The sequence below is a fragment of the Dromaius novaehollandiae genome, chromosome 3 (genome assembly GCF_036370855.1).
Source record: "Dromaius novaehollandiae isolate bDroNov1 chromosome 3, bDroNov1.hap1, whole genome shotgun sequence".
Taxonomy (NCBI): Eukaryota; Metazoa; Chordata; class Aves; order Casuariiformes; family Dromaiidae; genus Dromaius; species Dromaius novaehollandiae.
Genome location: NC_088100.1, coordinates 89530702 through 89819059, shown reverse-complemented (window position 1 = coordinate 89819059; position 288358 = coordinate 89530702). Strand labels below are relative to the sequence as shown.

At 39.4% G+C, this 288358-nt stretch overlaps 9 protein-coding genes and 3 long non-coding RNA genes across 22 annotated transcripts; 7 read left to right on the top strand and 5 right to left on the bottom strand.

Annotated features, from left to right (window-relative positions):
* Positions 1–52918: 52918 nt before the first annotated feature.
* SULT6B1 (sulfotransferase family 6B member 1) lies at positions 52919–61511 on the bottom strand. Its single transcript, XM_026102669.2, has 7 exons — positions 60462–61511; positions 56868–56980; positions 56529–56618; positions 55490–55616; positions 54736–54830; positions 54294–54450; positions 52919–53494 (listed from the first exon to the last, which is right to left on the bottom strand). The coding sequence occupies exons 1-7, from the start codon at positions 60676–60678 to the stop codon at positions 53364–53366; spliced, it is 930 nt and encodes a 309-aa protein (XP_025958454.1). The 5' UTR covers positions 60679–61511; the 3' UTR covers positions 52919–53363.
* LOC135327908 (uncharacterized) lies at positions 61478–62023 on the top strand. Its single transcript, XR_010388486.1, has 2 exons — positions 61478–61593; positions 61691–62023. It is a non-coding gene; the product is annotated as an uncharacterized LOC135327908 (long non-coding RNA).
* Positions 62024–62082: 59 nt separating this feature from the next.
* LOC112984621 (uncharacterized) lies at positions 62083–64627 on the top strand. Its single transcript, XR_003259542.2, has 4 exons — positions 62083–62291; positions 63877–63921; positions 64187–64270; positions 64362–64627. It is a non-coding gene; the product is annotated as an uncharacterized LOC112984621 (long non-coding RNA).
* CEBPZ (CCAAT enhancer binding protein zeta) lies at positions 63731–79498 on the bottom strand. Its single transcript, XM_026102613.2, has 16 exons — positions 79282–79498; positions 77652–79168; positions 76358–76589; positions 75581–75752; positions 74842–74930; positions 74294–74347; positions 73428–73530; positions 73041–73109; positions 70490–70556; positions 69298–69398; positions 67839–67899; positions 66610–66818; positions 65829–65912; positions 65468–65529; positions 65302–65383; positions 63731–64462 (listed from the first exon to the last, which is right to left on the bottom strand). Exons 1-16 carry the CDS (start codon positions 79438–79440, stop codon positions 64323–64325), a joined length of 3201 nt encoding a protein of 1066 aa, XP_025958398.1. The 5' UTR covers positions 79441–79498; the 3' UTR covers positions 63731–64322.
* Positions 79499–79829: 331 nt separating this feature from the next.
* Positions 79830–85600, top strand: NDUFAF7 (NADH:ubiquinone oxidoreductase complex assembly factor 7). Of its 2 annotated transcripts, XM_064509433.1 has the most exons (9): positions 79830–80003; positions 80095–80175; positions 80932–81042; positions 82036–82246; positions 82737–82795; positions 83256–83369; positions 84238–84381; positions 84749–84922; positions 85311–85600. In XM_064509433.1, the coding sequence occupies exons 1-9, from the start codon at positions 79974–79976 to the stop codon at positions 85521–85523; spliced, it is 1137 nt and encodes a 378-aa protein (XP_064365503.1). In that variant the 5' UTR covers positions 79830–79973; the 3' UTR covers positions 85524–85600. The 2 variants fall into 2 exon arrangements, with proteins under 2 accessions (XP_064365503.1, XP_064365504.1); XM_064509434.1 differs by lacking the exon at positions 80095–80175.
* A 678-nt stretch (positions 85601–86278) lies between these two features.
* On the bottom strand, positions 86279–139045 carry PRKD3 (protein kinase D3). 4 transcript variants are annotated; one of them, XM_064509429.1, is made up of 21 exons: positions 138842–139045; positions 137100–137352; positions 136470–136520; positions 134291–135341; positions 121529–121667; positions 119536–119667; positions 118628–118785; positions 116704–116893; positions 109847–109924; positions 108093–108276; positions 106424–106547; positions 103548–103625; positions 101605–101881; positions 98401–98453; positions 97924–97996; positions 94498–94604; positions 93810–93971; positions 93246–93344; positions 91376–91643; positions 90361–90446; positions 86279–89467 (listed from the first exon to the last, which is right to left on the bottom strand). In XM_064509429.1, the coding sequence occupies exons 4-21, from the start codon at positions 134579–134581 to the stop codon at positions 89294–89296; spliced, it is 2673 nt and encodes an 890-aa protein (XP_064365499.1). In that variant the 5' UTR covers positions 134582–135341; positions 136470–136520; positions 137100–137352; positions 138842–139045; the 3' UTR covers positions 86279–89293. The 4 variants fall into 4 exon arrangements, with proteins under 4 accessions (XP_064365499.1, XP_064365500.1, XP_064365501.1 ...); XM_064509430.1 differs by having other exon boundaries at positions 137235–137352; XM_064509431.1 differs by lacking the exon at positions 137100–137352.
* Positions 139046–145998: 6953 nt separating this feature from the next.
* Positions 145999–161497, top strand: QPCT (glutaminyl-peptide cyclotransferase). Its single transcript, XM_026102552.2, has 7 exons — positions 145999–146502; positions 150611–150757; positions 152985–153266; positions 155868–156044; positions 156922–157021; positions 157519–157635; positions 159751–161497. Exons 1-7 carry the CDS (start codon positions 146371–146373, stop codon positions 159894–159896), a joined length of 1101 nt encoding a protein of 366 aa, XP_025958337.1. The 5' UTR covers positions 145999–146370; the 3' UTR covers positions 159897–161497.
* Positions 161483–182636, bottom strand: SLC30A6 (solute carrier family 30 member 6). The gene is made up of 14 exons (XM_026102551.2): positions 182514–182636; positions 179294–179380; positions 178501–178585; positions 177467–177509; positions 174835–174900; positions 174266–174346; positions 173162–173197; positions 172358–172452; positions 171434–171482; positions 169389–169508; positions 169001–169103; positions 168665–168712; positions 167998–168066; positions 161483–166510 (listed from the first exon to the last, which is right to left on the bottom strand). The coding sequence occupies exons 1-14, from the start codon at positions 182514–182516 to the stop codon at positions 166013–166015; spliced, it is 1383 nt and encodes a 460-aa protein (XP_025958336.1). The 5' UTR covers positions 182517–182636; the 3' UTR covers positions 161483–166012.
* LOC135327907 (uncharacterized) lies at positions 182453–183748 on the top strand. Its single transcript, XR_010388485.1, has 2 exons — positions 182453–182588; positions 183020–183748. It is a non-coding gene; the product is annotated as an uncharacterized LOC135327907 (long non-coding RNA).
* Positions 183749–189935: 6187 nt separating this feature from the next.
* SPAST (spastin) lies at positions 189936–232096 on the bottom strand. 6 transcript variants are annotated; one of them, XM_026102568.2, is made up of 17 exons: positions 231480–232095; positions 227808–227894; positions 226413–226496; positions 220795–220890; positions 213418–213605; positions 212307–212440; positions 211914–212007; positions 208819–208893; positions 206765–206836; positions 206173–206248; positions 205519–205610; positions 204348–204427; positions 203085–203127; positions 202351–202430; positions 199196–199266; positions 196979–197019; positions 189936–195442 (listed from the first exon to the last, which is right to left on the bottom strand). In XM_026102568.2, the coding sequence occupies exons 1-17, from the start codon at positions 231880–231882 to the stop codon at positions 195320–195322; spliced, it is 1839 nt and encodes a 612-aa protein (XP_025958353.1). In that variant the 5' UTR covers positions 231883–232095; the 3' UTR covers positions 189936–195319. The 6 variants fall into 6 exon arrangements, with proteins under 6 accessions (XP_025958353.1, XP_025958354.1, XP_025958356.1 ...); XM_026102569.2 differs by having other exon boundaries at positions 227808–227891; XM_026102571.2 differs by lacking the exon at positions 220795–220890 and having other exon boundaries at positions 227808–227891; positions 231480–232096.
* A 4063-nt stretch (positions 232097–236159) lies between these two features.
* Positions 236160–242010, top strand: DPY30 (dpy-30 histone methyltransferase complex regulatory subunit). The gene is made up of 5 exons (XM_026102554.2): positions 236160–236293; positions 236767–236838; positions 236921–236968; positions 238314–238456; positions 241716–242010. The coding sequence occupies exons 2-5, from the start codon at positions 236803–236805 to the stop codon at positions 241786–241788; spliced, it is 300 nt and encodes a 99-aa protein (XP_025958339.1). The 5' UTR covers positions 236160–236293; positions 236767–236802; the 3' UTR covers positions 241789–242010.
* Positions 242011–250618: 8608 nt separating this feature from the next.
* Positions 250619–280559, top strand: MEMO1 (mediator of cell motility 1). Of its 2 annotated transcripts, XM_064509426.1 has the most exons (10): positions 250848–251045; positions 262717–262798; positions 265045–265113; positions 267059–267171; positions 268525–268636; positions 269850–269992; positions 271161–271237; positions 276804–276908; positions 277307–277379; positions 278260–278394. In XM_064509426.1, the coding sequence occupies exons 1-9, from the start codon at positions 250985–250987 to the stop codon at positions 277328–277330; spliced, it is 786 nt and encodes a 261-aa protein (XP_064365496.1). In that variant the 5' UTR covers positions 250848–250984; the 3' UTR covers positions 277331–277379; positions 278260–278394. The 2 variants fall into 2 exon arrangements, with proteins under 2 accessions (XP_064365497.1, XP_064365496.1); XM_064509427.1 differs by lacking the exon at positions 277307–277379 and having other exon boundaries at positions 250619–251045; positions 278260–280559.
* The last annotated feature ends 7799 nt before the right edge of the window (positions 280560–288358 follow it).

Here is a 288358-nt window from a genome sequence, read left to right as displayed (position 1 = left end):
TAATGAAATCCTAAACCACAAGTTTTATGAAGAGGACAGAAGTGTAGAATGGGTGTGTATTAAAATGTATTTCAAAATGTCTTACTGCCCTTTCCAGTTTCTTTGTTCTGTTCCAAAACTAGACCTTCTCACCCTACTTTAATCAGCCCCAGCCCTGCAAAGCTTTTCATATATGCTTAACTGCTAGCACTGAGTAGCCCCACTAACTGCAGTGAGGCTACTCGCTGTGTGTGTAGTTAAGTAAATGAGTAGTTCTTTGCAGGACAAGGGCCTAAACCTTCAAAAATACACGGTTTCCTCTTTTAATGCTTTTGTTCTTCCAAATTACTCTTTAATCCCTCTCTTTTTCAGCTCTCATCAGTATCATCAGATGGCCAATGTGGGACTGATTAGCATGTGAAGAAGCATAGTTAAAGTCTAGCTTTATGTTCTGCATCTAATTCAATTCAAGAAGTGTCTTATAGACCTATATTTAATGTACCTTCAGATCTATTTTTCTCATTTTGGAGTTCAGAGGTTCTATCCCCCCAGTACTCATGACAGGAAATATTACCTCTACAAAAGGAGATAATGGGCATGGACAAGGGTCACTATTGTACCTCATGGCACTTTTTTGAGAATTTAATAGCTCCACTGTTTGTCACTACATACTTCCTACTAAAATTCCCTCTCCAGTGTCAAGTGGATGTTACACATTGCACTCATGTATACTTTATTTTGTGCAGGGTATTCATGTGCTGTTTAATAGCCATAGTATTTCACTCTGGAGGTGGCTGCACTTAAAGTGTGCTTGGAATGACTGCATGTGTGTATGCTATGCTTTGCTGTTTTGCAGGAATAAAGATGTCATAGGTATAGATGCTACATAGGAATGTATTTGAAGACAGTTTAAATCTAGCAATTTTTATCTCAAAAAGGCCTTACTAGATTAAAAAATGATGGTTAGAGAGATAAGATCATAAGCTAAGACAGGAAGAAAGGAGTTAAGAGGAAAAAGATAATTGAGATGAAGCATGTAAACAGATGACCTAGAGCTGTGCAAAGGTATTTCCCAGTAGCTGAAGCTCCAAATAAGAGACAGGTTCTTCTTGCTACACTGCTGAGATTATCTGATAACAGTAAGGTCAGCGTGTTGAGGAGCAGATAGATCCAGACTCATTTTATTGCCAGCGTGGGCAAAAAACAAAAGCACTCAAACAACCACTAAAGTCTTTGTAGGTGAGATCATTACTACAGTAAAACATTATCATCATTAAAAAAGTAGGCCACTACATAGGAAAGGTAACAGGATCTCCAGAACCTGGACTGGACAGCAAGAGATAGAAATGCAAGAGTCAAGACTCACAGGAAGTTAGAATGAAGATATGAAGGGGAAAAGCAGAAATATTGGAAGGCCTTTTGGAGGAAATGAGGGGAAAAGAATCTAAATAAGGGAAACCAGAAAGGAACTTGAAGGACTAGTGCTAATAAGCCTTCAGAGTAAAGAGATGCGTAGCAGATGCTCAAAGAAGGTGAAGAGCTCATAAAAAGCAGTTCTGAGTATGTAACATTACGCATGTATGTATAGCATATTTCTGAGTATGTAACATGACCTTCCCAGTGCAACAACAGGATAGTCCAGCCAGCAGGCAGATCACAATGAACCAGAGAACAAGAGAGGGAGATTTTCCAGGTGAAAGAAAGGAGTCTTTAGAGAAGGTTATTAGAGTAGTATGATAGTGTCAGCAAACATAGCTAAGGGGCATTTCTTCAAGCAGTAAGTTGTTACTTATCAGAGAGGAATACAGGTAACATAGATTTGTCTCTTAGATGAGACATTTGAATATAACAGAAGTTACTTAAAGAAAAGGAGAGCAGCAGATATGGATAAAAGGGATCTTGGAAACGAGAATCCTAAAAAAAGGTTGTATTCATTCATGCCTGGGACTCCACAAACAGGTGAATGAATACTGGAACATACAGAAGAGAAAAAGGGACAGTAAGGAGGAAAATGGTCAAGAAACATGCAAAGATTAAATCCAGTACTTTAGTGGAAGCATATAAATGTCCCTCCAAACACTAGTCAGGAAAAATAATTATACAGCTAAATTACTCTGCACAGAAATATAGTAATTTTAAGTGTTCAAAGAAAATCTTGGCTGTAATTGCATAAGTTACTCCAAACAGGAATACAGGCTAGGAGCAAGCTACATCAGCCACTGCATGAGGTCACAGAAGAGTTAATAGAGTTTGTTAATCATTTCTGTGTCAGTCATGATTCTGGTTTTCTCAGTATCTCTTCTATCTGTCCAGCCTTCTGAGTTTTAACAGGTATTTGTTGCTTTCAAACCTCACAGAAATGATTTATTTCTTTTATTTACCCATAATACTTTTTGTCTGGGAACTAAGTAGCCTCAAACCTAATCCTTACTGATGGTATGTGTTCTCCAGTGCCAGGCTGGAGCAACCTTCTGTGAACCTCATTTCTTTTCCTGTATCCTCTCTGGGGTCTGGCTGAAAATACATTTGCTTCTGCTGCGTTTTTGTGACTCTTATTTACAGATACAGAAGTTTGGGAATTTTTTTCTGATATATGTTACGTTCATATTCCATAGCACTGACTAAATGACCCTTGTCATGCTTTTACATTACTCTTATGTATCATTTCAGCTGGATTTTAATGAGTTACTACAGTGAGATTGCTATCATTTCCCATAGCATCACTGGAAAGTTATTGAAGGTAAAATGGCCCAAAGACATGACAACAGCTTTTCCACACCAACATGTCTTCAGTCCTGACAACAAGCTCATATAAATAATTTACACGTTTAGGAGGACATTGCTCCTCATTTGCAGGGACAAGTTTCAACCTGTGCTATCTTTTAGAGGCAATATTATTTGGAAGAACGTCTCAGGAGTGCCAGGTGCGTATATCCTGCTACCAAGAGGCTGGACTGGGGTGTGAAGACATTCCAGCAAGGACATGGTTGTTACACCGATACTTCATTATAGTGATCACACAGGCATGTGTGTCAGAAAGAAAACCTCAGTTTGCCCATCCTGGTTTCCCACTATGCGTGGTGTGTTATATTCATTACAGTCTCAGGACAGTATAGATCTGTCACTTTTCTCCTGTCTTCTCACCCTTCGCCTCCTCCTTCTCAATGCAGGGCAAAACACCATGAGTGATTCCTCCACTGTACTCTCCCCTTCACCTTAAATTGTTTCCTTCACCCCACATTGAGCTTTCCTGTTTTTGATTGTACTACTTCTCTAAATGACAAGGGGAGACTCAGCTGCCGTATTCTATTCCCTTCATGTAAGGGAAGGCTTGATTTAAAGACTGTAGAAAACTCAATTGTTAGGTTGTGTGATTAAAGGGTCATCTCCACAAACATGGAGGAGCAAAGAGGTACAATGCCAGGCACGGGAACCCCAGTAACTTAATCAGAGACAGGGACAACCTGTCCTGGCTTCTCCTAGAATTGTCTTAAGAGAGCCAACAGCCCCACCAGGCATGTGTGAAACACATCAAGATGAGTCAACAGGAAAGGCTCTCCATCAGTCAAAGAGGGGAACAGAATGAAGCCACTGGTGCCGTTTATGTTTGCGCAAGTGCTGTGTTTTCTGTCTGTGTTAATCTGTGTGGCCAGCCATGTGTATATATATACACATACACACACGTTTGTGTGTGTGTGCATGTGTGTGTGTGCGCATGCGTGTGTGTGTGCATGTGTGCGTGTACACGTGCCTGCCTATTGGGAATACATACTCAGCCTCACTAGTGGCTGGACCTGGGAAGATGGAGCTGCAGCAACCTAACCTCAGCAATCTTTCCACTAACATCCAAGCAGAAACATCTGCAGAGGGCATGCTGTACCCTACACTCCCAGACAGAATAATGAAGTTTGCAGCAAGCCCAGTGCATCAGACTTACAACAAATGTTAAGATCAGTTTTATGGCAAGCAATGCCACGCATCTGGCACTGGAGATACTGCACACAAACAGAGCATATTTGCATGCTCTGCAAGGGCAGCAGCCCCTTCTCCTTCTGCCCACAGAATGTCCTCCACGTTTTTAATTTACATGGACCCATACTATGTGAAACAGCTAGAAATCCTACCACTCATGAACTCTGAGACCATGTTGACCATGGGGTCACATATCAAGATGACATTTCATCTATAGGCTTTATATCAAATATACAAGAAGTTTTAGCTCTTCCTGATACTTTGTTCCTTGTGCTGTACTTCAGAACATGTTAGAATTAAAAAAAGTCAAATGTGTAATCTCCGGTATGTGCTTTTTTGTCATCACCAAGCATAATAAGGTTATCTGAAGATGGGTCATGCAAACTAAGATTGTTTCATAGTTTCAGCTGGCACTATACGCACAGGCATCATTCTCACAGACCCAGAACACACCTGGTCTGGAAAACAGTATGCTCCCATGATTCCAGTGGACTAAATTGTCTGATATCAGTAACTCATAGGCTATTTCAGCACATCTGCTTTAATCCAGAGTTTATTTTCATCTCTTCTTATTCTTATGCTTTAATAAAACCCACCAGCAGAAGTTCATGTCCCTCCTCGGAAGCTTCAGTACTTCTTCCAGAAGCCAAAAGTACAACAGTACAACTTTTGTCCAAAGAAAGGATAATTATCTGATAAACATTTGGTCTACAATTAACTTCTTCATTAGTGCAATGCATTTCACATTTCTCCACTAACTACATCGTCCACTGAAGTACTGGTGAAGGAAAGAGGCATATTCCAAAGAAAAGAAGTAACTAGTGGTAGAGTCACTGCCCCCCTCCAAGTTCCTGCTTTCTCCTTTAATGTGACTGAACTGACACTGAGCAGTCCAGTTCCTTCCCAAGGAGGAAAGCAGTAACACTCTTCACTGGGGGTAACATCCAAAAAGTGGAAATGAGCAAGCTCTGCTCTTTATATCCTGTAAGTTGCATTGATTCACTACAAGTCTGGGGATTTTCTTTGTTGCTTTTTTGATAGACATTTAGCAAGCATCAGAAGCAACAGACTGCTTACCTGGAGGTACCATAGCCATCCACGGTCAGAAAAGGCAGAGAGATCAGCAGCACTGGTGCTGCAAAGGGGACATGAGTGTATAGGTCAGAATCCAAGCCTACTCAGCTTCTTCACCAAAATCCCAGACAATAGAGAAGGACTAACTTGATTCCATGTTTACTGAAGAGAAGAGATATCTTTTGGAAGGGGGGGCGTGGGGGAGGCAGGTCAGAGAACATAAGTGAGCCACCAGCAAAACTACACCATTTGCAAAGATAAACTGAGGCAACAATTGTGACCTGACTGCAAAGGGCAACTGCTTTTTCCAGCAGCCCTGAGAGTCTCAGTCAATCTCACTAAAAGCTCTACATCTATATGCAGCAGACTGGCAGCATGCAGAAATGTAGCAAATACAGGGAGTGAATTTCAATGTAGTATGAAAAGATCCAGGGACAGAAAGGCAAAGGTACCTAAAACTACATTTCACAATACTTAGGTCCAGTCAATGCTTTATTTTAGCTCCTTTCTAAATTCTAATTGTAATACATCAGAGGAATTTTAAAAATATATCTTTGAAACATTTGATCATCTGCAAAGTCTTAAGCAAAGTTCCAGTAGATAAATTTGTCTAGCAAGATTTTTTTCTCCCTAGTTCTGTTTTCTTGGTTGTAGTTTTTAAAAACATCTGAAAGACAAAGGCACACACTAGCAAACTGTTACTGAATTGCCTGCAGTACTGCACTGTCCTAAATCGTTCATATTGCTAAAGACACCTACTTTTTCTAACTGAACATCAGATTTTGGAGAGGAGGTGAGGAATAAATGCCCACTGAACACAACGTTGTGAGAAAGCAAATGCAAACACCATGAACAGATATGGATCAGCAAAATGTCCTACTGACAACTCATGGTTTGCCCTCTTTGCATATAACAGAATTTCAATAAGTGTCTTGCACTGAAACGGACTTTTTGATATCTGCTAATGAAAATGGTTTAGCCACATCTCCATTTCATTTCCATCTTCCAACGTCAGCAAAAATCCTTCACACTAAATCTTTCTAACCATCTAGAATTTAGAAACTTTGCTGGCCATTATCCTTGACACTTCTGCATACTCAGGTTATGATCTGAACCAGAAAAGAAAAGAAAAGCTTTTTTCAAAGAAAGGTCACAGCAGAAGAGCTCAAAGTTGCAGTGTGATATTGTTTAAGTTGCCTACTGAACTCACACTCTGCCAATGCACAGGGGTTATGTAGGATTTTTTTAAAAAGAAACTCCACTGTTCAGAAGCTTTTCCTAGCTTTGATGACAACTCCTCTGAAATTGCTTATTTTTCAGATCAGTGGAGAGTGATACTGAAGGTCTTGGATCATTACGGAACATGCAGATCCGTACACATCTGAGCATATTGCAAGTGACAGCAGAACACAGACTGAGCCCACAACAACACTGTCAGCCACCAGAGTTAAGAAAATAACATTCACTGGAATTTTCCTTACTTAAAAATGTTTTCTGACCCAGCACTCTGGTATGTTTAAAGCAGTCAGAGATGTATTACATCAGCTCCAGTGCTTGATGCAGAAATTCAGGGAAAAGATCATCTAAGAAACCACAGTGATGATCAACAGTTCAGTCCGCACAGGGATGTAGATGCCAGCTATCTGAACAGCAGCACCTTTCCCATCCCTCCATCCAGGGAGAGACCTTTGTGGGCTCAGGGATCTGCAGTTGAGGAAAAGATGTAAAACAAAGAAAAGTGCACACTGCACTTTTCCAGCCCTTCCCATGGAAATAGTGACTGTTATGACTTCAGGCTCTGAGGCTAGCTCCAAGCACAGCAGCAAGGAGCATAGTCCTTGGCAGCACAGTCAAGCAGCACTGGAAAGAGAAAATGGGCATTCTGGAGCCAACTCCAAGGCAGAGCTCCCACAGGCATGCCTCCAGCCTCCCACACTACCACACCGGTCAGCTGAGGGGTAGCAGATTTGCCTACTACAGACACAAAGGAGAGGCAGCAAACACCATGAGCCTCACGCTGTTTGATTCTTCTTAAAGGCAACATTTAAAGATTTCCCGTTATTTGGGGGGGTTGGCAAATGACTCCTGACTGCAAAACTGGCATGTCACTGAAATTTCCATGCTTAGCAGGAGTTTTGCATAGTGACTGCCCAAAATGCTGTTCTTGTGGGAGAAGGTGAACTGTCTCACTGGAAGTCAGTGATCCTGGGATATTAATTAGCAGAGCAGTTGTTTTGCTTTCACTTACACTGCTACTGCTTTGGTGACTTCAGCAGAGCCTGCCCCACTTCACACCTGGGCAACTGAAATTGCTGCAGTCCTATCAAATATGACAGAGTGCAAGTCCACAGCTAAAACCTCCCCAGATCTTTAAGCAGAAGTTTGTTGTTTCATTCTTGAAATGTCAAATTGAAATGCTCACTGTAGGCTAAGTCAAAAATAAGGCTTTCTGTAGCACAGCAGTATTGCTTCCCTTCCAGCATGCCTTTAGAGCAGAGCACAGAGCACGCAGCCTGCAAGAGGGCATACAGATGGCACATCTGTAGTTCCAGTATTTTCTACAAGCACCTTGAAAGCTCTGGCCTTAGGCATGCAGCTGTGAACTGGGGAGAGAAGGGGACCACCTATGTGAATGATAGGAAAAGTCAGTAGTGGTTCAATAGAAATTACTGGAGAGTAAAAAACTCAAGAGTTAGACATAACTAAAGTACAAATCCTGCGAGTCAATGGACCCATTCGCAGAAGAACTGAATACAATTTAGTTCTATAAAAGGTTTCCATTGATTTTAAGGCTATTATGATCATCTATTCTGACCTCAAGGTCTCCTCTTGAATTTGTGTCTTCTTTTCACGGTGCCGTCTCATCTTGCTCCTTTCTTAATGACTTCTTTTCTGCTTTAGAAGTTCAACTAGCAGCTTGTAGAATGAGCCACTCACACACCACTATTGTTTCTACTTATTCAAAAAAGTAAGAAGATGTTTTTCATAAAATCTAGACCACCCTGCAGCTTCTGGTTTTCTTTTACAGAAAAGGATGGCTGTTGACTCATTTGATCCACCCTCGCAAAAGGGAGCGGTGTTTGTTACTTTTAATTTTTCCACTCCTCAGATTGCTTTCTGGGAAGATGATCAACAGAGAAGAGAGAACTGTGGCACTTCGTGATTATTACACCTTTTCTCCCAAGTTGCTGTCCTCATCTATTTCATGTGACATTTGCAAAAGCTAACATGATGTTAAATTCATCAGTTTCTAGAGGAAGAAAGTATCTAGCAATAAGAGATCAATTTGTTTCATCAAAAATAATTCTATTTCTTCTCAGTCTATCTTGGGAAGCATAATGAATACTCTAAAAAACTTTCCCAAAATTTTTCTCAGACATATTTCCTATGTTATATCACATAAAAAATATTTGATTCTGATTCATTATCAGCTGGTATTGTTTCTGAGCTTTTATAAGCCTGTTTTGTCCAAAGCCATCATCTAACTGGCCCCACATACACCTGCACAGCACACACATTCCTGTTTACTGCACAAAACCATAGAAAAGCTGACCAAAACAGCAATTTATATTTACTGGGTTTAGGGCTGCATTGTATCCTTACGAAAGATGGCACAGTTCTGAGCCACTCCAGAGGTACCACAGGAGGGAACTGCACTGCAGACTGGTGGTAATTTACAGTAAGCATAGATGTAAGCTAGCAGTAAATAGCTACTCCATTGCTCAAATCCAGTAAGCATCAATTGTGCCGGCTCATACACTGCCAGATAATACAAAGTGAAAGAATAATCCTGTGCCTGTCTTTTCCCAGAGCATGCCTTGCACCCCTGCAGTGAAAGAGAGAGTAAGCCACAGTAGCCTTTTTTCTCCAGTGTCCTGGGAAAGCATGGAAAAAAGGAAGTACCTGTAAACCCGTCTTGGGATGCAGCCTTCCTTCACTGCCAGCTCCTGCAGAATACCCAGGGCTTTAATCAGGCTGACACAGTCAGTGTCTGCACTGAAGCCAGGCACAAATGCTGGCCTACAAACCCCATCTCCCTTCAAGTGTGCAGTCTCAGGACCACTGTAGAGAGAGACACCCAGGTCAATGTCAGCAGCGAGATATCCCTTCTGCCTTTGCAGGGATTTGAGGGCAAGACAGAGTAATTAGGCACTAATGTGAACAGCAAGGAAGTGTGTGTTTGAGTGCCCTCCAACACAGAGACATGCACTGGCTTTTCCTCTGTAAAGTACTACCCGAGTTGCCATGAAACCACCCTATACATCCTCCAATAGGTCAACAGTGTAGTTAGCCAGTGAATTTGGCCTCGTGTCCCACATGGAGGCCCCATTAAAATACCACGTAAGAGTGGCCACTGTGCCTAGTGCAGAGCCCCTTTAACTCAACAGGAAAGGCCCTTAACAATTTCAGTCTCTTTATTGCTAGTGCTAAGACTTAGAAGCTGTTCATTAACACAGGATTTTGGTAACATTTACTTCCTCTTAAGTGGTTCAACAAAATGGGTTCTGTCATATAGAAGCACAGTATTTTAGGTCAGTATATGAAAGGAACGTTCACTCTTAAGGACAGAAATTGGCAAACACCAGTAAGGGCCCTTATTCAGCAGCAGGATGTACCAGTAAAAAGTAAGTCAGCTAATATCAACAATATTTTGCTTTGTGGGCTTGAAATGGAAGACACATTTTTGCTTTCCGTTGCAAAGTGCTGTCTAATTACCTTTTCAGTACCCCCTGAAAGAATGAACAGAGGCTCATATGCAGCCCCTTCATTAGCTAGAGCCTCTCACACGGGTAAGAAAACTGTCTGCAGACTCCAGATAGTGCAGTCCAGACGGGAAGGTACACTAGCTGGCAAATCACCATCTATTCTTCAGTTAAAACCATGGAAAAATATACTGCCACAAGGGAAGTCTGAAGAAGAGCTGAAGGCTAAAGACAAGACTTTCAAAAATATGTGCCTACCCCCAAGCTCTAGGATCCACTTTGAAAGTACCTTCATCCACACGTCTTGTTTTCCTGCCAAACGTTACTATTTTTTTTTCTTCCTGATGTAATTGTCTTATTTGCCATTTTACCTGTTTTTGGGGTCCCCTAACTTGTGCCCTCTAATTCTGTGCCCGTGACATGGAAGGCTTTCCTAGGTTTTCTTGTTTTCATTGGCAAGCTTCTTTTATCCATTAAGCAGCTTCCTCTTAGCTTCCCTGCAGTCACACCTGCAACTTCGCTCAAGACCAGCGTTACAGATGAGGATTTGTTACTGACAGCAGCCAGCATCCGCTTTTGAATGAATGATACACAGGCAAGCCCCTAGTGACGGCATTTCACAGATCCAGCCGCAGCTTTCCAGGATGAAGAACTGACTATCTGGCTGATTCAGAAGGTGCAGCAATAAACATGGCTCTGAGGACTCTCTCACAGCAGCTGTGCTTCTGTGGCCTCTTGTAGAAAGTGCAGACTACAGCCATGATCAAGCAGGCAAACTGTAGCAGTTTTGCTGGCTGTCAGAGTACCAAAATTCAAGGGACAAGGAGTGCAAGTCAGACAAGTATATATTATAAAAGAAAAAGACGTCTAGCTAAAAGACAGAAATGTATGTGCATTCCTGGGGCCAGACAACTAACAAAAAATCACTCTGTATCTCTCACACTGCAGTCCTAACCCACTATCCTAAGTACCTCAGCACAAAGAACCATGAGAGAGGCAGATCCATGCCTTCTAGAAAGGCAGGGCAGTTGGCCAGCACCGCTTAGCACCCGAACAGCCCTCTCATCCATACTGCAGTTGGTGCATGACACGCATGGGCCAGCACAAAAACAAGGTAGACACAGTAACATAGATAGGGTGCTGCGCCAAACTTTAGCTACATTAATGCAATAGCTTAGACCTAGGCAGCAGTGTGGTTAACTGATGTTACCTAGACTGGTCAGAGTGATGCTAAAACACAGGACCCTGTCTTGACGTCCTGCTTCAGGATGCTACTTCATCCAAGATTTTAGAAACTGGACACCATCTTATCTCTGTCTTTCATCATACAGCCATGGGAATTTACCTCTTTATAGTGCCAATGCAAGAGAATGAGCAACAGGGACCCTGCCTGGTTCCCAGGTCAGAAGCTGGCAGGTAACATGGCACAGCAAATTGTCCCTGCTCAGCTGTCAGTTTACCCCCAGCCTGTCACACTACAGTGCAGACTCAGCTGCAGGCTGAACACCCTGCATGTCGTTGCAGCTCACTCACACCTAATAGAAAGTGTTTAAAAGAATGTGCTGCTATTTCATTTCCAATAGGTACAAGCTCTGTATTCGTTTTTCTCTGTACAAGGGAAAAAAAATAGATGAACATACACTTTACTCCGTTCTTTTCCTGGATCCATGCCCAGAAATCAGAAATGGAAATATATACTAGTCCCAATGATTTACAGAGAAAATATAAACCCCATTTTCCCTCTGTGCAGCTTCCATGTCTCCACCACATTCAGCTATCAAAACTTTCAGGCACAGGCTGAGGTAAATTGGTTCTGCAGGAACCCCTCCCCACAGTTAACAGAAAGCACACAGCAAGGAGCGTGCTCTTGAACTGAGCCCAAGGCCCCAGAGGTCAAGGGAAAGCATCTCTCTGACTTCAGGAAGATTGGGCAAGGCTCTGGAAGATGCATATAACAAAAACAGTTGCAAGATAAAAATTAAATCTAATTTTAGTAAAACTGAAAGAAACCTTGCAAAAGCATTATGCAGCAGACTAAATATTTTTCTACCACATGTAGATTGGGGAGGCAAGTCACTGGGAATCCTCCAAAGTATAGTATCCTCAGTATAGACCAACAACCTCAAAAACACATTGGCCAAAACCACACAAGCGGCTTTTTCAGCACTATGTGAGACCCTGAACATCTGTGAGAAGCACATGCAAAATGCTGAAGAAGCAACTGCTAACCATTGTTATCCATCCCATGCTGGTGTGAAAGGCCAGCAAAGGGGCTGGGCACCACAGACTCTGGCCTCCTTAGGCACTGTGTACAACCACCAGAGCTGCTCCAGCTTTCAGGGCAGAAGGCTGGGGCTCAGGTCACAGTTCTACTCAAAACTGAGGCCCTGCTCTGCTCTATCAGATAAGAGTGGCTGTCCTAGATCAGACTCAAAGTCCAGCTCCCCCCATTGCCTGTCTCCACCAGGACTGTTTGTTCCCCATGTGGATTATTTTATCATTACCTGTACTGAGTTTCATCTGATACTCTATTACCCACTCATTCAGTCTTACAAGGTCCTTCTGCAGTTCTTCAGTGACCTTCAGCCTTCCTCCCCTGGGTAAGTTAGTATCACCAGCAGCTTTTTTCCCCCCAAGTCATTTACGAACAGAGTGAAGAGCACAGCTCTCAGCACACATCCTTGTATGGTCTCTCTCCACTGCAAGAACTGACCATTGATCCCATTTTCCAACTTTTAGTCAATTATCTATCCATACCAGAAGTGGCCCTCTTGTATCTCTTGTATCACAGGTGCTTAGCTTCATTAAAATCCTTTATTGAGGAACTGGGTTTTCACAAAGGCTTCTGACAAAGCAGACTATACCATGCAGATCATCTTTATCTCCAGTTTCGCTAATGTCTACAAAGAACAGTAATACTTTTGCAAGGTAGATTTGTATTTTAACTTAATCAAAGTACACAATACTTATCCGGCTTGGTGGTAACATGCTTCTTCATTTTTACACGATTACCTTTCTCCACACTGAGAACAGCTGTGGTGGATTTTTTGGCCTTCCTTGCTTTATCAGGGATGTTGAAACAAAGTACATTATGGTCATGGTTACAGAATGTGTAGGATTTGGGACCTACACATCACTAGGCACTAAGTCAAGCATAGCCACTCTTCTTGCAGGCTTCCTAACCAATTGCTCCATGAACCAGATGGGTACCTCAAAATTTGGTTCCTACGTTACATCTTAATGTTACACTTTCCCAATCAACAGGAGGGTAACAGAGGTCTCCCATTACTATTGTTTTCCTTGTCTCTTGAAGGCTGTCTCATTTCCAAATGTGCTGTGGTGGCTGCTGTGTCCTTCACTGGAATATTCACTCCATATGAAATTCCTTTTCCTTGGAGGCATTAGCAGCCACAGCACATTTCTTCTTAGGAACTGACGAGCTCCCCAGACAATTTACTGTGTTACTGATGCATGTCGTGACTGACAATGTAATAATGATGGACATCTATTCACACAGTAAATAGAAACAAAGGTAACAGGACTCTGGTAACAGTGGAGAGGCTGTTAACAGAAATGAAGGCTTTGGAGTGGAAGACATGATTACAGTACCAGCCAAAGTGTGTGAAACAAGTAAAGAGGTCAGGGAAAGAGAAGACAGTGAGTAAAACTAATCCAGGACTATATTCATCCTGCTACCCTCATGCTTCAGATAGCCTCACTGTGCTCACAATTCCAGTCAGTAGGAGGATGATAATTACATCAGTCAGAAAAATCCAGGAATCCACATGCCTACCTCCTAGTAAAAGTCACCAGAGAGAAACCATTCCCTACAGTGTATTTTGCTGGACGGAACAAAAAAACTCACAGATGCTTGTTCGTTAAAAACACACACACACACACACACACACACACACACACACCCCAGCAGGCTCTGATGCGATGAAACACCAGCAAGCTTGAGTTTTAAGTCAGCAGGACTGCTTCCATTCTCAGATCAAACACAGAGCTTTTTTGCTGGACTAGAGCTTCAGCATGGACTCCCTTAGGATTATTAGCATGCCATCAAAAATACACCTGCTAGGAATATGCAAAGAAGATACCGTCAGACTGTTCAATGCACTATATAATTTGCATATCTTTTCTGTTTTATGTGGTGCTATGCTGTTTGAACCTGCTGCTTGTTCTGCCACAGCAGTGGTAGCACAACCTTGCTATTCAACTGCAAGAAAACTGTACTTCCAGCTTCAAGTCAGTGGGAGCAGGACTGTCCCCTGTATTTGTACTTACTAGCAATACCACTAAAAAATAATTAAATGCCAAGTAAATTATTATATTCAATTCTATTGTAAAATAAATTTAATCTTTATTTTTCCTGGTGCACAGGTGGGTGCTGCATAACATTTTTTGTACCTTGGAAGCAAGGGTTATTTTCAAGCAGGCAATCTGTATTTAGGAAGAAACATAAGAATAAACATATCAGATCAGACCTCTGGTTCAACTGAATTGTATCCTGTCAGCACCCAGTTCTGCAGGGGAATGTTGTAGGAGCCTCACAGTAGGCAAATACAGATAATGAACACCTTATGCTTCTAATCTGCTTCTAATCTTCTAAAAGTAAATTGTATCAACTAGTTTGTTTTGAATTGCTCTAAAATTCTAATTGATTGGCGTTGTACAGTTTCCATCGACAGAAACCAAGCCAATGAGGTTGTAACATAACATGACCATGCAGGCATTCCCTTATTCTGTAAAGATAAAAAATTATCTTTTTGAGCCATGTGATGCTCACTGGGCAATAGTCCTTGCTCAGATCTCCTGCACAAGATCTGCAGGAAATATGAATTTCCTTTTAGGTAAGCCACTACTGATGGCAAGTTTTGGGGTGGTTTTTTTTCCTGTTTTGCTTTCCTGCTCTTTGAGCACTGCTGACAGTTCACCCTCCATGTATCTCTGACATATAACTTCGCTAACAGACATGGTACGTTAACTTCTGGTTACCTTAAGTTCAGGGAAAAATTAAAGGAAAGGAAAACCCTCTGCAGACAGTCTTTAAATAAAAGTATATAGATGTCATATAGCTGTGATAATGCAAAATTACTTCTACAAGAGAAGCTAACTTGTAAACAAAAAGACTTGACTGCCAACTGACCAAGACTAAGTAAAGCATCCTTAGTTAACCTAGTATCTTCATCAGAATTACTGACTAGCCATGGCAGCTTTGCTGGCTTAGTCTGAAGGACTTAACCCTCATTTTATTGCACCAACATCCCTAGTAAACTCGCCATGAATAAAAAGATTTTGATATTACCATATAAAATGCCTGTCCCCAAGTCATAGCGCACACACTCTTTCAGAACACGTTTCTCTTTTATTACCTGAGAGAACAGTTAGCACTCAACAGCTCCTGAGTTATGCCAGCTTGGCTGACAAGGCTTAGGTCATTTTATGGCAGAAAACGCAGCATAAACAAAAATATATCCTCCAACAATTACAATACCAAATTCAGTGCCATTTGCAATGTTTTCATTTCTCTCTTTCAGACTGCATTTTCCAACTTTATTTACAAATAAAATTAGATTAGACTTAAGAGATCAAAGAGAACCTTGTTACTGGACAGATGTAGGCTAATTAGCAATGTCTTGACCCCCACAGCGGTCTGAGTCAGTGGGGTGTATAAAGAGCCACTGTAGTTAATGGGTTGGTTCTAATTGCACCTTCTTTCACCAAACACCGCACTAAAAATACATCCTATGGAGATAGAATGTGCTGCTTGGTCATTCACACGAGACTCGGGCACTCAAGAAAACTTAGAGTGCAGTAAGGACCAAACTGTGATGTGATCTGCTAAAACTGAAAGACAGTAAATAGATGGAAGAAAACACTTTACAAAGCAGCTGACTCAGCCTCTTCCTCTAAACTTCTGCCTTCACAGACGCCACAGAGTTTTAAGTGGAATTCTCCTTCATATAGTCTATTACTTTTCTGTTATATCTTTGCTCCTGTAGATTATTCATTTCCAGAAATGATGTATTAAGAAAGTTACATATTTGTTAGAAGATTGAAATGCCAACATCCCTACTTACATGCCTTGCATATCCAAGTTCTATCATCAGATACAAGTCAATCAAACCAGAGCATGAATTAACCACTAACCACACAGAGAGTAAAAACGCACTGTTCTTCCCATCACATCAGTATTCATTCTAAGTTTTTGGAAGGGGAGGACTCCTTTACTCCTTGTAGATGTAGCTGAAGTATCACAAGAGTAGAACCAAGGGGCCAGATTCATCCCTACCATATTAAAGCCACATCTCATACAATTTTCAGCTTGCTCAGAGTACCAGCATCTCTGCAGGTTGCAGAGCTGACCTGTTTTTGGTTGTGCCTCTTCCTTGCACAGCTTTGTTTTAAAAGAAAAAGAACACAAAGCAATTTCTAAAAGTCGTATCAGTTCTACAGTAACTTTCAAAAACTAGAGAGTGGAACACTGCCGAAGATGAGGGATTCATAAACATGGAGCTAGGAGCAAGATTTAGTCTTAAAAATGAAATTTTTCAGGGTGTTGGCAATATAAAGCTCTTTGCTCTAAAGCACTTTGCACACATTTTAGGTAAGTATTTTCTAATGCAACAAAGCAGGCTAAGCAGCTAGCAATCCAATGACTATCAAAAATCTCATTTTAATCAAAATACCTAAAAATTAATACATTTTTCATTCTCCCATTCACCTTTAGAGGATGAATACAAACTAGTTGAATTACAGTTAGTAGGGCTGAGAGGGAGGTAATCAGATTAAAATAGATTAGCTTTTCCAATTTGAACAAAAATACTCAGAGCAGCTAGACTTGCAGCTGGCCTCTAATATTCTGGTAAAATTAAAACACCACAAACACAACTTCCCCAGAAAATATTCTGACATTCAGACTGTGCTAAATGTCCTGATGTTTGAATACACAGCAACTCCATTTTTCAGTCCACCTGCTTAGGCAATGAGAAGAGTACATCTGTTTCACACAATCTTCTTCTACATTTCTTTTTAACAGCAAAAACACCATATTTCTCCATAATCATCATTTTGCACTTCCAGCTAAAACCTGATGTAAATAGTTCAAACCCAGAGGCAAAAATTGACATTAAATTTCAAATCTGGTGGCTGTGCTCTTGCTATGGGCCCATCCATCTCCCATGATCAACAGACACTTCCTACTACTTTTTCTGTGGGTAGCTGTGAGACAGTATAGGACAGTGAAAGGACACTATCCTTTCTCTACAGGCTTCTTTCTGCCATGGTTTCAAAAGCATAAAGCAATCATCCTGTAGGACTCATCGTTAGAAGAAAGCTGACATTTATGTCTCATCACAAATGCTTCATAGTTTTTCCCTTTCCCTACATTAAAAATAAGAACCACCCCATGAAATGCTATAAAATGATTATAGAACTTTTTCCCATGGCAATTTTAGATTATTAAATTCCCTTTAATGAATAAAAAAAATGGTCTTTAGGCATGAGGTACGCACATGTTCCTTTGTGGTTTAACTCCTATAGGCTCCCCTGTATTGGGAAGGTGGGGCTCAAAATGCAGGGCTGAGGATCCTATTATGTGGCTGAGGGACTAAAATTGAAAACAAGCCATCCAGCAAAGTCCCCCGTGAACTTTGTCATTGCTTGCTCCTTAAGAAACATCACTTGTCACAGCAGAACCACAGCAAGGAAATCCCAGGACACTTCTCTGAGAAAACCCAATCACTACTAAATAGGGACAAACCCTACATGGCTCCTTTTCAGAACATCTGAAGGAGCAGGGACTAATTCCAGAAACAAACACCGCACTTGGCCGTAGTGCAGGCAAAGGTTTGCTCAGTACCAGGCTCCGTTTGAAGGGAGAGGTCCTAAAGGAGACTGTATTGGGGAGGAATAACCCCCCACACCAGTACAGGTTGGGGGTTGACCTGCTGGAAAGCAGCTCTGTGGAGAAGGACCTGGGAGTCCTGGTGGACAGCAAGTTAACCGTGAGCCAGCAATGTGCCCTTGTGGCCAAGAAGGCCAATGGTATCCTGGGTTGCATTAGGAAGAATGCTGCCAGGAGGTCGAGGGAGGTTATCCTCCCCCTCTACTCAGCCCTGGTGAGGCCACAGCTGGAATACTATGTCCAGTTCTGGGCTCCCCAGTACAAGAAAGACATGGAGCTACTGGAGAGAGTCCAGCATAGGGCTACGAAGATGATTAAGGAAGTGGTGCATCTCTGCTATGAGGAAAGGCTGAGAGAGCTGGGCCTGTTTAGCCTGGAGCAGAGAAGACTCAGAGAGATCTTATCAACGTATACAAATAACTAAAGGGAGGGTGTCAAGAAGATGAAGCCAGAGGTACCCACCCAGCTTTTGTTGAAGTCTCTGATACTCAAGCATTGTGGAAAACTGGTTGCTTAATTCAACTGCTTTACTATGGGGCTGGGAGCCTTATTCGGCCTAACATTTTTACACAGACATCTTCAAAAGCCCAAATAACTGCTTGCACATGTTAATATTGCAGCACTACACTGATTCTAGACTTAGTCTCAGTATTTAAAGAATTTAAAGCACTACAAATTAGCAGTCTTATTTCACTTTATAACTCAAGAACCAGCTTAACAGATCAGAATCATTTTACATTAAGAAAAAAAAAATCACGCACATTTAGCCTGACAACCTGGATATTCAGTTTCATTGCTGTGGGATTTTATATGACTGAACATAAATCTTCCAAATCAGGCAATGTAAAGCTGATGGGCCCTGTCATAGCCAAGCATTTAGCACCTTCCAATTTCTTTCTAAGATATCAAAAGGGCACTGGAAGACAGTATGCTTATTGAACAATGCATTTTTTTTTACTCAGCAGGTGAGGCTATTCTTAACCTGTAAAAGATGAAGTAGAACGAACACAATCAGCACAGCATCTTGCCTTTTAAAATATGTAAAATGATAATAGAACTGGAAGAACGGAGTGTGGCAAATCCTCATACAAAGTCATTAATTTGACTTCAGCATCAGGCAGCTGCATTGCTTAATGATCTGTTTAATACAAATTATATTTCTTGTCAAGAAGGTTCTGTTTTGTTTATTTGCTTGTTTAAATCATAAATCAGAAGAGTGGATGAGGTGACGACAGCTCTGTAGATAATGTTTAGGCCTTTTGCTCTAGCTTCTGTCTCATCTCCTGCCTTAAAAAATAAAAGCTCACGAAAGTAGTTTGTGTTCCAATTAAATACCAACTGTAATTAGTCAAGATGATGTTCTGGGAGGTTGACAAAAGATAACTGAAAAAGTTACCTCCTTTTTATTTATTTCCTGCTTGTGTTTCTTGTGCAAGAGCCATGCATATCAAACAGATGGGCTGCTAAGCTCCTGGATAGATTTTACCACCTTGAAATATCCAGGTTTTTTAATTATTTCCCATTCCCAAACCTCCCTTAAAGAATTCACACCTGTGCTGGTGCAAACACAGCTTGCACATAGAAAAGACTTATTTAGAAAAGACTACGTGCAAGTAAAACGTACAACAGATATGCAAAGACAGATACACACAAGATCACTCTGCATGTTTGGAAATAAAATTCCAGAACAGTTAACACCGAGGCTAAATGTGGCCCAGAGTCTCCACATACAGTGCTGAATCTTTCTTCCACCATTAGTTCCTTCAGACCTTTCAGGGCTTTATTTTATTGCTGATATTTAGGATTGCAAATTAGCCCAATATAAATCTTTAGGAAGTGGGTGAGGAGAAATGATCAATAAAACTAAAATGCCGATCTTGTCTTCAGAGCTACTTGCAGAGAGAATGGGTTGCTGCTGGCCATGCAGGTATTCCACTGAGCTGAAGAAATCAAATCCTCTGTGAGCCTCCGACTTAATGACCTTCCTCACTTTGCTGTTTCAAAGGAGCTAATTTGGTACACCATAAAATGTTAATTTTCCAGGTGCTTCCTTACAAGGGTGACATGAGTCTTCTTATTTAAGAAAAAAAAAAAATCTTCTCAGGCTCCAAATTCTAATCTTTTTTATTTTTAAAGCAAGCAGGGGGTGGAGGTCACTTACAATCAGACAGGCAGCAAAGCCAAAATCACAGATGGGTGACCTCCACTGTACTAAAACTCTAACTTTCACATCAAGCAATAAATGACAGGAACTTTACAAACTCAGAAAACAGTAATGAAACAAAAATAATGAAAAGCTACAATGCTGTTTTTCCTACAGCCTCAAGCGTTACAATGGATTCCTCACAAATCTTGCATTACATTCTCAGCTGTGCTTCCTTATTTTTCTGTGAGGGCATGTCAGACTCAAGAGGCACACGAATGCATGAGGAGCCGTATAATCCAGCTCAGAAGCAAAGGGCAAGCAAGCTATGCGCTTGCTTCTTCCCAAGCATATGCTATCTGCAGGCTGGCAGGGGTGGGCTGGGTGAAGGAGAGATTAAGCCTCATCCCTCCATCCCATCTCCATGCCCCAGCTGGAGAGAGGCACATGCTGCAAAAGGATCTTCAAAATAAACACAGACTTCAAACAAACCACTCCCAAGCATGCTTTGGTTTCCACAACCTCCCATCCCACAGGGGAGCTTCAGTGTCAAACACCTTCCAAGGGAGGATGATCTGCACAAGTAGCAAAGGTATATTCAAAAACTGGAGATGAGACTTTCAGCAGCAGGTCCTCAGCAGGCGTACATCAGCATGGCTTCCTTGGGTCTGTGCTGTTTGTCTCAGAAAACAGTAAGCCACAAACAATCTTTTTTAATTTTTGTCTTTAAACACACAATCTCCCCTCAAAAGGCTGGCCTTCAGAATTTAAAGCTGATGCGGCAGGCAGTAGCACACTCAAAAATTAAGCTGGAAAGAAGATGAAAAAATACACAGGATGGAGGGAAGGAAGAGTGAGATAGCATGAGAATCAGCTACTTGATTATGCTTCTGGAGAAACTGCCCTAGTAAGCACAACAACTCGATGTTACCTATTTGTATCTTATCACATCCATGTCAGCATTGCTTAATTTATTATATACTTGAATAGCCATATTTGTATTGCTCCACACTATCAACATTGCTTACAAAATGCAGGCTACAGTGTTTTTCCCATACATCAGCACCACCAATAGCCAGAAAAGAGAAAACAAATTCTGATTCTGGAGCATATAGTGGGGCTAATAATTTATACAGCAGAACAAAGACAGCTTGAGTTCATTTTTATCACCTTTCAAGACAAAACTGCAAACCTGGTTTCGTTATTCATCTGGACAAGATGGCAGGGACGTCACTAAGGAAATATGAATGGAACACTGTAAGACGCTATCTCACCCTATTGAGTTTTTCCAGAAGGAACAGAAATGAATTGTACTTGTAAAGAACAAAAGCGCTTCAATTTGTGCAAAAGTCTTCAGAACCAGAAGACCCAATCCTGCATTCTCCATGCAGTACAGTTGATAGAAATTTCAGCTGCCCAAGCAAAGTAGAATCAGAATTTTTCCTGAAAGAAATATCAGTGTTGATGACAGCTGGGCACTGGTGAGGGGAAAGTGAAGAGGGAAGTTAACCTCTTTCTGCCAGAAGCTTCCTGGTAATAAAACGCAGCTCAAATGCTACACTTACCTAACTGATTACAGTCCAGGGACAGGGCAGGGAGAATCCTAGCTTTGTACCTTCACAAGCTGTCTGTCCCCCACTGGTCACAAAAGGTGACATCAATGAGAAACTCCACAACTCCTTTACTTATCCTTAGAAAACCTTTCACACAGTATCTAAGTCATTTCTTTTCACTTAGTTACTAAACAGGGAATCCTTGAATCACTGATGTAACAGTTAATCTGCCTTTTTAATGCTTCAGTTACCGATGTGAGCCACTTCCTCAGCCTCTGCACAATAACAGTCCCCACTTCTATATGGCACTTTCAGAAGGAGGATCTAAAAGACATTTCATAATATTAATGTTGCCTTTGAGGCTGGAAAGGCTGCAAGTAGCCAGGGCTTTGAAGAGATGTTCCAGTGGGGTAAGGAATTTCAGTGAAAACCGAATTTGTAAATGAACAAGACTACACCAAAATCAAACAGGCACATCAAGTCTTTCCCCTAAATTGAACAGAAACACACAGTAGGCTGCTCTCTCACTCAAAGAAATTCCCCAGACCAGGCATTTCTGTAAACTCTTGTCTCCAAAAGTCAGCCTTACTGCTTCCTCTCAAGGCCAACCAGTCTTCATTTCTATGTGTGCAACAGGGGAGAGCCTTCGAACTTGACCCTGCATTTCCTGGATATTCAAACCCCTCCCACTCCCTAAGGCACTAACTCCAAAACTTCTGTCTAAGGATTGTTTTTTCTACTGAGCTGAATTCCTTCTCTAGAGGCTCACTTGCTGATGGTCACTATCACCTTTTAACATTGTATTGAGTGGCCTGATGTCTCCAGGCGGTTGCAAAATCACATCTGCTTCATTTTATAGATGGAGAGCATAGGCAAAGATGCTTACCTCAACATGGGGTCTGATGCATGGGGTCTGACTGAAACAGCTAAGAGGCAATGCAAATCTTTTGACACCTACCCACATGCTGCTCCTTTCCATGACCACTACCTAATCGTTCTTCATCATTAAAAAGCCATGGGGGAAACAAAATGCCACAACACACTTAAACCTCTACAGAGGGGAAGGACAAAGACCCCTGTGGCTTAATGTACAATAGTAATCATTCTCCTTTTCATGGTCCACTTGCAAGAAACCACTTCTGCAACTAATTTCATGCCTCAAATTTGCCTCTGCATTAAATCAATCACAGCAGCCCAGTTCATGCTAGGACAATCAGATGATGTTATCAATTTCACTGTTAAAGAGCACTGAGGAACAGATCACAGTATAAAGCAGGTATAAATGAAAGTGTTAGACACTATATGTGTTCATTTAATAACAGAGAGCAGTTGCATATCCTTTCCTCAGAGGCAGGCACCTGTGCCCAGGAATGACAACATTGATATCAGCAATTTCTCTGAATATTTTGATTTCCGAGAGCCAGTTCAGCCGTCCCTCTATGTCAGGAGAGGCTCTACTGTTGAGAGTCCAGCTACACCGCTGTAAAACCTATGTAAGCAAGGTCAAAATGAGGCTAGTAGGGCTGCTCCAGTATAAAAGTTTTGTGAGAGAAGAATTAGGCTTATAAGTGAAGTCAACTACCTTGGGGCATTTGATTCAGCAATGTGCAAGAGAAAGATAAAAGTAAGGCTTTAAGAACATGTTGGTTTCCTGCTTTTGAAGTGCATTTGTGCATTCAGCTGGCAAAGGTAATGGAGGTGATTTTGGAAGGTTACACTTTAATTCCTACCCACATTTTAAATGCAACTTATTCTAAATAAATAAATAAATAATTTAAAAAAAAAAAAGATTCAAAGAGCTTGATTCTATGTTGATGTCTGGGGAGATTTTGCCATTGACATTGCAAGGACAGATTAACTGGAGAGGGGAAGATAGGGAGTTAGCTGGCTGTAACCCTGCCGCCTTCCCACGCTACCCTGCCCAAGGCAGCACATGCGCTGCAACACACAACAGGACAGCATCACACAGCACCTGCTTTACTAGGAAGGTGCCTGCATCCATCTCTGAGTCAGTGACAGGTAGCACCAAAGCTAATCCAAAGCACTAATCTGCCTGCACCACAGTAGGTTTGTGGGTACAGTCTGAGTGGGGCCAACCCCCAGCTACAAAACTCGAAGACAGTTAATGCATCTGGAGATATTCTTCTCGATACCTGTATGTAACCAGGACCCCCTTGTGCAAGGCAGTAAGTGAGCGAGTCCTTCTCACAGAAGGGGCTCGCCTGCGGTCCTTCTTCTACCAAAAGGAAATTGAAATGCAGAGATGAAGCAATTCATCCAGTCACACAGCAAGTCTGTGGAAGATCCAGGAGGTGAAAACACATCTCCTCTGCCCTTTCTAATGCCTTAGCTTAAAAGCAGCTGAGCTGTAGCTTTCAGGGAGGGGGAAAAAAAAAATACTGACCTGTTGCCTGTATCAATTAATGCTGATTACCTTCCTTTCTTAAGGAAGAAAAATCTTGCTTGTAAGAATCTACACTATCTACCTCCTTCACAGTGTAAAAGGCTACATGTTTTCTTGCTCAGTATGTGAAAATGTCCTCTATCCTCCTACAATCTCACAGTCTGAAGGGAAATGCATCATTTGATGTAAATCTTCAGAAGGAAACACAAACAGTCCCTGTAGAGTGATAACCTCCCCTTCTATCTGCATCTGTCTAGTTTGACTCATGACAGAATTATGACCCCAAAATAACATTTTAATAAGTGTTTACATGCTGCTGTTCCCCAAAGACTAGGCTGATAAAATTTTTCCTCAGAACTAATTATGCTTCAAGACAGGGCTACCCTCAGCAGTGAAAAACACAGCAGAGCTAGACATTTAGGCAAGCACAGGGCTCCTCCCTGTGGATGTCTTTGCAAAGTTGTGGACTCTACACACATTCCCATGAAAAGACATCTGAAGTCATGTCTCAACACACTCGGAATTTCCATTACCTAAATTAGTGACATGAAAAATATATAAATGTATTACCAAATCTCCCCTTTTTCTCTCTCTGCCTCTCTCAGAAGGCACAAGATGTGACAGATCTTCTGGCTGATTTCTGTTGAAGTTTCCCTTAGTGTGGAATTCAAGATCAGAGCATTGGAGAGGTAATACAGCAGCAGCCATTTCAAATTATCATCTTCTGTTACACATACTGAGAAGTGGACAAGACCATACCTTGCCTTTTCAGGTGCACAAATGAGAAAAATACATGGGTTGCCCGCATACACACCTGAAGATCTGTGTAGGAGATATGAGAGTCCCTGCATTCTCCATTCCATCCTACAACTTTCAGACCAGTTTCTATTTGCCCCAGACCACAGGAGAGCATCAAAGCTTTATGATAATGAAAGGATATTTAAGATCTCATACTTTGTCTTAATTGCCCCAAAAAAGGACTCTACTGCTGAGAGAAGCTCTTCAGCTTGGCAGGGATCAGAGAAAAGATTAAATCCCTGCCAGCTTCAGCAAATAAATGAAGCTCCGCTTTTGAAAACCCCATTTCAAGATTCAATTCCTACTGCTATTAATAAATATTCCCACAGCAACCCTGAAAACAGTGTGTATCTCAAGCGCGACATCTCTAAGACCTATTCAGCATATAACCCTTTCCAAAGGACACTCGTTTACAGCCATGGTCTAGTCCATAGCTGCATGATTATTCACTAGAGCATCAAATATCTTAGTTGCATATTTGTTTCAGGAATCAGAAGAGCTGAAAAGATCAGACCTCTCAAAGTCAACCAGGCCATTCCATCAAAATGCAATCCACTTCCTAAAAATATCAGGGTTTTTTGCCTGCACTGTGCCTATCAGAAGTGCATTCAGGCCTCCCTGTTCTGATGGCAAGAAATATTTTCCAGCCAGAATATATGCCTAATTTATGTTCACTTGCCTTCTGCTACCATGGTTCTTTAGCTTCTCTCTCCCTTTCTCTCCCTGTCATTGTCTCTCCCGAACACTCAGCTTCTCAGCCTTCATTTTGCCTGTTAAACAAGACAAGCTGTCTTAGTCTCTTCTTGTATAATAGGGTTTAGTAGTCCTGGGGCTGTACCTGTTCTAGTTTGAGTTTATCTTTCCTGAACATGGGTAACCAGAAATATATACAGTATCAGAGATGAGCTTCCCCAGAGCATTAACTCCTTCCTATATTTAGTGGGAATACCTTATCAGGAACACCCCACACTTACTTTTGATACCAGGATCCCACAGATACGTATGTACACATCAGTCTTCTCCCAATCTGTAATTTCCAGCTTGCAAAAGAAATTACTGTGTAATATGGTGAATCTGGAGCAAACAACTTTATCATTAATGATTTCTGTAACCTACCCCTCTAATACTGAATTTACGTACCCAAGTCACCACTTTTCAGGAACTCCCTGAGCAATGCAACTTCAAAGAAATTCTGTGTCCTCATTTCTGGAGACTGTCTAGGCAGGAGCTGAAGATACTCTGTACACTAAGAAAGCTCAGCGATAGACTTCTGGTGCCAGTATGCTCCCTTTTGGTACAACATATGATGTTCACCAGAACGTCTGATCAAAAGTTCCCAGAATCCCATGGCAGAGACCTCAGTACACACCTGCCCTCTAGTCCCTCCAACTTCAAGTCAAACCTCTGGGAAATCTACATGACACTGCTTTCAGCACAAGCCTTGTGCTGTAAGATAATGTTTACCATTTCTGGCAGATACAGTATAATCACATATTATCATGGCAGAGTCCGAGTTGAAAGCGGATGCTACCCATGTTTGATTCATTTGCTTGCACAGAACCCAGAAACTAGTTTGCTATAAAAGGGTTATGTGAAAATCATACTTTGTCCATCAATCACAGAATGGGCAAAGCTATATCAATGCATAAGGTCACTATCTCAAACTAAGTATAGGGTTGTTGGATATTTACATTATAGTTGTAATCCAACATTTACACGGTTGTATTACAACTTCAAAAGCACATTTTAATTAAGAAACAAAATGGTAATAATCTGTTGTTTAAATAGCGATCTAAAAGGATCTTTATCCAAAATGCAAGCCATTTGTCATTGCTTTCTGTTGGTGAAGGGCAGCCTGTCCTCACACTACCTAGGAACAAATAAAAGTAGCTCTCTAAATAGTTACTAAATTTCTGAAATGGCTGCAAAAGTTTTAACGATGATAACTTACTTCTTCATCCTACAGATTGATGGAAATCTTCCATCTTGGCTGAATAATCTAAGTGAAAAGACCATTTCATCAGCTGATTATAACTTTAGTTACAAAAATAAAACCTAAAATAGGAATAAAATACAGGCATTTTCAGCTATGCAATTTTGCCATCTAGTGATCATCTTTACTTATTACACACTAGAGAGTTCATATAGTTCTGTTTAAATTTCCCCATCCTATTATGAATTGCCAGGTAACCTCACACCTTGAATTCCATCCTGGTTGACAGAAGTCAGTCAAATCAATTTGTAACAGACAGTGCTGGAGAGATCTGTTTTCTATATACACACCTTAGATAAATTCAGAGCAAATTGATATAGACTAAATTCTGGCTTCTAATCCACTGACCAAAATAGACTTCTACTTAAAGCTCTAAATTAATGATGACCTATAAAGAGAGGGATAATAGAAGAAAATGCCTGCAGGTAAAAACTTAGTGTAACTAACTACTGGAAAAAAAGAGATTTTCAAAAAATTTTTATTCCATATTCAGATTTGAAAACTCAGCAGACAATAATTCACTGTGATTAACCTTCGCTAAAGAGCAGTATTACATAACAGGAATAATACAGATACCAAAGACATTAAAAAGAAAAAGGGAAATACAAGACACATTATTTGTGTGGTATTGGCTGGGTACCTAAATCACAGGATATCTCGAGAGGTAGGATGATTCTTACCTGCCAGTCTGCCTGTGTCTCAGTCAGACAGTGGTCGATGGAAGAGACCACTGGAGTTTGGGAGACTCCAGATAGGTCACTCAAAAAAAAAAAAAAAAAAAAAAACTGCTAATCTAACAAATTCTGCTATGCTTCGGCAAACAGCAAGTCTAGCTATAGATTCACAGGGAGAAAACGAAAGGAATCACTGACTTACATACTGCTCCCCTGCCAAACCCTAGGTTCCAAGTACACAGTTTCTTTCCAAAAAAGAGATACTTCACTTCTCCTGAAACTAATTCAACCTCAAAACCAAAATTCAACTTCAGAGATACATCAAGGATGGAAAAACATTAATCCACACAGAGAAATCTTTGTAAGGATTGTTACCCTGATAATTCCCTTCTCCCCTTTCTTCATAATACTAGACATTATGCTTAAAAAAATTGAATCCCATTTTGTGCTTTAGGTGTAGTGGGGTTTTGAAAGACCTCACCACTAATCAAAGAGGTTCTTTGAAATTTCATAACTTTAATGGAAATCCAGTAATATACTGTTTTAACTTGCATGTCAAATTAAATTGAGAGAAGCCCAGACTGAGTGGAAGCCACCACAAACCACTGCTGAAACTACTGCAGTGTCATTCAAAAACTGGAAAGAGACAAAGATGGGCAGTGAAGTTTTAGTTTTGACCATTAAAAATGGTTTAAAATATACTGAAAAAAAATCAGAACTAGAAAGGTCATCAAAACAACTAATAGCATCACATTTCAGTCATCAAAATGGAAAGACTCAGAAGAGAAAGGCAGCAAGTGAGCATGATAGTACAATAACATAGATGAAACAATGAGAAGTTGTTTACCTGAAGTCTTGTTATTCTTGATTATTTGACAAGGCAATTACTGTCAACATTTGGCACTCTCATATGTCTTCCAGGAGACAAGGTCTAATTTTTCATCATTTTGAGGAAATTCTAAACATCAAAATGTCAAAAATAACAAATGAGCTTTTAGTAAACACTTGGCAGAAAATCCATTTATAGGGTCAGTTGTGTGTGCATACAGCTCCTTCCATGCAAGCTTCCAATCTGCAAGTTTCCAATTTGCTATCTTCCTTCCCCATAATTTGAGCACTTATAGTGGGAGCAAAAGTATTCTCCAGAAGTAAATAAATATAGAACAAAAGCAAATAACCTGTGGAGGGAAAGTGATCATCCGTCTGCTTTTTTTATCAAAGATGTACTGAAAAGATTTGTAATTATCACCCAAGAAGATTACACTGCTCGCAAAAGCCAAGTTCCCTGAAGAAAAAAGCTGCAGATATACTTAGAATGAAGGGAGAGAGTAACAAATAAATTTCTCAGGAAAAAACTTAGCCAAACACAGACTATGAGCTGGTGAAAGTGTACTGTCTATTTTACTGGCCTGGAGAAAGAAATTAATTTAGAACTGATTTAATAAGTTACCCTCCATTCATACATTCCTTTTGTTTTTCCGCTCTTCTGAGTACTGTTTTATTCTTAGTATTTTGAGTTCAAGATTTGCATACGTTTTAGTACTGTAAGAGAAAGTTCAGAAAACTAGTGCTATTGGCTGAGGGCCTAAAATAAAATACACAGCAAAAATTAACTATAGTAAGTTTACTGTTTCTGAACACAGTTTTTTCAACTGCATTTTAATCATTATTTGACTTCTTTTTTAATTCTGCTAGCTCAGTGGACTCTTTCTTTTAAACTGATTTTTCCAGGCCTGCCAAGCCCATATTTTGAATTCAACACTGACTAAAATGCAACCAGAAAATAAAGAACAGAACCCAAGTCTGCCTCCTCTCAGCTACATATCTTGACCACTAGAACACAATCAAACACTCTCAGGATAAAAATTTTAAAACTAACATACCATATTAGGGAGCAACATTACCTTTTCTCTAAGATGTGATTAAAAAGAAGTCATTCACACAAAATTGCATTTTATAGGGAGCCTCCTACCACAGACCCACTCCACAAGCACTCACAGAATCAAGCAGGCCATAAGCCACAGGCAGAGGAACACCGCATTTCTCAGCATGAAGAGGATTCAGGTATCAGTTAATTCCTGAGCTGCTTCACTTGTCAAGGCGAGGATAATTCTTGACAAGTGCAGAGAGACAACATCAACACCTGGGAAACGCCAGTCAAGCAAGGATGCCCCTATGTAGGTTAGAAACCTCCAGGGTTAAACAGTAGCTGTACAAGGCTCCTGAGGTCATAATTTAGGATTTAAGGACCTGAATTTATCCTAAATCCAACCTCAAGCACATAAATTCTGCCTTGTATTTGGCCCTGTCACTATCACCTCTCTCTACAATGAGCCATGAGCTGTAAGTAAGGTTCCTAAACACTGTGGGAGTGCTAACATAGTAACAGCAGTCAAGAGTTGCAGTAGGATCACTCAGAAAGAGATTAAATTGGAGTAACAGGTTAATAATTCACATGCAAAACGTATTAATCTACAGCCAAGTCTGCAAAACTGCATCCTTAAAAATTGCTCCTCTTGCTCTAACAAGCCTGATACAGAGACAGACTGATACAGAGCCTCTGATGCACCTTATTCTGAATCTGTGGTAGTGCTCTGGAGATTCTGTGGCCACCCAACAAGACCCTTTCCTTTCTGTAATTTGCTCTGTTCAATAGTTCACAACCATTTTTGTTCTCTCTCCCCAGAGAGTTAAAAGGATTTAGACTTTAACTCAGGAGAGAAATTAAACTTCTAATTAGACCAGGTGTGCCTAGGTTTGCATCCCCTGGAAACCTACATAATTCTACTTTCATTTTACAAATTGATAAATCATTAAAATGCAAAACCTGTAAATAGGAATTAGTCAGAAGCTTAAAAGTGCACTGAAACACCAGGAATGAGTGCACGCTTCCCATGCTGAAAACATCAGCAAAGCATTAAATTTCTGATCCAAAGCTCAGGGGAATCAGTGAAAAGAGACCCACTGGGTTTTGGATCAAGCTTGGAACTGTGCAGGCATATAGCTTTTAACTGACAGAGCTGCCCTGGCTTCACAGAAACAGCCCAGGAACCACAGACTGGCTCACCCAATGAGTTATATAAGCTTCCAGAAGTCTATATAGAGCCTTTGACTAAAAGATGAGAGCTTGAGGAAAGCAGGACCTGTTGTGCTAAGTGCCTCTGAGTGAGAAACAGTCTGCCTGCAGCTCAGAGAAAATAGGCAAAAGAAGAAACAACTTGCTTAAGGTCACATAGCAAAATTAGGATTACTATGCAGGCTGTCTGAATTCAGTTCTCGTGGCTCATCTCCTAACCCAGACCATCTATCCATCTGCTGTATTAGAACATTTTGCACTTCTCCCAGCCTCTCTAGCTCACAGTACTAGTTCAGGGAAAAGCAAGCCTTCCTGATACAAGTAGATATTAAACTTGCTCACTGCAAGGAAGAAAAGGTTACCTTGATAGCTCTTCTGAGTAGAAAAAATGTGGAGAAAGGTCACCCAAGTGCAAATCAAAAAGCTCTCAAAGGACAGGGCCACTTGTTTACTAAAAGGTATTCCTGTGTTATTAATTGGATTGCTTGATTGCCCAAGAGAAAACCCCTGTGGAGATCAGATAGATGATATTTACGCTTTAGCCATGCTAATCTATAAGCATGAAACCCACTCACATTGGTCAGTTAAGCATCCATTGATTTTCTTAATCGTAGAATAAATGCTGACATGTCAATAATTTAAAAAATGCCTTTTGAGGTATTCATCAACCTGAACATCTGCAGGGCAATTCAGAAAAGTAATGACCCATCTTCAGGTTACTATACAAAAGGTTAAAAGGGGATACAATGCCTCTGCCTTATACCAGATCTACGAAAAGTTATACAGTGAAAATAATTATATGCTGTAAAAATCATGCATTACACACCTCCAAAAGGGAATCAGCTTCTCTAAAATTGGTTCAAAATGTATAAGAATTTCTCCATGATGTGTCTCTCTTCAGCTTTGTCATAAATCTTCTCCATGGGAAGAGTAGCCATAACAGCTTGCAGGCATCTCAAAATATCAAAGCAAAGAAATGATGAAGAAATGTGACTCTAAGAATCACGTGAGAGCAAAGGACAAAGCAAGTAAGATTTATATTAACCAAAGGAATAGAGATGAGTAAAATGAGACTCTGAGTCTAGTATTTTAGATAGAAACTTGACCTATTCGAGACAGAAATTAGTGTTAAAGGCCAGTCATCAGTCTATTTCAGGATTTGCTATTAATTTAAACAAATAGGAATATAAATCTCTTATTAAAGATAGATTCCACATTCAAAGACTGTAGTAGCCCTTAGATCTTCTTTATCCAGTAGCACCAAAGACATCTGCCTAGCTTTGGTTGGTCAAGACTACTTCCTCAATTTACCTATTTATTAAATAACACACAACACAGTCCAAGGCTATAGCCATGACAGAACTCTGAAATTTCTGTCTTAGGACAGAACAATGACTTGCTTATCTCGTTCAATTTTAGAAGCAACTCAGAGCAGATACTTTCATTACTATCTACCATATTCTGTATTAGCCACTGGGATTGATGCAGAGAAAGTATAGCCACTAGTCCACCTTTCTAGTTCATTAATTACTCGGCTGGGGAGTGGCAGGAGGAGGGAAGAACCTATCTACCTGAAAGTAATTACTTTTTAAACTTTTCATAAGGCAAGAGTAGGACACTGGTTTAGTGGCAGGTAATCATTTTTTTCCCTCTCCAAATTACAAGTTAGATTCTGTAATTCCTTTCTATCCAACAGATGGGGGAGGGGTGATTCTATAAAACCACCTAAGTTTTAGTATGGTTCTTCTACACATAAAATCATAGATTCCCCCCAGAAGGAGTTCTCAGGGTTTTATATTTGAAGCTTTTCCTTTCTAACAAGAAACCAGTTGGAATACTCCACTGCAATTCCAGGTACTTGCATTTGGAAGGTTAAGATGGTTGCAACACTGGTGCATCATCTTTTATTTACAAAATGAATTCATTAGGATCTCTGTGCAAGCCTGAGACTGCCTTTCACTGTTTCACCTCCAAAGTTATGTGGCGTGAGGTTATACAACTGGCTCTATGACTGCCAAGATCCACTCCAGCAGCCTGCTAACGTTCCAGTGAGGGATAGTCCAGTGAGTAAGTATCAATCACTGACATCTTGGTGTGATTTAAACTGGAAGTGTTTCCAATATCAAAGTTTCTAAATGAAGCAGTATAGCTGTTAAAAAATTAGATGAGGGAGAAAAGAGAACTTCTGTAGCACCTCTTCTGGTGTAGGTATCTTACAATGTTCATTACTGAAGATCAGAGATCAAATCCACCTGAAGGTTCCCACAAACATTTTACGATAAGGATCTCATTCCATGGGAGGCAAAGTCACCTGTAAAACTGCAGAGGCACTAATACAATGAAAAGGCCTTCAAGAATTGACTGGGAATAACCAACAGTTGCTAATACAGTATACATGCTGTCCTTGCATAGTCACACGATCACACTAAGCCTTTGAGGAGTACGACGAACACAGCACAGCGGTGAAGAATTTGATACAGGGAAATGCATGGAGAATGCCTGGTTTTGTATATCTTCAGTGTGACCCAAGAATATTTTCAATATGTAACACACTGCCTGCTTGCTCTGCTGTGGTGTCAAAAGCAGTAATGCTCTCTTGTTCAGAGAAGCTACAGGCAGAGCTGTAAGGAGCGTACATAAACCAGTAGCATAGCCAAGAGGGGCAGTCAGTGGTTGTAGGACCTCTGGCAGCATGCCATATAGTGCCTCTTCCACGAAAGGATGGCAAAGAGTGAATGTGTACTCAAGATATGTTGAAGAAAATATATAGAAAAAGTGTTGCAATCTACTCGGATCAAGGACACAGCTTGACAAAGTCATGAGGTCAACAACAACTTAATGACAGCCCAGTGGGAGCTGCATGGCTCTTCATGCCGGAGTACCTTGTGGCGGTCTGATTCACGGACTCCGATGTGCTGGATCAGAATCAACTTTATTCAAGCAAGCAAGCCCTTTTTATAAGCTCTAGCCCGGATCGGTACTTTCTCAAAGGTCATGTTCCCATCATCACTCCTTCTCATTCCGTGTGGCTACTACCTTATCTACATACTGCTATTTATTCCTCCCAAGGCTTTCGGCTCCTTAACTCTATCTTGTCCAATCCCTCACTGTCTGCCCCTACAGTACCTTGCAGACAAAACCACTCCTTTAAAAGACCCTTGTGGACTGCCTACTAATAGTGGACTTTAATATGAATCATAATCTTGAATAATTTTGAGATTTATTTTAATAAGAAAAATATTCCAAACTCAGCTTCCTACCCTGTGGGGGGATGCTCCCAGCTTCCCCCACACGCATTTGGTGCCAGTCACAAGCAGCCTGCATTCCTGTGTTTTATGGCAAGCCCTGCATAAAGCTCCAAAAGGGAGGATGTCAAGACTTTGAGATAAGGCCTGCTGGAGCGCCAGGACAAGAGCCTCCTCCCACCGCTGGGGCAGTGTTAATCACTGCAGACTGGACCACCACTGCGAGAGTAAAGCAGTCATTCACAGTCACTCCAACTCCTTTCTTCAGTGCTGAGGAGTGCCCAAGGCAGCTAGCCTGCCGTTGGGGGTGTTCAGCCACCCCACCCCCCGCCACCACAACCCCATGACTGTGGGTGCCATCGTCATAACAACATGGAGGAGAGCTGAACCCTGCAGCAGCCAAGAGCTAGGGACTGTGACTGCGCAAAGAGACCTGCAACTGGGCTCGCGACTCCACCTCCACCTTCCCCTGAAGGGTATAAATAGGTTGGCCCTGGAGGCTGTTGTGGGCTCCCCATAGGTGACAGCGGGTCTTCTGACTTGTGGGTACCCTCAGGATGGGGACACCTTCCTGCAGTTACTTCCCTGGGATTGAGTGTACGTTAGCTGCTCAGGCAACATGTGGGTAAGACCAATTAGAATTGGAAAATAAGTATTCTAGTTGAACTAAGTTTCTGTGGATAAGAATTGTTGCTTTGTACCATTGTAACTTGTGTAGTAAACTTAGATCTTTAAAATAAGTTGTGGAGTCATGCAGTAAATCTCCTTCTCCCTCTCCTCCTCTCCCTCACACCACACGAAACCCACACAGTCTGGGGCTGTAAAGATAGTCGGTCATCCCATGACATACCCCTTTGCACTGTACCACAAATCAAAATGTCACTCATTTTTCTAAGGGCCAACTATCTCTCAGGGCTCAGTCGTGTAATGCAGTGATACAGAACACACACCACCTACTTTGTCTTGCTGAGCATAGTATATGCAGGGGAACAACTCAAAATTTGATAGCACTCTACTGGCAGCCCTTTACTGACTTGCCTTCAAATTATATTCCACGCTGAAAGTAAACAGAGAGCAGGAAGGCAAAAACTGACCCTGCAAGCCAACTGAAGCTTGCAGCCTGGCATAGGCACACTCAGAGACTTCATAATATCCCACAGAATCCGCAGAAATCTATATTCATATATTCCCAGTCCGTCACAAATATCTTTTAAATAAATAACTAAATGCTTTCTATTGCTTAATATTTCACATGATGCCAGAAGGCAAGAGGACTTCAAAAACCCTTTGAGGTATTTAAAAGTTTCTCATGCAACTTGACAAATGCTGAAGTGTTATAGTTAATTTCAAAATGTCACCAAGGCTTGTATACTGCTTCAGCAGATTATCTGTTCTTGGGATCTTTTTCTTGTCTGATGAAAAATATACCATTGCACACATGTATTAAAGCCAGATTTTTGTAATCCTTGACCTTTGGCAGTACACACGAAGGTTATGTCAAAACTACATTTGAGCCCTGAGCAATAGATGATCTGTTAAACCACAGGAACAGCAAATACTTTTACAGACTTACAAAGCAACTACATAAGCAATCTGAAGTGAAGCTCACCTGTACTTCACTTAAAGAAGGACAATTAGAATTACATAAGCTGATAGGAAACAAAAATAACAATATTTGAATTATTTCAGTACCATATATCCAGTCTTTAGTTTATTAAGCTTTCAGGGGTTAGACTGAAACTTTCAACAGGACAAACCTCTCTCCTGCAGGTGTTATAAATTCCCAAAATCCTAGGGTAACATGATCCTGTAGGTGCAATTCCTATACTCCTGAAGGACAGTGAAAGAAAAGGTAACTTCTGAAGATAAACAACAGAAATAGAAGTTGCTGTCCACATGAATGTTAAATTTCACACAGTGGTGAGCTCAAGAGATGGAAAAAGCCAATTTCTTCATTAGACCTGCAGATAGGTGAGACTTTGGTGCTAAATTTCAACCTGAAATATACTGCATTTTGTGTCTTTGCCATGCAGGGTCTTCAGTAAAAAAATCAGTTCAAGTCAACCTTATTTTATGAGTAGCTTTTGTAGAGATGACAGAAAGGACATAGACTTTTGCTTCCCGCTGTTGCATGTACACAGTATGATAGCACACTAGTGGAAGAACTTCACAGAGGTTGGAGCTTGGCATTTTGTACAGTAGACCAGAGGGCAAGGTTTTAGAATAATCCAGTCAAAGAAAGAGCAAAGAGTGAATGATCCTCTTTGTTCCTTTCTAGTTACATTGTCGTTTCACCCACCCCTCCCAGAACACAGCTGGTGCACACTGTGCCAAGCATTCTGCTGTTATGGTGCGCCTCAGCCTGTGAAATGGTTTTTTCTCTTGCATTTACTCTCATTAAGATTCTGTGATGATCTGTATATTTTATACAGATATACAAATATATGTGTTATTTTACTAAATGTCTCTATGTGTATTCAATAAGAGAAATGATCAGTCTGGCAACGCTGTGCTTTGGCAGAGTGGCTCTTGAGGGACTGGGGCACAAATCTGAATCCTAATTACAAACACACTTTGTTAGAGTGAGCATGGTTAAAACTCTGGATGTATGTTACTCAGCTGGTCACATTCTCTGAAACAGGACACACCAATCCCCAGATACAAATATACCCACATTTCAGGGAATTGAGCATCTGGACTCTTTTCCTAATTAGGGATTTGGGGTGCTATAATTCACCTAACATTAAATCACAAACAGAATATGTTTTTGAAAAGTAATGGTATGACTTTGTTTCAATAGCTCAGCAATGCCTTACATGCAGAACATACAATATTTTTATGGGACGTTGTGAGGAACAAGAGATATTCCTTGGCAACAAGCCTTTGGCCTTCATCCTTCTCTGGAAGGCTATCACTGGGCCAGGAGCAGCAGGGACTACTTCCATCCAGGACCTGCCAGAACAGCTGCAGCCCTATGGGACAATACAGCCCCAAGTAAAGAATGTGAGAAGGGGGGGAAGAGCACTCTCAGCCTTACCGAGCGCAGTCTCTGGAGGACTTTGAGGTTAACCCACTTTAGAACCACTACAAAACTCATCTGGAGGCAGTAAAGTGGTGAATGAAGAACGGCCATGACTAATGGTCTTAACCCAAACAGTCTTACAATGCAAACAGGCTTGTAACACAGAGAGAACCCCATGTGGTCTATGCAGGACTGTAAATTAAGCCTGTTCTTACATGCTTTTCTGAACAGGGATTGTTTCAAACAAGTGTTTAAGTACTTTTTCTTAAAGAAGGGCCTTAGATACTAGAGAAATCAATAGAAGCATTTATAAGGAAAAAGTAAAATCAATTACTTTTGATTCAAAACAAACATTGTTGGCAAACTGGGTTCAGAGTATATCCTTCTATACAAGCAGAATTTGGATTCATTTGTAACGGAAAGTAGAGTAATATAATTAACTAGCCCTTAGCACCTCTCTTTCAACATCAGTACAAATCCTAAAGTCCTCCTACATCTAAAATATTTTCAAATTTCATTAGCAGTAAGGCCAAAAAAATCTGTAAACACAATGGTGGAGATAGACTGCTGTTTAGGTGGTCACTAAACAGTAACTACAACAGTTCTAACTTTTGATTGGAGATTAGTCAGATTGATAATGAGAAATTTACAAGAGTAATAATCCTGGACGAATTGTTTCTTATTGTGTAAAAATAGCAATTACTACACTAGTACATAGATGGCTTGAATACATATGTACAATATTGGAACAAGACGTGGCTTAGAGTGGTATGAAGAAGTCAGTCACACAGAGCTGATGCTATCGATTTTTGTTATATTTTTAACTCCTAGCCACTGACCCCCATCCCATTTTTTTCTTACCTGCTATCTCTTTTTCCTTTCTTCCCCATCCTGTTGTTCCCTTCAGTTATCCCTTCTTTAGCAGCTGGTCTAAGGTGATTAACAAATCTTCAACATCTGTAGATTGCATCATTAGACCTCTTCAACAGGCATTTCCCAATGGATCAGAAGTCAGTAGGGTTCGTGGCTTTGAATCTGTCCCCTGGAAACAGTAGATGGGACAAAAAGATGCTTTAGAAGCTGGGAACTGGGACACTGATGTTACCACAACTGTTGCATGCCAAGATATCTGTGTAACACTGGCATGTCTGGGAGCCTGTTAATCACTTTCACCCAGAAGCTCTCAAGAGACACCACACACTAAAAATTACAGTGCAAACTAGAGATTAGCCACAGCTCCTTCTAAGCACAAGAAGCAAAGTGCCAGAGGAAGTCCTAGGAGAAAAAAAAAAACACCTTTTTTTCAATATTTTCTATGCTCCCTTAGATGTATCCAAGCTGACACAGAGCAGACAGGTCAAGGCAGTAGAAATGTCATGCTACTAAGTTAGAACAGAGAGAGAGAATGGGTATCTTCAGAGAGGGATTAAGAAAGAGCATTGGCAAGCCATACTGGAGGCTGAGAACTGCAGGAGGACAGTTGGACAAAAAGGTATAACCAAAACAGCAGGGAGTTCTACAGTATTTCTTAGCAACCTTCAGTTATATTTTCCCACCACTCAGCTATCAGAAATTTCCCTTCCCTTTTTCAAGCTGCTTCAGCCTCATCCTGTTGTTTCACCTGACAGACACTAAGGTGATGGAGACAGGCTCCTGCTCTCATACCCAGCTAATGTAGGAGACAGAGGCAGGTCAGAAGGGGAACCCAGATAAGCCTGATTTAACATCTTTGAAAGTGAGCCCTTTCCTTACTCTTCTGTCTGCCAAAGATATATTTGCCTAGTCCTAGGATAGCCCAAAAAGATCAATTAGCAAAAAAAGGATGTTAATTTCTTCTGCTCCTTAAAGATCAGCACCCCATATGAATGTCTGTTTCCCTTAGGAATCTTTCTGCACGCACCACGAAACTCCTTAGTCTAACAGAAATAGCTATGGAAAAAATAAGCACTCCTTGCAACGATCAGTTTGAAAATCTTCATAATCAGTGAGAAGGGGAATACATAGAGCACTTTAGTGCCCAGCTTCCTCCCAGCCCCATTTCCTAGCCTTCTGAGTGACTCAGGACACCCAAGTTCCCCTCAGCAAGAGGCCCAGTCCTATCTGCAGAAAATCCTATATACATCCTCACCTCTGTATACCACAAGAGCACCTTCCCACGCACACACACTATAAAGCCACCCAGAAATCATGCAGGAAAGGATCATTTTGTTTCAGGGACAGACACTCTCCTCCATCTGAGGGAGCACAGCAGTCACTCAGCCATTGCTGAATCTCATAGTTAAAAGCACACATACTGCATGAATCACTGCTGGCAAATAGAAAGCTATAGCCCCTAAATTCCCTTTACCTTCCTTTAAAAACAAGGCATGCCATCGTGACCACTTTTGGACTAGTCACTAGGCTACAATTTGAAAAAGCTACACATTTCAGTTACGTAACTCAAGTCACTTATTTTTATCTCATGAAGGCTTTTACATACCATGCTTTCCCTACTGTATCCAAGCCCAAAGATTGGGCTTCATCTTACCTAATTTCAAATGAATACCAAAGAGACACCTACACTTCACTGGGAAGGAAGATCATTCCGCAGTCTTCAGATGGTTGTGGAGACCAGTTGTTCCTTGTCTAACACACCATGCAACAGTCCTTGTGTCAGGCGGGGAGCCTCTTTGCCCACATAGCATTAGGCCTTACCCATCCCATAACAAGAATGTTTTGAGTCCCAATGTTTTTATCTTCCATTTGGGGCCCTCGCAGGGCTCAATGATACCTGGTCTCTATTTCCAGGACTGCCAACTCTCTTGCTGTAAGGAAAGGAAGATGAGGGAACTCAGGCCTGCCATTCCCTCTGGGAATGAGACTCAGCATCTCTGTTTAACAGCAACTCTTCTTTTTTATCCTTTTCTGTGTTGCTCCCTAACTCCCCTGCTTATCATTCTTTCTTCCCCACATTGTCCCTTGCATTGCTGCTTTCTGACTACACCACTGCTGCAGTTCCAGCCATGACCCCAGTTATGGGGCCAGCTCTGCCATGGTTAATCCTGGCACAGCAGCTGTTTCTGACTGGCACCTCAGTCACCAGGTAAGCAGGCCATTTCCACTATGCTGGGGGATACAGGGTCCAATCACTCTCTTACCTGGATGAGCTTCACCCTGAGAGAAGAAATTTCTATTTGACTTGAGACTTTCCATGCTGTTTCCATGCCTGTATATTTTCATTCTCCCACATCTAAACTCTGCCAGAATTAACACATGGACATCCCTCAGCCTCCCTTAGGGATCTCTGATGTTGCATGCCTGCCTGATGCACACTAATAGGATTGCTCTCCACACCAGGCACAGAAGCAGCTGCCATTTCCATTCAAGAAATACAGCACAACGTGAAGTTCAGTGATTAACGTACTATGCAGAATACGAGAGACACAAATTTCCCTTTCTCCTCCTAAATCGTTTTAGCCCCTCACTTCCACCTCCCAACAGCGCATAAAGTGGTCCAGTGAATGTCATGTTCCCTCTATCTCACCCAATTAATTTCTGTTGTTTTAAACTAAATAAAACAGCTTCAACATGAGGGTGGCTGAAGTTCCCTTACATCACAGGAGTCTACAACTTGGCCCTTTCCATTCTATCCTAGTAGGTACAGTTTTGACCTCTCTGGCTGAATAAGAAATTAAACTTGGGTGCACGATCTCACCATAAAGAAAAGAAGGAGAAATTGGCATGATCATTCCAGTTAAGCAAGCAGCAGGGTCCAGTCCCTGCTTTTCTTTCTTGGGGAGGGAGGGGGGGAGGGGCATGGGGAAGGAATTAGTATATGACTCCAAGACATCGAGGTACCTAAATCCCCTGGGGATCTATCTGAAGTAACATGACTCTGTATTTCAGGGGAAGCAGTACTGTATAAAGAACAGATGAGAAGTCTAGTATGTTCCTTGTGGCCTGTAATATCTGACAATACTGAAATGCTGATGGTTTCATTCCCAGGATTATTGCATTGCTGTTTTTCAGATAAGAAGTGCTGAAATTAGGTATGGCTAAGGAGAAGTCTCTTGTCCCTCGGGATTTTCCCTGCAATTCAGTGTCTCTCTTCTGTAATGGTGTGAAAACATATTGGGCTTTTTGTTTCTACGTTGTATGTAGAAATGGGTTGTCAGAACACAAACAGTAATCTGACATTTACAGGGCATCATCATGTCTTGTTTTGCTGAAGGGCATTTTGATAGGTCCTCTGATATTTTAATTTTGACTGAGCTTTGTAATCAAACAGATATAATCAAATTAATACTTAATGAGTAAACCAGTGCCAGCTCCCCAACAATCTGACTGTGTTGCCACGGCACAAAGAAAAAGCACAATATGAATTCCCTGCCTGCTCACCTCACCAGAAAGGGACTTGGAGCATGTTCCAGTACACATAGGAAAGCACTTAACAGGTCAGACTCATCCCCAGTAAACTGATGCTGATGCCACAACCGCAGCTGTTTCTAAGGAGGGCATTTATCTGAGAGCAGATGTGACATAGCTCTTCTCTTATATTTAATTTCAGATAACATTTACAATCCAAAGATGGAAAAAAGGGAGGGGTTTTGTTTTAACAATTGCCACTATCCAGCTATGTTCCCTGAGGAGGGGTTTTGTTGTAACAATTGCCAACATCCAGCTATGTTCTCCAAAGGAAAATACAGGTTTAAACTTTTTCCCCATCCCCAAATTAGCTCCTGATTAGAGTATTAATTGTATGCCACTCCTATGCAAATAACTTTATAGAATGAAACAGAAAACAATAGCTAGAAAGATGTATCGCATATATCCCCTTAGGATGGTTCACTCATATTTAAGGGGCCAAAAAACCAAATTCATTTTACTGAATAAATAACCAATCAGTCACAGCATCAGAATGAACATAATTCAAACTGTAATGGATTTCTTCAGAAGACGACTGCTGTAGCAATTACATAAAGCATTATAAATAGGAAACAAAGCCAACTGCAAATTTCAGATGTTATTTTATGCAAATAATGTAGCTGTAGTTTTCTGAAGAATTCCATTGTGAGCTGAACTGTCCATTTCTGGTGCTATGAATAATTGTGTACCAGTTTATTTCTAATAACCTATTATGTGCCATTTCTTTTGTCCTTCTAAATGGTATGAAGCCATTTAGAGAAACCACCTACATGACAATTTACCAATTATCCTTATAAAACACTGTATTGCCTTGGATTAGTTATATGCATAATTAAATGCCAACTAATCACTATGTTCATATAAGTTAGCAAAAGTCTGCAAAACTCAGCAGTGTAATATTTAATTCTAAACAACCATTTCTAAAAGGAAATGATTTATATATAATCACTTCAGAATGCAATGAAATTACACTCAGATTTACCATTGAAAAGGTTAGTGACTGCATGTATCAATATTTAAATATGCAAAATAACCATTGTTTTCTGGACCATCTCAAACTCATTCACTGCTTCACTCTTCCAGTGCACCAATGCTGCATCCACACGTGTGCCCAACTGTACACCCACAAGCAACCTCGCAGCTTACTCCCCATTTTTACCCTCAGGGTACACTGACACTGCATTCAGTAGCTCAGCCAAGTCCTGGCTCAAGGTTGGCAAGCTGCATAACTCAAGTCCATTGCATCCACGCTGCGGGCTTTGGCATCCCTCTAGGTCACACTGCTGAACATTCATTTTGCTTGGGAGGGCTGAACTCAGGCTCATGGCTAGCCTACAGGTCTGGGTCCCACTGCAGACCTTCCCTGCATGCAGGCCTCACTCTGCTTGTCAGCACTGTTTCACCACTGAGGGACTTCCTCTGCCTCGGCCCCTGAAGGGACAGCCTCCACACTAAGCTTGCTGCACAAACATGTGGCAGCCGCTGCTGGTAAGGTGACACCGAGTACAGGTAGGACAAAAAGGCCAGGGCTTGTGGGCTTGTGGACATCTACACCCTTCGCATGGAGGCCATGTTCAGCAGAGGGTGAGGGAGTAACAGTTCCTCCTCAGCACAATCACTCAGGCTGCCACTCTGTTACATACACCTGCTGCCATATACCTCCTGCTTGGGCAAAGTGATATAGCTCACCATTGCAATCAGCATAGCAGAAGAGTGTGATGCCATCTGGTATTTCTGCTACTCCTGTACTGCAGACACCAGGGGTATCTCAGAAATCACCCACAGGTTCCCCTGCCCTGACGTCCCTAAGCACAGAATGGGCACCTGCCAACACTGATCTTCAATCCACTGCTTGCCCAAAAGAGGCTTTGGCTATACGAATAGAAAATACAACCCTCCTATTTCAGCATCAGACAGGAGATCCATCAGGACCACTTCACAGGCATTGCTATAGGCTGTGCCATTCACATGCATGATTCCCCTGTCTTCGGAAACTCAGGCCCCGTGTGCCTGGCCAGGCCTCTTCTGTCTACCCCCAAGAGAGGCAGGCTGGCAATGTCAGCATATCAGCCTACAGCACTGCATACCTCATGCCACACAGACAGCATGAAGAGCCTAAAGGCTTATTCTTTCATGGACATTGAGAAATTCACCTGAGCTCTCTGTGAAAACAGAAGCAATATGGAAAGCCTATGACAGAACAAAAAAAGCACCACCAAAAAGACAGAACCAGCGTGCTTCCCTCCAGAGCCCACAGAATAAAGCATAGGCTTTTCAGTGTAAGCCAATATACTCTCCTCATCCCAGAACAAGTCAGGAGAACTTCAGTGCAGGGGACCATTCTGTCTTTAACTGCAGCACCCTGAGCAAAATCTATGAGAGCTACTCACCTTTCCCAAAGTAGAGGGCTATTTGTCCTAACCAGAGATCTAAACAAATCATGCACATGCTCTGACAACCTCCTCAGGGACAGCAACTGGTAGTTCAGAACAGTCAAATGACAAAGCAAATAGCCTGGCTTGGCAAGTTGAAGTCCCCAGTACAGCGAATGGGAGAAGTAAAAGACCTAAAAACAAGGGTCACAGTACCCAGCAAACTGAATGGGAGTGGCAAGGGGAGAACAGACATCATTTAGGATCATTATTTTTTCAAAAATGCAAAATGTAGCATATTTTGAATAAACACTTTTCCCCAGCCTAGAGGTAGGCATGGATGGGAAGCTGGAATTCATAGGCTTAAAGTGCTTCTTGGGCTTCAGGATCTAACTCACCCTTTAGTCTCCAGCAACTGGTACACTCTTTTCTTTCAAAACAGCCCCTGGAAGATTATTTGTGATGCTATTTTATGTACATGCATCCCATTTTATATACTCAAATCCTTTGTTAGCGCCTTTCTGTCAATGTCTATATCATCTTTTGCAGGCAAAGTGAGCAAATAGCCTGGTCGCTGTGTTAGCTATCCTCAGTCTGTGGGGCTTACTAATGTGAATACACAGGACCACAGTAAACACAGCTATACAGTGTAGAGTAGAGCTAAATTTTCTTGAAAATAGCAACCTCCTTTTCTTGGGTTTTGACAAATTCACTCTTCCCGCCTCCTGTTCATGCAACATTCTGTGTGAAAGCTTCATTTTTCTAGCTTCAGCTCTGGCATTCCCTTCCTTTGTGCATATTTCCGCTGGCTTCCCCTTCCCTATTGCAGAAGGCTCTCTTCTCCACTTCTCTCATTTGTCCAGCTTCTCCCCATCTGCAGTCTCTCGGAGACTGCAGAAGTGAGTGATGCTGGCCTCCATCATTCACCAAGCTTCTAGGCCCTGTTGTAGAGTCAGTCACAAGCCAGTTTTGTTTGCTGGGGCACAGGAGTCCACACAGAGCCAAAATGTGAAAAAGAAAGTGCCATTTCTACACCGTTGTAATCATCAGGTGTAAAAAGTTATTACCTTATTTTCATTGAAAAGATAAAGGAAAAATGCATGTTTCTTTTTAAGCTCCTTTCCTCTGTTTAGGCTCACCATAAAATTGCTGTAATGCCTCAACAGCTCCTGTGCCAAGAAACAATCCTGGCACTGTCTCAGGAGAGGACAGGGTGACCATTACATGCAGCAGACCCTGCCAGAGCAGAATGCATGTGTGTGTAATGGAGGCAAAGAGCAGGATTAACTTATATGGAGAAGGCAGAATTAATAAGCACTTGTATCTTTGTCCTTCCCATGCTGAAGGAGATGTGCTGGAAGCCCCCGTACCATAAAATAGAACTTTATGTAAATTTATGTAAATGAATGTAAATTTAATTCATGGGCCAGTAGGCAAGCAAAGCTCAGTCTGCCCAAAGGGATCTCAGCCTAACTTCTAGTTTCTTTTGTTTAAATTCATTCTGTACTCACGTTCATTCTTTTGCAGATACTAGGTTTGCTTTGACTTCTCTTTTGTCTAATTGAACTGCTCCTCACTCCATGAATGTGATTTGCCTTATTGATTCTTTTGATAGATGTTCTTCTTTGGTATGTTAGCATTCATCTTCACTTTTGTATTACAGAAAGGCTACAGCATCGCTGTACCCTGGTTAACCCTGTCTCTGTTCTTCCTTTCACCTTCAGTGATTTTGACTTAATTCTGAACTTTGAACAGTTTTCCTTCTGAAGCAAATTTGAGTTGCTTCTATTATTGTTATTCTAGAGGGTCTGTCATGCTGGCAGATAGCTTTGTATTTACAGCAGTTAATAATGATACCTATTCTGCTGCATTACATAGTTGTTTTTCTATATTAATGCATTTTTCATCCCTTTCTGTGCCCTTGGGCTTTTAGCACACCATTCATTTGTGGACAAGGCGCTTGTATAGCCCTATTTTGTAAGCTATTCAAAACACTGTCAGTGAAAAATGCAACGAGAGAGAGCCCTAGAGGACCCATCCTGCATTGCACTGGAATGATGAAATTGCCCACGTATAAAATATGCACTCATCTCTTGCGCTTAGGTTGCTTGTTTTAAAAGGCAGCATTCAGGGCACAGGGGCAGAAGAGGCAATAAATGGGTTGCAAAGACAACTAAATGCCACAGCGAAACTCATATTTGATAACTGCAGAAGTTTGTTTATTGCCTTGTTTACTCCTCCACCACAAATATTACACTCTGTTACATGACAGAAAGAAGACTGAACAAACCACAACACTCAAATACATTTGGTTTTCAGCCAAGGTTCTGCAAATTACACATATTTCCCATTGGCATCACTTAAAGGTGACTTTCAAAAAGATTTTTGCTCTATGTATAATCTTCAGCTGTATAGGGAGCAAACACATCACACAAGTACAGCCTTCAGACCTGCTCTCCTTATCACGCTCATTTGTTTTGTTCTTCCATTCATCCACATTCTCTCACTCCACATTATTTCTCCCTGGTAAGACCAGAGCCAGGCATTATTGTTAGAAAATTCTCGAGGGGTTAGGATTCAGAAAGCAAGAAGGAACAGATTTAATATCACCCTGTGATCATTCATACCAGTTAGGTTGGCACAAGAAGTCTGTGAGACAAACATAACTCACCAGGAGGGGAACTGATTCCGCCATATATCTGCCCCAGTCCATTCGGAGGGCTGAACCACATTTTTCAGATAGGGAAGAACAAGTTATCTTACCCTCAAAAGTACAGCATGCAGCACAGAGAGACGTAAAGTGAGTAATGTTATACTGTCATTGGATAGACAGACCAAGATGTTTTCCGAGAGAGGAAACTTCTCCAGCAGTGGAGGAATTTCTCCTTAGATCAAGGCCTTAGTATGTCGGGGTGATTTTCCTTTCTCAGTCCAAATGTAATTTCTGTTGACTGCCCATCATCCTCTTCTGCCACTGTCCTTCCCCTGCTCTTTTCTCTCTACGGGCACCTCCCAGCTTGGGAAATTAATTTGTCATTCTGATCATGCCAGCTCAGCCACCTAAATACCCCTGTCACGAACCCTCTAAGTCTGTCCTTTGACACAAACACCACTTAACCAGCTGCACCCTACCCTTCCCACTCAGCCTGTCCCTTCCTTTCTGCTAGGCTCACTGGTGCGTTTGAGCAGTACAGCTCAATGATCTGTAATCCACCCTGCACCTCCGCCTGTCTTGAACACGCAAGTGAGAGAAAAACAATATAAAAATATTAATTTGAGAAATGTTAACTGCTACAGAACATATGGTGTGTCCAACAACACCGAGTGGTTTGCTCTCTGCCCTTGATGTTATTTAGCCAGATATGAAACAAGAGCAAATACTCCCCAGGCCCTTCTGGGGGAGGCAGAGTGAGCCTCCAAGCCATGCAGAAACAGCAGCTCCACGGGAAACTGGTCACATTTCCTCAGCTGACACAGGACTGCTGCAGCAGTTACCAGGCCTGCTCCCAGGGAACAGAATAAGAGAGTTGCTACTAGGGCAGTTGTAGCCTGACTGCTTGAAGTCACCTTAAGGCTGCTCCCCGCACCAGCCAGGGCTGTGTGGTGTCTGGGGCAGCTCTGCCACTGCGCCAGGCACACCTGGGCTGCCGGAGAGCCCCGAGCCTGCCGGCCACGCTTACTGTCCTCCCTGCTTCTTTGCCACGAGGGACCGCACTTTCCCACCATTCCTGCAGCGAGGCAGAAGGGGTTTTTCCTTCCACAGCCTTCCCTCCGCGCGCTGAGGGCCGGCAGCCCGATGCTGCGCTGCCACGCCGTCGGGCCTTGCTCACGGAGGCCAGCGGGCAGGGGGCCCCGGGAGAGGCACAAAGGCGCTGCCTCTGCCCAGCCAGCACGGAGAGGCCGAGGCCCCGCCGCAGCCCGGCCCAGCCCGCCAGGAAGGGCCCGGAACCTTCCAGAAGGAGCTGCGGCTGCCACACACCAGACCAGCCCACCTCGCATAGGGGCAGCCCACCCGCCCGCAGGGCTGGGGCAGCACTTTCCATCCAAAGGAGAGGCCTGGTCCGGCTCCAGGCTGGCATCCCGTGCTGCGAGCCCAAGGGGCTGCCCCAGCAGGGCCCCCCGCCCACTGGCTGGCTCCTGCTCGGCCCTTCCCGAAGGCAGCGCAAGGGGCAGGAGGGGCGGAGAAAGCCCAATTTCCTATCTAGACCAAAGTGTTTCACCAATGATACAATGCCCAAAACCAAAACTTATTTTTAAATTGAGGTTTTATTATGAAGCCCTATAAAAAGCAGTTTGTGGTGAAAATTAAAAATGTGCAAGCATTGTTTTTGTTTAGATGAAGCAGGAAAGTTTGGGGGAGTATTTTTGAAGAGTGTGGTCAGTAAAGAATATGAGTTTGTCTGAAATTTATGTGTGGATGTGGTGGCCAATGACACCTGTTTATTTTCCATTTTTTAAATATTTGCTTTAGGTTAGTGTTCTATTTATATTCTATTAATACGATAACATTAAGGTAACTTTTCTGTGGTGATCCATAACTAACATTTTTTTGAAATCAACCAAGAAAGCTTACTGTTCAGAAGCTTAAAAGTTGCAAGTGAAGACAGACACAGTGGCTTGCCAGGAAAAAAAAAAGAAGAAATGAAAAAACAAGAAAGAAATGGTTCTCTAAATAAACAGTCAGAAAAAAAACATCTATGCTATCAGGAAAAAACAGGGTAGAACGTGTCGGGAGACTAGAAATAAATGAAAATTGTATAAATACAAAGCATAAATACTTGCTTGAAGAATGAAAAAAGGGAATGGTCTGGTAAACTGCAGAAATTATTCCAATCACTCTCTATGCCTTGACAAAAGAAATAAAGCAGCAGGAAGAGTGTACGTGCTCCATTTTTGATTTTATCCTTTTTGGGGGACGTAGCTAATGTCTAAGATTATCTTGAATTTCATTTTTCCCTCATAATGGAAATATTTTGCCTATGGATATGCTGGAAATACACACTAATGAAACCATGGCTTATTTACCCCCTGTTGGGAGTAAACACACTAATGCGTATTGTAGTAGTGAAAATGGCTTTACTGGCTTGTAAAATGCAAAACAACAGGGACCAACAAATACATGTCAATATGCTCATACTGTTCGTAAGTGCACAAACCTCCCTAGATACCAGTTTCACAGCCTCCTTTAATTTCCTGACTGCCTCACATTTGGGGCAAAGTCAAAGAATAATTTCCTATCTTCCAACATCTCAAACTTCTACAGCTCTTGCAGAAGCCAAATGCTGTAATGAAAAACTTTCTATTCAGATACAAACTGAGTATTTGTAAGACTAGGTACAGCACCTACACATTTCTACTGGTTCCATTGTCATTGGAACTGGATGAAGGGACAAAGTAACTTGTGCCCAAGCAATTCCTGGTGCCAGGTGTCCCTCACTTGGCTGCAAAACTGGTTGGTCTCAAGTATCTGGCATGAGAAAGCCAAACACCCAAGATGGGCAGGCCCTTGCCTCGGCCATTGGCACTGATGTCCCTGCCATGCCCTTCTTCCAGCACTTGAACAGCTTTGTAAGGAGAGGAGGGAAGGCAGAGGGTCCTATGGTCACCTTATTACCCACCCTGCCATTTACCTCAGACATGGAAGAGCTGGTCTTTAAATTGTTGTGGCAAGGAACAGAAGAGCCACACCAAAGAGAGAAGGGTGGCAAGGAGGCCTCTTAGCCTTCTTACAGGCAGCTGTGCCACAGCCAGATGGCTGGCCTCTTCCTTCTTCATTCTCTTCATTCTTCTAGCTCCCATCATTCTTGCCCACAACACCCAGACCAAGTGCTGCTCTCTCATCAGCTCGTCTCCAGTTTGGGTACCATATCAAGGCCTTTTCCAACTTCGTTGAAACAAACAGGTTCTGTTTGACTGAAGTAACAAGGTGCAATCTAAACTGTGTCAGTCCTAAACGTGCATATTTTGGGGGCCATTACTTGATATTATCTGATCCGTAAGTATTACAAAGTATGATAGCAATTAATGGCAATTGCATCCATTACCATAAACATCTGAAGGTAAATAACATTTTAACAGAATGCTTCAGTAATGCACTCACACTTGTTACTGATACAAATGCTTTCATTCATTGTGATGTTGTTCTCTATTTCTATTCTTTCCATCAATCCTGACACTATTAACATTGAAAACAATCACTGACCAGTCTTATTTCAACATCTTCAGTGAATGTTGCCAAACTCTGTGGTGTGTTAAGAGCAGAACAAAAGGTGCCGATCACCACTAGAAGTGCTCTTTCAGCCAAAATTCAGATCAAAGCGTTAGCACTTTTCCTAAAGAAACAACACTAGAATACAAGACTAGCTATCTGCTGTTACAGTAAGATTGGTATGACTGTATTTCACGTCCTACTTCATTATAAAACCATTTGGCATTCTAATTGCCAGCCTACTCTCAGAAAAAATGCACTCAGTATTCCTGTGGATGTCATATATGCCTTGTACTTTCCTAGCACTTCTATTGTAATTCAACATTAATTATCTTTCCAATTAATGTACCGCATAATGATGCAATACAAAATGCTTACATTTTGTAAATGAGAAAATTGTGCTCATTTCTGTCTGCTTTGATCCCATTTTACCTTTATTGTAATTTGGTACCAGAATTCTCTTCATTTTTGGTTGTCTTATTGACACCCTGAACACACACAAGGGAGCCATGTCCTGCATATGAAAGATAAATTTATGCTTCTCTTTACAAAAACAACCTCCAATTTCTCTTATTCAATATCACTTTAATATACTTTCCTGCTTTATGATTGTTACTGAGCTCATAAGGGAAACGGAGGTGCAAAAAGTACTAAGGGAGTATCACTCACCAGTTACTGTAAATGTAAGACATAGTAAATACCTACAACTGCTGAAAAATGGTAAGCGTGAAGGAGGTAGGCAATATAGAAAAAAAGTGGTCAGGGAGTGAAAAAAAGCTGAATGATCTGACCCATTCCTTAAATGCTCTGTGTAAAAAAAAAATACTATTTAAAATTTCACTGCTGAGTACCATAATAAAAAGAGAAAAGTGTAAAAGGGAAAACATATCTAAAACAGAAACATTAACATAAAATATAAAACCAAAATTTCTCTCTAAATGTATGGCTGAAAGAACATATGACTCATTATTTTCCACCATGAGGAGTTTCATTTTTCTGTTGGGTCTGAATGTTTTGTTTAGCTGCTGTCAACAGCTGCAGTCACTGTAAGCTATTGGATTTAGCCCTGCAATGCCACTATCCTAAAGTACCTCACAGGGCAGCTTTTCATCCTGAATGTGCTGAAGTGCTCTTGCAGAAGGTGCAAATTCTCCCTTTCTCCAGTGAATTCACCTCAACACTGTGTTTAACTTTCTTCCCTGTTGCCCAGCCACATCATTTTTAACAGAACAGAACCTACAATGCAGAAAACTACAAATAAATTAACCAACCCTCACGCTTGCCAGTCTTACACTTGCTGTTCTTTAATGCTCATCATTAGCTGGTAATTAGTGAGCATGTGAATATGTAATGAGAGGAGGGTACAGATAAGACCGAAAGGATTCAAGAATGTCACCTCTAAAGTAATCCCTCAGTTACCTATCTAAGCAACCCTAGCCTAAATAGCCATGCTGGCCAAAAGGTTAGATGTGTAAATATTTAAGAGGTCCATTTAGTATCTTGTGATAGTATCTCTTCTCAAACTGTCCTGGAATACTTCATTATAATCTTAAATTGAGAAAGAAGGCAGTTTAAGTGGATAGGCTGGCTGTTACAGATCTATCAATAATTTAGACAACCTACTTAACAGGCATTAGTGCTCCTGTTTCACCATTATCCTCAACCAGAGGCTTCTGAATTTCCTTTTATTAATTGCTTAGCAATGACACTGGCCTACTGCTGCAGCAGAGCCTATTACACCCGAGGCAAATATCCAAGGAACACATCTGCTTTCTTCAGTGACTACATAGAGCTCATAGGGAACCTGAGTCTGAGATAGGCCCATCAACCTGAAACTTAGATTTGTTTGATACTAACCCAGTTCCTTCTGATTTGGTTTGCCTTTTTGTATTTTATTTTGAGCTTCTACCTAGCTGGCACCCTGCTTACAGGCTTACTCATCTAAAATAATTATCACGGCTGTTGATTTTTGAGAACAATTTTACTTCTGCACTGGTCCTTTCTTCCCACACTGTGAGTTCCACAGTCTTTCAGACAGGTATTTTAGCTAGTCAGCCTAAAGGCTGAAGGATTATCCATCATAATTATGTATTTTTAAGGTAAAAAGAGATCTCTCTACCTACCCTTCCTCTCCCTCTTTCACTTGCTAAAGGAAGTCTTGTGTTTATTTTCTCCTACCAGTACTTACCACAGGAATGCGAGACAGAGGAATAAGACATCAAAGAACAGCAGCAGGATGATTTTTGCTCTGACAGAGTTGTATGCAGCTTACATTGCTACAGCAAACATGTCCGAAACAGAAGGAGAAAACTGAAAGTGGAATATGCCAGGAAAGAGACAAAACAAGATTTTGTTGAGGCTTGATTACAAAAAGACCAGACTTTCCTAACTATGTGTTGAAGTTAACCTGTCTTAATCATTTCTGGCAGATATCATTGGCAGACTTTTAGAAACGGTTTCACCCACAGTCATAAAGGTGTATTACACTGAATGACCACGAGGGCACTTCCACCATTTACTCCATTCATTTTTCCAAAACTCAAGATGATGCCAGTAAGACTTGTAACCTCCTCTGCTGGCTAAATTAGCACTTATGTGGGCACTACCCACATATTCCTTCTCTAGGTACTTTTACCTTCTTTTTGGAGATAAAGGAATGCCTTTGGTGACAAAATAACGAACTGTCAAATACTGTTGTTCAGTCAAAGCCCCCCAAACCTCCCAAAGAAAGACTACAGGTTAAAAGGCAGCCCTTTATCAGACCATTTGGTTGTCTTGTGCGTACCAGCCTTCTGGCAGCATCAAATTCTGCTCTGGACAGTAAAAAAACCACATCTTGCTCTGAGATCATATATGTTACTGTTAGGCATAAAGTAACTCAGGCAAACCCAGACAACAGCTCCATTTCTAAAGTTAGGCAAATAGCACACTTCCTTATCTCATGTCTAAAAAGTCCCTTCTTCAAACAAGTGAACCAGATGGCTGTCAAGGCACTTGTCTTGATACCACAAAGAAGTGACTTTCAACCATTCTTACCCAGCTAGGAACTTCTCAACATCCAAAGCAGGGTGAATGCTCAGGAGTCCTCCTCACAATTAGGTGGAGGAAACCTTGTCTCCTCAACATGCCTTTACGATTTCTCCCATTTCTCCCTCAGCGTTTGCTGAGGTTAAGCAACAAAGCAAGCCACAGCCAGGAGGGGGACTCCAATCTCTGTAAGAAAGTTCTGCTGCCGCAGTCCCTTCAGTGCTCAGGATGAAATCTCACATTACCAAAGGAAAGAAAAATAGTATCAGTGAAAAGGGGAGATAATTTCTACCACTCAGTTCTTTTACATTTCCCTGCCATTTATCAACACACAAAAAGTGACAAAACATAATTACAATACAACCTTTTGAAATTTCATTTTACTCTGAAATACTAAGAACTTACAAAATAAAAATTAAAATTACACTTAATGATTGTTTAAAAAAACCTCTTGGAAAATCACTTCAACATACTGAATACATTCTCAGTGATTTCAGCAGGTGCAACTAATGCATCCACATTCCAAAAAGGATTCTACCAAGTAATGCAGAATCATGGCTAAAAATCAATTTTAAAAACCAAGATGAGGCCAAAGACCCACAGCTCATTTAAGAAGATCCAGTGAAGTCAACAGCACTAACTGAATGAACAAGGATAGCTTGTGCAAGTTAAGACCATATAAACAGGTCTGCAAACTGCAAGATTTTTCAGATATTTCAAATTGGATATTTGTCCTAATTTCTTTTTAATTTCATAAAAGTGACTGAAAAGCAGCCCAGACATGAGATTTTTTTCTGTAACTCTAGTTCAGACCTTGCAGTACACATCATATTTTAACATTGCTCCAAGCTTAGTTCCTCCTAAGCACACTTTGAATTTGGCATCCATTTCCTGGTTCTGAGCTTCAGTGAAAAGATTTTTCCAGTCGCCAACAAGACCTGGAATATAAAGAAAAGTAAAATATAACCCTTGACTATAAGGACAAGAGAATGATTTAAAACAAAAAAAATCCTCTCTCTCCCTTATTACCATATTTCAGAATAATCCACATTTCTTGCCAGAAAAGAATCTCTGACCCATGAATACACTCTGCTGCTTTATGTTTGGTGTCTTCAGCAGAATGTGAGCATAGAGAATATATGAAGCTGCTGGTCTGCCTTGATAGCTTTCGCACGTGCCTTGCACACATGCAGAAGACTGTAAAAACTGACTGGCTGTGATGAAACCAACCCAGAAAGTTCAGAGGCATGGCTTTCAACTGCAAGAGCTTAGTGCACTGCAACTAGACACTGTCCTGAGTTGCAGTCTAGCTTTGATCCACATTTTGAAGAGCCCGCGGTCTGAGGTTGTCTGGGTCTAGAGCTCCAGCTTGATCCATGGCTAAAAGACATAGCTCAAACTGCAGAGTGTCTGGATTCAAAGTTCATATGCAATCACAAGGCTATTCCAGTAGTCACGGAAACCAAAAGAAAATTTTTCTTCACTTTAATTGATGCTACTGTATACCATGACTGAAGGACATGCTACACATAGGATACCTTTGCTGATCGCACTACACAGGGCTCTACTGAATGATATTGACCCTTGTGGTGAAACCAACTGACAGTGCCCTGAAACACCATCAGTGTTCCTTAAACAACTTATAATCTTGAAAATTATACAGGAAGACTAATCATTTAGGGATCCAAATTCTGATCTGCTAAAAATATGTTTTTTGTTTGCTGTAAACAAATTTACCTTTTCGGAAGAGAATTGAGCCAACAGGACCATGCGTCTCCTGAGCCTTGTCCTTCACTGCCTGGAAAGTGGCTCTGTCTGCAACAGACTGAATCTGCTCAGCCGTTGAGGAGAATCCAAAGAATTCAGCTATCTGCTTTACACTGGAAGTCAGGTTCTGAAAGCAGTACAGTGAAAGAGGGTAACATAATATGCTTCCCTTAAAAAAGGGGTAACCTGCTTGGGATATGCATAGCCACCATCTATTAACAATATTTTCCTTCACAGTACATTTTCTATATTACACTGGAGCTCAGCTTCGTACAGCCAGACTCAACCTTTTGCTAAAGATACTTGATTTTCCTCTCTTTGAAATACCTGCACCTTTTGCTGTTAATTCCAGCACTTTTCAGGAAATGGACTCAGATGTGTTTTGCCTGTCAGCACACACCACCTGTTTTACCTCTTTCAGGTCTTCATATATTACAACCATAACATTTTCATCCTCAATATGTTTGTTCCAGGTAACTGCATGGTCAAAATAGGATCCCCAGCTGACTGTAAAGAAAAGAAAATGCATCAATCTGATCTTTCATTACTGGGCATTAATTTCTCTCCACTCGAGGAATTCCATCTGTTGCCTATGAGTTACATCTGTGCAAACAGATCAGCCCCACCTTTCAATGGTACCTTACTGTACAACAGAATGATGGAGACATCCCTTGGACTTTCATAGGCAAATAGTTTCCACACAGAAATATGAATTTCACTATGTGCTTCCCCTCTATTGCTATATTGTTACTAAAGAGAGCTCTTAAAAGCCAAAGCCAGACATCAGTCTAAACTTAAAATCTGGGTTGCTTATGAAGTGTTTGGCATCCTATGTGTAAACAGTAATGACAATAAAATTTTATTTCATTACCACTTCAGTTCTGTAGCATTTCCTCCATCACAAAGTGACAGAATTTTGGCCTAAAGCCATTATCAAGCTGCTGTGCAAGTCCCCTTATCCTTGTTCAGAATAACAAAATGCCCAGAACCAGAGCATCTTTTGGACTTTCTCCCTCTTGTGGCATTCAGCTGCCTCCTCTGTCATGAGGTATGGCCATCAGTAAACTAATTATGACACAACTGTTTTTCCCCTTGGTCCCATTTAGTTGTTTTTAAATATTTTCTTCTGCTGCTTTTTCAGCTACAGTCAGCAACTGTAACAATACCTTTCCCATTCATGAACTCTGAGAAGAACTCATCCCAGGAACTGTAACGGGGGATGCTTGGCGCATTGTTGTGGAAATGGAAAAATGAAACAGCTGTATCTTTAGGGTTTCGAAACAACACTAGTATCTGGAGTGGGAGAAAGAGGTCAACAATTTTAGATCACTTAATTCCCCTGGCAACCAAAATGAGAGCATAACCAAACATTCTGCAATCAGTAACTTACTGAGGTCTTTAAAATGTTTTCTTTATTAGGTAAGGCATGCAGAACAAATTTATAACATGGTCATTATAAAGGCCTTGTTACCACTTGCTCATGTCATGACTGAAGAAAGGAGCAACAGGAAAAGCTGTGATATTTGTCATTGGATCCTATCCCATAGCTGCCTAAGACCTGGGAAATTGCAAGGAATCATTTGCCAGCCCCCTGCTCAGAAAAGTGCTGTTTGATTCTCACAGCTGTTTTAATCATCTCCAATTTTTCAATGCATGTCAGCAACGTACTTGAAAACCTGAGAGACTGTGATCCTCAGACAAGTGTAAACACTTCTGAAAATACATTACATGTAATGCAGCAAAAAATACTAACAAAACATGGATAAAATCCCCATTCTTTAACCAATTTCCCTTTGTCTGTTGTATTACTTCCTAAATACTATATATCTGCCAGTGACACAGTGTCAGAGTACACAAAGTACTACAGTTTTAACAGTCTGACTCTTTGCATGGAGATAGTCAGTGCCCCAGAGGTATGGCTGCCACATTCATTCCTGAAAAGAGTGGCATAAAAGAGAAAAGCATGACGCCCCATTCATTTTTGACCACTACAACAGCCTCAAGATCTGTTCTTGTTTATGTCACCTACAGCACTCCTAATGCTGCTGTAAATGCTAATGGGTGCTAAGCCAGCCCAAGGATCATGAGACTCCCATTGTCTCCAAATTGCTTTCCCTCCATGCCACCTGCATGGATACAAGAACAGGGTGTAGCCCCAAAATTACTCTTGCATGCTGGTACGGTCAGAAAGATGGAGGTACCCACCTTGGCTTTGTTCTTGAAAATAGACTTGGGGAGGCAATCATAATTCAGATGTGTTGCCAAAATCCTTGGAGATGGAATCTGCTTTATCCTCTTTAGAAACAAAAAACAATGAGTGAGAACAGGTTTATTACATGGTTGCAGCAATGATCTGTGAGAGTCAACTGGGTGAAACAACCTCTAATCAAAAGGCATTAGTCATCCAAGATTATCTTTTTTTCCTCTCTCTCAGGAGAAATAGCTCTACTTGCTGCATGACTTCATTTTAATAACTGGTGTGCAGAGGTGCAGGAAAGAGAAAGCAACAGACTGTAAGCGATTCAATAGTTTCTTTTCACTAACCTGGTACTTATCTGGATCGCCACATTCAATAAATGGTAGTTCTGTGCTCACATGTTTACTCTGGGTAGTTGTAAATATCAAATCACTTAATATCTGGATAAGCCAGTTCACACCTGGACCAGGAAACCCAGAGAACAAAATAAAACATATCAGAGGTTTATACAAGATCTCAGAGCCTTCTCAATACATGGCTTAATTCAACATAATAGACATTTGTCAAATTACAAATATTACTAAAGCTCTCAAATGATTATAAACATAATAATGTCTTCAGTCAACAACATTTTCAACAGCTTAACTGTGACTGTCTTGGCTTACTTATAATTGGTATGAGGAAAGCCCAGGGGGGCAAAATTGACTCAGTGATGTACTTAATATTCTTTTTATATATTCATAAAACAAGAGTGACAGATAATAAAGGCAGCAGTGAAAGACAGTAGTCTTTCACTGGGAGTGAGGGTCTGGATAGGAGCAGGAAGGAATGATCAAGGAATGTAACTCATTCTGTTGAGAAAAAGTGTCTGCCTCCCTCTCACTGCACTGCATCAAGTATGAAATGGAGTCACCTATTCAGTGTCACTGCCAGTGCCTGTCCCAGTTGGGCTTGTTGCTATCTCCATAACGCGCGTGCCAGGACAAACGCTATGAGAGATGCTACCCACCCAGCACCTCATCCTTCATAAGGGATCTTGCAGGGAATGGCCCCCGGTCCCATCCCACCATGTTTCTGGCTGCATGCCAGGCCTACTTGAGTGGCATATCTCCGTCACTGGCTCCATGACCTCCTGATGTTGCTTCGGAGTGCCTGCTTTTCTGAGCTTTCCAGGAATTGCATTTGCTCCACTAATGTCCTGCTGGTTGCTCCAGCTAGAGAACACTGTATGATCACCCAGGCCCACAGCACCCTCCCTGTGTCCTTGTAGAGAGGTGCTTGGAAGGGTTGCCACAAGGCCCATGGAAATAGAGCGGTGAAGCTGCCTCAGCCTCCTGCACACTGCGAATCCCCGGTGAATGCAGCTGCCAGCGGTGCTAACAAGGTAAGCACAACGCAAACAGCTTCAACCTCATGCTTTTAGTGGAAAACTATTCTCAAAAAGGATGTTTTCCACTCTTTGCTATATAAAGTACTTTGAGATATTTGGATGGAAGCAGCTGAGATGTGTAATATTTATACAATAATGTGTATACAATGTGCACAAATCATAAAATGTCTTATAATACTTATAAATATATTTCTATAAATTTCCCTTTACACAGAGACCAGAGCGAAAACGATTATTGACTGTAAATCCATGTCCTCATCTGTCCAGTATTAACTGCCTGTGAACAAACACAAATACAATTTTAAAGAAAAGCAATTTCTGATAAATCTAAAACTCCTAATCTCTATATTCCCTGTTGGCTTCTCAATCACATGGCTTATCCCTGAGAAGTACTGCATCGTGCAAATCCACAGTCCTTCACCCATACCTCACAGTTTTCTGTGTCAGTCAAGAGTTTTCTTTTCCACTGTGCACACTTGTGTTGGGGGAAACAATTTATATCATTAGACTCTGCTGTAACTTAAGCTTAATCCTTAATAATTAACAGGAACTAGAAAAATATTAAAGCTTTGGGAGACAAAGCTTTTGAAAGGCCTCAATGTGAGTCTTTCGTTGGACACGTTCATGAATGTTTAAAACTGACAAGTGCCTGAGGAGCTTGAGGCCTGCATGAGAAATATCTGAGAAGCCAGCAGAAGCAGCCAGGTATCAAGCTCCATTGGTTCATGAAGGAAATGGGCCCGCAGAGAGATTTTAGTACTGCCTGGTGACAATATGGCTTACTAGGTCTCAGTGTTGCACCAAGGAGTAACAAGTAGCCCAGAAATCTCCTCTTTCAAACTGCAGTATCTAATCTTCCCTTTTCAATCTTCATCCTCTCCACTTGCCTTTTTTTCTCCACTTTGCAAGCTATAGGATATTAGGACAAGAAATCTATTTAGCATTGTGTAAGGGTGTAACAGCAAACACTCAAACAGGAGAAAATTCCAAAAGAGCAGGATTTATCTACAAATGGTAACTACACTGTACTGCACAGATGTAGCATTTTCTCTCCCTCCTGCTTCCCCACCTCTTCTGTACAACCTCCTGCGCATGCTTTTCCACTGATGCCCTCTGGGTAACAAGGTGCTGCACTCCCTGGTAACCACAGGGAGCTAAACAATTGGCAATGGACTTTTTACCTTTGTTAAAATTGCTGAATCACCGTAAACTGCCTAGTGTTATAAGTGCGAGATCTCTTTTTTAAGCTACTGCTGCCTCTCCCTGAGCACGAAAAGTTTACTGAATTAAACCGCAGATGCAGTCAGGACCATGACACCATTTCTGAATTCTTCCAAACTCCATGAGAAATCAAAGCCAGAGCCAAGCTACATCAATGGCCCATCCTCATGGGGTCCAGCAAAAACCCTGGATCCAAGACCACAGGAATTATGGGCTCCTTACAGTAAAGATACATGTTTCACATTGTGTGTCAGCTCCCTCCTTTTGTATTTGTCCTCTCTGTCCACTGGTTCAGTGTTCTGTCTCACAGCTGCTTTATATTCACCCTAACACAACAGGCATACTTTTTAAGAAATTACACTAAGCCCTAATTACACTATATATTCTCTATGGATCACAACCCAGCAATCAGTAGGATTTCTATGTGCTCTGCACCTTGCTGAATCAGACTTTGACTAAAGACTCTCTGATCAGACCCTAACGGGACTGCATCAGTTAGCACATTAGTGCTAGGTGTTCTGTAGGCAAGAAATCCTTCCTTGCCCCCATGTTCCCTCTGGCGACCCTCAGCTGGTACTGCTTAGTTCTCAAAGTAAGAATATATACTTGGAATAGATTTCCTACTATAGCAGAATCCATTACTTCACTGTAAGCAACCACATCACACAAAACTTCTATTAAACTGGTCAAAATCAACTAGCTGGTTGGGTATTTTTATCCCCACTGCTCCTACTGCACCTCTCCTCCTTTCTGCGGACCTCCAACTAAAGATTTAAAGCATGTTGCATTCAAAATCATTTTGCAGTTACTCAATGAGTCACATTAGGCAAAACAGACAACAACCTTGATACTGAATAATGCCAATAAACAGCTTATAATTTTGCAAATAAAGATGCTGTGTCCTGTCACTTTGCACTCATTAAGAGTCTAATGCTCTTTATTGCTCTTGTAGTAGCTCTAGTCTTTATTGCTCTTGTGCATTGATTACTAACATGCTTTCCAGAATGCGGTTTATCACACTGTCAGACTTGTCTTTTCCCATTGAGATATATATATACTTTATTCTCATATATCTTCTTCAGCCAAAAATAGTTCTGCATGTTAAAACATTTTCTCCTTTCAAAAACACAGACCATACTAAAGAAAAATGCAACAGACTGCATAATTAAGATAAAGCAGGATAAAACCCTACTGCCTCTGGTTGTATTAGATATGCCCAATATCCCCATATAACATAGAAATACAATCAGTTGGTTATTTTTCCTCTTATTCTGTCACCTAATTAGTTACAGTATCTTAGACTACAGCAAGTAATTTGTAATGTATTCACCGCATTTAGGGTAAGACACCAGCACCAGATCATCTCTTCTAGCTTGTAAGTTCTCCAGGGCTTGGAATGTTTCTGCACTGCACACTGTGACGGGATAAGGAGTCCCCCGGTAGGAGAACAGCAGGTCCTTCAGGGTAAACCCTTCAGACTTTGCCAACGCTTTATTTATTTCATCAACAAAGGTCGTCTTCTCAGCCATGTTTACCACCTCTGGCATGTGAAACGGCTGGTCTAATGCAACAAGTGCCTATAAACAGGCATTTTAAAGGGGTGGGAGTATAAATCCATGGCATTACTCCTGCTTTTTTCCCCTCCACATAAAAACCCTTGTAACCTGATACATTTTTTTTTCTCCTCCCCTCCCCTCCCCACCCTTCTGGAAATGGAAAATGGGCTGATCCTGTCTGTTCTTAACCTCGAGAGGAGGGATTGTTTTGGTAATAAACCCCATGGAGAGCAAGAAATAATAGCAAGTTCAGGCAGCAGTGAAAACAGAAGTTGAATATGAATCACTCTGTGAGAAAAAACAGCAAAATATTAAATCTAATCTTACACAACACTAATAGGAAAAAGAATCCTCTCATAAAGAAAGAAAAGTCCCTAAGAGAAAAAGCCCAAGTGGTTTTATTTTGTTAATATACTCAGCCCCATAACATGGGTTAAAAGAAACAGTGAATAGTAGAGAGCAACAAAATCAAAACCATAAAACAGAAAGACCAATACTCAGAGGGAAGTGATGCTACCATCTTAGCTTCTACACACCCACTGTGGGAACTAGTGTGCATGAATGTCCTTTTTCATGTTAAAAAAATTATTAAAAAGCTGAGATCTTGCACTGCATAGCTTTTTTAGTACCCTCAAGACAAGACTTAGACTCTATTTTAATGGACTAGATCTTATGCATCTAAATTGTGTTTCCCTCTAGCAGGAAACACATGTACAGTTGCCTCGTAAGAGCACAGGATGTCTCACATTAATCTGAGCAGCAGGAGAGCCGCACCTAAGCCGAGGCCTGTTCGCACACCCCACGCCAGGCACCTGCTGAAGAACTTGCCAAGGCAGATGTAGCTCTAGCGCAGCCTCGCCTGCTGCATGCATGGTGCAAAGTTGCACTGAAACAGCAGAAAATATGGTGGGTCCCCTTTGGGCAACCGAGAAAGCAGGAGACAGCAGGGAGACTGCTGTGCTCACAAGGATGCACTTATCCCTTTCTGCCTTTTCCCCTGCAGCTGCCACCAGCCAAAGGACACTGAGCTGTGACAAGCGAGGGTGAGACATGAACAGCTGAGAAACGTCACTTGTAGGCAACACCATCACGTTACAGAATTATACAGCTGCTTGCTGTTACCGCTCCTGCCTGTAAGAACAACAGTTACGCGTGGGGATGCGTGTCATCCACGGAGAAGAGCTCTCGCCGAGACGCACACCAGCGCCCAGGCTACACAGACAGCAGCTGCGGCGAGGCCAACGGGGAAGCGGGGGAGGCGCTGGCTCCTCTCGACGACCTTCCACAATCCCGGGCCAGAGGCTACGGCACCCGGAGGAGCCCCAGGGGGCCGAAAGAGCCGACCGTTAGAGCCGTGCAACCTTGGGGGGGGGGGGGGAGACGGAGGGGAAGGAGGGTGATGCGCATGCGCGTGCCGCCTGCGCGGAAGAGGTGCGCGCGCAGGGGCGGCCGTTAGCGCCGGTAACGGCCGAGCTGAGGCCCTGCGCGGTGGGGCTGCCCGCGGGAGGCCATGGCGCGGCGCGCCGTGGCGGGGTTGCTGCTGCTGGAGGCCGCGGGGCTGGTGGGCGCCATGCTGCTCTACCGGCGCATGGAGCACAGCCAAGGTGCGGCGGGGTGAGGCGCGCGCTTGTTGCCGTGGTGGGGTGAGAGCTGGCCCGCGCCGGGGCTGCACGGGCGCTTCCGAGCGCACCGGACCTGCAGAAACGGGTCCGGGGCGTGCTTGCTTCTTTAAGAAAACCCGAGCGGTTTCCCTGCCGGCTTGGGGTCAGCTCTCTGGCTTATGAGAGTAGTTGCTTGTTACATGGAAACTCAAGGGAAGCTGTTGAAGAAGGGTCTGCTATTTCAGTTTTACAAAGACAAAACTGGGGGGGAAATTTTTGGAAGGTGGCATATGGCCACAAGGAACAAAGTTGAATCTCGTGCATTTTAATAATAACCGCATTGGCTAAAGTACAGGCTTAGAGAGGAGAGGCAGTCATCAGTTTGGGCATGAACTGATCAGTCCTGTTTCAGACTTGTAGTATTCAGCCTTGAAGGGATCCCCTGTCTCAGTTCTAGGTTTTGCAGGCTTTATGATTTGACATTTTCCAAAAGAAGAGTAGACTCAGCTGGCAGGTGCACATGGCAGTCAGGGTCTCATCTTTCAGATGACTTAGCTTCAGTCCCTTAAGGATCTCAGACTTCTGACTCAGCACTTAGGTAACACACAAATAAGCTAGGCACTAAGTTAGTTTTATAGGTAGGTTTGATCTGTACAGCAATGGCCTTGTTTTGCATTCAGGGCTCTACAGGTGCAGCAGGAGAGTCTGGCAGCCCTACCACCCCCAGGGTCTGCACTAGTCAGGAGGCAGCTACTGCTATGGCCAGGGAAGGGGAGCAGAGCGCTCTTAAACCAAGGGCAACCTGAATAAGAAGTTTCACCGACACTATGTCAGATTGTATGTGTTGCCCCAGATTCAGAGGCAGGTGGACTGCCATATGCTATCTTTCTTTACATTTTTATTTAAAAATACCTAACATTTTGGAGAACAGCTGCACTGTCTCAATAACTTGCTGCTGGGTTTGCATGGTTTCTCATCTTTATTTTCAGCTCTAGTCCATAGTTCTTGCATCCCTTTGCAGGGGCTTTCTTTCTTAAGCTTGTAGTTCTGTGAGGTGTGGTGAGCTCATCTGACAGCTCACTGTGCTCAGAATGAGGCTCCTCCAGTCTTCAATCCCACCATTCACATTGTGCTGGTACCAGCGTTTACCAAATCCTTTTGTAAGCTACTGTAACTTGTTAAAATGGTATAAAGCTATCACTACAAAAAAGCATAATTTTTTTTATCGTGTTGGTGAAACTGTATACAGAAGGATTCAGTGAACACCTAAACCCACATAAGGAAAACAAGTTATTTTCCTTTGGGTTACGGTCTACCATGAGATTTGCTCAGCTTTTCATAAATCTGTTGCTTGTGTTTGGCTGTCACTGTGAGGAAGCTCAGAAAACATTGTGATGATAGTGCTACTAGTTGAATGGGGTTAGTAATACAATACAAAAAAGTCAATTCGGATCACATTATTTAATGGTATCTGTAACTCAAAGCTAAAACAAACTAGTGAAAAAGTCATTTAGTTAGAAAAATAGTGCATTTAATAATTTGTTTTAAAATATGCTGGGTAAAGTAACTGATTCATCTTTCTTATCAGACTTCAGATATACAATGCAGAAGAGGTTTCCATCAATTCTGGAAGGTAGGTTAGTAGCCGTTGACTTCAGAAGGACAGCTAAAGTGTCTGTTGCATCTTATATCCAAAACAGATTTTATTATTGCAATCTCCTGTGGTAAGTTTTAAGCAGAAATAAGTATTGTTATGTATAGGTGTGGCTGGAGTGTCAGACAGTTGGACAGAGTCCTCAGAACTAGAGGACTGTATATCCAACAAAACTAGCCTTGAAGTGGCTCACCTTCAGACATAGGCCCAAGTTACAACTAACACGGATTTTCCTATTTTTCAGTTTATTACAAAAGCAATGAGTGGTCTGGAATTCATGGCATAAGGGAGAATGACCAAATGACGTGGTTAAGCAGCAAGAATTAAAGTAAGAAAGATGGGGCACAATTATTGTAAAAACGTCCACTTTAAAATGTCATTTATCTTTTTGATTTTTTGCCTTTGTACTTCTTTTTCAGCCCTTTGTGCCTGAACTGTTTCTTCTTTTTGATAATACTTCTCACATCCCTATTGTGAAGCCACTTGTCACGCTCTACTTCCCACTTGAGCTGTTTGACACCTGAAAGAGGGAAGATGAGAATTAAGGAGCTGATGGATACCTCAGAGGATAGACACTTCACAATAATTGTCAAACAATTATATTGAACGTGGATAAATCATGTAAAAGTTAATACCTAGCTACTGTATAAATGCCAATAAAGTGCAAACTGATGATTTTTTTTGACACCAGAGGAAGCTTTTTCCATTTCATGAAACATATTCTACCATCACAGAATCTCACGCTTCAAGACTACTCTTCAAATTGTTTGTATTTTCCTAATGATATACATGCTCATATAGAAGTATTCAGTGTTCTCAGTCGTGCTGTTAACATTTTTCAGTTGATATCAGCAAAACTGGTAGGGGGGTCTACAAATTACATGATTAATTAATTAAATGTGAATTTTTTGGACTAGTTTATTTCTGGGAAACTGTTTTGGCTTCACCAGTACTGCAATGAACAATTCCAGTAGCTCGATATAAACAGCCATACCCTATGCCTCACCCCTCACAAGGATCCAGTGCTACTGCACTGTTCATCAAAGCAAAATTCATATGAAGAAGGCTTGAAAAATAGCTTATTACCTTTTTTTAATTTGCAGTGCAAAAGGAACATATTAGTCTCTTCTTCTTGAAGCTTCATTTATTCCAGTAACAGCTAAAACTAGCACTGAGCATCTGTCTTAATTGAAGAAAACTAAGTCATGACTTACTGACATTGAGCTACTACCCCTACTATGTGTTCTTTGACCTTGCGTGTATTTTGGCTAAATAAGATACATGTCTCCAAGTACAATACCTGAAGAGAAAGGAGCTTGTCAGCATTATAAATATATGCTCTTTGCAACATGTACTTACTTGCATTATCTCTGTTAGCCATGGCGTTCATTCCAATATTGTCGAACTTAGACCCTGCATTTTCATCCAGCAGATAGCCAAACTTTAAAGAGAAATTTTAGTATTTTATTACTAATGAACAGGTAAAATGCATACGTATGTATTTTTTTTAACTAGTCAAACTTACCTCTTCTGCAGCTGCCAGCATATTGGCATCTTTAAGCTTTCTTTTTTTTCTTGGGTTGGATCCTTCAATAAAAAAGTATTATTCTTAAAGACAGCATTTCAAGTTCACAATGACACTAAAACAAAAGTCTTAACGTTTTTTGAAAGGTTATTTTTATTTGCTAAGACCATCTAAAATAAAATAGCTGTGTTAAAGTGCTTCTTTACTCCCCTGTTCCCCTAAAAGAGGGGGAAAAAATGTTTTCAACTCAAATCCTAGACAAGATAATCTACTGTATGAAACCCCTCTGATTCCAAAGTTTTCCAGACTTTGTATTTGTATTAAGCCTTCTCAAATGGAAGTCATGGCAGCGTTTTCTTACCTTCAAGTGATCCTACAAAATCAATATTGGTCTTTCTCTTGCCCTTTTTACTGACAGACTTGAATTCATTGTCATTGCTCAGGTCTGTCAAAAAAAAAAAAAAAAAAAAAAAAAAAAAAAAAAAAAGAGTAATTCACACACCAGACATTTGTCATAATAGTTTAAGTTTTTACTTTTTATAAAGTTTAAATCATAGTGGACACACTCTAATTTAGATTTATTAAACCCACACAACTTTGAAGGTGGAGCAGCCAGTTCTTATTAAGGAGTGAATAAAAATTTGAGTTCATAACTTTACTACAAGAGCAAGCTATTATGTATGAGCTACAATTTAAAAAGGTACCTCCTCTAAAAATCAACATTAATTAGGTCTAAAGAAAAAGAAATGACTAAGTTCCAGAAATCGTATCTTATTTTTCTTGTTAAAGTCTTTTAGTGCTTTAACTTTTTAAAAGCTTTTGCCTTGTATAGCCAGCTATTTGTGTATAACTACTGGTGTTTTCAGAATGAAGAAAGCATGTCTTGTTTGCAGATTTTTAAATCAAGATGCCTAATTCCTGCTCTCACCTAGGAGACTGAGTCAAGAACTGTTACTGCTCTTAAGGCTTTGTTGTCCAGAGAAGGACTTCAGTTAAGCCACTTCTTTACTTAAAAGTCAAACCTCCCGCCTAGGTAATTAAATATTAACTTAAATACAAATTTAAATATGTAATTTAGATAACCCATTTTTAAAAGCTGATGTAGCTTTCTTTTCATGTTTTGATAATAAATGTTACTTTACCGAGGCTGTTATCATCATCAGACACATCCATAAATACACCTCCTTCTTCATCAATGTCCTCTCCACAGTCTTCCTCCATACTTCCTAAGGAGACTTCTTCATCATCCAGCTCACTGAACCCATCTTCATCATCAGAATCCTCCCACTCAGCACTGGATTCCTCGTTTCTTTGACTTTTCTTACTGCCTATGGTTTTCTTTTTTATGTTACTAAAAATACATAACAAGCTTAGCACTTCATCTGGCAAAATACTGTTTCCAGACAACATTTTTGTATCTGCAAACACTCTGTTAGAAGAGTTATATGTCATTTCAAAATACTGTAAATGCAGGCTGACACCTAATCATGTATTTGTGGAAAATGCATTTAGGTATGTTTTCAACTTGAACATACAGATTGTGTTAAAAATCCAACCATTTGAAGTTGTGGAGAGAACTGTATTCTGAAATTAATTAATTTCTATTAAGAAATGTCAGCTTCTGTGTTTTATCTCCTAAGTGCCTTTGTTCCTTTTCAGAAAAGGCACACACAAACTGCTGGTATATCCCTAGCAACTCTACTAAATGAGGAAATGAGACCTTTTTTTCTTTTTTTAATTAAAGAAGGGAAACATGGTTCTTGATTTGTCTCCTCTTTGCTACTTTTTACTCACTCCAGTCTGGCTCACAAGAATGTTCAGGTTTCGCTGAAAATCTAATTCTCCCTTCCCCTCTAAAAAAAGTTTCTGTGTTGATTTTAAAGCTGTACTCCAGATATTTTAAACAAAAAGGAAGTTATTTAATCATTAATGGAACTGCTGACTTCCTGAGAATTGTGCTGTATGACTCGGGATTCCACAAAGTATTCACTGGTCTTAGGTCCAGAACTGCTTAAAGCAGCAGTGCCATTATGCCTCATCCTGTTTACTTTTGTGCTTGGTAACTCCCAGACAGAAACCTGACACAGTGAAAAACAGGTAAGATAGGGACTTTGTTTACTGGGTCACTGCATTGTATAAATAAAATACTAGAGGTCTCACACTTCAAGCCAGCAGACTGTAAACACCATGGGATCAGAATGCTCCATTATGGGGGAGGTAGAAAAGGAGGACTACCCAGCATTTAACTGCTATTGCCCTTTTTGCAAAGTGGCACTCTGGGTGTATTTGAAAAAGGTCTATCCAGTTTGGAGAGTAAAATTCTATAGAGGTATCAAAACAAGAGAGTGAAAGAACAGGTTCAAAGTCTTACCTGGCGAAATCAAGATCATCCTGGCCAACATCAATGGCACTATCAGCAGCTTCAAATGTATCTGAGGGGAAAGAAAAAAAAGATTTTGTTTTTCAATTACTACAAGACAAAGTCAAACACAAAAACGTTTAAGTCATTGCAAATTTTATTATTTTTAGGTGTTGATTTCGTGAACAGTTTATGTGACCTGCCTGAGTAACAAAGGACCCTGGTAAATACCTATGAATAATAAGCTGTTTTTCATACCTATGAACCCTGGTACAAAGGCTCATACCTGGCCAGAACCAAATGATGTGGGAAGCAGCTGGGGAAACACACACACGCCCAGTGATGCCAACCTGCCTGGGATGTGTGATATCAAAAGTCTCAAGCCCTTGCTCCAAATTGGATACAAAGGCTCAATTAGGATACCCCAAGCAAGAGCTACATCAGCTAATCTGTGTGTTAATTCTTCACTATAATCCCTGACGGAAAAGCAGGCAGATGTGAGGGTGAAAGCTCCTATCTTCCCTGATTCATTCAGCAATAAATTTTATACAAAAAGAGCAGACAAAACAAAAATTGAAAAACTACAACTGTTCTGTTTCAAGGAGTTAAAGCTAATATTAAAGGGTCATTAATTTAGGCTTCTAAATTTACAGAGCGAATTCTCAGACACTGTAAATTTATTAGAAACACTAACAACAGAAAGACAAACATGATTAGTAAAAGCAGTTGCAGATTCTTGTCATAACTAAGACTATATTAATTGTGTCATTAATGAACAACCCTCCTACAGGAGTTAAAACTTAGCTAAAAACATTCTACGAAACAGTATTGAGATCTAACTGGATTTTTTTTGACAAATATTGCATAAGTAAAATATGAAATCATAAAATAATGCAAGTTTTAGAGTACAAAAATTCAGATTCTGGAACAAATCATACACTAATTCAAAAGCAAATAAAGTACATGCCATAGGAAGAGCTAAGACTACTGCAGAAGTTTGCCAAGGATGTAACTGAATAAATAACATATTTCTTGAGATAAGGAATGATGACAGAAACTATAAGGAAGATTTAAAAAGACCAAGTAGTAAAGAAAGAATAAAAGTGTTACATACTGCTGGAAGAAGTTATTTAACTCACAAATTACATTAGGGAAAAAACAACAAGGCATGAAATGCCACTCATGAATTTATGTTCAAAATTCTACAGCTTCCATCCGTTAGAAAAGCTCTCAACTAAAGTAGCAAGAGGGAAGTCTGGTTTCAAGGTGGCCTTACAGCTAGGCTATGTAAGGGAAGAATATGTTGGGTACAGTAACATAGGATGGGAACTGAAGAGCCAATTCCCTTCATTTCCATGTTTCTGTATTTGGTTCTTTTACATTATTCAGTTTATTAAAAAAAGCTGTATTAATGTATTTGTAAAAGCAGGAAATATTGAGATTGTTATTGCAAGGAAAAACATCGCCTTACCCAGCGCTCTTTCAAATTCATCATCATCTACATCTTCCACACTTTCTTCATCTTCCTGACGCTTTTGTTTCTCTCTCCCTTTATCAAACTTTGTATAAAATCTGAAATAAGTAACATATTGCTCTCACGCACAAGATTACATCTGATGTTTCTTATGGCAAATTAAAAAAAGGCAGATTATGTGTTTCACATGTAATTTTGCCAGTTGAAAAGTGTAAGTTAATGGTTTCAGACATATCCCAAATTAGAGATTATTTTCTTCATTTTACAAAGAAGTGTAAGCCACCAATGTAATTTAAACCAAAGAAATTTCACAAAGGTGTTAGATATAATTTTCAACATAGTGAATTCATAAAAGGACACCAGAGACGTGAAAATCCACTTTATACCAATAAAGAAAAAAAGGTCAAGTCCAACCTGAATCTAATTAAAAAGAAGAAAAAAAAAAAAAAGGTTTACCATTAAACTCTCCCCCACAACTCCTCTCCGCTCCTATGTTTGTTTAGTTTAATCTATTGAGCCATTGTAAACCATTTTTCTCTCCTTTATTTCATGTTAATCACAAAGCACAGAAGGCAAATTTCAACACATACTGAGGCACAAGTGTACTGTACTTTTTAAAGCAAGTCTTTAAAAGTGTAATCTCAGTTACAATCATTGCCAATGTAACATACTGCTAACTTTTCAGACAGACGCATGTCTTTAAACTATTTTTTCTTTATTTTCAGAGTTCTGTCCACAGATCATTTAAAATGTTAGTGGAAACTGCACACCTTTGCTGCAACATAGTTTGGAAAACCTATTTAATCAACAAGAAAGAGGGTATACTTCACAGTTTGGTTAATACAAATGTCATTCTCCCGTTAAGATGTTACTTCTGATTTTTTAAAAAGCCCCAACATCAATTAGTATCTTAAAAAAGCTAAGTGAATTTCAACACTGGTGTCTGTAAGAGACACTCACAAACAAAAACTTTTTAATTTAGTAAGAGGAAACTTTTGCAAAATGTGCCGATTCAAGTATAGCAACTGCATTTTTATACCATAATCCAAAAAAGAAAATAACTAAATGGAAAGAACCATGAAAAATAATAAAAAAGATTTTTAAAATGTTGTTCCATTTAATAAACTTTGATACTAATAGCATAAGCAAGGTATATGCCAGTTGACTGAAATCCACTTCTGACACATACCTGTAGAAAAACACTTCATCCACTGGGATCGTGCTTTCATCTCTGGCACGGAATTCCTTACTGTTGACTGCAAAAAAAAAAGCAGAACTGATTTTACCTCAAGCTGAACATGTTATTCTTTCAAACTGTGCTACACGGACAGAAGTACACTGATATACAGTGTCACAATTTAAGTGAGCTCATCACTCAGTGTATATACTGATATTAAGGTGTGACGATAGCTCAAGAGACTTAGCCCTACTCAGGTTCTAATATACACCAGCAAGAGAAGTTTTGCAACCACCTCCACTAGGGATGCATGTTTTAAGAAAAAAAAGTTAGGAAATAAGGTAAGCGAGCTCTCATTCACTGAGATCCTGGAACCTCTTCTGCATGGCACTCCTGGCAATAGGACAGTTCCTAGGACAAATGCTCTTCAGCAGCTGCAAGGCAGGGCTGTAGCACCAGAGGCCAGTTAAGCATGCTGGAAAAGGAAATCAAGCCTCACAGTGCCCGCATTTCCAGGGAATAGAGGCAAACTGACACTCTGCAGCAGCTGGTTGACCAGGTTACTGATAAAGTTCCCGGAGGAGAAGCTTTTCACTCTGACACCTTCCCCTTCCTTCACCCGCCTCAAAAGTAAATCAAAGGAGAAGGAGCTATTTCTGATCTCGGGGGCAGAAATTACAGTATTTTGTAACTGATAAGCATCCAAGTTTCTCAAAACAGAGCAAAACACAGTCACAGAAGAGGGCTGTTCAAATGAATAGTAGAAGGTACCATAGGATTTGTAATCTCAGTTCTCTAAACCTCAGCAGAGTCCAGCTATACACAAGTACAGATTTTCATATCCATATTAATAGATTCAGTTCTTTTGGATGTTTTACTTGTAAAACACTTAACTTCCTTAATTCTAGCTTTAAATGATCAGTCTGTTCCTTCAACTTAGAATAACCTATAGAATTCAATAAACAAACAGTTCCTTCAAATGTGTCCCAGGTAAAAATTCCTACTTTAAGCTCTGATAGCCATAAAACCATGTATCATTAAAAGTACATCAGTTATTCTGAAATTACTATCACCTCAGTGTAACGGATCAGACCTAAAGTTATAGGATGCACATCCCTGGGAACATTACAGAGATTCCACCAAGGAAGATGGAAACTCTCCTTTCCTCACACAGCACAAATATAATAGATTTATTCTGAATGGAGAAGAGGATTTGAACTATAATTGCTAGGTATCAATTTTCATTAGCACGTATTAATTTAAGCTAGAAAGATAAAGATTATTAGGTCTGATCTTTTACCCTGATTTTTTAACCATGGGTTTTTACCACGAAATCCTGCCATTAATCACTGGAAGGAGTTAGACTAGACAAAAGCCAGCCTATTTCTGGAAGCAGTAAGATACTCACCAAAATAATAGTACCAAAGATACCTTATACTAATCCTAACAATAGCTGCAGATGTGGCACTGCATGAAGTAATCCATATCATTTAATGAAAGAGCTTAATGTGGTTTAAACCATTATATAAATCTATTACCTGAGATTTTAAGTCATTTTTCAGTCATGTTAAGAACAAATGTGGTTATATGATAGCTTGGGAACAGAAATAAGAACATTAAGTAGAGATCAGCATACATGTTAAAGATTTTCACATAATTTTAGATAATAAGAACTTTAAAAAACAGCATTTGTAGTATTAGGATGCTAAACATAAGAACGACATGTTTGTGAGCAAAAAATTTAGCTAGTATTTTGTAAATAAGCCTCTCTCTGATGCTAATACCCTACAAATTATTCTTCTACATAGAAATAACACTCGCTGGAAGAAATTCACAGGCTTTTTGTGCTTTTTTTAAGTCGTGTTACATTGTCAGCTACAAACAAATTTGCAACAAGATTCTAAACCTTTTATGTAAGACTGCAAATATGTTCTGACCAGGGAGTGTATTTCACTTTAGGGGGGATGTACAGAAGGATAACTGAACTTGAGAGAAGGTGTAGGAAGCATATGCAGTTAGGAGCAACAAAAGCATTACAAACAAGGCATGCTATTTTCAATATCTCTGTCCTTTGCTGCTATACATTTCCCAATGGGATGGCTAAACAGAAGGTATGACCTTGATGACGCACTGCCTAAGAAAAAGGAATTACTATGGTAGAAAGAAACTGACAATTAGTGAAAAAAAGGGGGGAGGGAAAGGTGTTAAAAGGATTTGATGTAGAAAGCCAAGTGCAACAGTAGACACTGAAGTGCTTTCCTACTCAAGAATGCAGAAAATAATGATTGAGGTAACTTTCTCTCTATATATCCCTTGTTCTTATGGTGGTTTAATGGATCCAAAGTTTCAGCTGTGGCGATTCCATGCACCTAACATACAAGAAGCTTAGACCTGATCCTGAATGCAAGACAAAACCAGTGCACTCGTGACGAACAGGACTTTCTATTTGTTCTTTTTCTATTGTTAACAGAAATAACATACACAGTGTAGAGGACAGACAACCACAACAAACAGCTACTATTCCTTAGCCATCATAATTATAACTGAAAAGACCCTGGCTTACCTGCAAGATTCTGCACATTTTTCATGAACTGTTTCTTCTTCGGCTGCATTACCACACTGCTGGTGTTCTCTGCAGCAAAACATAAATTAGAAATAAACTGTATTATTAGCCTTTACAGTAAATTCTCCTATCACTTTGCTTATTCCTGATAAGTAGCAGTTTCTGTACTGTGAGTGTGAGAGGCCCAGTGGATCAGCAGGTCGTCCTAAGTGGCAGACATCTCTTCTGCAGCCCTCCAAACAGATTCCTCTCCTCCCCTGTTACACCATGTCCATCCCCCAATACATGACAGGCACAAAAAGTTACTTGGCAGCCTGAGAGGGGTCTGGTCACCACAGTATATCAATAATCAAGACTGAATGCTTATAAGCACAAAGAAGTTCACACCTTTGCCTTTGTGGAGTTTAGGATTTCTGTACACAAAGCGATCCAAGAATCTCATTAATGTGAAATCTTGTAAAGGGTCACCGGAGTACTGAATATGATTTCCCTGAAAGAATAAAAAAGCAAAAAATTTAAGATCTTAATTTTAAACTAGACACCAACTAAACACAGAATTAGGAGCTCAAACTTACACAGTACCAGAATGATATTAAACCATGCTTTAGAAGAGAGAGAGTTGAGATATTTCATCATATAAGCCTTACAGGTTAATACACTCTTGCACAGGTTTTTATAGTTGGAATTTCAGTATTTTCCTAGCTCAAAAGCACCTCTCTCACTTTGATTCAAATGTGACAAACTGCCTTGTAATGTACTGAGCTAGCAGACGATAAAAATTTTAATTGACAAAGAGATTCATCGTTTGCAGTCAGGCAGTCTATACGCACCACTACTTGGATAATATATAGTCAAGTGAAAACAAAATTCTTTTAAGTGCATAATTGTATATGTTTGAGTAGTTTTATGGCAGAATACCAAATCACTACTAAAAAAGCATTTGTTCCAACAGCATAGTTCCCTACATAAAAAAACACTTTAAATAAAAAGATATGCCAAAACTCTAAAAGAGTTTTAAGAAACATGAAATAACCACGTTTCTAAGAAGTTAGTTATTTCTGTAAGCAGTCCAATTTAGATAAAACATTTTAATTCCATGAAAAACCTGGCATTTCAGTGTACATCACTCACCATGTTGCAGAGTTTCTAGTTATCTGCAGAGTACAAGGAGGCTTTATAACATTTAAAAATAATGGCAAAATACAACTAACAAAAATCAAAGTTCCAAATTACAGATTGGTAAAAGCACTTACTTCTAGAATTGTTTTTGCAAAGAGGGCCACGGATGGATGAAAATGTTCAGAAAGCTGAAAAACACACATCACTTTTTTATTCCTACTTTGAAAATACAAGCAATCGTGATTCATGTCGTCTTATCTGACCCGTGGCAACAACACTATGCTTTCGGACCACTATGCGACTCACCAGACAAAATGCAGACACATGAAGTAATGCAAAGCTGATCTGCTCTTCCCTCAAACAACTGAAGAGCTTCAACAGTTCTAGTCTTTTGTTTGCATTAACTAAATACATCCTCACTTACAATTTTAACACTAAAAAGCCTTCTTGATACAAAGCTAAGATCTAAAAGCCAAAAAAGATCATTGTTCAAATCTCCACTAAAAAATTCCTATTCCCTACCCCTGAATATCACTGTTACATAAATTCTTCATGAGCTGAACAATGTGTTCTCTAACCTTTCTGTTATTTCACCCACGTACCTACCTCAAGCTTGTTTTGTTCTTTCAATACAAGGAGCATACTAAGAAATATAGGAAGCAGCAATATAAGAATACTTCACCTTCTTCAGCTCCCAAAGGCTTGTACTTTCAGCACCACAATACAAAGGACTTCGGTGCAAAGGATCATATGAAACTCCACTCTTTCTGCCTGCGTTGGGAAGAAGATGAAAAAAATCTTTTAAATTTCCCCAAGCTACTCTATGGGAGTATTATTTTCATTTCAGCATGACAGTAACACTGCCCACCACTTTCAGATGGGCAGGCCAGAGATCCATATAGTAGCAAGTAAGCGTTATATTCAATAGCCCTCCCCCAGTGTATGATCGGGCACACAGGCGAGTTCCTACATGCTTCGAAAGAAGCCCTTAAAAAGACCTGCTCTCTTCTAAATGGTCCTCACGAGAGAGCAAATCTAGAAACAGGCTCAAAGCTGGATGAGTTGTTCTAGCAAGCTTCACAACCAAATGAGTAGTTAGACATCCTAACCCTGGCTACATCACTCTGAAGATGTCTGAATCTGGAAGCAGAAATTTCTAAGCCAGCTTATGTAGCTTAATGGGTTTGTAAATACACAGTGAACTGAATTAACTAGAAGATTAATACAGCCTCCTTCTCACTGCTGAGCTAACAGATAGAGGAAGAAAAACAATTTGAAATTTGATTCAAATGAATCAAATTTCAATTTGGAAAACTTTAAAATAATGTTTTAATCCCTTAATTTTTCAGCAAGTCTTGATCAACACATTATTGTTACTGTATGTTGGCACTTGAATGCACTAGATTTTCTTGCTAATTTACCTCCCATATTCAGATGATGCACCCATGAGGATGCTGAATTTGGATCATTTGTTTTGGCAGAATTTTCTGGTGTGCTGCTTCCTTCCCCTTCTTCTTTATCTGCATCCACAAACTTTTCCTCATTTTCTTCAGCTTCTTCTTGATCATTAAAGCACTCTTCTTCATCGGACTCCTAAGTAACAAAATGTTAGTGAACAGCTTTTCTAGTTTTAATAATTTGTTAGAAGAACGTACGTATTTCTGAAGAGGCAGTATACAAGAATATAAATAAACAATGGCTAGTGTTTAAACCATACAGGTTTTTAGCCTTGATACAGGACTTAAAATTGAACTTCACGACTTATATCACACAAGAGTAATGGTCCCTCCGCACTTGAAAAAAGAGAAAACAATCCAATACTCCTTAATTATACTTCAAATTGCAGACAGAAGAAACAAGCATGTTTTGATAAAGCTTCTGGGACAATAAGACTGTTTAGCTGCTTATTTAAACAACATTTTGCAAAATAATCCCCTCTCCGTGAATATTGTCCACAGGACCTGCTAAGAATGCTTACCACAACCTCTTCTACACAGATTTTTAGTATAGTTTAAATCATTCAAGTGCTCTCTCCCATAACATATCCAAATATTTGTAAACCTTCATAAAAATTCACTTTAAAAGCTGCCCTTTCCAGGCATAAGAATTACTTGCAAAAGGAAACAGGTAGGGATAAGTTTTTATGAAATTAGAAGGTGTTAGTGAAAGCTCAGTGAAATAAAGAAATCATGTTGTACCACATGATCCTGTAACTGGACCCTCAACCCTGGTTTTATTTTCAGAAGCTCAGACAGAAGGTACAGGGTTCCACAAATAAAGGGCGGCATTTGTCCACAAGTGACCTGAAGTAACCTCTTCACGAAGGCCTTCACTCGCCGTAACACTACGTCAGCCTTCAGAGACTTATAGACAAGATTAAGAAACATGGATGGCTTTGAGCAAGTTGCTAAACCAGGATCTAGCAGCTTCCTGTAGAAAACACGGGAGAAAATATTTTTATTTTCATAATACACATAGGAGAATAATTGCTATTAGCAGCAGTCACCTAAATTTTTCAGAGTGGTATCTAAAAGACTAGTTATAGCTTGTTCTCCAATAAACCCAAAATGTTATGATCAACCCTGAAGCGTCAACAGCAGCGTAGTATTGATAGAGGTGAGATACAGAAAATGAAAACAAAACAAAACAAAAAACTATACCAGCAGATAGAAAAATTGTAGGAAAATATAAAGAAACCGAGTTCAATTGAAAATAGTTTCAAAACTGAAGAAATTCAAAGTGAGAAACCAATTTTATCTACCACACTTCCTAAATAAATAAATAAATAAATAAGGGTGAGCACTAGAATGTTTCACAGTCAGACTTGACATGTTCGTTGGCCAGCCCAATTTCTACTCCAATTTTTTTTCCAGGCTACTATTCCAGGCATAAAAAGGCTCCTAAATACATTGCGTGTTCTGAGGGGAACAAGAGTTCACTTTTAAAAATATAGGCTTATATTTAGTTGACAAAAGAGAAGTCAATGAAAATCCTATAAAGATTCCCAGCAATCAGCTGGGGCAAAAAGGAGATTCTTTTTGCAACACAAGGCTTTCTGACCCTACAAATTAAATTATTTAAACATTCTGTGGATATAATTTCTTTCCTCTTCATGAAAAAATGTGTACAAGGTCTTAGGCTATTAAGTGTCTAAATGTAAACTAGCTATAAAAGTGATTTCAGAAGTAGTAGTTATCAATTAGTTTCAAAATACATCTGGAATTAAAATATGCCACCAGAAAACAATGCAAAGAATGAGATCTAATTGTTGTGTTCTCAGGACCTATCACTACCACTTGTTTTAACCCCATGTTAAGTGCAAGAAAACACATTTTCTTCTAAGTCATACAAAACATCAGAAATTCTTATGTAAGGAAGACATGAAACTCCAAGACATTAAAAGCAAAATAAGTGTTTCTACAACATTATTTTAAATTAACAGTGACTACTTCATGAAAAAGTTTATATCACAAGTCCAAACCCGTCACTTACTTGTAGAGTGCTGCGTAATACCTATCTGACACAGTCTGCTGAGAGTCCATTACTTGAAAAAGTAACATCAGGGCCTGAACACTGGTACTGAAGTTCACAAGATGCAGAACTTTAAATAAAGTGTTCATTTGTTCTTTCACTTTCTCATCGCCAGTCTCAGCATACGGGTAAGCTCTGTTTACTCCACTTAGAAGAGCACTGAGCATTTTGGATTCGATATCTTTTTTCTTAATGCAGTTCCGAAAAAAGCAGAAATACAAAGTTATCAGTTTGTTAGCCAATACGCTTTCTTCGTGACTGAGGACTATCTGATTTAAAAAACAAATGGCATAATATTGAGTTTTCACACTAATGTTTGACCGGTACAAAAGCCTCTCCACTTCATTGCACACTACTCCTTTCATGTTTGGATGTTTGTGAAGTAATGTCTCTAGAAGATAAGAGGCTTTGGTGGCTATTTTATTCTGAGGGTCTCCCAGTTTATTTACCAGCTGAACAAGCAGAACTTTCTCCTGCTCAGGCTTGTTACAGAGAAGCTCATGAGCGACAGCCAGTGCTCGGGCTTTGGTTGCTGTCAGAGAATCATGACTCAATGTTTCTAACGCTTGCACAAACTCTGCCACCTGTAGTTTCAGCTGATGCTCAAAGTACCACAGTATCAGACGTCTGTCTCTCGAATCCCTATTACCGCTTGACATCTTTTCTATGTTGTTAAAAGGATGCTGCGAAAAAGACCATAGTTTACGGTTCTCTGGTAACAGATCTGATATGAGAAGCTCCTTGAAAGTATCCAAAGCCATAAGGCTCTGCTGCCTGCTGCCTTTCTTCTTTATGAGGTTTACCAAGTTCTCAACAAACTGAAGACTGTGGACAGCACTGTCCTGAATGAGAAGGGTCATGGCTGCCATCCTGTCAGCTAAGGTACCTGATGACACAACAGTTTTCATCCATGCAGAAGAGGCCCCCTTCTGATAATTTGTCTTATTCTTATACAAGTCTGCCTCATGTTGGTACAGCTTTCGGGCCAAGGCCTTATACTTGCACAGAAGTGCCTGATTTTGTTGTTCAAAAGAGAATTCGCTGGTGTATTCTAGATCATACCATTTGCTCCCTGGTTTGATCAGTAACACTTGCCTAGCATGAAATTCAAAATCTTCTTCCTGCTGCTCTTTCTTTACTGAAAGGTGCTGGTCCTGATCACAAACAGCTTGTTTTTTCTTATTGTCTTTCCCGCTACTTGTTTGTTCTTTCACTTTATTCCCTTTTTTTCCTTCTGATGAAGGAGCGCTAATTTCCTTCTTGCTTTTCTCTTTCTTTGGGGACTTCTTTTTTTTCTCACTGCTGCCGTCGTCGTCGTCGTCCTCCACCACGAGGCAACTTTCCGCGTACTTGCCCAGCCCCAGGGAGCTCACGAACGCCTCCAGTTCGCCGGCCTTCAGGTCGTCGATGGCACCTCTCTTCCCACCGTCCACCATCTCCTCCGCCTCGTCCACGGCGCACAGCATGAGATAATCTTGCTGCGGGAGACAGCGCGCGGCCGTTACGCGCAGGCCCGCCGCCGCCAACGGCCGCCCCCGGGGGTCCCGGGCGCCATGTGCTCCCGCTCCGCCCGCCGCCGCCTCTCCCTTACCTTGGTGCCGCCGAGGCGCAGCACCTCATCCAGCGTGAAGCCGTCGGCGTCGCCATCTTCATCCTCATCTTCCTCCTCCTCCTTGTCGCCGTCATCCTCGCTGTCGACGCCGCCCGCCTCCCGCGGGTCGCTCACGCCGAAGTTCCAGCGCGCCGCCATCGCCGCTCCGCCGGATGCTGCCGCGCGCCTGCACCGCGCGGGCTTCCGGTCCCGCAGGACGGCGAGGGCGCAGGTCCTGCAAGGGACATAGAGAGCGGGCGCGGGCCTCGCTGGAGCGAAGCGGGGAGGGAGGGCGCGGAGCTCCTCGAAGCAAGCGGCGACGGCGCAGAATGTTTCTCCGCTCCTGCGTTCCCGTCGCAGCTTCGCTTCGGCCCGTCCTCAGGCGGGGGCGGGAGGGCAGCGTGGAGCGGCCAGGACCCGCGGCGGAGGCCGAGGCTCCGTGCGGCGCTGCCATGGCGCCGCCGCCTGCGAGTCGCGCGCTCCTGGCCGCGGCCTTGTCTGCCGCGCGCCGCCCGCGGCCCCGCGGTAACGGCAACGGCCGCGCGCCGGGGGTCCCGCCCCTCCCCTTGGCGGCGCGGCGCTGCTCGGACGCGGGGGGCGAGGCGGCGGCGGGGAGCGAGCGGGGCAGCGCCCTGCTGCGGCACCTGCTCTTCAAGCTGCGGGCGACCGGGCCGGTCACGGTGGCCGAGTACATGCGGGAGGCGCTCACCAACCCCGGCCAGGTGCGGCCGGGCCGGCGCCGGGGCCGGCGGGGCAGCCGCGGCGGCTGTCGGCGGGGAGCGGCCGCGGCCTGACCCGCGTCCTTCCCCGCAGGGCTACTACACCCGCCGCGGCGGCGTCGGCGAGAGCGGGGACTTCGTCACCTCGCCCGAGATCAGCCCGGTCTTCGGGGAGGTAACGCGCGGCCGCCGGCGTCTGCCCTCTGCGGGGCCGCGCCGAGCCGCTGCCGGCCTTACCGCGCCGGCCCCCTTCCGTGGCCAGCGGGGCTGCGCGGGGGCGGCTCGCATGCCGGAGAGAAGAGAGGAGAAAAGGGGGGTTTCTTTTTTTTGGAGGGGGGAAGGTTGAAGAGGGTTTTTGTTTGTTTGTTGTACGGTGGGGGACATAGTCTGGGCTGAGCGGTACTCATTCTCGTATAGAACTTGTTTATAAGTAAAAAAAAAAAAATCATTATCCTCCTCTGTTTTTCTATTCAAACTCTGTAATTTTTCTATTCAAAATCTAAAAATCTACGCAGTTCATTCTGGGTTGTGCTTTACTTCCAATAGTGAGGATGGGCTAAGTTCTGTTCTTGGTGACATGTTGGTAAATGCATTGCCATCAAGAGCAGTTGCATATGTAATCGGGCAGTGACCTTCATTTTAGTCTTAGCTAAAGTCCTTCTGAGGCACCAGACAGAAAAAAGTCCAACTCATTTACCAGATGGTGAGCTGCTGCTGCTGGGTTGACAGCAAACCATCACTGATTTACATACTTAAAGAGAATAGGTGCGCAGTGTTATCTATTGTAATAATTTTTCATCGCAGAATTTTACACTGAAATTTTGAGAGAGGCCATTGCATAATATCTTAGTTGTTATCAGGCAAAAGGCAGGTGTCACTTCCTGCGGATTGTAAGGTTTTATTTCTTACTTGCATTATTTCTCTTTGTCAGTTAATAGGAATATGGTACGTTAGCGAATGGATAGCGACTGGCAAACCTAAGGCATTCCAGCTGGTGGAACTGGGCCCAGGGAGGGGCACCCTTACTCATGATATATTACGGGTAGGTAAAACAAAAAATTAATATTCTTTCTATTTCTGGCCTTATTCCCCAGAGACACTGAAACCTGAAATAAAGAATGAGATTGTGCTATAGAGTTTAAATCTTCCCTAGTAACCAAATCATTTCACTTACTAGACATGAAGCCTAGATTCTAATTAAAATATGTTTGCTTCTTCTAATTCAATGAAGAGACTGGGTCTCTGAGAGTAGAACATGGGCCAGTATTTGCATGCTTTGCACACACAAGCATATAAAGCTCTATATAAAGCTTAATAGAAAGGGAGGGCAGGAATATCCCATTACAAGTTATTTATAGGAAAACATTATTCAAACTGGAAAACCATTTAACAGGGTACTGCTATATGTAACTGGGAGGCCTTAGTGAGAGGAGCAGCAGCAGGAGAACAGTACAGAAGTGAACTTGTATAGTTTCCTTTGGGGATTTCACAGGCTGATTGCTTCTGAATGAACCTTTTCTGCTCTATTGCTCTCAGATAGTTCTCTCTCTCATACATATTAATTAAAATATTACCATTTCAAAAGCAGATTCCTAATGGGATTCAGCACCTCAGAAGAAGCTTTATTGTATTTACATATGTTAATGAAAAAGAATTGTACTAAGCACAGTGAAATATATATGGGAAAATTGAACCGCTGATCTCCTAATGCCTGCAGAAGGCTTAGCCTTAGAGGAGCTGCTTTCTTTAAGCCTATTACCATTCTAAATGAGCATGTGGTGTTGCTGTCCTTACTAGTACATAATGCATCGTCCAGTTTGCCTATTTGTCTAGAAGAAGCTTTGCAGCTGTTATTAAAATTGAGTTAGAAATTCCTGCTTCCTTCTGGAGGAGCATTGAGAGGATTTTGCTAAGTGAAAGCCAACTAAATCTCTGATCTTGCATAGAAATAAGGGAGACAACTTCCCTATTTTTCATTCTTAACCCTTTAATGTATACAACATGACTGTGCCTAATGGAATTCATCTGTTTATAGGTCTTCAACCAGCTTGCCTCTTTACTTAGTAAATGTGATGTTTCTATTCATCTGGTAGAAGTGAGTCCCAAACTCAGTGAGATCCAAGCGCTGATGCTGACAGGAGAGAAGCTGCAGTCAAACCCTGAGGACAAATCTGCTTACATGAAAGGCATTACTAAGACTGGAATTCCAATTTTCTGGTACAGGGACATTCAAGATGTACCACAAGGTAAGAAAGTTGAAGTTATTACAGTGATGGCTTCTCTCTTCTGTTTGCAGTTTTTAACAACTGAGGACATCTTTGCTAACCCTCATAATAACTAGAAAAGTAATTAGCATACATATTAGCTCCCACTTCTTGTGTGAGTCTGAGACAGAATCTTGACTCAGATTCTTATAATGGCTACCGGTTCTGACTGTCTTCATTTTGGAATAGTAACCCAATTTCATATACTTAACTGTTCTTTGCATGGGTAGCTATTTACTGGCTTTGTTGCCTTAACATTAGTACAGGAATTCAAAAATCCTAAAAACCATGCATTAGCAGCTAACTGTGGAAATGTTGTCTTTGTTTTTGAGTGGGAAATAATTATTTCATAGTGACATTAACTAGCTTAATTAATTAAAATTCATTTAAAAACACTTTTTTCTTTCAACTAGAAGCTGCTATGAAAGCACTATGTTGAAACATTTAACTTTTTTTTCCCCCCTTTCCACAGGTTATAGCTTTTATTTAGCGCATGAGTTTTTTGATGCCCTGCCCATACATAAGTTTCAGGTATAGTAAGAAGATAATTGTGAATGTGATCATCTAGTTAAAGGCCTTGCCTCTTTAAGGAAGAGAATTATGCTGCCAAATCAGACATGTCCATTGACTATGGTGGTAGAATGTTTCTAACCAAATCTGGACAAAATCAGGCTTAATTCTGTTGATAACTGTAAAATTAGTAAGTGTTCATGAATGGAAAAACTTGTAGTAAAAGATTTTATTTTGCTTAAATAGGTTTCCTAAGTTGTTTTTTTGTTATTAAATTCTTATTAATGTAGCATAAATAATTTCAGTGTTATTTTATGTATCACTAGTAACAAGGAATCTGAGCTCTGAAGGTCTTTCATTTAAATTCTTAAAATTTCTGTGGAAAACGTGCTAGTCTGTCTGACACATTAGTTGAATCGAATAAACACGATACTGTGTCCTCATTAGAGGAGAAAATCAGTACTGTGGGTTCATTAAACAGAGAACAGAAAAAGGCTGGCGTGAAGTGTTGGTTGATATAGATCCGGAAGTTCCTAACCGACTGCGGTTTGTCCTGGCACCATCCAGCACCCCTGCGACAGAAAATTTTATTCAGGTAAGGTCATAACTACCAAAGTTAATACTTAGATCATTACTGACTCTTTCAGGTACATTTATTGTCTCTCAGTTACTTCAGCAGGAAGGGGAGCGCTTTCAAAAGTCATTAGTGAGCAAATACAGCGTATGGTTTCTGTTGTGCAGCAACTTCCATTTAATCTTGTGAACATAGCACAAAAGTAAGAGGGTACATTAAAATTTGCAAAAAGCAGGGCTTAAACAGACAAAACACTTTAGACAGTAAACTGAGGCAGCAAGTGACAATGACTTATAGAAAGTGACAGGGACAGTTCTGCATCTCATCGTCATGCGATCACCATCTCGACAGTGAATGTATTCTGCTAAGTTAGGCTAGGTATGCTATATTGATCTTTAATGGCAAGTGTCTAATGGATTTTTTTTCCGGAGTTCACTGGATTTTTAAAGTTACAAAATGAAACAGTTGGGATTAAAACCAGCTTTAAAAAGTTTCACACAGAGAGGCCTTTTGGGCAGGGGGAAGGGGAATTTTTGAAGCATTTCTGAAGCACTATTTTCATTCTTGGTTTTAGTATTGTAGTAAGGCAGTTCCTGACTGAGGCAAGTATTCTCACTCCTTTAAAAAAAAAAAAAAAAGTTTCTTCATTTCAGTCAATTCTAGGCTGTACAAGAGATGAAGGGGGAATCCGGACTCCCTTAGTTTCTGCTAATGGTAATTTTCAGCTAATGTTTTCTATCTCCATGTGTAGGTAGCCTAGAACATACTTGGTGGGCCTCTGTACCCAAATAAGGTGGCAGTATGCCTAAGAAATAAAATAAGTATAGAGAACTCATGTGCCAAACTTTTTTGCTCATACTGGTATTTCAATTTTTGAATTCTGCACTAGCCTGAAGAAACAAGAGATCATGTGGAAGTATGTCCTGAGGCTGGTGTCCTCATTCAGAGACTTGCCACTCGTCTAGAAAAAGATGGTGGGGCTGCTCTGATTGCTGATTACGGTCATGATGGAACGAAAACTGATACTTTCAGGGTAAAGTGTACGCCTAAAGCACTCTTATCTTCTAATTCTTACTTTCATCATTAATATAATAATAAAAAAAGTTCCTGCAAGAGAAAGACAGACATAGGCAGATACAAGGTAACAGCGGATGTAATAGTAAAAAGTATATTATGCTGCAACCATAAGACTGAATAATTGGGTTCTCATTTAATCTTCCTGTCTGACAGAAAACCGTATGGTACTGCTTAATCTGAGCCCTTTCTACATTTATCTCAAACTTTCAAAGTGTAATTTGCTGTTATGCCTGACTTTATCCCTCCCTGCCAATTTAGTCTTTGCTAGACCCAGCTATGGTAGCCAGTACATCAGAGTGCCATCTTCCAATTTAATTTTTCAGGGTTTCCGAAATCACAAACTTCATGATGTGCTGAAAGCTCCAGGTACAGCAGACCTGACAGCAGATGTTGATTTCAGCTATCTTCGAAAGATGACGCAGGGAAGAACAGCCACATTAGGCCCCATAAAACAACGGGAATTTTTAAAAAACATGGGCATTGACCTCCGGCTGCAGGTAATGATAGTGTTTACAGGTACAAAAACACTTCTAATCCACAAGTGATACTAGGAAGCAGCAAGAGATCTTCATTTAAAAATCTGACTTTTACACAAACTTGTTCAAAACACCACATCCATCTGAGATGGCAAAACATTTGCTTCTCCTAGACGTTAGTTACTCTGGATCTCTCAAAGTAAACTGATTGTATTATATTCAGGAGTATTCCATGAAAAGTTTGCAACATGCATTGATGTGTGAGGTCCAGCAGGGACCTCCCCAGTTCTACTGGACACCATTCTCCTGTTAACCTGGTGTAAATAAAAAGATGCAATAAGAGATTGCAGGTGTGAGGGAATTTGTAAAAGCAGGGAATGCTGCAACATGCATTCTCTTTTCTTTTTAGGTGCTCCTGCAGAATTCACAGGACACAACAACACAGGAGCAGTTACTTCACAGCTATGATATGCTGATGAATCCCAAGAAAATGGGAGATTGTTTTAATTTTTTTGCCCTGCTGCCTCATCACAGACTTACACATCCTGACAAGAAACATAATCCCCAGTCAAGAGCTCCCCTAGTCCCTGTTGCTGGATTTGGTGAACTTTTACTGAAGTAACTTCAAATACTATACCAAAATGCCTAGTGGTGGAAGCTTTCAGTAGCAACTTATTAAAATAATCAAAGGAAACTGAATGGAATCCTGTGCATTTCATGGTTTCACATACCACATGTTTTGAAATAACATATTTGCCAAATAACTCCTCACTGCATACCTAATTACACAATTTATGAGCTGTCTTTGAACTGAAAGCACATGAAGTGTCCCATTTTATTTCTCCAGGCAATTTTCTCAAGACAGTCCACACTTCAGGGCCTAGGCACACTTTTGTGGGGAGAGCTAAATCAGAGTAAAGCTAGTGCAACACACCAAATCTATGTATGGACCTACTCAAACCAGTCTGTAGAAACCAAGAACTGCACCTACAGAAAACAAGTGGGTGCAGAACAGAGAATGAACAACCAGTTACAGAGGTCTTGCTATAGACTTGAGAGCAGTATTCACCAGTGAAATCAAGTTGAAGTAGTTCTTCCTTTGTCAATGACAAACACATGCCACAATGCTTTAAATATACCCAGCTGTGATACTTGTACAAAACACAATATTCATTGATACCCTTGAAGCTATTTTCATGAAGAGTGTAGTGGTAACTGGGCAAAATGTTACTAGTTACAAAACAGCTGCTAGCATGAAATTCCGACAGCTGAGTTCATACTAATGACATGCACACATGAGGAGGTACAAAGAAACATAATTTTTAAGAACATTTGAAGTAGGAGAGAATCCATGCAGATAAAAAAGGACAAGTCTGATAGGGAAATAAATTTTATTTTCAAGCTTATCAGAGGATATTTACAAACACTGGGATGTATAAAAATATAAAAGTACTTGACAGTGTCCTTTTGAGGCTATAAATTTTACATGAGCTTTTTTCCTAGCATCATCATAGCACTATTTCTTGAATGAATGTGACTTAATTCATCTAGGGGTAGGGATATTAAACAATGCATCTTACTGCTGTCAAAGTTTGCAGTAAATGTAGAAAAAGGAATAAAAAAGTCAGCTATTTTTACTACTCAATGAAGTAAGTTTCTTTCTAATATGTGTCTGATTTTTTGGTTCCTCAACTACTAGCTTGTGGCTTCTATCGTCTGGCCCCATAAGTCTGCATATATTGTCAGGCAATCTACTCCCAAAAGCTTTTTTTTTTTCTTTTTTTTTTTAATAGAACTTGAGAACAATAAATAGCTCATGGTTTAATTTTCTAGAGCAGAGCAGACTTCAGGGGGCAGACTCCAGACCAGCCTTTTACTTCACTGTTGTCCCATCTTTCCCCTCCTTTATCCCTGTTGTGCTTTTCAAACAGCTGTTTTTTTCCCTTAAAGAAAAGCAGGAAAACCTGAAATGACAGCTTCAGTAAATAATGTGAAGATTAAAAGCAGAACGTTATCTACATTATTACAGTTGTGATGGAAGATAGCAATGGCTTCACTGAAGTTTGGTCACTTGATTGGTGGAAGTTAGAAAAAAAGTGCTGCTTCCCTTACCAGACCTGGGCAAATACCAACTAGCCCACCAATTTCAGAGGTGATCATTCTGGTTCTAAAGTTACAAAAATAGTGCCTCTCTCAGAGAAGAATCAATCCTGAAACCTTGCCTTAACAGGATGGCAAGGTTAAGGGACAAATTCTGCCCCTTTTAAATTCCTTTACACTGTTTTGACAGCATGAAAAGGAGAGAATGACCCTTGGTGCAGGAGTGGCATGGACTGCTGTCAGGCAAGTCCCCTGCACAAACCTGAGAAAAAAAAGTGCTAGGAGAGAGGATGCAGGAGGGTAGGAAGGGCTGGAATGCTCTGCCCACTGGTGACTGTAGAAAACTTGTCATACAGATTGCACTGAAAGGTTTGTGCAGATTCCAGCCCTGCATGTTCAATTTATAACAACTTAGATACCTACAAAATGCAGCAGCAGTTAGATTAAAGGCAACAGGAAAGGAAAAGGTAGGTTAAAGGCCCAGACTTGCCCTTAGGTACACACCTCTGCAGCTCCCACCGACTGCACTGCCAGCTCACTGTGCAACTGAAAGCAGCTGCCAGCCTTGAGACAACCGTGTAAAATTTTATGAATATCTAACAGCTTAGAAACAGAGTCTGATGGACTACTTCATTACCTCAACAGCAGTAAAAAAAAAAAAAAAAAAAAAAAAAAATTGTAGGAGAGAGGAGCTACACCCCAAAGGCTCCCACTGCCTTTGCAGCTCAAGCCTGTATCAGTACTAAATAAGGTATTTCGAGCCAAGCTCCGGTTAAGCCTGGCACCACATCAGGGATATGTACAGTCATCCAGCACCTCCCAGCAGCACAAAGCTGCTACCCCACAAAAACAGAAAGACCACTTTTTCCTTTTTTTTTTTTTTTTTTTAAATATGAGAGGAAAAAAAATCCTTCCTTTTACTTCCATCTGCATTTAGCATAGAAGGCCTCAAACTTCCTTGAAATACCACATACTTTTAACTGATAGGCTGTCCTCTGAGAGAATCATTTCCAAAGGAAATTGCTGCTTCTACTCTGTTGTGCCACAAGTCCAATAAGTGGTTGGGAATATATCAACTGAGATGTCTGCAAAAAAAACCTGAATTATGAGTTGGTTTTGGATTTTTCATTCAGCTCATAAACAACAATCCTGAGCACAGAAAAGAGGGCAGGAGGGGCTGCAGGTTAAAGTTGGAAGGCAAAGGCCTTTTCTCCTACAGTCCAGCTGCCCTGGTGCAATTGGTGATTTAATAGCCATTGTAACTGCTCAAAAATTAGGAGTGAAGACAGAAGCTAGCAGGGTACAAACTACTCCTGACATAAGTCCAGGGAACCTTAAAAAAATTTTTTTAAACTTAAAAGTTAATTATTCAAAACAACAAGAGAAAGCTGCATGTACTTTCCCCTATTTTTTTCCACATCCTTCTGCTAGAAACAATTATTTCAGACTGGAAGGATATGCAACATCAAGTCTTGTGTGCTCTCTGTGCATTACTTGGGCAGTTTTAAGGCAAAATGCCTTTGGTGTATACATGTGCCAGCCTTGCACAGCAACACATTGTATCATGGGTTATTGCTCTATTTTAAAAGACAAAATAAAGGACTAGCACAGCTTTGATTGTCATCTCTTTAGATTGTCAGCCAGCATTTCAAGAGGAATGTAAGAAGATGTGGGGTTTTCTTTCCTCAGGTATCTGGAAGAAAGTTCAGTTAGGGCAAAGACAGACACATTTAACCGTCTCAACAGCAGCAAATTATTCTTTCATCTGTGAAGCCATATTCAATCCTAAGCCACCATGCTTTGCTATTAATCAAGGTATTCTGCATTGATTTCCTTTTACAATCTTTTTCCACAATGCACAGCCTAGTAAACAGGAGATGTATCTAAATAACAGAAAACAGTTCTCTATGGCCTAGTAAATAGGGATTAGGAAACCATTACAAAATTCTTATTGCGTAGACTACAAAAAAAAAAAAACCCCACACTTGAAAAACTCACACAAAGCATTCAGTCTGTACACATTACACCTCAGTGATGGCTTTGTAGCCATACAGCTTGGTGAAATGTTATCCAACAGGGCTTATCCCACTGTCCAATAACTATTCATAGTTTAAGTCAGAGATGGAGAAGAGCTTGCCAGATGACAGAGAGTCTATCCCCATGCCAATGCAGTATCCTCTGTAGTTTTGTATACTGAATTATGTGAACAGCACTCAAAAGGAGCTGTTCCAAAACTTATCTTCAGTTTGTCTGGAGTGCCCTTCTTTGCTGCAATTTCACATAACGAATAAATCAAGGGTCTTCTTCCATGTCATCTGGATTAGGAGCCATAATAAAATGCTGGGGGTACTCAAGGTTGTGTTCATAAGCATGTTCTTTCCAGCGTGCATCATCGCTCTCATGGGTAATGTAACGCTCTCCAATGCGTGTTTCAAATTCTCTGAGGTCAAGCCAAGTCTGATAATCCTAAGGAGTAAACAACAATGGAGATAGCAGTTTAAGAAAGAGCAGCACAACATTCCCAAAGAGAAATTCAGCAATGTCTCTGTACTTTGCATATAAATAACCAGAAAATACAATCAACAGGACATATTACAAAATCAAATGGAGTATGTCCACACAGAACAGTTCAAAATGAAACAGACTAATGTTTAAGGCAGTGATACTATAACTTATGAAAATTTTCTGTAACTCAAGACAGGTGTCTAAGCTATACTAGAAATTTAAATTTATGTATACATACATGAAATACTACTCTTTCTGATAATGTTTGTACTCCAATTGGATTTTCCCCTCAGTGTCTTCTAATTTGTTTGTGTGCATGCGCATATATACACACACAGTATTGTGAAACTACTGTGAAAAGAACCTGAGTTGAACAATCAGATAAATTCCATTTCAAACCACAGTCTTCTAAAATGACTACAAGTTGTAGCACACACTTATGTGCGTCTGCTTGAGCACTGAAAAATATTTGTCTCTATACTGCATTTCAGTGGAGCTCCATGCACTTGTCACTGCCAGCATTCAGGAAAGACAGGTGCCAGCAGGATAAAACTTTAGGGTAGTGTCAGGCAGGCAGGAAGTGAGAAAAGTAGCAGGGGCATGGGGGGAGCTGGGGGGGCAACAAAATTTCACCCCAGTACAGAGTCAATAAGAGATGGGCAGAATCACAGAATGCATAAAATACTACATTAAAAGTGTTAAACAGAAATATTCAAACCTCCACAGATGTTTGTTAACAAACAGTAACAGTTTTTGCAAGCCTTTGCAAAATTTTAGATTTCATCTAAAAATCTTTATTCACCCAATGCAGAACACAAAGTTTATAAGCACAATAATAAGGCAGATAGTTTTACCTGTAACCATGGGTGACTAAGAGACTTGTCAACACTGAAACGTTTTCTCATCTTCACTTGAAGCAAATTATTTATTAAATCAATGGCTGACAAAGAAACAGAACAAATAAATTACTTTGTTTAAATAGTGATCACCTGTACCCATCATTCACATACAGCAGTGAAAGGTGTGCGCGTGTGTGCACATGTGTGTGTCCCCTACTGAACTCTATTAAACTGAATCAAGCTCTTGAATTTTATATTTAGCTTTACTCAAGTTAAATAAGGCTAGAAAACAGCTATAAGTTTTTTTTTCCCTTAAGTGGAAACAATGAGAGCTTTACTATGTTACTTGTTAACTTTTTTCCTAGTTATTCTAGTAATTCTAGTTATTTTCAGAAGTGCCTTAACAACTTGAGCATAATTCTGTGTTCCAAAATGATGCAGGTACTTTCACTATATACTTTGTGTATGTTTTTCCACATGTATCTGTGTTAATCATATACACATTACTAATAAAGAAGTTGGTATTACAGAGTTCTAAAGAATAACCTTGTACATTCTGGGACATTCAAGTTTAGCCTCACTTAAGGTACAAAATAAAATTCGGGATCCAATTTTGAATCCACTTCTGTAGTTATATCTGAGTTGAAACCAAACACATTAAGAGATCAGTGTTCAGCAAATATTCATGCAAAATTTAACTTCCCATTGGGATTTTTGGAGGAGCAAACTAAGCCAAATTTTTATCACAGCAGAAAAATAATTGCACGTGTAATGTAAATAGTTATTACACCAACTTTTCTTACTAAGTCTCTTGACTCCCCCTCCCCTGAAAATGATCCAAAATACTAGAATTGCCAATTTATGCTTCACAAATACATGCCAGCTCATATTTATCCATGCTGGCATAGTCTACTGTAATCAAACTATCAATAATTTTCACACTCCTGTCTGAGCCAAAATGGTGGTTTAAGTATTTGAATGAGTTATATGCAGATAAAGACATTGTAATAGAGAAAAATTTTTTCTTTACCTTCACTAGAAATTTCCTTCCAGGGATTTGGCGGGTACATAAATGCTGCATTTTGAATCTGATCATTTATATCCTCATCTTCATTAAATGGGAATGTACCACTAAGGCTCACATAGACAATAACTCCTACTGACCACATGTCTAGAGAGCGGTTGTAACCTTTACTTCTAAGCACTTCAGGGGCAAGATAAGCAGGTGTCCCCACCACAGAGCGCCTGAAAGATTTTTCACCAATGATACGTGCAAAGCCAAAATCACAGAGCTTCACCTGCAACAGAAGCATATTCAAATTAAAAAATTTGGTTCATCTCCCAAGTACACTACTGCCCAGGTCCAGGGTGGTACTAGATACTGTTTCTGCCATTAGTTAAAGCTGGTGTGCACTAAAACTGGGACAAAAGGTGACAAACTGCAACTTAAAGCCTTAACTGACTGGCTTATGCAGACTGTGGATCAACCATGCTTCAGAAGGAGATCTGAACTGGCCTTGTGCAGACTCAGGTCTGAGGCAGTTTGTACACACAGCCACAGTTGAGCAAATAAAGACTGCAGACTGCTCCAGATCCAGCTCATTTTCAGGGGCAGACCAGCACCTTCGTACAGTGCAGAACCCAAGTGGAAAAGGTGCATGAATTCCAGCTAGTTCACATGCCTCTTCACCATATTTCTGAAACTAGAGGTGCCAGGAAAATCTATGCAGAAATCACAGGCTGAATTTTTGCTAGAGCTCAGACCAGATAGCTCTGGGCAGAACAGTTGCAGAATCATGCAGGTTTAAAAAAAAAAAAAAAAAAAAAAAAAAATCATCCACCTGTTGCCTCCACTGATGCTCAAATCTTCATGGTTCTGGGAAAGCTTCTTATCTTGAACACAGCAGACACTTGCACAGATACAAGGTCCACATCACATTCAACACTAAACCCAAGTTAATAAGCCCTCCCAGGGTATAAGAGAAAACAGTGCACTAAAGGCATCCAGGTGGCTCTCCTGAATCCACTCCACATAACATTAACCTCATGGGACCCAAAGTAATTTCCTGATGTAGCATAGTACCTGTTCATTTCTGTGCATCCTCCCCAATATTCATACTACCTGAGATATCTATGGTAGAGTTGACTGGGGTAAGTGTGGACAGTCTGTAAAAATTAATATTGCTAAATAGCATTGGTCTTAGAAAAATTAGCTATTTAGTTTGTATTACAATGTAATATCACACATATTGATAATGAAGAACCCCAAGCAAGAAAAATGAGCCAGCCCTTTTCACAAGAGCTTATAAGAAAGCTCTTGTGACAGACAACAGCCAGAAGGAAGAGGAGATGCACAACAGGGAAGAAGTTACTTCCTAAGATCAAACAGCACTGGAGCAGAAATGAGGATCGGTTTTGAAACTTCTTTTCCAGTGCCTTTTCTTCTGGACTATGCTGTCTCTATTAGGGACCTATTTTTGGAGTTAACACAGAAGACCACTCCAGAAAGCTACATTTGATGGCCTCACTAATCCAGAATATCAATTTCCATGCACTACTCACAAGCAGAAAAAATAGAGGCAGTCTCTGCAGCCCTGCTGAGTGCTGGCAGAAGTTGTACTTCTTATTCTTCTTGGAAGAAAACGCTGCTGTACAGCATTGTTGTGAGATGGAATCCATGTCTGAGGGGAAAAACCTGACAGACTGTCTAGGATAAATCTACTAGGCCACAGGGTGGAATTAAAAAAGACAATGCAATACATGTACTTCAAGTAATTCCAGACTAAGTCAGTTGAACTATCCCATGATGGATCAGTTTTTAAGTTGCAGTGCCTATATTTCCTTAACAAAGAACAATGAAAAGCGATAAAAGAAGAAAGATCTTTTTAATCTTTACTCACTTGAGGGAATGGCTCTGCTGATGCTAGTAGTACATTTTCTGGTTTTAAATCACAGTGCACAATATTCTTGAAATGTAAATTCCTCAAAGCAACAAGTATCTACAAAAAAGAACGAATATTTTCAAAACCAGTCAACTGACTGAAAATGTCTCAAGTATCAAAAGCCACAGACGCTAAGCAGTACAATAACTTGTGTCTGCACAGTCTTCAAGAGTCAACCCGTTTATACAGTACAAGTACTATTTTTACCACCGTACCAAGACTTGGAACTGACAGTTTTTATTTTCCTTTTTAACCTGAAGACCAAACATTAGGTCTTTCTGAATGCTAAGCTTTCTGACAAGCATCTTTGGATGGCCATAATTTTATATTTTAGGAAAGAAGAGCAAAAAATTAATATACAAAATTCTTTCTGTACTTATTCAACTTCGATTACCTATGCAGCACCTGTGCTGTCTCTCTACAATACCAGTACAGAAAGCCCCTTCTCTGAACTCCATTCCCACATAATTACGGAAGACAAATCTAGCCCGTCCTCTGAAGAAACAGAGACTGAATGCCAACCTGCGTGACCATGAACTTAGTTATACGTTCTGGCAGCCGACTTTTCTCACTGGAAAGAATCATCTCTAGCATATCACCATGTAGCTTCTCCATCACAACAAAGACCCGTTCTGGGGTTTCAAACATACATTCCAGGTTTACAATCCCAGGGTGGTGCAAATTCTAAAATAAAGTAGTATAGGTACATCAGTAAACAGCATGAAATATTCTGAATTATGCAGATATCTTGAACTACAAATCAAAATGCACATAAGTGGAGAGTTAGAGATGAAAAACAGAATGCCTGAGACAAAAAGCTAGCTTGAAACATACATGCCTGAACCTGTGAAACATACCAGCTATTATCATTAAGACTAATTTGTTTGACACTAATTATGCAAAGTGATTTTACAGTTAATACACTCAGTAGCTTGAGTACAGAACACACAAAAATAACATCCATATATCAATGGGCCAGTAGTGGCAAGACAGCCAAAAATAATACACATTTTTCTGCTACCTGAAGGAGAAATCATGTAACCAAACTACATGTGGATCCCATACAGGTAGTAGATAACCTGGTGGTAGTATCTACTCTACCAAATACTCAGAAATTCTCACACTTCTAAGATTCCCTCTTACAAAAATTTTCAGAAATCACACACACAGATTTGAGAAACTGCAATGTGATCTAGAAATACTTTTATACCTGGAGAATGGCCACTTCATTACGAAGCTGACTTTCCTGTTTAGTTGGAAACCTCATCTTGTCGATGACTTTGATAGCCACATCCCTTCCAGTCTTCCTATGTTTTCCTAGGAAGAAAGTCAATGTCAGACATCAAGAAGCAGAAGCAAGTCACAGCTATAAAACAGTACAGCAGAAATTCCTTCTGGGAGAAACAGGTATATTTTGTAGAAGTGTAGAATGTATCAATATTTATATTTAAATTTACAACTGGTATATGAGTAACAAGAAGTGACCAGCCTGAACAGGGAGGCTGTAGACAAATTTAAATTGGTTACTACTTTGCTGTCAGGCAGCACATCAACCTTAGGTATATTAAGTGAAGTTTTCCCTTGCACAAGGGACCTGCAAATTAGCAAGTGCTAAAAGCCTACAGAATCCTGTCTCTAATGTAAAAAGCGTTCAGGACAAACGGGAACAAAAACCTACAAAGTTCTCTTCAGTTGTTTCAGCAAAAGCTTTCATGGGCTCCACATGCACGGGAGGTAATACCTAATACTTTGTGTGAATGCAGGGTAATCACATGCCACAAAGAGGAAAAGGTTAACTCCCAGAAGGCAGACTATTGTTATCAGAAAGCTCTAAAAGACTGTGGTAAGGTAAAAGTGCTGATAATGCCAAATACTTCTTGCTGCAACCTGCAACAGCTGATTGAGAAACATTCTGCAATACACAGATATTTCAAGGGCTAAGTGACTAGCTGTAACTACTTACCTACGTTCCTCATAAGTGCTAAACTGTTTTCTTTCACATTCAAATAAGTAAGATTAATGGGATCACATACTGAAGGACCTTGACAATCTAAGAAATTTAATATTAATCTAATCTAAAACAAATTAGTCTGTAGCAAAGAACAGAAAGTAATTATCTATTCAATGACAGGCTTGGAAGCTATTTTAGGAAGAGGGATCACGCACACAGCTACAAGGCAAGCTGTACAGGCGATTCTACCATTGCAGCCAGGCAGAGCTACGAGAAGCCCAGCTACACTCGCTACCAACCCAGCTAGGCCTCACCTGCTGCTCTGCAGTCAGCACTGGCGGCCAGGGACTTAGGCAGGGCATGGGAATTGCTCCTGAAGGCTGCTCCACGGAGCAACTAACGTACCTGCCTTAAAGATCATCATGAATAAAGGATCAAAACTAGGTTTATCTCCAGTGGACAAAATATGGCAAATTTAGAGATATGACTCAAGTTCCAAAAGGGTATAACAAGGCTGCCAAATAGACTTAAAGACTGAAGAGTGAAAAATAGTTGAAAGAAAATTACATTAGTCCTAATAAAGGCATTACACTACACAATGGACTGTTACGTGAAACAGCATAAAGCTAGAAGTCTGGAAAGACACACCCATCTGGGGAGTTTTGTCATTCTCCGTCTGTAACAAATCCGCAATTTTTAGGAAAAGTATTGGAAATCATAGCACCCAGCCACAGCTTATGGCTAGCACAATTTAAAAAAAACCCAGAAATTTAGAGAAAGTGATTCTGGCTCAACTAGACATCAAATTATATGAAGTGCAGCAGAAATATCATCAGTTATGAACCAGATACAAAAACTCAGAAGACAAATACTGGGCTTCAAGAGATGTAAAAGAAAAACACAAAACCAACAGAATATTCACCTACAGAAGCTAGACTAGAGCTAAAATTGAACATGAAGAAAGATGAACAGAAAGGCAGGTTGAAAAGTCTTTTTCCTATGCAAAACACTACCATGGTTCAGGGCAAGTTTACATCAGTAAGAAATTACCAGGAATTTCTTTTTATCCCTCCACATTTTTCAGACCATTCAAAACTAATCAAAATAGAAAAAAACAGAGGGAAACTGCTCTCACTGAAAGAAACAGAAGCTGGATATCATTATCTTCTAATTATTGATTTTCAATTTGTAAAAGTTGAACTTTTGTCCAGCATATAGGACAAAAAAGAGGCTCAGATCTTGTAATAATTAAATTGCTTTCTGTAAAGTATAGGGACACAGCAGTGGAAGCAACTTAATTTATCTTATTTCTCCAAATAAAAGGATTTGTTATTAATATTTCAGTAAGCCTAAAGAGGTGGGGAGAAGAGAATATTGTAAATTACCAGATCCAGTCTCCCAAACACCAGTAACAGTTAAGCAATGTGCAGAGCCAGCAAAAGAATCTGATTAAATTCTCTTTTCTTGCTCTTTCAGCTTGTGATTTTATCCTAAGAAACTTGGTACATCCTATGTATTTTAACACATAATTAAGTGAAAAGATTTAATATAAAAAAAGCTTCTTACAAGTATTTAAAATGCAAGTATTTAATATGTAACCATGAAAAATACCAAAATGAGATTTATGTAAAAGGTGATTTAGGAGAGTATACAGAGAAGTAAAGATCAAAACATTAAACATTAAAATACTGTCTGAATTTATAAAACTTCCATTGATGAGAGGGGGATCATACTTGAATTCACAGTATACTTTAAGAAATCCAGGGAGGGGCGGAAGACCTCTCAAGAGTGATGTAAACCAGACCATCAAAAACTTCTGAAATAATAAACTATTTAACTGCACAACTAACGCACAGAAGAACCAAAGCCTCAATGTTTTCTGACTAGAAAGACAACATGACAGAAGTAGAAAGGTTCTCACATTTAAATCATTAGTTATCATTTTTTCTTTCTTTCCAGCTTCACAGTCTTCTCTACACTTTGGATAAAATATGTGGGATAAAAAGAAGACCAGAGTTCAGATGTTATGTTTCTAATATTTCTTTTGTTCATGATTTATAAAGAAGTTTTAATATAAGCTTTTACATAAAGAGGTGATAAAGCTACAGCTGAAACCCGAAACTGATACCTTTTCACAAGTAATTCTTTCTGCTTTATCCTGCTGCAAGAAATTTGTAGTGAAACTCATTTGCATAAAACAAACTCTCGTGTGTGTCAAAGCACAAACTAAAAAAAAAAAAGTATTCTTCTAATTGCTTTCAGCCACATATCTCAGATACCAGTTAAAAAAGGTATAATTGACAGCCTCTTTAAATAAGTGACTTCTTATAGTGTATGATATAGACAACAGAATTAGAATTTGCAGTGAGAAAACCCAAACCACCAACCAAGGCCTGAATTCAAACTAGAGATTGCTTTGCATTTAACTGTGGTCAAAATGTGATGTATACTCTAAATGTTTTTGATGGCAATGCATAGCACTGCACATATAAAATGAATTGTAAGAAATACTGTAAATAAAACTGCAGAGAGACTAAATCAGAGTAATTCTAACAAAACTTTTTACAAGATAAACTTTACCTACACACACCAGATTCAGCTAAACAAATACAAAAAGGCTAGTTATATCAAGCAAACAGACCTTCTACCTTAACTAAACACATAATGGAATCTACTATAGTTTACCTCCATATACGATGCCAAACTGACCGGAACCCAGAACTTCATCAGCAAATATCTGGTACACAGAGCTGATATCCTAATGCATGTAAAACAAAATAAAATAAAATAAAAAACAAAAAATCACAAATTTCAGAAGTAATCAAAATGTTCACAAGCTTACTGGTTAGTACTGGCTAAGCTGTATTTAAATCATATGTTAATCAAACTAGGTAAAGGGTGCCATCATTACCCCAAATAGAGTGGAAAAAAAAATAATGAACTTTTCCTGAAGAGGTTCCACTTAGCTGCACTGTATGCAAGAGCATGCACTCATATAAACCAAGAGCTTGCTGAGTGAGGAGATGACTTCCAGTTAAGTACAAAACAAAGAATTCTTTAGCTACAGTATATCCTGGTGTTGCTTTCTCCCTGAGATACTATAAATTACTTTCGAGTACCCACATAAATAAACAATGTTGCTATATGATGTATATGACTCACCACATTCTCCTGGACTTGGCAATTTGAAACAGAGATGCTTAGAGATAACTCCTCTACAATAAAAAAGAAAATATAACAGAATAAGAAAACAGGACGTGCAGCCTTCGACTGTAAAAAGAAAAAGAAAGATTTTTACTGACTTCTAACCTGGTCATGGTAAAAGGATTTTCATTGATGTTCTGCAGAAACATCATACTCTTGAATTCAAAATTCATAGATTGGTTAGATATATAAACCCTTTTGTGTTTGGGGGGCTTGCTGGGATTATTTGTCCATTTTTATCATATCACTAATTACTAAATCAGTAAAACTGTACAAGTGTGTACAGGGTAAAAAGCTGGAGACCAAAAGCAGTAATAACATGGCAGTTGTACCACAGTTCTTTAAACTACCAAGAATTTCTGGTGGTAACAGAAAAATACAGGTAGGAGGATTAGGTAGATCATTTATATTCAAATGAACATGGTTACTAATTTTCTGCAGCATCAAGATATACAGAAATAATGCATAAACATAAGTAAAGAGAAGGAAACAACTCAAGTAAAACAAGTAACAGAAGACCTGAAAATTTAAAAAAAAAAAATTTTAAACAATCTTAGTTTCATGAATAAACTATAGAAGCATATCAATCTCCAGAATTTAAAAGCACACTTAAGAGGCATAATCTATGGTACTCTGCAAGTAGAAGTATCAGAGGTAAAGAACTTCTTTTCAGCAGGCAGCAGAAGTAGATGGGAAGTTTTCATCACAGGAATAACATTGTGATGCACAGAGAAAGAGAGATACATCAAGTCAAAAACACCTCCTTTCTTTTGACTTCAAGACAGAGGTCAAGCTTCTCAGACAAATGGACACCTAACATTTACTATGTTAACTTTCACAAAATAGAGAACAAATTCACATGCAATGTAAATATAGAATATACTACAGATTTATTAGCACTCTGGAAAGAGCCTTTATGACCCTAAGACCAGCCTTACTCTAGAAACAGTGTCAGAGAATGAAGAAAATGCCTGCATCTGATTTTTGCCACCTGCGCTTTAAGTCAAAGAAGGAATTTACAGAATTAAGCAAGTAAGAAATACTAGTTCGCAAAGATTATATTTCTCTGAACACTCATCTCAAATATGAATTGGAATTATTGCTATGCATGTGCCTAGTGATCATTCTTCTCTCCTTAAGAGTATAGGACATAGCTATATGGGAAAACAAGTGAAAAAGCATACAAAAATTACTAAGGACAACACATATACGACAAACTGCAGCAAGACTGAAATAAATTAAGTAGGAAATGAAGACATTACAGTTTCTGAAACAGCTTAAGAGAACACATTGAAACCTTGTCCACAGATGTCTGGAGAATAGAAAATACCTGTCATCTCACCCTAGGTAGAGGTTGAGTTACTCCCTCCAAATAAGGTGATTTTTTAGTGTCTGAAATATGTAAGAATAATTACTGAAAATTTGTCACATATCTGAAGAAATCAGTATATTTAATGCCAGAATTCATTTATATTCATTATATCATCTATACCAGATAATAACTTACTGAATTGTTCCTCTGCCTTTAATCATCCCTTTGTCCTTTCAGATCAGAAATACCCTATGAAGAGTTCTGCTATCCCAAATGCCAGGTACAGGAGTCAGGAAGGATTTTTTCATCTGGGTCAGACTGAGGCACCCTAACTTTTTGTTACTCCCTAGCTAGAACACAGCATTGACTAGCTAGTGCCTTTTGGACATTTTCACATGACAAATTCACTGCTGCTGCAAGTATTTCCAATAGCAGCAATATCCTTCTTTCCTGCTCTTTTTATTCTAAAAATACCATATTTGAGGCTTTGGATTGCTTTAAGTAAAAGTCTAAGTTTCTCAAAGGCTCTGGGAACACATTTCATGGCTCAGAGTGCAAGAAGGAGGGGAAGAACAAACTCTGAAATGCCAACTAAGTGTCTAAAAACCAACTTGCTGACTTGTTTAAGAATATGAAAACACCATTCAATGATTCATAGTAGTTTTTTTACACTCCTACAATCCTGAACATGCTAAAATACTTGTATCTATCCCTGTATCTCTATTTCCTATCACTTTCAAGTTTTAATATAGAAAATGTTATTATTTATACCTGCACAAACTTCTTTTTTTGGAAAAAGTAAACAATCTTTGTGATTCTTTCAGCAACAGTAAATCTTACATGTTAAAAAGCAAAAAGAGCTTTAGTATATGTATTTGGCACTAATATGGAAAGTGAAGTTCTACACATGTAAAAGGCCAGTTTTGAGATACATTCTCACAGAGTTACATTTCACATACAACTTTCTTCATTCTAATTAAATACAAATACCAGTACTGGTACTTGTTTGTTTACCATTTCAGACCCTGGTTGTATTTGCAGCAAGTGCTTATGACTAGCATTTACATGTTCTTAACTGTTGCTGATGTTACCATTCAACCAGAGTAACCAGGTATCAAAGATGGAGAAACTAATCCTGCAACCAGGCATACAGCTAAAAGATGATGAAGGAATAGTTGGAAGACAAAAGGAAACTAGAGAATGGAAGCACAGGCTTCAGTACAGGATGTGAATGAATGTTGTTGCAAGAAACTCAAGCGCTGTCTGAAGAGAAAGTCCACAGTACATAGTTTAGCAAAGCCTTGACAATGAATTTGATCCTATGCTGGAGAAAGAAAGGGAGGCCACAAAAGGAAGACGACTGCAGTTCTTTCTGCCACGGGCAGCACTTACATTTCATCACTAACTCCTTTCCGCCTCCTTAGCTACAAAGGCATCTCACAGATTTGAAAGAATGAAAGGAGGTAATACCAGAAAGCATCCAAATCTAGCTCTTTCAGATTATATATACATTTTTAAAGTATGTTAGAAATACTAAAAGCATGGTCCCTTTTTACGTCAAGTCACTATGTGTGTGTCCTTACACTTCTATGATAAAGCTCTGTAATATGCATTCATATTGAAAATCTGATTCTTAACTACTGCTTGATGCTACAACAGATGAAAAGGTTTCCCCATATACCCTCCACAAAGTTAAGTGCCAGTTTCTAGAAACTTGTGGAAAATTATGGACCCAATTCAGCAGCGAACAGATACATCTACTTCATTCTACATAACCGTTTTGCTGAAATGGAATCTGTAATATTAACAGCTTCAGAACACGAATAATAGCGCCTTGTCTGCCTGCTTACTGTGATCTTTTCCTTGTCCTGCAGCAGTACAAACGCTAGCTTGAGGAGTGACTGGCATCAAAGCCTGACGAATGGCTTTCTCCCAGCCCTGAGCTACGTCAAGTCCAACTCCGGTGGAAGCAAGAACAGGACTGTGATGGCTGCTGCCATTGTTTTCTCCAACAAAGTACACCATCGTGTCAGTGATGATCTCAAAACAGTATGGGTTGCTGCCCTGCACCATGTTTGAAAAATCTCGAGGCTGAGTCACCTGGAGAATTTCTGAAAGTGGAATCTCCTGAAGAAAAATATTAAAGATTAAAAAATGAAAACACAGATAATTTAAAATGTTTGTAAAGAAGTCAAAAGCAAATATATGAAAATATCAAAAATTAAATATCAAGCTTCATAACTAATTTTAAACTGTACACAACCACTAACCCCCCCAACCTTCTGAACTCCTCCATACATTCCTAGAAAGACTTCCAACCCCACCACAGTTCTCTCTGTATGTTTATTATTCTTTATTCATACTGTGTTTATTTACAGTATGAAACCCCCCACTACATACAAATTATGCACAAATATAGAATGATCCTGTAGTTTATACAGCTTAACTAAAGACAACCATGACCGGGGCGGGGAGGAGGTGAAAGGACAACATTATGAAGAGGATGTGATTAGGTAAGCTAGTTAACAAGCACCGCTTCAGAGGTCTACATCATTTTCGGTAAAGATTCTCTTTCATATAGATATTAACAATTCCTATCGACCCCTCTACCTTGTCACTGCAAGATTGTGGTATAAACAGCATTAGAGAACAGATCTGAAGGAAGAAATGGTTTTAAGTTTACACTAGCTGGAGAAGGACATTCCACGCACGTGTGGACGTGTACAAGTGTACATCACTTTCAAGAGTTGGGAACAAGCAGGTGAACACCAGGCTGGTATTAGGGGGGGGGAAATAAGAGACAGTAGCTTATTAAGAAAGAGAGCAAATAAATGTAGATATAACCACCGAACAATTCTAATTGCAAAGACAAATAACCTGAGATTTAAGCAATTAAAAACAAACAAACAAAAAAGGAATGGGCATGTTAGAGGACTAAAAGCAGTGGCAGGATGGAGTAACAAGCAAGGAAGGTATTTTACCAGCTGTATTTTGAATGCACAGGGCAATACAAATATCAGGAAGGTCTGAGAAGAAAAGACTGCATTGGTCAAGATAGGGATGAAAAGGATCTGGACAAGAGTTTAGCTGGGTGTACAGAGAAAAGGCTTGATCTTAGAGATGTTATAGAGGAAGAAGCTGCAAGATTTGGACCCCCACCTGAAGGTGCAAGACAAGAAAAGGAGAAATCCTGTTTATACATTTGAAGACATTTCCTGAATATTCTACCACTAAACACATCACTATATTAACAACATGCTGAATTTATTGCTAAGCTTCACTTATATAATGCCAGGCTGCATACTAAATTTTCTCTAGATCTTGCTTAAAACTTTCAGTTGTACAGTTGGGAATAATTTTATTTTGGGAACTACAAAACAAAATACATAAGCATGCAAACTTTTAGTCACAACTTATAGAAAGCAAAAATCCTAACTTTTAACTAGGCTGGCTACCAAGCAAACTATCTAGTAATTGTGAAGACAGCTTAATATGCTAAGCAGTTCAGAAGAACGGTACATATAAAACACAAGGAGAGACATACTCAAGGGGATTAAGAGGGGAGCTGCACACAACTTCTGATATTTAGTCTTGGTCCTTCTTAATTATAAGCTTTGGCCAATAATTATAAGCTTTGGCCAATAATTATAAGCTTTGGCCAATAATTAACTTGCTTCAGTTTTGGTTACAGAAAGGGAATGGAAATAATACTTATACTACTTACGGGCACATTTCAGGTCTATAAAGCATTCTGAGTAAATCAAGTGCAACATAATCCTTACTCATTAATTACCTTGTAATATTTTGTTCCAGATTCATTTTGAAACAGTGTGAGGCATTTGCTGTCCAGTCTCCAGTAATGTCTTTTTCTCTACAAAATGCATAGTACAATAACATAAGGAATAAATTACTGCCAGGACTTTCTTCTCTGGTTATTTAAATGAGAAATGCTTTAAACTACTAAGATCATCAAACAACGTTAATCCTCACTGCATCTTAGACTAGATACATAGCAAAAATATTTGGGGTTTTTTTGGTTTTGTTTTGTTGGATTTTGTTGTTCTTTTTTTTAAACTTCAAGATGAGCCTTATATGATTATTTCCACAAACCCCCCAAAAATATCACTTACCTTACAGTAATTATGGTGACAACAGTTGTTAAATCCTAGAGCAAACAGTCTACACAGGTTTTACTCCAGGTGCACGTGCTCACAAAAATCAAATTATTTTCACTTAGTAACAATTGTAAGACCCATGGTTGCTTCCTCTATGCCCTCAAACCAATGTCACAAGGGTTTAAGGACTAAGCAAGCCTAACAAGTCCTTAATTCTCTGTCAACACAGAGTTCTAGGTCAAAAATTCATAGTGGCAGGAAATAAAGATGAGTTATAAGATTCAAATGGACAAAACATCAGGGGCGGGGATCACAACACGCATCAAACAGACATTTTATGGAAGTCTCCACCAATACCTTCTCAATCAAAAAAATTACATCCATAAGTTGTTGCACATAACTATCTTATATTTTAAGAACAAAAAACATTCCTAAAAATAGAAAGGCTTTTAGAAAGCTAATATGGCTGTATAGATCTAACTTACTTTGCTTGCCCCATGCTCTTCTAGTTTAACATTCATTTTGATTTTTCCATGAGAAAAAAATCAAGGACCCTTATCTCTGGCCTAGGATGATAAAGTTTAGAAATGCCCTTATTATACTAAATGCAGAGCTTAATTCACTTCAGGTATGGGAATGCAAAGATTATCTGCATGAGTTAGTCAAAGAAAGCTAGCACATGAATAAACTAGATGGAATTCTAAACCAGAGCTAAACGGAAATTAGGTCCAGGCATATGGGTGAACCTGTCCTTTGGACATATAAGCTGTTTATTAAATCATAAATCAGGGAAGACTGTTTTGGGGATGGTTAAGGAACAGGTTGGTAAGTACTCAGGGATTCAAACTACTAATAGAATATTAGAAGAAAAGAAGGTCTTGAAATGTAGAAAAACAAGAACACAAACAATACAGAAAAAATCTTTATAATGAGTGAAATACCCTGTTATCCAGGGTCAGCAGGAAGTACACAGATATTGCTGTTAAAATGAACCTCTATGGAACTGGTGGAAAGCCCAAATTGTTTCAGGAATAGGAAACAGTCCCATATTGCTGATAGCAGAATGGTCAAGGGAAATAGCTGATACTGTAACACCCAATACAGAAGGTTGCTCCCATTAGGCCTGAGAACTTGCTTGGCTGAAGATTCCTTGCTTTGCGACAGAATACTTCATTTGGGCAGCCTTTTTACTAAGTGTTATGTATGAAGCATACAGGCTAATGGAAGAAAATCAAGCTACACTGAGGCATATAGTCTGATCACTGTTCTGTGAGAATGTCCAAAAGAGTCCAAGGAAAAATGTAATGGCTGCATTGAAAGACCATGTCAGAGCCAAACACCAGGTCTGCCCTGAACACTGCTAGAACCATTCTTCCGTCCACCACCTGCCATATTTTTCCTATATTCAAAAGATGATAAAAAAAAAAATCTTTTAAGGCGCCTGGGCTGGACTCTCATCTGAAACATATTACAGATATTTATTTTGGTTTGTGATAAATATAGTTAGGGCAGTTTTTGACAGATCACTTGTGGTGGTCTGTTCAGTTGACGACAAAGAAAAGCAAAAATACTACAGTAACTGGAACTGACTGGTATCATCCCTCAACTTGATTTCATTGTAGCCTAAATAACTTTGCTTTTCTACATTCCTCAAGTCCCCCTCAGACTCCTGCCCAGAGACAAAGAATGCAAAAGCATATATGCTGCCTTTCATGAATAATCTCTCAGTGTGACACACTGTGTGCTTCACAAACCCTAGGAACTTCTTAACTTCACCCATTTCATTCATCCACTACAAGAACAAGAAGATTCACTCTCTCACATTACATAACTTTAAGGAACTCAGTTATTCTTTCTTCCCTTCCTCCTCAATACACAATACCAAGTGGCTTGTCTAAGAAGGTTCAATTAATTAAGGGAACAGTATTGTTATCTCTGGAAACAGACAACGTAGTCTTTTTGGAGGATGCTTGCATATCCAAGGATATACAGTTAAGCCTTCATTCCCCAGACATCAAGAGGAATAGGGGGTTTGGATCCCCCCCCAGTAATGCTTAATTCTAGATACAGTGAATTGCTAGGTATGAAGGGCTTTCATCTCTACACATTAATAATTAACAAACAGCTTGATCATTAGGATTAGCACTGTTAACTATCTCACTGCTTATAATAACTTCCACCTTTCCAAGTAGCTGAATAAGAACATTGATGCAAATATGTAGTCCAACTTCTAAGCAGAAAGAAGCATAAGCAAACAAATTATTTCAGTGTTTATCATGGGAGAGGTGAAATCTTAAACATGCAACTCATTTGAGACAATTTAGAGGTGCTTCTCCTTTTAAAGAAAGTGAAAACCAGAAGTACTGTTGAGTCACCATATGAAGAATTTTGAAGAAACTACAATTTCTCTTTTGCACCAGAATTTCTTTATTCTTTATAAAGAACATCATGGCTAAGTACTTTCAAATGATACCGTAAATCAGACTAAGATGTAAATTACACCTGTTTAGATAAATAATTTAAGGTAATATATGAAAAAACCAAAGTCACTGACCAGATTGTCTCTGCTAGTATAGTGGACCATCCAACCTTCCTTCACCATTGTACTGCTCTTCCTCTTTGTATGCTTGATGGACTGCACAACCCTCATGAGTGGAATATTATTGCTTGTTGAAGGACTTAAAAAAAATAAAAATAAGAGATAGAACCATTAACATTTAACAAGTTAAAATACAGCAGTACTGCAATTATAGTGACTCTATACATTTAGCCTGTAATTTTCAGGAACAGGGATCTTTCTTTTCGTACAAATTATTCCTTTGACAAACAAGGCCAATTTCTACATGAATGGGTCATCATCAGCGCTTGCAATGAGATTCTAAAGAGCTGCATGATATCTGGGCTCCCGCTGGCTCTCCTGATGCAAGCATTGCAATACTTGCACTATAGGAACATGAGAAAAAAAACACTTGAAAGAAGACACCAACAGAAGTCATCCTCCCTCAAAAGAGCTAACTGCACGCTTGGGTCTTAATCCAACATAAAACTATGATTAACATCCGTATTGTTATTACTTTTTCTTGTCTATGTTAGTCAGCTATGCTATTTCATAAAACTGTTGTTACATTAATAAAGGTACCTAAGTGTACTTTCAATTTACGAAAATCTAGAAAGACATTTATGTATCAATTCAAATTACATCTGCACTAGATAACTCATCAATGTTCAGTGATTTTAACGGTCATGCAGACAAGGCTTGACAATCTTTGACATTCCGATACAGTCAAATTGGCTGCTCACACCAGAACTCCTACATGTGTTGCTAGCAGACAGGTTTGTAACCACTTGAAATCACAACACAGAATCAAAAACCAAAATGTAAAGATGCTTTAACATAAATTGTAGTTATATCATTGAATTTGCTGCCACAGGATGTTGTGCATACAAAGAACTGTAATAGGTTCAAACACAACTAGAAATAATGGAAAAATACTATTCAGAGATTGAACACAAAAAAGATACTACTTCCAGCTCAGGAAGTCCTTGAACTATAAATCAATGAAAGCTGGGAAAGTATTGCTATATGCTCCTCCTGTTCTTATATGTCTCTCTACACATTTGCTATTAGCCACTGGGCTAAAATAACTTTGGTTTGACCTAGTAAAGCTGTTCTTGTGTTTTTAGGATTAACTTAAGAGGATCAGGATGACACTATTCATAATACAAAAAGGGATCAAACTTGATTAAAGAAATTGCATAAGAGTTACCTGATGCAAAACTTAAGAAAAGCACATTTAAGTTCAACAAACTGCTGCTCAAGGGGTATGTAACCTACCATGTGAATATCAAAGCATTTAAATCTTGAGTAATTCCTTTTAAATCACCACATGTATAATAGCAAGTAAATTAGACCTAAGTTACAAAGATCTTAGTCACAGCATTACTAAGCCAAGCCATTCATTTTACCACATTTTGATAATCAGGTTTTATTTCTTTGATAACAGTCATAGCAAAGCAATTTTTCCCATGAAAAGAGACTATATTAGTTTATTTACATTTCAGATTTGCTTGGGACAGAATAAATTTACAAAGCATTTAAGTTAAAAACAAACAAACATTTTAAGCAGAAAGACTGTGCTATCCAGGAATGTTTTACTCAAAGTTTGATTTCTTAAGATTGAAGAAAGCATGTCCAGAGCACAGAAATCCACACTGTGACTTACCTGATAGTTTTGACAGCTTCTTCATCTTTGTCTGCATCAAGGTCAGATGGGTCCATAAAGAACATTTTGTCTTCTGGAGGAGAGGGCTCTTCAACATCATCCAGACCCCGACTACCATCACTGTTCATTTCACTGCTATCAACTTCCATTGGCATGTCCAAATCCTGGCCTGGGCTAGCAGGTTCTAGAAACAACACAGGAGTCGGACGTTATTTCAAGTGCATACACACACACACACACCCCCCCCAAAACAAAATTTCTTCTCCAATTCATACTTACGCAAGTAAACATAAAAGTACAATAAGAATACACAAAATCCTCAACTTTTTGATTAATGATGCAGAGTGCACTAATGAACATTATCCATTTGGATTTGCTAAATGCCAAGGCAAGGGAGACCCAACCAAAACAAGAATCATATTGAAAGAATCATAGTGAAATGCCTAAGGTCTAAATCCACATCTCACAAAGTAATTCTATTCCATAAGTGAGCGGTACAAAGTGACCTCTTGATGGCTAGAGATGACCCAAACCCAGAGGAAAATTACTCCTGTGCAAACAGAACTCTCCATCAACAGAAACATAACTCTGCTCTCACTGCCCCTGTAGCCCATAATAATAATAAAAACAGAAGGAAAAAGTAAAAAAGGTGGGGGGCTGGAGGTACTGCAGAGAAGAAAAGAGCAGAGCAGATCTCATCTGCATCTAACACTCTACTGGTACAAGTAGAAAGTTGCCAGAAGCTGTACAACTTGCACTGTAGAAAATTAAGAATTTACAAAAGTTACAGAGTTTTCACTTGAGCTCTCCTCAGAGGAAAAAAAAAAAAAAAAAAGCTGCAAGTTAAGGGTTGGGTTATTTTTTATTCCTCCTCCCGCCCTTATGCCCACCAAAGGAAGAATAATCTTAAACACCAGTTCCCAAATTACATGCCTTAGTACCCTAGCACCACAAGAAGAGCAGTGAAAAGCATGCTACAGCAGCAACAACCACCCGTGCCAACCATTTGTTTGTGGCCACCAATCTCAAGATCCAGGAAAGAGCCTTGCAACTGGAGAAGGTAGGCATGAAGGGATAGGATATGCTGTGCAATACGTATAGAGGTTAACAGGGCTGCACAGTTTGGTGTGATCTGCTGGATACCATCAATTTTATTCCCCAAAAAAGCATGCATGCCAAGGATCACGATTTTGGGCAACACTGGTCTTAAAATTTAGAAGAATAAGACCCAAAACTGTCTTTCACATACTGTTCCCCACTTTCTTCTTTCACTGCTCATAGTCTATTCAGAAAACAGTCCTACTAATTAAGGTTTCAAAAAGTTAAAGAAACAAAAACAAAACATCCATTATTTACAGACAGTTGTGCTGTCTCTGGCCACTAAAAATCATGGATATGAGAATGCCACAGTGCTTCTCTTCAGATACTAAGATTTAGAAATACATATTTAATGGTGAATAATGAGAAGAATGAACACAACACACATCCATTTTTGTACTTCAAAAAGTCCTCTCAATTTCTTATTTCCCATGAGCAGTCTCAAGCAAAGCATATTGTACATGCCAAGACTGATTAAATAAATTTCAAGTCACCAGAAAATGCAAGTTTTAGTCAATCTCAACCTCAGTGGTCCAAGGGAAAAAGAGCAAAAGTAAAAGCCTTAAAATATTCAAAGATGAAGGAACTGAAAGTTGATGCATCTGGTTAAGCCTCCAAAGATTTGTCAGTATTTGAAAGCATGTTTCCCATCTTACCTCCATTGAAAATCACCTCCCCAAGACAGTCTTTAGGCACTTTAGATGCACAACGTTTGTGACAATTGAATCTGCAATCTAAAATAGAAGATAAATAAGAGCATAACATAATTTGACTGCTACTAAAGCAGACATTAACATCTACCATTCAGTACTTCCATCACATGCTCCTGTCCAGATATACAAATCGGTGTGCAACTTAAGACAGCATCAGCGAGGTCACCTCCAGAAGGAAATCTACAATCTTGTCTTGATGTCACATGCTGATTTGCCCCACCACTATTTATGTCAGCACTTCCCTTTCCAGTACAAAACATTTTCTATTCCTCTAGCTTTGTCTATAATTACTTTTTCCATTATGTTGTAATTTTTTCCCATCCTCTCTCTTCCACACCCTTTTTTTCTACGACTATACAATCTAAATGTCTCATTTCTATCATTTTTCACCACCTGTTGCCTAAGACTTGCAGCCATCAGAAGCACTAGAATCACAAGAGGAGCAAGTATGTTCTACAGTAAATACCAAAGTCCAGTTCCCTGATCCTTCAGGTTAGAGATTTAGCTAAAGAGCAGCTCCATTTCTGCCTGCCTAAATTTCCTTGAACACAAAGTAGACTGAATAATATATGACCAGATCCAACTTGACATAGAGAAGGAATTAACTTGGATGTGCATCATTTCTGCATTCAAGGTATCAGATGCAGCCTATTGAGTAAGTCTAGCATGCAGTACTAGCATTACAGGAATTTCCTTTAATAGCAGCAGCACCATATTTTTCAACTCTGTATGAACACCATAAATTCAAAACTCCCTACTGTCCCCACAACTGTTTTGGAACTGATAATTTAGCCCCTTTCTGCTTTTTACCCTTCAAAGAAGGTTCACCGGGCTTTTAAGCCCAAATAAAAGGGAAGTCACTATCTTTGCCCTTTTCAGCAGCAGAGTAGCCAAGTCCTGGAGCCAACTACAATCCCGTTTAGCTTCTTAGCGCTTAAAAGTAAGCATCCTAGAAGACTGACAATGTCTTTTCTATAGTGTTGTTTTCCATCCAAATTATGGAATATGGTTACTTCACTGCTTTGAAGGGGTGTGGAAGAAACAGAGATGTTTCATATCCTACCAGGAGCTGGCACGATTTAGAGTGAGTCAACATTAATAAATTAAACTGTATACAGAAACATTCCTGGCACCACAGTGCAATGTTACTCTAGCAAACTCTTAAAACAACCCCTGACATGCTCTTGGCCCACAGCACTAGCACAATCCAAAACAGTTCCCAGGCCTGGTTTATGAATTAGAGCATCCCATGGAAAAGCTCCCAACAGGTAGTTTACCTACAGCCACTCAGGTTGGGAGGCTAAGAGAATCTGTGCATGAGCACAGGCAATTTTGTCTCAGTTGACCTCAGTGTCCAGGAATGTTCTCGGGCACATTTAACTTATTAATATAATCTTAGCATCCCAAAGATCAGCACAGAGTCCAAGTAGAACCTCGGGTGAATTCAAGAAGTCCAAGGTTCTGACAGGTGCTCAGGAACATAGGACAGCTGAAAGACCCCAAGGTTTGGGAATATGTACAAGAAAGTTGGTGGGAAGCATGAAGAATGTTTTCATATTGCCTTCTCCTTGATTATTTGATATCAGTTCCTGGTATACTAAAAAATGCATGGGATATACTGCAAAAACAAAGGCATGTTAATATACTTCTGTCTGTTCTTCTGTGTGTACAATTAACACTTTCTTTAGGCTCCTTTTCTACATATGCACATCATTTTCATGCAGTGTCATTCATTTTCAGGGAAGTGAAGTGGGGAAATCCCATTTATCAGCTGGATACACAATCCAAACAACTGTAAACAGGCAGTAGCATTTATAAGTTAAAATTGCCAAGTATCTCTTTTAGGCTTCATTATTTGATTATGTATTACATGTATCCAAGAGATACACTGACTGAAAAATCAGAAACAGTTCAGAATGCAGACCTCAAGCAGACTACAAAAACTGCAAACCAATACAAACAGAAACGAAAGGCAAAACTATTACTCATCCCTTTCTTAAACAAAACATAAATACTTAGTCAATAAAAAGTTAACACAGCTGTAAGCTTAAGGGATTTTCTCTCTTTTATTAAAGAAAATTGTAAAAGTATTAGGCAACCTCTTTCAACACATTGACCTTTGGTAGTTTAGCTCACATTTGACTTCTTACATAGGACAGAAATGAAAAGTCCTTAACATATTAATATTTAGACTATTAAGAATATTTTCTGCAACAAAGCAGACAGATTTGTACTGTCACAGAATTACAGAATCGTTGAGGTTGGAAGGGAATTCTGCAGATCATCTAGTCTAATCCCCCTGCTCAAGCAGGGTCCCCTAGAGCACATTTCCAAGTATTGTGTTCGGACAGCTTTTGAATATCTCCAAGGAAGGAGTCTCCACAATCTCTCCGGGCAACCTGTGCCAGTGCTCAGGCACCCTCACCGCTAGAGTTTTTCGTAGATTCAGACGGAATTGCCTGTGTTTCAGTTTGTGCCCATTGCCTCTCATCCTGTCACTGGGCACCCCTGAAAACAGTGGCTCCATCTTCTTTACGCCTTCCCTTCAGATACTTATACACATTGATAAGATCCCCTCTCAGTCCTCACTTCTCCAGGCTGAACAGCCTCAACTCTCTCAGCCTTTCCACATAGGACACAGGCTGTAGGCCCTTCATCATCTTCATAGCCCGTCGCTGGACTCGCTCCAGTAGCTCCACATCTCTCTTGCGCTGGGGAGCCCAGCACCAGGCACAGCACTCCAGCTGTGGCCTCCCCAGGGCTGAGGGGAAGGATCGCCTCCCTCCACCTGCTGGCAACTCCCAACTCAGCCCAGGCTACTGTTGGCCTTCTTGGCCACAAGGGTGCAGTGCAGCCTCATGGTCAGCTGCTTGTTCAGCAGGTCCCCCAGGGCTTTCCTGTAGAGCTGCTTTCCAGCACACTGTCCCCGAGCCTGTACTGCGCATGGCGTTATTTCTGCCTAGGTGCAGGCCTTGCCCTTTCCCCCTGTAGAACTCCAGGAGGTTCCTCTCGGCCCCTCTCTCCAGCCCATCAAGGTCCCTCTCAGTGGCAGCACAGCCCTCTGGTGTGTCAGCCACTCCTCGCAGTTTGGTAGCCCATGAGCCAACTTGCTGAGGGTGCACTCTGTCCCTTCATCCAGGTCATTGACGAATAAGTTGAACAAGACTGGACCAAGCATTGACCCCTGAGGGACACCACTTGTTCCTGGCCTCCAACTAGACTTGGCACAACTGAGCACAACCCTTGGAAGCTCTGCCATTCAGCCAGTTCTCAATCCACCTCGCTGTCCACTCATCTAGCCCGCACTCCTGAGCTTACCTATGAGGATGTTATGGGAGATAGTGTCAAAGGCCTTACTGAAGTCAAGGCAGACAACATCCACTGCTCTCCCCTCTTCCACTCAGCCAGTCCTTCCATCAGGGAAGGCTATCCAGTTGGGTAAGCATGATTTCCCCTTTGTGAATCCATGCCGACTACTCCTGATCACCTTCTTATCCTCCACATGCTTAAAGATGGCATCCCGAATGAGCTGTTCCATCACCTATCCAGGGACTGAGGTGAGGCTGACTGGCCTGTAGTTCCCTGGGTCCTCCTTCTTGCCCTTTTTGAAGGCTGGAATGACACTGGCTTTCTTCCAGGCCTCAGACACCTCTCTTATTCTTTATGTCTTTTCAAAGATGATCGAGAGTGGCCTAGCAATGACGCCCACCAGCTCCCTCAACACCCATGGGTGCATCCTATCAGGGCCCGTGGACTTGTGGATGTCCAGTCTACTGGACTGATCCCTAACCCAATCCTCCTCCACCAAGGCAAAGTCTTCCTTTCTCCGGACTTTCTCCCTGGTCTCCAGCGTCTGGGATTCCTGAGGGCTGGAGCAAAGAAGGCATTCAGCATCACTGCCTTCTAAGTATCCCTCATCACCAGGGCCCCTGCCCCAGTCAGTAGCAGCCCACATTTTTCCTAGTCTTCTTTTTCTTACTGATGTATTTAAAGAAGCCCTTCTTGCTGTACAAGGTCCAGCAGCGCACCTCTCCTTGTTGGCTCCATCACCTGTGTCAGAAAGTTATCATCAATGCTCTCTAGGAACCTCCTGGATTACTTGTGCCTTGCTGTGTCATTCCTCCAGCAGATATGAGAATGGTTAAATTCCCCATGAGAACCAGAGCCTGTGATCGTGAGGCTACTTCCAGCTGTCTGTAGAAGGCCTCGTCTACTTCCTCTTCCTGATCAGGTGGCCTGTAGTAAACACCCACAAATTTTGCCCATGTTAGTCTGCCCTTTAATCCTTACTCATAAGCTCTCGACCTGCTCATCATCCACCCCTAGGAAGAGCTAAATACATTCCAGTTGCTCTCTCACGTAAAGGAAACTCCCCCACCTTGCCTTTCTGGCCTGTCCTTCCTAAAGAGCTTGCAGCCATGCATGGCAGTATTCCAGTCATGCAAGCTATCCCACCACGTCTCTGTGATTGCAATGAGATCATAGCCCTGTGATCACACATGGATCTCTAATTCTTCCTGTTTATTCTCTATGCTGCATACATTTGTGTACAGGCATTTCAGGCACTTCAGAGAGGTATTCAAGCATGCTGATTTCGCAGGAGGGGTGCAAGAGGACTCCCCATAGTCTTGTCTTGTAAAGACTTCCTTAGCTGCATGTAATTGCTGGAGGTATCCCCACTTGAGCCATGTTTCCTGACTGCATAGTCTCTGTAACTCTCCCCTTCCCCTATCTTTCCTAGTTTAAAGCCCTCCTTACCAGGTTGCCCAGCCTGTTGGCAGAGACGCATGTGCCCCATTTAGCAAGCTGGATCCCATCTTTCCCGATCAGTTGGTCGATTTTCAAACACGGACCATGGTCATAGAAACCAAAACCTTGTTGCCAACACCAGCAGTGCAGCCAGTTGTTTACTTGCAGTATCCATCTATTCTTCCATCCTTCCCCCTCACTGGCAGGATTGAGGAGAAAATAGTCTGGGCCCCCAGAACCCCATCCCCAGAGCTCTGAAATCCCGTCTGATACTTTCCAAGTTGCCTCGGTATCACTGGTACCCACATGGAAGAGCAGCAGGGAGTAATAGTCGGATGGGCGGAGAAGCCTCGGCAGACTTTCCAGGACATCTCGGATTCAAGTCTCTGGCAGGCAACAAACCTCTCTAGACAAGAGGTCAGGTTGACAGATGGGTGCCTCTGTCCCCTGCAGCAGGGAGTCACCCACAACAATCACTCTCCGCTTCTTCTGGGTGTTCCTCCATGGCACAGGATCTGTCAGCTCAGTTGCTTCACTTGAAGTTGTGCCCAGTTCCTCCTCAGTCTGGAAGGCACCAAACCTGTTCATCAACTGCAAGGTTTCAGGAGAAGCAGGAGACTTTCTCTTCATACGAGAGGTGACCAGCTTCCAGCCTTCATCTTCTACAGAGTTATGACTTACTGTTCCCTATGGCACGGAGCCCACCTGCATCTCCACTGCTGTGGGGGGTTGTAACTCTTGAAGCTGTATGGTCTCTGAGAATATCTTTCTCTCTCCCATCTTCGCAGCTGCTATGCAGAATGCTTACTTCTTCTCATAACTCCTTTACCTGGCAACACAACTCATCAACAACAGTACACCTTCTGCAGAAAAGATGACTGTCAGCCCCAGCCTCACAGAGGGGCCCCAGGCACTCCCTGCAGCCTGAGACCTGCAGAGCTGCATCCGCTGTCAAAAGGTCTGTCTGGGTGGAAGCCTTCAACATGGCTGAAGCAGCAACTCCAACAGGTACTGGGGCATGCGCTCTGTGGCAGGTCATAACCATATCTGAGGAAGCGTATGCTACTATGACTGGAGATGAAGGCCCCTTCTTTGCATCCTTCTGTGCAAACTGCTGCGTCTGTTCGCTGCCTCTGTTAGCTGAGCTCTAGGCCTGGCTTTTATATAGGCCTCTCCCTAGCACTGACTAACAGGGTGCTTGACCCGCCCTAATCAAGGGTCAGCTGGAACAAAGGCCCCAACTCCCTCTGATCAGGCACAACCAACAGAGCTTGTTAGCAGCAACTACACCTAGGAGAAGTTAAGGTCTCCTGTAGCTCTCCTTACCTAGCTCTCCTTCCTTACCTAGCTCTCCTTCCTTACCCGCAGCAAGCACCCTCTAGTTCCTCAGAGTGTCCCCAGAAAGCCCTCACAACTTCCAACAAGGTTCTCAAAAGTTCTAAGCAGAGCCCAGACACTGCTGTGCAGACTGCTGCATCTATTCACTGCCTTTTAGCTGTGCTCTCAGCTACTCTGTCCAACAATAGAGAGGCAAAAGAAGATCACAATGTCATAATTATGTCCTGAGGACTGCACTGAAGAGGTCCAAGAACTGAAGTCACACATCTCAACATATGCTAGATATAAAACATGCACCTGATGGCATCTAAGCTGGTTTGGGAAAGGCACCAATCTTTAAATTCTTCTAAAAGATAATAATCAGTATTTCTATATTAGCATAATGTAACAAAATCTTCTAAATTCATTGGTAATGCAGTCTATGAACAGAAGGAAGACTTTGCCATAATTTAATTCCTTCTGCAATTACACTGTTCCAAATCTACATGTGATTAGGTCTCATTCTGCATAAACAAAAATGCACAATGCACAGTCTACTACAATGAAAAGATGAGTGCTGTAATTATCTTAAAAAATATGCAATTCTTTTAAAAATTACACTGCTCTATTTTGCAGTGTATCAGTCTTTGGGAATCAAAATGTAAGTTTAAATCAGTTTTAAACATCAGACCTTTACAGAAATTCATCACTGTGGAGGAAAACTAGATGTGTACCTTTACACTGCATTCCTTGGCGGAAAAGGCCCTTCAGCAGCCTTTTGCAATACTGGCAGATGGTAGGACGAGTATAAGAATGAACAGCAAAGGTGTGTGGAACCTTCACTCTGCAAAGCACCATCTTTTCCATCCAGATGGGACGGCCACTCCAGGAGGGAATCCGTTTACTAGGTTCTGGGCAGCAGCGCTGGAATAAAGAAGGCATAAAGGACTTGCACCAAAACAGTTTGAATCTAAAAAAAATTTGGGCGGGGGGGAGATCTGACTCAGAAAATGACCGGATATGAAAGGAACCTGGCCAAGGAGCTTTAAGAGAACATTTTGATAACATACCAAAAAAACAAACAAACAAACAAACAAACAAACAAAAAAAAAAAACCCCACCACCCAACCCTCCAAAAAACAACAACAAAAAAGACATAAAAGCCTTCTAAAGTGCAGGAAAGTATGTATGATTCTTTATTTCCACAGGAACTAAAAATGCCAAAAAACAAGGCCAAAATTGACTCTTATGACTTCTTTATCAGCCTGGTGAAACCCACAGACAGCACATACGGACCCATGTATAGGGGGAAAAAATGGAAGACACTAGAGGTAGGCAAAGCAAAAAAAAATCATTATATCATGCTAGCAACTTTTAACAAACAGTACTTTGGATAATTTACTAATCTTGGCAAAAAAATTAGAAAGCTAAAAACAAATTTTGGAAATTAAAAAAAAGTTTTAATAAAAAAAAATTTGGAAATTAAGACCAAAACTAACATTGAATATCTTACTGTACATTCAGCAGGATAAAGTTATAGTTACTTAGATTGTAGAAAATTGTAAAGAATTGCACATCTGATCTAAAGGATTGCAAGACTGCTGAAAGAAGAACTGCAAATCTGGTAAGATATTATTGAAAATCTATGCCAAGTATTGGAAACAAGACAGCAAAGAAAAGGCATCAAACAGGTATTAAATAGGCATGTAAAAAATAAAAATAGGAAATTCTATGGGAAGAGAAATACTTACTGTTCTACCTTTACTGAAAAAATCTTCGCAATAGTTATAAAGGATCAGAATGACTATCTTTCATGACTCAAGACTACGCTTCTTAACCTCTAGCTACAAAATATGATGTTCTTGAACTACATGATCTATGTAATTTATGATTTAAATTATGGTGAGTAGGAATGTAAGAATTTATTGGACTACAAAATAATAGAAATTCAGATAAGTAGGAAAGACTAGCAATAACACTGCATTTACCCCATGGTAAAAGTGGCAATGAAACAAACTGATCTAATAACTATTTGTCCTTTCTTATGCTCAGTATAGTTGCAGTATATCCAATAACCTCTCAGTAACCATAGCAATCATTATAACAAAAAATCTACTATGGATGACAGTTCTACTGTAAGCCCTTCATCCCCTACACCCTCCTTGACAGGACCTTTAAAAAAAAAGCAAAAAACAACAAAAAAAACACACAACACTTTTTAAAAAGCTTCACAACGTATCAGGAACATTCTCTCCTCTCAGTATAAAAGCGTACAATTTGTGCTGTTTCAGCCGACCAGCTATTCTATACTGATACTGTAATTACAGAATAAATCTGTATTACAAAGTAGGCAAGGTATTTTATCATTTCCTAAACCAACGTTCTCAGAGTTCACGTAACTTCTGTGTATAATTTTGTCATTAATCTGTCACTCATGATAATAATTTACTTCCAGTTTTATTTCTCACAGTAATAACAGTTATCAGTAAATGTCACAGTCTAAGACTCACCAGAAGTTTAAAAATGAACAAAACCCAATCATAATGGTTAAGCTCAGCTCTTCATACTCATTTTAAACCACTTACAACACTAGCTAGTTCCCCAGAGGTTAAAGGATTTAAACCCAGAAATACTTTTTCCCTCTTTCATACTACATACCTCTTCAGAGGCAGAGGCTGTATATTCAGCTTGCACTGGTCTTGGAACTGAAAGCCCTGCTCCTGGTAAAGACACGTTAGACAAACGTCTCTTTCTCACTCCACTACAGTTATTAGGGATCTTGAAGGCACATCTCTTATGGTAGTTTAATCCACAACCTGAAAGAGAAGATTTTCACACACACACACACACAAAACAACAACAACAAACACCCAAACACATTTAAAGCAACCAACATAGTATTTAAATAGTATTTGTATTTTGATAAAGAAGTTAAAAAGTTAACCCAGGAAAATGGTAAAGACAGAAACAAAATGTTCTGTTTAAATTCTCCTAGTGTTCTTAGTGTGATTCATAGCAAAAATTTTGTTTGCACTGCTTGCCTAAATACTGGCTTTTAGTAAGCCCAGCCCTAGAAACAAGCTCTAAGACTGAAGCAACTGATCTTTGTCTTCACTTTTCTTCCCACTAGGAGACTTTCATCATTCCCTCAATTTGGAGCACAAGTGCCAAGAGGAAGCCAGTGAGCAGGCAGTGCTAGTACCTGACAGCAGGCTGCATGCAATATGTTGCACAGTCCAGCTGGATGAAGGCCATAAGGAAAGGGATTCCCCTTTGGGATTCTCTCCAAAATATGTGTTCCTTGTGCAAATAGTACACATTCATAAGATAACTATTTTTTAAAAAGTGAGAAACAAGGGTGCTCCTTAAATCATTTGCCCAAGGTCACGCAGTTTGCATTAAAGCCAGGATAAGAACTCAGGTTTCCTGATACACAGCCCTTTCTCATACTATCAAATGCTACATTTATCACATGCTAACATATCAAATGAAATACAGTTTCTTCTTCCACATCTGATATAAATATACACACACAAAAATACGCTAAAAATCATAAACAGACTTACCTTCACATTTTAATCCTTGTCGTACCAAACCCCAAAGCATCTCTCCACAGTAGTCACAAAAAGTAGGAGCCTTGTAGGAATGCACATAAAGTGCATGAGGACGAATCTGGAAATCTTCAACTGTAGCCAAAGCTTTTAAAAAAATTTCAGTAAGTTATGTTTCTTGCTATAAGATCAACATGGATTTATGGAAAGAATATGTTATTTTTAAAATAGCAGATTCAAAGAACACAACTGGAGCTGTTTAGACATCAGTATTACATCGTACACCATTTAAATACTTATTTAGAAGATTACATAGTTTTTAGTAAGCTTTTTTTATTGACAAAAAAATCACTGGACTCTGCAGGCTGATAGCCACAACAGCCAGTCAGCAGTATGACTCGCAACAAAACATCCAACCTTAAGGTTTTGTTGTTTTCTTTCACATTGAGAACCTCACTAAGTCAAGAAAGAAAATCCGACAGGTTTTGTTAAGATCAACTTACAGGTAAAAATTTGATGAAAAAATTAAATTTAAGTTGTTCGTATCCTGCAAAATTTTTAAACAAAGGACAGTGCGACAAGTTAGATTTTTATCTTTTAAAGAACTTTTTCAGTAGGGTTATTAGATTGAACTTGACATCTCTGTCAAAACAGAAATGTGGAAAAAGTTTTCAGGAAACACAGAACACTGCTAGGGCAGTCTCCATTTTCTTGATCAAGCACACACACTTCTAAAAGTACTTTTGTCCTTTTTTTTGGAACGTAAAAAATGTTGCATTTTATGCCACGGTTACCTTGCCCTGATCTCCACTATTCCTTGATTATCAAACTACATACTAACATTTCATTTTCAGATTCCTATGTCTCATTTTAAAACTCTACTGAAAGAGATTTGTGTGTTTCCAAATGCCTTTTTTTCTGGTGGTCTGTCTCTGTTGATATGGAAAGTGTCAGACTGACAACAAGAGGTACCTGCCCTTGCATCAATTCCAGTAGAAGCATTATGCCAAAGAACTTATGGCCATTCTAAAATGATGAAAAGACAAAGTTGCCTCTTTTGAAATTGCTTTCAAAGCTAAATGCACATGCATGTAACAGATTTTCCAAATGTGCCATTAACCAGAAGCCATGAAAAGCTCAAACCAAGATCATCTGTTACTGAATACCCTAAACATGCTTAGAACAGTAGGTCATGCAATGCAGTCCAGGACTTGGCCTTATGACTCTGAAAATCATACTTTATTGACCCAAATTACAAATTTAATCCCACAACAGCCAAGAGATCTGTCTTTCTAGAACACAGGCTCTGTCTGGCAATTAGATTCCAAAGACCTGCTCAGCACTAGCCCAGATTTTATTTCCAGTTTCACTAACTAGTAATCTACTGCTGGCTTTCAGTTGACTTCAACAGGATATTGGTGAAACCTATAGAATCCAAGACTACAATCAAGTTAAGGTGGGTTTTTTCTTCTTTCACTGAAGACTAATACATGTCATTTAATAACCACCACTGCTAAGGACTCGATCATTTGAAAGAAACTGCTTTCCAACACTACAATAACTTTTAAGATTGTCCTTATAGCCATGATTCAGCAACTACATTTACGTGAAATTTTTAGCAGTATAAATCATAAATGGCGGAAGTTGCAGAACAAAAAAGACAGACTTAAGGAAAAAAAAGAGGCAGGTTTGGAAGAGCTAGTCCTAAATCCTATCTACACTTCAGCTTCAATAATTAATAAATCTGAAGATTAAAATATGATAATGAAACAACACAAAACTCATCACTGAAGCATCAATGCCACTTGGATTTTCTTGCAAATCTCTCCCCCTGCAAAACAGTGACCAGGTAGGTATAAGACTGTTCAGTCAATGAGCTCAAAGCCTGGTAACTGTTCCATACAAATGCCTACCTTAAAAAAAACAAACAAACAAACAAACACACACACACACACACACACAAAACAAAGCCAACACTACTGAATGAAGCATTATTACAACAACCTACCAGAGAGAACAACCTCAACAAGATCTCCCTCGTGTATCTCTTCTGCTGATGTGATCCGTTGCAAAATATTATCTGAGTTCAGGTCATGACGGAAGAGGAGAATTTTGTCATACATGCCAAAAAACCCACACTCTGGGAACTGCAATAGAAAGCAAACTCTAAATTAATACATAGTCTTTGCTAATCCTATAAACTGCACTTTTTCAATAACAACTATAAAATTGAGTGTTTTAAGTGTGCCATGAAAACAAAATTATCTGGTTATTTTTGAAAAACTGAAGCATTATCTGGTTTGAAATGCAGCATAAGAGAAAAAGTTAAAAACTCAAAACCCATTGCTATCAGTTTCTTCCCTGTCTCTCTTCCCAAAGGGTCACAGTTTTACGCAAACCTGAGATAGAAGAATGCTTGGGTTTTTATTTCGCTGAGTTTCTGAACTATCAGAAATGCGTAATCAGTCTGCCATTTGAAAGCCAACCCAGCTCTTTCCAATTCAGAAACCACCAACTGTAACTCCTGTTTTGCAGGCATTCTGGTCAGCAAGTATTCTGATACAGGCACTCCAACAGTGCTTGAAGCATTTCTATTGATGAGTGAGCCAAAAGAGGATCCACGTCACTGTTTACAATCGTTTAGACTAGCAAATACAAGAAGAGTAAAATTCAATTTTTGCCAAGGATAGAAGATAAGCTTCCAAATTCATACAGGGAGAGATATGCTAAGTAACAGGCCATTTTTCCACGACACTTCACTGAAAATAGCTTCCTCATTCTGTATTTTCCTCACTCTTCAAAATATTGTCAAATCTGAGCAAAACCTCTTAAAATGAAGAGGTTAAACATACACAGATAATTCACAGAGGAAAAAGAGCAGGAAGAGATCCTGGACAGTAATGAGTACCACTCAACCAGCTTCTTTGACCTTTGTGTTTAAACAAGAATTCTCTCTCAGGGTGTGAATAAACACACAAAAGTGCTTCATAGAAGAAGGGAGGAAGAATGCAGGAAAAGATATGAAATAGTGTACAACAAAATTTTAATTGTCAGGTAAAGAACAAACTACAGTTTGGTAATTTAGATCTTGCTTAGTCAATAAGTAACAGGGCACAAACAGCAGGAAGCTCACAGTCTGTTCATTTTCCTTAACTAAGGTAGCCAAAGACTTGTTTCTACCAAACTTAAGACTTATAATGAAGGTACCTGTCACACCCATTGCTCTCACACTCTCCGCTCAGAGAGGAAATAAATTCCTCTTTCTGGTAGCAATTTCATCAAAAATATTAAGTTGGCCTTCTCTGTTTTGCTGTGCACACCCTGCATGCTTACATCATTACACATAACACTGAAGAATCCCCATGTTTCACAAAGCATATTATCTACTTGGAGAGTCAAAAAGAGAGGCAAAATTTGTACTGTTTAACACATGCAAAGGAAAAGATGGACCTCACAAAAAGACGTGGACATCAGGAGATAGTTAACCTGCAAAAGGTTCTCCAGTACCAAGAGTGGATTCACTGGGCAAATGCCAAACCAGCAGACTGCTTTCTCTGTCTCCTGACCCATGCCCTTAGGTTCCCAAAATAAATTTGGTATTTTTCATACTCTGTACAGTAGCCATGACAGCACAGATATGACAGTACCACTGTATTTCCCTAAAACAATTTTTTTAAAGCTTTAGACAATAAAATGCTATTGTTTAGAATATATTCTGTCATCTGTAAATATCTACATGAATTCTTCTCTTATCATACTGTCTCAGTACATTCATCCACAGATTCATCTTGGTAAATGACAAACATCTATGAATATTCTGAAAATTACATTTTTCCATTCTCCCAAAGAGTGTTTGTATTAGGAAAGCAAATAAAAAGCTTGGGAATTGGCTGTGCTACCCAAATCTGTGTCTCAGTATCTCTGCAAGTATGCACAGGACTTACTTGGAACATGCACAGATACAGTGTACCAGTAATTCTGCTACAGGAAATGAAATTTCTTCATACCTCAAACAATGCATTAGTCTGATTTAATCTTCAATTCAAAATACCAGTAGAATTTAACCAGCAACATTTTCAAACAGGTTCCTAAATCTCTTGTTGCTGTGCATTTTTTGGGTTAGTTTGATTGGGGGGGGGGGGAGGGAGGGGTTCATCTAACAAGGCAGTTTCTTGAAAGGTAATCTCATCTAAACTTTCCTCAGCCTCAGAATGTAAGCATATTTTGGCTTTTGATATTATTTGGTGCATCTCCAGCTCACTATATTGGCTTACAAGGGGAAAAAGGGTGGGGAGGGGGAGGGAAGGAGTTAGAGTAGATGAACCTTGTGATTAATTAGGAACGTTGCATTCAAAAGAACACATAAATGCTTCAAATATAGTTTTATACAAAACCTCTGATGATTTTAAAACACCCATCTCAAAATTCTCACTGCCCCAATGTGGTGATCTCAGGATACTTCCTTTCAGTCCTTCATCAATCACATTAATAACAAGTTCTTTTCTTCAAATGGAGCCACACAAATCCTGAATTATGCTTTTTTTCCCTTGTAGATTTAGTCTTCCAATTAGTGCTATTCTCTTTATAGGCCAATAGCAGCAGAGAATCTGATAGCTTCTTGAAGAGACACATCTTCTGCTACTGTGCTCAGTAGAAAAATAGTCTTAGGAAGATTGTATCTACTCTAAGAAATAACCATCTACGAAACAAAACAGAATGTAACAGCATGAGCACTGCATGCATGTATATACATGTGTATATTACCTATCTTTGGTTAACCTACACATTAACATTCTAAATGTCCTCAAAACCACCTCTACCAAAATGATGCAATCATACAACAAAATTAACTTTAAGAAAGTCTTTTTCTCTAAAACATAATTGTCTCAATACCTAAGAAGTTCAAAACTCAGTCATGGGCTGTTACTCATTTGAAGCCTGGTATATTACAGACCAAGAGGAACCAAATAGCAGATTTACACTCTTTATTCGAAGTATAAAATGTTTCTAATCAGTAAGCTTTGCATAGAGTGCCTTCTAAAGTTATTCTAACAATGGCAGAGTTATCAAAAGGAAGATACTACAGTTCATCCTCATAGTGCTCAAAATGTATACATCTAGATACATCTACATTTTTCCACCTTCCTCCCTCTCTCCCAATTAATCTACTTTTGGCGAACAAATTCTTTTCAAAAGTGTGCATTTACTGATGAAGAATATGGGTTTTCTTCTGTATTGCAACTCCGGAATAACTGAACTGTCTCACTAAACAACTCTTTTCCATAAAAATAAACATCTTACATTTAGAATGCATCAAACTTTGATTATACTTCATCCCATTTTATTTTACATTGTGTATGTATGCATATGCACAGACACTGCAAAACCTCTGATACAAATTTTATTCCTCCAAGAAATTCCTCTGCTTATGGCTTGCTCAAAAACAGTGAACTTGTCACTTTCTCCAATTAGTTGGGTGTAGACAGTGCATTTATTAAAAATACAACATTAATTATAGGTGTTAAAATTGCATATTGACCTAAAATATCACCCTCTCTATGCAAAAAGGGATTTCATAAAACTTGAATATGAAATTACATACAATTATGAATCAAAATGAAAAGCTCAAGAATTCCAGCACCAAGATAGATCCAAACTGGAAAACAAGAGTCGAAGGTGGGGCGGAGGGAGAGGAAATCAAACCCAAAGTGTGTGGAAAAAGCCATTAAGAAGTATATTCACTTCGCTGACATCAAACAAACTCTCGTGATAACATTTCAGGAGATTCAGTGGCCTATTTCTCCATTTGGTATAAGAAGGTAAAGGAGTTTTTCACTGTCCAGCTACTGCACGTGCTCTAATGGCTCTTTATACCAAATCATAAATTTTCCTCCAGCTCCAGTAACAGAAAAATGCAAATCTGTAAATTTGGATCTTCAGGAAAAAGTCATAAAACCTCTGTGCCTCAAATAACAAGAAAACAAGTTATATTTACATTTTTATAATATGTGCTGTGAAGTTAAGTTTTATTTGTTCACACTATATATACTGTTTAGTGGAGCCTCACACTTAAAATTGGTATCAATAATAGAAAGCTATCACAACAACGCTACAATCAACTTTACATTCATAACAACTTTTAATTATAGCATATCAATTACACCATGTTACCGAATAACTTAATTCCAACGAGAGAGAGAGAGAGAATCAACATGAATCTGGTATGTATCTGACCGCAGATAAACATCACAGTTCCTATTAATGCTGACAGTGAATTTCAGCTGCCAGAGGGGACAACTGGTGGTTCAGAGAACTAGTATCAGCTATTACCCCTTTGCACTCATTTCACAGAACCACCTGCAAACATGGATTTTAAAGGATCCTCTAACAACATATTTCACAGGCATAAGTCTCCTCTTTTTGATAGATAAGTATGTTTTTCCTTTTTTTCAGCCTTTGAGACCATAAACCTATCTTGCAGTTGTCAGAACATCCCTAATGATAATCTTCTACCTCACTACAGTTCACATAATCACATATCAAGACACATTTATTTTAAATGCTATAACCATATGTATTTGGTATTTGACATAATTTATCCATTCTCATGTATAAATCTTGTATTTCTTAGAATGTTTTAAGTATACCAATTTGTTTTAGTTACTAAAAAGTATTAGCTGATACAATAACCAAACATTACAGGTAAATACGCGAATCCTTTTTGCAATAGTAAGTATAATCATTAAACATATGAGATTTTAATGTCACATTCCTTAGAAAGCAACTTCAACATTAATTCCAAAGTTTATAACTATAACCCTACTGCCTGTAATTAAGATCTTGCTTTTCAAATAAATTGCACACTTAACAGGCTAAATTAGTTTCTGTGGGAAAAAAAAGTATTATAGGAAAAAGAGGCAAAGTCATCTATTGCAGATTGTTAGAACTGTTGGCATCACAACCTTGTGCAGTTCTCCATTAATAAAGCTGACGTAAGCTATAACTAAAGTATCATAAGCTCCCACAGTATAGATGTTTTACCGCTTTCCTCTCTCAAAAAACACAAGTACATACGTACACACACACACGTACACACACACAGATTAAATGACTGTAAACCCAAAAGCTTATAACTGCAATATACCTCTATATACAAACTTCAGCTTGATCAGTAGCATTTAGACTAAGATGCAGAGTTGCAAGACCAAGCCTAACATGACTAACAGTAATCTATGCTATTTATCATGGGAAATCCATCACAAAACACAGTCACTGTATGCCCAATCTCCGTTTCCGAAATCATCATTCCAAAAACTAAAACAAAGCCTTGAAATACAATCTGTTCATCCATGCTAAACAGCTTGCGTTGCTACAAGGTTTCCTGCTAAATCCACAACAGAGACACACGTAGCTGGAGTACCTTATCACAGCCCTGTTAAATATCAAGCCTTTTGAGTTCGATGAATGAATCCTGCCCTTTCCTTGCATTGTCCTCCCTCCACACACCTGATTCCCTTGTTACAGATGAACACAGACCCTAATCCAAAGATACCTCTCTGATCAGTCCTTTCCACGCACTTCAGCTCAGATTACACCCCTCTGCCCCCACTTCATTCCTGGGCACCCAAGCAAGGGAAGCTCTGGCTGGCTGCCCTCTGCATGGCTGGCCCTGATGAGCTGCAGGTGGCTCGTCAGAGCCTGTGTCTCAGGCACTTGGCTGGGTTTCAAAGGAGAGCTGTGCAAGCAGCTTTGTTCCCCACAGCCACATAGCGCCCTGCTCTCTCCTCTGCTCTCCAGTACATTTGGGAATTCAGCATTTCTTGCTAGCACCTCAGCCAGAAGGCTACGTGTGGACTGCTGGCCAAAAATAACCTCATCTATGAGCAAGGTTTTTTATTTCAAGTGGTATCTTTCAGCAGAAATTCTACGCAAAGCTTAAGCTATGTTCAAGTTGTACACTACCAGATTCTTCTCTCTGCACTGCAATAAAGCACAGCCTTCATAGCTTTCCTTATACTCAATTACATGACACTGCTAAGGAGGAATACCATCCACTTCTTTTGAAGTGTTAAGAGCTCGTAATGCAAACCTGAAAATGAAACTCACAGCAGAATTTTTTAAAGCCTATTTTATCTCATAGGATTATATAGCTATTACTTTCCTGCCTAAAAGCCCAAACAATCTGCACAGTGACTCAAACATATAAATTGCTAATCCCAGTGTTACTAAGTTTCCTAAAAGCAAAATGGAGACTGTTCCCAGTGTAGCAGTTCCAAAAGAGCATCTAACTACAGGAAATCACTTGCGGGAAGTCTGCTTGTGCAACAAACTGTGCCAAGTTAATCTCTGGTGTAAGTACATCAATATCATTAACTTACACAAAGAATGTATGTGAGATCCTCTGTACTTGCAGAGTTCTAGCACCAGTAATATTACTACTGCATTACTAGATTTAAACTGAGAAAAACAGTCGATGTGTCTACAATTAGACATACTGTAATACTTACAGTATAACTGTTTTAGTTGCATTACACCGTTCTTTTTCCCCAGAAGGACCTCAAAATACAGCAGGCCAGTATTGCTGGAGCGAAACACGCAACTGGGGTTTCTTTCTATCTTGGCAGTAACTGAAAAATCACTCTAGTTCAAGTTCCAGGACTTACTTTACAAAGTTCTGGACCAGTCGCCAAAAATTCACACTAGGGAAAAGCGTAGGCGGATATTGTTTCAAGGTCCAATATCTCATGACCCATCATAACTCAAAACAAATGCTTCATACCACTGAAAGTTAATCCCACTGTCTAATAGTACAAAACACCCATTACCTTGGAAAGTCTCTTCGCTCACTGAAATCACTCCAATTTATTATCCTGCATCCCTACCCAACTATCCACTCCCACTCTTTAAAAACATGTCCCAAATCACTTTATCACATGGAGAACTGGGCTTCAAACATCATCTTGTACAAGATGTTTCCCTCAACCGATGCCTCAGCACAGACATACTTAGACTACTGCTTGGCTACGTTTTCCAGCATACAAACCTATTATCATGCTTGTAAATGCTCTTCTGCCCCACATATATCAGCTCCATGCCCCCAATACTCCCCAATGCCCATCTTCCAAAGGCCTGTTTGCTTCTCATGCCCCAACTATAACTCTGCTGCCCTGTTTACCTCATACAAAAAAAAGCAGGTTATAAGTCAAGAAGGCAGACCAATGGGGGAAAAAAATGCAAGTACAGCTGATGAATACAAAACGTGATTTAGATTAATTTTAGTGTCATTCAAAAATAAGCATTTTGAACTATTACAAATGCAAGCAGAAGAAAAGAGTTAGTTACAGTACTGCTATTCATTTAAGACACCAATTAAGTTACTACTACCAGAGATTTGTAACATGGATCAGTCATGATATGGTTCTTCTTTTACTTCTCCCTATTTTGACAGTAAAACATCTGTTCATAGCTAAGAAATCATACTAACCTTCAGGTCAACTCCTCTGCCACAAACAGGACAGAGAACTCCCTACTGCCATGACAAGTGTTCAAAATTTCAGAAGACAATTTACATTCATTCCTCATTTTCATTTTTTTTGACATGATCATTTAAATTATTTTAAAACAAACACTTTTTTCTCTTCAGCAGCCACCACAGAATAACCAGCTACTAAAGTTACTTTAATTCAGCCCCTTTAAAACTGGAGTTCTTATGTATATGAAATAATACGAAAATACAGTAAATTGTCATTTAGTTAGAAAATTCTACAAATGACTGTGTATTTCTCAAGCCATGCTCTTTCTTCCCCTAATTATCAAAGCAAAATGTTTGGACATATCTCCTCAAATTTCACATCCAAAAGTCTACTTTATCTTCAGAGAAAACTGGCTAGCTTTCCAACATTCCAAGGACTTCAGTCATAGTCCAGCTATCAAAAATGAAATTCCACCTGGTCTCATTAACATGATACCCAAGGCTATCAAAATAAGTACATATGTACTGATGGGATCACATTCAATTCAGATCATTCCAATTATTGACCAGGGAATATAATGTACCGGGACTACAAAGTTTATAAAAACAAAAATATAAAACTACAGAAACTATAGAAACACTCGCAAGCATGTGTGGTACATGAAGTTTAATTCCTCTTGAGGACAACTAGATTTCCAGTGATTGTGTTCTCAACAAATACATACGTTAAGTATTTGTTGAAGTGGTTATCAACAGATTAAGGCCTGAAGGCAAGTAAAAACAGCATAGTGTTTCAGGAAACTATGGGGGAAATTAATTAATAAGAAAACATAAAGGATTGCTGGGAGAGGAGATTTAAGGTAAACAAATGAGAACAGGAAGACTCTGCATATAAAAAGAAAGATGATCAAAGAAACAGCATGGAAAGAATAGCCAAATATAAGTAAGATGAAAGAACTGAGAAGCAGAGAGAGACAGTAATTTAAATAGATGTGAGGTTGTATATCATCACAGATTTGCTGTTGAGAGACAGACAATTACCAGTGCAGTTAAAAGAGCAGTGATCATGCTGGAATGGAAAAAAAGAAAGATGACAAAAGTGTCTCTGCTTTTGCTAGCAGTAACACCAAACAAAAGTTACAGGAATAAAGATGAAAAATAACAGGTACTAGGTAAGGGTTTCCACCTACATATAAGCAAGCAAGCAAATTTTGAGAATACAACAAAAAAAAAGTGAAAAAACAATATCCTATATATGAGAGAGTAAGTTCAGAGATATCAGAATTCTAAACCTTTTTGGTGGAAAAGGTTTGTGAACAGACCTAAAACAGGTAGTCAAAGGAAGAAAACAAATTATTTTTGGAAGTAAGCTAAGGAAGGTGAGATCCAAAACAAAACACAAAACATACAAGGCTGGATCAAATTAGATAAGAAAACAATAAATAGACAAGAAACAAGTGTAGCAGACATCACTGAAACACTAGGAATAAACGAGGGCGGAGAAAGCAGAGGAAGACTTTTTTTTTTCCTTTTATTTTTTAAAGATTTGTTTAAGACTTATAAAAGCACAGTATTAGGAAAGTACAGAGGAAAAATCTGAGAGGCGTATTAATCAGCATGACTTAAGAAAAGCCTCTTTGGTTTTGCTAAGGTGTGACCATTAGGATGATTTCAGCAAAATGGAGAAAGAAAAAAGTCTGGGATATTAATAAACAAACTGTATAGGTAAGCAATATATCAGCACTTAAGTCAAATAGAAGGCAACAGTTAGCAAGGATATTAAAAATTTCACAGGAACATCCAAAGATAGACAAATGGCCTGCTTCAGATCAAAATTTAACAAAGCCATTTAAAGAAAAGCATGTAAAGAAGGACAAAGCTGAATATGACTGAAAATGAGAAGGGATGAAGGACAGGTTTGCAGACAAAAGGTAGATAATGGACATTTCAGCATCATGAAAGTAAAGACCCAGGAAGGGTTTAAGTAAAGGGTCACCACGAAAATCTTCCAGATGCTAATGCTATATAAGCAATAGCTCAAAACAGTCAGTAATTCTTTTTTATTTATAGCTATTACTTTAACTAGAATAAAAAAAAATCTAGACTAAATCAAGCATTTATAACATGCTATATTCTATTACTCTCAGTTTACAGACACTGAAACTACTATATTTAAGTTTATAGTTTTAAACTATTAAGCCCCACATTCTACTTCACTCCTGACATAAGAGGACATGAAGCAGAGAGTTTTTAAACACGAAGTAAGATTAAGAATTTGCCTCTGTAATAGCTGATCATTGTGCAAGGACACACACTGCCCACCTGCCACTTGTGCTATGGACACATTTGTCTGTTTCCAAACACATTCATTCACTCTATGCTAGAAATCTGATCTGCTCATGCTTTAGTTCCTCTTCAGACTGTGAGAATTTTATATCTAGTACTTTAACACACAGCAGTCTAGATAAAGAATAAAAAGAGAAGATACATTTTAGAGTAGAACTAAGAATCTTTTGAAGCATTCCTATGAAGCTTAATTTCTGAGAACTTTCACTAAGCGTTTCAACACAGACTACTGCTAATATGCCACTCCCTGAATTTAACCTTAAACTTAAAGAAAAATACCCTTTTTGCTCCTCTCCTGATGTTTAAGGCAGTTTTGAACAGAGCTGAGACACATGTCAAATATTCGTATTACTCACCTCCCTCTCCTTGCAGGGGCATGTCTACTGCCTCTTAGTTTCAGTTCTGCTGATGCTACTTTTACATAGCCTTCTGCAAAAACCTGACCGAGCTGCACTAAGAGCAGCATCTGAAACAGGAAGCGCAGCTGACCATCAACAATACAGCAAGACTGACAATACAGAAAGTGCTATGAAAATGCATTAGGCAAAGACATTATTTATTTCTTAACTGAAATGCCCTCCAATACAGACTTTTGGAGGACTACTTCTCCCAGTAAACTAATTTTTCCTGGAAAAAAAGGGAAAATAAGGGAAAGGCATAACTCATTTTTCTAAAGCTTCTGAGGATGCTACAGTTATTAAAAAAATAAGATTAAAATCCAGCCTTCTCAGAGATCTACTGGAAACCATAATCAGCATTTTTTGATACCGTAATTGTAGCCTTAAGCAGTTAGGCAGGCAATTCAAGCTCCCAAGAAACTGAGTATGGACAGATCTCTCTCAAAGTTTTTTTTGGTCCAGCTGTGTAGAGAAACAGAATGAGACTGAAACACAACTTAAAAGCATTATAAGTAAGAAAACTTCCATTTAATTTTAGTAGTTAAGATACCATTAAAATAAGAACAAAAGTTATGAATAATTCCATGTAAAATATGTCTCCTTTTTCATTAAGGAAAAAGAAGTGCAAAATTAAATACATACTGCCCGATTATCACAAAAACAGACTAGGTATTATCCTAAAGTTGGGAGCTGTGAACTGGTCAAGAAAAGGCAGCTTGAGCCAGCTGTGGAATGCCAGAGGAAGGGGAAGCTGTAACACTGCTGAATTCCAGAGGCATACCCAATACCTTCAAAGCTTTCAACTGGAAAAACAAGCAGCCATATGCGTGACAGTACACAGCAAAACACAGTTTACAAGCATTACATAAATAAATACATAAAGATTATATTAATACAAGAATATCTCATATGCGTGCAACAGTCACCCGAGCTAAGAACAAAATCCAGACAGGAGGTACTGTCAGACAGAGGGTAGAGGGAGGATATTGCCACTTTTGCACTGGCTGCAAAACTACTTATGAAAGATCAGTTCACCACGTAAGGTTTTTTCCCCACACACACATTTCCTGATCTGTTTGCTGCCTGCAAACATGCTCTCACTGAGTAGTCATCTACTAGCAGCATCAGCTGCAGGAAAGCATAAGCTGAACCAAAGCCAGATGGAAAGAGGAAAACAGAGATCCTGAATCCTAACCATTTTTACAGTAGATTAGACTAAGCATATAACAAGTTTCTGAACTTGAGCTAAACTTTAGCTGAGCCTGCCAAGAACAGAGAGGAAAAACAAAAACAAACGTGATTATATTTGTTTCATCTTTCTTCAAGACAGAAGACAGGAAATATGCAGATGCAAAGAGAAAGAAAAAGCAGCCCCTAAAAGGCCGCAAAAAAGTGCATCCAAAATGTGTTGTACAAAAAAAAAAAAAAAAAAAAAATGTTGACCCACATAAATTGTCTCTTAAGAAAGAACATGCAGAACCACATTTTGGTAGCCCAAAAAGTCATTATGAAATCAGTTTGCTTACTGATTAATTTGTAAAAATATGAAAGAAAGATGCAAGATGTGAGAAGGGGGGAAAAACACACAAAAGCATACACAGATGAAAATTTGTATGTTTGCCCTCATTTTCTCTCAAGCCATTTAGTGAAAAAGAATCATCTAATAAAACTAACCAACCATAAATACCATTCCAAAAATGAAAGATAAGGAGAAAGCAATTTAATTCCCTACAAAATAATATACCTTCAACTCCCCCCCTCCCTAGGGGAAAGCGCAATTATTTCTTCTTAATTATTTACGTGAAACAATGTTAACTAATTTCCAGTTTGGTCAGTAGCATCTAACCTATAAAGCATGCATATAAAGACAGCAAGATGAATGTTACTTCCTTTTCACATAGTCAGAACTTTGCAACAGCTTAACCAAGACACATTTGAAGAGTATGCCAGCATGTTTTTTCCCCTTGGTCTCTCAAATATTATGCTGATAACAGTCCTCTCATAAAAGAGCACCTCATGTATTTCTTATGTGGAAAAACAATATTAGCCATTTGGTGGAGGTTATTTTTCAACTAGTACCTAGAAAAATAAAAGGAAAAGAAAGGCTAGTATCATGCAAGTCTTTAGGTCTGCAGAGCATTTCTATAGCCACAATTGGTATCCTGATTACAGTTGGCTACACTGTACCAAGAATACTCCTTTACAGCAGTAATGACTATAAACCGGTAAAAAAACAGATATTGGTGACAATCACAGAGAGGGGAAAAAAACATACATTCCATATTGTGGAAACTAATTCTTGCAGGAAGTTTATTACTATGTTTTCTTCTATTAGATTTCACAAGACAGATTCTAACAGGAGGTTTTACTCCTTTTAAATTAAAAGTTCCCATCTTGGAAGTCAGCAGAATTTCTTTGTAAGCTTTGGAAACTTCTAACAGGCCTCGCCTTTGTATTGAACTTTTTGACATATTCCAGTTACATGTTGTTATTGCTACCACAGTTTATTAGAAAACAACTACAATCAGCAGAATGTGGTACTGTTATATCATACCTTCTGGTAAACTATAGAGCACACGAGATCTTTAACAGCAGAGAGGGACAAGTCCTGAGCTTCAATGGTGACAGTCTCTCGAGTGAGACCGATCTGCAGAAGGAATGAGACCCCATGCATAGAGCCCCTGGAGTTGGTGAGGCTCTGTGTACTGAAACTGCCATTGGAGAGTCGACTGGAGAGCCCTGACTGGGGACTTGAAGACAAAGTTGGGGTTTGTGGTGCAGCAGCATGACATGTAGGTGGGGAAAACTTCTGTAAGGATGGAGGAGAAGAGTCGTTTGCTGACATCTGACTTGTTTTAAAATGCTGAGATCTCTCTAGTAGTCAAATTTTAACAAAAAATATTTTGTCAGTTCTTGGTTTGAAATAAAAAGATCATCAAAAAAGATAATCTAACTTTCCCTTTCTTAGTTCAGTAAAAGGCTCCTGACCATAATTTTCCCCTTCATTCTGTGCAAGCCAAAGAGTAAAATAATTTCAGCTGGAAGTTGCTTTAAATTAAAGGTTCTCTTTCTACAGTTACAATCAGCTGATCAAAAGCAGATTGCCTTTCCTTTAGCATCAGATCCAGGCAGTAGAGGCTTACATAAAGGCCTCAGAAAAATACATCAGCTCTGTTTTTTCATACTGGTCCTTCATTTCTATCAAAAAAAAAAAAAAAAAAAAAAAAAAAAAAAAAAAAAGAAAGGTCTGATCTCAAATAGAAATAAATGTTGGTAACTCATTAGAAATATCCTCTTTCACCTAACTCCATAGACGATATCTTATACACAGGCTTATCTTCATGTAGATATCCTTCCAGAATTTAAAAAAAAAAAAAAAAAAAAAAATCCAGGTATATGATGAATCTATTCCTCCTCCAGAAATTCTTCTCTGAATTCACAGGCCAAGTTTAACATATACCTTCACTGATCTCCAACTTCTCATTTTTGTAAAATATTTTATCTCATGAAATGCAGGAGCAAAATTTTTGAAGACACAATCACATTAAATGTAATCTCTAGGTTCAGCCAGATAATCTCCAGCATTTTGAAATGTTGTACTCTGCCTGTAGGGGAAAAGATAAAATTATTATTTCACATGAAGTGCGTAAAGTTGCATGGCAATATCATAACCACTCTACTTTGAAGCAGCAGGATCATTGATTTCTTGCATTTAAATATGTTGTAAATTAGTAACTTTTTACACTCATTTTAATGGTTAGTAACTTAACTGTTAATAATAATACTTAAATGTTCTCCCACTGTACAATATACAAGACAAATCAGACACTAACATTTCCCAATACATTACCACATCTTTTAATTAATGATAATTTAGCAGAGCAAAGCACTTCAATTGTTAACAGAAAAAAAAGAGTAGAGCATGCGTTTCTCTTTAGGTATACGCTGAGAAGGTAGGAGAGGAAATGCATTAGAAGGTAGGAGAGGAAATGCATTAGAAGGTAGGAGAGGAAATGCATTAGAAGGTAGGAGAGGAAATGCATTAGAAGGTAGGAGAGGAAATGCATTAGAAGGTAGGAGAGGAAATGCATTAGAAGGTAGGAGAGGAAATGCATTAGAAGGTAGGAGAGGAAATGCATTAGAAGGTAGGAGAGGAAATGCATTAGAAGGTAGGAGAGGAAATGCATTAGAAGGTAGGAGAGGAAATGCATTAGAAGGTAGGAGAGGAAATGCATTAGAAGGTAGGAGAGGAAATGCATTAGAAGGTAGGAGAGGAAATGCATTAGAAGGTAGGAGAGGAAATGCATTAGAAGGTAGGAGAGGAAATGCATTAGAAGGTAGGAGAGGAAATGCATTAAACGAATTGAAGTCTTGACAACACCGTAATGCCAAAACTCAAAAAAATACTACATAACATGTAGTCGGGAAAACTTCTTAACTACAGCATAAACTCTAACTGTAGGAAGATATTTATAGTCTACAACAGAGCATCGGTTCCTGGGGGGGGTGGGGGGGAGGGAATAATTTACACTCACATGCCTGCTCAAGAAGCAAGTCTGCCACAACCTTTTAAAATAAATCATTTCATGACTGAGTTTTGGATTTCTTTGCACTTCACGACCATGGGCTTAATAACACTTGTTACAAGATGCTGTGCTATCTAAAGCAATATTCCAAGTACTTGGAAGCAAAAACAAACACTCATTCAAACATATGCTGTCTATTCCACCTACTTTGAGTTTTTAATGGTGCTGAGCAGCTTTATCTGGACCCGAGTAAAACACCTGTATTAAGAAATAAAGCAAGTTAAACTTGCACTTCAAAACTTTGGCAATGCACTGATTTTTAGTTATTTGATCAACAGTTTAAATATACTGAATAAATTCTAACATTTACCCTTTAGAAATAAATTACATCATCTAATGCTGACCACTCTCTGTTCTCACTTATTTTCAAGGAGCTAAGTGAAAAAAGGTTGATTAACATTTTGGATAGCACCAGAACTGTAAATCAGGCTTATGTGATTTTATTCTACATTCCCCATACAACTGCTTCCACAGAAAAAAGCCTATGAATGCAAAAGTGACTCAAATACAATGAGACTATGCAAAACTAATCATTTTTAAAGGAGCACAGATCAGTACAGGATACCAAAATCAATAAGCTCATGCATTTTTCCTTCCCTTATGTACAGAAAGTCTCAGAAAAGCATTACTAAGTCTAAATGAAATTAATTAAAAAACCAAACACAGTTTATCACATGCAATATAAACTATCCTTACTAGGAGCAAGGCTGATAATTAGTAAGTCTATTTAATAGATCATAGCCTGATATTTATCAATACAATAACTCAAAAACCTACCTCCACTGCAACTTCAAAAGGTAAATGTAGAAACAGAGTTACAAGAATAGTAATATTGGAAGGAAAACTAGCTCTTGGTTCTGTGACAGAAGTTCTTAATAGGGGCTCCAGAAGAGAGAACAAACTGGAACCTACTTAGATTTTCAGCATAGTTATCTACAAATTATTCTTTGCAAGGACTCGAGAGCTGCTAGACATCCAGCGAAGACAGCTTCTACCTCAAAGAACACACTGACCACGATAGAGATGAATGCTATAAACAAAAAGAAATAAGAACAAGAGTAGCAGCAGTAACACTTGAGCACCTTTCTCAATAAAGCAGCTTTACAGTTCCCTCAACTATGCGTGGAGGTTGGTAATATTCGTTTTTCTACACATTGTTTTTCTCCCCCTCACTTCTCACAGATATCAGAGAGAGCAAATACCAAACTTTAGGGGGAATCTGAATGAAAAAAGAATAACGCTTAACTAACATACTGGAAAATGAAAAAGCCAAAAGATGTGATAGAATTAATATCTTCTCAGTAAAACAAAGCAAGTTAAATTTAGACAGTGAGAGCGCACTGAAAAAGCTCACCTACATCTGCTTAATTAAGATGTTAACTACATTCCCCAAAAGTGTGATCCATTTGCATTTACAAAGCCTTTTCCTACCAAGTTTATTTGCATATAAGCCTTTAATGATGTTTACTTTTGTTACTTCATAGGAAAGAGTGGATCTTTTCTTAGAAAGAAAGTAACAGAACCTGCTCACTTCTGAATCATTTTATGGTTAGTGACTATGAATACCAACATATAAGACTAAGTGCATGCTGAAATTTATACCCGCTCCCACGATTTCATATTAGAAATGACACCTCAGGGAAACTGCAAAGATAAACGACCTATCGAGGGAATCACATAACCCTCTTTCCCTGCTGCACAGTTCACAGTCTGCTTTTCAGCCTGCTCTCATCTTAAAAGTGCTGACCCTCCCCTTCCTTTTGGGGCTGCTCCCAAACCAGGCAGCCTCTCCAACATCTGGCACTTGATTCGCCCTCGTCCCTCCCTGCTAGACATGATACGAACTTCGAGCCTCGCTCCAAGCAACTCCTCTCCCTTTTCTCATCCACAAAGCTGGTCGCTTTCCCGATTTTTATCGAGAGAGAGACTACGGCCCCCGCCAGGCGGTGGACGGGCTCCCACCGCCGCTCCGCTCACCGCGGCGGGGCCGGACGCCGGGGCCGCCCGCAGGTGCCAGCGCCGGGGCTGCCGGCAGGCGGGGAGCAGCCGCCACGGCGGGCCGGGCCGGGGCAAGGCAGGGCGGGGCGGGGCGGCGAAGGGAGCCGCCGGCGCCGCGGCGGGACGCGTCCTGCCTGCCGCAGATCACACAGCCCCGTCCGGGCTGGCGCTGGCAGCCGCCCGTCCCGGTTTAAATCCCCGCTGGGCGGCCTGCCCTGCCGGCACGGCTGCCCGCGGAGATGATGTGGCCGCGGCCCGTTACCCCACCCCGCGCCCCCGGGGCGCCCCCGCGCAGGGGCGAAGCTGCCGCGGCGGCGGCGCTGCCCCGCAGGAGCAGGACGGGGCCGGGCAGGGGCTGGCGGCGGCGCTGTCGCCGCTCCCGCCGCGGCAGGAACTTTCCGAGTCCGCCCCCACCCTTCCCCGGCGCGGCGCGGCGCGGCCCTGCCCCCGCCCCGCGCGCGCCGGTTCCTGGCCCCAACGGCCGCGCCGCGCCGCGCGCCCCCGGCCCCCGCCGCGCTCACCTGCGGTCCCGCCAGATGCCGGCTACCCCCGTGCCGGAACCGCTTCGCGCGCATCTCACCCGTCGCGCAGCCCCGCTGCTCCCCGCACACACCAGAGCCGCCCGGGACGGGCTGCGGCGCGGGGGCTGCCGGGAGCTGTAGTCCCGCGCCCCCGCTCCGGCCCCGGGTGCCGCGCCGCGGCGAACCACAAGCCCCGGCGTGCGCCGCGCCGGGGGGGGGGCAGCGAGGGAGGCAGCGCATGCGCAGGCCACCCCCGAAAGAGTTTCCGTTAGTTTTTTTTTGCCTGTGGCGGTTGGTGCCCTGAACCGCTAACGGGGCGGCGGGGTGCGGCGCGGCGGGGCGGCGCCTCCAGCGGTTGCTCGCGCTCCATTTTGCAGCTGGCGCGTTGCCGCCCTGCTCGCACCTCGCCAGCGCTCTGGGGCTGCAGCCGTGTCAAAACTTGGGTCCTCGCCAGCTCGCACCCACTTGCTGTTGTGCCAGCGCCGGCCTCGAGTTTCGACAGCTCCTCGGCCCTCCCGCTGCACCTCACGGAGCGCCCGGGGCCCGGCCGGCCGCCAGCCCTTCTCGCCACCTGCGCCGCTTTCAGTTCACCTTTCCGGGGCGTGGGTAGCGTGGCGCGGCGCAGCCCCGAGGAACGGAGCTCCCCCCAGGGCCTCGCGCAGGGCCCTTCGTCTCTGCACAGGAAATACTTGACCTGGCGTGTCACAGGCTTTTTTCATGGCCATGCCGATGTGGTAGCTCAGAAGGGCTTTTTGCAACCAGCCAGCGTGGAGTTCCCCCTTCTCCTGTCGGTGGTCCTCACTAACCAGCTTCTAGCTTATGGCAGAAGTTCTGGCCTTTTTGCTGTGGTTGTCCCTTTGCTTGGTATTGCTACATTATAGTCCCCCGTTCTAATACTTTGATTCACTCAAATCCTGTCATTTGGGTCTGCATTAATGATGCCACTTCTGCATCACCAGCAGATCTCTGCACACAAGATACTTAGCAAATGTATGTTTAGCAAAAATACTAAATAGAACTGATCACAACGCAAAACTGCATTAGTATTCTCCCTCCAGCCCCAAAGTTCCCTGTTAAGGACAACCCATAATCTTCCTTCTTGAATTTGGATTTGATTTCTGTGTATGATTCTTAATATCCACTATTGTAGGGAGTTACTGAAGTCTGGAATATATTTAAATTACATACCAGACTGAAAACACCAGGAAAAGAGAAACTGTCAAGAAAAATGCAAATTCTAATTCTCTGCACAGCGAGTCAAAGATGGAGAAGCTGATTAGTGCTTTGTCATTTATAGTGCTGCTTGTAACGTACGTTTTTCATTTCCTTCATCTTGTACTCCTGAGGCCCAACCTAAAACCCACTGAAGCTAAGTAGAGTCTTTCTGCTGACTTCACCCTATTTTGCATCAAATATTACATAGTGCAGCTGATACAGAGTGTAACAAAGTCCATGTTCTGCCTGTAGCCAGCTTATTTGATAAGTATTTAGCTTGAAGTCTCTTGTTGAAATCTGGAATTACTTTAAACTAAAACTGTAGAAATTAATGGTTGATTCTGCTTTTAACTGGTTTTGAATGCTAAAAACACCCTGGGACTTTTTAACGAAGGCTATTCCATGAATAGAGGATGTTCTTGCCAAAGTTCTGCACAAGATAACTCTGAGCAATCTTCGTTTCCTTTTTCCTTTAAAGTGAGACTCCCACACACCAACACTATAAACACAGAGCTTGCCTCCATAAACATGATTTCTGATGTTTAACGCAGCAAGGAGTCATACTGTAGAGCTGAATGCAACAAGCTTTCACATTCTGAATAACAGCCCTAAAAATAGCTGTTTACGGACAATAACAGATGGATATTAGGTATTACCACAGTCATTGGGCAACGATTATGCTTCTCTGTAAAGAAGCTCAGCTTTATAGCATCCAGTAGGATTGATGCCATTTAATTTGCTGCCCTAAGCCATAATAGCTGCTTTTTCATAAATTAGAACAGAAGATGAATTAGTTAAAATCAATTTATTATAGAACACAGAAAAGCATCAGACAAAACAAAGCAACTGCTATAAGTATTTATGTGGTCGTACTTTCTACTGAATGAATGCTGCTGAAGCACCCAAAATGTTCTGTTTGTAAAGATTTGTCTGAAACATCTGAAAGCAGCTCTGCATTTCAACATCTTTCTCTCTATATATAGAAGCATATACATCTGTATATATATGCACAACCGAGTTTGTGTGACTGTATAACACAGCATTATTACCGCATTAGATATTAGGGTACCAGTACAGCATCATTACTGGAGCATTATTTGCACCAGTGGACAGTGTAAGCATTCTATTTTGTAATTTTAGCGACTATCATGATTTGTAATTTCCTGTGGATTTTATCTAAGTTCTTCATCTTTTTCAGAACCTACATCATTCTTTCAGATGGCTGGTTGTTTTCACACCTCAGAGCTTTCCCTACAAAAGCCAGCTGCACTTTATAAATTGCTATCTCTTAGAGCTACAAAATACCAGGAAATAGTGGTAACTTTCATTGTATTTATTTGCTCTTCTAAAAAGTTGCTTTTCATTCTATATAGACCATTATGTCTGTATAGACAAACTGCATTTGGAGCAGCTGTTTAATAAATCTAAACATATATCAAGTTTTTTCCAGTTTGAAATTAGTGCCTCTAGCATTTGGACATTTTGTAGTTGTAACTGGAAACTTTATGTATTCAGTTCCATTCACCAATCTGACATTTGCAAAATTTTCATGTTATCTAACTGGGTTACAAAGAAGGCAGTGTCCTAGGAGATAAGACTAGTGCATTTGGTTGAGAAATTCAATAAGCATGTACTGCCATGATTATTGTTCCCTGCCTTTGACACCAATCTGGCATAGGCAATGCCCCCATTCAGGATTTGCAAGATTTGCAAGAAATGCTGAAAGAGGAACTAATATCTAAATTGACAAGATGTTAAAATTAATTTCTTTCCCCATCTTTTTTTGCAGTTCATGGTCTCTCCCCCCCTCCCCCCCCCCAAGTTATAATTACAATAGAACTGAAAAAGAATTAGGAGTTCAGATTTGATTTGGATAAAATCCTGAAATGTGGATGTGTCTCTGAATTACCTCATCATCTTGGTTTGAGCCCTTAGATGAACTTTGTTCTAAAATCTACCCCCAACAAAACAGTGAAAATCAAATTTTCCCCAGTATAAACCCAATGAGAACAAAATATATATTTATATTATGCATGGTATATATGTGATCTTTTGGAATTTTCTTATCCACCACTAGTTTAAAGAATGATCCCACTAACCCTTAAACCTATCAGGTGGGCAGCCTCATTCAAATTATATAATCCTACTGTAGCAACTATGAAATAAATGTAAAGTTATTTCCCTAAATAGTGTTTTAGGGTTCACTTCCACTTTTAATTTAGTAAAGCTTAGTCTGCAAATACATCGGCCTATGTAAACAGAATCTCTTAAATCTGAACCACCAAACACAATACTGTCACAGCCTCATGAGGGGTCTGTTCCAAATCCACAGAAATCAACAGCAGACGGGCTCACTTAGATGAACAGTAGCACAAGTCCACAGAGCGCCCATGTGCACTGGGCATCTCCAGGCCCATGTGCTTCTTTATGAATGCCAGCCCTGCCACCTTTCCACTCAGGGTTTTGACAGTAATCTACTGATTTTGGAATACTCAGCAGCCCGGGCTGCCAAACACTGGAAATCCCAGAAGCTATGTTCTGCATTGGAGCTATAGCCTTACCACTGTTGATCAGCGAGCCGTAACTCAGCCTCAAATTTGCATTGTATTAGGTGGAATCAAAACACAACAGAACACACTCACTCTCCTCTCCCTACCATTGGCCTGTTAGTTGAAATTGCTGAGCATCAAAAATATATTTGAAACAGTGAAAGGTGCAGGAGTACAAATTCTCTAGAAAACAGACATGTTTTAAAGTCAGCGGCATTTGATAATGCATTTTTCCAGAGTTAATAGCTAAGGTAATGATAACAAAGGTAAGTGCTCAGCCTAAGCTCCTGAGAGGTAGTATGGGCTGAAACGCTCACATGCTGTAGCATTAGTGAGAGGAAAAGCCATGTGCAAACCCTTGACAGAGCTGTCTCTAACTCCTCTCCTGCTGGAATTCAGTAGATGGCACTGTCACATCAACTGGGTTAAAGAAAAGAAACAATGCACCAATTATGTTTTTACAAATAGTTCATGCTTTTCTTCAAATAATCTAACTTTTTTCTCTCTAAAGACATCTGATTACATCTATTTCAGTTTCAAATTAATAAACCAACTATTTAAAATGTATAAAATGGAACAGCTAACCATGAAACAATTTGTTGAGAGCTTTTCAATTTGATAGTATGGAGTAGAACTAAACAAGGTGTTCTTCCTTTAAAAATCACTGGAAATCATAATGTTCAACACCTTTGATTATATCTTTTTTAACTTTTTTTTAAAGTAGTTAAAGAATTCTCTTTTCAGCTGTGAACTGCTCTGATTTCTGTTACATTTCAATTGAATTCCTGCCTCCACCCCCACTACACACAGTTTTTATATCATTAGACAAGGGACTTTCTGGGGAAGTTATGAATGCTCCTCTCCCCCCACCTCTAAATTTTGGAAGTAAAAAGTCTATCCTGGTAAATATGTTATGTTGCTTTGCTAGATAAGGACAGTTTTAAGCACAGATACAATTGCTTTATTGAATGGAATCTTAATATGGCAAGTTCAATAAGAGAAGAAAACAGTGCCACACAGAGAGCATGGCAATGCTGAAAGAATTAAAGATGATACTAAAAACAGCTTTGGCATTTTAGTTTTGATACAAAGCATTCACCTGCAGTGAAAAACACATCTAATACTCTTATTACCTCCAGACTGAATTTAGCCTGGATATATTTTTATATTTTTGGCAAGATGAAGGACACTACATTTTTTCAAAACAGGAAATCAAACCATCAGCTTTTACTTCTAATTTTCTGTCTGCTGTCCTTTGTGTCCCCAAAAGTGTTCTCTGTCTTCCAACATTTCCCAGAAAGGTCTCCATCACACCGTGAATTCAGATTCAGTTTTACTGGTTCACCTGCCAGGTTTTTCATTTTCCCACTTCCCTGGATAGGCATACAGAGCTTGCTTCCACAAGCCAACCTGTGTTGGACACAGCACAGAGTTTTGTTTTTCTTAGAAATGTTAACGGCGCAGCTCTCAAACAGTCAAATGGGAAGCAGAATTACTGTTTATTATCCCACTTTCTTCTTTGTTTTTGTTCTTAAATATTTAAATCCAGGTTAACGACCTGGACTGGTTATACTAATATTTTAAGAAAAAAACAATTTCCCAGCTACTACTACTATCCTCCCTGGATACATAGTTTGGGGCAGGTTATGTCCCTCATTTGACTTTTTGTAAACCTTGCCTGAAAGGGCTGATGATCCTTCCGCCTGAGGGAGGGCTATGAGAGCTACGCTTCCCTCCCACTCTCCACTATCACTAGCACTGAAGGTATAGGCCTATTACTACCAAAGAGCCAACAATCAGCGCAGTATTGTTCGACAGGAAGAAAAATAACTTTTAAACATCCTGTTCAATCCCTCCATGCATTCTGTGCAACACCTATGATGTTATCTATGTTTCCCATGGAGTGGAGATCAACACTATCTTCAGCTGACTTTATACTATGCTTGCCAGGCCCAAATACTATGAAGGAACTGCAGCCCTTAGTGGGGCCTTTACTTCCCAGTGGGTCTACAGTCCCTACAGGAAAACTGTATGATCTAGTCCTTAATCAAGCTTCCACTGTTGGCAAATACTGTCTTCTTTTCTGCTAAATTGTATGAGAACCCTGTGCATCAGCCAGAAACTTTGTCCAACATCTGGATGATATAGTCAACCACAAGAAATCTGATTGAAGGGCTGTTGTGCAGTCCTGTTAGAATCATGCCATCTTGGAAGGTGGATTTAATTTCCCATGACTTGATATCTGCTGACAGGCCATGGCTTTTACCTAAGTCTCTGTTGATAACATTTATATCATTATCATATTTATAACAAATACATCACCATGCTGATCTTTTTGGCAATCAAATGGTTATCCATTTCTCCCTATTCACCAGTGACTTGGTCTTGCATTTGGAACAACTTCCTACCAAAGGCAATGTGTGCACTTGTGTGAAGAGCTGATATTAATTTAAATTAACTCTTTATTTCCCTACATATGAAACATTTGGATGCAGCCACATTCATAGTATCATCTACAAGGATGCTGAATCTGCAATAAAACTACCACCACCAGAGAATTATGCTGAGCAGCAGATCAATTAGCTTTTCTAGGAAATCTGCAGAATCTGGGTTAAGAATCTGCAAATCAACAAATTTTTCCATTCCTCTAATATTAGTGTCACAGACACTCTGAATACTTGTAAAGTTGTATTTTCTGGGATGGGACTTTTCAGTATGAGGCTGAAGATGATTACTCCTGCTCCCTCCTTTAAATTTTTGTTAATTTTGTCTTTTTTTGCCTTTCACTTTGTTTTATATTAGGTAGTATTAAGTATGAACAGTGAGAATAATGTGAAAACCAATGGACAACCAATGTGAAATTGGGCTATTGTAAAATATCACCTCACCACAAATCTTGTTTCATCAGTAGCTATTAATGTAATTACAGAATTTAGAAAGCCTGAAGACAGAATGTGGACTTTCCATTGAAATTATCGAGTATTGTCATTTTAGGTTAAAAAAGATGGTAAAAGGAGCATTTCAAATATAAATTAAAACTCTTTGCAATTATATAGATCATTGCATTTCAAGATGCTTCATGAATATTCATTTCAAACTGATCGTCATTAGTGAATGATGGTGGCAGCCCATTCTCAGCAGGAACCTGAAGTTGGTCTGCAGAGGACTCATTCAAACGCCTGGTGCTATGGATCTATTTTCAAATTTATTGAGATCAAGTAGAGCCACGGAGCCTCAATTCATTTGAAAGCTATCTGCAAAAATACAGAACAAGCGGTCTTGAAAACGACAAGCTGCAGCTCTTCTCACAGTGAAAAAATCACAAATCCCTTTGAGCCTCCTTTCGCGAGACTGTAATCCCTGGAGTAAGAGAGCAAAAGAGGGAGGAGAGAAGTGGGAAAAAGAGAGAGACCACGGTGCAGTGATTGCTGCCTGAGGGCTTGGGGATTAGTCACATGCACCTCTCCTGCTACTGCTGACGTGGTGCTGGGGACAAGGCTCATTTCACCAGGGAAATGGGCTGCGAAAGGCTGATGTAGCCAGCATGGCTCTCGCTGAATGAACAACTGAGAGCTAGACGCCTCTTTCTGCAGAAGCCTCTCTCCCTCCCTCCCTCCAGCGCTGCCCTTTTTCCTCTTCCTTCAGCACTGACCTGGCTCTCCCCTCTCCCTCCCAGACCTCAGCAGAGAGGAAGGGGAGGGTGGCCTGCAGGCCGAGCCGCTCCGGCTTGGAAGCACGAAGAGCCCCCAGAGCTGCAGGAGAGGGATGGCAGGGGCAGGCGGAGGTGAGGGGGCAGCCATGGCTCCCACCTGGATCGGGGCATTCTGCCTGTCCGCAGTCTCCTTGCTTCACCTGGTGAGCGGGAGGGAAACCGAGACAGACTGGACCCTGGAGAAGGTGGGTTGCATTTGTATTTCTCAGCCTGTTCTTTCCTCTCCACCTCACTTACCTACAGTGCGGGGGCTAGCACATTCGTGGGAGGTAGAGATCAGCAGCTGAGTGCTGCTAAATAACACCCCCCCACACACCCCGAACCTGCCAGCCTCTCTGTCCATCAGTAAGGAAACCTCAGACATCTTCATGTGGCCCTTCTCAGTCTTTCTTGAGCGTGGATACAAATTTCTTCTTTGTTTCATCTTTGTAGTCTGTGGTCACGGCTCATGCTGTAACGTGGGAGCAGCTGACATGGTAATAATGCGGTGCTCGTAGGCGGCTGGGCTAAGCACTTTCTGCCACTGGCAGCATGAAGCTGAGATTGCATCTAATTCCGTTATTTTAGGCAGCGCAGCTGCTCTGCAAGGTACAGACAGGTGAAAGATAGCATGGCTTCCCTCTCATTCTAATTTAACGGCTAGGGATAACAGCCTTCACACATTTGTCACGGTAATGATATGATTCACGCCAACGGGGAATTGGCAGCTAGCACAGTAAATGTCAGAGAAAGCTATTGAGTTTAAGGGCAAACGTAACAAGACAGGAGGGATCGAAACCTACAAGCATGTTCTATATAATTTTATAGATAATATATAATATTCTAATTTTCAACGTAAGTATGGTGATTCAGAGAAGGACAGTATTTTAGTCTGGGAAAACAAATGGTTCTTCCAGAAGTGATTCATGTTTAGCTAGGAAAAACAAGCAGAGATTGTACTGATAGCTTCTACACAATTATTTTAAAAGGACATAATATTATAATGTCTTGTAGAAATATACTGTATTCTTTTTAATTTAAAATGTTCTGCAAACTAGTGAAAAAAGCACTCTCGGGATAATGTTTAGTGAAACAATAATAAGCAGATACAATCCCAATTTCTATGTATAGCAAATAGCTCTTAATGGCTGATTATGAAACACTAACAACTTCTTCATGAGGAACAGAATCACATGGAACATAGCATATCATGGCACTGCAAGTTGCACTTAATTAAAGGCTTCAGGCATTTCCAAACGGAAAATACACTTTTAAAACCCATTCTCAGGTGTTTGTGGAAGAGATGAATTCAAAGTTCACCTAGAACTGACTGAACTCTGCTAATCCAATGCAACATGCTCTTCAACAACAAATCAGAGTCCAGGGCAAACTGGCAAAATGAAGCTTCCCTCATATGTTTTCGCTCACTTCCCCTTAGTCATTCCCTTACTCCTTGATTTTATTCACTGCTCATGTAAAGACTTTTTTTTTTTTAAATAATTCAACAGAAATCTTGTCATTCTGTTTTGCTCATTTTATCTTACTATATATATGACATAGATAAGAATAAATAAGTAAGGCTAAATCTATAGTCAGTACTCAGTGTAGAAGCGTGGAGCCCTGGTGCTCCTTTCCCCCCCCCCCCCCAACCACACAAATACACTGTTTATCTTACTCCATTCTAACTAGTCAATCAATTTGCTAATGATTGCAGTAAGATCATCTAACCGCAGAACCAGAGCATCTGAACTCCTCTGCCTTTACAGACGCTAACCAAGAGCCACTTCCTCTTTCTCATCAAATTTTTGTCTCAAATTTAAGTCTTGCAGTTGTAGGCAGCTTAGTAGTACAGTATAGTAGTTTAGGCAGCTTAGTATTTAACAGCAGCCCTGCCACGAATACATTGCTCTGCCTCCCTACTGTGGCGTCATCTCTCCGGCAGTAGCTGAACACATGGACAAAGCATATGGAGGAAATATGGATTGACCAACACTGCAAAAAATGAGTCACCCACAGCTCTCACTCTGCTGCTTTTTTATATTTCATGACCACCTTTGTAATTCTATGACTTCCTGAATTTGAAGATATTTCCATTATTAAAACTGGAAATTTCTTCCTCTCTTCTGAAGTGTTTTCATACATTTGTACTTTAATAATAATGTTTCTTTGCAGTGATTCAATGGCTATGATCATCAGGCATGCTCTACAGTTACAAGCTAGACATGATTCAACATTTTAATTGAGCTTTTCACTTGTTCAGATGAAGGTGTATTTTCTGAATCTCCTTAATTAAATTGTCCTCCCACACTGTTTCTGAAGTGTGCAGTTTTAGATTTTACCTCTCCTCCTACCTCCTGTTCCTCCTGAATAAAACTGTTCCCTGCCAACATTTTCCCATGTCTGTGTCTTTTCTACAGTGATATAAATTTCATTGTATTAAACTTTTAGTCTTTCAAAAGTTGAAACATTTTATGCTTCTTCTACAATACAATTTGAAAACTTTTAATAGTTCAACTTTACAGTATATCAGATGAAATGTGATTTTTCTTTAATAAATTTCTAAATTTGTTAGCATTAAAAATGTTAACTACCTCTCCTGAAATTGGGTGTGATTATAGCTTTAAACTTAAAAGCTGTAATGTAATTGGCATTGTAGGATTCAGTATTCTTCTGTCTCTTTCCTACTTAATTTTACTAGTAAACAGAGATAAAATTAGAGGAAAGGTCCTCACATAGATAAACAGCTAGGAAAAGAGAAAGTGAAGGGTAGAATTTAATGGTTAGTTTTTACAGTGGAGTCTAGAAAGCATCTGTGCTTGGGCTGCTCTGTTCGGCGCACACATAAATGAAGTAGAAAGAGGAGAAATAGTGAGGCAAAAAGAACTTTTTTTTAACAATATTAACCTGTTCAGCATGGTTAAGAGGAAAGTTGATTACACAGAACTGCAGAAGACCTTAAGGTCAGTATACTCACTGGCCAGGTAATAAATTAGTTTCAGCAGTCATTTCAGACAAATGTGAAGCGAAGCACGTGAGTGAGTGGGGAAACAGGGGGAATTATGTTTTATTTTTTGTTAATCTACACAATGATGGAGTTACAGTAAATACATCTATGAAAATATCGGCTCAATGCAAGAGCAGCCAAAAGCAAGTCAAACATTACGAATTTGTAGGAAAGGAAAAGAAAATGAATTAGAGAATACCATTACACTACACTATAAGGCTATGGTGTACTCATAAGTCCAGTTTCCCTTGCTCCCCTCATCACAGAAAGGATAGAGCAGATGCAGACAGGGTACACTGAAAGGCAGCAAGTCTGATCAATTATCAGACTACAGGAAAGCCCCTAAGATAGAAGTAGGGAATAGCTATATAAACTACTCTATGACACAAATCTATAAAAGCATGAGTGGCTAAGGAAGTTCATGAGCAGCCTATTGTTAGCAATTGGGAAGGTTCAAATCAGGAGCCAAAAGGGGCGTTTAGACTGCCATAGGGTATCCCACTTGGCATTCAGCTACCGTGCCAGAAGGCCACGCGGCTCTCACTAGTTTTTGACGTATTTGCCAGCCCCGTGAGGAGGTCTCAATGGTCTAGGTTATCCCAAATGGCTCTAGAGGTCCACCCTCAGGCAACTGGAAAGGCCAAAGAGTATTTGGCAGGAATATCAATGCTGGCACTACTAGCTATTGTTACAGGAGATGAGCTGCCACTTCGGAGATTAAACTGTACATCACAAAGCTGACATTCACCTGAGCTCACTCCAGCTGAGTTGCGCTATGCTATGTAGTTGCACCAACACCACATTGTGGGCAGAGGCCACAACGATGCAGCTTCACTATTTCTGGGACAGAGCTTGCACAGTATTGCACCTCATAATATAGGCATAGCTTAAAGCTAAATATTATTATTACTAAAATAAAGCTTCCGGTGTTTCAGTCTGAACAGAAGCCTCATTTGAAAGATGCACAGTTGCAGACATGACTGTAGGATATATGTGGTGCAGTATCATAAGGAAAAGAGGAAAAAACAATCATGGGTTGAGTTTGCATGTCTAGTAGGTAAAGATTTCTCCCACATTTTTAATATTAGCACATTCTGCATGGAAAACACAAAAATGTAAAACCTGCAGAAATTAAAAATGTCAATTGCTTTTGAGAGAAAAGCTTTTATTAAAATAACTTTTGTTGTCAGCAAATCAAAATAGCACAATATACTAGTTAAAATATCACATTTAGAGTAATTTTGAAGAAAACTATGGTTAAAAAAATCTAGTAATAGCTACAGCAATCTTTCCTTTTTTTCCTTCTACAGTATTCCCATCAACCAAGAATTTTACATTCTAACACTATTCAAAAAGTTATAGAAAACACAGATGTTTCTCAAATGTGGGAGAATGATTTGCGTCCTTTCCTGATAGAAAGATACTCAGGATCACCGGGAAATTACGCCGTACGACAGGTAAGACAACATTTCTGGAAGACACTAAGAACATCTATTATTTATGCTCTGGTAGTGCCTTTAGTGGCCACTATTGTAAGGGACAAATTCCTTCCTTTCAGTAGGATGAGCTCTCTCGTTGTTCTAGTCTAGACTGCACAGTGCCTACAAGATACAGCTTGCATTTTAGCCAACATTACTTCCCAGGACTACATAGAAAGGTGAAAGAAAACCAGTTTTTAGGTTAATGTTTTGAATTAAAAAGCTCCCCCAGGGCTGGGTAACCAAGGCACAACACAACAGTTGCTGCTGCCCTCTGCTGTACCATGGCCTCAGATGGGCGCGTCAACATCGAAGGGTGTCGGAGAGGCTGAACCAGCCGGCGGTCTACATGGTCGGCAGGCAGCAGCACAGCACTGGGCCAAGGGCAACGCTAGCCCCGTTGGCCGGAGCACGGCAGCACACTAACGCTGGGTAACGCAGCTGGACTGCACCTGGCCCCAAGCTGGTAACATCTCCAGCTGTATTTGAGCCATGATGATTTACCACACAACCAGGTTGCTGCCCTTTCGGCACCCCTGCTCTGCACGCAGCTTGGGCATCCTGAGGGCTGTGTTGTGCCCCCTCCAGATTACATTAGCCAGCCAGGAGACAAAACCAGCGGCGTGGCGGTGTTTACTGGCAGACTTTTGCAACATCTCACTAGAAAGTAACCACTCTGTGCCATCATCTACCATTTAGATGGCGACTCAACTGCTCCAAGATAGCCCTAACTACAATAAGTTTATTTGCCAGTCTCCAGTTAGTAGACTGGAAAAATGCAGCTTTTCTCATGCTCTATGTGTGTGTCTATAGATCTAGTTCTGTGGTTTCCTCAGTGATACCCTGGCAGGCAGCCAAATGAAAGGGAAAAAAGAAAAAAACCAGCAGAGCTTAAGATATAAAACCACAAATCACGTTCAAACAGGGATCATCCTATTACAAGGTAACAACATGGTACAAAAACATACCCCCACCAAAGCAAAAAAAAATCTCCATTGTCAAAACAGAACAGAGTACAAAATGGATGACATTTATTAAGATACAGAAAGAGCATGAGACTCATTTTAGGGAGAAGGCCAGTTCAAGTCAAGGATAATGCTTACTGGGAACTACATCCAGGCTTATATATTCCTCTTAATCCATTCCAGAAACCCTATGCTCTGCCTACAGATAATGGATAGACTATACAATTCCATAAAAGCTTTCAGAAGGTGACCACAAACAAAATGGAAGTTTGTGCTAGCACGAAAAGTTATGGCAATATTCCCACTGACTTCACTAAGAGCAGGACAAGTCTGTAAAGCATGTTTTCTTTTTTTCCCCTTAGAGGCTTTTCCTAATGTTTATTTAAAGAGAGAGGAATCTGCCTTGAAGAAGCACTCAAGGGACCAGTAAAAATAAGTTGCTTAACAGAGATGGCCTTCTAATAAAAGTTAGCCAGAACTGTGTACTAAGTATAATTGGGGTTATTAGCGGTATTCTCTTTAGGTAGGAAGCTGCCTAAAATGAATGACCTCTTACACAGATTCACTGTCCTAATTTTTATCTTAAAATGACTTACGCTTACAGGACTTCATTTTTAAAATCGGTTGTTCTCAAATGCTTCAATCTTTCTTTAATTTATAGCCTTGTAAACAACTCGTATCACTTGAAAGGCAGATTTCTCATAGAAGTTAAAAAAAAGTCCAGCATATTATTTTTACTACTGTATTGTGCATCTATGCACAATAATTTTCAGAATAGCCACAACAAGTTCTCTGTAGCCATAGTCTTGACATTTAACATAAAGACACAACTGAGCTGAAAGCTTGTATTTGAAGAACTAAATATTAGATCTATCCTGGCCATACCTGAAAATCACTGGCCAGGAAACTTCAGATAGCAAGATTTTAACGTGTCGTATTGATGGGTTAAAGAACCCTTGGACTCCCAAGACCGTACTAGCAAGGGACAGGAGAGAGAGATCAAAAGCAAGTGAGCCAGTCAGAAAATAAGATAAGGTAGCAATGACATCACTTAATTTATTGCCACTATGAAAAGTAAATCTTTTGCTACAAAATTTATCTATTAAAAATACCACAAACTTACAAAAATGCTTAAATGTCAGTATTGTTAAGTAGCTACTGATAATTTGTTTGCAACACCGTTTTCAAGCAAGCAGTATTCATCTGTTTGTTTTGTTTTTTTTTTTTTTTTTTAATTGCAGCACATCAAGCACCGTCTCCAAAGATTACAGGCTGGCTGGGTAATTGAAGAAGATACATTTCAGAGGTACACACCATATGGATATCAAACATTTTCAAATATAATCAGCACTCTCGACCCCTCTGCAAAACGCCACCTAGTCCTTGCTTGCCACTATGACTCAAAGTTCTTTGGCCCACAGTGGCAGGGGAGAGTGTTTGTGGGAGCCACCGATTCAGCCGTGCCTTGCGCTATGATACTGGAGCTCGCACGTGCCCTGGATAACAAGCTGCAGTTAATCAAGGTAGGTTGCCTGTTTCATTTTCATTTGTTTTTGCAAAAAAGCAATAGGCCTGAGAGCATTTCTGCGTCCTCTCTCTCAGCTATGTATCTGATTCTCCGATCGCTGTCTCTATAGTAAAACTCCCATAAACTTCAAGGGAATAGAACCTGTATCTAGTACTTTAGAGCACATTATCCCATTAAAATTTGTATATGCAAAGGGTGACTGTCTAAAAACTATCCAATAAATATATACTATATAAAAATAACAATGTATACATGAATAATACATATGCTTCATAGACTCAGTGAGATATGATTGTACCTTGCATATACAAGGCACAGAACATTACCCAGGAAGTCCCTGTTATACTCAGTAATGTCTTGGGTCACTGGCAAGGATTTGTTGCTCTCTGGATTTTGCATTTTCAAATATCTAAGTAGCATTCTGTTTTGGAAGATAGATTAATAAATTGCTATGCAGGACAGGTACATTGTCATGCCCTTCCATCCCATAACAACTTCAACCTTTTCTTCTTGTTTTGCTTCATCAGTTTGAATAGTTTATTTATGAAAAAAATGATGGCTGAATACACAAAAACAGTCAAGTAATAGTATTATATATCAGCCCACCTTACCTGTGTTACGAAAATCTGCTTCGAAGTGCTGCTATTGCTGGGCACACAATCTTCTGATCCTACAAACACCAAAAGCTATTTTACAGATTCATGAGTGCCATCTACTGGTTCTGCATTTACTATTTACAGAAGATAATTCGCAAACACCAACAGAGCATTCACGTGAAAAGTTCTCTCAACTATTTTATCAAGTGTAGGGAATACAATTAGCTACAATATTTAAGTTTACTTGTCTGCAGTTGTTTCCAGAAACTAATTTGGTGCCTTCTGACATAAAAACAATATTTAAGAATTGGAAGATTAAGACTATGTCAATGTTTTTAATCACAAAACCAAGCACTCTTATAAAACATACACAAGCTTTCATTTAGGAGCTTAATTTTGAACAAATTTACTTGATGGTTATCTATGGAAAAACCTGTACCAATTTAAAGACTGGAATTTTTGGCAAGTAATTCATTTTTTTTAATTTAATCTTTTTATCATATCAGAAGACAGCACTTTATAAAAAGGCAATATAATTACATTGCACAGTGTCATTTGTACAGTCTGTTAACAAAAACTACTTTGGGATCCATCTGCTTAATACATTAGCTATGACCTTTCTGTTCTGCTCATAGCAGCATAATAGACTTTGTTACGTTTTCAGCCAAATCTATTTATACTTTGACTTGGAGCTGCGATTTTTATCTCAATGTTTGTCCAGCTATATAGACTTAGTTTAAAATTAAAGAGCAAAGATATCTCTTTACATTATTCAGACTTGGGAATGCATTAAGCAGTAATAATAATAACAAATACTTCTTTCCAAAATTCAAACGGCATTAATACAGTTTTTTTCCAAAACATAATGCAGAATGACTGGTATCAAAAAAGCTGTCTGTGCAAAGGACAAAGGGCAACAAGGCATTGCTGTTAGTGAAACTTCTATCTCACTGTGAACATAATCAATATCACCTTGCCTACGTGAGGGACATTTTCGAGAAGTTTTCCACTATTGTTTACCTTGGTTCAGCTCCAGCTAGTTGGGAGCTGTCGTCCACACAGGACATGGCTGTTGCCAGTGACCCCACCTTTTTAACCACATCATGCAACTTCACTTGAAGTAAAATTAATTGATACAGTGGTTAAAATATTTAAGGCAACTGCCTAAGACTACAGTTCCCCAAACTGCCCATATAGTGGAACCAAACTGGGTTTAGCAGTGTTGGAGACTGTTAGGAGATGTCCCCAACACAAACAAGGCCTCAGTTAATAAATAGAGAAAAACAGGTTTTCTACCTGGGGAAAAAATTCACACACACAGCTCCCTTTAGACCTTAAATACAGTAATCATATATATTCTCAACAGTTTTTATTACTGTGATATTTGTGGCTGTTGAAGAGGAAGGGTGTAACTACTCTTTGCTTTGGTTTTAGGGTAAAACTGCCTGGATGGTTGCAAGTGACTGTAAAGGAAAAGAAAGGGTCATTCTTCTCATGACTGAACGCTTTTTGTCCCTCTCAGGAGCTTCATGAGAAAGCATGACCATAAGCTTCACACAGACACAGTTCGCTTCCACTGATGCAGAACAGTAGCAGAGAGATTACTCCTCTGTGGGGCCACCAAGTAATAGTAGCACTCCCATCCCCTGCTGTTGCTAACATCACCCTCATTTTTTGAAACGATGTTTCAGCTACCTGGTTTTGCAGATCTGTCTCAACATATTCAGCTCCTGTCTATTAAAGGCAGAAATGAAACTTTTAACCAGAACCAAAAATCATTCCAGGCTAGAGACATGACACTCTCGTAGGTATTCAGTAATGGCTGATCCCTACCACTGTTATGCTATAGCACATGCATGAGATGACAAACCATGACAAGGTTTACATAGAGTACCTTAAAAATATACCCATATTGATGCTGCTTATATGGCTACAGGATTGATCCTTTATTTCATCATCTGTCCAAGATCAGTTATGTTACTTTTAACTTCCTCCAACAGACCAGCTCAACTTCAAGACCAGACCTTTCACTTCAGCTTATTTTTTTTGATGGTGAAGAAGCCTTTGTCCAGTGGTCGTATTCTGATTCCCTCTATGGATCTCAACACCTAGCTCAAAAAATGGTGTCTACTCCACATCCACCTGGTTCAACAACCACAAATCAGCTCCAGGGCATTGTAAGTGCCTTTCGCCTCCCTAATAAGTGAATCGCGTTTCTTTAATTAGGTAATTGGCCAAATTCCCATGAAACCCTGAACCCACCAAAGTTAACAGAAGAAACAAGCTTGTAGAAATTTTAGAAGATATGATAAAATACAGAGTTTAGAAGAGCTTTCCAGGTGGATCTGCTTAGACCCTTTCCCTGCAAGCATGAAATGAAGCCATAGAAAATCAAAACACCCAAATTTTATTAGAATATAAACTAGGATACCCAACTTCCTAAACAGAGGTAATTCAAAGTGATTAGGAAAGCACAACAGAAATAAAAACAGTCTATGAACAAATCTCACCCAGCCCAGGCTTGGTTTCAGGTAGCTCAGAGCTAAGTTTTGTGTGTTTCCTACTGGCCCCTGCAAACATTCTGGTTGTCTGCTCCCTTCTCTCTGCCGTCGTTTCCCAACTCACACTTCTCTTCTTCATCACTGTATCTTGTGGTATATAAAACTTCTTTGCCCTTAACAGACTTGGTTGTTCTCCAGGGAAGAAGCAATTTCCTCTGCTTTCTCCTCACCTGACTCAGTTTTTTCTTTTAAAGGCATGTAACATACAAACTGCAAATAAGGAGATACTGTCCATTTCAGCAGGCTGTATTTTAGCTTGAGGAGCTGAGAAACAGCCTACTTTTTTTTCCTCCTTGGGAAAACAGCAACATGCATCCCCTTTGAATTATGTTCTGCTAATGAGATCTTCTCAGGCACTGCAGCAGCAAAGCTAAGTCCTTGGCAAGAGCTATCAAAGACTTAATCATGTCCTATACAGGAACCAAAGGGTTTCTATGCTGCTGCAGTAATGTAAAGAATTCTGTCTTAAGCTTAAAGATTCTTTCTTCTGCAGGACCTACTTGTACTACTGGATTTAATTGGTGCACCAAACCCAGTCTTTCCCAGTTATTTTCCAAACACTATCCGATGGTTTCAGAGGCTTCAAGCAATTGGTAAGGAGAAGGGTATGGGCTTTTTAGGACTGAAAATTTAGAGTGTAGTTTCCTGAAGTAGGAAGTTCTGTAAACCAGATTTTTAGGTTATTTTTCTGTTTTACAGTTAAAAATTTAATAAGATAAATGCTAAATTTGGCAGTTCTTAAACCTGTATGAAGATTTTAATATTTGTTAATTAATAAAATATTTCAGGAAGATTCCCAGACACTTAGGAACCATAAAATAAAAAATTAGTAACTGATTGGCACTGTCACTCTGTGACTACTGGAAACTGCTTCACTTCTGTTAGTTTTCCCTTCTGTAAAATGATGATTATAGCATCAATCCTGAAGTCTTCTGTTATGCAGCACTAAACAAATTAAAAAGACAGTCTCCAACTCTTTTTCCTTCTTTGATGGAAACAGCTTTCATATAAGAAGGAAAATAATTCAAATGTGTTAAAATGCCTCACATTGTCCAAAAGTTCTAATCATAATTTTCATTGCGAATTACAGAGCAAAAGCTACACAGCATGAATCTACTGAAGAATCACCTTGCTGAAAGACAGTATTTCCAGCCTTATTTACATCGAGGCTTGGTTGAAGATGACCACATTCCATTTTTATTAAGAGGTACTGCAAGCTCTAATACTGTTTTTAAAAGGCAAGTTCAGAAAAAAAAAAGCTCAATTTAGTGAAAGAGCAGGTACATACCAACCTGCTTTTCAAGTTTATTTGTCCCAATTTGATGTTTCTAAGTCCAATTTTAAGCAGGCAAAGAATCACAACTTTGAAAACTATAGCAGAGCAAAAGCAGAGGCAAAATGTATCCATCATCATCTTGTGGGAGCACAACTCCAGTGGTAGAGGTAATGGAAATTTCTGTTAGCAGTATAGTGTCTTACACAGATGAGTAACACCAATACAGTAAGGTATCACTGCACTCCACATTAGACAGTTACAGTATTCCTAGAAGCAGTGAAACAGTCAAGGGTCATATCTACAAACACTACAAAATTCTACAAAAATCTACTCTCAAATCTACAGTAATGCTTAGTATTACGTGTTTAAATTTAAAGGCATAACTCCTGCAGGAACTCACGAATTCAAACTAGGTATTTGTGTCCCATATAGAATGGATGGATTTTACAGCTGTCAGCCTGAGTGGGAAAGGTGCATAGAGTAGCCAGTAGGGATAGCAAAGGACATAATGCGCCTGAAGTCCCACGTGCCTCCTGAAATTAAGCATGTACCTGAAACCAGGATTCCCTATCTGAGTGTCTGTGTTGGCACAGACACCTGCACCATTGCCTTTGACTCTGGGTTCAGCCTTTTCCTTTGGAATTCAATTGAAGAAAGAGAAAGCAGTTGTACTAGTGCTGTCCACCTTGTGAAGTTACAGGTCAGTGATTAAAGCAGTTGGCAAGATGTGATTTAACATCCTTCTCAGTTCAAGCATCTGGTAGAGCATCTTCAAAACTAGGGCAGGCCAAAGAAGAGTGGATGTAGTACATGCTTCTGGTTGAATTTTTCCTCTGTACAGCATGGATTACAAGGGTCATGTTGCTAGAGAAGGGTTAAGCAAAAGGAAGTATGACACCGTGGCTCATTGAAGAGGGTATCTGCCTAGGAAAAGAGGGAGGTATCTTCATGTCCAGCCCCAATTTCAACATTACTTATGTGCTGTAACTATTAAGTAATGCAAAATGCACATGCAGCTGTGGAAGCAGGCACAAGAGCAGCCAGGCCTCTCCACTTCCAAGCGAGGGCTCTGCTAAATGAGCTACAGCTACTGTCGCCTGCCTAACAGCTCTCCAGCTCCATCAACCTCTTTCACTGTTTGCAGTGAGGCAGGGCCCCAGGGCCAATGAAAACAACACAGCTCTCACATGCATGTCCAGAGATAACAAAAAACCTACCTTAGAGAAGCTGATAGGGAAAACAGCTAGTACACCTGAAAACGTTTTCTAATACCATGATTAATGCCTAGTTAAAAAAGGCATTGCTCTTAGGAATATGCAGTTGAAATAAATGATAGAGGAAAAGCCAGTAAAACAGGAAACAGGCTGTAAAGAAAAAACATTCCACTGCCGCCCCCAAAAAGTGATCAGGAAGCAAAAGACCAATTTAACTCCTCTTTTACCTAATAATTGCATTACATATCAGTGGCTTGATGCATGGGCATGCAGCAATACAGAGCCTTTCAGAGTGGAAATCCTCTTCTCAGAGGACAATATTGGCTCTATTTCACAGAGCAGTAGTAAGAGACACCCTAATTTACTACTTATGGAGAGGACCAATAACTGCTTCAAAAAAGTGATCAATCCTAACCCTGTTACAAAAAGAACATGGTAATCAGTTCTGGATGTGGGGAGATGCAGTGGTTTCTCTGCTCTTCTGTAGCTCATAAGCACAGTAGTAACAATTACAATGCAAAGAATCCCAAATAAAACAACACAGAGCAGGTATCACAGTCAAACTACTAGCTACAGGTGTCTTAAAAAAAAAAAGAGAGAAAAGGACTTGATGGATTGAATATGAATTTTAGGAAATACACAGTGAAACTGATGGGCTGCGATCACAGGCTTAAAAAAAAAAAAAAAAAAAGCTGAAAGGAAACTGCAGTGAAACACTCCTCTATAAAGGAAGGGTATTGAGCAGCTATCTGACACTGGTGTCCGGGGCAACATACTAATTTGCTTACCAGAAATCCTACTTTTTTCCTCCAAATTCACTTTCTCCTCATAGGGGTTCCAGTCCTACATCTGATTCCATCTCCTTTTCCTGAAGTATGGCATACTATGGAGGACATAGAAGAAAACCTTGACAAAACCACTATCGACAATCTCAGCAAAATTCTGCAAGTGTTTGTACTGGAATATCTCAATCTGTGATAAGTACACTGGCAACAAATCATATGCTATTTTAAACACTGTTTACCCACTTTCAAGTTTGCTATTTAAATTGCATTGGAGAGCACTAAAGCAAAGCAAAATATGGCAATAGCTCTTGCTAAATTGATTCAATTTTCTGATATAAAGATACCACTAAATAAGAATTAGTTTCAGCCTGGAAAGAATTTGATCTTTCCATGTCTTGCCTATGAAAAAAGAAAAAAGAAAATGGCGTTTTTCCACATTGTTATCACTGTTTTATATGCCACATATTAAGATCCCAAGAGGGAATGCCTCCCAACTTCAGTGTTTAGCTACAGTTTTTAGAAGGTGTGACCAACTTTTCCACTGGTCAGCAACAGAAATTTAGAGAACATTATCATAAGAGGCAAAATTCACATTAAAACATACCTCTGCTTTGGGTTGAACTGAACCACCTCATCGCAAAAATAGCCACTAGAATTCCTGACACATAAAAGGAATTTGTAATCCTCTCTACTCCCCATCCTCATTCCCCTAAGAGGAGTACTGCAAGAGCTCCTCTCCGCAGATAGCAGGCCACCATAAAACTGCCCAAAAGCAGTTTTCTTTCTCTCCTTTGTTGGATACTTTTTGTTGGAGGAGAGTAGGAGGAAGTGATGCAAGCAGGAAGGTATGTGGGGATTTCCACCATGCTTTGACTACACACAGGAGATATAAATGGAAGAGCAGGTGCTGTGTGGGAGCACATGGCCCAGCACACACCATCCATTCATGTGAGAATCATTCACAATTTGACACATCCCCCCACAAAAGAGACAACAAAAACTGCTGTTTGCAATACAGATTACATCAGAAGTAATCATACTATGAATGTGATCATTTTAGAAACTAGTTTTATATAAATGTGATTTTAAAGGTGGAGTGCTATCAAAACTAAAATAAGCAAGAAAGTAAGAAGCAAGGAAACAGTTTAAGCACCTAACAGTACAGACCAGCCACAGCCTATATCAGAAAAAGATACTCATTACTTTAACAATCCTGTGGTTGTAAATTCCCTAATGCAATTATTCAATAAATTCGGCATGATACTGTGGCAAAAATCTAGCCTAGAATGAAATCAACTACTAGAAGTAGGTAGGAGAACAATATTCAAAAGCTACCTATAGAATTATTGTTTCTCCTGAGGAGAAAAAAAATAAGAGCATTTGATGAGAGAAAAAAGTCAGTATTTCCTGCTCAGACAGCTTCTTCCATTAGAAAGTTCTATCCTGTGCAAAGAGATTTAACAAGGAGATAACCTATAGAGTTGTAAGCATGTCAGATTTGGCCTGTATTTTACTCTTTGCTAAAAGCAAAGATTTCTGAGCCTCAGATAAATATTTACATACATATTTTAAAGTTGCAATAGAGAAATATATTTAGAGCAATGCAAATTTACAAAACTGTGCTATTACAGCCTGAAAATGAAACTCAGTCTCTTTGTTGCTCAAGACCAAACAGAAATGCCACTTTTTGTTTTCCCATCTTTTACATTTGTCATTTTTCCATGTAATTTTGACATTTTGCATGCAAATTCCAAAGTAAAACACAATAAAAAAAGCCTCTAAAAATTGGACAGACATGTTTATTTTCAGATAAATATTGCTGTACATTTATGTAATTAAATCAAAGCTATTTGAAGTATTTGCTATCATATTTTCCTCTATTGCTGCCTGTGAGAATAACATTTTAAATTATCATCTTCTGAAGTCTGATTACTCTGACCAATATAAGGCACCTATCTCTACTGAGCCCCACTATGAGGAGAAAAAGATAACAAAAAAAGATAAGAAAGGTACAAAGATAAAGAAGAAAAAAGACTAAAAAATGGCTATATACAGAAATGTTAAACAAGTTTGTGTCTAATTATGTTTTTATAGGTGAGCTCTTTTGTGGTGCTTCGTAATTTGTTAGATACTCTGAAAAAATGCATTAGGTATTTGCACAGTGCACTGCAGTGGAATTTGTTAGATACTCTGGTTCTGCAAGAATTTTAAAATTACTTAAAACAGGCTTCATTATGAAATGGGGGAATCAGAGGGTTATTATAATTGTGGAATGCCTCCTTTCTTTCTTTCTTTCTTTCTTTTTTTTTTAAACCTCTGTGAAAGTTAGCTGAAATCATAATTTAACCACGTGGTTTAAAACAAGTGTCTGACATACCAATTTTGCCACAGACTCTTCACTGTCTGAGCATGCAGCTCTCCTGAGTTGTGTCTATTCAGTTCAATGGAGTGAGATATAGATTGCTATAATAATACTCAGTGGTTCTCAAAACATGAAGGGGTATCCTTTAAGTACATAAAAAGATGCCCTCTCTTAGCTGCACTTGAGTCCTGGGAAGAGTTTACTTGAAGAGGCACATGGCTGTAATTTTTTCAAAAAGTGGAGGGTCATTATCTTAGCAATTGAAATGACCTGTCTTTCATTTAAAAAATAACTGCTGGAAAGAAAATGTACCCTGTGGAATGAGAATCTAAGCCACAACAAGCAGAGGAAACCTAAAATAGCCACTAAGTGAAGACCACGGTGCAGGATGGGTCCTCACTGCAAAGGAGAAAAAGCAGGTAGGAGAAAGTCTAGTCATTTGATAAATACCCAAAGATGACAAGTGAAAAGACCTGGACTGGAATCGCTTACACTGGCAGTTTCAACACTGGATACCACTAATACATAATACTAATATAAATCTGTGGGATCTGGATACGCGGAGTACAGATAGTCACTTAAGATTTCAGACAGGTGATCTTTATACTGAAGATCCTGTCCCTGGACAGTTTCTCCTTCCCAGTTGGATAGTGGCACCAGGGGACACAAATCGAAAAAAAGGATTTCATGGAATCCGGCAGTTAACACAAATCAGGATGACTGCTGTACAAGTCTTCCCCTTGAATAGGATTTGTCACATCTCAGTCAATTACAAATCTATCTCCCGTTCCTGGGAGCCCTGTCACTGGCATGTCAGAGTCCTCCTAAAGGTGTAAGTGGTTATTATCTGGGGGAAGGGAATGCAGAACAAAATGAACTCAAGAGCCATTACTCAATAGATAAAGCTGCCACAAAAACATACCACATCATTATTTGTTTTGCAGTAAGAGCTCTAGCTCCCACTCAGGACAACTCTGTTTGCTAGACACTGAACAACATTATCACTTTGTCACAAGAAACCTTGTTAATGGTACACATCCATCAGACTCTCTAAAACTTGATGCATTTACCTGCATCTCAAGCAGACACTTTCCTATGAAAACAGTTTGAATAGGTTAAGGAACTGACAACGCTGAACCCTCTGGCAGACAGAAAAGACAGTGAGGACAAGCCCTCTTCTTCCTCTAGCTGGGACAGCTTTTGGATCACCATGAATAAAGACAGTTTAAATCAGCAGTTCCTATTCACCACATTTCAAACAAATATTCTGATTGTGACCACCTAACACTAAAAGTAAAACACAATTAGAAAAGACAAAAATGCAGTAAATACCCTTTTGGTAGAATTATCACAAGAACCCAGTCTAGACTGGTAGCAGACCCAGCAAAACATTTAGTTCTAAAGTTTCGCACATCTGCTTATGGAGATTGAAGTATCACCTGAGAGAATGATTTAAACATCAACATATAGAAAGATAACTATAAAATCCTGCACATAAATGACAACTTTTTTCCTTGTCATTTTAAGGATCATACTAATTTTATTTGCCTCATATAAAAGGAGACATTTTACTCTATGCTGATTCAACAAATAGTCTGAATATATTCATAACAATAAAGCAGCTAAAAAGCTGTTCCAATCTCTGTCATCTGCAGATTATATATATATTGTAAACAATCACTCCAAAAAAATATTTTGTGATTATATTGCACTCAGAATTCTGGGATTCTGTTCTCCCTTCTCCCTTTTTAAATCAAAGATCAGCCTCATTTTTTAATAAAATGAAGCTTTAATTTTCTACTAAAAACAAGTAGGCATGTGATCAGTATCATACAATATATTTAAAACATCACAAGAAAGGAAATGTTTGGTTATGAAACTGGAGAAAGGAACAGTTCTCAGGCCACATAAGAGTAGTATAGGGTAAACATTCTGCCGACTCCAAGGTGTTGAAGATACTGTAGAGAGTGCAGTCTAGCTCAGCACCCGAGACATAGAGATAATCTGTTCAAGTGTTCTGTGCTTCAGTGAATTTCCATGCAGCAAGGGCACATCTAGTAGGAGACTGACTACACACAGAATAATGAAAGGTGGTGACTGAGCTAATGCTGCTTTCAGATGAATGTCACCAGTACTTGCAAGTTCACTATCATTTTTAATGCAAGTTTCCCAGGTTGTTACATTTTCTAACACAGCACTCTCACTATTATTTTTGCTGCAAATGAAGTACAGAACTAGACTCCTTCCTTGCAACTTATGTATACTGTGTATCAGTGGTTCTCAGCACACTGCCCTCAGCCTACAAGATCTCAGCGAGACACTGTCATGCAGCATGCCACCTTGCTTTGTCTGCAAGAGTGAAGCCCTCTTCCATATGTCAGAGTGAGTAACACAGGTAGTGGAGAAATAAACAGAAAAGCAACATCCTCATGAGAAATGAAGTGCTCCACAGCCAGTGTGAAGAGATCAGAGATCTTGAAAATTCACACGAAGGCTGGGGGTTTTTTCCAACTCAGTTCTACAAGAGAAAAAGATTTTTCTCTCTATCGAATCCATTAACTTCACGTAATATATTAGTATCTGCGGAGTCCCTGAGATACTGCAGCTCCCTAAGTACTTTGGACAGATGGAGAAACTTACTTTGTATACAAATTAACAAGTGGAATTCTATATATAGCACCCTGAGTTGCAAGTGAAACAGTAAGAATGGGCAACCCATTCCCAAACAGCCAAGATGCAGAAGAACACGCAGTGGAAGTATTGTTTAGGGAATTAAAAGATTCATACTGCAGGGGAGGAGAGAAAAAATTAAAGTATTTCTAAATGGCCTTTTCATCAGAGCAATGAAGAAAAAGAAAGCAGTCAGAGGGAACAGCTCTCTCAGAAAAGAAGAAGAAATAAAGCCTTGTAGATGTACAATAGAATAATAATGCAATGGCAGAGACAAGTTAGGCAGTCTTGTTCCCAGTGTGCCCCAAAGTTAACCACTCTAGTGCTGATGCTAACAATTTCAGCAATCACCAACTTGTATTCTGGATATAAATTGGGCATATAAGCAGGGTCTTTTTTCCTGAAAATACAGGAAAAATACAAACAGGAAAAATACAAAGCCACAATCAAATCAAAGAATACTTTCGATAGTCAAAAATTAAATTCTGGCTTCACAAACAATACAGACATCTGTTTTGTATCTTCAATAGGGTTAATCATAAGCAAGAGGTGCTTGTAAAATCTTACATTTGAAATATTTTATTTCCCAGTATATTGCTAAGTAATTTTGCAATTAAACCTAAAAAAAAAGTCAGAGACTAATATGGAACAGTTACAACTAGAAAATAGTTGCTGAACTCTCTGAGCTCCTATAAAAGCATCAACAAAAAATGTAAAAACATGCTCTCTTAAAATTAATTAGAATCTGAAATGCCAGTTTGTTTTCACAATGGCAATAATACAAATATTGATGGATTTTTGCAATCCAGGAAAAACTCATTGCAACTTTGCCAAAATATGAATTTATACAACAATCAAAATATTTTTAAGAACTGGGATGTGTACTTCTGCAACTCCCTATTCTCTTAACTAATCATCATTCAGTAAGCAATTCTCTCCCCAGCCCCCCCCCAAGTTACCAGTTTACTCTTATGCAGTTGTGCTGTATTTCAATACATTCTTGGGGGGCAGGGAGCTGAACTGGAACAGACACACTATAAAAACTACCTGTAAAGTATCATAAACCTTGAAAATCTGTGTGCAATTACACAGGCTACTGCTGATGCAAAGGAAAAAAAAAAAAAAAGAAAAAAAAAAAGCAATTTAACCATTTCATGAATATGAACAATGCACTTGTTCCCAGCCATTTAGAATGCCCTGACATTCCAAATGTTTATAAAAATTGGGTAATAAAAGAATTAAGTCAATACCCTCAGTACAATAAATAACGGTGTTTATTATGGTCGGGGTTGACCATAAGTGTTTGTTCCGTATCTGCCTGGGACATTTGTAAAACCAGTTCTGAATCCTTGAGTTGCTCCCATTCCTGGTATTCCAAATCCTTGATTGAATACACTGCTGTAAGGTGCAGATCCATGATTAAAGCCCAATCCGTAGGGCCTTGTCTGAGTGTTTAAAAGGATAACTGGGTTCACATTTTTTCCAGGTGTATTAAAAGAAAATTCTGGTGGTGGACTGCTAGGCTTGGCTGGAGTAGATGTGACAGGATTCAAATTATCGGCAGCTTTCAAAGATGGCATTGGAATAATATGATGATCCGAAAGGTTCAGCATATTGTTTGCAATAGGCACAGATGATAAGGTAGGTCTGATCCAATCATCTTTGAAAATCTGAACAGTCAAGGTAGAGACCAACGTGTATAATCTATTAGTGACATGGGCAAGTACCATCTGTTCATTTGCATCTCTCCGAATTCGGACATGTACTGATCCAGCCTAGAAAATGATAAAAATAAGTTGGCTGTTAACTGTCCCTTCAGTAAAGACTCTCCACATGCATTCAAGAAGAGCAAAGTTATCCTGCACAGAATTAGGCAAAGAAAGACCTTTTTCAGTGGAGACTACTGACTAAATTGAGAAACATGTATTAAATAATTCTATAATTAGGTTACATTTTGACCTTTTCTAATGTGTTGACCTCTCATGAACACATCAAGATTGTCATTCAGGAAAAGTTTTAGTCTTAAAACCAAAAATAAGTATAAAATACAACATGTGAAGACAAGAAAGGGAATGTCAACAACTAGGGGAAAAAAAGTCCCAGCAGAGAAACAAAGCACACACAAGCTCCATGTTCTAAATTTAGGAAAAAGTATCATCATTGTGCTGTTGGTGCAGACAGGAAACAACACACGCTGCAGATAAGCTCAAATCGGGACCCATTAACAAGAACAGAGGTGCTGCTGCTCACGGAACACGGACTGAGAGTTTCTCTTGGAAGTGCACACAGCTGCTGGCTGTACCTGCCTACCTCTCAATAACATTTTCTCTTTTACTTGGAACTACTGTTGCAGACAAGAAACAAAATTGTACCCCTCAGATGCTTTTTCGTTTCATATTTAATGAAGAATTTGGTTCACAGCTTGTGACATTTAGGGAATTTTTATATCAGATAGTGCAGCAGTAATCATATCCAGGTCTCAGGTACTTATCACTAGAATCTGAAAGATGCCAGTAGGCAAATACGCATGCAGAAGTCTTTTAACTATCTGTGATCAATCCAACAACACTGTGATCCAGTAGTTTGAGTGATAAAATGGTAAAATAAAGGCCATTTTCACATCAGCACGTCAAAAGAGCCTATAACTTTTTTCAAAGGGTAGCACACTGGAAGAATCCAAGAGTGGAGAAAAGTCCTAACAGTCTTAATCCTCTAGCTGTCATGATGTACCTGCATCAACTCAGGAATAACTCAGTTCTGTATGATCACTCTACATTATAAAACTTTCATTTTTTTCCACCTTCTAGAATACCAGGTTACAACTGTAGTTGTTTTTTTGGTAACTGCTAAAAATATATGATTCTACTGCAGGCCTCTTTTACCTTTGGTACCTTAAGGTTTACTTTTTTTCTTTTTTCCTCCTCAGAAACAATTTACACTAATACACCTTTTGAAGAATTTCCTTGCTATTGTTTGGGGATTTCATCACTACCAAAATACAAAAGAAATTCTAAGGTTTCAAAATGCATTCTTTAATCAAAAGCTCAATAGAAATGAACAATATTAACCAATAACAAAACTTTAAAAAACATGGAGGGTAAGAGGAAAGTTTTTCAATAAATCACAAGAAAGGACTCAGTATTAATTTTATCCAAATTTTTACATTTCTTTAATGCAGAAGAAATATTTTATTTAAATCAAAAATTAAAAGTAATAACTGATGCTTCTTTTTGAAGGCTGAAAACACAAAAACATAACTCACCAAAGCACCAAAACCTAATGTCCAGAAATGCTCATTTCGAACTTCTAAGACACCATCCAAAGTTGAAACCTAATTTTTACACAAACATCCAGCAATATAAAAATAAATAGAAAGATTGTTTTATACCTTTCTAGAAATGTACATTTTCATGCAGTTGAATAATAGCATTCTGAGTCAAAGAAAATGCTACCAGAATGCAGAATGGACCGAGTCTGTTGCCTCTAATATGTATCTGTTGTATTTTTGCTACCTGTAAACATGCAATTTCACCAAAAAAAGGAATTTGTTTTTAAGTAACTCAGGATTTCTGCTGTCAATTTGCAATATTTTCTCAACTTGATATACTATATATGAACAGCCTTCTTTACTCCTTCTTCCCCCTCCCACTCACTTTTGTAAATCTCTTCAACAGCAGCTCAACTTTAGTTTAAAAATAAAAGGGGGGGGGGGGGGGGCAAAATAACAACCTGTACCACTTTAAGTCTTTTCCAGATATCTGAATGACACTGTTCATCTTAGATAATAAGCTTCATATTTTCTACATGCAATAAAAAATAAAATAGAATTCTTCAGCAACCTTTTTGAACTTAAGAAAACTCCTCAGGTTCCTCTATGCTTACTTAGTGTTAGCTGCATGCACTGTGTTATGTGTTACACGCTGACTCACCTCTCTAAGAAGTTTATCTAACTGGCCAATCACATGAGGTGGGGTTGTCTTAAAAACAAACAAAAAAAATGTGTTACAATAAAGATTAACTGGCCCTGTTTTAAATAGAAAAGCATATAAGTCTGGTCTATCTATATGAAATCAATGGCATGGCACAATAAAATTATTATGACTCCATGATATATACTTGTATTGCACTTAAAATTCCTTTAGCACCTCATCATAAAACCCTCTTGGAACCCTTCCCATTCAAATGTTCAATAATGGATTTTTAAAAATAAGGATATTTAACAAAACTGAAGCCACAAAATACTTATTTTTGTGACACTGCCTTACCTGAAGTAGTACTTTACCACTGTAGACACTCATGGGATACATGGTACCAAATGTCATCAAAGCAATTGCTATAGCAGAGGCTGTGTCTACAGCAAAGTAATTGCTAGAAAGAGCAATTTTAAAGAAAAACAGGTATTTAAGTATTTGAAAGGCATAAGAATTTTCATTTGAATTTTTTCATTCTTTGAAATGATAACCACATACACAATATCACACACTTATCAGAACTATACATCTTTGTAAAAAGCCAAGTATATTCACACAGTTACAATCCCTTACACATGAAATTCAGCTTTTGACGAGACCACTTCTTGTAGTAAAAAAAAAAAAGCAATTTCCCATAAATTAGGTATAAAAAGGATTATTTTTATTAAACAACTATACGTACTTAATTTCAATTAGCATATACGTAATGCAAAGGGCTAGAGCTCCAGCAATATCAATCAAGACAAAAGGGTTCATTCGTGGCAGAAAGATGCTACTCAATCCTGGGATAATTCCACAAATACTGCAACAAAACAAAACAAGCAGTTGTCAGCTGGCTGCTCAGTATTACTGCAAAACCCAAGAGTTACACCCATTATTTTAACATTTGACTCCAACGACACCTTGCAGTCTCTGCAAGCGGTATCTCTGCACTGTTAAAGCTCTTATAATTCTGCTCAAAGTTTTTCAATAGTCTGATGCCAGCAAAAATAATCACGTTTAGAGCCATGTCACATTCTCTCTCATATCTGAAAACAAAACTTGGCTCTTGCATCTTATATTTAAGTCTATCTTCACATTTACAAAGGTATACTATAATAAAGTTAATACACTTTTGGTACATCTTTTTTTTAGTGACAGACCCAGCTGTGTCAACTGTATACAACATATATACTTTATCATTTCAGATATTGCTATTACTTATATATGATTCTAAGGGGGTTGTGTACTACTAGTCTTCAATCCGTCTGCCTTACTGGTGTTCAAAAATGTGCTAAACTCAGAGCTAATTCATGGAGAAACATGCAAGTCTGAAAAGTGGGGGGAAACCAGCTGTGTGAATAAGACAAGACCAAAAAACCCATGACAGAAAACAGATATCAGTTCTTTAACGCTCTACAGTATGAAGAGAGAAAAGGGTTTCTGCACTTCCCAGTGAACATAAGCACATGTCATGTATTGCAAAATCTGGAGGAAAAGGCAAAATGAAATTCTTTGTTCCTCTGTTTGGAGCCAACCAATGTGGGACATAGTGTGCTGATCCACTCCTGTAAGAATTTTACTTAAAATCATTATATAGGGGTGCAGTTATTTTGTGAACTGTATCAGTTCATAGAACACATTTGAAATAGCTGTATAAATAAGTGTTAATTGGATTTAATAAAATGGTTTTTTTAATTGTTGGTGTAAGCGTATACAGGTTATTTCAAAACCTAGTAATCCTAGACACTTGATCTTGAAGTCTGTCAAGCTATCCTTCTGTGGTTTTGCCCATGACACTGTATTACCACACCGTTAAAGAAAAACTCTGCTATTTTCTGTGATTACTATCCATGTTTTTCTAAACTGAAACTCCGGGTACTCAAGCAGTCCTATTGATACTGTTCCAAAGCTGTGTTTTGCAGAATGTGGGTCTGATGATTTTCACCAGTCTTATAAAATCAGTTCTTTTACATTTAACACATCAGCGTTTTCTGCTTTCCTCAACCATATGCACAACTACAACTCAGAAACAGATGGTCTCTGCAGCACACTTAGTCTGCTGCAAAAGTTAACATTCTTATTTTCACAGTGAGAGCATAATTACTCAGAAGGACCTATATGGGCCAAAATAAACATGTCCAGTATCTGACAAAAATATTTGTAAATGATGTCATCTAGCATTCAGCTATTCAGTACAAGCAAGAGAATTAACAGGTAAGATGAGTGACAAACAGTGCTTCAGTCCCTGGAAGACGCAAGCTTTCCACTTCCCTACTGGACTGGTGAGGGGTTTCCATAGTAATGCTTAAGTGAGCACTGTATTTCACATATTGTATTTAAATGGAAACCATCCTAGTTGCTTACAAGTAACGAAACACAAATTACTAGAAAACACATTGCTCACGCAGGCAACAGTTGTTGGGAAATGCAATTCCAGTCTGTACAAAACAAAGCTAGTTTATCTCAGCCTCATCCAAGAAGAATTACATACAATGTACTGAACGCATTCAAAAGGAAAGTTACGTAGAAAGATGTATTTCTATTAGACTGATACATATGGGAAATAAGAGACACACTGTTTTGGCTAGAATCCATATATTGGATCTAAAATAAATAAAGCTATTTTAAAAGAGCTAAAATACCTAGCAATTTGTGTCTCAGTACCTGTTCTAAAATGCTATTATGCACAAAACATCCATTGCTTTCCAGAAGTTAGCAATTTTGAAAAACATTGTGAAGCTTTACCTTCTACTAAGATCTGCAACATGCTCCTGAAGCCAACTTGTGCTGGCAGCTGCAAAAGAAGGTAATAAAACCACTGAGTAAAGCTTTAATATACCCTTGAAGTTTCACTTCAAGGTAAGAACCCAGTACATTGCGAATGAATAAATGTCTCTCAACAGATTCACTGTCACTTGAAAAAACAGAAAGTCTGACTTTTCCAGGCAATTAGTAAGTAAAATACTTTTGCCCCATATTATATCTGAACTGAATAAATACAAATATAATTGCAGATTATAAACAGATGTTTACATTTATATTGTATTATATAGAATTTATTAATTATATAACATTATATATAAGTTTATGTATTCTAATTATAACTATAAACAATTTAAACAAAACTATATTCACCAAAATGAAGTAGATGTATGGCAAAATACATGAAAAACCATGAAAAAGAATACTTCTCAATTTATAAGTGTTCACACTGTTCAATGCTTCCCCAACAGTTAGCGAGAATGACTGCAAATCTACTTCACCGTGGAGAAAGTCCCAGGCAAAGTGCTATAAAGAAGGATTATTACGTTTGCTTGTTTCTTTTAACAAATAATAAAACTATAACAACATGTCTTTAAAGTTCTGATCACATGTAAGATGATCTTCACTGGCTGAATACAAAAGATAGAAAATAAAGGATACTCTATCATTAAAATGATAACTCAGTTTATCATATTAATGACTATGGACTACTTTGAGAGAGCCCTAAAAACAAACTAGAGAAGAAATTTGGAAGACAATTCTAAGCTGCTTTAGGTTATATCCACGGAGATAATAGTAATATATACCTGCCAGTTAAGAAAGTTAGCAGACAAGTTACACCTTGATAAGAATAGGTAACACTAAAACTTTTTCTCAATTCTTGTCATAGATTAATTTATCACATACCTTCAGAGACATAAGCAAAAGGCTTATTCCTAATAGAAAGCATTGTGAATAAGTTGAAAAAGAGAGCCACAAAAGTACCAACCAGCAGCCGCCCTCTAAGGAGGAAAAGAAAGATGCATCTTCATCTCATTAGCATCACAATACATGAAATAAAGCTGGAGTTACTATTAACAAAATACTTTACTGGGTATCTTCATAATGCTAAGTTGAGAAACAGTGCTCAGTTAAATGTATGTATACAAAGTTTGTCCTTTGAAGATATAAACCTATTGTTCCCTCAGCAGTAGAACTCATGAAGCCTAGTTTCCTATGGAAGAAACTGGTGAGCTCGCACTGGAGCCTTTCCTACAGCGTGAGCACTAAGTTGGCTTTCTCTTCTCTACCCAGGCTCCAACTGTCAAAAAAACCCATAACTTACTATCTTTAGGATGTCCCAACTGTTGTCAGATTATAGGAGGACAGAAACTTACAGACAGCAAATGCCTCATGTCCTCCAGAAACCACATTAAAACATAAGAAATAAGAGTAAATAAATTACCAAAATTACCAGTAAATAAATTATCAAAACCAGCAATATATAATTAAAACATTATTATTTATGGGAATATGTGGATTACACTTCAATTGTACCTTAAAAAATGTTGTTTACCATATAGCTTGCACACAGTTTAAAACAAATAGTAAGGTATCAAAACCAGCTTGGCACTGAATGAACTTGTCATAAATAATACATGCTAGATTAAGAATTAGAAACACAGAGACATTGAAAAACCTATAATTTTACATGTCAAAATAATTTCTTACGTGTGTATTTCAGGTTGTTCCAGAAACCGCTCTGCACTACAAAAAATAATTGAAAATTAGCTGACATTCATAAAGAAAAGCTGAGAGATACAGTGCTGCAAAAAACTTACAGATGCTAAAATAAATTGTTTAAATAAGCATAGCAGTATTTATAAATGATGAAAAAATTTAACACTGAAATGAAGCAGGATGTAATCTAGATTTTCCAGCTGTTTCCACACTGTGCCACATAGGTATTAGATATCATGAACGCTGCCTAGACAATCAGAAGATGTTTGTAAATGAACATGCCAGAAAATACTGCTACTGCCACCACCAGTGTCGTTAACTGCAACAAACTAAGTTTGAAATCTGTGTTACAGCCTCTTACTAAGCAAGGCCAACAAAAGTAGATGTTGGATATTACAGTAGAGATGCACTTTTTTTTCCACAGTACAATAAGAATTAAGCTTCAGCTGTAACAGAAAAAAATCTAGGATAACTTTCAGGAAACTAATGATAGAAAACTCGGAAGTTGCAACTAATTTTGATAATGCCTCATTACTAAAAATCAGTCCAGTGTATTGTCAGTGATTTGCAATGGATCAGTCTCTAGTAAACATTCTTCAGTTGTTAGCATAGCCCTTTACAGAGAAAATAGAGCCCCTGAAGACAAAATTGAAAGGAGGCTTCCCCAGTTTTAAATTCTAGATGTTTTAACAAAAGCCTTTTTATTTTTTTAAAGCTCCTTAATATAACGCTACGAAACTGCTTTACTTCATGAAGTAAAAAACAAAGAACTGCAAAAGTATTTTCTTTATCAATTAAGCTAAAAAGCCAAGATGCATAGTGAAACATGTTTAATCAAATTCCCAGCATAGTGTCTGGAAAACGTGATTTTTTTAGAACTGTTTACCAATTTCCTATTCATTGTATCACAGATCTAATTATATTGTAATCAATATAAAATAGCAAAAGGTTTCAGCAATATTAAAAAAAAAACAACTGAAGTTATTTCTAAAAATATCTCACTCAAAATAGCATATTTAGAATGCATAGGCTTTTCCTCAACCAGGGATATCTTCTTATATAACAAAAATCTAAGAAAACAGTACATATCCCTACCTTTCTTTTAGTATAAAAAGAGCACCAAGCTGTGCCAGAACCGTAGAAGCAAAAACAGCTAGAACTTCAAATCTCTCAAACCTGAAATTTAAGAATTAAGTTTAGAAACACTGAACATCAAACAATGCATCAAATGCATTTTGGTCTATTCAGGAACAAGCAGGATAGACCTAGTATTTCTAATTCTTTCAAGTGAAGATAAATGGAAAAAACCCAGAAGTTTTAGGGAAAAGTCACAATTTCCACCTTCCTTGAAGGCGACACTCCATTTATCACAAACAAGTCATTTCTGAAAGAAGACAGACTATAATTTGAAGCTTAAAATTAAGCATTTCTTAATTCTTTTTTCCAGCTTAAAATTAAGCATTTCTCATTCTTTTTACTCTCCCTTACCTTTCTTCTCCTCCTCTTTTCTATACCTTTTCTTTACAGCATCAATCTTGGGTCTCCTTAATTTTAAGGCACTCTTTTACATACAGATTGTTAGTCATGACAATTATGTGATACAGATAATGACATTCAACAACATATCAAACCTTGTATTACCAAACAACACTGAATCTACTTACCCAAATGAATAGACTGGACTGGGTTTCTTCATCATCACCCAGTAGCTTATTAGACACGTTACCAAACTGAAATAAAAGGGGAGAACTGTGTTATGATGAACAACTGCAGCCTTTACAAACTAGGTGATCTACAAACATACGTTTCAGCCATCAGAACTGAATGTCTGAATATAATATCTTACCATGAACTCAACCCTTCCATCATTATCATAAGGAAGGTTCTGACAAACCCAGAAAAGAATGTTTGGCAACAAAGTCGAGATTACACGATGAGGTCTCTGCTGTCCCCATAAAGTGGGCAGCAAGTCAGTTTTAGTGGAATGGTAGTCAGCCTAATTCTTTGTATTACGAGACACTTTTATGCCATACTTATAGTGTGCTGTACTTATGAGGGCTACCATCAACCTTCTTCAATATGGAACATCAGTCAGACTAAATTAAGGTTATCATAATCCTGAATGCAATGCATTTTTCTGTTGAAGTTCTGATATGAAACAGCAGCTAGTGTTTCATCTGTATGTACTTCATAAATTCCTCTGAAATGGAACTGGAGAACATGAGACGACGTACCCCAAAACCTGACTAAAGGCAGAAAGGTGGTTTGAGAACGCCCTTTTAATACTGTCTGATACCACACATACTAATGAAGAGCACAAAGCAAACAAAAGCCTATGAAATTAACAGAATACACTCCCAGTAAATGCTCTTCTTGCATGTGTTTTATGATCTGTATAACAAACCTAGAAATACTATAACCTAAGGCAGACCATTAAATGAGAAGGAATATGGTAAGCAGGGCAACAGGACTGTCCCCTTTGTGCCACTTTCTTCGCACCTCAGTGAAAAAGCAAAGAAAGCCTTCTATTAAACTCTTCGTTTAGGGATATACCATGCATTAAATTTATCATTCTTGAATAAGTCTCAGGCAATGCTAAGTATTATGTTTCCTTTCCACAGTGTGATATGTCTACATACATGGCCAAAATGGATTTGCTTTTTTGGCTGTATTCAGCCACACAAAGTTATAATCTAACTGGCCATCAACTGACAGCCACTGGTCTCTTTTGCTATTTTCTTTCCAAGCTTCTCCCTCATACCAAATGTCTGAGATTCAAATTATTTTATCGCTGAGGTATTAGTCTGAATTTTTCAAGGATGAATCTTATTTCCTGTGACTATTTATCCTCTACTGACCCCCTTCTTTTATTGGTACCCACCCCAAACCAGTGCCACCTCTGACTCTATGCAGCCTTTTCTTAATTAAAGTGTTAAATCAGAGTGGATCAAGAATTCATCCCCACAGCAGGCTAACAATCACATCTTCACAACTTGACCAACGGCTGCTTGAAGTACAAGCAAAAGTAGAGGAAATAATATTGCTCACATTCAAATCACTGAGCATTGTTCACCCTTAGAGCAAGTTAAAACCTTTTACAAAACCTGCTGTGAGTTAGAATAATCTTCTAGTCCATCCTGTATTAATGGAGTACATCAATATTCAGGCTATTTTATCCTGTCCTAAAATTAAAAAAACAATATTCTACATGATATGAGGCAAAATGTTAAAACTCTTCCCAAGATGAAAAAGATATTTTGAGTTAAGATGACAAAACTTAACAAGAGCAGAAATTCTAAAAGAAATAATAATTAATTTATTAAAGGTGTATCACAATTCTAATTCAGTCTCAAATCAAGCTTGGCATATTTTTGTCCCTATATCAACCACTCATTTTCTTTTCTTCATGTGTGCTGCTGTAATCTATAAATGCTTTACTATCAGTCAGATAAACTGCATAAAACTCATGTATTCCTTAGTGATTAAATTCCATTATCTTGCTCACTAGCTGGCTAACTTATAATATTTACAAGAAGTATGGATCAGCTATCTGCAAACTCTGTTTGGACCATTACATACCACAGCTTGTTTTCCAATCACTGCTACTGACCTACATTTTACAGGAGACATGAATATATTTCATGTCTGTATGACCAATCTTATCAAAATCCTCTAGTATTTTCATACTTTAAAATAATATTTAGTATTTCCTTAGGAAATGGGAAAAAATACTAAAAATATCTTTCAATTAGAAGGAAAATTACAGTTTTAGTCTTTGGAAACTGGTCAAAACAGACAATAGCTGACAATGCTTATATACAGATTCTGTTCTAGTGACCGCACTGGGAGAGTGTGTGGCATCTAGCTCTTGAAATGTTTCAAAATAGAAATAGGATCTTTGTTTCCTCAAGCTAAAACTAAGGAGACTCCAGAACCAATGACTGCAGCATTCCCTAATGCTGTTTTGACTGAACCATCAGATAACCTTTTGATGCTAGATTCTGGTTTATGTTGTTTGGCATCTACATATGGAAACCTATGACTGAATCAATTTGTTACTAATTATTCTCAGTACAGCTATGGTGTTTCTCATCATCTCCTTATTTCATACTCATACACAATATACAATACATTCATATACAATTTGTACTCATTTAAACTGTATCTAAACCAGTTAATGTTTCATCACCGATCACTCTAAATGGCATGCATTTATATGTGTATGTATATTTTAAATATGAAATACAAAAAGATAGGCATAAATTAACTGTTAGATTAAATGGAAAAAAATCTCACCTGAAAAGATCAAAGATTGTCAAATAAGTGTAAGCAGTTAAAGCTGTAAAAAAGCAAATATTAAAACTTAACGTAACAGAATACAAGCAGCTTCTGCATCAAAAAATCATATTAAGTCCCTCTTGTGCAGCTCTTTACCATTTTCTACCTGCATAAATTCTCTGTGCTGATGAAGCAGATCTTTGTCTTTCATATGGGTATGCAGTATGAATGTCCTAAATACACCAATATAAATGTCCTATACACACCAATATTTCATTCCATAAGCAGGCTGATTATGACAATCCTAATGCTATTAAACCATGTAATAGTGCCCAACTACATACAGCACTAAGCTACCAAGAATAAATAGCTCTTGGTAGAATTTAAACACAGGAAAGTCAGGAGATCTTGTAACACATCCTCCACTAAAGCAAAAGATCTCTCCTATCTGCATTACTGTAGTGAAAAATAGGCTCAATGGAATTTTTACTTGTTCTGCTTCTCCCTCCCAGATTGAAACTGCAAGAAAACCTGTACTACAGACTAAAAATATAGGGCATTCTACCTTAAGTACATATGATGCGAAGCATCTTGGGACTCCTATACAAAGGTACGACATAAAGAAAATACTAAAAAGGGGCACTGTTGGAACTTCAGAAGTCTTTTGCCACACTACAAATGCCTCCATTCAACTGCAGGTGAGGCTCTCTATATGCCACGGTTACTATTTCATAACATCAACAGATTGAAGGACTAGCCTACACCTTCCTTTGTGCAGTCTTAAAGATAAAGAGAGTACAGGAGGGAGAAAACCAGCCAAAAGATCTGGTAAACATTGCAAACTTTGAAGGACTTTCACCCACACATACACTTCTACACCTTTCCCAAGAGAAATTCTCTTAAACTGACTGTGGGGCACCTCAAACGAAGGCACGTTTGAAACCTGGCAGTGCAGCCGCCTAACTCCGTTATGCGAAGAACTTTGCTGGAACTTCACGAGCTAAGAAACACAAGGTAGTCAGTCATAGTTTCATTGTAAGAAAGCCACCTACCTATGCTGTTTGTAGAGCTGCACCACATCAGCAGGAAGCCAATACATATTAAATTTATAGCACCAAACAGCAGGATCTTCCAGGACTGTTGATGAGAATAAATATGCATTTTACATCTTGCAAAAAAGTTATAAGTCAACAATATACCTATCTGATTTTAAAAAACAATGCTGCAGTATTTCAACATGCAAGTAGAACTGGCTTCTCCTTCCCCCAAAATGTACAACTCATTTCAAAACAACCCCACATCCCATTTTTAACTGTATGAATTGTCCCAAAACTGATTTTATGTTGTGCTTAAAACTATCTATTCACCAACAACAAGTAATCTGTTATAACAAATGAAACACATGACTTTTCATCATACTCATTCAAAACAGAACAACAGCTTTTCAAAAACACCCAAATTTCTAATTCAATAAATACAATCTACAAGCTATTGTAACATCCAGCATTAGTCTCAGATTCATTAGTCTCAGAAACACAGAATAGTAAAGACCAAACCTGTCTCCAAATGAAACAAGTGAGACTTGTATAAAGCTTTACCTGCCAAGTATGTTATACCTGTTCCATGGTGTTTGTTGATTATATCATATTTGATTTGAAATTGAGTGATAGGCACCAAGAATCAAAAAGTAAAGAACCACATATTGGTGAAGAAGTACTTATTTTTCCACAAATCCAATCAAAAAAAAAAGGCAGCTAAAGTTGAAAGTACAGTACAACAGTACCACTATAATTCAGAGCACTAATACTCATACAGGTTCTATCCATTCCGGCCCACACTACTTACCCTTCTATCTGCTGCAACCAACCTAAATTCATGTGTTAACTTTCCAACCAACGATCTCTGTGATTTGCGGAACAGGTGTATTGTCCCCTTAAAAAAATTAAATTCAAGCATAATTAAATATTTTCCTTAAACTATAGTTTATATCTGCAAAAAGGAAACCCTCATTTACATTTTTAATCAATATTCACAAAGAAATACTCAGACTCTCTGATGCAGTTAGCCAGTGATAGCCTGTACACATTAAATTCAGCAATACTGTTTGATAACCATGTTATACATTTATTATATTGGAAAACAAGGAATGACATTAACAGCCTTTTTACTTAGGTTTGGCATCAAACTGCATTTAGATACAAACTGGATTTCAAGCTTGCTGAAAAGCACACCAAACCCCATTTAAAGAGCTTTCTTACTTTTATTTAAATAAAACAACTGTAGATGTTCTCAAAATACAAATATTTTTTCCTTATTAAAACACACTTCCCACCTAAAGCCAGCTTGCTTATTAAACAGGAAAATACTAAACCGTAGTTAGCAAAAAGATAAAAAAGGTTCGTAAACCTAACTACTTAAAGATTAACTTCTTAAAGATTAACTTAAACACACAGTAAAGTTTTCAAAATCAACTATTTCCAATGGCAATCAATATGAACTGAAGTAGATAAAAAAAGAATTATGCACACTTAACCTACTTGTGAGGAACAATACCCAACATCTCAACCAGGGCAAGTATATATCATGGCCATATCAAAGGACCATGTATCCTGACACCTTCTGCATCAGATGGCTGATGAGAACCCATCAGAAAAATAAAAACAATGCATCTGTGATGTGGTGGACACAAGGCCAGTCACATGATGAAGCATGCAAACAATCCTGGTCATGGCTTAACCTAAATGTGCACATCAGATGTTGTCATCATAGGTGCACCCCCCCCCAAAAAAAAAAATTTTCAATGACATGCAGATGAGCACTCTCCTGGGGAATCAGGGGAGAGCATGTCTGCAGCTGCTCAGCATGAGGGGGCTCTCCTGAAAGAGACTGACAGGAAGCAGACTACCAGAAAAATGAATGAACCTTACCACTTGCTCCCACTCCCTAGAGTGCCTAAATTGCTCATTGGCTGTCCTCCATCCTCCCCTAATCAAAAAGAAATGAGCTTTCCACCTGAAAAGCCCTTCTGATTTGCAGTGGAAATTCATGGTCTCTCATATGCATTGATTTCAGGGCTGGATGAAATAAGGTTTGAATCCAAGCTATCACATGTGTAACTGCAATCAGAAGATGAAAAGACATACTGATAGGCTAGATATTAAAACAGATTCACCCAATTTATGGGTAACATGGGTGAGCATAGCTGTATTCCATACCACTCTTAAAATCTGCAGAAATGCAGTTTGCTTCAGTGCCATGAATTAAGAAAGCAGTACTATAAATCTCAAGTTTAGCTTCCTCTCAGGCAATAGATTTGTATTGTTTTCTTTGCTGGCAAAGCATTGCATAACGATGTTTTTCTCAGTAATGACAGACAGGATGATAGAACACTTAGGAAAGGCTTTCTAACAGCCAGTGGACTGCCCGCTTGCTGCATCACCTTAGCACTCAGCACTTTCCCATGTTGTTAGCACTACGTCCACTGCCTAACTGCATTGTGGCACACATCCTTCTTTATATAAAGGATGCCATGTGTAAAAGCTATGAAAATCTACACAGTGGAATTCTGTACCACAGACAAGAACCCTCCACACAGACACAGAACTACTAATTCAGTAGATGTTCGACTTTGACATTAAAGTTCCCCCAAATCTTAATTTTCTGGCTACACAATACAGAGGAACACCTTGGTGTTAAGGAGGAGGGCAGCTAACCTGTTTTTCAACTGGGACCCGCTGAAGGGCCCCATGTAGTGCTAGAATAGTTGTAAAGTAAATAAAAGGAACATGAGCATCTGCTTCATCAGTGTCAATAGGTGACAGTGGCTGTTACTGGCACCAATGTCAATTTATCTGCACTCAGCACAAAAGAGGAAAGTTGAGACATCCAGCTGAACAGGCATGCATGGTGCCCATTGCCAGGAGAATGATTTTTCCTTAGGAACACAGCCATATGTACCAGAATTGAGTACTAGTCCTATATTTTGACTGCCGCATCAGAGCAGGGCCAGTAAGAGCTGCTTGTCCTGATGTGAATTTCAGTTCCCTAACTGATTTGGTGTTGAATGAAAAATTTCTGAGACTCAAACTAATTACCATTAATCACAAGGCTGCAGCATAGCATTTGGTCAAGATATACCTTCAGCAGAATGACCACTGCTTTTCTCATCACATTGAAAAAGCAGTAACCTACTCAGCAATAAATGTGACAAGTCTTATAGAGGGGAAAAAAACAGCCCTTGCAGCCATCTATAAATAAAATAATTAGCTTCAAAAACAGCTTAGTTTGAACCCTTAAGGTTTTGCCATTGTCAGATTAGTTGGTGGAACAAAGTATGCTCCCTCTTGAAAGCTTCTGCACTTACTATTCTCTGGTGAAAGTGCAGAACATACCTGACAAGAAAATCGCCAGCCTTCAAAAAACAAAAGAAGATGCTGCCTAAAGAGATGGTCTATGCTCTTGAGCCAAAAGCAGTAGCAGCACCGTACAACTGGCCTGGCTGAACACCTGCTAGAGAAAACATACAGCCTAGTGCTGCGACCCCAGCAGTGGGTCCGTCTTCCCCATCCCAGAAGGCACATGGAAGAGGACTCCCCTAATAAGAAGCCAGCACCGAGAACTTCCTGTCACACACCGAAGACCCCCACGGGACACCAACCACCCACCACATCCTCGCTGTCAGCTCAGCGCCTGCCTTCAGAGCCACTTATTTGCTGCTCAGCACACGCCTGCCCCGGGGGAGCGACGGGGGAAACCTCGAGGCCCGCGGAGCCAGGGCAGGAGGAAGTACTGCGCCAAGCATCCCCGCCCTCCCCCACGCCGAGGCACCGCTCGTAACGGCTCCGCAGGCGCGCGGGGTAACGGCTCGCGGGCGCTAGGCACGCGGCACGCGCCGCCGGGGGGGAGAGGAGGCGCCCCTTCCCCCGCCCACACGTCACCGCGGGACAGGAGTTCGCGCCGGGGACTCCGTACGCCCCGCGTCTCCGGCCATGCTGGTGCCAGGCTGGGGGCGCCCGGCCCGGCCCGGCCCGGCCTCCCACCCATCGCCCAGATAGAAGCAACGCACCATATTACTCCCCGCACCGGAAAAGACGGCGCCATGCGAAGCCGGAAGAGGCGGGGAGGGCCTTCCGTTGCTATGGTAACAGACGGGGCCTTAAACCACACATGTGCGGGCTGTTCCACTGGGGGGGGGAAGAAGAACATGACGTAGTAACGGAGCGGTGTCCGCGCGCTGGGACGGTTACGGCTTGGGGGGCGGGTCTCGGCTGACGGCTGAAGGGGCCGCCGTCGGCCGCTGTCGGGTCGGGCTCGCTCTGCGCTGCGGCCGTCAGCGGCACCGGGCGGGCCTGCGGCTGTAGCCCCGCTCCCGGCGGCGGGAAGGAGGGCTCAGCGGGGTGGCTGAACCCCATTCCCCGGTAGAGAAATGCAGAAAAAAAAATGGAACGGGGCCGTTAAGTCGGCTGAGGGAAGGGATCCGCAAGCACCAGGGCTGGGAGAAAGCACGGGATGCTCAACTGCCTCTTGCGTTTCTGGGTTTTAGCTGAGCTCCCTCCTTTTCCTCCCTTCTAGCCCCTCGCTCCTCCTTCCGCTCACACCAGCTCACCATCGCAGGAAGCCAAAGCCCACAGCTGCTTCAGCCAGTTTAGTTGCCTGAATGCCATCCAGCTCGACCCAGAGGAAGGCAAAAGGGAGGAAACTGGCTGTAGAGTGCCTGTCTATTGTAGCTATTTCAGCCCGAAAGTCCTCCTTAGTGATGATGATGTCACCGTATTTGATCAGTACATATGAAACTGGATAAAATTGCACTGCATTTCTGCGTTTCAACTATCCATATCTGTAAGAATTCAGAGGAAGGACTGCCATACTGGGAGTCAGGATATCCTACTACAAGAAAACCTTTGTTTCACCACTTCCTAATATAGCTAAATCCTCCATATAAAACCTAGAGAATAGTGACAGTACTGCCATAGCCATTTCCCTCTGTACTGATATATTAGATATAGGTGTATGTTTTTTCCAAGCAATATGGAAAATATTGAAAGCTGTATAAAATACAGTAGCTCTCAGAACTGCAGGAACTGTGCTGTTGAAAATGTAGTCAGTTGTTTGTGTGCTAAAACAAGAGTGACCTGAGAACTGTTCTTGGTGCTCTGGCTATGTTAAAACACTTGAAAAAGCATAAAAGTCCACCAGTTATCTACAGTAATTCAAATCTAGAGAGTATGGTGGTATGAAGCAAAAGGCATGCTTTGATGGAAGAAAAATATAGAGCCACGCTTAAGGTACTGTGACTATTGTTAGTGAGGATCGGACACATCAGAACAATATAGCTGCTAGAGTTTAGGTGATAGTAATCATCTTTTCTGACTTACCTAACAGGTCACGGAACTGCGCCAAATACTTTCTGCAGGGAAAGACAAGGATCACAAGATGACTTTATATTGAATCTGTGCTCTGTAGGAATAAAACAGAACATAAAGTTTTCCTAGAACAACTCTGTTAAGGAAAAATATTTAACAATAAAGCTGCATAGAATTTAGTGGACAGGAAGCTTTAGTCACAAAGATAGCTTATTGTTGCTTTTGGGTAATGAGAAGAGGTAGGAATATAAATCGAAGCTAGATATTATATTAAGACAGACCACTAAGCCCAGGAAGATACTGGAAACCACCTTAAAAAACACTCTGATCTTTTGATGATCTATTCAGTTGTCCAGTGACAAGTGGTTAAAAGGTGTTACCTGTACCTAATCTCCTCAGTGAAACATACAGAAAGACTTACTTTGGTGGGGGTTGGTGCACACTGTTGCATGTGCACCAACTGAAACAAAAACAAGCTATGTTCTTTAATTTTATCTGCTTCAGTTTTTTGGATACATTTCAAGTGTATACTGTCTCTGGTTCACTTGTATTTGCAAAGTATGTTATTTCATTATTTACCAAAAAGAAGTTTGTTTTCTAAATTCTGAGTGCATCTGGTCCTTACAGGCCAGAGAATTTCACAAAATCATTATTAAGAACAACTATCAGATTGGACAGTTAATTGTATTCCATGATATGAGTTATTGTAATATCTCAGACTTGCTCATTTTAAGCTTCTGACTATAATGGAGAAACTTTTTCAGTGCACAAAAATAGCTTGGGCCATAGATTGAAAAATCTGTTTACACTGTGAAAAGTTCTGCATGACAAGGAAATTCAAACCACAATTTTACAGCACTTAAACTCTCCAAAGGCTGCAGCTGTGGGGGAAAGGAACACCCCCTGCACAGAGCAGCTCCCAGGCAGAGTGTCAGGAGGTGCTTCGCCTCAGGACAGCAAGTGAACACCAGCGCCAGGCAGCTGGCAGCTCCAGCCCCCAAAAACCGCATGAGGCTGTGGCCTGCCAGCTGGGGTCAGGGTGGCCAGCTGCAGCAACAGCCTTTGCCGTGAGCTCCCCTGTCGGGCAGAGCAGCAGGGCCATTCCCACAGCCAAGTGTCTCCTCCACAGGTGTCTGACAACCTCGGCTGTTCCCTGCAGCTGCTCACCTTTCTGCGGGGCTGGAGTAGCTCCGGAGGCACCTGAGCACACAGGCAGCTCTGCAGGTAGGACAACGCACTGAGCATTGGCACCAAGCAAGGCTGCTGGTGCCAGTTCTTTAGCTGGAGATTGCAAGACGTCTGTGCCAATGCTGAGAGGGGCAGAGGGTTCAAGACCTTATGGCAGTGCTTTCCTCCTGCCACAATTCCCACAAGTTCAAAATGACAATACTCACTCCACAAAAGGCATCCCCCGTGTTAAACCTCTGTACCCCTCTGCTCTTCCCAGCTCTGCTCACTACGGACTGCAACTGCACTCTCCCTGTGCAGGATATAGCCCTCGCAGGTATGGCCTCCATTGGCCCCCATCAGCAGGGGCACTCTCCTCCCAAGGCAGCCGAATGAGAGGGGCCCGCTGCCCCTTGCAAAAGGCATTGGCCATCCTCAGCAATCTGCAGCTCTTCCATCGCATGGCTTTCAGCTCTGCCTCGTAGAAACCAGAAGCATTTTGTCCTGGTGGCAGCCATGGGCAATAAGAGACGGCCCACGCAGGTGGTGCTGTGGAAAGACTCAGAGGCTGCAGAAGCTGTAGCAAGAGCTTCCAACTGCCTTGAAGCAAAAACGCATGATTTCTTTGGAGGCTGGCTCACTGTCTTAGACTGACCAGACTAAGGATCCCAGGAAGGGGCAGTTCCCAGTGCCTGGCCTGTAAGCACCTCAGACAAGCCAAGGAGGATGAGCACAGGCACTTCCCCCGCGAGGAAGGGGGTCTCTCTTTGGGCCCAACGAGATGGCCCAGGGCAGACATGACCGTGACGCTCAGCAAGCTTAGCTGGTCTCCAAGTACTCAGCACACATGGGCCTCAACCTTCCAGCTTCTGGAAAAGAAATGAGGTCTTGGTCCTTTGGGAGCCTCTTTCAGGGCACTTCCAGCACACAGAAGGAAAGCGAGAGAGGAGGACCAAACCCAGAGGAGCTCTACACATTGGTCACAAGCAAGGGGCAGTGTAATGGAGTTGCCCAAAATGGTGTCCAGCTCCCCTCAGCTTGCTCTTGCACTGCTTCAAGTCCAAGAAGCACCTGAATGTAAATGGACCCCGCAGGAGAGTTACCCCGTCAGCTACAGAGAGCCTTTGTTTTCATCTCTTTCCTGGAGGACTTGCTTTGCCAGTTGTCAGAGTCCAATATGCTCTGCTTGTTTTAGATATTCCACACAGGCAGGGGTAATGTTTAATATGCAACCTGACTTTGAAGATACTTGATGTTACAAGGGATTTGTGATTTAGCAGAGTGATACAGCAGTATAATGAAATCAGAGTCCAAGTGTATACGCTTAGCAAAATGTAGCTATTGCAATATCTGGTTCAATCACAATACCAGTGGGATCCCCATTGGCAGTCTCTATAACATGCTCACCATCACGATGCTGGGCATCCCCAGTTGCCAGGAAGGAACATGTGGTTTGAAGCCAGCTCAAGCCCATTGCTCGCTTTGAAATTCTTTTGGTAGTTGTTCAGGTTGATATTGGGCTAATGTTGGGCTGAGCCACATACACACTTCTCCCACCTTCCACCCCACCACGTTGGTCTGGCTCTCTCAGCAAGAAACATTTATACCAGTTGATCCACTCAACAGATAGAGCTGCTTACGTAAAATAAAGGTCCCCTTTGTTTTAGAGAAAGAGAGTCAGCTCTCTCTGCAACAGCTGTGGTTACTGAGTCACAGCCTATATTATCCCTGAGCTTCATGGGCACCTCACTCTGGCCCATCTCCTCTGAGCCTTCTTCCATTGTAGGAGTTTATTGGTCCGCCACATCATTCGGCACTCTTTTCAGGGCATGTACCCCCTTCACATGAGGGCCTTCTCTTCTAGACATGTACTTAGGAGGCCTCCATAGCCACAAAGACCAAGTGCCCGTCTACTGCTGCCTACTGCCAAGGGATGTCCGCAAGGCTCCTCTGCTCCTTGGCTTACTCCGGTACGACTCTAGCACCACCTGCTTCACACGTCTGAGTTTCTAACTCCGTTTCACAAAGACACTCTGAACAGGAGAGGCATAAAAACCTGACCCAGAGCAGAAACAAAGCAGGAGATGGAAGAATTGCACAGGCAGCCAACGCTAGATTGCTGCAGCCTGGATTAAGCTCCTTGTGCCTGCATCCTGCTGGTGCTTTTCATCACATGATGCACTCTGTTCCCCACGGGATTGGCTGACACACCAGAGGGCTGTGCTGCCACTGGGAGGGACCTTGATGGGCTGGAGTGAGGGGCCGAGAGGAACCCCCTGGAGTTCCACAAGGGGAAAGGGCAAGGCCTGCACCTAGGTTCCTCCCCACGCTCTGGGGAGGGACCACGCTCATGCAGCAAGGGGGAAAAATCTTAGCCCTAGCATTGCCCAGCTCAGCATGCCCAGCCCAGCACCCGGGCTTTGAACATGGTGGTCTGCCTGATTTTCTAGGATTAGAAAGAGCAAACAGAAGAAAAAAGGGAGCGCACAGACTTGCAGAACAGTGGAAGGCACTATTAGAGCTCCCCTGGTCCAAACCCCCTGCTCAAGCACGGTCCCCTAGAGCAGCCCAGCACCACATCCAGACAGCTTTTGAGTAGCTCCAAGGATGGAGTCTCCACAAGCTCTCTGGGCAACCTGTGCCAGTGCTCAGGCACTCTCACCACTAAGGAGTTTTTTGTACATTTGGATGGAATTGCCTGTGTTTCAGTTTGTACCCATTGCCTCTCATCCTGTCACTAGGCAGCCCTCAAAAGGGTCTGGCTCCATCTTCTTTACACCCCCCCCTTCAGAGAGTTAGATCCTCCCTCAGGCCCCAGCTCTCTCAGCCTTTCCGCATAGGAGACATGCTGCAGGCCCTTCATCATCTTTGTAGCCCTTCACTGGACTCGCTCCACATCTCTCTTGTGCTGGGGAGCCCAGCACCGGGTGCAGCACTCCAGCAGTGACCTCCCCAGGGCTGAGGGGAAGGATCGCCTCCCTCCACCTGCTGGTAACGCTCCTCCCAGCACAGCCCAGGCTACCGTTGCCTTCTTGACCACAGGAGTGCAGTGCAGCCTCATGGTCGACTTGTTGTCCAGCAGGACCTTCGGGGCTTTCCTGCAGAGCTGCTTTCCAGCACATCATTAGTTATAGGAAACTGCACTTCTATAACTTGCAGAAGATAAATACTGTGAACAGTAGTCCAGCTAACACTAGTATTTTCCATGTAAAACTTACAGCTTTCAGGGACAGCTTACTACTAACACAGATCTGAAGCCTTCTATTATTTTCAAATCTCATTTGAAAATTCTGCAAGTTACATTATTAGACAGAACATAATGTACTTACAATATATATTCATGGGGAAAAAAAAGGGGAGATTTCAAAAGCAACTTATAAGAACAACAAGCTTTGCTAGTTAGGTTGTTTGCCATCTTGTGGCTTTCCCAATATTTATTTTTATTTCTAGCCCTACCACAGCACTGCTGAACAACCTGGCATAAGTCACTCACAGGGGCTGACAGCTAGATAGTTAACTAAATCAGATTTTTAAGGAGAGTGTCCCTCCCAGGCTATGGAGGGGCTGTGTCCTTTTTAGTACACCTTCGCCACTACATAATACTTTCTCTATTATTAGGCACAGAATGAAAAATGACTTTAAGAAGGTTGCATGACTCTCTTGTCTGTTCCAGAGCTGTATACCACCTTGCAGGAAACAGGCAGGATTTCACTAGTTTGCAAATGTGCAAAATAGGGCAAAATTTGCACTAGTGAGAAATTTGCAAAAAGATAGCATGAGTGATAAAAATATCAAAGATTTTCTTCTCACATTTTCTGGCAAGCTTGAAATATTAAAACACAAAAAATAAACAGAATTTTCATCGGAAAAAACCCTGCATCTGGTACTAGGTATGGAGCCCTGGCTCACACTACCATGGCTGGGAGAAGATTTTTAAGTCTAGCATACTTGGCAGCATACTCTGATCTGAAGTATGTAATCTCTATAAATCCCAGCATAGCAAGTGCTGGAATATTGTTTTCCTAGAGTTTTGCTTCTTCACTAGCTTCTTCCCTACAAGAATAAAAGCCTATTTGAAATTGCTAATTTAAAATCAATCCAGTGGTTCAGAATCTACCTCCAAGCAGTATGTCTCTCTAGCTAGAGACACATACTGGAGAATCACCACCCTGACACAGTATTTTTTTAATCCCGAGGAGTTAATGTCTGACAGAAGCAGTAACCGCTCTTATGCTTCAGTCCAAAATACTGAGTTTTGGGGTTTTTTTGATGGCTATGTTCATTTCTTGTTTGACTTGCTTGCTTTAATAGCAGGAGATGTGACATGTTGAGGGCAGTGGTCAAGGCTGCTTTTTGAGAGAGACTCAATGCTGCCAGGTATTTACAGTATTAAAGTTATTTCAATTCAAATATTTATCTTCAGGATGGAAGTACAAGAATAAAGCCCTAACAGATGTTAGTAGTCCAAGCAAAGCCTAGAGACAACAGCTAGCAAGAGTTACAAACAGAAAGGAAATGGGGAGAAGTGGAAGAGTTTAATACTTTAACCAAACATAATACAAGGGCCACTCTCTCTGGCAAAAGAGGAGTTGGCATTTTAAAAAACAAGGTAAATTGGCTCCAATTAACTATTTTCACAGTTCTTCACCATGAGTGCTAGAATTAGTTATGCGAAACTTCCTGGTTTTCACTGTGATTTAGCAAGACTGAGATAAGCACATTTTCAGTTTCAGCACATTTATTTAGGAAGTAGCACTTCAGTTTACATTAGTTTTAAGAATTTGAGTCACGTCCCTTAAAAATTAAATGAGGTATTTACATATTTATTGTTCCACCATCTGGTATATAACACCTGAAAAAAATTCTTAAACCAACAGCAATTTAACAGGCTTTAGGTTTAATCAAAAGGCTCTTGTTTTTGGACATTTTATCAGATAAACAGGCAAGGAAACAGTAAGAACAGGACAAATGCAACATTTTATTGGAGACAATGAAAATTATGAAGCTAAAGATAGGTGACTGTTCATGCTTTTTTACATTGCTTAATAAAATGGTGTTTTAACATTTCAAAAAACATTCTGAAAGGGATACCCTGAAGCAAAAGTCCTCAGAACAACAAAACACAAGAATAATCCCATCCCAAACTGGAATCATCCAGCATATTTAATGGGGGTGGGGTATAATGTTTTGTCTGCACCTTTGGTTTCCGTCACTCTAATCCAGATTTCTGAAAAATGCTGACTAGCCCTTCACATGAATAGAAGTTTGAATCATGTGGCAAAACAGTTTGCGTTTCCCAGGCCCTTTGATAGATATGCGAGTATTAAACAAAGTAGTTCCTTCCCACTTCTAATGGTAAAGAAACTGCAGAACAGAGAAGCTACATCTCTAGCATCTTCAAAGAATACACATATATTAACCAACTACTAAGAAGAATGTTGATCTTTTCCTCAAAGCCACTTCCCTGAAATAGGGTAAGTAATACTTTTTGTGAAAACAGGGAAAGTACTACAGCAAAACAAGTCTGTTCACCATAGTTTCAGACATAATGTTACAAATTTGCATATCAAAAGATCAAACTCAGAGGAATTCTGACAATATATAGTGCTTAGCCAATACATTTAATTCATTGGAGGAGTGTCTACCTTGCCAATTATTGCTGAACTCAGGAGGTAGTTATTGACAAAGTAAACAGTTTCCACTCTAAAACAGTTACAAATTTACAAGAGAAGCAGGAAAAACATAGTACACATTCGCCATACTTTAGAAGACGATTTTGTCTTTGCAAGAAGCTACAAACAGTTTAAAGATCTTTCCTTGTCTTGTGGAATAATAGTTGCTGTATTTATAAGAAAATATTTATAGCTCATCCATTTTCCTGCTACCAACAGATCATCCTAAGCAAGGAGAATCACATATGAGAGTAAAACATTCTTCAACACTAAACAACAGCTCAAGAGAACCTAACAGTGAATTCAGCAACTGCCTCTAATTAGCCCAATGACTGAGATAACTAGCTACATCCACTACCTACTTGCTACTTTTCATGCTATTTGTTGATACCTGGTAGAAGCCCCCAACACAAAAAAAATCTTGAAAGCTTGAGACAGCCATAGAAAGCATGAATGAAGATCTTTAACCTACAAGTGCTTGCTATCTCCCCAAACTGCAAGATGCAGAAGCATCACTAAAGCATCAGGGAGTAGCTAGATAAATGGGTCTTAGGCACAGCTATGCATTATTCATATCATGAGTAGGAAAGAACCAGAAGAATCTAGGGCACAGAATGTCACCATACATGGTTAAGGAAGTCCTAAGCAAAGTGCTGCTTTCCATACCTATAACAGAATGGACATTTCAATTACATTTGACAACACATCTGATCTCCATATTCCCAACGCAAAGTGCTTAAATTTCACAAGATGGACTTGGCAGCAGTGCCAACCAGTGCTAAAAACTGTTTGTCTAGAATAGGAAAAAAAACCAAATAACTTTATTCTATACCAGAAAGTAAGTTTAACTGTCACAGTAAGTTGCATGTATAAAACTGTCCTTTTTAATCACATTCAAGAGACTAACAGTGAAATCAGCAACTGCCTCCAGTTAGCGCAGCAACAGTGACTTCCTTCCCAATTCAGAGACTTCATTCTTCTCAATTTTAAAGTGTTACTATGACATTATTATCTACATAAGCAATGTGATGGCCATGTTCAGCAAAACTGAATTGGTGAATGGCTTTCTGAAGTAGAATCAGTAAGAGGTCTCAGGAGTAAAAAGCCTGTTTCTAAAGCACTAAACTCTTAAGTCCAAAAAATTAAGAAAACAAAAAACTTTTGTATGTATAAATATCCTAGTTTAAAGTTTACGTTCATCTTTAATGTTCCATATTGTTTTTGTCTTAGCTTCAAGAAGAGAACCTGTATGGGTTTAGTGTACTATGCACAAAAGTCAACATTAGTAAATGGGATATCGTAACACATAAGAAATTCTCATTTAAAGGTGCTACAGCGTGCACATACTCCTTGAGAGGAGGTTTTCCCACCTGCTGTTTTGCCACCAAGAACAAAAACCTGCTGCCTTAGAAGACGCTGTTTTCCCAACAAGCAGAAAGATAGAGTTATGTTTCCTGCTTAATAAAACAGGCAAAGATGTTTAAATAAGGTTGTTAGAGAGAGGTTTCTTTTTCGAATCCAGTACATGTTAAACATTAGATCAGTAAAGAACACATACAGAAGGCGAGATGAGCCGCTTCCTAATAATTTCAAAGAAGTGGGTCAACTCACTCATTCATTAGCAACAGGCAGATTTGGGGCGGGGGGGGGGGGGTGGAGCAGGGGGAGACAATTTGGAGAGCTAATGTAACCCTGATCATTGCAAAGGTAAAAGCATCCAAGCTGCTTCCCTGCTTATCCTCTCCTAATTCATGATACTGTTAGAACATCATTTGATTTTTATGGCAGAGTTGCGAGGTGGTATACAAAATAGCACAGATTTGGGAAATACAAATTGTATTAAAAAACCCTGCTTTTATACACATAATTCATCCAGTGATTAGATGAAAATGACTGAGCTGGGACTTGCTCAGTTTATGTTACCAAAGAAATTATGCATGTTGCACTTATTCACTTTGCAAGCTGTCTCAAAACTCTCTTGGCAAATTTTGGTCACAGATATATCAGCCAGAAGATGTGAGGTAATACCTTGAGTGGAAGAGAATTATTCTTTAAAGAAACTATTCAGCAAGTATTCTTAGTGAGATTTAAAGGTGATCTATGAATAAAATAGAACTACGCCATGGGCAACACCCCTCCACCCCCAAAAAAGCAGCTGTGGCAAACTGATGTTGTAGAACAAAATTAAGTTGTTATTACAGTATTCCAAAGTCACTCAGAAAGCTTTGGTTCATATTTTAGACAGAAAATATTCAGGGCAGAACACCAAAAAAACCTAACAGACTCTGTCGACCTTAGCTGGTTGTACAAATAAACAAAAGGCCTAATCCTTTTTGTTTCCAAAGCAGCAGCTCAGACTCCTGATCCTTTGTGCTGCATACTGGTGGTGTTTTAGCAGATGGGAAGTTCTACCTCTATGTTTCAGGTAAATACCACACACCAATAGGCATGTCTTTGAATTAGAAATGAGTACATTCCTCAAAATTAAGTGGAGGAAAGGTGAATTTGATCACAAGTATTTGGGAACATTTGCAACCAGAAGTGTCCGCAAAGTTCTCATTTGCAGAGGGTCTCAAGGAAGTTTACATGCCTTATGAACACGAAGACAGGCAGCCCTTCTTAGGTGTTAAGTGATTGAGCAGATAATAAAATAGTAATACTCAAGCTTAGCTATAAAGTCTATGACAAAAATTGATCAAGTCAGCCAGGAGTCTCTAATAATAGAAATACTCTACTGAAGGTAGAACTAAGGCAAAGCAAGCAAAAAAACAAGATTTAAGAAACTGAAATCTTTTAGGATTTCTGACTTCTCCAGGAAGGTGAATCAGGGGAACAGACATCACATGCTTCAATTATATTAGACATGGACATATATTTGAGACAGTCATACCCTTGAAGGCTAGAAGTGGTTTGGTTAGACTACTTCAAAAGGCATATTAGTGTAACATAATCTTATTTCATTGCTTTAATATTAAGATCAGTTAAAAGCACCTCTGGTTCAAAAAAAACAGAATCCCAAATATATTGCATGTGAGTGTCAAAAAGTTTGACACAGCTTCTGCTATTTAGTTCCCAATACCATGCAGCAAACAGAATCTTCTCCTGGTATTACTATACACCCTAGCTGATGCAGTGCCAGTATGTGTGTAAATATAGGTATACATATGTGTATACACAAACATACACAATCCACATATTTTTATATATATAAATATATAAAATCAATTATCAGATTAGCAGTCCTAGAAGTATGTAAAAACTTACAAATGAAAAAAGTATAAGTTAAATGAAAAATTAAGAATGTTCTGTTAAGACCATGAACAAAATATATAAATCAGTTTACTTAAAAGAACTGTAAACAACATGCAACTGTGTAATATTGCTAATGTGGGAGAGTTGCCCTTCTAAAAAAAACCCTTTTATATGAGGAACTATTACTCTGTTTTGCAACCAGCTCCTCAATGTTTAATCCATGTAGAATTTGTAAACAAAATGTCAACCTTTAAGAAGTAAGGCAAAGATGTTTCCCTTTATTACAGTATTTAAAGGCTATCGCTTCAGTGTTTACTAGCTTTTCATTTCTATAATAAAAATCCAAATATTTGTATGCAGATGCAGTTATTTTTAAAAAAGCAGATCAGCTGAGTGTTTCATAGTTTAATATATAAACCAAAACATATGAAAGCTATAAAAACATTAATGTGTGCCAGTTATTATTAAACATGTAGCCTCTTATTTTAATGCTCACATGTGTAGATTAAAAGTGACCACAATGGAAATTTTACTTTCAATTATTGTAAACAGACCAAAATACAGAGTCAAAACACTTCATTTCTGAAACTTGACAATTAGCATCACTTACGCTCTCAAACATCAGCTGGACTTTAAGTTATACACCATAAGCATAAGCTAACATTCTACCAATGGAAGCATTACAAAATGCATTAAGAGAAAATACTGCCAATAAATGAATATCTTAGTCTATTTTTTTTATTTAGTCTTTTTTTTAAAAAAAAAAAACTTTCGATTGGTTTTATCAGGTTTTTGCTGTTCTGCTATCAAAAGTCTTTTTTTTAAACTGTTCTGTGAACAATGCTGTCACATTACAACTAAACAAAAAGACAAATAATAACAGACCAGCTGCTTTGTACCTTTTAATAATCGTAATCCCCCAATGCTGTTGTTGTTCTTTGCATAGGGAAATTATTTGGCACATTAAGGATAAAAAAGTCAAAAACCGAACCAAAGTTTATAAAATTCCAATTTAAGTTAGTAATTATCAGAAAGAAAGCCAGACACCAATGTCATGGCAAAATTAAACAAACAAAACAACCCCCTCTCCCCCCAGCTTAGGGAACAGGTCTTCCAATGATTAATATCATCAGAGCTTCCTAGCTGGAACAAAATACAGAAATTATTGTTCAAACCAAGATCAGATTGCTAGGAATCTTATCCCAAGCCTTATTGTGCTCTTACTTACAGTGTGTAAATCCTGACTAAACAGCAAGGAGGCCTTGATGAACGCTTTTTATATTATAAATTTTTTTCTTAATCTCAAGTTTTAGTGCAGATACTTAAAGATCTGTAAAGTCCTGTAAACTCTGGCTGCTTTCCAGTAGTCAGTACCAATTGCTCTTTAGGCAGCACTTTGTCTCACTTTAAATAGTGTTTCACACTGTGGTATCTCCAAAGTCTTTGTTCCAGCGAATGTATGCTTCCAGAGTCTGAGGGCTCAAACTGCGCTTTATCTTCTTCAAAGACTCAGTGAAATCTGATAATTTGATATTCCTCATCTAGACAAAAAGAGAAAGACATCAGGTTCACAAGTGGCTTACGTACTTGAGTTTATTCAAGACCTACTTCAGCATTCACTTCTAAAGACGTATGCTTTAAAGGTGCTTCATCTGGTCTGATGCAAGAGTCTCGTACAATTTAACACTAGTAGGGCTTACCATTTTATTGTAAACTAACATACTTGGCAATGGTTAACTTTTGCCTGTCACAATCGCACCTGAGATGGTGGCACTGCTTCCTTCCACTAGGCGGCGCAAGCCAGTGCCTACGAGGGCACTGGTCTGAGTCAGCAGTAGAACACTGTCTATAGGGCTTTTATTTTTTATTTTCCCCCCATAGCTATATGGATTACAAGACTTTGACAAGTTTATGGCATACCTCTATGCACCAGGAGAGTAAGGCACCAAATTTTTTTCCTCTTTACTCCAAACTGTATTCAGCACATAGTATGCTATCAGCTGAGTAATCCTGCTCATCGAACTTCAGACTCTTGTCTTTCAGTTCTTTGCCAGAACACGATTACAAGCGTTTCCCATAACTCCCATCATGTCTTTGGGCACTTCTCCAGAGTGTGTGCAACAACCAGTTTCATTGTTAAAGGAGTATTAACATTAAAATTTGAGAAGAGTCCATGTTCCTTTGGGGCTAGATTTATAGGCTACTAGAGGTAAACTGGAGGTAAACTTGCATTTACAACAAAGTATGACAGATGTTCTCCTTTTCCTGCAACAAATCCTTTCAGCTGAATATAAGAGAAGTCCATGATCTAAGGCTGAACATGGAAGGCAACAGAGTAAGAGTTTTGTTTCATTCTCCCTATGTAACCATGGTCTGTATACACATTTGGGGAGAAATTTTTATACTAAGGATCAATATCTTCCTTTTGACATTTACAGATGCAATTTGCAGTGAAGAAGTTATTTCATGTTTTTTTTCTACTTTATGATGTTCCATGTGATTATATATATATAAATATATATAAAAAATAATACATGTATCATATGCACACACACACTATACACATACACAAATAGATCTGTTTTAAAAACACCCTTGTTGAGTTCTCCCTAAGATGACTTTTGTCCCATGTAAAGACATAACACCCCCCTCCCCCCCCATTTAACATTTTTAGGAAGGTTTTGGTGGGAGTGACACTCTAAGAAGATAAAAAGCCAGGCCTCTGCCATCATCTCAACAGGTGACAGATCAAGTTGCAGTTAAGGATAAGCAAAAAGTTAGTAAAGCCTACTGAAACTGAGAACTGCAGAGACCAGTTATAAGAAGGGGTGCTTTACAGCCTGATAACCAACAAACTACACAAAGAATCTCAGACATATTTAGGGCAGATGTTCTCTTTAATCATTAGTTGTAAAGAATTTTCTTCAATGAATAGGTGTTAAACCCAAAAGGTAACACTAAAAAAAAGTTATGCTAGGCATTTCATATGATATTGTGCTTAAAAAAGGGACCTTAAAATTTTCTTGTGTGCGTGTGTCCTACTCAAAGGGGAAAATACAACTGCAAGAACAGCATACCTCACTGGCAGACATATTCTTCACCTGTTCTGGTTTTAGTTCTGTAAACAAAACAAACAAACAAAAAAAAGATCAGTGAGCTTCATAAGAAAACTTTAAGCACTTCTGACAACTAAAGCACATTAAAAGCAACTCAAATCTGAAAAAACCTACAGCTACAAATGGTCTCTCTCTGCCTTATCATATTCCATCTACATTCAGTCTCTTCTCTCTGCAAAACCACAAAGTAATCCATCTGGCATTCTGTTCATCAGTAGAGTTTTCTCTCCTTCAGTCAAAATAGGTCCACTTTTATACTTTGTGGGTTCAATGCTTCCAGAGGTGGCATTGTTAAAACACAAAAAAAAGGACTGTACAAAAAGAAAGATCATCATATCACCTACTGCTAATCCTCAAGGCAAGTTAGTGGGAGTCTTCCAGCATACTCATGCAGTATTGTGCATATTACTTAAGCCGCCTGGACAGAAAGGTCCGTGGTCCTTCCTCCCCATTTATCAGCTCCCCAGCCAGTCCGCTCTCACTTCACATCACCACAGATGCAGTACACAGTAGTAGAAAAACTACTTTCTTCCTCCTGAAGCATGGAGAACGGTAACCAAGCCTAACAGCTTCCCTCCACCATTGTATTCCTGGAACCCACAACTCCACTCTCCTCCTCCAAAATATGCAAATTTCTACTCCGCACACTTTCATGAAACAGAAAGGTAGTATCAGCCAAACATACAGAAGTAAAATCAGGCAGGACACAAAAACTTGCATCTTGTCATAAGCAGTACTGGTGGGACTTAAATCATTTCAGTGTTCTCCAGCATGTCACATATTTCTACTTCTAATAGTGTTATAGTATCAGCCCATCATTATCCCAGCAGACTTTTTGTTCTGTGGGTACAAGAAAAAAAAGTCTAGGAAGTGTCAGCAAGGCTGACACTAAGAACATGCTAGACATATGGAAGTCAGAAACAGGCAGAAGTAGTAGGAGGTCACACAACATTTTACAGGTTTTTCAAAATGGACTTGCACATGAAGTAATATGTCAGCAAAGTAAAGCCTGCTTAGCTAAATGTATATATTATTAATTCAGCCATTCTAAATAAACATTTTCAAAGTCTTCAGGAGATGACTCTTGTGAGAGCCATTTATTACAGTGCTGTTTCCCAATTCTCATGCAGGATTTTGGGACATGTGCCTTACTATTTCGACAGCTAAAAGTAGCTATTTAAGAAAGTGTGTAAAAAAAAAGTAACATATAAGCATCTGCTTTCAAAGAATGTAGTGCATGGGTAAAACCACATTCTACAGGATTTTGAAAAAAACCCCATCCACCCCACACACCTCCTCCCCCTTGAATCTTTTAAAAGGGCGTTACAACAACTGATTTACACATAATACAAGGGTATTACAGAATCCTTCTGCCTGACTGCCTTTAATACCTTTGTCAGGATAATATATCTGAAAATAGAAAACAGGCATCAAGTCTTCACAGTCTTTTCACAAAAATCATTCTGCTGATCCCTACTCAATATAACCAGCTCCTTTAGAAGTGGCTACTGTAGGCTAAATAATTAGTGAAACAGAACAAAGGATTTTTTTTTTTTTTTTAAATAAAGAAGCAAAATCTTGTCTTGCAAAGCTGGAAATGTCACAGGGAGAACAAAGATAGGTAAAACTCTAAGTCATAATTATCATCTGAATCCCAGTCTGGTATTAAGCAGCTTCAGAAATAAGAAGTCATGCCATTCAAACCACACCCTCTCCCCCTCTGCCCCCCCTCCCCCTCCCAAAAAAACGGTCAGGATGACTTCTGTTTTGGTACTTCCTTCCAGCGGACTTGAAAGAACTGCTCAGTTTATAAAGCAAGTAATGCAGTCAAAGACTGCTATTCAAGCAATACTTTAGACAGAACTGAAACTAGCCTAGGACAGGTGCAATAATGAGAAAAAGCACACAAATCAATGAAAAACAGTTCATCCTACCTACCTTCCTTTTAAGCCACACAAAAAGTGTCTTTTTAATGGTACATAGTGAAATGCTGAAGGATTTTGTATAGAATAAAGCTTATACAAGATGCTATTATTAAGAACAGACCATATGGAGATCCAAGCTAACAGCTTAATTTCAGAGGTTTAAGACTTGTAAAGATGCAGGAAAATACAACATACAAATATCAAGGGCACTGATTTTTTTTCCAAATTATATAAAAAGCTACACACAGCTTACCTCGAATGGGACCTAGTGCTGCATCCTTTGCTAATGCAGTCAAATCACTTCCAGAGTATCCATCTGTCATTCTTTGTGAAGAGAAGGGATTGGAAAAGAAAAATAAATAAATAAAAGTAAGGAAGCAAAAAAGAAAGTGTTTAGTCTCTTCACTTTAATGGCAGATGATTAAAATGTTACTTCATCAACAAGAAATACCACTATCTGTCATTCTGCAATTTTAATACATCAGAGGTGCGTTTGACATAAGTGATTTCTATTTAGAAGTCTTTTCCAGATTAAATTTAAATATAATACTTAAGTCCTACGTAATATGCTAGGAAAGGTAAAAAGATAGCAACCTACGAGGATCTGTAGATGAAAACTAATCTCAACCATATTACTGTTTCTATTATAAAAATGCCCTACCATTAGTCATCATTTGTCATAGGTTAATATAACAGTAGAAACTCAACTGTCCTGTATTCTTTCAGCCCGATCAATGCAATTAGAATCAAATACCACATGCACTTGCTATGATTAAATTACATGATCAGTTTTCTGACCAAAACAAACAATATGCAGTTTCAGTTGACTCTGGAGCCAGAAAAAGTGAAAATAGAAATATTATTACAAATTGAACAGGATTATCTGAATTTGAAAATAAATAATAGTTTCACAGTGTGCCATTTACAGAAAGTCATAGCAGAGTGCAACATTCTACTTTTCTAAAAGAGTAACTACAAACCTAAAAAAAGATGCAGCACCGCTTTACTTAGCAGGTTACAATACAGACAGCATTACTTCTGGTGGAAAGGCTTGCTTTTTTTTTTTAATCGTGTTGAAAGTTTGGTAACACATAGCCTCTTAAAGCACTTGGCAGGCTTCTCGGAGTGTGGCTTTCATCAACTGTGAGCTTTTCAGAATTTGCAGTCTGCATTTTATCAGAGTACTGAAAGAGTCTATAGTTTACACATGGAAAACAGGTCTCTTAATACTGCTAGGTCTGACTCACTAACTGATTCCAAAGTTAAGATCAAAGCCTAAAACTGGAAATGCTAACAACTGAGAACAAAGTGAGGGACTTGACATGGCTGCAACAGCCTGAGCCACAGCCTCAGTACTTATCTGCAGAAGCCTAAACATTTTTCACATTTAGCTTCAAATAAGAATGATTATATTTCAGCTTGGAAATGAAATAAGAGTGGTAAAGTCCTTATTCAGAAAAATTGGGTTCTGTAATTCGGAGGGTGGATGAGTACACGTCAGACACGTTTGAGTTAGTTTTCTGTTTGTGACCTATACCAAAAATCAGGTAAGATTCTAAAGCTTTATTTCATTCAGACAGACAGTGTTTGTATACTTTCAGAACAATGATGACAAATGCCATGTGATAGTTCTTCAGAGTGCCTAAACAGCAACTCTTCAGCTGGGTTTAGCTTAAGATAGCTGTTCTTTAAAGAATAGGTGGTTTATTACATATTATTTAAATTTTCATAGTGATGGTGGTTGTTTAATTTGTCAATGATCTGTTTAGACTCTCACACACGAGGATCTGGCAATGGTAGTGGATAATAACTTGTATATTCAAAGTTCAATTGATAAAAAAAAAGAAAAAGAAAAACCACCATAAGTGAACTGAAAGCAAGATAAATTGTGTTATCTATTGTTTCCTCACAATATCACAGGCAGACATATAGATTATCCAAATTCTCAGAATCATGAGGAAGAAATCAAAGCAAGGACCCCTGCTCTGTGGGAGCTTTTTTAGATTTATTTTCCAAATTAACCAACAAAACACTTTAATATTAAAGAAGTTCTCCAATGAAATAAGAAGTCACCAATAAATACTACCGAAATTTGCAAAAAGTGGAAGTACGGATTACCTGAAGAAAAACTTAACAAAAAAAGCCCAGCCTTCTAGAACAGTGGCTGGTTACAGCAAAAGATGCATTGCTCAGTCTCCTAGAGATAACTGATTCCATCATAGTGTTTAGAAAAAGTTGTGGAGGGGGAGAGTTCACAAAATAATGAAGTATGTTAAATACTAATCTCTCTCTAACCAAAAGAAAGATGGCAGATGAAAAGTGCCCTCAACTTTGGTATTTTGGATAAACTCTTCCAAAATTATGTGCTTAAGTTGCACTTGTAATTTGGTGCATAAATCTGGATTTAGAATTGAAATCACTGTCTTTTTCCTTCAGTTAGCTATTACAGCAGCCTACACACAGCCTGAGCTAGCTTCCTTCAAGTACAAGAGGATTCCTTCATTTGGATTATACATCAAATTTCTGTAATGCTACTAACACAAAGAAATGGACAAATACCACATCCAGCAGTGCATTCACTTCTATACAATCTTCCATACTTCTTCCATGTTCCACAAATGGACCAAGAGACTGAACTACAGCCACTTAAACATTTTTGATATCTCACATTCAGTTTTCTTCCTTCCTTCCTGCCCTAGGCACTTTACCTACTTTTTAGTCTAGCTTTCTTCATATCCATTACAAATACTGTGTGGGAAAAGCAGGTATTTAATCCAAGGATGATACACAGTAGCACTGTATCAATCTTAATAATGAAAAACATAAAAACAGCTTAGTGTTCCACAATAGGAAGGGCATTTAACCAATGTTTTTCCAATCAAATATAAAACATTAGTTAAGATACTGGAAAGAATCTAACCAATGCTTGCTAGTCTATGCTGGTAATACCTTTAAAAAACCCAGCAACAGACAAGCAGGGAAGAAAAAAAAAAAGTTGTTTCTTTTCTTATTCAGAATATATGCCAAGTGGAAAATTGGTACTGTCTTTTGGCATCTGGGAAGAGAGCTGCCTTTCCTGGGACACAGGTGGGGAGAAACATCTCACTCCCTCCTCAGAACGTAAGAGAAGCACCAAGGAATATGTTTCAACAATAGACCTGAGCAGGAGAGGAGGGGAGGCAAAAAACCCACACCCATTTATATAAAAGCATATGGGAACCACGCTTCCATATGGCCTAACAGGAAAACACTTTTCTGATGTCTTCTAATGTCTTCCCAAAATGCATGCAATTCATTCTCAGTAAGTTTTATCACCATCTGTTGATTAACATTAGTTATATTCAGAACTAATAAAATAATCTGAATTAATGCAGTAGAAGAGTATATTTAAAGTTATGAAGTACTCACCTAGCTAGTTGTGCCAGCTCTTTTTGGGTCAATGGACTTCCTTGCTTGCTTAAGAGATTTTTTAGCAAAATCAATCTTGTCTGAAAAGAAGATGTGTTTATCAGATGAAAAGGTCATTGTTATGATATACGTTTTAAATTCTATTGCAACAACAGAACTACGTGTTTGTCAGGTTAGGTTTTGGGCCTCACTCTGGTATGAACTTGCCTATAAATCTTTTCATTAGACTGTACATTATTATCTCTTGAGAGGAAGAGAGATTTTAAAATAATCAGATTAAGGGTCCAGCTAGTTGTTAACAGGCACTAAATACTACACTAGAATCCTCATCAAAAGCCTTAATCTGATACTCAGCTGAAGAACACTACTTTAAGAAAGCTACTTTCATCTTTTCCAATAAACATTCTCTCTAATCAGCCAAGCCTGCTCCTGCAAGCCCTACTCCAGACTTGTCTGTGCCTGCTGGTGTATAAACAATGCCTCATTAACCAAGAAATATGGAGAAGTTACTACCAGATTTACTACTAGTAAGCATATCAAAATGTAACAGCTTAAGACAGTCATGAGAATTAAAGCGCAGTGTATATGGTCAAGCTGAGTCAGCAGTTAATTCACAAGACTGTTAGTTGTAATCATCCAGCAGGGCAAGTTAAGCACAGCCTATAAAATATAGTTTATTGTATTTTAGAAAATTGATCTTGAACTGAAGAAAATGCATGCAAACCAATACTTACTTCCTCATTTGGTAAAGATACATACACCCGTTTGGTGAATCGTCTTAAAAAAACAGAACAAAAAAGATTATCAGTCAGAAATGGTTAGGAAAAAAGAGAAACAAAAATGCTAGAATGGTCTTAGAAAACAACTTTCAAACTGTAGCCTCTCGCCATTAGGTGAGGCATTTGAACTGGATACGATATGGATTAGTGGCAAAAAAACCAACTATGTTCACAGCAAATATTGAGTATGAAATCATAGGATTTATAATAGACATTACTCTTATTAATCCCATTACAGTGGACACATGAAAGCAAGAAGCAGCTGAGATTGTTGTTGCCTACTGTTTCTTCTCAGTAGGCTAAGTCAGATAGCAATGGAGTCTGAAGTGTATGCGACAACCTTCTCATTATCTGTACTTGCATTAAGTAACTGTATTATGTGGTTATACTCTTCTACCCATTAGAATGGCAAAGGTTTTTCTAGGGAGTACTATCTGTGGCCAAGCTACCACATTTCTGTAGTCCACACAGAGACGATGTTTGGTTTGATAAATATGTGAAAGTTTCACTTATATCAAATTCTACAGAACACCACAACATATTTATATTTTAAAAAAATAAACAACATGCATGAGCTGCTAGTGACACCTTACTCTTGACAAGGTCATGAAGCTCTTTCCAGATAGGAAACCCTCCAAAGGCAGAAATATCTTTCCTGACTATCAGCAACAAAATGAAGCATCTCTTCACTGTACAAAACAGGTCTTTAGAATTTTTTTGTTTGTTCACAGTGTTGACATGCCTATTTTCCTCAATCAAGAATAAAGAGAGAAGCAAGTATGAGAACTTGTTGCAAAGAACTCCTAAAGGCAAATCTATCACAAGTGCATGGGACACGCCACTGTATGCATGTAATTGCACAAGTCCAATATTCAGAGAGGAGCAATACTAGATTTCATTGGTCAAACTTCTTCCTTTAGCCTGCCATTAAGATACAAATAATAAAAGCAGCAATGCATAAGATAAAAGGGTTATGAAATGTTGACTTGGTCTCACCAGGCACCACTGTTTCAGACAATTCCAAGGTCATCAGGCTTGTGTGTAGGTATCCCAAAAGAAGAGAGGGGCACCTCTTTGAGAAGCTAAATTTAACGCTGCTAAACAACTTTTGCCACATAGTCCAAAATTTAAAATAACCAGACACTAAGCATCAGAACCTGCTGTTCACAATAAACATCATATTCTTGTATTCAAACAAAGCAAGAGACATTTTGATACCTGAGAACAGCATCATCAAGCTCCTGTGGCCTGTTGGTTGCTCCCATCACTAGTATTCTGTCCTCTCCAGAAGATTGTACCTATAACATAGGAGGGCAGCGTCTGGTTTATATCAAGTAGTAATGCAGCAAAACAAGTTAAAGACTTGACACGCTTTCAGTGCATTGATGGAATCTCACTGTAAAATACTCTCATTTGTTATGCTTTTTAACTACAAATTAAGAAAAAGTTTATAACCTATATTTACTTCCTTCGCCATGCCCCCAGAGCACAAGTGTTGCTCTGCAATTACATTTTGCAATGTTGGAGAACACAAACTGCAAAAACACTCAAAAGTTAAGTCATCCAGAAATCGTTACATTTAAAAAAGCAAGACTTTTTGTTGTTGTGGGTTTTAACACCTAACATTGTTTTGAAGCCTACAAAGAATAAGGAAAGCAAAACTTTGGACTAAGGCGCAGCCAGAACCACTAAACCACATCAGAAATCCATCTGATATAGGTCTTGCCAAAAGCTGGTAATCAAAATGAGTAGTTATTCAACAGTATACTGACACAGATTTTTGTCTCCAATTCACTCAGTTGGGAGACTTGGTTTATATCCAAGATTATGAAGGCTTACAGCTTCCGAACTACAGAGAAAACATTAGGATATAGAGACTTTTCATCATGCACCTGGTGTCAAATCCCTCATGGACTTGCTATGAAATGGACTTGCTGAAATGTTCTTTTACTTTGCCAGAGTGAAGATATGCACTTCACCAAAACATGCCCTTGCAAACAAGGATTTAACTCTGAGCAATCCACAAGTATCCCCTTTGCCCCGTGAGAACATTTGTTCTCACAGCTCCTTTATTATTTCTATTCGTTATCCTTTTTTCTCTTCTTTTTCCAAGCAGTCTTTCAACCTACCATTTCAGCTCAACTCCAAGTTACTGGCTGTTACCTTTCACTCTAGACTGATTTTTCCAGAATACGATAGTTAGCAGGTGAAAAATGAACTGCAATAAAAAAGCTATTTGCCCACCAAGAAAAAAAAAAAAAAAAAAGAACGAGACAGAGCTAAGCCTGAACAGCCAAATCCTATTTGTGCTTCATTTGCAGCTTGTACTGATACCTAGCACATTAGCCAATTCAGCTAAATCAAACAATACCCGAGACTAGATACTTACACCATCAAATTCTATTAAAAATTCTGTTTTTAGACGTCTACTAGCATCATGCTCACCCTCTCTTCTTTCACACAAAAGGCTATCAACTTCATCTGAAAAAACAGAGACAAATCTTAGTTAGGCTTGCAAGATCAAAGCCCTCATATTTGCCTAAGTTACTTTGCTAATACAGGACGCCACCAAGAGAGCTCAAATCATCATTCCCCAGGAGACAGACAGATCCTGGTAAAGTTAAAAAGCCTCTACAGTTTTCCAAATAGATTTTTCATGCTACCATGTGTTGTCCTTTAAATATATATTACCAACCATAGATAAGAGAAAAAAATCCTGCTAGATAATGAACTGCGTTCAGGACAAACAAACCCCATTTTCACATTTTAAGTTTAATACAGAAGTGGACTGACTCTGGAGAGGTAGTATAGCATGTGTGGTTTTGAGGGCATTTCTTCTGGTTATTAACACCAACTCAGTAAGAGAACAGAAATCTAACACACTGTCTATATGGAACTACTGATTAGCTTGCCAGTTATTACTGAGACTGGGACACCTTTCTTCCTCTGGACTGCAGAATTACCCCCAAAAGTTTACTTGACTCTAAGAAAATCTAAAAGTTTAATAAAATACACAGGAAGTCAACAGCATTTAAGGTCTTACCTATAAAAATTATAGAAGGCTGAAGTTCTCTGGCTACTGCAAATAGAGCACGCACCAGTTTCTCCCCTTCACCCACCTAAGACAACAATAAATTGTTTTTGTGGGAAATTTTTTTGACAGAGTTTATTACAAGAGAGCTAACATAAGGACACGTAGAAAGAGTTGCTTACAAACAGCAATGCTCAGTCCATTCTTATACTCTCAGATTACCACCATTTCTGTATCACATAAGGCAGCATTATTTCAGTCCCAAAAAAAAGCACTACAACTTTACCAGTGATAGCAGCTGGGACTTGAAGACAGTTTGGTGTCTATATATCAAAGGGAGCTTAGGCACTCACTTCCTTTACTTTTTCATGGGGAAGAAGAGACTCACAAGTACTCTTCTATGTGACAGCTACGGTCATCCTGAACTGAAAAAGCCCTTGACATTCAGGTATCACAGGCACAGAAGAAAATTTTGACTTCATCAGACACTTTTCTACAATTATGGGCAACCAGTGCACCAAGGACTCATCAGAAGTCCCTAATCCTCTTAAGCACCAATTATATTTGTGTTTTCAGATTAACATGATTTACAGCTGCTACTTACATATTTTGAAGTTAGGCTTGCTGCACTTATATTAAAGAAAGTAGCATTTGATTCTGCTGCAACTGCTTTGGCCTGGAAGGAAAAAAAAGAACACTTTCTAAATGTCAGATTGAAGATAGGTTGTTTTCTTTGGAAACAGTTTAAAATAGATTTCACATAAATGCACACTGCATGAAAAAAGCAAACAGCCATACTGACAGTTCTGCTAAATCAAAACCCTACATGGGTATATTCCCATACACCCTCTGAATTCTTCTAAACTCAGTACTGAAATGTGCCTTCATTCTCAAAGGTCAAAAGCACACTTGTATGTTGCATATACTGAAGAATACAATGTTATCCACTGATTACTATTTGAAGACTGTTGAGACTGTTTGCAAACAGGTATTTCAGATTATGATTTTCAAACCTGCAAACCTTTCTGCTTTTGATGCTGTCACTCATGTCCTGATTGATGATAGAAAAAACCTTTTCCTTCAAAGGAATACCTTGTAAATGTTACAGAAAACTTCTATACCAGCCACTTACAAATAGGAATGGTTAAGTAGTCCAACCACTAGAGACTCCCTTTTATTTTTCTAATCACAATGCCATAGCCAACTACAACTTGCTTACTGAAGAATACAAGTCTCCAACTCCTCTCAAAAATGTATTGAGTAGACATTTAAAACAGTAAAAATTCATTTAGTGTAATAATTTAGTTGGATCAAACTACATTAACAATTTTACCCTTCTTCTCACCCTATCTTTACAAAGGCTGTTTTCAGAGAAAAGCTGGGAAAAAGAATCAGTTCAGCCAAAACACTTGCAAATACTACCCTCATAACAGTTTCATCATATTTAAGATTTAGTTAAAAAACCTATATGACCAGGGAATCATAAATTTTAGTGATTAGCCATTATGCTCCAGTAGTCATAACAGATGATCCTAAGTGAGCTGCAGCATTCAGGCTCACGTGCTTCTGAGCTGACCCAGCTCTACTATGAGCCAAGGGACCGTGCAGCTGCACCCACATCATGTGATACGGGAAGACCGCAACGCTCCCGGCTGCTGCACAGTCTTTTCACTCTGGTTCCCTGAACCTGGCACATGTGGCCCAGAAAAGAAGCCAGACAGTCCTAGAGGACTTACGTTTCTTGCACAGCACTGTGGAAAAAAGATGGAAACCCCTTTCTTGCTACTGTGCTGCCTTTCCAGTTCCAAAAAATGCCTGCGCTTCTAGTATATTTTAGTGGATAGCAGACTATTTTGATGTACGCAATTTACCATGGTACTTTCTCTAGAAAGAGAAACTTGGATTTACTAATTTAAGTTTTAAAATATTATTTGAGATATTAAAAGAGAATTAATTCAAGAACAGCTTAGCAGCTTACTCCCCCCCAAAAAAAGAAACCACTCACAGTTAAGAACAATTTTGTATTTTCAAATTAAATTGAAATTGTAACACAAATCCAGAAAGAGTTTGTAGTTCATTATTACAACACCCATATTTATTACAAAGAATCTTTTCACTGTTAAGAGACTGGAAGTACCAAGTTAAAGAATCTCATCTCAGTGCCACTGACCACAACTGTTTCAACGTCACCTTCATCCCTCCATAGTGGGGAATTCCCCCGTGTAAGCAACAGTAAGCTTACCCTGACCTCTTCAGAGTTGAGAAAATTCTCCAGTGTTGCGATGCAGTTTAGACTTTTGAGAATGTAAGCAAAATGTACCAAAAAGATGAGCATTCAGACATGTGCACACACACGTTTCTTTACAACGCACACAGACATAGGAGGTAGCTCCAAAAATAGCTCCAATCTCATTTACAGCATAATGTGCAAGCATTGCTCTGACAAGCTTCCCCCCTGAAACAGAAGATACCGACTTCTTCCATAAAATAAATTGTTTCAAGAACAGTTATGTATGAAAAGCCATCTACTTATTAGCATTTGCTCAGAACCATGCAACATAAAACACTGCTGAAAAACACTAAAGTTCAGAGACACTGAAGGCCACCATTCATGGTTGTATCTCATGCACATCAACTCATGCATGCAGTAGTTCTCACCAACATTGTCTTCCCATTTCCTGGTGGGCCAAACAGCAACAGCCCACGTGCAGGAGCTCGAAGTCCTGTAAATAACTGAAAAATACACAATAAATTACCTTCAAAGAGTTAAACTGTTACAAACCTAGTCTATGTTCACTTGGACTTATTACTTGGCCTCATGTTAGTAAGTTTTCATAAAACTATTTAATAAAAAGCAGAATAAGATTTTTTTATACCAAAGAAATCCTAAAATCTCTTCCAAGGCCTTGCCAGCATTAACAGCCACTAACTGAACTGGTTCTTAGAATCATGATTTGCTTCAACCAGGTGTGCTTAGAGAAGAAAAATAAATTACTCCGGGAAGGGGGCGGGGGGAAGCAACAACGACCACCACCACCAGAAATGTTTTTGATTTACCTTTGTAAGAAAATGTCTTAAGATTGAGGTGTGGCTCACTAAATAGCATTGGTAGCAATAGTAACAGTACCACAAATGTACAGGCTCTTAGAGATTCATACTTGCTATCACTAACTTGAGCTAATGCACACATCACTATTGTTTCCCCACACACTAGTTAATTTAAGCCATGATCATTCTGTGCATACATGTACTGTGAAAGGAGAGTAAAACACCATAAACATATGCCTCAAGGCAGACCAGTCTATCAAGTTTAAAGCATCAAATTCAAGTTAAAAAAAAAGTAGCACACGCATGCACACACAAGTGTAGGACAGAACTCAGAGCAGCAATGTCCCTATTAACTCCATATGGAAGAAAAAGTTCCATCTTCCTCGATTCTTTTTTCAATGAAACATTAGACTTAAGTTTTGGCCCAAAACTATTTGAAATATTACTTAATTACTACCTACTTCCTCCAAATTCCCTTTTAACACTGCTAAACTCCACCCTCTCATTTTGCATTGTATTTCTTTGACACAGTATAAAATTGCACCAATCATATCTGGCATTACGGCAACCAAATCTACGAACTTTCATTGAATGCATCTCTTCCATTTTTTTGTAGTCTGTTATCCCCAGTGCTTTATCTTAGCACTTTCTGGAGAGTTTTACAGTTCCATTTATGGAGCTCATGCTTACCACTCCACTTTAGCTTCCAATAATTCGTTAGCATAAAATTGGAATATTCAAGAACCACTGATATAAACCATGTCTAAATACCATTGTCAGAAAGACTGCATTACAAGTTTACCCTGTCTGTGAGATGATAAACTTGCATTTTTTCTAGTATTCCATCTTTCACAACATTTTGGCTATGCCTGATCCCCAAAACAGTTATCAACATGATTTTTTGCTCTAATACATACCACTTACGCTCAAAATTCATTGCAGGATTTTAACCTGAATAGTTACACTACTCAAGTGTTTCTGCTTCCATGTTACACTATCACATACATCTCCTGCCTGACTCATCTGTTTGAAATCATTCTTTGGAAGCTTCGTCATCTTCAAGTACTCCAGACCAGATCTTAAACTCACTCTCACTTTTGTCTTTCCCTAAATAGTTCAGCTGCAACTGCCATTTATTATTGAGACATAAAACTTTAAAACTTTTTCTTAACACACTACTTATACTTAACATGTGGTCTGAACTAATAGTTACCATTTTATTAGCATCTTATTCCTGAAACAGTTGCAATTATGTTTTTAAGGCAATGATTTCTATCCATTCACCTCAGTTCTTGCTCTCCTACAAAAATATCATTAATTGGTTTGTTTAAATTTAAGTTTGGGACCCAGAAGTCCATTGCAGTTAACACTGAAGTAGCATTTAATTGAATAAATATTCCCCTATTGTTACCACATCTGTTATGTTCTTTCATAAAAAAAGAAAACTTGAACTGTTTTCTTCTAGGGAAGAGAGTTTAAAAATTTGCAGGTTTCTCTGTTATTGTTATATCTCAAACTATCCCAAGGTCAGGCCTATTGATAGCTACAAAATTAAGGAAAAGTCCTTACTGAAACTATCAACTATTACCTGAAGAGCCATAACTATTCCAAACTTCACATTTCAAGAACTTTCCCACTGAGCTCATTGTAGAAGTGTTACTAAAGGATGAACTTGACATCCTAAAGCACTTTAATAACATTGAGACACTAGAATGACATTTTCCTTCTGTATGAGAATACCAGAACACACATATTTGATGAAAACAAAGCTTTGGCATCAGGCCTAGTATTTCTGTGATGCTATACCAGGTTTGGGTTTCTTTCTGTCACCTTTCAAAGGCAGAAACTGTATTAAAATGAAACTGGAAGATCACAAAGCAACTCCAATCACCAGCCAGCATCAGCATCCACCTCTCTTTCTCTCTCTCTCTCTCTCTCTCTCTCTCTCTCTCTCTCTCTCTCACACACACACACACACACACACACACACACACACACACACACACCCCTTCACTCCCACTCCTGCGTTCAGTTTTTGCAAAAGTTTCTAGCAAGTCCATCATCTTCAGAAGATAACAAATTAAAAAAACCCACACCAATGGCTCACAAAATTCCACTGTGATGCAGATCAGACCTGAGCCTAGCAGAAGCCTGAATAACCAATTTCCATCAAGCCCAATAAAAATTAAATCCACCCCCACGTTACACACCTGAACATACTTGCTTGCTCACTACCACACTTCTGTTGTGAACAGCCTGTTCAGAATATCTGAACACCCACACAGAGAATGTGACCACAATACCCATTTAATACTTTCCATCAAATTATATCATAACTTACTTATACAATCTGTTTCACTTTTCCAATTCTGAGCTCTGTCTCAGAAACTTCCATCCAAAGTTGGCTGAATAGCTTATCATGTGGAACAGCCAGGCTCAGTAATTTGTTTGTTTTTGTTTCTAAAAAAAGCTATCACCTCAGTTACCTTTTCCTACATTGACTAACCAGAAGACTAAGAATTTCATGGTAGTATTTTAACACACATGTTCTTTGTCCTCCTTTTTCAGGAAGACTGTCACCACACAGCTATTTAAAGCAATCATATGCAGCACAGACAGGATTCAAGAATCATCACTTCATGTGTGAAGTACAATACATTTTTTTGATTTTAATCACAGAAGGACAACAATACTCAATTGCTTACCTCAGGTCTAAGAGAAGGAAGGATAACAATTTCTTGCAAAGCTTGCTTAGCCAGTTCCTGCCCAGCAATATCATCAAATTTGACAGCTGGCCCACTAACAAAGAAATGGAATACTAATTAGCCTAACAATGAGATACTCTTTTTTGGCTGCAGCTGACTAGTTTAATGTATCTGACTATTTACACAGAACCATTTTGGAGCAAACTACAATTTATTATGCTACCCATTTCACAACATAAGCATTTTTGATTTGACTTTTCATTCTTTTAGCCAAGTAACAATTTAAAAAGCCTATTTTCATTCCAAGAGGAACAAGATTGTATTGAATGAAAAACAAATTCAAGAAGGTACCTGAGTATCAGCATAGAAGAACCCACTTTTCTTCAGACTTACCTATCAACAATTTCATTCAGGATGAGATTAGCAAGATTACTGTCCACATTTCTAAATATCTTCATGTCTTTCTTTTTTCGAGCAGCAGTGGTAGGAGTTGAAGGCTTATTTGTTCTGCTATTTTTAGGAGCAGCCTTGGGGGGGGGGGAGGAGGGAAAAAAAGCATTTGATATGTGTAAAGCGTATCGTTAACAAAATTTCTTCTACACTCCATTTTACCCTGTAAAATCTAATGTATTAACAAATACCAGATATTCTTATAGTGTATTTTACTACAAATCACACTATTATATTCAGCCATAGATACAGCATGTTATGCTCCGGTAGTAAATTGTCTTTTGTTTATTATTAAAATCAGATTTATAAAGAAAATTAATTTTATTTAAGGTATACACCAAAAATGACAGACAGTCACAGATTCCCAAAACATATAAGCAAAAGCATCAACTGCTGTAACATTCTGATAACAGGCCCCTTAAATGCCCTCATATTATAGCAGCAATAACATTTAATCAAGTTTATGCTCTTTTTCTGTCAATTTTTCCTCATCTTTGTTCTACCTTGCTGGTATGGGAAGGAGAGATAGGGAGAGGAATGGAAAAAAGGAGCAAAAGAATTGCAGCATTTTTCTGCCTTATTAGTACAGGACTTAATTTTATATTTCAATCACAATCCAACCATAGTTAGCCTTCCAGCATGCTCACAGTGCAACCTGTGCAGACATACTTTGGTTGTGAAAGGACACATGGGAAACACTCTACAGTTCTTGAGTAAAACCTACTTCCTGTATCATTTATACACTAGGAAAAATATCTATCTTTACCCTAGTTAAGTCTTCCTCAGTTTCCCATGCAGATTTCAAAACAAAGTATTACATTCACTACTACCATTACAGTTATATGTCATCTTTTTCACTTTCTGGTTTCTAAAATTCACTCCGTAGCTTAGTCTAGAGCGCATCGGCCTAAAAATTTAGTTTTTATATTACGAAAACATATACTGTAGCATTGTAGTGGTATGATAACAAAAGTAAATGCAGTAAATCCAGAGTTTGTTCAGGATTTTGCATGAAATGTCCAATCATATACAGGTATATCTATCCTCAGCATACCTTGTGAGTTGAAGTTGCAGGATTAGTTGCTGGTCTAGATACAGAAGAAGCCGATATCCCACTGTAGCTAGGTGTTCTATGGTGACCTGAAAGGCCTGTGGATCCAGTTTTTGCAACAGTTTTTGAACGGGGAAGGGAATTACTCGTGTGTGTTAATGGATCCTTCTTTTTCGGAACCGCTCCACTCTCTACAAAGAAAACCAATGCCATGAGAAAATTTTTAGCAATCATACTAACTAGCACTCATACTTTTATCATCAATCCCAACCTGAAGATAACATTGTTCATGCATGTGGTGTAGAATTAAAATAACATAGGCTCTATACAGAGGTTTACAGTACTTTCAAGGAGATATTAGCTGTAGCTTTCTGCTAAAGTAAGTTTTGATTTTTTTTAAGCGCTCTCAAAACCTACAGCTATCTTACAAATGCTGGAGAAGTCTAATTAAAGCCCTGTAACAAGGGAAGAACACCTTCTGTTACTTGAGAGGAGCAGACAGAACAGACCAAAATATTATTTCCCCCAGAACTTCTGAAAATGATTATTATAATAAATGCCCAAATTTCAATCCACTAGATTCAGAGCATCCATTCCCTAAGTGATGTTAGTAGGCTTGCTACTTCGGACACTAGCTAACAATTTATCAAGCATCTTCCACGCACAGAAGCTTTACTGAGGCATTTTAGTTTGGGAAAACTAAAAACTATAACTGGAAGCAACTATTGGAAGCATTTTGCTTACAACTTTGTTTCAATTCAGAAATCTCAAAGGGTACGTAAATTCTGAACGAGTAGCTCTGCAGCAGCTTACCTTCCTACTTTCAAAATTAGTCTTAAAACATTACAACATGAAATTCGAACAACGCTTGGCATTTCACTCACACTGACTCCAATTCACCTCCATATTGGAGCAGCAAAGTCTCAGGTTTGGTGACTGAAATAGTTTAACACAGTGGCCACAGGTGATAAAACTAAAAAAGGCCATTTTGATCAAGAGGAAATGAAGTAGGCAGCACTTGATTTCTGCATTCTCCATAAGGGTCACAGAGAAATAAAGTTCATTGGCTCAGACCTGGCAAACGTAATGCATCAGGACACAGACTAGCGGTAAGGACACCCTTTAGCAAGCATACAGGTTGGTCACGTTAGTTAACAATTACAGCACAGCACCAGAATGGTTTGTGTGTTGTGCAAATACAGTACTGAAGGCTGTATTTTGAAGTATTGTTGGCTGAAATGGAAGCTGTAAATAATGCCTTATTTTATATCCTTATAAAAAGGATTAAGGAGCCTTTTGATTAGGTAGACAGCTAAAGCCTCAGAGTTAAGGAAGCTCAAGATGGACTTCAGCTACAAGTTTCTTTAATAAGATTTTAAAAATAGACAACTCAAACAATGGGCCAGAGAATGCCAATTTTTAAGCAGATTAAAGCTTTTATGAAGCATTTTTACTTTACGAAATTGTAGCTCAGGGAAAAAATACTTGCAGGTAGAAAACCTCATCATTTGGAAAGCTGTATTTAAAAATTCAAGTAGGAATACTTCAGTGAAACAGTATCACTAAACTGAACACCTATATTTACTCTACTCTTTAGAAGAGTTAACTAATTTCTACCATGTTTTAAGACTCCTTAAATATTAAAAAAATACCCTACATACTCTGAGGAGCAAATCCTTACACAGCCTGCAGTTATCCATGTGATGACTAGTTTGCCTAAGAAGCTTCCAAAACAAGTAGGTACACAGCCCTTCTTCAGTCACAAAGCTACCCCTTTTAAGAAGTTACAGAAGTTCTGCAGGGGCCATCATAAACAACGCAGATGTATCAACATGCAAAACGAGGGAACTTGAAGAATACAAGCAACTGCATCATAGCTGTAAAATGTTTGTTGTAAAGACAGCCATCTGACCGAATCACTCAGATAACCACAGCTGGTAAGTTTACTTAACATTCCTGCAGAGTAATTTCCAAATCAAAAAAACTCTTCAACTTAAGTTTACTTTTTAACTTTTCAAAGTCAAAAAGCAGCATATCCATCTATTAAAAGACCTAGCTATCCAACCCTGACTTGTCCAATCAAAATACAACATTCACATTTTATTTTTCAGCCTCATTTGCATGGTTGGCTTAAAGACAACATGGGAAGACTTCAAAAAGCAAAATATTTTTTCCCCAACTCCTTCAACCTAACATGTTGCTGAATTATCAGCCTTTTCCAAAATAATCTCTGTCTATTAAGAAGGATACATACATAGATAGTAATTTTGAGTATCATAAAATTGCACAGGTAAGGAATATTTCAGGAAGCTGGAAATACAGGGAGAACATAAAGGGAAAATAGAGAGGTTTAAAAAGCAAATTACAATTCAGTCTAGCTGAACCTCCAGGAATCAAGACCACTAAGTTTATGTATACTCTGTGGTCAATCCGGACGAGTAGCACAGAAAGAAAGAAGTGCAAATGAATCAGCTCAACAGGGAGATTTCATTAGTTATACAAATTCTCAATGAAGCAGCAAATATAAAATAAAGAATTTGATCAAACTGTTAAAAATGAAAGTTTATCTGAAGTCTACCTATTTAAAGTATGAAAAATTTCTTTTTAGAAACACAGATATGGTTCATTCAATATAGAATGACAGTTCCTACTGTTTCCTTTTAACTTATATTTTGCTGTAATAAATGCAAAACCCTCAGAACACACATTTCTTATTTATCTGTATTTGTCATCTACATAGCCCTAAGACTGAAAATTTGTCACGAGTGGCCAAAACTTATGTGATATTTCTAGTGGCCTTTTGCCAATTTTCTTATTGTTTTATATAAATACTGAGGAAGTGTCTAGCAGATGTGCTAATCACAAAAGAGACCGTGGTTTTTCAAATATATTCAAGACACTGAAGAATTCAGTAGTCTATTTCATATACTTAAAGGACAGTAATATGGGCTTGATCATTCTGATTTTATTCTCTAATTCTTGACTGGACTGGTTAATTTACTCTAAAGCTTCTAGTTAACACCATTAGAACATAAACAAAAAATAGCTATCTGGTCCAAAGAGCATCCCTGCAACTTTAATTTGGTACTTAGGTATATACACATCACAAATAGATGATGATCAAGCAGGCAGCAAAAACTTGTCTGAGGTTTTCTATTGGTTAAATTAAGATAAGTTACAGACATATGCGCCTGATTCCAGACTCCATTGCAGAAAGAAGTGTTAAAATGCATTGTCTTTAAAGACAGTTAAGTATAGTGAAAGCAAAGTAAGGATATGTTCCATCAGCCTTAAGAGAAATTTGATTATCCTAAGCACCTGGGAATAAAGAAACAATCGAGGAAACAATCGAGAAAACAATTCTTCGCCCATGTGCATTTTAAGCACACAGCTCTAGCAGCATCCTTTGTGTTTCTAAAAGCAAAGTGATGATCTCTTGATTTGTACATTGAAAACTGAATAAGACAGGTCTTAAAAAAAAAGTTTATGCTGTTTTATAACTTCTTAAACATCAAAAAAGTTTTAAATCAAAATTAGCAGCAGCAGCTCCAGTGCTGCAGAACAGTTTCCAGCCTTTATTGTCAAAACCTAAAGATCAGCAGTGCATATTGCTTAGAAATTCCTTACATATGCCTATTTATAACAGATATAAATAACTTTTCTTAGTCACATCGTGACTAACTGCTTAGCTATACATTTCCTGCAAACATCACATAATAAACTACATCTACCAATTGCCAGACCAATAGTTATTCAGGATCAACATTCATTATAGCTTCAAATTAATAATTCCTTCAATTATTACATTCAGATTACTTGAATGCACCAAGTGGAATATAACTCCTTTATAGAAAGCTTCAAAAACTAACAAGAGCCTGTTCTGCATTTTGCACGAAAGTGTAGCTAAACAGATCAGAGATATAGTTTTCCTTCCTAAACTGACAGAGCCATGTGAGTAAAACATCTACTGTTGTCAAATTATGGTGTTAAAATGGACGTTATATTACTACTTGTTTTTCCATTTGGGAAATGCCAAAAAAGGGGGGGGGAAAAAAAAAAACACACCACACATATACCACCACATCTTTGTATTAATAGTCAAATTTTTGCAACCAGAAGGACATTGGCCACTATATCCCTATCATTAGAGGCATGCCAGCAAATCCTTCTGAGTACAAATTGAGCTAAAATGATTATACAGTACTAATGTGCTAAGAAAGTGCAATATAAGGCTTTCTCTGATTGCATATTATGCTGAGATTTAATGCTGAATGTGAAATGATATACTGGAACTACTGTAATAGACTGGCATAAAGATATCTTCTTCCCCATCTATTAAAAACAGACGGACCCACACAATGTAAAGGAGAATATGCATGTCTGAAGAAAAAAATCCGGTAAATTGCTTTGCATCTAATCTAAAACAACTATGAGAACAAGAGTGACAAATATTAAAAAAAATACATTCTCCAAAATAAAGTTTGGGGTCAAGTCTACTTGTTACTACTCTTTTAAGACAAGTTGCTGTGCAAGTCTCCTGTAACTCAAGGCTAGGTTCTACCCCTTATAATGAAGTTTTATATAACCCCATCATATACATTTTCAAATGGAACAAAATGTGTAGCTGTTCAAGTTAGAAAACTATGAATGAGAAAGACAGGGATAGGTAGTCACTTATGCTAGAAACAGCAAACAGGTGGCTCTGAAAGGTTAATACAAATGCTATCTTGAGAAAAAAAATCTCAAATTTAGTGATTTGGAAATATAAAAATTATGCAACATAGCTGTGAGAAAGTCAGACAGACATAAGATGCAAAAAAGTCTTTAAGGAGTTTGGGCTTTAATGGCAACTGACAGAGAGAAAAACATTTGCATTTTAACCATCCTGCAAAAAAGGCCCTTTCTTGACATTAAAATCATGAATGACCATATCTCAACACTTCATAAAAACCAAGGTTTTTATTAAAAACCCAACTTGATCAGGCAATAGTGCAGATGATAATTTATTGACATTTAAAACAAACAAACAAAAAACCCTTAAATTTACCTAGAGCCCTGCAGCTCTGTACCACTGTAGTCTATCTCTTCAATTACAACAACCTTCTTACAAGCTGATTTTGTATGGGTTTTCGAAGGATTTATTTTTCATGCCCTGGTACTTTTAAGGTGTGCAACTGTTGTTGTGAAAACAACACCTTTATTACAACATGTATAAGGGAAGAACAATGACAAGGTAATTAACAGATTGAAGCAAGACTGATAAAGTAGTTTAAGAAAGAAAAGTATAGCACCAGCATATTCTTACAAAGAAGCCCCCTTCGAGAGGGAATGAACATCAGCTCTGGGAAGCCAAAGCCAGAAGGAAGCAACACCCTGTTAAGAAATTCACAAGACAGTTAATAGGTTGACTTTCCTGATAATATCCAGGATCTCACACCTGCAGGAAGTCAATACTTTAGGTAAATCTCTGACTTCCAGAAGCTGTTACAAATCTGAAATTTGCCTTCTGATGGAAGAATTGGAGCAAGCTTCTTACAGTCTTGTCCACAGTAACCAGTCAACAGAAGTTTGGTACCTAACTATTTTTGATTGCCTGCTCTTTAATCTCTTTGCCTGTTCTCAGACCCCACCGAGGTGGGGTAAGTGAAAGTTTCTCTATTAGTCTGCACTCCCCCAGGAGGGCCCCTGCAACACATATCTGCCACAGCTTCCAATTTCTTCAACTCCAGGGGCAGCCTTGGAGAAGGGGAAAGGTAAGCTTCTCAGAAAGCAGGAAGAGACAGATTGTCAGGGAAAGGCATCCCCAGAAGATCATGGCCCCTTGCAGTTGTGTCTTCGCTCCTTCCTGCACAGTTCTGAAGTGGTTCAGTCATCCATCTCCTATAGAACACTTCTATAGAAGTATGACTCTATATGGGTAAATTCACCAGCACCACTTTCCAAAAGTCTACCAGCAACAATCACCTCCCTGCTGCAGGAATTTCTGTAAATAAAAGACACCTGCCACAGAGCTGGCAATATGTTTCTTCATTTCCAACAGATATCAATGGATACTCTTTATGCTTTGCTATTGACAGATTCAAGTAACTGACAGATTTAAGAGGAACAAGAGTTCAGTCTAACCTTCTCCTGGAGCATCCAACTCCGAGAAGAGGTGCGGGGGAAAAAAAAAACAAAACAAAACAAAACAAAACAGTACAAATAAAGCCAGCAGGGAAGAGTTTAGAGAAAAAGCTGTTCATACTGAATCAGATGGAGCATCTTATCAACTTTTGTGTACATGTGTACTCATTCAATTTCCAATCAGCCAACTAGGTAAAAATACAGGAGTTGTACTGGCTCATTCTAAAGCAAAGGTTCAATCTACTTAGGAACTTATTTTCAATAGCCATTTTAGCTACAAATGCAAACTAAACTGAACTAGTAAGATTAAAGTGAATAACAAAACATTGTTCCACTAGTTTAACTTCCTCATACATCAGAAGAAAAAGCAAACAATAGGATGCCTTCAGAACTAGAAATGAAGCTAAAAAAATCAAAGGCATGTAGTTTACACTAAGTTTCAAGTTTAATTACTCTAAAAACTGAACACTGTTCTTTATGCAGTAGATGATCTTTGTGAACTCCATTGCCTCTTAACTCTCAATAGTACTTAACATCATTATAATCCATTGTATGAATTAGGAGCTGAGACCACAGTTCTGACAGGAGCTTACTGCTACCTTAAAACATTCCTTGAAAACAATTCAAACTTCACAATAATAACTTTACTCTTATGTACAGATAAAGAGTAAGCTTACTACTTATATTTCTATATTCTTGTACAGGCTCTTGGGAAAAGATAAAAACATTCTCACTTGTCAGAGAAAGTGTATCGCTTTTTCAGAGTTAAAGAAAAAAAACTTAAAGCAACTTCATGCAAATGCATATTCACTCTCTCGATGTTATAAAGCAAGAACTATTTATGCAGGCATAATAGATAACCTATCACTAGAAGCAGTGGTAACTTGCTGATGCCCTTGATTTTTGACATTTCTAAAACAATTATAATTTAATTCCTTTAAGTACATAACATGAGAAGTATTTGCTAAAATGTTGTCTTAGTAAATAGCTTTGGATCCTAATATATGATTTAATAAGGAACAAGGACAGTTGTTTTAAGACCGAACTGCATGCTACAAAATAAAACAGTGTTACCAAAACCATAGAAAAGATGAAATATTTTATATAAAGCCTTGAAAAACAGAAATATGAAACAGAATATGAAATTTAAAAAAAGCTTCTGGGGCCAGAACATAGCATTGCATATTTTTCCTTGCAATATACAAGAAACTGACAGACATCCCCTTAATACTTAGGCACTGGTGAAACCAAACCCACCTGACTGGAGATGTCCATTGCGGCATGCCAGGTTAGTACTGTCATTATAGACCTCCATTTGCGGCTTGGAAATTTGCAAAACTGCCTGCAGCTTCTCTATGCAGTAGACAGAAGGGGGGAGGAAAAAGGACAAAATAAACAAATAAAAAACAAAAATGAACCAAGAAAGTTTATGTATCTTGAACACTCAAAAGTCTACTTTGGTTTTATTCTATTTGACACAGGGTTAGAGATAAAAGGAATATTTCTATCTAATCTACATGTTTAACAAACTTATAAGGAAATTCTGTAAGTGTGTACATGACTGCAAACAGCTTTAAAGCTAGCCATTTATGACTGAGTTACTTAAAACAACCTTCCCAGTCTAGTGATTGTAGTTACTTCCCAAAAGCAATGGTCAAGATTAACTCAATGCTATTAAATGATTTGTGTAGATAACCCATTTCTCAGTCTTCCATGAGGTGTTACTTTTGATCAACAGCAGGAAGTTACTACATTTTTGCATATCAATTGCTTCACTGAAGTAGTAACAACCAGTCCACTTTTTACAGACCTCATCTACTCAAGCAAGACATCACTTAGACGTTAATGAGATGTCTTTCAAACGAAATCTGTATTTAGAAATATAATTGCCTAGGAAGTAAGTCTATAAAATTGTCGTGCAAACAGTGTTCTCTAAGGGGATTAACTTAGTAACATCTTAATAAAAGATTTATAAGATTAAAGATCAAGGAGAAAGAAATTAACTCTAAGAAGTCATGTTAAACTAGCCAAAGCATAAATCAGAGAGAAGAGTAAGGCCTCAAACCAAAAAACAAGAATGAAGTGTCAAGACTATTTGCTCTCTACTGTTCATAGTAGTCAAAAACCTCTAGGTCTCACTTTTGAGGCCCTTCACAACCTCTCCCACCTTTATTCTCCCCCCACCCCCTCTATTATAAATACACCTTTTCTAAAAAAGCAAGCCATACATTGTTGCACTTGCCTCAACTTCTTTAATAACAGTAACCAAGAAGCTGCAGGGAAACAAGTGACCAAGTAGAAGAGAAAGAACCTCTGGCAACATGAAAGCACATACTGCAAGAAAAGCTTAATTCTACTTAAAATCTAAACAGACAAGACCATATATGCCTCAAATTAAGGGAGGAGCACCATTCAGAGCTTGCAGATCAGACAACCAATAAGCTAAAAACACTTCATTAGTTCCACTTATTAGCTTATTACAATTCTTTTTCCCATCTCTCTGCTCCATTTCTTTCGTCTGTCTGCTCCTGATCACTCAATAGCTTAGCTTCCCCCAAAAGCATTTTCACACCTAGTGGTTTAAATGATGGTTTAATAATAATGTCCAAATTGAACAAGATGCAGTTTAGGGTGAAAACTCTATAACTAGGCGAGCATGAAAATCTGAAGTTCAGATTAGCATGTGTGCACCCTAAGCTTACTGAGTTTTAAGCTGAACACAGTGAAGAGTTGAACAGACTAAAACTGAAAATTAGTCATACGAGAGCAGTCTGCAAACAAGCCCAAGTTCTGTAAGTTTATTTCTAAAAGAAAAAAAAAAAAAAAAAAGTCCCCTTAGTATGATTACCCACAGTGTCACAGCACACTGCAGGTGATGGCAGAACAATCCACTCCCTGCCCAATGCATGCAACCTGAAAGGAAAGTATGCAGAGAAGCTCAGGAAACAAAATGACTATTCAAAGACTTGATAAACCACCAGGTAATCTGTTAAGTTTTGGATAGCCTTTCTGAATTTTATAAAGAAACTCTAGTGAGTGTCCCCAGTAAACTGGCTTGGGCAGGAATTCTGGAAATGCTATTTGCTTCAGTACTATAGTTTGAGTCTGGGGTTTTACCAGAATGATCAACTCTTATACTTCCATGACAGTTCCACATACTCAGGAACTCTGAAGTTGCAACAGAAATCCATACATCTCTGTGTAATCCAACTGTTGTCCAGTTTCAGTTTACAGTGTCCTCCCATCATGTTACATATTAACATGCCATTTCAATATGCCACATAAAATTACATAATGCAAATACACCACTTTTCTTAAGAAGCAGTGTAGCTGTACAGTGCTTTGGAATAAAGAAAATAAATTTATTAAATATTATCCCAGGGAATTAACAGGACATCTTATCTCCTTCCATTTAAATGCTTTCTTCCTATGTCTCCAGAAATAAATAAATAAAATTACAGAATCTCATTCCTCTTTTTTTCCTTAGTGAAGCAACATTGACATAAATCTTACAGAAGCTGCAATTACCACCGCAGTTCACTCAACTTTTAACTTCTCCGTCAACCTAGTGAATAAAAACCACTGTAGCTGTCTGCTCATTTAAGTGACACTAGGATTTGACTAAAAGGTAACTTCACTTCTTAAAAACTTATGCCAGAACACAAAGCTGAAGCAAAACACCATCTCCTCCAAGAAAATGGGAGAATTCCAAAGGGTGTCCATTGAATCCCCGTGCCTCAGCCTGGGCAGAATTATTACCAAAGAGGACACTGGTGAAAGATACTTGAGTTGTGTGCATGTAAACCTCTTTCAACCAAAATACTGAAGTTACATGTAGTAACAGAAAGGCACTTGTGCTGGCAAAATCCACCCCCCTACAGAAAGGGCCTCTGAAATGGGAAAACTCAGATTGATACAGAACCTGCATAGTTTTAGAATTAAATAGCATTGCACTGGATATTGTTTTCTACAGTCAAAACATAAAACCTCAAGCAATCTCCTCCTGTAACTCTAAATATACCAAATATGATGGTTCTAACATGAGTGATCAGTCATCCAGGCCATCACTGGGAAGATCAGGTCTATAAAGACTGTCAGAGTAGGATTTATCCACTCATCTAAATAACTGTGCACAGCTAACACCCCCTAAACCACAGTACATCCATCCCCTACCAAAATAGGGGCATCCGCCCTTCAAATATAGTAGAATTTGGAAATTCTCAGGTAGCTACCATAACTCAGTATTGTCATTGGACTGCCAAAATGATCAAGTCACCTTGAGGTGCTCTGAGGCATATCTGGAATAACTTCAGCTTCCAAGTAGCATCATAGTATAGCTTTAAACAGAGTACAATACAGTAATTTAGACTCAAGATGAAGACAGAGATCAAAATAGCAACGCCAATATCCAAGATAAGTAGCTACATCCTCCTGGTCAAAAACACCTCAAAATCAAAGCGCTGAGTGCTTTTAAGGGGCGCTCATAATGCATGTGATTTAATTTCCACTTTCTGCTTATTACCAATGTTACTTGCTTGGCTGGATGGAATTTCAGTTAGGTAATCTGCAGTCATGTATTAGCCTAACAAACAGGATGAAGTATTTGATATTATTACCTATTTTAAGTCTGTTTTATCTCACAATGAAGGACTTACCTACTTTTCCTTCAGAAACAGGGAAATTCCACAGGGCAAGAACACTCCCTCCCCTTGCAAAACCTTTTTGCTTGACATCAAGAGTTGGATTCAGGGGCAAATTATTTTTAAAAATTGTAGTCGCTTCAAAAGCCTCAGATTTAGTTGAACTAGAAAAGTGTCTATATGCCACTTAAACACCAACTATCTGTATTACTACAGGTCACACATTAAGAGCCATCTTCAAAATCGCAGAACAAGCAACACAACTCCAAATTACCTAAAATTTCTACAGGGTCCGTATAAAATGACATGCGAAGTGACAAAAACAGATGCTTTAAACTATTTAAAGTGGGTTATATGGTTTAACAAATACTGCTCAAACAGATCCATGACGATTCAAGCTTGCAGGGATTAAGTCAATTGTAAAACCTCTCTGAAGAGCCTCATTTTCCTTCATAAAGGGAAAATGTGTATTTCACCTGCTCCTTCCTATCCTAATTTTGCTCTCAAGTACATCATCTGAGGCAGATTCTTACTGGTAAGTTGAACAAGAATCTATGTAGAATAGAGTACTAAATTTAACATAATTTCTAATGTCACTTGAATTCAAAGTTCAAAAAAACATATTTGATACCAACTGATTATACAATAAACACTACTCTATCCATTCACCTTTCAACTTGCACTCTGGATGATGAATACAAATAGCACACAATCATGCATTATGGTATTAAAGCTGAATATACTAGCTTGACTCCAACTTTAGTGCTTCTGTAATTTTTACGCTTTTTATCTTCTCAGTCAGAACATGGCAGGTAAGCAACCCATCCACAAGCACTACTACAATGAGACAAACAAGGATGAAGCACTAGCCACAAAATTAATACACACATTGCTACTAAAAGGTTTAGAGAACAGCAACATTAAAAAAAATTCCTAGCTACTTGTTATAATTAGAATGTCAACAACAGGCCATATCTTGTCAATGATGGTTAGTGTGAAATCACTTCCACTCTTTCGCTCCTCAGTTTATATTCCCTCTGGGAGTCAGCCCTAACCATAGGGAGCAGAAAATATCTTCTCTGAATATACTGAGATTCTACTATCAAAAAGCTATACTAAAAGATAGAAGCTGGAAGCCTGTTCCACCCAATGTTCCCTTCACATGTTAACAAAAAGGGCTAAGGACACGAAGAACTCCAGGAAAACAAAAAGGATTCACTTTCTTGTGGCCATCATAACTTCCTTGTCAATCACCGATTAAGACCTAAGAATCACTAAGTGTAGCAGAAAAGAGGAACATGAGCTTTCCTGACTGCTCTATAGGCTTCTAAGGCTAACTTAGTAGCGCTCTAAACACAATGCAAGATGAAAGCAGCACATGCACAAACTAAACAAAACAAAAAGCCACCTCAAAAAGCGCAGTTTTGTGTTGTGCATTCCAACCCTAGAACTTTAGAACTGCTTCCAGCTCAGTCAGTAAAATGGAAACAAGGATATTTATTGCTCTTTAGGGGAGAACCAACACATGTACTTGAGTTTATCATGCACAGTAAGATGCCTCTTCCAAGCTCCACATTTTATTTAGTGCATTAAGAACTCAGATATACCAATTAATTTTGATAGAGCTAAAACTATACATCATCATGCTTCTGAAAAGACGTGATCTTACCTGCTGGTCTTAAAATAGAACATGACTAGCTGAAGACTGCAAGAATTAGGATTTCATAACCTTATGGTCTACATAATGTTGAAGAACTGTTATTACAATACGTGCAATAATCAAGAAAAATGTTATAAACATAAAAGCAGAAATAACAGTAATAGGAAATAATTACACTTACAATAGCATAATCAAGTGTTCACAATCAGCAATACATCATAAGTTGTACTACAATTAACGGAAATTCTAAATTCACTCCAGCATAGACAAGGCCTCCTCAGTTTGTGAAGTCAAGCATGCCACAGTATACAGACTTCTCAGTTACTTTTGCACCCCCCCCCCCTTTTTTTTTTTTTTTTTTAAGGCATAGGGAAGTGAATCATGAAATTCTGGCTTCAAAAGCCAACAAAATCATTGAAAAATATTAAACTCAGCTATAACCAAACTTAAGAGACCCTATACATACAATGACTCCTTCACTTTGAAATTTGCAAAGTAATATTTTAAAAGAGTGTATTACGTGAAGTTGTGCAAATAATGACAAACTTTCCAAAGTCATGAATAGTAACAGGTACCTAAAAGCTGCAAGCGATCCTTGGCCATTGCCAAATTTGTCATCATTTTAGACTGCAGACGTCGAGCCCGTTCACACTGATCACCTTACAGGGAAAAATCAATATTAAATCAGAAATTGGCAAATTAGAATTTTTAAGTGCTAGAATACTGTCATCCAGCCTTCCCTCCTCTTCCGCCCACCCCTTATCTACCCTCACCACTGAGGAACTTCACTGCAAAAAAATCAGAAAAAAAATATATCCTAAGGCTTTATATTTAATCAAGATTTTGAAATTAGCTGTCACTATCTGCTTTAAAACATTGACTGTACAGAGTGGGGAACTTTAGCAATGTGTTGTTTTGCATATTCTCTGACATTTCATGCGAGCCCAATATCTACTCTTTTTCTTTGCATTTTTCTAAACAGCTGTCAAGTAAGAAAGATTTTTTTAAAAGCTTGAAAAGTGAGTGAGAGGCAAGTACAATTCAAAAAAAATTACTTCAGCAAAATTAACAGATTTAAATTCAGTTGACTGTGTCCCTTTACATTTCAAAGCATGTGGAATTACAGACAGTAATATTACTTCCTACAAACAATGTCCAATTCAAACTTTTTTTTTGTTTTTTAATTATGCTCAGTCAGACAGGTTGTTGTTGTAGAAGTAACATGTCAATATATACTGTCCAAAAAATTTTAAAAACATAGTAGAGAAACAAAATAGTGACCTGGGAAAGAAGTTCCAGGTGTGAAGTTTTACAGGTTTTTGGGCTTTTTTTTTTTTTTTTTTTTGGGGGGGGTGGTAAAAATGTTCTGAGGACAGGGATTCTCAGTAAGCCCTTCACTACAAATGTTTCTGCACAGTACATATCTGCTTCTATACTAGAGCTTAAAATGCTTCCCTATACAATAGACAGCTTTTTTCTTTTGTTGGAAGTGTTCAGATATTTTGGCATAAGCTATTCAGAAACACAGTACTAGACCATTCCAGAAATTTTTGTTTGTTTGTTTATATTGAAGGGTATACAAAATTCTGCAGGTGTGAGAACACAAATGCATCCATGACTCAACTTTAGCAAATCAAATTGGAACTTGCATAATGGGGATGCCAAAGTATTAAGAAATTAGCTATTTTACTTAGGAATTTTCACAAACTGCTTATGATTTTGGATAGCCTGAAACCATTTGGAGCAAGACATATAAATGCTACACCTTTCAACATTAAGATAGAAGAAAAATGGACCAGTATTCACCTACAGCTCAAACGAGAATGAGAAACACACCTTTATGTGCTCACACAGCAGACAGTTCCTAGTGCCTGTCATATTCAGCACTATTGATTCCTCACTTTGAGAAAGCCATAACCAGTAGTGATCAATATGGTAAATCTTTTCCACAGCACTCAAAACTGGCTTACCTTGACCAATAACTATGACAGCTATTCCTTTTTCCAGTTCTTCAATTCCCTTCTTATACCATTCAACAGCTTGTTCCTTTTGTCCTGCTTAAAAAGGAAGTGAACCCATTATTTTCTGTAATGAATTAAAGTTTAGGAATGGTTCCATATAATGCTGCATACAACAAGAGGATGGAACATATATTTGAATAAAACTATATGATTTAAAGAAACACTTAAAGGGACACTGCCAACTTTATTTCTACTTAGTTTCAAATAAGCTTTTCCATGAAAAATAAGAACTACACCAGCCTCAAATCACTTTTGCCTGTTTTAAGAATATTTCTCCAACCACCTTAAAGAGATCACTTCCCTTAAAAAGCTCTAAACTACATGTATTCTCAGCAGAAATATTGAAATTAACAGTTTTTCTTTTAGCATACCAAACCAAAATATTCCTCTGAATCTTCCAATGACATCCAATACTGAGAACATGACAATTCAAGAAGATAAGCAATGAGAGACATCTTTTCCTCTGACAATCAACTTCTGCAGTGCTCCATCTTTAGCTAACTTTTGTATGGTATCAGCTTGTTTTTCATAGGTATATTTCCTTGATTGTTCATCCTATCATGAATTTTTAGTATTGCAGGTATCTGTCAACCTTTGCATGAAGCACAATGCATGTAGAATGGAGAGTACACCACAGTGCACAACTTCATAAGTGGACATTACAGTAAATAAAACAATGAACACACCAATACATACCCTAGGCTGTCTGATACCACGTCAGCAAATGAAAGATATTGAAAATACTCAGATCTACTTCATCTCTCCCCCCCCTTCTGTAGATACTCTGCATCCAGAAGATACTTCATTGCATACTGAAATATATTTTTGAAAGTTAGGTATGCTACACTAAGAATCCCTTTCTACAAAGGAATATCATCAGGTATTCTAATTTAAACCTGGCAAGCATTAACAAGCTACTAGTGCTAAAAGATGCAAAAATGTCTAGAACAAGGTCATCAGATATTGTCAGCCTAGTTTCAGATAAGAATGTTTCACAGAGCTATTTGTAAGTGCCAGTTATGAGCGACTGTGTTGCTTCTGCATTCAAACTTTGAGAACTTCAGTCCCAAATCTATTTTCTAGAAAATTTGAATGTCAGTAAAATATTTAAATACACTTCCAGAATCCTCTTAATGGCTTTCTCTTTCTCATCTCCAGTTGCAAAATCTGTTTGCAATATTTGGCAAATTACCCTGTGCTGGTAATTCCATGCTTTGCTCTTCTTACCAATGTAAGCTACCGGAGCAGCGTCTTCCTATAGTTATGTACATCACACACATTGGGAATCATTTTATTACTGTACTTTTCCTGCCAGCCTCCCACATCCCAGTTGTTAAGGACAACACTATATAAATGAAATAATGCAGGCTGAGTAACTTTGATCCTCCCTGTAGCCTTCTTTAAACTTCTCCTCATCCCTGTCACCTACAGAAAGTTTCAACTTCAGTGCAAGTCTAATGCTGCTTATAGCTATTACAAATCAAATTAAAAATGATTCAAGTCAGCTTTGCCTACAGAATTCTGAAGGGCAGTTGTGAACATGCCAAACATTTTAATAAAACCCCATGCCCACCCTCTAGCTAGAGAAGTTTTAAAAGCAACACACCAGACCTGTTGGCAAAGACAGTGCTCTGAAAGTGCACAGAGTAACTTATTAGTTTTCAGTCACTAAGACTTTAAAAATACAAAAAAAGAAAACCCACACACTTCTTCAGAAATCATTGGCTTGCCTTCTCAGTCCCATAGAAAAGTGGAGTATTAAGCCTGATTTTGAAGATACCAAAAAAGAACATGAGTTTCCCTTACAATTTAGGAGCATAAAAATTAACATTACAAGTGTTATCATAATTACTGAAGCACACAGCTTCCAGAATAGCAAGAACTCCACATAATTAATAGAATGAGACACTTCAGAAATATCAACCATTTCATATACTATGCCTTTCTATTCAAAGTTATAAAAAAAAATTTAAATAACAAATACATTCAGACGTATGCATGTATTCCAGTCCTATGACCCATAAGGAGAAATAAGCAAAGAACAAATCTATGTATTAAAACAAAGCAAGTTCTTTCCCAGCAGAATGAAAATTACAGCTGCAGGGCTGTAACAGCTTTGCAGCTGCTTGTGTTAGCAGCAGGGATCTTTTTTCTCACTAAGTGTTCACCTCGTACAACTAATTCAAATACGATAACTCCAGAAAGAGCAAAAATAAAAAAAGTCACACAACACGATAAGAATCAAGATTTGAAGGTTTAACTTTCAATCCTTATAACTTATAACCATCAATGGTTATAAGACACAACAGCATAACAGGTGCCTGGTAATTTAAGGTTTAGCTACACTTCAGAGCAGTCATCAACAATACTAAAGTTTTAAGCTACCTTGAGCCTCGAGTTCTTTCTTGCTTTGCTCCTGCAGCCCTCAAATTCTCTTGTATTCCAGATCTTCTCTGACCTAACCCTGCTGCACATACTTCTTCCAGAGCCAACCACTGCCACCCCCAAACTGTCAATGCAAAGCAAGAAACATCCATCGCCTAATGATGCACTCAACATGAAGCTTCTACAGAAGCTCTATCCCCGATATATTTTTAACCTCCTTCTCTAGGACACCACCGTTTCATTAAAACTCTACTGAATATTAGGGCATATATGAGAAAATACAGATGTTTACAGGGAAGTTTAAAACTCAGGACAGCATGTCCCAAAAGACTACCTTTCAAACACTGGTAGAGCTGTGTTGCTGCATTTTGACCAAACAGCTAGATCAAATATACTAGCAATTGCTCTCATTTTTGTTTTTGTTCTTGTTTGAATCCTCTAGACAAAAAAAAAAAAAAAAAAAAAAAACCTTCATTCGCTTAGTCGAACCCCAAACACTCTTCTTAAGGTTCATTAGTCGCAGAGCCATATTTTTAAGAGCAAATGTGCAAAAAAGCTTAAGAAAAAAAAGTGTATTAGAAAAGCAACTTCCAAGATAAGAATAAATACTTCTTTCCTTAAGAGTCAGATGACCCAACATGGGCAGATTGTGAGCCAAGCTTCCAGAAGACTCACCTAAACACTTAAATAGTTTGTAAGACAGTACATTAAAGGATGCACTTAGAGTATTGTTCTGAGGACTTGTGTTGGCCAGGTGACTTGGTTAAACCGAAATCTAGTTAAAGACACACGCACACACCCGTAATTCTTAACCACCTTACCCAGACCTGTGAATTAAAAATGCAATTTACAATTATTACACTGAAGTGCAAAGGCTTGCTTTGCAGCGAAAACGCCGTTCGGGCCGCAGCCTCTCGATCAAGCCTGCACCTTGTTTCATCAACAAGCGAGGCAGGAAGCAGATCCCGCTCGGAGGCGGCAGCAGGGCACTGCAGCTTCCACTCCAACCCTTTCAAGCCTGTACTTCTTACGGAGGCAGTTAAACAGGTAAATAAAACGACCCGGCGAGCAGGCTGCCCGGGCTGGGCCCGCTCAGCCCTCCCGACGCGCCACTGCCCGACACAAAGCGGGAGAAGCCGCCGGGCCCGCAGTGCCGCCGGGGCAGCATGGCGCGGGGGGAGGGGGCGGCGGCGGCGCCCGGCCCCGGCCCCAGCCCCAGCCCCGGCCCTCTCCTACCTCTCTCGTCCTCGTCGATGCGCAGCGCCATGGAGATGCACTCGAAGGCCCGCTTGTGACAGGCCCGCACCGTCTCGGGCGCCCCGCCGGGCTCGGGCGCGTCGCCGGCCGCGGCCCTGCTGCCCTTGGCGGCCATGAGGGCGCCGCGGGAGAGGCGCTCGCAGAGCCAGGCGAAGAGCAGCCCCAGCTGGAAGGCGACGAAGCGGAGCAGGGCGAAGGCAGCGAAGAGCGGGTACGAGAAGTAGTACAGGTTCCGCTTGTGCGGGGACGCCGCCGCCGCCCCCGCCGGCGGCACAGGGGGAGCCGGCCCGGGCGGCGCGGAGCGGGAGGCCCCGGCGGCCGGGGCCGAGGAGCTGGAGCCGGCTGAGCCCTTCTTTTTCCCTCGGCCGCCCGGAGAATTCATTCACCGCCGTCGCCATAACCCGCTGCCGCCGACTGACAACAACCGGCCATGGCGGCGGCGACAACGCCCCTTTCTCTCGGCCCCGCCAATGGGGGGGAGAGGGGGGAGCGCGCAGCGGCGGTTGCTGGGTACGAGAGGACGTAGCCGCCCCCGGCGCCGCTATTGTTGACGCGCCGCAGCGGAGGCGACAATAGGAGGCGGGGCTGCCGCCTACAGCTCCCAGCGTGCCCCGCCCCCCGCGCCGGGGCGGTGCTCGAGACACACAACCCCCCCCGGTAGGCACGCCTTAGCGCTTCGTTCCGGGCGGCCTGCCGACACCCCCGCCGCGGGGCACACTGGGAAATGTAGTCGCGGGGGTGAGGACGCCTCAGGGGCGCGGCGGCCTCACCGGCGCCCCCTCCCCCCGCCGAGCACCGCAGTTGGGCTCCGGCGTAGCCGCCGGCTGTGGGGCGTGGCGGTCTCTCGGGGCGAGCAGGCAGCCGTTAACGGTCAGCGGCCACCGCCGCGTGGCCCATGGCGGCGCGCCGGTCTTCTGGGCCGAGGGAGCGGCGGGCCGCAAGGGACGGCCCTGAAGCATGGCGAGGCCGGAGGGCGTCCCCAGCGGGGCGGCTCTGCGGCACCGAGGGGCATGGCCCTCGCCGCTGCAGAGCTATCTGAGGACGGCAGCAAGCTGTTTCAGTGCTGATTTAGTCTGTTCGAGTTCAGGACAACGGAACCCACCAGGTGGAAACACGATGAATAATTTAAAGAATGAATTATTCTAACGGAGCTTGTGAATCACACTGCAGGCAAAATACAGCATAGATAAATCATACTTTCTGTTTACAATCATTTTTAGATTGAGAAAAGCAGGGTTCCTGGTAATTTCCTCTGTCAAAATTAAAGGCCCCTCAATTAGAGATGTGTAATAGCTAGCAGGTTACTTTTTCCATCTTCCTGCCACTGTAGATTTGCCCCCTAGAGAATTATTCTTAAGTGCTTTGTCTACTCCAAATTTAAGTAATCAAAGTGACAGACTTTGTCCCTTTATGTGGAAGAAACTACCGTAATTGAATATACATTATAGATATGAAACTTGATAAAAAAAAATCTTACTCTTGCTCCACCCTCATGACAAATATGAATATCCAGCTGTCACAGTCACCTTTATCAATTATTTACCCAACTATCTCTTTCTGAATGTTTCCTGATGGGAGAGATCCTCCAGCTTTCCACTCCTTTTGTTATGTGAACAGCTGTCAAATACTTTGGTGCTATGAACAAGGACAGACATGCATATACGAGGATTCCCAAGGTCTGTGCCTAGTTTTGCTACTGATATCCAATACTATAGCAGACCCCTTTTTTCTTTTTACTTTGTCATGTGCTCAGAGTTCTGCAAATAAAATACCAAGTTGCTTCTTTTACATTATGAAATACCATATTTCTCTTTCACCCTATAACTCTGTATAGCAATCTAGACTGTTTCAAAAGCACAGAAAGGTATTATCAATCAATCCAGTGCACCAGCCAGCTTTGCCATTTTATAGCAAAGTATTGGGGGGGGGGGGTGATTTTAATTAAAAGGATATGCCAGATTGAAATCACTACTGTCCCCTACTGTTTATCTTCTTTTCCTAAGTTACCATCACTCTACAATTTTTTGTTTGCTTATGCCACATACAGTCATTTCTAGTAAAGACAACTTCCCTGATAACATGTTTTTTTCTTAAATTACGGAAGAGAGCGCTTTTAACTACAACACTGAGGAAGTTTTATTACCATATAAAATACAGAATCTTATAACCATATAAAATAATCCTATTCATGACCTAGAACCATTATTAGATAAGGACAATAGAACCGTTATTAGATAAAGACAGTAGAACTGTGACACAAACAATGCAGTACGGTTCATTAAGTATTTTTCTTCTGTATTTGGAAATCAGGATGATGTATTTCTATAGTAAAAATATAATGAAGTATTTTGCAGTCTGTTCATAACTTGAATATTGTTTAACTTCAGCTGCTGAGTATACCTAATTGGCCTTAAAAAATATCTGACATAATGGTTTACTGACCTTAAAATTCAATGAATTTGGAAATAGCAAAGAAACCTAAAACAGTTCTAATATGTAGCATTCAAAAACGTCATTTGGAATAAACCACGTGACTACAGATTGCTCGTTTACAGTCTGTACCGTCTGTATTATCTGTCTGCCATCTACAGTATCACCCCACACAAAAGAATAGAAAAGCTGGTGGAGGAATAAATTATTCATGAATTGAAGAAAAAAGTTGAATGGCATTAGGAAGAGTTCATGGGCAGCAAGTCTGAAACAATCCTGACTACTCAATCTATTCCATTACTTTAATTAAAAATATATATATATATAAAAACATAACGTTTGTGAAAGGCATTTGACTATGTTATGGCAATAAAATGTAAAATTATGTAGTAATAAACAATGCACATATTAGGCCATTAATAACTTGCTAAGCCAAAACAGTTTAAAAACTAGACATCAGACAGGAATTGTGAGGACATGATAGTGCTTTTAGTGAGAACCTAAATTGATTCAAGACTTGTCACTATGAAATACTTTAATGATCTGTGAGTCAGTTTAATCACCCTCCCCTGCTATTTTAAGCTGGCTCTGGTATTCATTGCATCTGTCCATAAACTATTCTACTTGATAACCTGGCATAAAATTAATGCATTAAAAAAAATTGTTTTACTTCTTCCTGAAGATTGAAGATTCATAAAATACAGGAGATAAAACACGGTATCTTAGCAAAACATTTAGGAATCTGAGTACCGAGATCATAGGAATTAGGAAGGGGCAACTACATTGACTCACAACTTACCTTTTCACAACATGTAAATCATAGGAAACCTTTTCTCACTCCCAACATAGTATTATAACAAAAACCTAATACAATACAGTATGTATAAATGGGAGATTAGGGACAAGAGGATTATTCTGTAGCCATTGCTACAACAAATCCAGATATACTACATATAGTTTTAGCATTCACATTTTAGAAAATATGATGAAAAATTGGAGGGTAGAAGAGAGCCCCAAAACATAAGTGAGGAGAACAGCTTTCTCCTTCACCCCTCCTTAGTATTCCTCTTTTGTATGTTTTAGAAAATGAGTCTCAGGATTTTACCTTCTGTGTTTTCACCTAGCCTCCTTGTGGCCCAGGACACCAGCTTAGGTTGCCAGCACTCTCTACTCAAATTGACGTAAGGCCAGCAGGCTGTTCTGCTACGTTTCCAAATCCTGCAGTTGAATATCAGCTCTGGGACTACTTACACCATACTTGTTGAGCCTGCTTATCATACTGACAATATTGTCAATTCTGTAATCATCAGTTCATTTCTAATTCACCAAAGTAACCACGCTTCCATCATCACCATTAAGAACCAGATGATACTTCGAGGGTAGACTAATGAGAACATGGCATTTATCTTATTTCTAGTATTGCTCATCTTTTAACAGCATGAGCTAGATCGTTCACGAACGTTGTTGTGTCACAGGAGCAAGAGAGCAGGAAAAAAGCATAGGCTTTGTGAAACAAAAAAGTGTTTGTATAGTTTCTCCAAAAGAAGACTACAAGAATAAGCCAAAAATAAAAGCTACTGAAGCCCTTTTTAATCTAGTAGCAGAAAAGATATTGCCAGTCACAAAAGCTAATTCCTAATGAAAAAACACAAAGAAAGAAATCAGGCATAAATTTTCAAAATTAGAGCAATTTATGACAGTACTGTTTCCCAACCAGTAACCCACACAGCCCTGGGAGGTCACCGCAGCAATAAACCCGCCTTTTCCACTCGAGAACCGGCCGCGGCAGTCACTGTGTGCAGCCACCACCGGGACCTTCCCAACCGCCAAACAGCGCGCAGCTCGGCTCGCATCTGCGCGCACAGGCTGCCGCGGGCCCGCCTTCCGCCTGCCCGTGGGGGCGCAGGGCAGCTCACTCGCTCCCAGCCAGGGGTGTTTACCGAAACCCCGAACGCCTTACCGAAACACCCAAACGCTGCCTGAGGGCGGGCAATAACAGACAGCCGCGCCGTGCCCTCGCCCCGCCACTACGAGGAGGAGCTCCTGCGGGCCCACCCACCAATAGGACGGCCGAGGAGGGCGGAAGCCCCGCCCCCTGTGACGTCCCGCGCCGGCCCTCTTGAGCTTCCCTCCCCTCCCCCCTCTCCGCACGCTGGCTACTGCGGACGAGCGGGTCTCCACCCCGCACAGGCGCAGTTCGCCCGGGAGTGGGGAGGGCGGCAGCGCGACCGTTTCACTTACGACCAAGCAATTTACGTCACCTGCGCTCGCAGTGCTGTTGCTGCGTAGAGGCCCTCGGTGCCCCGCGACGGCTCCCGTCCGCCGCCCCCGCAGAGGCCCCGCTCCCCGGACCCACCGGGCGGGTGAGAGCGTGGGGCGCCGCCTCTTCGCCGAGGGCGGGGTGGAGCGCGGCCCGGGCCCGGACCCGGACTCGGGCGGCCCCCAGCCCGGGGCAGCGGCGCTGTAGCGCGGCGCAGGGAGGGAGGGAGAGAGGGGGCCTTGCCGCCTTCCCGGGGCGCTGCCGGGCGGGCGGAGGAGCGCGCTCCTGCTGGAATGGAGACGTGTGCGGAAGGCTTCGTTTTTAAGTGATTAACGCAGTATTTTCGAAGCCCTGCACCGTCTCCTCCAGCTGATGCCATAATGCACTTCTTACGGCACTTCTCTGTCTCGCGTACGGGGAAAACACGTAGCAGGTTGACAGTGGGGAAGCACAAAGCAACTCTGTTCTCTGCGATCTGTGTCCTAGTCACCAAACATTCCCGTAATTTTGTAGTACCTGTCAACTTACACTTGCTTTCATCTCAGTCTGCTGACCAATGATTTTATTGTTTTCAAGATTACTGTATATCCAGCAATTTCCACGTTTCAAATCATGGAGGCAGAACAGATTATGGAGGGACAGCCACAGGTATTGCAAGACATATTCTATATGCATCATTTTACACATTCAAAAAAAAAAAAGACTTTGCTGACCATATATTATTTTACAGGTTCCAGAAAATCCCCATTCTGAATATGGTCTCACTGAAAATGTAGAGGTAAAGAAGATTTTGTTGCTAATTAATTACAGTGGAAGGTCATGCTCCTGATCTAGGGGAAGAAGTGTTGAATCTGAAGTCTAGCTTCAAAAAATGTAGACTGCCCCCAAAAAGTTAAATGGAAACAAACCCACTAGTAGATACCCAGTTGTTGTACAAATTGCCTGTTAGTTAATATTTTCTGTTGTCTTGCTCCCTTTATAGTAAATGATACTGAGGTAAATAGTGACCCTTTTAATGTGATTTTCTTTGGAAGTATCCTATGATTATTATCTATTCCATTAAAATATGCCACAAAAAGCCAGCAAGACTTATTACAGAGAAATGAGTAGGAGAAGCTGACATTTATATAGATGTATCAAAAGGAGGGATTCTTTTCATGTTCATGGAAATAGAAACATTGGATCAAAATAATCCAAACTATCTGTAATTACTTACGCTGAGAAAGAGTAGTCACAATCCATTCTTTCTGCTGTTGGTAACAGGGTGGGTTAGAATAATGACCCTGTGATACCTGTTTACTATTCTCCATTAAAGACACTCCTTCAGTCTCCTTCCATTATAAGCTCCTACTGTATATGCAATAACACTGTGTTTTGCAGAAACTGTTTCTTAAACGCCCTTCCTGATGGATCTTCCTGGTAATTGTCTGCTAGTGTCCCTTTCAGTTTCCACTAGGGGATCATAACATGTTGGGTGTTGGATACATTGGGCACGTATTGGTATATTTGTGTGTTGTATTGAATACGTTTGGTTTAGTGACAGTGGTAGGGTATCCTTTTTTAACTAATGGCATAAGATGATTCAGCACTTTTTAACCAGAAGGCACCTGGAAGCATTTAATGTATGTTTTCTTAACATATCCAAACATACTTTAATAGAGTATGGTCTCAGAGTGTTTGACTTCAACAAAGTTCCTTTTGCTGGACTTGCCTTGAATTTCTGGTGGGGATAAGACCCTTGTGCCTTTAAAATTTCGTGTTGGAAGTGGATACAGGTGCAATTTAATTGGGACCACTCATGTTAGTCTTTCCTGCCCTTAATTGTGTATGTAGAATTAAACCTGTGCATGTAAAAGAAAGAAAAATGATAGTGATTGGCTACCTTCTGTTTTAGACAACTTATGACTTCTAAAATTGTTTCCCCAAAAGATAAGAATTTAGCACAAAGCTCCTCTGGTTTAGATTTTTATCCAAGGAAAAATATGCACTTAATATATATTTTAAAATATAAGGAATTATTTTCAGATGATTTGCAGAGAAACAGCTACTTTGTTTGCACTCTCACTTCAAATTAGATTTGGCTGCTATTATCAGTGTTCATTTACTTTTTTCTTTTAATTCAGAGAATAGTAGAAAATGAGAAAATAAATGCAGAGAAAACATCAAAGCAGAAGGTGGATCTTCAGTCATTGCCTACACGTGCCTACTTGGATCAGACAGTTGTACCCATCTTACTACAGGGACTTGCTGTTCTTGCAAAAGAGAGGTAGGATGCTTAAATGTTTCTTCTGTTCTTAGGGGAAGAAAAGTCTCAAATTTGGATAGTATGTCACCTTTTCAGATCTGGCACACCTAGCAGTTTTGCTAATTTGATAGTTGTAAGAAAGTAATGTCAAACAGGTTGATAAATTATTATTTCTGTACATGCAAGATGTGTTCCTCATTTAGCTGCACATGGTGCGATAAGAATTATATAATGGATTTCTGATCTCCTAATGAGATGTGCTACTGCAAGGTTTTGGAGGGAAAAAAATTTTTTTTCATTAATTTTATCACATAATTAACCTAATGGAAACAAGGCAAGAAGTTACGCTAGTTTTGAACAAGTTTTCCGTAGTGAGATGTTATGAGGAGTTCTGCTTAACTTCACTGAGAACAGAAAGACAAATCAGGTCTGACATACATGTTTGTAGTAGATTAAGGACTTTCTAATAGATGAGGCTGACCCTGCAGTGTCAACACAATAAGAGGCAAACTGATACTTTATCTTTTGAGTAAAGACTGTTTTGCCAAGATGCCTCAAATGTTTATCAGACGAACCTAGAAGGATATTCTTCAGCATAACAAACAGTTGTCCACCTTATCCAAATAAACTTCCATCTTCTTGGTGTCTCTGAACTACTGGTGAGTCATATTGCCTATCAGTCATTTCCCAGTTTTGCTGAAAGAACATTATCAAAAGGTGGTATGGATGAACATAGGCACATTACAGTAGTTATAACCAGAACAACTGTCTACATTGTCTTAACTTCAAAAGGAGCTGTGAATTTGAACTGAACTGTACAGATCAATAATTAGGCAAAAGAGCATTTAAGAAGGCATACCCTGCCCCTGCGCAGTGTACGGATCTTCCATTGGCATTTGTGGGGGTTCTGCTGTAGATGTAATGTAAAATACGGCCTGAGGTCCACATCCCAGACCACACTTACATTCTTGATACTTGTGTTATGGAGAAACTTAACAAATGTTTTTTGCATCTTCATTCACTATGGAAGGAGCCTTTCTTCAGGGAGGCTCATCACAGTAGTCAAATCGGAATGTTGGTGGAAAAGGTTGTGGGACATACAGGAAAAAACAAACAGTATCAAATTGCTGAGGTCAAATTGACTGTTCAGTTGAGAATATTAAAAGAACTCGGGGGTGAAAAAGCTGAATGACCAGCTCTGTTGTATAATGTCCTGCTTAAAATTGGACTGGAAAGTGACTAATGGATGCTATTTTTTTTTCTAAGGGGTTATGGAGAGGCTCAAGGCTCAAGTCCAGTAAGCCTGGTGACTGTGCCTGGAAATTCAGTAGGAATTACATTGAAGGATAGTGAGCATATGGATAAATGACATATTGGGAGGAGAGACCTTTTATCAGGCCTCATAAATCTCTTGGTATTCATTGAAGGAGTTAACAAGCACACATAAACAGGAATTCAGATGATATAGTCTGTTGAAATTTCCCAAAGGCTTTTGGCACACTCTTTCACTAAAGGCCTTCAAAGAAAGTGAGTTGCTATAGGATTAAAGGAAAAGCCTTTATATATGTGAAGGGCTGGCTGGAAGATACAAGACAGAGAGTAGAAGTAAATGGTGAATTTTCAGAGTGAAATGAGCTCACCCCTGGGATCTTGCAAAAGATCTTTCATAATGATTTGACAAAGTGGATGACAAAATTATTTGTTAATGATATTATACAATAGCGTGGGGCTTTTAAGGTAATCAAATGTAAATAATTGCACAAGAACTTTATAAACTTAATGTGAAATTAGGAAAGATTGGTTGAGGAAAGGACAGATAAAACTAAATACAGATAAACAGAAATGATACCTCTAGGAGGATAATAAATATCCTAATGCTATTGATAAGATGATTGGTTCTGAGCTAACCATTACTCTGTGAAAAAGATCTTTGAATTGTTAAAATAAATAGCTGCATGTATACGTCAATGCATTGTTCAGTCAAAAAATACCAAAAATTACCAAAAACCAAAAATACCAACAAAATAGAAAGTGAAGGGACAAAAATGAACATAAGGTCACTATTTAAATCTATGGTGCAGTTGTATTTTGAATAGTATGTGTAATTCCAATTCCCCTCTATCAAAAAAGTTGTAGTAGAATATGAAAAGGTAGAAGAGTAACAGGGTGATCAAAGGTACAGAATGCCATCCATACAAGGAATACCGAGTAAATGAGGACAGTTCAACTGGGAAAAGAGACTTCTGAGAGAAATATATTAGGAATCTGTCAAATCACAAGTGGCATGAAGACAATGGATTGGGATGGACCACTCATTATCTCTTCCAATATAGTAGTCAAAGGAAACTAGCAGGTGGCAAATCAATAATGAACAAAAGGAGGTGATTCTTCACAAGTCACATAAGCTATGGAACTTTTTGCCTCAGGAGGTTGAGGAGATGAACATTTTATGTAGGCTCATGGGACAACTGGTCAAAGTGGTAGAGGGGAAATCCACCCAGGGCTATTAAAGGGGCTAGCTTGGGAAGCTGGTGAACTGTACATGCTTGGAGGCCAAGAGGGTGTTCCAGAGAAGTATCTCTGCACACTTCTCTTCTTTGTGCTCTTCATAGGCATCTCTGCTCACCACCAGGACCTCTGGTCTGACCCAGTGTGGAATAAGTAAGCTTGTCATTTATTCCATGGACAGAATCTGGATTACCGGGATTCATGCACTGTAGCTGAAGGAGATTTTTAAACACTTGCAAAGTAAGGCCAGTGACTCAAGGGTTTATTATTGACTGCTTGCAAGTTAAGAAGGCTTTTCCAATTTGAAGTTTCTGTTGTGTTCATTTAAAAAGAACCAGCGGTTTCCAGAAGCCATGAGAACAGCTCTAATGCATAAGCTATCCAATAACCATTTGGAGAAAATGAAGCAAGAAAGTTACTTTACAGCTTACCTTTTACTTTATATAGCACAAGCTAAAGAAATAGACAAATGCATAGAACTTCTAGTGAGTATTCACTCTAACAGACTATACCCTGGTTCTAGGTATGTAACAATTTTAGGAATTTAATAACATTGAACCAGTGGTGACTAAGACTACTTATTGAAAATGTACTCATCGGACATAAAACTGGAAATTTACTGGATAAGCCTGGGTAATTAGTCATCCCTAGCTAAATGCTTATAGACCTTTGAGAGGAGTTAGGTTGCTTTTCAGGCAAAGTGACTAGTTTTTCAGCCAGGTAACTTTATATAACAAATAGTAACTGGTCTTGATTTTCTTTTTCTTTACAGACCGCCAAATCCTATTGAATTTCTAGCAGCATATCTTTTAAAAAACAAGTCACAATTTGAGGACCGAAATTAATTCCATAAAAATGAGGACAGTTTGGCTGCTATACTGAAATGCTCGTTTGCCGCAATTCATTTTCTGCTGTAAAAATCCTTTGGAACGATGATGTTGTCTTTCTTAATCGTACAATTTCCTTTAACTTTAGATTTATTTAATAAAGAACACTGTACATTTCATCTGCTTGCTTGTTTTAAACTAGCTATTAAGAGACTTTCAAAATAAAGTACTGAAACTGCACTACTGGATGAAAGTCTGAATAATTCCACGGGGATACATCACCTGAATACATGAAACAAAAGGTAACTATCTATCATGGTAACTACACAAATGATACTGTAGATAACATCATTTGATTTTCTATAGCACCTTTCTTGTGCAAGGTACCTAAAAATTTGAAGGTAAACTAATTAAGAGCGGTTAGAATTTTTTGAGAGGGTGGATTGATTAAGGTAGAGAGGGGAGAGAACTTGCTTCATAATACCATGAAATGTTTTTAGTTAAAACAGACTATCAGTTGGGCTCAGTAGCTGAACAGATCACCTGCAGACAATCTCTAACATTTCAGATTCTTACATTAAGGAAGTGTGCTGTTCAGGCATTTATTATTGATCTCCTGTGACTGATACGTTGTTTGAATTGTGCTGGATTTAACTGACATACAGAATAAAGTTAGAAGGGACTTAAAAAGATTCTGTAATTCAATTCTTTGTACTAATTCAACTCTTTGTAGTACGACTACTACTACTGCTAGCTCAAGTATTCTTTCTCTGTTTCAGATAATGTACCTAGTGTCCACTTAAATACTGACAGTCTTCCGATCTTTTTTTCCTTAGGTTTACTAACACTTTTTGGTTTTCCCAAAACATTCTTCACATCTTTTTCTAACCCCTTCATGCTTCTTTCTCCTGATATTTCCTCAGTAGTGAGCAAAGGCCTCAGTGTACAATACAAGAAATGACAGCAGAAGGAAGATAAGTTCCCAGAGACTGGGGACCAGGAGAAAAAGATGCAATTAAAAGATGCAATCCAAACATTGCAAAAAGATGCAGTATGTTTTAAAAAAAATACGAGCAAAGCTCTGAAAATCTGAATATTGTAGCTGGAGAACAGGCCCACCAGGTTACAGGTAATACGTGCAGGGACGAGACCATCCTTCAAAATTTTCAATTTCATTTTAACATGGAGTGTAAACAATGGTGCTCACTAACATTGAATACTGGAATCCAGATTAAGCATGGCCCAATTTTTATGGACCAGCTGAATAACCATAAGTTTGTTTGACAGTAACAGAAATGGTAAGTTTGGTTTCCAAGAGTTGCGCATTTAATCAAAATTCTTACGAAGTTTTTATATGCACAATTTTATTTTATACTTTTATCTTCAATATTGCCATCTTACTACTTCCTTCTCCATCCTGTGTTTCTTATTTAACTGGTTTAACATAACAAGCTGTTAAAACCTTTTAAGTTAAATGCTTTGGTGCCATCTAATCTTAGACAGTGTTTTGAAAGACAGCAGTAGTTCAGATAGGAAGTTATAGTTTGAAAGGCAGATAACTTGATAATTTGATAAGATTAGGAAATGAAAACTAATTTAAAATATTACTGCAACATTTCTAGAATTAGGTTCTTAAAAAAATAGGAAATAACAGAGCTAGGGTTCTGGAAGCACTCAGTTTTATTCTTTACAGGTATGGAGACTTTCTTGTTGCCTGATATCATACCTGCTGTTCGCCTCATACTTTTGCTTCTTTCTCAGGCACTGTAGAGCCTTTCTTTTGGGCACTTGATGTGACAGATGCCTGTGGTCTGTTGCCATTCTGGCAAAGGTTGAAGGTCTTTTCTGTGCAAGATTAAATAGACTGCACAATTTGGTAATTATGCATAAATTCACAAAAAGGGACTTAACACTCATATTAGACTTTTTCATGTGATGACTTAGAGGTACACTGTATCTGCTAAACTGCAAGTATATTCAGCTGTCCTGTTGCACAAAAATAAGAATATTTTTCCTCTTATTTGACATACAGATGATTTTTCTATAGTAATCTGGAGATTTTTTCTGACTTATTTTACTGTGGTTTTACTTAATAGCTTAGATACACAGGTATAAGAGTGCTGAGAACATGGATCCTGTGGGGAAAAAGTTAACTTGAATTGCCCAAGAATTCAGAGGGGCTAGGGAAGGAGAACTGGCTCTTGTTCCTACTAGGAAGACTCTCTCAACATTTTTAGTATTTCTTAATATGCTATGAGATAAACATTGAATTCATGTAGTCTAAGGGCAGTAAGATTGGAGAACAAAAAAAATGGATGCCCCTCAACTCAAGTCTAAAAATTGTTAGCTGTATTTTGGAAAAACATACGGGAACTAGAATGAAACTACTAATCCTATCAGGTATCACGGTGAACACAATCTCCATCAAATACTGAAACTTAAAAAAAAAAATTGGGATTTTAACAACAGTATTTAGATTTATTGGAATGAATAAGAACATTTAAAATGTCTTATCTTTCCCTGCTCTAATTTTTGAAGAGGAAAACTCATTCTTTGTACTATTTCATTGTGTCATAATCTTTTTTTATTAAGTTCAGATTCCTCTGTGCTCATAAATGCAAAAAAATGTTCTTTTTCTCTCACCCTCAAAAGTTGGTTGCACTTGAATTGACATTTCTATATTTATTGCTAAGCATTATTACTGCTTTTGAGAATGTTAGGAACAAAAGATTTATTCTGGGAGCAGAGAATTACCTAGAAGGAGGAGCTGCAGATAAGTGTTAGTATAGATAGTTGATTTTATCACTGAAAATAACTCTAGTTAGCCTTTGTTTCTGTTTGCAGATCATCTCTGCAGGGGAATAATTTGATTATTAGTTCTTACTATTTCATAAAGTGTTAGGTTAAAAAGAAATTATTAAAGCAGTTATGAACTGGTCATCAGATACATCCTATTGCAACCTAAATCCCGAAGTAATATTACCGAATACATGCTCTATGCAAGGCTATTTCAATATGCTGATGTGAATTTCCTTCTTCTACATGTGCCTAATCCTTTTAAGTAGTCAAAAGCAGTTGTACTCTGACAAAAGAATCCTCAACATGCCAGAATGAAATGTCACTTTCCTTGTAAGTTCTGTGTGTTTTCATAGCAAATGTATTCAAGTGTAAAGTGTTTTTAAAAACAGCAGAACCATGTATTTGCAGGTACAATAGAAAAGCTGAGTTCATCTACCAAACCACGGCCTATGGGGATCCAGACTACATGCTGCCATCACTGATGTGTACACCCTCATTAAAACTGAAGGATGCTCACTGTAGGGTAAGCTGCTCTCACAGATGTCACTGAAGAACTAATCATGTTAGCAGCTTCCCTGTTAGCCTTTTAAAAATTGATGGTTGATTCAGTTGAAACAATTAATACAAACAGTAAAAGAGGCCGAGTTAACTCATACCACTTCTTTGCCTCACTCAAGGCAGACCTGTGAGAGTGTACTGGGGAAAGGAAGGAAAAGTAACATGATGAGCCTATAATCTGGAAATGAGATATTTGCAGGGAACTGAAAAGATAACTGAAGATGGATAGTCAGGAAGGATATGCAGTGGAAAGGCAGCAACAGAGATCAGAGCATGGTTTTGTTTCCAGAAGGAATATGAGTGAAGATGAAGAGACAGACCATAAAGAGAGACGTAGTAGTGCTATTTTTCTTGTTAAAGCAGCATTTCAAGGTTTCATCCATAGGTGAAAACATCTCAAGACTGTCTGAATTGCTAAGCCTTAAAAAACAAACAAACAAACAAACAAACAAAACACTATGCTGATCCCCAGTTTCTGCACTAGGAATTTGTGCAAGACCATTACAAAAAGAAGCAGCTCAACTATTGATCTTCACCAGCCATGCCTGCATTCAGAATACAATCAGATTTCTCAGTTTGCAATAACATCCTTTATGTGGCTGCACAAAACTTAGTAAGCTTTGTGCTTACTAAGCACAAATTAGTAATTAGCATGTCCTCCAAAGGGCAATAAAATTAAAATAATAATAAAATAATAAAAAATAAAATAATACTAAAAAAGCAGAAAATAAAACAGAATTAAGACCAGATCAGAACTTCCATGACAACAAAGAAAACCAAGCATTTTAGATCCAATATTCTGGAGTTACTACTACGTAACTTTGAAAGAATTATATACCAATCATATGCAGTACTTTGAGGTCTGCCTTTGTAAATGATTTCATTGAGAACATTATCTTTTACCTCAAAGGTGACAGTGACAGAAGAAAGGATTTCCCACTAAAAGCAATTCTGATCAAAGGATTTCACATCTTCATAGTCTGAAGCCAGTTCTCCCCTTAAAATACAGGTTCGACTTGCCAAACCTTGTCAGATTTTTTATGCATCTCTCATTTATCAATGACATTATCCAAAGTCAGTACAACTCTTTGAGCTATCCATATAGCAAATTATTCTTAGCCAAGTCTTAGCTTGTGTTCCCTGTTCTAGTATTTCACAGTCAGAATTCATTTGAAGATTGACTACATATCTTAGATCACAGAAGTATGAAGTGAGAACGGTTGCAGAAAAACACACTTTATGATGATGAAAAAAGTATCAGCACAGCTTCTGCTAATGTTCACTATTAAATTAAAGTTTTAAGAGAGGATTTAAAATGTAAATGGTGTGTGAATAACTAGGGGGAAGTTTACAGCAATGCGAGAACAATGCTGACTAGGAATTAAGGAATATGCTAGTTCAGAATTTTTTGAGAAAGGTGTCATATTCCTCTTCCCAATGTGCTTTTCTCTCTCCTCTCAAAGTTTGCTTTGTAAACCAGTTTTCTGAGAGGAGCCTAAATTGATAAAAGGCTGTTAAATAGCTGGAAATTATCTGCTGGAGCACATATGGCCTGCCTTTTTCTCTGGTATACATGGAGGTATTTATAAGATGGATAATTACTCTCTTACATGATGTCAGATGCTGTTATGTTATATGGGAAGTAGTAATATTTTCATCGCAAGGGGTATGAAGGTTGCAGAGGGGCCTGCTGTTAACAGTAGAAAGGATTGTGAGGAACAGCACGTTCCTCAGATGCAGAATGACAACTGGGAATGGCAGTTCGTAGAGAGAAGAAAACTAGGAAAGCCGTGACAGTGAACAGCTTCCTGAGAAGGGAGGAGACAGGAAGTTGGCAATGTAAAAAGCATGACAGGAAGGAAAGAAAGCATGTGTGAGAGGACAAGGAGAGCAAAAAATAAGAAAGCAGCAGACCTAGCAGGCAGATCCAGTGGATGGATGGTGTGTGCCACCAAAACCAGGCACAGGACATTACTGCATCTTACAGACACACTAGGTGACAGGTCGCTCTTGCTACCATCTGCCTTAGCGCTCTTCTTCCAGGTAGGTAACAAACTGCCGACAGAAATACACGTCGCGGTGGTCTGGTGCTTCACGGGTACACTGACATGAGGGATCTGTTTGTGCACTCTGTGGCAGCCCAGCCCCTGCACATCAGATAAAAATGACTGAAATAGCTCTGAAGAGAAAAGTGCTCCTGTTATTTCTCCCTGTACAAACAATGCTTAGAGGAATTACTGACCAAGCAGGAGAACTTCCTACCCCAACCCATGCTGCACAGTGTTCACTGAAGGCTGAGCCCCGTTTCTCAGGCTGGGATGGGAATGCTCCCATACCTCCATGTTCTGAGCATGAGGGAGCTGCCCTGCACTGCCATCTTCTTTTTAACTGAAGAGCTGCTGAGTTTTCTGTTTCTGTCTCCATCATCTCTGTTGTGGTATGGAGGGATTTGGGAGGGAACTCATTATGAGCTCTTAAACAAAGGAACAATTAGGAGGTGATGGTTAAGATTTTTTAAAAAGGAACCCACAAATCACTGAACACTGCCCAGTGGTGGTCCACCTGTGATAGGGAACAAAAATAAATCCTACTGTCACCCTTGCCCACAGTGGAAATTCCTCCTGTAGCGCTACAGATGACAAGCTTTGGCAGAAACAGGTAGAAATTGAGGAAGATGTCCTTGCAGCTTGCCTGAGCTTTGCATTGGGAGTGCTATTTGATAACAGAGAAGGAAGGAGACTCAGCAGAAGAGAGCATATCACAGTATTTGTGGCATGTGCCACAACCTAAGTATTGGTAAAAAGTATGGATTTTCTATGACCTGCTAACACTGAGCTGTAATTGTTCCACTGCATCTACACTGAGATTCACCAGCTCATGTTATGTAAAGATTTTATCCTAATCTACACCTAATCTAGGTGAGAAAAGACAACACAAGGAAAGAAAGATTAAAGAGGAAAGCAAGGGAAAGAAACTTAAAAAGGAGCACAAGGAGAAAAGGGATCATACCCAAGTAGAGTGCAACAAAAAATAAAATATATTGAAGAAATGTAAGAAGGCAAGCCAAAGAGGAAAGAAACCAGTAGATAAAGAAAGGCAGTAAAAACAGAAGAAAATACTTGTAAAAGCTAGCATACCTATAAAACACAAGCAAACCAGAACATTGTGAGAGGGCGATTTACATATCAAAATGCTAATGTGAATATGTAAAAGAATAGGGCATGGAGAAGCTAGTTATGATAGTTGACCTACGTCCTTGTGTATAGGAAAGGCAAATCATTTGCTTGCTGTGGTTATATTAATGGTAGCTCTCAAGAGCATATGTGGGTGTGTTTGCACGTCTAGAAATACACAAGGTACCTGGATTCTGTGGCATTGGTGCATGCCTCTTATTATACAGAAATATTAATTGGATAGCAGTGTTTTTATTCATTAAAAAGTCCAGATTACTACTAGGAAGTTTTTATCTTTTATTTTCATTGGAGTGCAAATGCGTAAGGGAGATTAAAGCTCCTTCTCTAAATGGCAGAAAGGAATATTTGATAATTGAAGGCTTTTTTTTTTAACCTCCTAATTCCCCTAAGCCATTCTTCCCAGCATGCTTCTCAAACTCTTATTGGTGGATGGTGGGAGAAGAGTGCATCAAAAACTTGAACTATATCCTGACATGAGCTTTCATGTTTGTATATAATCGTAACCTTTATTTCTCCTCATTGAGTAAAATTTATCCTCTGTTGCATTAATTAGTTAATTTTATTGAAGGATTAGCCAGTTCAGGAAATATTCCCAGTACTGAAGTTTATGTAAAAGCTTTGGGAGTTTTAAACAGGGATTGTAACTGCCAGATAGTTTTATGTTAAAACAGCACAATAGTGCTTCTAGAGTCTAGGTAGCAGTTATAAACTACATTACCTTTTTCAGTACAATACTTTTAAAATAACAACTGAATACTGTAAGGATACATACAGCAGTGAGGGCTATTGAAAATGTAAGGCTTTTGCTGGGATAGTTAGGACCCATTTCCTCCTGACAACCTATTGCAAATAAAATCAACTGGAGACTCTAGTGCTTACTGCCCCTCAGTTTCATTGGGAGGTCACTGTCACGGGTGCTGAGGAGGACACTCAGTGATAAAAATGACTTCAGTCATTTCTCTGCAGCACCAGCCTTTTTGATCTTCAGGACATACTGCAAATGATGCCCATTATCCCCAATTTCCTTTGAAGGAGGTATGGTGTTCTACTTATTAAAAAAAATCTACATTTTAAATGCATTTATATCTTTGGGTGGAAGACTTTTTTGAATAATAAAATGACACATTGGGGGGAAGGAAAATATGCATCCTGACCTGCCCCAGACTTTTTCCACCTCACAAAGCATCAGTCTGCCTTACTGTCCTAACTGCTGCAGCCCCCTCATCTCCCTTGCTGTGGCTTCCTTCTCTCCTGGCTGTATCTTCACGTCAGTGGCTACCTTGCCTTTTCTTCCTCCCTTTTCTGCTGGCCATATTCCTCTTTCCAATTCTCTCTCTTATTAGCTATTTTGAAGGAGGAGGACACTGCTCAACATCTCCATGGCAGCAGTCCGGTCACCAAGCTAATAAAAAATTAAAAGAGTGGGGAGGGAGAAAACGGAAAAGAATTACAGAGCTACCTTCTACACAAATATACTCCCACAGGCCTTGCTGCATGTCTCGGCAACAAAGACGTAACTATACACAAAGGAAGATGTACGAGGAGGAAAGATGGTTCAAAGCAATGATCTCAAGGAATCTGAGATCAATATTCCTCACGTCTTCAAAATCTGCGCTACCTCCACGTCCTGTAACAGTGACCAAGAGAGCAGAAGAGGTACCACAAGCTGGATTATTTTCTCCTCAGAGAGAGAGGGTAACCCGGGGAAGCAGAGAGCCCCTCTTTGCCTTGGGAACACAACCACCGCTCCTGCCCCGTCCCGGCGCCTCCCCCCCCCGCCGGCGGCTGCAACTGCCGGCCACGCGGCGCCGGCGGTTGGAGGAAGGCCGGGCCGGCGGGAGGGGCGCGCGCGCTCCCCCCGCCACCGGCGGCCCGCCCCGGGCGCCCCGCCGGCGCCCGCCTCGGGGCGGGGTCTCCCGCCCCCCCGGGCAGGGGCGCGGGGGCCGGGCCGGGCAGGGGCGGGGCACCCCGCTTGGCCCCGGCGCCCCTCTCCCCCGACCCGGCCTCCCCTTGTCTGACCTGCGCTCGTAATCTTCCCTTCACCACAGAGACACAGGCCCACCAATCAGCGAGGCCAGAGGCGATTGCCAAGGTAACGCGGCCGGCCAATCCGAAGCGGCTCTCTCTCTCTCAGCTCCGCCCTTCTTCCCCCCTGCCCCCACGAGGCGGCGCCGCTCCATTCCGGGCTTGTCAAAGAGGTGGGCGGGGACGGCGAGGGAAACCGCCCAATGGCGACGAGGCTTTTGCTTTCGCGTCCAATGGGGGAGCGGCGGCTGTGCAGCCCCTAGTCCACGGGAGCCGGGCCGGGCCAAACCCAGCTGCTGCCGCGGCCTCCTTCTGTTCGCGTCCCCCCACCTGCCAGCGCGGAGTTGGCGGCGGCGGCGGCGGCGGCCCCGGGCTTTGTCCCCGCGCCTCCCCCCTCCCCCTCGCGGGGCGAGCGCCTGCGGCCCGGCCCGGCCCCGCCGCCCCTCCCGCCGCCGCCGCCGCCGAGCGCTCCCCTCCCGCTCGCCACCCGCCCGCCCGGAGGCGCCGCCGGCAGCGCCGCCCCCGCCCGCGGGGCCCGGGCCGTGCCGGGGGAGGAGGGGGAGCAGCGCCGCCGCCGCCGCCGCCGGGTCCGTCCCCCACCGCCTCCCCCGAACACCATAGGCGGCTCCGGCACCAAGATGTCCAACCGGGTGCTCTGCCGGGAGGCCAGCCACGCCGGCAGCTGGTACACAGCCTCAGGTACCGGCGCCGCGGCCCTCAGCGGGGCGGCGAGCCCCGGGACGGCGGGGTGGAGGGAGGGAAGGGCGGGGGCTGAATCAGCACTTTCCGCCGCCGGTACCGGGCCGGGCCGGGCCGGGCCCGGCCCGCCCTGCCCTGCCCTGCCCGCGCGGGGAGGGACCGGCGGGCCCCGCCTCCGCGAGCGCGGCCCGGGCACATGGCGGGCCCGGCCCGCGGCGGGGGGGACTCCCGCCGGCCCGGGGCCGCTGCCCTCCCCCCCAACCGTGGTCGGGGGAGCCGTTATCCTCCCCTCCCCCCACGCCCTTGGGGGAGGGGAGCCGTTATTCTCTCCCCGGGGAGCCGTTGTTCTCCGCGGCGGCGGGAGGGCCGGAGCCGGTACGGCTCGGGGGGCGGCCCGGGGGCTGCCAGGCGTGTGTGTCAGTGTGTGTCGGTGTCACCGCTGTGTCTGCGTGCGCGCCAGGCCCCGTTGGTGGCGGTGCATGTGTGCTTTTGTCTCAGGAGGCTGCGTGAACTTAAACACACACACCCACCCACCCACACCCGCCCCGCGCGGGTGGGCTGCCTCGCTGTGCGCCGCGCACCGAGAGCGAGCGGCCGCCGCTGAACCGGTTACTCGCCTCCCCGTGCTGAAAAACTGATTTGGGGCTCGGCCAAAGGTGTATCAGCGCTGGGCGAATTACATTGTTTCTTGTGTGTCCCTCAGTGCTCTAAAAACTTGTATTGGAGCAAGTAAAAACCTGTTCAGAATACTTTACTTAGTTGTGAGGTGAGAGCAAACAGCAGGAATTTGGTATTCTAAGGTGGCTCCCTTCTTGGGGTCTTCTGAGAGAGGGCAGGGTGTCTGGTGCCTCTTACAGAGTTAGAGGCAAGCTGATGGGGTGGGTAATAAGCAGTTTTGTCTTTGTGAACTCCAGGATGAACTTCCTTCTTTTCTTACAGTGCATTCTCTGTGGTAGTAGTGAAAAGTTATAAAGCACTAATACAGAATGGACTCTCACCATTTAGAAAGGTGATACGCATTGAAAAAGAACAGAAGAGCAAAGGTGGTGCATTGGAGAGAAGTACATGATGGCAGACAACTCTGCAGTTGCAGATGCATGTTTGTATATTCACAATCATTATTAAGGTGATCTGTAAGGTGCAATCTTTTACTGGCCTTAGGAGTAAAGATCATGACAAAACTTTTGTGGGCGAACAAGCCTGGATGAGCAGAGGTTGTCATAAAGAATGTTTTGAGTTCAGAAGGATGGGAGAGGTATGATTAAAACAACAACAAAAGTATTGTGGATCCTAAACTGACATTTAAAGAAAAGTAAATGTGGTAAATCATGCACTTTTCTTGGCTACCGTAGGTAGAGTTTTCCTTCTCTCCTCCACAAATTTATGTATAAAGTATATAAGCGACGTTCAAAGGGTAAAGAAGAAATATACTGGAGAGGGTAATACAGGAAAAAAGGGATTGTGAGATAAGCAGCTGGACTTCGGTGTGGTGGGTAAGGTGTTTCAAGGTAACAATAGAGGAGGATTGTTTTCCTTCAGATTTTTACATTCAAAACATTATTGTTTTGCCCATTACAAAACTGGTCTCCAAATCTGCATCTACAGTAGATAGCCTTTGCATTTGTTTTTCCAGTTCTCCAGAATGGTAGGTAGTACTTCTTTTTACAGAAAGTAAGCAGCTGAGCATGGACATGAGCATGGGTAAGTTTAAAGGTGTTATGGTAAAGCTTTATATTTTCATTCATTAATAAGGCAGCAAATTACTGTGCAATGTGGAACAGCCAAATGACCTTACATGTAAGTTTTCTAGTTTGATATTGGACTTCACACCAAGTTACTGCTGGATGCTTGTGGGTAAAACAAGAACTTTAGTTTCTTTGTAATTAAATAAAGAGGCATGGGTGCTGTATTTGGCTATTTTTCTATACTGATTCAGTGTGTAACTTTCTGTTAGACTACACCTCAGTGAGTCTGTGTGACTAGTTTCGCCAGTAAAACTTCTCTGTAATACGACATCCAAAAACATATTGCTTCAATCGCTTTCGGGCTGCCCTCTGGTGATTGCAAGCTGAGGAGGTGTGAAATGGTGCCCAGACACTTCCAGTGTAGGAGAAAAATATTAAACTGAAGCATGTTGTAACTAGTTTTGGTGACTGTTCTTCTAACAAATTAAATTGTAACTGTTGCATTGTGGGTTGTTGGGGTAGAATTTAATGTTGCAGTGGCTGGAGTTTTGGGAAATCTTCTCCCCCCCCCCCCCCCCCCTTCCACAGAGTTTTCCTTAAGTAAGAAAATGACATTATTATGTCTCTTCCTGTAGAAGGAAGTTTCTTGCACAATTTACATAGGGTACATGAGAGCAGAAATTCTTCCTGTTCAACAAGATAGGAACTACCTATTATTTGTTGAGTAGAAACTATTTTCTATTTGCCACTGTGGAGGGTGCATCAAAGCTAAAGAGGAAGCAAATGGGGACCAAGAGTGTATGTGTTTGCCATTGTCTTAACTTAAAATCATGCCAAACTTGCATGCCATCTACTGTCTCAAACTTCTAATGTAGGCTGGTTTACTCAACTGTACTATTTGAAGAAAGTCTGGATTTTAACACATAGTTTCAACCCGCATAGCTTTAAGGATGCAGCTGAGGAAGGGATTAGAGTTTCAATTGTAGTAGTTCTTCAGTACATTCCTGTAATTCTCCAGGGATTGTGTTGTCAGGTCTTCCTACCTACTCTCTTCATGCTTACCATCTAGGCCCAGGAGTGATTTGCTGGGTTATATATAAACTGGTTAGCATTTAAGCTTCCCGTTTCCTGAAAACTGCGCTATTTCTACAGAGCTAAGTTTGGGTACACAGGGCAAGCAGGTGTCCTGGAAGCTCTCATCCTGCTACTGTTAAGTTACTACTATGGTTACTGCTGCATTAGTATTCTCTACTGTCCAAGAGGGCACTGAGAAAGAAATGTGATTTTTGAAGGATGTGTTCAAAATCATTATCTCTGAAAGCATTTCAAAGAGACTGTGTGAGGATGACATCAATTAGATGGCTGTTTATCCAGAGGTGCTGGGTATCTGAGGGGAAAATGTCCACAAAACATCCAAGATGATGCATGGGGTCCTGGATCAGGTGCTTATAACTGCAATAGTAGAGCACCCATTGCTGTGCTTGAGAAATGTAATATCTGCCAGATCTGACAGTAGAAGTTGGCCCTGGGGAAGAAGGGTTGAAGTCAGCTGAGGAGGGGACTCTGGAAACTGTGGAAGCAGAGGATGAAGAATAGATCCAGAATGCAAAACAGGTTTTGTGGCCAGAGGATATCCTTGAACTGGATTATCTGGCTTTTCTCAGGAGTGAGCTCCAGGAATGGAAGCAGTACCAGAGCTGAAGCCACAATCAAGTGACAGGCAGCCACTACTTTTTTGTGGAGAGTGAATGCAATGTATGTTTAGGGTTTAGAAGATGCACATTTCTTGTCTTTACTAAGACTGCTAAGTTCTGTGGGGCAGCCATTGCTTCAGCTGAAGGCGGAAGCTATGCAACTTCCCTGGTTCCCCGTTCTATCTTCTCCAGCTACGCGACATGCACTGCTTATATTCTGCCTTGAAAAATATAAACATGCACTGCATTCTAGTGAGAATACATCACCTAATTGTATGACGCCAGTAACTCTACAGAGCTGTCATGACTGGCTGTGCAATTATACACATCCAAGGGTGTCTAGATGTTAGAATGTCATATCTAAGTAACCAACTTTGTTGTTAGTAGGAAAGTGATGTTCCAGACTGAAAGTGTTAGCGGCTCCTAATCACTTGATGAAATTGAGAAGTTTTTAAAAAAGGCATTGCAGTGGTGGTGGCAGCCATTTAACTTCCCATGTGTTCTTCATCCATAATATGTTGTTGTAAAGAAAACTTTAAAAAGCAAGTTCCTTAGTAAGTTTCTGCAGTTGAGGTTTGGTATCATGATTATCTTGATCAAATTTTACATCTCTTCTAGAACTCTTGGTGTGGGGAATTTCATGTTCGTTCTACATCAGTCTGTGTAGCTTGTTAGTAGACCTCAGCCATGGACTTGCGGAGCATCTGCCTCGCAACAATGGGGTGTGTTCAGTCGGAGACTCAGAAAAGTTGCTTCTTCTTAGCAGCAGCAGCACTGAAGATGGGAATCTCTGCAGCTGAGCTTCCACACTGAATAATGTTAAGACTATTTTTGATAGTAGGCTGCTGATCTAACTACCCTATATTTTTACTCTCAGACCTTGATCCATATGTCCATTTTAAAATAGTTAAAACCAGTATGTGTCATGCTACTACTTCTGTGGGCTAGCAGCCTGGTACATGGTTGCTGCTAAATACACTTGCAAAAAGAGATAAAGGCATGGTGTGTAGATAAAGGTATCAACCTGTTGCATTGCTTTCATGTAGATTGTTTAAAAAAGTGTCTCATCTTTTTGTGGTGAAAAATATTACACTTTTGATTTATTTTTGGCAGAAAGTCCCACTCCTGCTGGGTGAATTCAGCCACACAGACCTGTTGAGACATTGATTTTTGACTAGCAGGGCAAATGGGAAGAATAGGGACAACCTGAAACAAAAACAGCATAATTTTCCATGACTTTCAACACAGGGCGAACATGTTCCTAGATACAAAAGGAGCAGTTGAAATATAACAGGAATGACACACAGGGCCCTATATTGATCATGGACTATTTGCAGGATAGGATGTGGTAACTGGCTCAATTTACTCTTTCATGCTAGTAGATTCCATAAGCATTGGACAGTTCTGCTGGGACCCAATCCATGCGTTCCTGAAATGAAAATAGTCATTGGCAGATGCACATCTGCCATCTTTTTTCCATACTCTGTGTATAGCATGCCATTACAAGTGAGATGTCATATGTTAAGGCACTTCACATGCTTTATTTACTGGCAGTTGACCTGTCTTGCTTGGCTCCTGGAAGAGCTAATTGAATGCTATGCCACTCTTTAATAAAACATTTGATAAATCTTGCCTCAACTTCTCTGCAGTCAGTGGAATGCCAGTACAGACAAAACACAGTTTTTTAGTCAGCTATTTGAAATCACATCAACAAAACCAAATTGAGAGTGGTACATGAATAACAACACTGTGTGATCTGAAATTTGCCCTGCAAAACAAGTTCATCATCATATTGGGTATGGCTTATTTCCCTGTTCTCCCTGACCCAACCTTTGTGGTCAGGGGTGCGCTTTCTAGTAGCCTGTGCCAGTCCTGTGAACTAGAACCTTCATTTCTATATCCTTATCAATACAATTGTGAGTTGACATAGTAACTGCTATATTGACTTGAAATGCCGTTGGGCTTTTACCATCTACCAAACAGTATTTTGTATGATAAGCCAAGTACATGGTCTGTCTCCATATAGATATTTGAAGAGTGCTCAAACCTCTGGTGCTCTTGTGTACAGAGTTTGTCTCCTGCTGTTGTGGCTTATGAGTAAAAGAACGCCAAGGTACATGGGTGCAGAAATCTTGTTGGTAGTATTTGTAAGAATTAAAGCTTTGTACTTGTTTGGGCAAGAAACACTAAATCTCATGTATAACCGGCTGTCACGCAGGGATGTTCAGGCTGTCTGAGGTCTGAACAATGGTGTCTAGAGCAGTTGGAAAGGATACTACTCGGAAGAACTTCTGGGGATCAGAAAATAAATGAATAGGCAGATGTGTATCATGAGTGATCAGTTTAGAAATCATGTTTCTCTCCAAGTGAGCTGCTCTTTTAGAATGCTTGCACTTCTCCTCCTTTGTAATCCCCCGTAAAACCCGCATTAGTGGTTTTTACTGCCTCTGCACCAAATACTGATTTACTAAGCCGAGACCCACTATTGGTTTATAGCTTTTTGGAGTAGCCAGCTTCAGTGTGCAAAAGCAATGCAATTCTGAGTTGGCACAGCTTTTCTCACTTGCACGTTCTGGGGCTTGGGGGCCCTGCAAAGTGACATAAAGGTGTCCATTTTTTTCATGAATAATGATGTAATCCTAGCACTTGTGTGCTTGTTGTTCTGAGCTGGATCTTCTCATCAGCATCAGGGAAAGCATGTACAGCAGTTACAGTTGTCTCTGCCCTGCAGCCGTGATATTCCTGAGTATGCACAGTCTGTCCACCCGGCCTGTTGCCTACAGCTTCTGAGGCACAAACGCTGCTGCCAGGATGTATTTCCCTGACCCTCAGAGCTACTGCATCCTACCTCAACTTGCAGCAGAACCACTTCTCTGTAGTGACCTGAGTCTTTGCAGTAGCTGAAGTGGATAGAAGGAAAGAAGATGTGCAGTCTTGTGTGTTGTTGGACTGTGCATAGTGATATGAGGAGGTGGTTCAGAAAGACAGTTGCTATACCGTGTAACAGTTTTCTGGAAGTGCTGAACTCTGGTGTGCCGAGAACCCTGGCACGTTCTCTAAAATTGGAGTAACTCATCGACGCTCATTCAGTACTGTATGTAAACATAATGTAAAAGCAGTGCATCAGTGGCATCAGCGTGTTATTTCTAGATGGTCTTGGACAAATGGATGCAGAAAAAATGTAAAAAGTATGTGAGGGTCACTGAAGCAAGTAGTGACCTGATCTGGGTGAAAGGAACTTTGTGCAGTAGCAGGATAATTAATGCACTGATAACAATCTTAATGTGACATGAGCTGGAGCTTTCAAATACGACTGTTAAACTTCTTAATTTACTATCTACAAGCAAACCGTTGTAGTGTCTTGCAAACTTATGAAGTATGTGCTTTGCAAGATTAGATACTAAATTTGTTTCTCTCCTTTTTTCTTTTTTTTTTCTTTTTTCTGCTTAGAAACTTTATGTGGAAGATGGATGTGTCATTGTTGAATCTTTTGCAAACTAATCATGGAACATCATATTAGTATGCAGATTGTAACATTATATTCTTCAGAAGTATACCAATATAATTTAAAATACAATTTCCAGGCTGTTACTTCTTGCTGAATCACTGAAGTACTGTCTGAATAAAGATACTCCAAGTGCATAATATAAACTCAATTTTTACAAAGAGTTGAAAATTTAAAAAGAACTTTACATTTGGCATCTTCCTGGTATTATTAAAGTAGTCTGGGAAGTATCATCTAGTGAATACTTTGACAAGTTTGGATTGCATTTAGCCCATAAGTGTTTAACATTAGAGCCAAAATTATTTTCTTGGAGCTGCTAAACAGATGGTCATTTGTTTGGATCTCTGACCTAACTGGGAAGGTATTTTATAAAGCCATGTATGTGAATATTGTTTGATATTCTTAATGAATGGGGATGCAGTTTGATAATTTCCTGATAACTTTCAGTAAAGGAAATTAGAGAGCTAGTGGAATACAAGAAAACTGAGACACACAGGTGAGAACTGCCTCCAAAGCAGAGTCAGTGTTTCTATTGTGGCTTTAGTTTTATTTTCTCTCCCTCATCACCTGCTGTTTTACGTTCATCTTAGAATGTATAAAACAAGACTTTATGTAGGATCAGTGTGATCTTTATTTGTATCCTTATGTGTATCCCTTATGGTTCCTTTTTCAGTCCTGTAGCTTCCATAAGCAAATTTCTGCCTTATAGACTGATTTCTTTGTTTCATCCTTTCATCCAGTGTTCAGTAATGGAAGACTAATATATACTAGCTGTAGGGAATGTGCTCATCAACATGCGTCTTTGAAAATCATTTTCTATTTCTGACAAATCCTAGTCTTTGCATAGATAACATTTGTCCTTTATTCAAAGATTTAGCCTGTATTGCAGTTAGAAACAAAGATTTATCAAGTGGGGCCTGTGTTCTTTAAAATAATTGTTATGTTTTCTGTGATTTTAAATGAGAAGGGAAACCACTTAGTCCTCTGTCACATTTCAGATTGGAGTTTGCCTGAAGATTGAATTAAATATTCTTGTTTCCCCTTAACTGGAAAGAATGTACTAATTTAGCTTAACCTACAAAGCCTGTACCGTGACAACTATGAAGGGAGGTGATGAACTGAGATGTGTGACTATGAGACTTCTTTGTGGTATTATTCATTGGGTAATACTAGCGAGTGTTTAATGTGGAAGGATTCCTTCCCACTTACTCCAGTGCTTTATTAGGGGATAGTGTTGATTGTTTAAAAAAAAAAAAAAGTCTTTCCTTTAAGAAGATATTTGAATAAATTCTGCCTGTAGACATACCATAAACCTATCTGATAGAAACTTGGTTTCAGCTTGAAGTTATTCTTAAATTTGGTGCGACTTCTGCCAGTTTCCTAAACAAAACAGCATGTGAAATGTCCACAGATGATAATGTCAGGATTCTTATTTTCATGCTTATATTTATGCCTTATTTCATAGGATTTAGTTACAGGTCTTAATATTACGTGCTTCAGTGAGGATCGTATTTTGTTGATCTATCTTTATCTGATAAAAGGACTGATCTTACATTATTAACACTCAAGGGTATTGACTGTTCATAGAAGATGCATCCCTAGAGCTTTCCCTCCAGGTTAGCCTTAAAAACAAACAAACAAACAAACAAAAAAAACCCCAAACTTCTCATTCTGCCAGCTTTCTCAAGCTGAGTGATCCACACACTGCTAAAGAAGCAGGGACCTCTCATACTTTTTACCCCTGCAGTAGAAGGATAGGCAGTACTATTCCATGTGCATGCTTGTTTACTTAGAGACAGATTACTACCTCAGTTATCTCAGTGATATTTGCACAAACTTCTATTCATATATGTTAGAGTAAAACTAGAAAAAAACTTGCTTATAGGGCTGTTCATGAAGAAGTTACTCATCTCTTATAATTCCATATGGTAGAGCATATCTACAATGATATTGGATTTATTTATATTTTGTATATCCCATTCAAATATTTTGACTTTCGCATCAAGCATTGTCATGTTTGATAACTTGGAAGAAGGACTCCTCTGAACACTTTAGCTAAAAGTTGATACTAGGGGTTGCTTTGTGTCCCTGGGTAATTTGGTAACAAGAAAATTGCTATTTTAGAATATCCATATTAAGTGTTTGTAAGAATAGGAAGCTGAAAGTTGATGTGAGTTCTTTTGGGCTGCTCTTTGATTTTTCCCTTTAGCTAAAAGATTAGAAGGGTGTGTTGTATTCTCCATTCTCCCCTTGTGTTAGTCCTTTGGAGAGAGGTATTTGATTACATATTTTATTAAAATATTGTAAAAAAGTATCAGCTGGTATGGAAGCTTACATTAGGTCAGAGTTAGTGATCTGAAAAGTCATCTTACAGTCACACTAAAGGGAGAAAATCTGAAAGCCAATTTGATAGCCTGTCCATATATAAATACTGACAAAGTTTCATCCCTTGGGTCATACTGATTTGTTACTTATTTCACAAAGTCTATGTCTGCAATAGCAGACTAAGCAGACCTGGGCATCTTATTCTTCCACTTCATTGTAAGATCAGAAGTCTTGCCCAAATATGGACTATCATACAAGCTTTTAGGAAGTTGCCAGAAATTCTGAACTTTGTCTTTGAACTGTTCAGCAAGTTATCTGATTTGCCTACCATCTTCTTCGCCAGAAATAGCTGTGAAAGAAGGGACAGAGGAAGGGCCAAAGACAATGCATTGTTTGGAAGGAGAGTCCCAAGTCTGTCTCAATTTGTTTGAAAGGCTTTGGCCTTTCTACTGTTGTGCTGTCACTGGACATTCTTCTGGGCAAAAGGGGTAAGATGGGTCAGATTTTGTATAAATCTGTTTTGTATAAATCTCTGGTTAGTAACTGTTTGAAAAAAATATTTCCTTCTAAAGAACTTCTCTCAGAAAGTACTTTATCCTACTACATACTTTGGTAGAATTAGGAAGTTGAATTTTTTCAGAGTGATTTCTGTCTCTTCACTTTCAAATGTATATTTTTAAAAAAGGTGGGCTTTTAATAGGGTAGTGTTTTGTCAGTCCCCTAGTAGCTTAGGAGAAAGATGGAAATAGATCTGTTTATGCTACTTAGCTTCTCCAAAAGCCTCCATTTTTTTAGGATGTCATTATCTTTATCTCTGTTGCATGTCTCTGCTGCATGTAATTTTTCCAAGCAACAGAAGCAGTAGTGCAAAATTGGTATGTGTGTGGGTTTTTTTTTTTTTTGGGGGGGGGGGCAATTTCATGTTTTCACTAAGGTGTCTGTATTACAGCAGTGACAGTGGCTAGTCTATGTCACTTTTTTGCCTTGTTAAAGCTGCAGATGACATCTAAGGCAGCTGAGATAATTTTAGGCTTAGGGAAACAGTGTTGCACTAATTAACTGTCTACATGCCAGAAGATAGTGTTTTTTACAACCACAGAGGATGTCCTTTTCTCATGAAACATCTAAACTTAAATTTTCTGTAGAAACTGGTGGCATTTGTTTTGCTTACTTTCTGGAGAAAGCTTTTTCTGCAATCGTTGTTGAGTGACTGATTGGATTCTTCCAAAGTGACATTTGACATAGGTTCTCTGTAGGTATTGCCAACTCTTTAGAAAACCATCAACTTGTGATCTGGCTAGTTTGGAACATGATTGTGAAATAGTTTCAGATATTTAATTTGCTTCTGACTTTTCCTGACAGTTTGTGGCTTTATGGGTTACATTTTCTTTCCTCTGCATGGGTTAGATACAAAAATGGGTAAGGTGCTTGGTACAAGAAAACAGCTTACTGTACCATACCTTACTGACAAACTCAGCTAACACAAAATCCTGTTAAATGCATGCAATGGAGGAAAAAAAGTGTATCTCTTACTTTATTCTCTTTGTTCATGCGATGCTACTTCTAAAATAGCAGGTGCAGGATTTTTACTTTAAAGTTTGTTTTTCTATTCTTTCACAAAGAATATTGTGCTATATATGCCAAATTTGCTCCTTCAGGAATAGCTTTACACCAATAAGCTCATTTGTAATGGAAAATGCCAGAATGTATTTTTTAATGTTGCTATATCTGGAAGGCATTTTTGTCACCCGTCAGCCTATTAAATTGAGAATATTTGCCACTTGTCGAGGTACAGGATTTAGGGGAAAAAAAACCTTTTAAATATTGGGTTGACTGATCAGCAAAGTTAACATTACAAAGAAGTTTATATACTTGATTTGATCAAAAGTTGCTATGAAATCACTATAAGCTCCCCCCACACACACACTTCTGGGTCTCTCCTGTGTAGCTGCAGTTTTTCTGTCTTACAGTGTGCTTTGTGTTCTGCTCTTGTAGTCACTTGCTAATAATGGAGGACTAAATACTATAGCCATTAGCCATCATCCCAGTATGTAAGGTCTTTGTATTTTATCATCTTTCCATATTGGACTCCCTCAGCATAGGTTGCTGTAACTTTTCACTTTTGAACTCTGGGAAGATGATTGCCTGAGAAATAAATCTGTTAGTCTCTCTTTGAGATCAGCAGCCACTTGTTATAATGACCAGATGGTATGTGCAATAGTCTATAGAGCAGTCTATTTGCACGGATGGGCAATAAATGATCTTTATGGACTTGGAGGCTGAAACTTTCCTAGGGTAACCTTGCACATTGCAGGCATGTTGTTTTTAAAGAGTTTATTTTTTGATATTGAAACACAAGCTTTCATGTTTATGATAGTTTTAAGTCTGTTGGACTTTATTTGTTAATTTTTGAGGTATGCTAGATTGTTCCATGGCTTCAATATTTCCTTGTCTTTTCATAGGACCCCAGCTGAATGCACAACTAGAAGGTTGGCTTTCTCAAGTACAGTCCACAAAAAGACCTGCTAGAGCCATTATTGCACCGTAAGTTTGAAACTTACTTTTAGTATATTTAGTATTTGAATCGTTAAATGCTTCTTTATTCTGAGTGATTCTGAAGTCTCGTGGAAGCTTGTCTTTAGGTGAAAAGAATGTCCTCTAGTTTTCAAAAAAGTATTTTGAATGTCGTGTGGAAATAGCAAAAATCTGTGTACATTTTGGTATATGATTAGTTTCCTTTTACAGATGGTTCGAAGACATAACATTTGTTTGTGAATATAAGCGAGGTAAGAGATTAGAATGGTAGTCTAAAGGTGACATCATTCATACATCTGTAACACAGAACATATATATGTGTGTGTATATACACATACGTTTTATATACACATTATATGTATGTATATATATACACATGCACATACACATTTTTATGTACATATACATAAAATTTGTAAAGCTACAAAAACGATAATGAAACGCTATCTGGTTATCCAGAATGGTTTGCTTTGGTTTTTTTTTTTGTTAGTTTTTGTTCATAAAAGAAATAGGAAAAAGTGCTACAGTGTAGGGTTATTTCTAAATTATTAAGGTAGAATTAAATTTAATGAAGGCAGTCAAGATGTAGTAAGAAAACTATGTGGGTCAGTCTAACTTATTTTTAGTTGGAAAGAAACATCAGGAAAAAGCATCCTAAGGATTGAGTTTTTTTGTTTTTACTTCAGTAACATAGCATTAGCATAATGTTTGAAGTATTCCATAATATGAGTGAATGTGCAGAAGAAATTGGACCAAATCTGCTGTAGTTTTTCTTGCATGTGTATCTGGAAAGAGGCCTTTCAGCAGCAGGTTAGGTAACCTGATGTGTGTTGTTTTTTGTGGTCTCGCTCGCTCTCTCGCTCGCTCTCTCTCTTTTTCTTTTCCTCCAGAGCTACTGGAGACCTCCCTGTGGTCTTGGCAATTTGCTTCGTTCATCTGTGTCTTTGTTGTCTCACTTGTAAAGTGGGATATAGTTAATCAAATTTTTCTAAAAGACTGAAAAAGCTTGCTGCAGATGGAATCTTTCAGAAGGATGTGTTGACACTGTCAAGTTAGCTTGCTGGTTCACTAGGTCCCAGTCTCCTGTTAATCCATGTAGTGTGTGTGCTAGTACTTTTCTGAGCTCTTTAGAATGAATGAGCTATTTGCCTCTAAAGTAAAACCCAGGGGTAATTCTGAGGATGATTTGCTTCAGGTATTACTCTGTGTGTGTGTGTGTGTGTGTGTACATACATATTTATGTATATATGTATGTATATATACATGTGACACCATCTGGAAAGCTGTAGCCGTGTTGTTTCATGTACTCTGCCTAAAGGTAATTATTGACCTAGAGTCACAGGCACTCCAGATGAGATCCTAAGGTGACGTGACCCAAGCACTATGCAATGTGGGCATGGCTGTCTGCTGCAGAGGTGCTGCTGAGTGATCATGATGTGTTCTCTGCCACTTGGCCTAGGACCCTGGGGAATGCTCTGTGAAATTAATGCTTTTTGTGGCATGAACTGAATCTTTTCCTGTCTTGAACAGTCTTGAAAAGGATGGATCTTAAGATGATGATATTTGAAACAAGTAGTCAGCATAACTATGAATGTTTTTGGAGCATGATAGAAGCAGGCCAGGAACACAGGACAAGAAGAACTTTAGGCCAGAACAATAGGCAATGATAAAGCGTCTGTCTCATTCTCCACAATAAAAATTACTGCACTGCGTTCCACTGCTTTCCTTGTGCTCATTCTGTTGCTGAGGTATTCTTTTCACTGCCAGAGCATTTTCATTCTCTGTTTCTCTCTTACAACATGTAGTCTTTTATTGCCAAGAGTGTGGTTAAAAGACCTTTCTCCAACAGCTTGCTATTCCCATGTCTTCTGGCTGCACATTTAGCATTATCATGAACTTCTGATAATATGCAGTTGTATAGTCTGCGTATTAGTATCCTTTAAAAATAATAAAAGTTGCTTTGATCTGGAGGTCTACTTATAACTTTCAAGTGAAAGATCACCAAGAATTCTTTTTTTAACAAATATATCCAACGTACTTTCAGTATTAACTTCTGTTAAGCTGATCCACTGTTAACTGGAACAGTGCTTGCTCTCCAGCTCTTTCACAGGTTGATTTTTGGATCATTCTTGCTATTTCTAGCTCACTGGGGACTAAACCTCCAACATATGTAATGTGTTAAGATATTTAATAATAATATTAAATATGTTAAATAATATTAAATATGTTAACATTTTGTACAACTTGATTTGCAGTCATGCAGGATATACCTATTGTGGATCTTGTGCAGCCCATGCTTATAAACAAGTGGATCCTAATATTACGTAAGTATTAAAGCTTTCTCTTTTTATTATTTTAAGTGGAAAGCATAAGATGATCCTATTGCAGTGCTTGGAGAAGTTTCATGTTGCTGTTACATTTTTACCCCTTGAAGTGCTCAAATACATTTTTATTTTGTTCTCTTTTGAGTCTTTTATATCCATTTCTATTTTATTTTAACCTTATATAAATGTTCAAATTGTTTGAGTCTAACAAAAGAAAAATTTAATGCAGTATTGTTGAAGATGAAAATGTAAAGCAATATTTTCAAAAGTTCTTGAATTATTGGGATCTACCTTTTAGAAGGGGAGGGGGGGCTAGGTGTTCTGTTTTCAGATAATATCAATGTTTATTTTACTTTATAGAGAACAGTGGAACATCAAGCAATAAAAGCTTGAGCTGTTTGTTACTGGTCCCAGGGTTTCTTTAGGCTTTGTTTTGGTGTTTTCTTTGTATTTGTTTTGTAAGTATATTAAAATATTTGACCGCGATTCTGCATTGGTTTTTCAGTGCAGGATTATGGGCTGAATACTACCAGGATTCTCTTCTGCTGTGGAGAAAAGTGACCATTGTGTGTATATGATATTTGAAGTCAGTGAAAGTTACCTGTTGTAATAATTTTAAATGGACATGTGTTTATAATGGCACAACTATAAAAACCATAATCTGTGCCTGTTTCTGAAAATATGAAGTCAGTTATTCTAGGCTAAAAAAGTATAATTCTCACACATTTTGCTGACTGCAACTTTTTTTTAAATGATTGAAAATTTTAAAATATTTACCAAAAAGGTTTTAAATTTTAGGACATCTACAAGTACTTGCTCAAAGTATGTATTTTGCAATTAAATTTTAGGTAAATGTTAATACTAAAAACTGGCTATGTCTTATCAGTTGCTTATAAGGAAATATGTTTTAATGCTCTCCAAAGACAATGGTTCTGATTGTTTCTAAAATGTTATAAACAAGTGAAGATGATTTCGGTGTGGCAGAAAGCTGGTTTGTCTAAAAATTTCTAGAACAAGTTCCATTCCCCAGATTTAATGACATTGAGTTGATGGAACTTTCTGTATCACTTACTGGCATATTTAGAATTTGCCAGAATAATTTGTCTTTCAGCTGAAGTATTACACACTTGGATACTTTGTTTTAATGAGCTCTGTAAACAGTTTTAGTATTTTTAATATGGCTTGCTATAGTGGTTTGTATGTAAGAAATAAACTATCTTTTAATGTCTCCCATCCCTGTAGTTCAGTGCGGATTCTGATTCTGAAAAAGTGAATTTCCTATAGTGGTGTTTTAAGTCCTGTGGCCAGAAAGCTAATCAAGAGCCAGGAATTGATGACTTGATGAAATAAGATCATGACAACAATGTGGAAAAGCTTGCAGTATCAGCTAAAGCTACAAATGTGCAGACCCGAGGGATTAAGATAGCATTTGAGAATGGCTTGAATTTGAATTTGATGTCTGAAGTAGAGCTAATCAAAAAAAAAAAAAAAGGCTCTGAATAGCTTGTGAATCCAGAATCCTCATTTGAGAGCACATACCTATAGCTTTGAAAGTGATGTGGAGCTGAAGGCTCTGTTGGTCCAAGAAGGCAGCCCAAAAATCAGTTCTAAGGGGTTAACACAGACTTCAGCCTTCTAGTGAGTCCAGCTAGACAGACTTTCCAGCTGATTAGTGCTCTCTGGTATATAGCCTGTTTAAGAGGTTTAAGGTTATCTGAAGTGTTACCGAACTGATCTCATGGTCACTTCTCAGATACGGAGCAAGGCTGGATCGTGGATTGATCCATGGTCTTGCACATATTAGAGTAAAACTCTATTGCTAACCACCAGACAAACACTCAAAGTATTGCTTTGTATGTCAGCGTTTTTATTAAATTTGTTATTCTAAAGCAAGTCCCTGCAGAATTACAGTTGTCTGAATTTTGGGCTTTTGTGTTAATTGTAGCCGAAAAATTTTCATTCTTGGGCCTTCCCATCATGTGCCCCTTTCCCGATGTGCACTTTCCAGTGTGGACATTTATAGAACACCTCTGTATGATCTTCGAATTGACCAAAAGAGTAAGTGCATAATAAAGCTTTCATCTGGTAGATTGCTGAGGCTTTAGTGTTACCTGTGTTATTGCAGTGCGAAGGACCGTGTTGTTGATGAGCTTTATTGCTTTTAAGTGGCATACAAATGTAGAACTTACTCCAGTAAAAGCTAACATCGAAAAGATTCTGCTGGTTGCAGGCATTACTGTATAAAATCTTAAAAATGGCTGTTATGATCCTGCAAGTAAAGAATTTTCAGTCTTTGCTTATCTTTTCCATCATGGGTGTATGTCCCCTAAATAGTGTGGTTTTTGTTTTTTTAGAGAGGTTCTCAAAATTAAAAAGTATTACGTTTGAATAATAAATAATATGCTATACACCTCTATCATTCTGAATTATTCTGTCTGCAAAAAACGATGGTGCTCTGGCTAGTTTGAGTTTATTTCTAATAAAGGAACAAAAAGCTGGCTTTATTTGGACACATTATTGTACGTTATTCATTTTTGCTGGCAGAGTATGTACAGAACTTAACTGTTAGTCTGTAAAATACCAGTTTTTCAGACTAAAATTAAAGGCGCAATGAAGATTTATGCGGGTCGATATATCAAACTTATCTCAAGGTATATCTAAATAATACAGTATCTTTCTTAGGCTAATTAGCCTAAATGTATTGCCATTCTATCATGATTGCATGGCTAAGTAAGCTAATTTAGGCTTTCTGCATAGCACTTCTTTTGTACCTGCAGACATTTCCTTAGGTAACATGTTTTAGGTTTTGTAGAATTCCTCCATGGAATGGAGAGCAGAGCACTGCCCTACTTCAAACTGTGCATTTAGTGGAGGGTTTTCATGTGCAGAGATCACTGCATACCATCAGGCACATTTGAGAGAAGAAAAGATTCATTATAAGCATGGATTACTTAATCAATTTTCACTGTCCCTGAATTTCCTAATTCAGTTGATATTAAACAGTAAAGGAAAAGTGTTTTTACACATTCGGCAATGGCTCAATTTATCAGCACTCTTTCTTTTTACAATATATGATGATGCTGTTGTAAAAATAAGAATCAAAGGACTAGGCAGACATTTAAAAATCTTTTTTATTGTGTTATTTAAATTTTGTGTCGTAACTGAATTTTTTTTGGTGATGCTAAAAAGGCCACTGATTTAACATATGTTTATTTTGTGAACTGAATTTATTATTTTTGTATCTTAATGACTTAAACATATATTTAATCATAAATTTATTTTAAAACAAGTGGTTTATGATCACAGTCCTTGAAGACAAGTAATATTTTAGTGGACTACTTTTAATAAAGATGCATTATAGTTTGCTTTATTGTAATTTGTTTAAAAAAACTATTTTTTAATTCATTTCAGTTTATGGAGAATTGTGGAAGACTGGAATGTTTGAGCGTATGTCTCTACAGACAGATGAAGATGAACACAGTATTGAAATGCATTTGCCTTATACTGCTAAAGCCATGGAAAGGTACTAGGGCTAATTACTTGTTGTATAAGAATGAGTATTATATGCATTAATTGTTTGAACTGTATGTAAAATGCAGTAGGAGGAAATAATACTCTTACGTAGGAATTCCCTCCTGTGCTCCCCCAACCCCCCCAAAAAAATTTTGAGGCAGGGATGGGGGGAGGGAGAAATCGGACACTGGGATTATTACTTGCTGAACTATAGATACTGTGAGCAGAGCAAACACTGGAAAAACAAAATCGTAACACCTCTTATAAGAATTCATATGTTGATATTGACTTAATAGAGTTGATACTAGACATGCTATCAGGAATCTTTCCAAATATTTGAAATGTTTTTCCCCCCTTTTTGCAAGACCTGAGGTGTGGTAGCCTGGAGTGTGTGTGTGTTTTTGTTTGTTTTTTACATAAAACTGGTGGTTGGAAAAATAATTGTTAGTCTGTATACTAGTGTAGAGCAATTACAGCTGGAATCAGTCTTGTCCTTGTGTATGAGAGGTGACCTAATCATTTTTTACTTTCTCTAAATTTCATAATTCAGTATTGGTTTGGGTTTTTTGTTTGTTTGTTTTTTGTTTTGTTCACTGAACCATTTTCCAAGCTTTGAAAGAAGTTCAAATACTAATATGTGTTTTCTGTGATATTTAAAATTTGTTTGGAGTATTAATACTCAATTTGAAATCAAGGTTCTGTTTACACATTTCAGGTGAGCACTATGAATAATTTGATTTTTAAAAAAGTAGGTGATGATTTTTATCACTTTGGGGTTTTTTTCTGTTTTGTTTTGTTTTGTTTTTTTTCTCTTGCAGTATTTGAAATTTTCCCTGGAGTGCCAATATACATCTGGATGCTTCCTGTACACTATCTTGAGGGTTTTCATATATCTTGAAAAATTGCCCAGCATTTGTGCTGCTTCTCTACGGGGAGAATTTCATTCTTGCTTTATTGTTGGCTTCACCTGTGTCTTTTCTTTTTAGTTGCCTGGTGTTTTCACTTTGCAGCAAAGATAAATGGTATTTTGGGGAGGGATTTGTTTTCTGAAATTGAAGCAGGTTCATATTTTAAAACACCTTTCTAGTATGATATTATCAAATTAACTATATTTTCACTTTAATGGTATCCTTTTAAAACATTCTGCAGTTTCAGTTAGCAAGCCCTGAAAAAACTTCAGATGTTACTTAAAAAATTACAACCTTTTTTCTTTTGCTTATAAGCCATAAGGATGAGTTTACTATTGTTCCTGTATTGGTTGGAGCACTGAGTGAGTCAAAAGAACAGGAATTTGGAAAACTCTTCAGTAAATACCTAGCTGATCCTAGTAACCTCTTTGTCGTTTCTTCTGACTTTTGCCATTGGGGTGAGTTTTATATCTCTTCATTATAGCAGTATGATAAATATTTTGTAATTATTTTCAGAGAATGTCTTTCATTAAACATAATTTAACTTTTTAACTTCTGGTAAATGTATCTTTGAAGTTTAAATGCTTTTTGTAAAGCTGAAAAGGATTCTTTTTTAATTTGGAAAATTAGGTGGAAAAAAAATAACGTGGTGATGTGTTTTCAGTGTAGTGGAGGAAGGAAGTGGTGAAGGTATATGGGTTTATATGCATCTCTTCACTGTTGCAGTGAAATAACAGTGCCTGGAGTTTCTTGGTCTTTTACTCTTCTTTTAAGCATCTCAATGCAACTTGCCAAACTAATCGGCTAAGAATTCACTGGACATGGCAACATCCCTCTGATGAAAGTAAATTTTGTACATGTTTTACTGTTGGGTAAGATAGCAGATGGAGTATTTATGTCAATTCACCAGAGTTATTCCAGTTCATCTTGGTGGCAGAGCTAAAAAGATTCCAGAAGCCTTGACTTCTGGCCTTCTGCTTTAACTCTTTGTTATTTTTTTTAATGTGATAATAGCTGGGAAGGGGACTACTTCAGAAAGATACATTTTATGTTACACAACAGACCTTCTTCCCTTTTTTTCGATTGTCATCTTTGGTCACCTTATGTAATTCATATTTTACTCATCCTTGAACTGTGGAATAGCTAGAGCTATATAAGAATGACCTGGATTCTGCTGTGGCTAATGAACGATCATTTAGAACTGTTTATTGAATTACCATGATCTTTCTCTTTTGACTTTCATTTACTGTGGGTATAGTTGTGCAAGCAGAAATAGCTTGACTTCAGACTGACTGTCAGGAGGGGTAGTGAAGAGAAATACTGCTTTACTTGCTGACTTGTAGAATTGTATTCCAAGGCATAATCAGGCAATTAATAAGTGATACTGCAGTGTCAATTCTACATAGTAGGGTTTTCTGGAATATAGCTGCCTGTCAAGTGTTTTTCTTCACTTCTGGGCTGCTACTTTGGTGACTGCCCTCAAATTTCCTCAGTGGAGCAAAAAGGTATAATAAATGAAGATTACTACTTTACAAATATTATAATTTCAATTATTTAGTAAGTACTAGGGAGTGTTTTAGCCACAATTTTTCCCTTTTTTATTTTATACATGATTTTTGTTTCAAGGTCAGAGGTTCCGTTACAGTTACTATGATGAATCCCAAGGAGAAATTTATAGATCCATTGAGCATCTAGATAAAATGGTAAGTTTTCAGATTTGGTGGAACTAACTAACAAATTTCTCCTGTACATTACATTACTTTGAACACTTTAGAAATTTCTCTAACAAAGTATTATAGATTAGATTTTGTTGAATGTATACTTTTCCTCTGTTTACCACAAAAAGAATTTAGCTGTTTTTTTAAGTTAATTTTACTGAGTGTGCACAATATGTTGTGAGTATAATCTAGTAAGCATAATTCATGAAAATAAATGCATGTTTGCCTACCTAAAATCCCCTAGTGTACCTTAATTTTTGTCTAAATACCTTCTTATATTTATGAGAAGCAATAAGAATTCTAAATTGAGTATTGTGGTAGTTCAGATTTGATAGTTATGATACCTGCACATTGAAACAGCATTGTGATTGTTAATAGTTTCAGTGTCATCCATTTGGGGGAAGAAAGGCTGTAGGGGGTTGTGCTGATTAGGAAAACAAATCACTGTTTCCTTGGGACTAGTATTCCCCATTCTGAGGTAGGTGGTGGGGAAAAGCACTAGCCTGTACTTCATTCTAGGTTTGGCTAGTGACTAAAACAAATGCTAAATACACAAAGATCATGATACTAATTATATTACACTTTCTTTTTGATCACGAGAGCCAAGGACTTATTCTTAAATGAAAAATTGTACTGGCCTTCAGGACTGTATTTAAGGCACAGAATAGAAATAATTCTCCTAGAAATACATAACTTTAAAATCTGGTTTAAAATGTTTCTCTCTGGAACATTTCTGTAACTTTGTGAAATATGCTTTAAAAAAAAAGAGAACTGGTATTATATTATTCAGGGATTTTTTTAAAATTGTTTAAAAAATAAATCCTATCTGTTGGTGAGACTTCTGGAGCTTTTTTGCTTTGTCTCTCCGTATTAACTTAGTTTTTCACCATTCACTGCTGGAATGGAAACAGTAAATAGTTTGCCTTCATTCTATTTACACTATTTTTAATAATTCCAATTGTCAGTTGAGAGGTTTCTCTATAAAGACCAATATCTTCCTAGAGAGTCCCAGAATTTGTGGTTCTGAGTGTTTTTTTGCAGGGGAGCTGATTAAGATGCATTAACAAACATTAGTTTCCACTTGTTAATTTCTGTGGTGGAAGCTTGTAGGAAGACCGGACTTTGGCTTTTAATTACTTTCAGTGAATACATTGCTCTGTACCAGTCCTTTGGTAGTTATTTAACCAGAAGGAAATGGCATTTTTTGGTAATATTGATGAAAGTAATTGCTACTGTGTGCTGTTTAATAACTATAAAAGTACTTTTCCAATCTTAATTGGAAAACTAAATGTGCTGCACAGCAATATAGTTATCTCTTTTTGTCTATTAACTGGTATGCATCCATAAACACGTGACTCCATGTTGAAACTCCCTACAGAGTAGGCTATGCTTTTGGTGAATTTTGGAAACTTCAGCAGCGTTGTGGGAAGTGCACTTCTAACATTGGTTACAGCGCCGCAAGGGTTTCTGTCTTGTTTCATCAGCTTTTGGAAGGAGTTTGCTCAATTTTTATGTGCCCTGCTCAGCTGCCTCTTTTTTCCTTAAATATTGGATTCTTTAATGTTGTTTTTAATGCTAAAGAAGCTCGCATTGTTATAGCCACTAGGCCTCTCCACAGAGCATATTGCTTAAGGTAGAAACAAAAGCGTTAAAACAAACGGAGATGGTAACCTCTGCTGTTGATGATGTAATAATTTTATTTGTCCTAATTAGCAAAGCTGTTGGCTGTGTGCTTTGTAAGCAGAAAAATAGTCTGGATTGATACTGCATTATTTTTCTATAGAAATGCCCTTGTAGGAGGACAATGGTCTTTTCCCCTATTAAGACGAGACCTTAAGTACATATGCATCATTTTCCTAGCTAGTGCCTAAACAGTGCAAAACATGATGTGCATTGTAGATTTACTACCATGTTAACTGCTGTGAGAAATTTTATTTGCTATTAGAGCCCTTAGATTCCAACATAAAAAATGCAGAGTAGTAAACATTGCTGGGCAGCACATTAATTTCTCTATGGTAACTCTTAATGTGACCTTGTTGTTAGGCTGGGGGCAGCACTGTGTACCTTGTGAGGTACTCAGTGAAAGGAGTAAGCATCCTCATGATAATTAGGGGTACCAGGGGAAGAATCCTCAAATGAAGAGTTATAATTGAGTGGCCGATGTGCAATAAGTTGCTTGTATATCATAACGCCAATACTTAGCATCTTTTAAATTAGGAATGGAGGAGTATTCTGTAATATGTCATTGAAGAGTAATTATTTTTTGATGATGGCTAGCCAGAAAATGTAGACTGCCTACTGCAGTCTTTGGTGCCAGATTGCTTATTTCAGTTGTATTTGTGAAACCTTATTCCTTTCACTGGAGTCAATTGAAGGATTCTGTTACACTGAATACTGAAAGAGAAAGGAGGGGGAAGGAAAAAAAAAGTAGTGCAGGTACTAAGGAGAGCTGTGCAGAAACAGCTGGCAGTCTTTGTGCAGAAGCACTGCCCAGCCTGGCTGGTTTTTGAGATGGCTCTCATAAATGTAACTGAATTCTGGTGGCTTCCACAGTGCCATTCCCGTGTGCCAACACCTTCCACAGTTCTCCAGTCTGGGAAGACCACCTAGTTTGGACATAATGTGGACCATCACTCTAGGCTTATGTAGTATACTGTACCCAGGCAGTAATTTTCTTGTTGCTTGCTTGTTGTCTAGTCTGAGTGACCCATATTATGCAAAGATAGTTGGACGGACTAGTGCTAAGACCAAGTTTGTGTTTCTGCTTTCATAAGTATGCCACTGTTTTGTATTTTTTAAGAGTGAAGAGGCTGAGATAATTGATTGCAAACGTTAACTAGGTAAATGATTATTGAGCTTACAAAAAGCCACATGCTTATTTTATACTATAGGCCATAGACATTTTGTCCTTTTGAGACTATATTTAAGAATGTAAACACTTTTAATCACTTGTGCACTGTACAAGGATATTGTAGGTGCTGTTAACAATGTCTGCTTAACTGAGATATGGTATTTATCTTTAGTGTCATGATATCCATGTGATAAATTGCAGAAGTTTGTGATAGTTTGCATTTTATCATGTGGTTTTTGTCATGTATTTTAACTCTGCTCTAAATTTTGTCCAGCTGAGTTATTTTGAATGCTGAAAATTTCTGAATAGCTTCATACTTCTTTTTAGAACAAACAAAACACAACCCGACAAAAATATGTCTTTTGTTCCTCAACACCACGCTAGACTGAGAAGCAAGGCTGGTAGACTTCATTCCTCTGCCATAACAATTTTTAAATTGAAAAGACTGAAAAATTCAGTACAGCTGACCATTTGTAGGATATTTGCTAATACCCATTTCCTATGGATTTTTTCAAATCTGTGATGTATGAAGGCTCTGTCAGCATTTGCTGGGGTGAACTCACTGTATAGCTCTAAATGTTTCATGGTATTGAACTGTGTATCGAAATTAGCTTACTAGACATTCTGATAAATCAGTGCCCATTCATTTGAGACAAATGCTCAAATGCCTGTTGCCTAGTACATTCCAGTGACTTACGGCTATGAAATGAGCCTCTCAGTTGAGCAGCCATTCTTATTTTTAAAACAAGTCACAAAAGGGTTTGCTAATGGATAAAATATATTTTTATGAGCTGTTCAGTGTCTGGTAAGTGCCTTATGCATGCTTCGTTTCACTTGAATATGTAGTTAAGTTTGGTTCTGCTTTCTTTAGCTGTGTATTGATGTGCAATTTACAAGGGAATGGATGGTTCAGGGACTTGCTGCTTAAACTTTTCACAAATGCAATGATTTCTGTGTAATCCCTACTAGCTAGGGAATAGCTACCTTTAAATTTTGGTAGTCATTTAGGTTCTGTAGATCAGGAATGAGCAACAGCTATAATTGTTGGCCAGGGGTCCAAACACCCTCTCTGTGACCCTGGAAGAACTGAGCTCTTGCCAGCAATTGGTCAGTATAGTTTGGTTTTATTTTTCCATAAAATTTATCTTTATATGAATTCATCTTATGTCTGTTTTTAATTAAGAGTACACAAATGTGGTGGTTATGGTTGTTGTTTTCTAATGCTCTGACTCTCTTGGGCATCTCCATCTTCTCTGTTCTAAGTTGTGATCCACAGTCTGAGTAATTAGCATATCTGCCAGATCAGCCAACACCCTTGCAGAGTATTCAAGAGGTTACACTCTTGAGGTGGAGACTTCAGACAGACCGACTTCTTCCTGCATCAGTATTTCTCTTTTTATCACCCACACTTCCCCAAAAGCAGCAGGGGAAGGCGTGGGGGCAATCACACAAGCACCGGGCATCTTGGGAGAAATTCTTTCTTTGACCTCCTTTTTAATATCAGCCTCCCTTCATTCCCATGCAAAGTGTATGATTTTCCTGGACTTTAAGGAAAGTTCTCCAACTTCATCAGCTACACATAAAAGGCACAGCTATGTGTCTTACTGAATTAGTAAGTGGTTGAAGCTCATTTACCTGGTGAAGGGAATTGAACCTTTTTCAGAGGGAGGAAAAACAGGAAAGGGTGGAATCAAATTCAGCCAAAATAGCAAAGGAATGGTGAGATCCAGACAATAATGTAGTTAGATTGCTTTAAACTACTTTTTATTGCATTTGCTTTACTATATGGTGGTAGGGAAAGAGGAGGCTGTTTTTGGAGTTGTAGAATTCTTTGCCTTTATGAATGCAAATGTTTGTGTATGTGGAAGGTTTGTTTTCCATAAATGTTTTAGCTTTCATAGTATAACTACATGGGCTTGTGGGTCTCAATATTGATGGAGGAAAAAAAAGATGTATAGGTGCATCATGCACATGACTGCATCATGTTAATGTGGAAGCATCTTCTGGCTCTTCTTTTGGGGAAAATTTAGTGACATGTGCACGAACTTTCCAGTGTTTCAAAGATGTTCTGGGTTTGCTTTTTATGCACTGAACAGATGGCCAGCCTATGCCCAGATCAGCTGCCTCACATGCCTGATGTGTCTGGGATACTGTTAACACTTGCTACATGCTTGAAATGCATGTGTGTGTATTGATGTTTTGACTGAGGTTGTTGGACATCAGAAGTCTCAGGCAAGTGCACTGCTCTGAGAACTATTACCAGGGAGAGGAGATGGAGGCAAAACTTCTTTCTGATTTGCCCTTTTAGTAAATCTGTCTAGTTATTGCTGCACAAAATCCTGTGAAAGTAGGACTTCCTTGGAGGTGGGGATCAGCTAGTGTGTGAGGAGCTTTTTTAATGTGATTTTTTTTTTCCCCTTCATTGATACTGCAAGGATAGCTCCCTAGATCTTTGAATTGTTGACAGCTTTGGAAGAGCTTCTATGCACCTGGTTTGTCAGGGGTTGGCAACAAGATGATTACAAGCTAGAGCTCATATGCTGAGATTCGCTTGATACCCTTGATTCAAAGTTGAGTTTTTTTCCTCCTTCAAATATTCTATGTTGTTACACTAGGTAGTGTATAACCACCTGCTTTTGAACATGTGAAGTAATCATTGCTTTCTTTTCTTTTTTTTTTCTTTTTTTTTTTTTCCTTCAGGGTATGAGCATTATAGAGCAGCTAGATCCTGTATCTTTTAGCAATTACTTGAAGAAATACCATAATACAATATGTGGAAGACATCCTATTGGAGTATTATTAAATGTAAGTAATTTTTTATTTGAAAAATGCAATTTTTAGCAAAATTCTTCACACTTTTTTTTAAAACGTAATACTGCGGAAGTATTCCTTAGCTCTAAAATGGCAAGTCTGGAATTAATTTATTTTTCCAAGTGTTCTCAATTTGGTCTCTAATTTCCTTGTCTTGCACATAGACAAATGTAAGTTCTTACAAGGGCTGAGGTTTTCAATTGCCTGAGGGAGATGAGGTACCACGTTTCTTTGAATTTCAATGAAATAGTCATTCACTCTCTTTTGGCACTTCAAACCAAAAATATATATATATCCATCTCCATGGGGAAGTACATATTTGCTTCTTTTGAATCAGTACTTACAAACATACTTTATATACATATGTATTTTTTTTTCTGTATTGCTATTAGCTAGCTATCGTGAATGCCTTGTGATGTCTGACAGCATTTTTGAGTTTTGCAAATATGATGAGAGATTGCCTCTGTAAGTATTAGTGCAGTGCACCATTAACTCATAAATTAATGGCAATTAGAATTCAGATTAACTGGTACATTCTAGTTATTGTATTCTGCTTTGGTGATGCAGTACAAACATAAACCTGGCCTAACTTAGTCATCTAAATTGGGTCACAGCTGCTTCACAGCACTGTTGGAGTACTACAGATTTGTCGTATTGCTTAAATAAGTCTTACAGTATACTTTTAATATAAATCAAATATAAAATGGTAGGCATATCCTTTGTTAAAGGGAAAGAATTCATTGGAAATGTCTGTGGAGAATATATAGAGGAATCTTTTAAAGTGGGATCTATAAAGGATTGTATGAACAATGTCAATGTTGGGAATGCATGTAGCAAAATTCAGTACTATGACTTAACTCTGTAAAAAAAAAATAAAAAATCTCCAATGCTTACTGTCAAAAAATGATTACTCTTGCAATGAATCTGAGCTGAATTCTGTTAGTTCACTTTAACCATTGTCACATTTTACGTACATCTTGGTGCATTTTTTTCCTTAACGGAAAAATACTGTCTAAAAAAGTGTTAATACTGATTTTCTGTTACGCATATGTTTTTGTATAAATTCCCTACAGAATCAAAAGCGTGGTTCTCAAATGATCTATTTATTTAGTAAGGTTATTTAGTAATGTTTTATAGAGCTGCATGGATGTGCATAGTGCCGTGGGGGGAGCATCAGTGGATAAACAGAGCGCAGAAATAGGATAGGTCCACAAAGTACTCGTTAGTATGAGAGATGCTGCAAGAATGCCCAAAGACCATTTGGAAGAGAGGATTGACATCTAGATGATGTCGTAAACTATTTCCATGATACTTTTTCTTTAAACACGTTTTTTTCTCTCTTCAGGCTATCAACGAGCTCCAGAAGAATGGAATGAATATGAGCTTTTCATTTTTGAATTATGCTCAGTCAAGCCAGTGTCGAAACTGGCAAGACAGCTCAGTGAGTTATGCAGCTGGAGCACTTATGGTCCACTGAACTGCTGAATGCTCAGGGATGGCACCTGCACACACTCTGTATACGGGGTCCCAGCCTAGCCCTTACAAAGATACAGTCCCTGGTCTTTGGGTATACTGAAACCTCAAACTAATAGAACTCTCTTCTTTTCTAGTAGGTGTAGTCCTTCCTTAGTTTCAACTCATTTAAAAATGCTTTCTTGTTTAGGACAGTGGAAGGAAGGCTGGTATCAAAACATTTTGTGATTTTTAAAAAAGATAATAGCTATAAAGGCATGGTGGCAGACAGTCCTTTTACAACATGTAAAGCATTTACCATATTCTAAATTTGCACTCTTCGCAGACCTGTGCACATGTACTCAGCTTTCAGAATAGTTTTGCAAGTTGTAAACAGAAAAAGGGGTGGAAGCTTTTTAATTAAAAAAAAAAAAGAGAGAGAGAACAACGCATTTATAAATGATCCTGTATTAGAATATAATAAAACTCCAGTATAGTCAGTTACTACCCATGATGTACAACAGATATCTTCTATTTTAGTTGCTAATAAAGGGCTACACAAACCAAAATAGTCTGATTTAAACTTATTGCTTTGTTTTCTGTATGTGACTGCTTGTCATTAACATCCTTTATCCTCAGTTCTTATGCTTGATAACTCAGCCATTCTGTAAAATACTTTAGAACGTATTTTATATTCAACATTTGCTATGACTACTTCATTTACAGATTTTTTTTATCTTATGCCTGCACTATGAGTTCAGCTGTGCAAAAGAACTTTGAAAGCCTTTTGTATATTTTCATTCTTTTTGTTTTACAAAGTTATCTATAAAATATCTTTTGGTATATGATACAAATTTGTATCAGAAATACAGTTTTAATGATTTTTATGATCAGTTTGATTGTTAAAGTGAAATGGATGCAGTATTTTTATTTGAAGTGATTTAATATTGAAAATAATAGCTGGAAATGAGAATTCTTAGAGTATCTATCAAGCATTCATAGGCCACAGAAGGCATACAGTGCTAAGCTCAAGCAGTTATTCCTCAAAGATTTAATTGGGAGGGGAAAGTAAGGCTTCTCTCTCATTGTGTGGGGTGTTCTTTTTTTTTTTTCCCCCCCTTTTTTAATTCTTTGACTGGGGGTAAAATTGTTTCGTATTCTTTAAACATCACAACATCTTAAGAGTTCTTGTACTTTCTGCTAGCCAAAATAATGGTGTAATTGTTTGAATTACTACTATTCCTGAAGACTTCCTTTCATTCTAATAAGAAATGCAAAATAGAATGGCATTACTGGCTCATTGTCTAAATGGAGATTTCATTCCCTGATACTTGACCTGCTGTCAAGCAACCTCCTTTTACATTCAGCTCTTTTGGGTAAGAGAGGGGAATTTCAGAATTCAATTTAGATTATCTTTAAAAGTTGTGGGCATTGCTGCATGCAAAGTCTTCAGCTGAAAGCATACCAGAAATCTTGATATTCTATTAAAATACTGAGTACCCTTTTTGTAAACACTACTTTTGCTTGCACCACTTCTATTTTCCTTATCATAGATGGCCACTACTTTAATAAAAACAGGTGAATGCTCCATTTATAAAATGAGCTACTTTGCAGATGTTCTGAATTAATCACAAATGCCAGACTTCTTTGCATGTTCTTTCTTTTACTTGCCTTATTGCTCTACCTTGTTCTTGAAAATTCTCAGCAGCAGACAGGAAAAATAACTTTCAGATTATTTTTGACAGCCTTGCAGAAAGAATGTGCAAGCAAAACTGAACTGGTAGCCAGTCTTTATAAATACTTGTCTGACTGTGCCTTATTAAAGTCATTTGATCATAAAGATTTTTTTCTTTTTCATCTTTGGTGAATACAAATTTAATTAGACTCAAATTTCTTTCAGTCTTAATGCCAACTGCTTAATGTCATTATTGAAATGCATAGTTAATTGGAATGATTAAGTATATACATTTTCCCTAAGGTAAATATGGTAATAGCTTCTGAATACAAATATTTAAGTTGCATCTTTAGTTCTGTAAGGTAATTTTAATAAAAACAAACATAACTGGAAGAACCTCAAGGAAATTCATCAGTCATTTTGCTCAGCACAATGTTATGAAATATCTTACAGTGAAAGCACTTCACTTGTAAATTGTGTAATGTATTTCAAAATAAAGTTTCTAATTAAAATGGGAATTTCTGTGCCTACTAATAATACCAACAATGGCAGTTCAGAAGCCCAATCAGAGGAAAAAGTTAAAGCTTTGTAGAATCTGCTTTAACTTTAGAAAGATTTGTTGTATAAATCCTTTCTGTTTGAGTAGCATATATCTGGTTTCAAAGAAGAACTCCGTTTGTTGGCCTTGACTTCTGGTGGGTTTGGAGGAAGTTGACTTCAGTACTCAATTTCCTGGTGTCTCGGTTTGAAGCATGTCAGAAGGAAGAGCAAATGTGGAGAATGGTAATTTCTTGAAAAGATCCTCACTGAAGACTGCAGGCTCATTGTTTTTTAGCTTTAGTACATAATCTATTCTCACTCCAATATACATTTGAATATCACATTTGTCAGGTTTACGCAATATTGAACATTCACTGTCCTATTTGCTTTTTGTGGAGGCTACTTGTATGCACAGGATAACTAGGATTTGACCACTCCTCTAGTACAATAAATCCATTCAGGAAAGTGACTCTAACTTTCAAATTTTGGTGTTCTAGAAAAGTGAATGCATGTTAAACGTGAAAATGTTGATTAAAATACTGCTTTGCTTTTCTGTTCTCATGTTTACAAAAAATTACATTTAAAAAAAAAGTCTTCTAAAAAGTATTTTTAAATATTATCTAATGAATTCTTAGTTCTTCAGTCTGATGTTTTTTAACACTGAAATGGAGCAGTAATTCTTCAGCTATTTAGCTTTTAGATCTGCAGAAGCACAATAAATAGTGTTAGCAAAAGAAATTTAGCAAAAGAAATAACATTAGCACAAGCAGTATCCTGCTGCTGGCCAGTGGATGGCTCTGTGTTTGTATCAGGAGCCCACGTGTTGGGGCTGCGTGCAGTGGAGGTTTTTTTGTTGTTGTTTTACCTGAGTCTGAGACTGTGCATCCCTCAAATCATGTTTGACCTCAACATGGTAAGAATTAGGTTTAGCTACTTTCAGCCTTCATGAGCATTAGTTAATTTAAACTTTGACTTGAATTTCTTGTATCCAATACTATTACTTGAGTTTAGTTTTTACTCCAGTGCAGCCTCCTTTCCTGGAACCTTTGGAAATGCCAGGTACATCCAGGCGCTTTTAGGCACAGCTTTTGCTGTCATTGTTTTCCACTTAGTTCATTGATGTGTCTTAGGGGTATTGCTGTACATGTTACTCAGGAATTGTGACTTGGTACTTCAGGCACTGAAACGGGCGGTTTCTGTTTGACACTTGCACACATGGTCTCCCAGTGCTTTGGCACCTAGTGTCAGTGGTTGGTGGTGGAGTGTGTGTGTGTGTGTCTCCATGTTTGTTCTTTCCTCTTATTTCCTCAGGAAAATAGAGAGATCAGCTGCATCAAGGAAAGCTTTGCTTTCAAATTACATCAGTCATTATGATTTGCAATTGTTATTTCCTCAGGCTGAATTCGGTGTGCTAGCTAGTTTCTGATCTGCTCTCAGAAATTGTCCAAACTAGTATGTTCATAGAGAAATGTTTGAAATCTCTTGTATAGGTGACCTTTCCCTCCCTACTTCTCTGAGAAAATTTAACTTAAGCCTGAAGCTAGCCTGTGGAAAGATCTTCAGTATGAAGAAACACTGAATTTTAAAATCTGGCTTAATGCACCTCAAAGATGTGAGATGTTTTGATTTTGGGCATGCAATGCAGCCAAATAGCCTTTTCAGTAGATGGTTGCAAAACATTGCTTGGAATTGATCTGTTGGGATGAACTGACTTTATTCTTTTAGTAATGCAGAATCTATTTAGCCTTATTGTAATGGTCTCTAGAGTGGCTTTTTTCGTCCAAGATTTTTTTTTATTTGATTCTGTCTAATTCTGAAAACAATTTTTCTTTGAATACTGCAGACAATTTCCAGATGCCTCATGCAATTTGGGATTTATCTTATTCCAACATTATCTGAAAACATAGCATTTACTTCTTCCTGTCTTGTTTGGGTCCTTATGAAGAATATGCATTTGCTGTTGCAGGGTTCTGAGGCATCTCTCCCATTACTTACACCCCAAGAATGAAAATGCCACGGTAGTGATAGCTCTAGGTTAAGAAAGAGATGATTATCAGTTTTTGAGACTTTTTGTTTGTTTGTTTTTATGGCGGCAGAGAAAGTTGAGGAGAATATGTGGGAAGAAAACAGTTGCTTTTCCCCTTTAATGTTAGGGAATGTTTTGCTCCTATCCTGTTTGGAAGCTGACATATTCTTACTGCTACTTCAAAGAGAAGAAACCTCGGAGGTGTTTTATCAAGTCCTGCTCTAGGGCTTCAAACTCATGGGGGAGAATCTTACGCTAGTATCTTCAAATTACAGGTAACTCCATGCAAAGGCAGCAGGTGAAACCGCCCCCCCCCCCCCCCCAAAAAAAAAATATCTAAGGAGATGATGGCTGTATTTGGCTCTTGATGGATTCTCCTAATTTGAGTACTTGTATTTAAATTACGCTAAGGAATTACCCAGAGCCTCAAATCTGCGGTCAGTGAAACTGGTAATGAAACTTTTGATTTCAGTGGTACAGTATCTGCTCTGTGTATGAGAAAGACTTAAAAGAGGAATCAAATACTGTGTTAAATGTTGAAATAGAAATTCTCTGAACCTGAATCCCTCCCCCCCCCCCCCCCCCCGAAATGAATTTTCTAACACAGAGAAATGTCTTTCCTGAGCCTATGGCCATGGCTATACAAGACTAAAAACAGCAGTGGTTCTTGCAATGGCAACTGTGATTGCATGAAGTCCTTTCTTAAGTAAAAAGTCAATAGCATGCTCTTCTGATGGGCTCTTTCAGCATGTAGTGGAGTATTAACACCTTATCCTTTTTATCTCTCCTGTCCAAAGTAGAACTGAGTTTGGGGTGACTCAGCTCATACGATACTGCTCTAAATACCAAGGAGGTGTTTCTACAGAATTAGAAATTAACTTGCCTTATATTTGCATGCGGTGCTCTAATATCAAATGTACTTTCCCTAAATGTCGGCTTCGTAACTGACCTGATGGACAGTGCAGGGATGGCAGCTGGGAGGAGCCCCAGCCTTGGCTGCCCATGGGCAACCCAGACCCTGGTCCCTCGTCTGGCCTGCTCATACTGTCCTGCTGCTGCCATGTGTCCCCTGTAGGTCTGGATGGCCTCTGAAGAAGCCTTGTGGTAAGGCCAACGTAGTGCTTAGTGCTTTTCTGTCTTGAATGTCTTTTTTTCTGTAGAGTTAAGCTCAAAGTGCTTTTTTTATTATTATTCCAAAAATAGTTATAAAAAGAACTTGAACAGTGAGCCTGTAACCTCAGCTGTGATGAATCAGTGTTGAGCTTGCATATCTCTTTTTAAGGTAAAAATCTATTTTCCTTTATGTTCACAATACAAAGAGCTGGTATTAGAAATAACCTGTCTGTAAGATGTCTGCTATAAATGGAGGGTTTGGAAATGCTGACTGGTTTTATGACTACTTTCAGGGAGAAATCACATTTTTGTCATTGTGAGAAATGTTGTCACTCTGCAAGGATGAGATTTAATCAAATGCAACTTTCAAGGAGTTGTGAAATAAATTAATTTGGTCACTGTGTGACTACTTTAGCTCTGGTACATGTTCAGGGTTTCAAATAGCTCGGGGGTTATTTGGGAGGCAATAAACGCATATGTCCCGTATATTTCCAAGTCAACTCTATTATCCAAAACATTGCTGTTGTGTGGGGAAAATAATTCTGGTAAAGTAGACAACAGAAAATTGTGACATACATAAACATATACTTAATGGAAGCTACAACAGTATTATGTTCATTTAAAAAAAAAAGTTGTAAGCAGCTTTCTATGAAGGGTAGGGCCGCTAGTCATGCGCCGTATCCTAGATAGCTCTGTGGCCACTGGGGGATACCGGAGGAAAGCAGGGCCTGGTTAATCAACAGACTGGATAATCTGTTGGGAGGTAACTGGCAAAGGACGGTATTTGCTGCACCATGTTCTGCAGAGCTATTGAGGGATGGCACTTCACTGGGAAAATTACAGAGCAAGTTCACTGTTGTGAGCCTAAATGTGTTGTACGATAAGTGCATAAAACTGAGTTTGGTGTAAAAGGTGGGTAGCAAAAATACCTTTGAGGCTCCCTCTGCTCCCAGTGAGCTCTACGCTTGCGCTGTCTCTGAGCACAGGGTTCCTGCGGACTTCAGGAAAGGCCACGTTAAAATTGAACCTGCTTCACATCAGGCCTTTCCTCTTGGTGGTGGGGGGTCTGGGGAGAGCTCACCTCCCATCCTTTTGAAAGGCTCTGCACTGCAGCAGCCATATTTCCTCAAGGAGCCTGGCATGCACCAGCATGGGGAAGGTCCCTGGCCCCATGTGCTGGAGGGCTGGAGGGGCGGGTGCCTGTCATGGGGCAGCCGGTGTCGGCCCCAGGAATGGGCCTTTGCCACTGCCTGAAACCAAAGCCTCTTCTGATCAACAGCTTGGCGATCTTGGTAAAAACCTGCAGTAAAGCTAAATGAAGAACATCAGCATAGCAATGCAGGTAAATACAGAAAATAAATGAGCCCTGCACTTCAAAAAAAAAAAAAAAAAAAAGAAAAGAAAAAAAAAGAAAAAAGAAAAAGTTAGACTGAACGGACAGTGAAGCAAAGCCTCAACTCCCAAAGTCCACCGAAGTTATGACCACGAAGGGTTTTCCTTGGTGGGTGTTTTCTTTTTCTTTTTTTTTTTTTTTTTCTGGAATGACAGTTCTTGCTTTTCATAATTCCCTCCTAGCAGCTGGCTCAGAAGGGCATATCATTTCTGTCAACTTCAGTGCATCTTTAAAGAAATACTACACTAATAACATAACTCCTTGTTTTGGGGTTCCCAGCTAATGACAAACCCCAAAGCAGTCTTTGTGCACGTTTTAAACCATCTCTGGCACAGCCGTGCATGTATTTGCTTTGTATATACTTGTGGGTCCTTGTAGTAGTAGTAATAATAAAAAAGTATGAAGCCAATAAAAGTCTAAATCAGTACTGCTTAATAAAGTGTCTCATTAGTTTGGATAGGAGTCAGCTTTCAGGCTTCTCATAGACTATTAGACATGTGCATTGACACATTGTAACAGGCCATTTTTAACAACTTCAGTATTATTCTGCTGACCAGAATTGCTTAAGTCGCAGTTTGGACACCACCACGTTGCAGTTACGTCAGCAATTCAAAAGCATTTTTAGTTTAATCTATATAACTAGTGCTGGTCCTAAGGAGATGATGTTGGTGCAGGCAGTTGCTGGCTGATTTTGCCCAGAGCAGGTGCAGCGCAGAGAATTTTCAATCCCTTGGTCTGCAGGAGCTCCTGGGGCAGGGAGCAAGTATGAACTTGCAAAAAAGAACGAGAAACTGGAAAATATTTAGAGTGGCTTAATTCATGTTTGCATATAGAGAGAGCAGCTTACCTCAATTGCTGAACAGACAAGAACAATACATTTCTTTTTTTCCCCCCCCGCTAGAAGCATTACAACGATGTGGTGTTTCAGGTAGAAGCAAGAGTTTAGCCTGCAGAATTGAGTCTGTAAACGCCAAACCTGCAAATAGGGGAGGTGCGAAAAAGTAATCACTCTTGAACAGCAGAATAAGGTGGTTGCTTTTAGTATTTATTCAATGAAGGATTAGTGCAGAAACCTCAGAATAGTATCAGTTGGCCCAAACCTGAGAAATTCAGTGATCTGATTGATGACCACAGCTGGAGATTTGGGTGCTCGGTTCTTTTTTTTTAAAACAGTGAACAAATATTAAATAATATAAAATTTCAGTTTTGGAGAAAAGAGAAGAGCTGACTAACACTAGATGTCAGTGTCGTGCTTCTCTGTGCCTTCTGCGTGGCACTTGAGGGAAAGGTTTCTTTTACTGGGGAAATTGGTATGCCCTGACAAGGGCTTGCAATATGTCTAACCCCAAACAGTTGATAATAATTATCGTTATTTTTAAAATGGTAGTTAGAGATCCTTTCAATTTTCCAGTTTGTCCTCAACTTCATGGCCGTGTCCCAACCCCCAATTTCTCACTGTCCCTCTACAATAACAAATTTTAAAAGACTTTGGTTTTTTTGAGTAAAATCATATTAGAGGTTGTCACCTACTGAGTTGTCTCTGACACAAACTACAGAAAAAAATGGCAACAGTATCTATTAAACAAAAATACTGTTGTTGATGAAGCTCATCAACGATCATTCAAAAGCTTAGTGATGAAGTTGATTGTGCACCTTCACCTCTAGACATGGGCCCTCTTGGATTATGTAACAGCACACAGTTTCTTTAACCATACAAAAATTACTTTGCTTGTTTTGTTTGGCATTTCAAGAAGACCGTTCTTTAGTTCTCAACCAAAAAATGGGAGTGTTAGCTGAAAGCTGAATCTACCGTATCAAAAAAAAAAAAAAAAAAAAAAAAAACCACACACACCCACGCTACAAGTTGCATGAGAAAAAAGAAGTTTCATGCAAATTCTAATGCAAGTGAAATTGCAGGTAAACTGTTAACTGCGTGGTCCTGTTTCTGTAGCAGTGGGTAGCAGAAGCCTAATGGGTTGCAGCAGACTGCACCCAAGTCCTAAATTCTGCTTGTGGCAGATCTTGAAATATTCGGCTTGGCTTGGCCTGACCACTCGCCTTGCTGGGAGCCAGATGGTCAGCAGCAGCCACCTCTGCTGTGGACTGATGTCCACAAGGGTGAAATCATCCACTTCCTACATACTCGGCTGCTGGCGGCGGGGAGGTTTCAGTACTGGTGCTGGCCTTTCCTTGCCCTTAGCCAGCCCCAATCCTGGCTCCTGGGGCCGTCTCTTCCAAGAAAACGCCACAAGGAAGCTGTGGGGTTGCACGCAGCCCTCCTGGTGCCCCTCGGTCCGCAGAGGTCAGAGCAGCCTGCTGCTGCACAGATACTACTTACAGAGCCTGGAAAAATCTTGTGTGTCCAGCCAAGCTCCCATTGAAGTCAGTCGGAGCTGGACCAAACTTTGCGTTCCTAAGGAGATGTAGAGCTGCTCAGAAAAAACACGAGCAAGCCAGATCACAGCCATTATACATCATGAATGAGTTTGCTGAATGACACTGCTGACAGCTCTCCCAGTGAAACAAAACCAGAGATGGAGAAGATGTGCTCAAAATGCATCTGGAGACAAATGTCCATACTTTATGACCCTGAGCAGGAGGTTCATTTATCTGGTCTGCCAGTTGATTTTACAAGATTATTTTGTTCATTAAAAAAGGAATAAGACCCAAGCTGCTTAAAAAAAACCTGCTAGGTTCCATTTTTGTGACATGTGAGCTTTTCCATGATCAGAGTTTCTTTTAGTTGCTGAACTCCTCTTATCTGAGAGCAAGATCTCAGGCTGTATCCAGCTTATTTTATAACTAAACAGTGTTCCAGACTGAAGTCAGAAGGTGAGGGACAAAGAAGTCAGGCTGAAAGAAGAAAAGAAAGGCACTGACCACTTTTTTTTCCAGCTGGAGCAGAGTTGGGGCTGGTGGAGACATTTTAAAATTCATATTCTTAAATTTCCACTGCTGAGCTGTTCTTTCCTTGATGGGCAAGTGCCTGGCACCGAGGCCACCACCAGGACATCGCTGCCCTTCCTGGAAGGGAATCAAGTTGGGATCTCCTCTCTGCAATTGAGTCCTGTGTATTGTCTTCCCACTCCAGGAGACTTGGTTGTGTCTCGCTTCTCCTTTGCAGCTACCATTTTTCTATTTGAAAGCCTTTACTGCATCTCTCCTCAGTATTCTCTTCCCTGGCAGGAACAGCCCTAATTCTCTCCATCACCTTCCTACACTACGATTTGTTGTTCATGCTGTTT

Bases quoted from the DNA above. Each gene is read 5' to 3' on its own strand.
- PRKD3 (XM_064509429.1), bottom strand. From the start codon at position 134,581: ATGTCAGCAAACGACTCTTCTCCTCCATCCTTACAGAAGTTTTCCCCA. The intron at 101,882-103,547 runs GTAATTAATGAG...ATTTTTCTTCAG, and splicing joins CTGGAACAAAATATTACAAG to GAGATTCCACTTTCAGAAAT. The intron at 97,997-98,400 runs GTGAGTCATATA...TACATGCATTAG, and splicing joins GCCAAGTCCAGGAGAATGTG to GATATCAGCTCTGTGTACCA.
- QPCT (XM_026102552.2), top strand. From the start codon at position 146,371: ATGGCAGGGGCAGGCGGAGGTGAGGGGGCAGCCATGGCTCCCACCTGG. The intron at 153,267-155,867 runs GTAGGTTGCCTG...TTCCTCCAACAG, and splicing joins ACAAGCTGCAGTTAATCAAG to ACCAGCTCAACTTCAAGACC. The intron at 156,045-156,921 runs GTAAGTGCCTTT...TTTCTTCTGCAG, and splicing joins CAAATCAGCTCCAGGGCATT to GACCTACTTGTACTACTGGA.
- DPY30 (XM_026102554.2), top strand. From the start codon at position 236,803: ATGGAGGCAGAACAGATTATGGAGGGACAGCCACAG. The intron at 236,839-236,920 runs GTATTGCAAGAC...ATTATTTTACAG, and splicing joins TTATGGAGGGACAGCCACAG to GTTCCAGAAAATCCCCATTC. The intron at 238,457-241,715 runs GTAGGATGCTTA...TTTTCTTTACAG, and splicing joins GCTGTTCTTGCAAAAGAGAG to ACCGCCAAATCCTATTGAAT.
- CEBPZ (XM_026102613.2), bottom strand. From the start codon at position 79,440: ATGGCGGCGCGCTGGAACTTCGGCGTGAGCGACCCGCGGGAGGCGGGC. The intron at 67,900-69,297 runs GTAAGGCGATGT...CTTTCCCCTCAG, and splicing joins TGAATTTGAAAGAGCGCTGG to ATACATTTGAAGCTGCTGAT. The intron at 65,913-66,609 runs GTAAAGTAACAT...TTTTTTTGACAG, and splicing joins TGATGATGATAACAGCCTCG to ACCTGAGCAATGACAATGAA.
- SPAST (XM_026102568.2), bottom strand. From the start codon at position 231,882: ATGAATTCTCCGGGCGGCCGAGGGAAAAAGAAGGGCTCAGCCGGCTCC. The intron at 212,441-213,417 runs GTATGCTGAGGA...CCCCCCCCCAAG, and splicing joins CTGCAACTTCAACTCACAAG to GCTGCTCCTAAAAATAGCAG. The intron at 203,128-204,347 runs GTATCAAAATGT...TGTTTTTTTAAG, and splicing joins CTTGATGATGCTGTTCTCAG to ACGATTCACCAAACGGGTGT.
- MEMO1 (XM_064509427.1), top strand. From the start codon at position 250,985: ATGTCCAACCGGGTGCTCTGCCGGGAGGCCAGCCACGCCGGCAGCTGG. The intron at 268,637-269,849 runs GTACTAGGGCTA...TTTGCTTATAAG, and splicing joins ACTGCTAAAGCCATGGAAAG to CCATAAGGATGAGTTTACTA. The intron at 271,238-276,803 runs GTAAGTTTTCAG...TTTTTCCTTCAG, and splicing joins TTGAGCATCTAGATAAAATG to GGTATGAGCATTATAGAGCA.
- SLC30A6 (XM_026102551.2), bottom strand. The intron at 178,586-179,293 runs GTAAGTAGTGTG...TCTCATCAACAG, and splicing joins TGGTTGCAGCAGATAGAAGG to TCCTGGAAGATCCTGCTGTT. The intron at 168,067-168,664 runs GTGAGTCAGCGT...TGTAAAAATTAG, and splicing joins TAGATAAACTTCTTAGAGAG to GTTTCAACTTTGGATGGTGT.
- NDUFAF7 (XM_064509433.1), top strand. From the start codon at position 79,974: ATGCGGGAGGCGCTCACCAACCCCGGCCAG. The intron at 84,382-84,748 runs GTAAAGTGTACG...TTAATTTTTCAG, and splicing joins CGAAAACTGATACTTTCAGG to GGTTTCCGAAATCACAAACT. The intron at 84,923-85,310 runs GTAATGATAGTG...TTTTCTTTTTAG, and splicing joins GCATTGACCTCCGGCTGCAG to GTGCTCCTGCAGAATTCACA.
- SULT6B1 (XM_026102669.2), bottom strand. From the start codon at position 60,678: ATGCCAGAGGTGGTAAACATGGCTGAGAAGACGACCTTTGTTGATGAA. The intron at 56,619-56,867 runs GTTAGTGAAAAG...TTGTTTCTAAAG, and splicing joins GCGATCCAGATAAGTACCAG to AGGATAAAGCAGATTCCATC. The intron at 53,495-54,293 runs GTAAATTTGTTT...TTTATATTCCAG, and splicing joins CTCAATTCTCTTCCGAAAAG to GTCTTGTTGGCGACTGGAAA.